The 262,548-nt window shown below is 48.4% G+C and overlaps 2 protein-coding genes across 9 annotated transcripts; one reads left to right on the top strand and one right to left on the bottom strand.

The window, feature by feature from the left end:
- The first annotated feature begins 4,237 nt into the window (after positions 1-4,237).
- On the top strand, positions 4,238-13,840 carry PHETA1 (PH domain containing endocytic trafficking adaptor 1). Its single transcript, XM_037878674.2, has 2 exons — positions 4,238-4,356; positions 9,181-13,840. Exon 2 carries the CDS (start codon positions 9,192-9,194, stop codon positions 10,053-10,055), a length of 864 nt encoding a protein of 287 aa, XP_037734602.1. The 5' UTR covers positions 4,238-4,356; positions 9,181-9,191; the 3' UTR covers positions 10,056-13,840.
- Positions 13,841-23,605: 9,765 nt separating this feature from the next.
- On the bottom strand, positions 23,606-248,334 carry CUX2 (cut like homeobox 2). 8 transcript variants are annotated; one of them, XM_043529406.1, is made up of 25 exons: positions 218,813-218,845; positions 218,133-218,241; positions 213,938-214,033; positions 112,694-112,804; positions 108,777-108,863; positions 108,617-108,664; positions 80,757-80,835; positions 67,337-67,474; positions 63,687-63,810; positions 59,494-59,570; positions 57,629-57,695; positions 54,785-54,833; positions 52,677-52,781; positions 49,871-50,062; positions 48,539-48,597; positions 48,001-48,049; positions 47,797-47,896; positions 45,720-46,379; positions 42,637-42,738; positions 36,284-37,038; positions 34,355-34,514; positions 30,216-30,485; positions 29,264-29,452; positions 27,527-27,800; positions 23,606-25,525 (listed from the first exon to the last, which is right to left on the bottom strand). In XM_043529406.1, the coding sequence occupies exons 2-25, from the start codon at positions 218,142-218,144 to the stop codon at positions 24,712-24,714; spliced, it is 4,617 nt and encodes a 1,538-aa protein (XP_043385341.1). In that variant the 5' UTR covers positions 218,145-218,241; positions 218,813-218,845; the 3' UTR covers positions 23,606-24,711. The 8 variants fall into 8 exon arrangements, with proteins under 8 accessions (XP_043385341.1, XP_043385343.1, XP_043385342.1 ...); XM_043529408.1 differs by lacking the exon at positions 108,777-108,863 and having other exon boundaries at positions 218,813-218,844; XM_043529407.1 differs by lacking the exons at positions 213,938-214,033; positions 218,133-218,241; positions 218,813-218,845 and adding an exon at positions 248,169-248,334.
- Between the last annotated feature and the right edge of the window lie 14,214 nt (positions 248,335-262,548).

Below are 262,548 nucleotides of genomic sequence, written 5' to 3'. Positions count from 1 at the left end.
CTGTGTATTTAGAACAGGCCTCTGGGCCCAATGCCCCATCCTGTGAGCCACTGGGCAGAGCACCCTCATTCCCCTCAGCTCTTTGCAGGATCAGGCCCTTAGGGAATAGGCTAACACTGCACTACTCCCCTTCTGACGGCACCTGGAGGAGTGGGCTGCATTCTCTGCCCACAAGCAGCCCTTTGCCAAATGAGATGAAGGCTCCTCACCTCGTATGCTCATGCAGTCAGCAGGCCGGGGGGCCGATCCACCTCCTGTTGAGGCCTGTGGTTGACTTCATCTGCTTCCCCCCACCCCCTGTAACTCTTTCCTGGGGGGGCTCGCAGCACTTCATTTCTCCCTCTCCATGGCTCTCAGGGGGGAAGGGATAGCTCAGTGGTTTGAGCATTGGCCTGCTAAACCCAGGGTTGTGAGCTCAATCCTTGAGGGGGCCATTTAGGGATCTGGGGCAAAAACTGGGGATTGGTCCTGCTTTGAGCAGGGAGGGGGTTGGACTAGATGACCTCCTGAGGTCCCTTCCAACCCTGAGATTCTATGATTCTAGTCTGTACGTTCTGCAGAGCAGGGGCTGCCTTGATCATTGCAGCTCAAACGGTGCCCAGCCTGGTATTAGCACGTAGGAAATAAGAGCAACACTAACATTTTGGGTGGCTTATACTTGGCATACAACACACATCTCTGAGCCTGCACACACGCTTTAACAACTTTACACTCAGCCCTTAGCAGTCAATGCATGGAAGGGGCCTGTTTGCACAACCAGGTCTCCAAGGTGGGTAGAATCAGCTTGCATTGCAGGGCTAGTCTGGTGAGCAATTGAACTCCCACGAAAGGGATTTTTAAAGCATCCTCCCATGGCTCTCGACTAGCCGAGGCCTCTCTGTGCAGAACTGGAAAGATGGGTAGAGAACGATGCAGGAGAGTCTAGCAGACCGTGCAATCAGAGCCTGTTCTGCGAGAAGATAAAAACTAGGGCTGATTCGCTGCTCTTTCAAAACCTGTTCTCCATTCCAGAGGGGAAAGGGTCTAGCTGCCAAGGAAACCAACAGCTGTGTTGCAGCACTGAACCTTGGGGCTGGGGGGGAAATGTAATTTCTGTTTTCATTCCAAATTAGAACAACAAGCCAGAATTAATTAGAATACAAAGCCAAAATTTCCCACAGAATGAACATTCAAAAAAATTCCCATTGAAGACCATCAAAACATTCATATATTTAATATTAAAACACATATTTTAATATGAAAGTCGAACCAAAATTAATGAAAATAAAACATTTTTACCTTATCAAAATGTTTTGCCATTATTGAAACAAAATCAGAAAGTCCAGGAGCTGGGACTGGATGACAGGGGATGGCTCACTCGATAATTGCCCTGTTCTGTTCATTCCCTCTGAAGCATCTGGCACTGGCCGCTGTCAGCAGAGAGGATACTAGACTCTGGGACCAGTGGTCTGTCCTAGTGTGGCCATTCTGATGTTCTTACACGATTCGGTTTGACTTTTTTCCCATCAAAATTTTGAGCCAAAGCAACACGTTCCTGCCAAACATTTAGATTTTGACAAAATTGTAGTTTTTGACAGAAAACTGGGTCAACCAACTCTCCTGAGAAAACACTGTCCTACAAAGAAAAACCTACGTCCAAAGTTACATGCACTTGTCTACAGGGGGCCCTTTGATTCCTATACACTTGCGTAAATTGTAATACTCTCCTGGACCAAATTCACCCTTGGCTCAGTGGCCACCTCTTGACTGCAGTCATGTGTATTATAGCGCACATCAGTGGTCTCCAAACTGGGGTGCGCGAGATGATGCCAGGGGGTGCGTGGCAGCAGCAGCACTGCCAGACGGCACTCCGCCGTTCTTGTTCTTCGGCGGCCGCTCTGCACGTCCACGGCTGGTGTTCCCCTCCGGCGGCCCGCCTGCGGCAGGTCACCCTGGCGGTGTGTGAGCCAAAAAGTTTGGAGACCGCTGGCGTACATCATCATAGGCTTTAGTGGTTGTGAATTTCCTTTTTATGTGGGTGAGGAGGAAGGCTTCATTTTCATGTTATTGTTTGATTGCAAATTATGTGCTGGTGGTGGGCCCACAAAAGGATTCTGGTCTTGTGAAAGACGCGATAATGTCTACATACAGTAAGTGACGCTATCCTAAGAAGGATAATGCAGTCACTAGATTTGTCAGGCTCTTGTGCTATGTATAACATCACTCAATCAATGCTCTATATAATGAGTCAAGCCACAATGAAATACTGATAGCACCAGTATGTTCAAATGGTGGGCACTGGCTGTGTCCTCTTGAAAGCGTGGACAAGGAGATACACACAATCTGCGTAGTCCACTGCTAGACCCAGGCCCTGAGCCTGCAAACACTTACACACGTGCTTAGCTTCAAACAACCCACTATTCCCACTGGCTTCAAAGGACCAAGTCTTGTTCGACTGAAGACTGTTTGGGGCAAGGGCCAGGTGTTTATGTGTGTTTATACAGCACCACCGTGATCAGATTTGAAGTCTTTCCACTAGCTGCGGCAGCATAAACATTTAACAATAATCATTCCCAAATTCATTTCCTGTGCTCATGCCTGTCAGTGACCGGCCATGTATTCGTGAAACTCTGCGCAGGGACAAGGGAAGATCTGGGTTCTAGTCCCAGTTTTGTCATGTCTAGTTCCTGCATGACTTTGGGCAAGTCATTGCGTAAAATAGGGATAATAAATCTAGTCTTTCTAGACTGTTCACTTTTTGGGGTGGGGACTGTCTCTTACATAGAGCTAAGACAATGGGGCACCACTCTCAGCTGGGCCTGTAAGTGCGGCTGCTAGTACGCTGATACCACACTGTCTCCCATGCTGACGAATATTCTAGTCTATACAGGCCCGTATACCAGGCTGACCGTAATATCTGGGCCTAGCACCTGTCACATAGTCTTTGTCCTTTAATCCTTTCCCCAGGGAGAGAAGTCTGTGCAGTAGAATAGCTTGTTTTGACAGGCATGTTTTGATACGCACGTTGCTCGGTACCTGCGTCAGAGAAGGCAGGCCAAAGAAGGGCACCGCCAATGGAGAGCAATTAGCCTTGTTGTAAAGCTTTTCACGGAGCCCCAGGAGTGGAGCTGTCGCCCCTCAGCTTCATCCAGAGCCCTAGTTATCTTTGGGCCCAGCACCTTGAAGTTAAGGACCAAGACTGGAACTCATTGAATATTGTCTTGCTGTTTCCTCGTCCGGTCCAGTCCATATCCATCTGTTGTCTCTTGTATTATACTTGGATTGGAAGCTCTTTGGGGCAGGGACTCTGCTCCGTGTTTGTACAGTGCCCGGCACAACAGGGTCCACGGCTGGTACTCTAGTAATATGACTAATAATAATATCCTGCAATAGCAATTTCACCCAGAAGCATTAATGTTCTGACCTGTACCGTGTGGCCATCGGATCGCCTCTAATCCCTTAGGGCAGTGGCTCTCAACCTTTCCAGACTACTGTACCCCTTTCAGGAGGCTGAAAAATTGCGGATGTTCTCATTTCTACCATATAATCATCAAACCATTGGAATATATTGTACTTACATTTCAGTGTGATACCAGAGCCTGTGTTTCACTTGTGAGCCTTATCTAAAGCCCGAGCCCTGCCACCCAGGGCTGAAGCCCGGAACTCAGCTTAACGAGCCCCCAGGCAATTGCCCTGCTTGCCACGCCCTCACCCCGGCCCTGCACTTGCAATCCCCCTAAACCGATCCCGCAACCCTCATGGGGTTCACGACTGGCAGGTTGAGAAACACTGATCTAGAGGGTTTGAGTACCCCCCAGAAGACCGCAGCGAACCCTCAGGGCTACACATACCCCTGGTTGAGGGTATGCCCTACTGCATGGTCAGCCTGGGCTTAGGACTGCTGGCCCCAGGTCTCCCCGCTTTGCTAAGGGGGCCTTCCCCTGCTGCACAGACCTTCTGACTGGGCTCTGGGGCTTGAGCTGCGTCCACACTGCACAATGAGGGGGCTTGAGCTGCGCCCACACTGCACAATGAGGGGGCTTGGCCCCCCGCCCCCGCAGGACTCGGGGTCCCCGGTACTTGCAGACCGGGATCAGGCACCTTTGCGTGTGGCCGGCAGGGGGGTTGGGCTCCCAGCGGTGTGAGGCCAGGTTTCCGAGGCCGTGTAGACACCCCCCCCCAGAATGGCTCGGGAGGCGCGTGTGCGGGCTGGGCTGGCTCTTTAAGAGCGGCTGGTGGCCGGCGGCCACAGCCCGCGGAGGAGGAGCCGGAGCCGGAGCCGGAGCCAGCGCCAGCCCCAGCCCCTGCCCCTGCCGGGGGAGGCAGGAGCGGCGCGCAGGGAACAAAGGAGCCGGGCGCAGGCAGCGGCGCCCAGAAGTAAGACCGGGGGCGGGATGGAGCCTGGCAGCCGCCGCCGCCGGGGGGGCCCGAGCGGGGAGCCGGGGCGCGGGCAGAGCCCGGCCAGGCGGGAGGCTGCAGGGGACAGGCCGGTCTCCGGCCCGTCCCCGCCCCTAGGGGCCGAGCTAGCGCGGGACTGGAGGCCACGGGGATGGGCCCGCTCCGAGAAGCTGCCTGGCGCACCCCGGCCGGGCTGGGCTCTGCGGGGCGGACTTGAGCCCCGGAGTCTCCAGCCTTGGGGGCCACCAGGGTTGTTCCCCTGCCCAGCATCCGAGCTGGCTGCCTTCCTGCGCGGACCATGCCAGGGGCCCAGCAGGAGCCCCCACCCCCCTGGCTGGCCTGGAGCGCAGCCCCTTCCCCACGCCAGTGTGACTCCAGCACCCCCGGGGAGCTAAGTCACTTTCCCGGGGGGGCTGGTGCTAGCTCACTTGCCCCATGCCTGGCCGGGGGGGGGGGGGGGGAGCGGGACCGCCCAATTCCCCCACGAGTCCACGGGAAGCAAGGACCCTGCCTGCCCCGCAGGAAACACGCCGGCTGCGAGACACGCTGCAGGGTGCATCGGGGGCTGCCTGTCTCAGGGTCCCTTAAAACCCGCCAAAACCTCAGGCCGCTAAAAACCCCTGAAGGAGCGAACGGTCCGCTGCTCTGGTAAAGGTTTCAGAGTAACAGCCCTGTTAGTCTGTATTCGCAAAAAGAAAAGGAGGACTTGTGGCACCTTAGAGACTAACCAATTTATTTGAGCATAAGCTTTCGTGAGCTACAGCTCACTTCATGGGATGCTAGTAAAGACTCCCCCCGACTTCCTTGTCACCGCGGAGTCACGCTGTGCGGGCCGGGCTCCTGCCGAAGAAAAGCCCCGTTCCCTTCAGAATAAGTCAAACAAACCAACCGAGTCGCTTCATGAATGGAACGGAGGAGGGTGAGACGCTTGCAGCATTCCCTGTTACTACCTACCTGGCTTCTGCACAAGATGTGGCTCCTGGGGGATTATAGAAATAACCTTCCGGTAATGGGGGGGAGGGGGGAGCCTCAATTAATCTTTACCAGTGTTACATGACTTAAGAGTGAAATTGCTTGTCCACCTCCAAGGGTTTTGTTGTGGTCGTCGGCTTAAAAAACAGACCAGACTAGGACTAGAGTTAAACAGCATTAAAAGCAATGGGCTTTCAGGGAGGAGTGCTGTCTAGTGGTCAGAGCAAAGGCCTGGCAGTCAGGACTCCTGGATTCTAGGCCCGGTTCTGAAACTGACTCACCGGCGTTTCCTTGGGGCTAGTCACTAACCCCAGGGGGGGTCAAGTTTGGGTGCCCCCTTTGGCACAGCTACAATCTGCTTCCTCCAGCTGCTCCCCCCTGGGCCCCCAAAATTCATGGCTGCTTTGGAAAAGTTGGGCCTTCATCTTTGGGTGCTGGTTCCCCCCCGGCTGTAAAATGGTTACTGATAGTTATCAGCCTGAAAGGGTTTGAGTGCCGTGGAGGGGAGGCGCTGTCAGTATGATTAGGGAAGCAAAAGCTAGCAGCCGTGTTGTATTTATAGACTGGCTGCCGTGGTGCTGAGCAAGGGCGGCGGGGGGAGGGGAGGAAGTTATGTCCACATACACAACAGTATAGGGGATTTTATTTTACCCTGCAAAGGCTGGGTGTGTGGGAGAATGGAAGACCTAGTGGCATATATGGATCTATTAAAAGTCAGGGGGCAAACCGAGCTCTGGGGGACAAATGCTGCCCTTTCCTCACAGCAAGTGCCGCACCGGCTGCTGCGGAGAATGACAGCAGCCTGACCGAGTGAAAACCTCTCTCACTGTCAGCTTGGTCACCAGCGACCGCTGTTGTTAGTCACAAACCTTGTAAGACCATTTACTTCCTCTATCAGAACCAGGTCACTGTAAACAGAAAGGAAACAACTCGGAAAGATCTGTTCAACCTCCTCGAGTAGTCCACGCCACTCCATCCAGGCCTGAGTGACTTTTGCCCCTCATTGGCTTCTTTGGGAACTTGCGTCGAAGGCTCATGGAAGCTTTTGGAGGGAGCGCGTTTCCCAGCATAGCGGATTAAAGCAGCTCGCCTCGGTGCTTGGATGAGGATGTAGCATTTGCTTCCAGTGCCTTCCCGTTCTAAGGGGCATGAGCAGAGCTGGGCCGTGATCCGAGACGTTGCAGATGTTCCCGAGGCTAGTGGCAGGCCTTTGCCATTGTGGGGATGGTGGGGGCTGTTTGGCGTTCCATTTCAGCCATCCATTAGGGGGTCACTGGAATCTTGGAAGCTCCGGCAGCCCTTCGTCTTTGCAGTGCTCCAGCTGCAGTGAAGCGCTTAAGAATACGCTAAACGTTAAAGCACGGAAATGTTCCCACTGAAATCACTGGAACCACCGCCATGCTTAGAGTGACGCTTCCTGACTCATGGCTGGTACTTGCAATGCTACAGATCTCAAAGCAGGATAGGTGGCACAATCCCTGTTTTCCAGATGGGGACACTGGTGCAGAGCAGTACAGTGAAGTCACACGCTCAGTGAGTGGGAAGAGATCGTGGGTTGTCTGACTCCCAGTTCTTTCCCAACAGAGGTGGTGCTAGGACATCTTAACACGCAGAGCTGGTATGGCCAATGTCTGCAGCAGCTGTGAATGTGATCAGGCATCTGGGTTGCTAGATAAGCTGCTAGGGAATAACTTCACTCAGCTTGCAAAACAGCAGCATCTAAGATGCTCTGATAGGACTTGATGCGACTGACTATGGCTGAGGGGGAGTAACCAATACCAGCAGTGTATGCAGCACCCCGAGTCCTCCTGGTCCCTGCTGATCCGGGCAGCAATAGACTGGCGCTAGGAACCCAATGAGCAGTGCCAGGCCAGCTGCACACTGCATTGTTCAAGCGTATTTATAGAGGGGAGGGGGAAGTATAATTTAGGAATTGTTCTTCAGCCATGCGTGATAAACAGCATTACATGGGGCGTGATCCCAATTACAGGCCCAATGAGGGGAGAAGGAAAAGGGCATTCGATTCACCCAGAAAATTGTTGGTTTTGTAAAAGTCAACTTTGAACAAAAGCGGAGATCAATAGGACTCTCTTTTAAATTGGAAGTATCTTTTAAACAGTGGTTCCCCTCCCCCTCTTTCCTCCCCCAAAGGGCCCAAGAACCAGAAAGGAAACTGATAGTAAACAAAGAGAAACTGATCCAATGGGGTCTCACTGGAAAGGCAAACAGCCAGGAGCAGAAATAGGGCCAGGTGACCTGGATGGCAAGCTGGGGAGTGGACAAAGAAAGGAGAAGCCAGTTGCAGTGAGCAGGGCCTCTCCCTCAAGCATAGAAAATCGCTTTCCTTTCTGATAAGTTAAGGCCCCCAGCTGGAGATCACTCCAGCTCTGTGACCCCGTCTCTTCCCAGAGGCATTCTCACCCTGGGCTCCCCAAGCAGCTATATATAGCAGTTCCCATGAACCTTGGGGCCAAGAGAGGGGGAAGCTGAGCTGAGGTCAACCCATTGTTTACCAGGGACCACCCAGTGCCCATACATGTCATTCCAGGGGTTTAAATGGTTCTGTCGCCTTGTGTAATGGAAGGTGCTGTGAGAAGTGGTATTGGGAGATGGATTAAATTGTTCAGCCCCCTCAAGTCCATTTTTATCCTGTGTTCCTGGGTACCACCATGCTGGGCAGCAGGAAAGCGGCTTCATTCCTTCTATTCCCCACCAGCCTGCTCACAGCTCCTTCCACCTCCCTGCGCTTTGCCCCTGGGGCTGCTCTCTTTGAGTCTGATTTTTCCCAAAGGTGCGGAGGCCCTAGAACTCCAGCTGAAGTCAATGGGAAGAGCAGGCACAGGGCCCCTCGGAAATGCAGGCCCTTCTCCTGTGCCTGGTTTCATGCCACCCCATTGCCTGAACAATGTCTGCCCCACCCCTTGCCCCTGCTGGATGACGCGATCCAGCTAGGCCTGCAGTCACCGTCCAGGCGTGGCTCTGGGTTTGCTGGGGTGCTGCCGGTGTACGGGATCCATGTGGCTGGCTCCTCCGCCAGGCAGCACTGTGAACACGTACGGCGGCTGGGAATAATTCTGCAGTGGCTCAGGGGCACTGATGGTCAGAAAGGTGATTAGCCAGCACCTCCTCCCCCAAAGCCAACCCCAGCCCCACTGGCTCCCCCTTCATTCCAGGACCCAGTTCAGAGCCAGCCCGGGAAGCTCTCTGCAGTGACATTGCAGGGAGGACAGATCCTTCAACGGCTGTTATCCAAGATGCTCAGGGCTGCAGCCCTATGCTCCAGGTGTCCCTGAACCTCTGACTACCAGAAGCTGGGGCTGGATGACAGGGCATGGATCACTCAATAACTGCCCTGCTCTGTTCATTTCCTCTGAAGCCTGTAGCACTGACCACTGTCGGGAGACAGGATTCCGGGCTCAATGGCCCATTGGTCTGACCCAGTGTGGCCGCTCCTGTTAACGTTCCTCTCCTCCCCTGAGCCTTCTGCAGGCAAGTCAGTGCTGCCCAATTACCTGGTTCCCCCTCTCTGGGCTCTGAATCCCTCCACCCTGTGAAGGGGGAGCGGCCAGGGGGGAGTGCCTGGCAGCCAGGGTAAACGGGTAGCGCCTCTGTGCAGATTGCCCCAGTGCCCCTGTATTAGGGGTTTGAACTCCCTGCTGTCCGTTTCCAGTCCGTACCCACTTGGGCACTCTGAGTAAGGACCCCGCCGAGCTAGTAGACTCACTCTAGCTGCTGGGATGGGACTGCCTGAGCTCCCTGGCCTTTGCGCGTAGCTCAGAGAACCCAGCAGATCCTCGCCCCCGAGCCCATACGAATCTCTTTCCCCTCTAGGCCTCGGCGCCATGAAGCTGAACGAGCGGAGCCTGGTGTTCTACGCCACCTGCAGCTCCCCCGCCGACCACGCCGGCTTCCTCTTCAAGAAGGGCGAGCGGAACACGGCCTACCACCGCCGCTGGTTCGTGCTGAAGGGCAACATGCTCTTCTACTTCGAGGAGCGGGAGAGCCGGGAGCCGGTGGGCGTGATCATCCTGGAGGGCTGCACCGTGGAGCTCTGCGAGGCCGCTGAGGAGTTCACCTTCGCCATCAAGTTTGACTGCGCCAAGTCGCGAACCTACGTCCTGGCGGCCGAGAGCCAGGCTGCCGTGGAGTCCTGGGTCAAGGCCCTGTCGCGTGCCAGCTTCAACTACATGCGGCTGGTGGTGAAGGAGCTGGAGAAGCAGCTGGAGGAGATGCAGGGGAGCCTGGCTGGCAGCCGCAGCGTCCAAAGGAGGTCACCGATTTACCGGAAAACCAAGCCGGCGCTCTGCTTGGACCCCACGTCTCCAGCTCTGGAGCTGCCATCTCCCCGGGAGCGGCCCATGGCGCCAGCGCCTTGCGCCCCCCTGAAAGAGAACGGCTGTGCGGTGTGGAATAACGCTCCGTGCCTGGATACCCTGCCAGCGGGGGACGTCCCCGGGGGCCTTGCTGACGCGGGGAGTGGGAGGACGGCTGCAGGCAGCAGCCACGAGGGACGCGTGAAGCCTCCTCCTTTGCCGCCTCGCAGACGCACCTCGTCAGGCAATACCTGTGGCCCTGCGGCCCTGCCGGCAGACAGCCCAGGGTGCCCAGGCACGGTGAGTTTCTCCAAGCTCCACGACTGGTACGGCAGAGAGATCACCGAGCTGAGGAGAGAATGGCTGGAGAGCCCGGAGAGCCACAAACTGTGACGGAGGCTCTGGTGGGGGCGGCAGGGGGCTCATTTGGAAACACTAACTAAGCCATCTCTGAAGTCGGCCTGGCTGCGAGTGCCGTCTGAGACGCCGTCACATGCTGCCGATCCGTCAGCGGGATGGGGAACTCCTGCACGCTGGGAACTTTGCCTGCCTGGTGTCATGTGCCCGGCTCCAGCAGCGATCCCGTGGGTCGCTGAGTCTTGTCTTTCCATTCCCACCGGCGGCTTTGATCTGGACGTGGAGACTGTTTTGAACTCTGCCCCTGGATTTAGGTACCTGACCTGCTGCACCCAAACCTGACCCGCCCATTGCTGGCAATGGACTTCATGGCACCTTGGAGATGATGAGCTCTTCTGAGCCAAAGCGGCTCTGTGTCCAAACCCCTGAGGCCAGTGTCGATCACTGAAAGTCATTTCCTGCACTAACACGGGACTTGGGTGCGTGCTGGTCCAGCACCACAGCTCGGGAGGGACCCGCTTGGGGTTCTGAAAGCGTGTGTCATTGCTTGCAGACGGCCTCTGGTCTTCCTCAAATTAGTCTAGTGTCTGCCAGAGCACCCGGCCAGCTAGAATCGCTGCTTCCAGGTGGGATTTCTCGCCCTCTCGGTTTTGGAGACAGCAGCTGCTGAAATCGCATCAGCGTGGAAGTAGAAGGAAGAAAGTGATCGAAATAATGTGATTTTTTTTACAATCTGATACCTTGTGACCTGTTGCCACTTTCCATGATGCCACCAGAAAGCTGGGACCCCATTTAACGTTGGCCTAAATAATTCTTTCTTGCCCTCCTGGTTTGTGCGTACAGGACCTTTAAAAATATCGGCCTGCATTAATTCCTTTGGCCTATCAATGCTATTTTGGCACTGATCCAGGATGGATTATAGATGGGTAATTCTTAGTTCCTGGTTTGTGCCTAGTTCATTCTAGGCCAGTGGTTTTCAACCTGTCGTCTATGGACCCCTGGGAGCCCACAGACTGTCTAAGGGGTCCGGGAAATGTTGTCATTACCATAGGTGGTTTTCAACCTGTGCTCCGTGCTGCAGACCCCTTAAGATTTCCAAAACCGTCTGCATCTCCAGGCACCATTTTTTTTAGGGGTCCTTAAATGAAGAAAGGTTGAAAACCACTTGTCTAGGCCAAAGAGCAGCACAAGTCTTGGTGTGAATATTTGTTCTAGGTCTGTTCTGTTCAGGATTTAATGTTTTTGGTCTGGGCAGAAAGAAGGTCAAACAATGCCACCATTCCTTGGTTTTCCACGTGAAAATCAGCCGAGCAGGATAAAAGCATTTGTTCCTTAGAGAACACATAATTCCTTCTTGAAATTATAATCACACCACACAGCCAGGAGAGAAGGTGCTTTGCTAGAATATAGAGTTTGTTTTTCCCTTAAGAAAGGTCTTCACCTAGCTCTCCTGCTGTGGTAGCTGTTGCTCTGGTCCTGGTGGCTGACGCGGCCTCGACCGCTGCTCCTGCACCGCCAGGGGTCACCCAGCCGTGGCCTACGCTCCGGGGGCTCACCCAGCCCTGGTCTGTGGCCCTGGCAGCCACTGCTCCGGTGGCCCCTGGCCTGGCCCTAGGGGCTGCTCCTGCCCAAGTCTTAGAATCCGTGACAGAATCAGATCCTTAGTGATTGCTGAACATCCTACCCCGAGAATTACATGGGAAGATTTCCGTGAAGTGAGTAATTCTCTGCTGTAAGTGGCTGCAGCACCGGGGCTTCGGTTTGGAGCAGAACCACATTGCTTGGGCAGTGGGGTCCTAGTCCAGGACAAGGATTCCTAGGCACTACGGCAATAGAAATAGTAATTAGTATTAATAAGTGTCTGCTTGTGTCTGAATGCGTTGTAGCAATGAACACCGCAGGGCTATGGGGAGGGAAGCGCAACATGAATTTCAATGTAAATCTTCACCTTTTCCAAGCGAATTTCAAACCAGCTTCTGTAATTTATACAGGAAATGCAGAGCAGCTCAGTGATTCAGTACCCAGAAAGGCACTTGCTCATGGATATAAATTTAGCTTGCAAAGAACTGAAAAATCTGGTACATTTTAGCACAGTGAGGAACTGAAGGCTTCTGATGTGTCCTTTTTTTTAAAACGTTTCTTTTATTGCTGAAATATTTTGGGTTTGTACATTTTTAATTTTTACTCTCTCCTGTCAGTTACATTGTGGGACAACGTCTCCATTGAAGAGATGCATATATTATTGCAGCCCCTGGCTCGCTGAGTGATGTCCAGTTCTTGGGAATATTTTATACTCCTAAGACGGCCTAAATATAAAATGACCTCTCTGACCATAAGTGCTAAGGTCATTTCTGTGGACCTTGTTTTGTGTTCCTTGTATGTACTGTATAACATGCCACAGACTCACTGCTGGGTCAGTGTGTGTGTGTGTGTTAATTGTAATACTGAAAAGTTATAAGATCTTTCTTTAAAAAATATTATTTTCCTCTCCAGCCCGTCATGTGGGTGAACTTTAAATCCGTTCTCCCAGGGAAGGAATGCTAGCATTTGTATGCTTGTCTTACCAATGACGCATGCCCCTACCATACTTAACACCGAGTTCTCCTTGGTACAGAATCGACTCCAGGGAGGGATTCATTGCCAATCCCAGCAAGCAATGCTGGCTGAGATCTGCTTTTGACCTCACCATCTTTGACAGCAGTTAGGTAGGCGAGTGCAATGGAAAATACCTCATTCACGGGGCAGGGAAGCCAGGCTGACCTTGCAATAGGTCAGAAAAATCAACCCTGGTTGTGTCAGTCTCTGTGCTGACAACTCTGACTACTTCCGCATACAAACTGCTTCGTGGGAAATCTGCCTCTTCCTAATGTTCTCAGTTTCCAGGGACATTAAAAATAGACGAGAGGAGCCAGACTCTTGCACTAGATAAATGAGGTTTCTTAGGACTTGACAATTCCATCTGGACAGAAAATCACCATTAACTTTACCCAGCAGGAGTGAAATTCTTTCACAGTGAACTAGAGCAACCTGGCAGAACTGCAGAAGAGCTTTACTTTGATCATTTCGCAGTCTACAGTGGTTGGCATCGTGTGTACAGTCTCTGCTCATTAGGAGTCATTAAACTCACAGAGGCAACTTCATCCCTGCAGTAACGCCAGGGAACGCTAGTGGAGTTACCCCCCAGCATGAATTTGGCCCTGCGGATGCACATATTGTAATGTAAGAGGCGAGCTCGCTTTTAGACTGGGCAAGGGTTTTAAAAAAGAAATGATCCTTCCAGCATTACAGCCCAGAGAGGTTGCCAAAGGCTTCTGCATACTGGAAAATACTGCATGGAATCGAACTTGTATGACGCTTGACTGCCTTGGAGTAACGACCAATGGCAGGGAATGAAAATTCTGTGATTCTCACTGCAATGCGCGCGGGGTAAATACCTGGCTAGGCAGAAACAGCTGCATGCTACAGGCTTCAAAACCTCTGAACGTGTTAAGCATCCCAGCACCAGTTGTCTTTAAGGGGAAGTATCCCTGAAACGCTGAGGGGGAAAATTCTCTTGCTTATTCAACAGGAACACATTTGTCAGACAGAGAATGATACCATCGGCGAGACGTTGAATGATTCATGTGCTGGGTCAAAGCTCTCTCTGTGTGTGTGTGTGTGTGTGACTCTTATTTATCTTACACACATTTTATAAACACTAAGACAACCCAGCCATGTTTTACTGGATTATCTCCTCCTAATTCTCCAGATGGATTGTGTTGCATTTTATCTATATGTAGGCCTGGCCTTTTCATTTTATGTTTCATGTTACTGCACCTTGATTTTAATTTACTGGTGTCCTTATTTATGTTAGTGTCTGACTGTCAAAGAATGTGTGTTTTCATTCCAAAGGGAGAGCAGTTTTGTAACTTGAAAAGTGTAACACTTTGCAAAGAAATGTCATTAGAAGTGTGGCTGGTATTAGTTTTCTTTCAGAAGGGATATGTGCATGTTCCCTCTCTCAGAACAAATTTAGTTCGTTACTAAAAGAAAAGTTAGTTTAGAAATGCTGCTTGGGTGAGTTTGATGCATGTAGTTGAAGCTTTGACTTGTTAGTCTAAACACCCTGCCTGTTTTAATTCCAAATCCTGGTCCCACCAGAGTCCATGGGACTTGAGTTATACTAAGGTTGAACCCCTAGCAATTTTACACAACAGGTCATGAGAACACTGTACCATCTGTAACCCACTCTGGCAGAATGTGGGACTGTGTATGTACCCCCTCACAGAACAGGACAAGAGTTTACTACTGCTACCAGGTAATGGAATTACTGCTTTAGCTCAAGTGGTGGAGGGACATGCTTTTAATACTGAAAGTCTCGGGATCAAACCCACTGGTAGCGGGAGCTGTTCTGTCACACAGACTTAATCTGAACTAGGTCAAAGTTCCATTTATCATTCTGTGCCTAGGGGGAAGCAAATTCAAGTACCATGTTACGGGGGAGGGAGAGTTTATACCTAATGGAATAATTAAAGAATCCTCAGAGGTTAGTTTGAAATCCACTCCTTCCAGCCTGTAAAATGGTGAGAGACCCAAATGCTATAGACCTGCAAGGCACCAAGGATTTGTTTTTTCATTCGATAATTGCTATTTTATTCCTGGGAAATACACAAAGATAAACTGATCATAAATTGCTTCCAGCCCTTGCTCTATAAACCACCTGTCATCTCTCGGTAGAAGCTCTCTGAAGTCTGTAGTGAAGTGTGAATCTATTTTATTTTTTAAACTAAAATAATGGAAAATTGCAAGTCAGACCAAAATTCATACTTTTTTGTAAGATATGAATGACAACATAGAGCCGAGAAGATCATAAACAATCTCCAAACGTGGGTTTTTGTTTTTTTGAAAGTGTAGGAAGTGGAACTATTCAGAGATTTTGCATGTAGTATTTGCACATATAAAATCATTCCAAGAATTGCCAGCTTGGGCAACAGCGGAAGTGTCAACCGAGGGAAGACGGATTGTCTGCAAACACGCTGCTGAGTTTATTTTTCTTCCACCATCCAAGACTAGAATCAGAGTTTCATGAGGCCCTTTCTTCATTCAGGATTGTGCAAATCACTAGCCCTCAGGGAATATGCCCTATAACTTTACAGGCTCAGAATTCAAGTCATTTAAAAAAAAAAAAATTCCCGCAACAATCTGGCTTCCAAGCCCCTTCCACTATGGAAAAAACTGATCATCCCTCACGCTGTAGCATGGAACCCCCAGCTGTACACCTTCCGAGCCCATGGGTCTGAGCAACAGCCACCCCTCCGCAGAGCCAGCACCAGAAACCTGGTGCATTACTGATGCTAGCCAAGTGCAATAGTCAGACAAGACACTACTCCCGCTGATGGAACAGGCAAGTCGCTCATTGACTTGAGCAGCACTGATCTAGCACCTGATGCTGAGAGCCGTCAGCACGGGTGCGGCTCATTGGAGTCCAGGGGAACTGAAGGGGCTCAGTGCCCCTCCAAAACAGCGTGAATCCAAACCAGCCTCCCCGGCTCAGACTCACTGTTAGAAAACGGGTCGGTTAGAAAACACAACTGACTTTGGAACAGTGTCTAGCCCACAGGCATTACAACAGCTATCTGTGCAAATACACAATGCAAACCATGGCAGGTGCGAGTCCTGGAGCTTACCTGAACAAGGTGCTCAGATAACTATGGTGATGAGGGCGAAACAAACGATGCAGGTGGGGAGAACAGACATACAAGTGAAAGCATCACAGCTACTGCAGTTCAGAGACCGGTCAGACCTAGGGTACCCTCCAGGGCCAGCTCCAGCTCCTGTTGGTCCTGTTGCAGCAGCAGCTGCAGACAGCGAAGGGTGGGGATGAAGGTTACAAAGGCCACGGGGCAGGGGATACTGAATGAGCTTTGAGCGGCTCAGAAGGCCACGTCATGTGGTTGGTTTAAAGGCAGAGTAAATGGATGCCAACAGGCACCTGAGCTTGTGAGCGGCCAGATGGTGCTAGCCCTAAAGGGTGGGTTGGAGTTCAGAAGGGAGGGAAAAGCAAATGGGGATTTGATGGATGGCAGCAAGGGGATGGATCTCCTGTTCCCTGGAAAATGAAGTTGGATCACAGGAGGCTAGCAGTCCAGGACCAGTGTGACTCTTCCCCAGCAAGGGCACTTTTTATTTTGGGACATTTCAATCAACTAGGGCACTGGACGTAAACTGGCTTCTGGGCCCCTCGCCTGACGCTGCAGGGGAACGTGAATCCAAACCAACGCCCCCACAATAAAAGAACCCTTTACTAAAACCTTTACTAAAATATTTAAGAGTGAGACCCAAAGCTCGTTGATAGCATCTCTTTAAAACAGCTGTTTGCCACAATCAAAAGTCGCCACTTGCAATAACAGGGCTCCTGTGACTCGCTCCAGGGTCTTTCTATTGTTCTCAAAGAATTATTTCTCCTGGGCTGTAATTAGGGTCCTACCAAATCTGTGGCCGTGAAAAGTGCGTCACAGATTGTGAAAGCTGGTCTCCCCGCAGTAAATCTGGTCTTTTGTTTGCTTTTACCCTATACCACACAGATTTCATGGGGGAGACCAGCGTTTCGCAAATTGGGGGTCCTGACCAAAAAGGGAGTTGTGGGGGGGAGTGTGTGTGTGTCACGGTACTGCCCCCCTGACTTCTGCACTGCCTTTAGAGTTGGACAGCGGCAGAGCAGTGGCTGGTGGCCGGCCGCGCTGCTCCGACGGCAGCAGGGCAGAAGAAAAGGTGGCAATACCGTACCGTGCCACCCTTAATCCTGTGCTGCAGCCGCCTTCAGAGCTGGGTGGACAGAGGGGCGGCTGCAGACGGAGGAAGCGTGGCAAGACCACCCCAGGCCATCCTTCCTTCCGCGCTGCTCTCAGAGCTAGGCTCCCGGCCAGCAGCCGCCGCTCTCCAGCTGCCCAGCTCTGAAGGCAGCGCCCCCGCCAGCAGCACCACAACCCCCCCTACAATAACCTTGTGACCCCCCCCCCCCCAACAACTTCTTTTTGGGTCAGGACCCCTACAGGTACAACACCGTGAAATTTCAGATTTAAATAGCTGAAATCATGAAATTTACAATTTTTAAAACCCTATGACCATGAAATTGACCGTGAATTTATTAGGCCCCTAACTATAATATACTGGGTTAACCTTTAGCTATGGGATGTGCCATGGGGTTCCTGACCCAAATGTATTAGGCCAAAATGTTCTGTTTGGGGGACAGCTGGGGCTACATTTTCAGGAGCACTGAGGTCCTACAACACCCCCCGAAGTTACTCCAGTTTTATACCTAGAGCATGTCAAAACTTTTCAAAAACACTTTTTCCCCCCAAAAAATATTTCAACATATTTCATGAAAAATGGCTGCAGCTTTCCAACCTGAGGGGCCAGAGCACCTCAAATAGTCACAATTGCAACATTTTTTGCAAAGCATTTCCAAAAATGTTCATTGCATTTTTTAGCCAGCTTCATTTTACACCTGTCTCTCTGAGCTCAGAATCAGTCCCCTTATGTGACACCACGTTACTGGGTGCAAAATAGGGAAATAGTTTCAAAGCTATTGACTACAGACGAGACTAATCTAAGCTCTATTGAAGTCAACAACTTCCAGAGACTTTGTTGATTTTGGATCAAGCCCCAAAGCAGCACTCAGAACTCTCGTTTGTGGAAATGCATTGTAGTGTTAAAAAGAAATTAGTCATCACCTGTTTGCCCTAAAGCAGGATGTTGGACTAAATTCCTTACAACTCCATTTTCTTGGTATCTAGGGTGCCGCGTTCTATCTGCCATTCCCAGCACTGAGCCGTGGCCCTGCAATCAGAAGGGGATTATGCATCATGGCCAGTTCAATTTCCTCTGACGTTTCTAACCTCTGTCTATTTCCATCATGCGTATCACTAGCCCAATGGGGCAAGGCCCGCTTTGAAAGCTGGACTGGCTCCCGGTGCTAATCTGGTGATGATGGTGAGCCCCAGGGGCATTTTGCCCCGTTTGCAGTTTGTTCTGAGCCCTTTTGACGTAACTGTTAGCACCGAACAAAATAAAAACAGCATGTCTACAGCAAGCAGAAGCAAACAGCTGCCCTGTGGCTGCCATGTCACTCCCAGAGAGACAAGATTTGGGAGCAGGATTTTTAAAATCCCCTCGGACAGTGAGGTGCCCAACTCCTATTTAGTTTCATTCCCAGCCTTAAAATATACACCAAGCTTTATGATGTGCTTCCCTGCCTACTTTTCCTTCATCTTACGTCCTGACCCTGCAAATGCCTTTGGTTCAGTGGGGCACATGGGCACAGCTAATAGCAAGAGAGGGCATTAAAATCAAACTCTTTGGGGTAGAGATCATAGAGGCTGTTGGATTCGATCACCAGCCTGGGGAAAGCAACTGGCCACGCTTTGGTCAGTTCATAGCCTTTACTTCCAGGCCCTGTTTAGTCTCCAATGCAAAAGAAAGGAAACAGGGCAAAGGGGATGGATCACTTGGTGATTACCTGTTCTGTTCATTCCCTCTGGCACACCTGGCATTGGCCACTGTCGGAAGACAGGATACTGGGCTAGATGGACCTTTGGTCTGACCCAAAATGGTCGTTCTTATGTTCACAACATCAAGTGCCCCACTTAGCCCATGGGGCCCTCAGGCCTCCATCAGCTTACTGGGCAGGTAATTTCCCAGCCTAGGGTGTCCACAGGGCCTGCTTGCTCTCTCCCAGTCCTCATCACAGCCCCCGGCCGGCTAGCAGCTGGAACGTCCCTGAGCAAAACAAAGCATGGATGTTAAAGTAGAAAGATGCCCTTTGGATTTTTTGAATGCTGCTTTGGGTTATCCGTGGGGCTCAGCGCACCACCCAGCTGGCTCCGAAACAGAGTGGGCCTCACTCAGCCCTGGATGTCCCTGCTAATTCCAAACTCATTGCATTTGACCTCTCCGACAGGAGAATGCTGGTTCCCCGGGAGCTAGCACTGCTCTCCACCTGTTACTCTGAACATGTGCTTTTGCGTGGAAAGGCAACATCATCGCCCTGGTTTCCTTTCTCTTGCTCTGATCCTCCGGTGAGCTGACAGTCCTCCACCCCCGGCCCCTATGTAATGGCTGATTTGGCTTCCTGCAGCCTGTCTGGGGCCCAGGCTCACAAGTCTCTTCCCTAATATTGAATTGTCCAGCTCACAACATGGGGCCTGGCTCTTGTCTCAAAGCCCTTTGTGCATCAACCAGCCTCTTCTTGCCTCCGGTATCCACTGCAGGAGCATCACTGGTAATTAGCTGCCTCATAAAACAGGGAGCAGGCTGGCCCCAGCATGGCTGCATTAAAATAAACAGGGCAGGGAGACAGTCTCGCAAATATTGATCTGCTCGGCTCAGCGCTGGGCATGAGCCTGCGACTACTCACCTGCCATGGCAGGACGGTCCCTTGCCAAGGAGAAGGGGGAGTGACTTCAACAGAATCAGAGCTGGGCCAAATCAAAATCCTGGATCCAAACCACTGAGATCCAGACTGAAAGTTTATGGCTGTAAAAGCCCAGAGCAAAACCGTGCCTGGATCCACATACTTCAGAGGTTTGGAGCTGGGCTTTGCTGGTTGGAGCCAGCTTAGCCCAAAGTGCAGGGAAGTTTTCCAATAACAACCCCTGCTTATCCATCAATATAGAAGTAGCAGGGGGGACTCGGCCACACCCTGGCACCATGCCCAGCCCCAGTATCACTCACAGTGGTCACGTCCCTACTGCTTTACCCATGACCACGCTGGGGTAGACGGGAGACAGGCCCCAGCTCGGCATGGGCACTGAGAAGGGAAGAAGATTTGTGCCAATCCATCCAGCTTGCAGGCAAACCTAGCCCCGATTTTAGACGTGGATAGAGTGTTGCTTTGCCCACAACCCCCTCCCCGGCACATTCTGGGAGTGATGCTTTAATGCTGTTCACCGCTACCCCCAAATCTGTTTCGATTGTGGAGCTACACGTTTGTACAGCAAGAACGAACCAGCCTCTATTTTGTGGCAATCGCTGCTTCAGTCTGAGGATCTCAAAGCACTTTGCCAACACGAATTGTTGCAACAACCCAGTGAGATGATTTATTACTCCTAGGGAAACCGAGGCACACAAGGGTGACGTGACTTTCCCAGAGTCACTCAGGGTGCACGTAGCCCAAGCCAGTAGCAGAGGCCTCTTGGCTACCGTACATGCCTTCCAATCTTTACCTTGCTTTGTTAGATAAAATGCTGCGGATTTTTTTAACAAAGTGCTTCAGTAAAACCAGCTCAGACCTACTGTCTAACACCGCAGCCGGAGTGTGGGGAACCCCCCTCCCCACTCGCAGCCGAAGGGTTAACTTTGTAACATTCAGTTGTCCACAAAGACAGAACAACGGTTGCCATGGCAGCAGGCTGAGCTTTCTTGAGAAGTTGCAGATAGTCATTAAAAATAAATCCTCCCCACCATGTTAGCAGCCGAACGCGCTTAAACAGTTCCACAACATAAGGATTTACTAATTCATCAAAGGCAACACCTTGTCTCCTGTCGGAAGCTACAAAACCGTCGAGCGATATGAATCTGCGTAAGGTCAGCCGGCTCCTTAAAGAAACAAAGAGGCCGCAATGAGAACAGCCACCCCTTAGCCCTCCGCTAAGGTGCGAAGTGTTAGTCGAAGCTGAAGGCGGACTGCCTTGGTTAGGGGCCCGTTTAAAACCCCAGGGACTTACCTGCAGTGAACTGCTTGCAGAAAGCCAGAGTGGGCTCCAAACAGCTGGGCGTCGGTAGAGATGGCCCCTGGGCTGTGGATATGGGGCGGGTTGGCTGCTGGGGTTTAGTTTGTGCCATGGTAAGCTAGGGGCTGTTTGCAGAATTCAAACCCAGCTCCCCAGTTGGATTTTGAGCCAGGCCCAGGGCTGTGTGGAGCGAGGTGTTTGGTTCAGCCCATCGGAGGACTGCCCAGGATGCACGGAGTTGACTCTGGGTACACGGTCTCTGGAAGCGCAGGGGTGGCTGTAGCGTGGCTAGGCGGACCCGTTCTAGCTTTGATCTGGCTAGCACGCACCAGCAGCCGCCAAGATGTGGCGGCACGGGCATCAGCGCAGGCTAGCTGCCCCGCGTACCGGCAGCCTGCGTACGTACTTGGGTTACTAGCCCAAGCCACCATGCCTTCACCGCTAGCCTTAGCTGCGCTAGCTTGATTAAAGCTAGAACGGGTCCGCCCAGCCACCCTGCTCACACCTTCATTTGCAGTGTAGATGTACCCTGTCAGAGCGCAGAGAACTGTCCGGGATGGGAAAAACTGATGGCTCGCCGGTAGCTTTCAGGCAGTGGGCTGATGAGGTGATAAACAGAGGGAGCAGGCCCAGAGGAGGCTGGAGGAGGAACCTGTTTGCTCTCCATCCCCAGGAGGATATTCTGGTGACAGCTGGCTTCGGGGCTAGTGCAAATCTTAACTCTGAAATTTTTATTTAATCTGCTTAGGTCCGAAATGCTTTCTGGTCCGCCGAGCTGTGTGCTGGAAAATTCACACTCTGCAATAGTCAATAGTAATGCTTAGCGGGAACTCTTCACCTGCACATCTCCATGCACCTTCCAAAGGAGGAGAGCATTAGTCCAGGGAAACAGAGGCACAAAAAGAGGAAGTGACTTGGCCAAGACCACACAGTGAGTCGGTGGCAGAGCCAAGGTGAGAATCCAGGTTAAAATCTTGGTTCAGTGAAGCCAGGGGGAGGTTTGCCACTGATTTCACTGGAGCCAGGATTTTCCATCTGGTCTCTTGACTTCTGGGCTAGTGCCCCAACCACTGGATGATAGTGCTGCTTCCTTCTCAGAATCACAGGTACATGTAAGCAAGCAGGCGATAGTTACAGAGGGTAAAACAGTTTAAACAGGCCGGCCCCACTGCCCCTGAATGCAAAGGCAAAAGCTCTAATTGACTGCAATGGGAGGCAGGCTGGGCCCTAGACATGACACATCATATATCAGCGGTGTGTTGTGTCATCAAGAACTAACTCCTTGCAGGTTCAGAAAGCAGGGAGATGAACGGAGGGAGGAAAGGGATTGCTTAGGAACCAACTCAGAACAAAACAGACCGAAACACCAAAGTTATTATACAACTTCTGTATTTAGTGGCTCTTTACAGAACTTGTTCCTTTTAAAATTTTTAACAAAGTTCATCAATCTCATAGAAACTTTTTAAGTACAGTACATGAGCCTAACAAAAAGTGATCAACATGTCCCACTAGCTTTTAGTACAACAGGATTTCTGTGTTCAAAAGACTAGACTAAGTGCTTAATCAAATCCCGTTCCACTAAAGCTAACAACTAGCACACTAAGAATAGTAGTCAACGTGTATGCCTTGCCCTTCTATGGCATGTTGGGGTTTGAAACCGTACAAATCGTTCCGTTAGACAAGCTCTCACTTGTTCAGACAGGACTATGGTTGCTAAAATATGGCAGATGGGATCCTGGCCGTCATGGAGTCAAATGGATTTGCTTTTAAAATTGGTCATTAACTGCCACCCAAGTATAAAAATACCTTCTATTCTGATAAAAATGTATACAGTGGAAAACTATTCCATGCATCACCTCCGTGCCCGGCAGATGTGCGCTCACGACACTTCAGTCGCCATTCGGTGCGGAGATTTTTAACTGGCTGCATCTGTGGAGGGAGGGAATGGGTAGGTCTTTGCATGCTGCGGTCCGGTCCTTGCCAAATGCCATTAAAAGCCCCCGCGCAGTACAGAACAAACCAACACAATTCATTTCAACCAGTCTTCTTTGAAAGGCATAGCATTAGCCAGGGCTTGATCACTGGCATGGATTAAGATAGATCTTGGTCTATTCAACAGTCTTTAGCTGCGAGAATGGGGGGAAAAAATCCATCGCAAGGGCAATTCAACAGCACAGAGATACACGTGCCGCTGATGCTGCTAAAATGCCTGGTCCGATGGCTGACAACTCAGCATGTGCCTCTCTGTAACGAAGGCCTGATCCAAAGCCCCCGGAAATCGATGGAAAGACCCCTGCACTCTTCAGTGAGCTGTGGATCAGGCCTGAAGGCCGCAGTTCAGCAAAACACTGAGGTGTAACTTCACACACGTGCTTAGGCCTCACTAAAGTCAACGCATGTGCTTAAAAGGGCTTTGCTGAATCAGGGCCCCGGTCAATTACCAAGGACCTCCTGCCTAAGCACGGGAAGATGCTGCAGGTACCAGAGGGCAATTTGTTGCAACAGCGCCCACTGCAAAGTGGGGGTGGGGTGGAAGCGAGCACCCCCAAGTGCAGCAGCACTGCCTTTCTACCGTCAAGGGTTTATACCCTTCACTCAGTGCAGGGAAGGTGGTTGGCCTTAGGCTGTAACTTCAACCAAGTGCTGCTGTAGAGAGCAGTGGAGGACCTATTTGACACGCAGAAACCATAACATGTAAAGAAAGCCATTTACTGTCGACGGATTCAAACCTGGAGGATAAATCTCTCTCTGCTCGGCGCTCTTCTCAGAGCCCAAAATCTAGCAACATAAAGGTGCTTCTGCCTGAAAAGCTGGAGCTGCCCAAGGTAAAAACAAACAGATTCCGACTCCGGATGTGAGCCGGTGGTTTATGTTTTCTGAGTGCTCGCCCCCAAGCACTGGCATTGAAAGCTCAGAGTTAAGGTGTCCTGCTGGCTGACGCCCACTCACCAAAGGAGGTGATGCTCATGCATAAAAAAAAAAAAATCTTGCAATGTCGTGATCATTGTTAACGTATGTTCCCATCAAACCAGAGAAGTCAAAAGACAATTTGCACCCGTGAACCTTGCCCTTCTCCCTCCCAAAATCAGAGAGAGGGGTTATTTCATTTTTTCGTTTTTTAAACGGACAGAAAGCTTTGCCGCCAACCGCTGAAATTGTTTAGTTCATTTCAGTTTGTCACGGGTTACTCACTAGAGGAAGTGGAAGGAATTGGTTATGGACCATGCTACAGCTTGTTCAGGAAGGCTATTGCAGACATTTTCTACAACATATACAACTGCACGTGACATTCTGTGTTACAAAGGGTTCAAAACGTACCACCAGAACTAAATACATACTTGATGGCATCACGGTTTTCAATTTAGAGTCTTCACGGACTATACCACAGTCTCTGGAAAGGAGAGTAGCAATGCAGTGTCTTACAGACAAATGTGGAAAAACCGCTAGTCAAAAGTTTATTAAATTTGGTCAGTCTTATAGTGCTTCTCGATGGCTTTGATCAATAAGTCTTTTTTTTTTTTAATCTCTTCCAGTGGCAAACTACAAGACTTCAGTGTACATTTTATGACACAACTGCTACATCATCTTGATTTTATAGCTCTCTTTAATATCAAAACAGCTTAAGCTGTTAATAAATTCCAAAGTATCCTTTTATTAAAATATCTAAAAGAGGTCTATAAATATTTTTTTTTTCTAAAAGTGTTCCCAGTTTTTCACATTTAAAACAAAAATTGGGTTTTATTTATTTTTGTTCCCTTTCATCAGGTGTGACGATTCAGAAGCTACGTGCTGTTTTTCCATCCCTTTCTTATTAACCAAATGGGTTTTTCTTTTGTCCTCAGCATGTGATGAAATTAACAAAATATATATATATATATTTATATATATACGCCAGTAGGGCTCCCTGTTCCATCAACGCGTTCCAGAAAGTTTATAATTGGTACCAACGAAAGATCCTTGTTCTGCAGCCGCTGCCCAGCCATTCAGAATTCCCACTCCAGGGATTCCTCCCGATTGGCTGCCTTTTCTAGCCTGTGGATGATGTTGTTGAGGTTGGCCATTTTCTCGTGTCTCCGCTGGATGTGAGAGTTCAGCTTGACACTCTGCTGTAAAGAGCCCGTATCTGCGGCAGGACTTGAGCTCTGCACCTTGGCGGAGGCGGTGTTTGGCAGTGACGGAGAGATGGGAGCAGAGGAGGACGGGACTGGTGAGACGGACATCATGAGGCCCGGAGAGGAGGCAGCTGAGGGCGAGTTCAGAGAGACCTCTAGGCTGCAGCGGGAGGACTCCGAGGCGGATTTAAAGCTAACGGGGTCAGGGTGCAGCCGCTCTCCACCTTCCGATTCCTGGGGTGGATGTAGGGCAGAGCAATCGGAAGTGCCAGCGGCGTGCACGGTGCTGTACAAAGCGCTGCTCCTGGTGAGGCTGGCAGTGTTTTGGGGAGCGTCCTGAGCAGCATCTACCTGCTCTTCTTTGAGAAGTCGGGGATGCTGGATAGAGGCCGCCACGTGCTCCGTCTCCCGCTGCAGGCTGCAAGAGTCCCGGTGATTGTAACAGTCGCCCTTCTCCCCTGCCTCCATCTGCTCCTGCTTGACCCTGATCAGGGTCTCGTTCGGCCCTCTGTGCTTCATGTCTCTGAAGACAGGCTTCCTGTCCTCCCCCTCCGAATCAGGGCTCAGCGGGTTGGGGACTCTGTGCGAATTGCTGCCAGGCGCGACACCCCCACAGCTGCTCGGCTCCAGGTCTGTGTCGTTGTCTTGGGCCCCTTCCACCAGCATTTCCCGGCGCATCCGGGACCTGCAGGACAAGCACAACAGGACGGTAACAGCAGCACTAGGGCTCCAGCTGAGCCCCTCAGAGTGGGGGGTGTCTTCGCCTCTGAATCCCTTCTCCTCTCCACGAGCCCAGGCTGCCACATTACTGAGGGCTGGTCCACACTAGAAAGTCAGGTCGCCTTAGCGACGTCACTCAGGGGTGTGAGAGACGTCGTTAAGCCGGCCAAAGCCCCAGCGTAGACAGACCTGGGGCGACGGAAGAATTCTTCTGTCAACCTAGCTGCTGCCCCTCAGGGAGGTGAGTTTACCACCGTGACAGAAGAACCCCCCCCGGCTGTAGGGAGTGTCTACACTACAGCACTAGAGAGCCTCAGCCGTGCCCCTGTACATTTTTAGTGTACGCTGAGTGAAGGCTCCCAACTCCCCTGGACGGTTGCTATTAGAGTGGGCCGAAACATAGGGAAACGATCGGTCAACATTTGTTCAAACTTTCCCACTTGTTTCCGTCGCGCAGGCTTCCAATGGACCCCCACAGGTTGCAATTATTTTCCACATGGGTTTTTTCTCTGACCGTTTTCTCGCCGTTTCACTGATTGACGCCTCCATGAAACACTTCAATAGTGATTTTGAGGGTAAAGTATTGGGGGAAACGTTGCAAAAAACAAAAACTTTTGGACAGATTTTCACCAACAGTTTCATTTTTGTGCGGGGGAGGGGAGACAAGAGCATTCTTCAGCTAAAAAACTGAGTGCAAGCAATGCTGGGCAGCCCTGGCATTAACCCCCAGTGGTGTTACCTTGGGGAGATCTGTGGCAGAGCGAGGCTAATGAACTGTCCAGGGTTAGATATAAGCACCTTTGTACCAGCATAAGCATCCACGCGAGGGGACTGTACTGCGTTAGCTGGACTGGGGTTTCAAAGTGATATTGTTGGCATGACACAAAACCTGTGTGTAGACCAGCCCCTGGAAGCTCGGGTTAGAGAAACTCAAGCTGGCCCTTTTTAAGATCCATTGCATCTGTCTGCACCTTACTCAAGTATAATCTCTCCAGCCATTCCCCATAGTCACTTCACCCCCCCACCCCACATGTCTGCACGCCTCAGTGAGTGGGAGCCAAAGGATGATTCCTGAGGCCCTTGGAGCCCGGCAGGAGGAGCCAGGGATCTGGTGTCAGCCCTTGCTGGGCAGCTGTTGGACCGGAGGCCCATGCTAGTCATTGAGGAAGAACTGAGACTGGTGGATGTAAGAGAGCAGCCCTTTGGAGATGGAGTGGCTCTGAGTTCTGGCCTCCTGACTGACCGTGTCTGCTCACTGACAGACTCCAGACAGGGCCAGATGCAGCATTTGAACCTGCACAGTGCACAAATCCTGCCTCGTTCAATTCTGCAACACCAGCGGTGGGTTTGCACATTAGCCATGGGTGAGGTTCTGCAGCAGCGAGCTGCAATAGCTATCAATGCTGACACTGAACGTGTCGTCATTAGGTTTCAGAATCAACCCCCTGTTTTAACGGACGTTGGCTGCTCACTCCTCTCTTGGCCAGCCCGGCTGCAGGTCCAGGAACCAGCGCTGGGCTTGTGACCACACCGCGATGGCGTTAGCAATGAGACCGGAGGTTCTGCAGCGGAGCGATCCCACTCGGCTGGGCCATCCGGGACCCGCTGTGCCCCACATGCTGACTCCTCGCTTGGGTTTGTGAGATCTATGGCAGTGGGGTTTTGCTTGCTGCTGTGTGATACATGGAAATGCCACCCACTGACACCCCAGTGCCCCACCCTCGAGCCAGGGCCAGGTAGATCTCAGGAGAACCTGATTTGTGTCTATGAGCAGCAACACACAGACCTTCCTCCGGGGTCCCCTCCCCTCCTGCTCCCCCTGAGGATGACAGGCAGCCCTCTGCCAACGTCTCGCCACTGACAACGGAGCTATGGCTCTGCCAAGCGCAGAGCCGCCCGAGATCCCCACCCCGTCCCGCTCCCCGCCGAGATGGAGATGGCTCCACCCCACCCGAACCTGCCATACCTGTAATTATGGAACCAGTTGATGACCGTGTTGGTCTTGAGGTTCAGCTGGAAGGAGAGCAGCTCGATGGTCTGTTGGGATGGGTACGGCTCCAGCTGGTAGGCCTTCTTCAGGGCCTCCTTCTCCTCTGGAGCTAGGACCACCCGGGGCTTTTTGACCTGGAGAAGGCTGAGGTCTTGGGGCTGGAGGCTGGGGCTGGTGCACTCTGAGTGGGTGTTGGGAGACTCGCTGTCGGAGCTGGTGCTGATCAGCCCATAGCGACGCTTCAGATAAGCTAACAGGAGAGGAGAAGACGCAGCCGTCCATGAGATGCCCTGTGCTGCCAACCCCCCTCGGCCCATCTCGCCACTCGCTCTGCCACCACCAGGCTCTCCCAGTGGGCAGCCAATGGGGAACTTGGCAACGAAGAGGCCGGGGCCATTAAACCAGCCAAACCAAATCTCTGAGGCAGCCTGGCCAGAAACCACATGCGGCACGGTCCGTTTTAGTGCAGCTGCAAGCAGCTTCCAGAAAGCGCGCGCCCTGGCCTTTCCCTCCCTCGCAAGCGAGTGCTGCAGCAGGTCAAAGCATCCGGCTCTCCCCTCCGGACACCAGGGCCTGAATCTTGGGCTGCACTGGCGGGAGGGGGATTCACCCTAGGAGCTGGGTTACCGCTGGCAAGGATGCAGACATAACTGACCCTGAGCCTACGTCTGCACACGTCTCATCAATCCATCTCTACCGGGGCACTCACCTGCCCGACCCCTCTCTGACCACAGCATTCTTGTCATTCCTTAGCAATGAGGAAATGTATCTCGGCAGCTTGCAATCCCGTCATTCTAAGACAATTACACACCCCGAGAAGGCCAGAGCAAGCACTGGAGACTGGCGAGCCCAGGCCAATACTTCCTATTGACACCCCTCCTGTGTAGGGCACCTGCCAGCCCCGAAGACTGTCAGAGCACAGCACCATCAAGTAGGTCCTGTCCTGGCGAAATGCAGCCACCTCTAGGGTGGAGGGAAGAGTCAACCAGCGACAGCATATTGCACCATGGGGTGGTGTGGGAACATTCTGGTCACGCCCCTATTCGAGCACCCAGATCGGCGCTGTCAGCCCTTTGCCCCCATTCAGTAATACAGCCTGGAATGCTATTTATCGCCATGGCAAGGTCATTTGTAAGTCACCAGCTTGCGATGGGCAAACGCGCAAGTCCCAGGTTTGTCTCAGCAGTCCGCTAGCTGTGATGCCTGCTCAGTTGAACTGATGACACTGAGCAGCAGAGGTTCTGACCTGCCTTCCCCCAGGTTTACACGGGGGTAACTCCATTGATTTCAGTAGGGTCACTCCTGATTTACACCAGTGCGAGAGCAGAATCATCTCCCAACTCACAAGGAACTGCCTTCAATAAAGGCCAGCCCACGACTAGCTAGACACGCGAGGCTGAATTTGGTGCACAGCAGTGTTGATCCAGTGTGGTGTTCAGGAAGTGACTCCGGATTTATACCGGGGTCAGAATGCGGCCATGGCTCTGTGCCCCTGGCGCTGCGGTGAGCTCAGGGGCTTTCATGGAATCATAGACTGTCAGGGTTGGAAGGGACCTCAGGAGGTCACCTAGTCCAACCCCCTGCTCGAAGCAGGACCAATCCCCCATTTTTGCCCCAGATCCCTAAATGGCTCCCTCAAGGATTGAACTCACAACCCTGGGTTTAGCAGGCCAATGCTCAAACCACTGAGCTATCCCTTCCCTTGACACTCACCTTTCTTCTCCAGTTTCTTCATGTCGCGGAGCTTGTCGACGTTGTGAGGGTCGTTGAGCCAGAGCTGCATGCGGACGAAGGGCTCCCTGCCCTTCAGGCTCAGCTTGTGCCAGGGCTTGGGTCTGGAGAGGAGGTCGGAAACCGAGCCCTGCGTCAGGCCCAGGATACTCTCCCCGAACAGCCGCTGGCCTGGCAGAGGAGAAGCAGAGGAGGATTATGCCATACGCCACCACAGCTCAGGCCTGGAACCGGGGGTTTGGAGCTCAGCACTGTCCCTTAGGCCAACTGGACTATTCTGCCAGCACCGCTGCCTGCAATGAAGTTGTCCCTGATTATCTGAGCCAGCGACAAAGTTCCCACTGACTTCAGGGGAGCAGGAGCAGGCCCATCCCAGTGGGGAATTTGGCCCGTCTGTTGCTGCTACGAAGCTGATGCTCTCATGAAGGAAGCAATGAACAGAATATTGTGCAGTGGAGGTGGCTGAATCAGCCGGTCTCCAGCCACGCTCAGCTTCCCTGCTGCTGGCCGCTGGGGTGTCCTCCTTGCCATCGGACTGGCTACAGCCTGGCCTCGCTCGGGGTCTGACACCGAGGGGATGTCTACGCTGGAGATGGAGGTGTCACGTCCAGCTTGAGCAGACAGACCCGGGCGCGCTCTCCTCGAGCCAGTGTGCTAAAGTTATGGACGTTGCTGCAGCTGCACGAGGTCTGGCTCTTCAAGCTGGGAATCATCCCTCCAGCTGAAGCAGAGACCTACCCTTAGACCTGGTGAGAAGCCCAAACCAATGCTCCCCAATGGAGCCCCCCGGATCTGCTTCCACGACCAAACCGTGTGCCTGACCCTTCTCCCTGCTCCAGGCTGGACTGAAACCCCGGAGTCCCCCCCCAGCCTCGCCCGTCTCTGCAGCTAAGCACACGTCGCGGCTCGCCAAGAGGCATCTGGAAATCAGCACCTAGATTGTTGTCCGTTAACACCTCTTTGACCTTCTTGGTGATGGAGTAAGTGTCTAGTTCGGGCGACATGGCGACGATTTCCTGGATGCCCACTGGTGCTTGGCTGTTGGGACACATCTTCCCACTCAGCGACGAGGCCGACCTGCTCTCCGGTTGCTGATTTTCTTTGCTGCTCTCCAGAGTTAGAGCGAGTGGCTCTGGGGGGCTTTTGTCTTGCTCCAAAGGGCTGGGTGGTGGGGAGGGGGAAGACTGGGTCTCCCCAGGACTGGCTGTCAAACACCAGGGAGACAGAAAGCATTATTGTTGCCATTCACACAATCCTGTTTCCTCCTAGCGGTAGTGTTCGCCCTTAGGGGTTTTAAGTTTATCCTGGTGAGCTCGGATTGTTTGCTAGTTAGCCCTGTGTGGGACAGGGGCTTCTGAATGAGCCTTTCAACCTAACTAGTCATTGATAACATCCCAGAGCATTTTTCAACCTGAAGGATCCCAGGCAAACTATACCCAGGAATCATTTCCCGCATCACTGAAATGCAGCCACCTCTGGGGCAAAACGCAGCAACTATTTAACAGCACCGAGCAACACTATGCACCAGAGAAGAGAATATCATCTCCACTTCAAACTGCACGGGGGCGTTTCGGAAGGCAGGACGGAAGGACATTGGGTGAAATTTGGACATTGGGTGAAAGAGCAGGGTTAACATGCTGACTCTTGCAAAAGGTGCTGCAGGAATCTTATTAGCCATACGCGGTTAGGACTTGAGAAACCCAGTTCTCCTCAGCAGCACATTAACCCCAAGCACTGGGCTGGAGTCCAGAGTTCAGCCCTGACTCAGTGGCAAGAGGACAGCCTGTTGACTCACCAGCACCACTTCCTATTGCTGGCTTATTTATAGCTGCCACGCCATGGCTTTGACTTTCCACCGTGAGCTAGTCGTTTGCGTTTGGCTGCTGTCTCCTAGTCAGCCACATGTGAGACACAAGGGTCAGCCTGAGCCTTACTCACCTGAATGTTCCCGGCAAATACTAGGTTTTGATTGTGGCACACGAGAAACCTACAGATTTGGGGACAAAAGCCCAGTCCGAGGGCACAGCAGGCCCATCCCCAGGGCCCTGGATCCCAGAGTCCTACAACGGCAGCAGAATCAAAGCTTTCTTTCCCATACCCTTTATGTCTCTAGCCCTCCTGGCTGAGAGGAAAAGCTTGAAAAGGTGGATCCCACGTGACCAATGTAGCAACAACGTCTGTCTGAATCTGCTGACAGCCTCACGCAGAGGTTGCAGCAACAGCCACTGCAGCCAGACAGGAAGGCATCTGGCCCCACACTTGGCACCAGAGCAGAAGAGACTGGGAGAGGATGCTGCCCATCTCGTCATGGTTAGGGCCACAGCCAGCAGCCCTCTGCTTGACTGGGGGCCCCCCCACGCGGGCCTAGGATGCTGGATGGTGTTAATCTGGCCCTGGTGGTACCTTTCACAACTAGTGAAAGTCTGCACGCGAGCATCAAGCTGAACAATTCATAGAAATAAGAACTCAGGTGTGAGACAGTGAACGTAATATTCACTCTGCCCTGGCCACTGCCCCTTCTCCCCAGATCCCTTCCGCTCTAGATCTCGACTGTCTCTCCGCCGTGATAGATCACAGGGGAAGACACCTAAGTGCAATTGAAACATTATTTTGAATGGGTTTATTGATAACAAAATCCTCTGTACAAATCTGTCAGCTGCCTGTGCGCGGCTGCAGACTAATCTCGCCGCACGCCGTCTCGCCTGGTCTTTCCCCCGTTCTTAACAACTGTCAATTCCAGTCAAGTCTGAGATCACCTGGGGGCAAACAGGGGTTGACAGAGAATTCGTTTCTGCAGTAAATCTCCAGCTTGCGTGTTGCAGTCACCTTGGTGGTGGGGGGGTGGAGGTGGAAGGGGGAGGAAAAAAAAATCAATGAGAAATAAAATAATCTGAACATTATTTATTGTGGTGACTTGTCGTTTGCAACATGCGCAGGCTGGAGAAATGCCACGTGTCTCTTCTTTTTGGAAGTGGGGGAGAAATAAGGCAAAATCTTTTATACAGATCCTGTGGTGGTGGAAATAATTGAGGAGAGACAACACAACATTAGCATCCCTCCCCCTCCCAGTTCCTTCTCTGTTCTAGGCACACAGCCAGTGGATTTTGTTGTTGTTGGGGTTTATTTTTACTAGACGACATTCAAAACCAATTTCTGACAAAATAACATTTGAAAGATCTGTATAACCACCTTATCTTGTCTAACAGACTAATTAAGGGGGTTGGAAAAGAGTTGGATATGTCAGAACAACGGCTCTGGAAAGATGCATGAAGGATCCTTTCCGAAAGATGACAGCATGTGTGTGTGTGTATGTGTGTGTTGGGGGCATATGAGCGTGCCTTGTTTTAACGGGGAGATGTAGCACTGCAATTAGAATGCAGCATGGGGGGGGGGGAGGAGAGAGGGGGAGGCTGAGTTTTACAGAATAAAGAACAAAAATTCCTCCTGTGTTTAAGAATTCAAAGGAGGTCAATGCAGAGCGCGGCTGGAATAGTCGTGATGAGCAGTGTCAGCATCTCTAATGGCTCTGAGATGGGACAAAGGATTGACTGGCAATCTCCCAGACTGGTTTGCTAATGCAGGATGCCATGTGCCCCTGCAGTCTCTGGTGCTCACCAGCTATATTTGCTTTCTCTATTTAAACAGGCTTTGACACCTGATCCAGTGTCAGTGAAGTCAATGGGAGTCTTTCCACTGACTTTACTAGAAAATGAATGAGGCTCACGGCGGCACACCTTGAGAGAGACCCCCTTGCCTTGCATCTGCACGGAGGGCTGCATTTTGCTCCGAGATACATACATGCAACTCTACAGGACTTGTGTGTGCATATCTATCTGTAACGTGTGTGTACATTGTGGGTTGCACCCCCTTTGTGGTTGTGCCAGAGACAGGATAATAACCTACTACTTGTGCCCCTAATGGAACTCCTCTTTTAACTCAAGTGGCACAGGTCTGTGCTGTGGTGCTACAGGTCTCAGGTTCAAACCCTCCTGAAGACCTGTGGATGGGTGCTGTCAAATATCCATAGACATAAGCCCCCAAAATGTTGGATCCTCTTCCTAATGACTCTGCTCTAACTACCTTAGGCTGGAAGTTTCTTAAGCACAGGCTGGTTTATGAAATGTACAGCACTGCTGGCTGCCAGTCAGGAAGTAATATTGTGAGACTGGTCTCTGCAGGGGTTCAGAACTGATTTTTCACTTCATTCACAATTTTAAAAAGTCGGAAAAAAATTGTTTGTTTCAGATCAAAAACTAAAAAATTCCACAAATGGAAGAGTTGAAAAAAAATGTCAAGTTGAATGAAATGCTTGGTTTCAATTTTGACTCTTAAAATGTTCTGAATTTTAAATATAAAATTCAAAGACCTTTTGAAATTCAAATTTAACAAAATGGTTTGTTTAGAAAATGTTGAAAGGAAATGCTTGGATGTTTTCAGAATCCTCTCCTGCGCCAAACGAACAATTTGGTGAAATTGACATGAATTCATGAACTGTTTCGGTGTCACTGAATCTGCATTTTTTTCAATGAAAAAGGGTTTCCGTTGAAAAATGTTACCCAGCTCTCATATTTTGGCACTTCTGCTATAATTTATCATTTGTATTATGGTTAGTGCCTAGAGAGGCCAGGGCCCCTTGCGCTCGGCCCTCTGCAAACAACTTGCAAATCTACCCGCCAGATCGGGAAGTGCAGATCTTATGGAGATATTTTATCCTGCTAGGTGTGCTCTTGCTTTTGGGTTTGGTTGGAGAAGAGAGAGCTGGAAAGTAACTGAAGTTTCCAGGTTAACCCTGGAAATTCCATGGCTTATGGTTGATACAAGCATCAACGATCAGATTGATCGACAAGTCTAACAGGTGGACTGACCCATCTATTGATTTATCAGCTGGGTCAATCCAATAGACCAGATGAACAGCGCTGGTTAGTTCACACCACAGATGGGCCAAACCCTCCAAACATCCTCAAGCTCTGGCCAAGTTGGAAACTGGATCCCAAATATGGCTTAGGCCCATCCCTACATACGACATTCAAGGCAGCCAGTGTAGTCGTCAAACAAAGAGCAGCATGAACTTACCCTGCGGCGGGTTTGGTTGCTGGCTGATCCCTTGGCCAAGCTGATCGGTGAGCCATAACTGCATCCTGATAAACGGTTCCCGGCCTTTCTGGGTCAGCTTGCTCCATGGTTTGGGCCTGGACAGCATGTCACTCACGCTCCCTTGAGACAAGCCCAGCACCTAGAACAGATGTCACAGGGGGAGAGGTTGGGTTGCATGGTGAGCGTCCTCCTCAGGAAGATGCTTTAGTCAAACACAAGTTACTGGGCTCAGGAGAGGAGTAGCTGGCTGAAATAATGGCCTGTGATACACAAGAGGATCTGATGGTCCCTTCTGCTCTTAAGCTCTATGAATCTTTGCTATTTCTTCCCTCAGATTCCCCTCACATCAACCTAGTGTTAAGTGGGAGATTCCGTGCCACTGTGCATCCAGAATACTGAGGCTGGAGACCAGCTTGGTGTTCACAGCGTCTCCTCGTCATGTCCCGCCCCGGTTCAGAGCCTGTGCTGGGAACTCGCAGCCCTGGGGGAACACGGCACGATGCCGTCTTTGCGCCCTCCTGATTGCTTCACGCCAGCATAACAGAGTCAACTCCCCCAGGCTGCTCTAAATGATGGCACCCTCACCAGGAGCCCCCAGTGGTGCCACGCACTGTGGGCGAACATCTCCCGTTGCCAGCATGCCCCCTACGCTGGGGCTCTGCCGTGTGTGCGGGAGTTTCATAGGAAAGCTTGTGCTCGAGAAGAATTCTCCCAGGTAGCTGTGGGGCTTCTCTGACCCATGTATGGGGGGTTGGGGGTGGAGAAGGGGAGAGACCACAGGGGGCAGAGTCCAACCTTGCAGTTTACACAGTTTCTGTGGGCATCAGGCTGTGTGCCTAGCACTCAGAGGAGGATCTGGGCTGAGAACGCCTCTAGATCCCCTCGCTCCCAGCGTGGTACCAAGCCTCACTCCAAGCACGCTGATCAGCACGGCGGCTGGAACAGAGATGACGCCACTCCATTAGCTGATCTCCCAAGAGAATCTCCCCCTGGCTGGGCCCAGAAGCACCTGGCACCCCCCAGAAGCCAGCACCACAAGTCCCAGAGCATGGGGGAACTCCAGCCAGAAATGGCCCCAAAGCCCTTCCGGCCACCCAACGGGAGTGCCGTGCTTCTGGCCATTCCCCCGGGCATGGCTCAGAGTTGTCTCTGGGGGATTCTGCGGGGGGCCGGGGGAAGGAGAGGGGCGGAGGAGGCTGACAGAGACCTGTCGTTAGGAGCTGAGGGGAAGCTGTGGCTGGCAGCAGGGAGAGGAACCTGGCACTGCAGAGAGCCATTACTAGTATAGCTTGGCCCAGGCCTGGCAGCGTGGGAGACAGATGGGAAGTGCACCCAGAGGGAGGAAGCAGCTTGGGGAGCAGGAGGCAAGTGGCTGGGAAAGCAAAGGGCATCTGCAGAGAGGGCCCCAGAGACAGGGGCTGGGCTTTTACTTGGGTACTTTACCCACCTCCCTGAGAAACTGTTTTGTATTCCCTGTCTCTCCACAGATCCCCAGCCGGCCACCCTCCTGTCTCCAGGAGTGGGTTTTCTGTGGCACTCCAGCCCCTCGCCAGCGCAGTCAGTCCCATGCTCTGAGCACTGGGGGGGAGGGGGAAGAAGGGGTTGGCAGATATCAGCAATAGCTGGGGGAGAGTCCAGCCCCCAGCGGCAGCCCCCAACCCATGATTCTGCTGGACTGAGAGGTGTAAATCCTTCCCCATGGCGCTTGAGGGGCTGCGGAGATGCTGGGGGCCCTACTGCGCTGCTAGCAGAGGAAAGCTCAGGAGCTCGGGGATGGCCAGTGGGGGAAGAAGCCGAAGTGGCTAGGACAGCTGAGAAGACCAGAGAGGGAAGCCAAGCTTTAAACTGGGGCTTGCTTGGGCTTGGGGCTCCAGCCAGGCCTTGGGCCAGCCCCAGCCGGATCGGTACCTTTTCCCCGAAGATCCTCTGGCAGATTCCATTCTTGGCCAGTTTCTCCTTCACCTGCCTGGTCAGCTCCAGGGTGTCCACCTCCCGGTACATATACATCTCGTACTGCTCCGGGGTCAGCGGCGGGACAGTCGGCTTGAGGGTTCGCGGTACGTACGCCGGGTAATAGGAGAGGCGGCCGGCGCTCTGCGGCTCTGAGCTGGCCCCTTCGGACTTCAGCTCCACAGCTTTGTGGGGCTCGTCCTCACCCGCAGCCAGCTCCTCCTCGCTGGGCTCCCCCCGCGGCCAGGCCCGCCCGTTGGCCAGGCTGGAGTAGCTGGAGGAGGAGGAGAGGGAGGGTGACACCGAGGTGTAGGGCCGGCTGAGCAGGCTCCGCTCCGATGCCCAGTGCTGGTCGAAGTAGGAGCCGGCGTCGCCGATCTCCGACTTGACCTTGCGGATGATGCTCTGCACGAAGGCGGCGGGGGACAGCACCGTCAGGGGGGTCTGCGTGGACGTGGAGCTGGAGCTGGTGCCCAGCATCCCCTCCTCCTGCTTGATGTAGGCCTGGACAATGTTCTGGCTGACGGTGGCCAAGGTGGAGCGCTCCGCAGGCGGCGTGGCCACGGCCCTGCTGCTGGACTCAATCTCCAGCAGGGCCTGCTGCTGGGCCTGCATCTCCCGCCGGGCCTGCTCCAGGATGCTTTTAATGGCCTCTTCCGAGTTGCTGTTGCCGTTGGTGACCACCTGGGGAGCAGCCAAGCTCTTGGTCTCACCTGGGGACAGGGCAGACAACGCAGGAATGAGGGGGCAGGGAAATGGAACTTCACTGGGAACCGGGCATCTCGCTGTGGGGCAGGCCCCACTGAGTCACTGGGTGCAGCTCTGCTGGCTGCAGGCCAAGGAAGGCCCAAGGAGGTTTTAGGCCGTGGGCGCTGTGCTAGAACCTCCCCTTCACTTCAGAGCATATACTGGAACTAAAGGAGCAGGGACTTGGCTGGGTCGGGAAGGGCCAGTTCCCCAAGACCCAGCAGAGCCCATTCTGCACAGGAGATGGGACGGCTGCCATCTTGGCCAACACACCAGGGACCGCACTGGGGACTTCCAGAGCTAAAAGCATGAGCTGTATTGCTTGGACTAAAAAGAGCTGGGGCTGCACAAGACTTGCATGCCCTCTGTCACACACCCCTGCCAATGGGGGACAAGCTCAGCACCTGTAGGGGACACTGACGGGGCGTCTGTGAAATGGGGATACATTCTTTTGCATCCGATGAAGTGAGCTGTAGCTCACGAAAGCTTACGCTCAAATAAATTGGTTAGTCTCTAAGGTGCCACAAGTACTCCTTTTCTTTTTGCGAATACAGACTAACACGGCTGTTACTCTGAAACCATTCTTTTGTAAGGAGCTCTGAGATCTACAGCCGGAAAGCCCTATTAAGGCTCAGCAGCCCGGAGACACAACGCTGGACTCGACACAATCTAAACCAATAGGATGAGCTGGTTGTAAATGCACTGAAAAGAGCAAACGGTCTACAAATGATCCCCCCAGGCAGAAACAAGCGAAGGGCTGCCGTACCCTTCCTGGAAAAGAACGTGTCAATGCGCTCCTCGTGGAGAGCCAGCCCTTGGAATCCCTTATGGGCGTTCGTGTGAGGAGGAGCTGAGGATACGACCCCCAGTTAAAATACCCAGGGGTGAGTCCCTTTCACACCACCACCCGTATATCTTTATACAAGAGCTATGTTTGTTAAAAATACTATTCTTAATAATAAACCTGGCGCTGATATACAAATACGATTATATTGATTATATAGCATAGGGTATTTCAGGAGGAAGTCTGGGATGCTATTTCTATATCTAGAGAGACAGGGTAGAGGAGGTCATATCTTTTATGGACCAACGTGTTGGTGAAAGAGACAAGCTTTCGAGCTTACCCAGAGCTTTTCTTGTCTTTTTCCCCCAATATAAATTGATCCAATAAAAGATAAACGATCTGACCTCGCCCATTCCGTCTCTTTAATATCCTGGGACCAGCTTGGCTACAACTGCACTCCAAACAACAATGGAAGCTATTTATAGATCTGTGCACCCTACATGGAAAAAAAATGGCTAAAAATCATTGTAACCTGACTCACTAAGGTGTCACTCACAGTGTCCCCCTGTGCAGTGTCTCCTGCAGAGGTCAAAAGTTGAATGTTTGTGACTGGAGAGGGAACAAAGCCAAGCTATTTTTGCAGGTAGCACAAAATCTTTGAAACTGCTGGGTTATGTAACTGTGACAAACGCGATCTAATGACAGCCTGCTAATATGCTGGTGAAGGACAGGGAAAGCTTTTCCATTGTATTCCCCCATTCTCCTTTGCTTCAGCTTTATGAACCACGTTCCCTTCGGGGCTGAAACTTGACACAATTACTCCGTAATGCGTCGTGAAATGGACACCCAAAAGTCACTAGCCACTTTGGAAAATGTTGGCCCTAAAGTCCAGATGGGAATTTAGAACCCCATGCAAATATTTACATATAGAATTCAATTAATCTCTATTAATGGGATACATGGTTAAAATCACAAGAGTCAGGAAAGCCAGATGTTTCCAGGAGCAATAGGTCCTTAGTCCTATTATGCATTGTGTACACCCATAGGGAACAGATTGTTGCTCATTTAGTGAGAGGTGGCAGATATCTGGGGCCCTCCAGTGGAGGAGAAATCAGCAATGTGGTGTCTAGGGATACTCTGAGTGTAACTTGTTTTATTTACACACATACACCAGTCCTGGAAGAGAGGGGATCAAACAGCATGCAGAGCAATCCCTTCTTTCTGGGTTCTCAGCCCATCTCAACGCCTGGTTCCCAGGAAGCAACTTTGCCTCAGGAATTGACTCCACTCAGGCTTTGTCTACACTAGCACTTTTGTCGGCAAAACTTTTGTTGGTCAGGGGAATGAAAAAACCACCTCCTTGACCGACATAACTTTCACCAACAAAAGTGCTGGTGTGGACAGCACTATGTGGGCAGGAGAGGCCCTCCTGATGACACGGCTAACATCGCTTGTTGTGGGTGGTTTAATTATGTTGGCCAGAGAGCACTCTCTTGCCAGCAAAGAGCAGCTACACCGGGAGACGTTAGAGCAGCACAGCTGAGGCAGTACAGCTGTCCCACTGTAAGGTCTGTAGTGTAGACATAGCCTCAGAGACCAAGGCAGAGAGCAAACTCTCCTGGTACTCCCACACCTCTCTCTCCTCTGAGCCTTGCATAATAAAACTAACATCAAGACACAGAGCATATCTTCCCAAGACTGAACATTTGCTCGTATGTCAAGGAAAAGAACTTGGAAGACTATGTGTAACCGCACCACCTGGGGATGCTTACCATAATTATGTTTTTCAGCACAACCAGCAATATATTACACCACATGTTAACTACAAAGACAGGAACAGAATACAATGCATAGGTGCAGCAGGGCCAAGATAGAGGGGGAGCTCCAACTTAAAATCTAGTCAGTCAGTGAAGCAGTCTGTTAAACATGGTTTCAGGTGCCACATCTGCCCCTAAAAGGCCCTCTGGCCAATATCTGTGGGTTCATAATCTCATTTTCTCACAAAATAGGTTTCCCTTCCCTTGTTGGCGTGTGAAAGACCCACACAAACAACAGGGGAAACTGACCAATCCGGCACACATTTACCTATGTTGTCAGTCCCAGAACTGAGGGACATGTGAGTTTGTAGGACAGGGCCCTTACAGAGCAGATGGGGAATAGTGAAACTGACTAGACACAAAGTGCACAAAGTAACCAAACTGAAAATAGAGAGAAAAATAACTTCCTTCTCTACTCTCTCACAGCCATTTTAAGGTTCCTTGAAACAAGAGGAGCTGAACAGTTTCCAGATGGAGGGGCAATAACCTGGCTGTCATCCAGTAGCTCAAGCACTAGACTGCGAGTCAGGACAGCTGGGCTCTATTCCTGACTCTACCACTATGACCTGCTCTGTTCTCTTGGGCAAGTCACTTTGCCTCTCTTTCTGCTCCCACCTTCTGTATTGTCTGTCTAGATTGTAAACTTGCTGGGGCAAGGACTCTCTCGCACCATGCGGCTGTTTGCAGCCTAGCACAATGGGGCCCTGATTTCAGCTGCAGCCTGCAGGCACTACTATAATACAAATAATCATCTAATTTTTAATGTTGCTTTTGACCCCTTAAATTCTACAATTCCCATTTTAGGATTTTATCTCTGCAGCCCATATTTTGCATGTAATTTCCTTGCCTTTTTAAAAAATTGCCTCTGCTTCATATATTAGCATGTAAATTGTCCCCGTCTGGATGTGACGTTCACATCTCGTTGAAGTTAAGGGGGCAGGGGAGTTTCCACACTGGCTGCTATTGTGTGACTTGAGTCAGTTTCCTGCATTCCTAGATGAATATGGCAGCAACCTATCTGTCTACATGATGCATCTTGTATCTTCACAATGGAAAATGATTTCAATTGTTTTTAAATTCTCCCATAACTCAAACCCAGGTGAAGAGATTTTCCTTGAACCTCCTTAATAACGTTCACCTTTGGGCACACATCTATCTTAAAAAATGTCAGCTCTATTAGGACTGATTTTTAAAGTCACAGGCACATGAAATCAGAGAGTTTGTCTGGACATAAGTGCCCAAAAGAGCGTATGTTTTGCCATGCACATATATAGCCAGCGTTCTATTTCTACTACTGCAAAATAAATCCCATTAAAGATTATGCCAATATGCAGACATGTTTGTTTTCCCTGTCTGTTTTTCCACCTTTCTCATCTAATTTAATTCTTGGGGATTCTGCTTTCTCAGCAGACTACCTGTTTTAAAGTTTTTCACTTCTTGTAATGGACTCTGAACACAGCTGGTTTAACGATTGCTCATGCCACATGGATCGTGCATTCTCATTTAATCATCTGTTTCAGGGAAAAAAGGTTAGATTTGAAGTTTTTAAAAGATCACATACAATGTCAACTCAATTTACATTTGCCCTTATGCAGGCAGGAAGGTGAAGCAGCCCTCAGAACTGTGGAAAACTGTTTCCTCTCTAACAACATTTAAATGGTTTGTTTTCATTGCTCTCCTCTGCTGTCACAAACTTAAACTGAAGATTTAATTTTTTATTACAACTGTGCATGCGGATTTGGCAAAATGACATTGTCTCAGTTCTACTAAGAATCAGATCCAACCCAGTAGCAAGATAATGCCACACCATACTAGATGTTTCTTCAAAGACTTGAAACTAGAAGGAAACCCCAATTATGGAATTACTTCCAGAATCAGAGATGCTTCTGTGCCTGTGTCCAGCAGAGGGCAGCATACGCAGCGTACGTTTCAACAGACCTATTGGAAATGAAGTGTTGAATTTTATACATACTGTGCTCAGACTAAGTAGTTCAAAGAGTACCAGGGAATTAATTTTAAAGGGACACTTCCAGATTAAAAACTCTATGGCCAACACTTTCAAACCTGGATGCTTAAAGGTAGGCTCCTAAATCCATCGGTACGGTCGGCACCGCCAGTTTGGTACCCAAGTCAGACAATTTTGGCCTAGAAGTTTAACCTTGTCCAAGGCCAAGGTTTTCAAAAGGAACTAGTGACTCTGGGGTTCCAGCCTGAGCCATCGTCAACGGGGCTTGGTCTTCAGAAAGTGCAGAGCAGCCACCTTCTGTAAGTCAGACCCCACTCGGCACTCAAAAATGGTGGTGATGAAAATGGTGGCACTTTCACCCCTACCTGTGCGCAAACTAACCCAGGTGATGAAATGGACAGTGTGCGTTGTGTTTTCAGCCTCCCTGGGGTTGCTTTATTGGTGGCCTTTCCCCCCTTTTATCATTTTTTCCAGCTTACCGTGCCGAGGGGCGGGTTAGTTTCACTTCCTGGCTCTCTGTGTGTGAACACTGAGCTGCAACGTGGGAGGCAAGGAGGGCAGGGGACTGTTCCCCATTTTGCTTGGCTTGGAAGGAGGAATAACCCTCAGGGGGGACACACACTATCAAACTGCCACAAGGCGGCTTCACTGCTGGTGACCACACACTAGAAAGGGTACTGGGGATACTGTGACTTGTTCTCATTACTCATTATTTGTGTGGCTGTCAGATTCACCCAGCTGAGCGCTCCCTTCATTTCCTCCTCCTGCACCTGCAACAGTTTTGCTCATTTAACAAGTCCTGGACTCTGTTTTCCAGTGAGGAATCTCAGGAGGAAAAGAACAAGGAGAGAGAAGTGGGATTCCACTGCCTCTCTTGGCTGGTTCAGCTCACAAACACCGCTTTGTCTGCTTGGCGGCGTAAATCCCAGGTATGCATTGAGGATCACACACACCTGTGTGATGGAGCTTTGCCTGGCTCCGTGATTTCCCCACCTACCTCCCTTCTGAGACTCAATCTCCTTCTTCGCTTGTTCCAGGATACTTTTGATGGCATCGTCAGAGCCGGTTTCTGGAGTTCTAATCCTCGGAGTAATGCTACCTGATCAAAGAGGCATGATAACAGATTTGTCACTTGCACTGTTTTTACAAGCTCAACGTGTATGTCAGGAAGTATTTACGGATGCTCATGTTCAGTTATTTTTAGGAACGCCAGTTTTAAGGAAACATCACTCCCCATTAGTCACTAGCAAGACTGAAGAGAGAGGCCAGGTAACTGGCTGTCAGTTTTCGCCTCGTTCATTTCCTGCACCACGCAGCATGGCCTCGTCCCCCTCCTCCCACCGCCCTCTCATTTGAAGGGCACAACAAAGGCAGGACCACACAAATGGAGCAGGGATGCTGGAGTCAGGGGGTGGGTGTTCGTACATTGTGAATTAACTTCGCTTCTGGGGGAATAAAGTCTAGAGGGATTTCACAGCACTGTGTTCTCAGCTGAGCTTCCCACGCCAGCACTGCTGGGCCAGGTGGTAGGGGCACAAGTGAACGAGGGGTTAATCCCAGCTCAGCTTCCCCCGCCCTCCTTTGCAGGTGCTGAGGGGAAGGGCTGTATTTTGGCTGCCTGGGAGGTACAGGAGGCAAAGTCCCTTTGGGAGCCTCGGGCTTCACGGGGCTGGGCTCAGCAAGTCTTCTGCTTTTGTGTTATAACCTTTCTCCCTGCTGACGATGACTGCGCCCTCCTGCGGATCTTCCCCCCGCCTTCCGTCCCTGTCACCGGCAGAGAGGCCAAGGGCCCATCGGGCCATGGGTTCCGAACTAGCAGGCTGCCGTCACCAGGAAGTCAGTGATCAGTGTTTGTACAGCACCCATCAGGTGCGCCGATGCCCAGATACCACAGTGATGGGCCCACAAGAGGAGCTAAAAACCTGCTGTTTGCTAACAGGCCAATTCTGGGCCTCGGCTCAACCAGCTCGCATGCATTAGAGGCGCACGCTGCCTTGTCTCCGCTAGATTCACAAGCGTAAACTGAACCGGCCAGGCTAAAAATCTGGTAGGGAGCCTGAGCGTGTGGGGTGATGGACTCCTGAGGTCTCCTCCTGCCTCGCGCTCCTCTGGCTCCAGAGCAGCTCTGCTGGTCAATTTTCCCATGCAGACAAGCCCGTAGAAACAAAAAACCAGTTTCCACTACTCATGACTCCGGAAGCAGAACAAGCTGAGTGGGTCTTATCTGGATCGCAGCCGTTACCACTTGAAATGTGAACAGATGCCGTGGCTTAGCCCCTTCCACCCCACCCATCATGTGCCAGCTACAGTACAGCAAAGACCCAGGAGCGCATGTGACTTCTGCGATACCACGCCCCATCTGGATATTTGTTTGTAAAGTGCTAGAGGCCACGGGAAGTGTAGGAGTGGCTGGCTGGAGAAGTCAAGTGTTTGCTGAGAACTAGGACGGAGCTATTGCTGCACTAGGCGACTGCGTGAGCTGCACACCCTCCAGACCTCCCCTGGACCCCCTGTGCTGGACTCTGAATGCTGCAAGTTTTGGGGCGGGGGGTACCCTCAGTTCTCTGCTTTTCAGGCATCTCCAACTGCACAGCCTGGGCCCGGCTTTGGCCCCTTGGGCTAAGATGAGATTTCTAACGTGCCTGCTAAATGCTAATGTAGGTCATTTCTGGAGAGAGATGAAGCTGGAATGACGGTCCACACTGATTGACGCACGCCCCTGGTTAGCGCAGGGGGAGCTGCAGGAGGATCAGGGAGCCAAGGGGTTAAAAAGGAGACAACTGGAAAACGCGGCTAGTCCCAAGCCCCCAGAGGCCCTGAGTCTGCTCTCGGTCACAGCGGCAGCAGGTCGTCGCTCCAGCGTATCACACAGCAAAATCCACAGCCTGCCCGTCAGCGGGAGGAGAGGGGCTGCAGCAGTGTAAAGTCTACAAGGCACCAGGGCCTCATGGACAATGGAACATCGGCATCTTGAGAGTCACTTTATACTGTGTGTTCAGGGTCTTGTCCCTTGTCACACAGGAGCCAGAAGTTACTCTCACCACTGAGCTGAGATGATGCTTTAACCCAAGGCTAGGTGATCTGTACACCGCAGCGTTCCGGTTTATTACTGGCAGGGGGCACTGATTTTACCAGTGGGTTTAGCCCAGTCTGAAACGGCGTGGTGTCATCTGGAGCGTTTTCAGGGATTTGAGCCTGCATTTGTTCAATTCTGAATGGCCTGGGAGCTGCAGGCAGCCAGGCACTAGAGAAATCCAGGCCAAGGTCAGCTCCTCAATAAAAGTGGCCTCATTCTGTCCAGAGATGCTGAGCATCTGCCTGCAGGGGTTCAGCACCTGCCTAATTCTCATGTTGCTAATCTGCAAAGGCAAGAACATCCCATCCTCCCCCATAGCAAAGCTGGCTGGTCTTGTGGTTCAAGTCCAGGATTGAAGAGCCAGGCTGCCTGGGTTCTAGTCCCAGCTCTGACATATACTGTGTGTGGCCTGAGACAAGTAATTGCCCCTCTCTGTGCCTCAGTTTCCCCTGCTGTAAGCCAGGGCGCTAAGGTTTCTCTGGCGGTGAGTGTTTGCAACGCTCCCTTGCATGGAGGTGCTAGAGAATTGCTCAGACTGTTTAGTAAATAGCTACGATCTCATGTCAAGACTTTGTTGTTTTGACAAAACATTCTCCCGCACATTGATTGGGACTCCCTGAAACATTACCATGAATAATTAAATGCCACTTGTCAGAAGAAATGAATAAAGTGCATTCAGTGACGCAGCCCCTTCAGGTTTGTTTTCAATCACTGTTATTCGCCAGGGCCCCACCCTCCCTCCATGCCCACAGAAGGCAATGGTGGCAGGCGCCCAGCACCTCGCAGGATCGACCCTTGCCTGCTGTTCACGGGCCTCGGGAATTGGGGCTGTTTCCCCTCCCAGCTGCTGGTGCAAAGCAGGGAGTCTCCCCTGGGTCTCTCTGGGCTATGGAATCACCCCCAGCAAGACAAAGTGAAAATCCTGCAACTGCTCCCTGCAAAGCGGCCCCTCCTGCCCCCTCAGCTCATGCAGTGTGAGAGCCGACCCCCTCCAGGCCACTCACCTCGCTGGCGCACCTGAATGGTCCTCAGCGCCAGCACGTTTTGCTCGTCAGAGAGGAACTGCTTCATCTTGATGAACGGTTCTTTCCCCTTCACCGTCAGCTTGCGCCAGGGCTTGGGCCTGGCCAGGATCTCGCTGACCGAGCCCTGCGAGAGCCCCAGGACGTAATGGCCAAAGACGCGCTGGCCTATGTTGTGTTTCAGCAGCTGCTCCTTGACTTGGAAGGCGATCTCGGCCGTGTCCAGCTGCTCCTCGTCGGCCGAGCCGGCGCTGCTGCCTTCCGACTGGTCGCTGGGGGGGCTCGAGTCACTGGCCGGGGCAGCGTGGCTGGGGTTGGTGGGCAGCGGGGGGCCTTTGGCCACGTAGAAGGGGGAGGGAAAGGCCAGCGCGCTGCCGTTCTCGCTCTTGTACGCCGGCGGCACCATTTGCTTGGGGAGCAAGGCGTCCGTCGGCAGCCGCTCGCCCGCAGCCAGGCTGGGGAAAGGGGACAACGAGAAAGTCCTCTGGGCTTCCTGGGCCATGGTGGGGGCCAGCAGAGGCTGGAGGGGGCTGGGGGAGGCAGGGTCTTCCCCGGGGGGCTGAGAGAGCTGCTGGGGAGAGGGGTAGGACTGGTCCGTGCCCATGGAATCCTTCACCAACTCGTCCTCAGAATGATCCTCCTCTAGAGACGAGAGAGAAAGACACACACACTATAGCGCAGGGAACTTGAGTTGGGGCCGGTGCTCCCAGCCAGGCAGCAGCAGCCGGGTGGAGTCCAGCAGGGACTGCGATACGCCCAGAGCCAGCTGGCTTTGTTGCCGGCATGGTTGCACCATCCGGATACTCACTGTGGCTGGGCATCACACCGGCCCCTTGCCTGGGGCCTGATTCTGAGCTCAGGACCCTCAGCGCCCAGTCCACGACTAGGGGATGGGGTGGCTGAGTGACTCCAAGCTGGGTGGAGCTGAGCCCTATTTTGCTGAATCCAGGCCATACTGGTCCCCGTAGGGGCTGCCTACGCTGCGTTGAAAAGCCCGCGGCTGGCCCGTGCCAGCTGACTGCGCTGTAGATGTTCGGGCTCAGCCTGGAGCCCGGGCGCCCGGACCCTGCGAGTCCCAGAGCTCGGGCTGTATTCTGGGGACGTCTACAAAGCAATTAAGCAGCCGCTTGGCCCGAGTCCCGCGAGCCCAAGTCAGCTGGCACGGGCCAGCCAAGCGCATGGAATGGCAATGTAGATGTATCGGCAGGACAAGCCCCGGCCGCACAGGCAAAGGGAGAGGCCAGCGCTGCCCCAGAGACACGGGATGCCAGCTGAGGAGCTGCCGCCATCAGCCCTAAAGCAGACACAGCTGGGGGCAGGCAGGGCCCCTCCTGGTCTCGCAGAGCCTGGGCCAGCTGGCCCGCAGGTTTTCTCAGGCTTTTGCGTGATGGAGAGCTGTGCCCCCAGCTGAACCCCCTGAGGTGAATCTCGGGACCATGGCTGTGCTGGAGCATGGACTCTGCGCCACCGCCTAGAAGCCTCTTTTGCACCGTCTGTCCAAAGACGCCAACGCACCTTGCAAAGGCGGGGGCAGGGCTAGCAATGAGGAAACGGCAGCACAGGTGGGGAAGGATGGTCTTGGGGCTAAAGCAGTGGCTTAGGGCTCTGACAGTTTGGGTTCTCTCCCCAGCACTGCTACACACACCTTGTCCGAGCCGGGAGGAGCCATATCACTACTCCGTGCCTCAGTTTCCCCACATGTATAATACCTCTTCCCTGCCTCGGGGGACTGTGAGGCTGTTCTGGTATTTGCCCAGCAGTCTCTGATAGAAGGTGCCACAAACACTCAGCGAGCTATCCTTAAGGAGTAGCGTTTTCAAGGAACCAAAGGGAACCAGGTATCCAATTCCCCCGGAATGTCAGTGACTGGCCCAAGGATGAGTCGATGGGAGAGTTTGTGATGGAACCCAGGAGTCCTGCGCACACCCAGGGATGGTTATGACCATTGCATTTTTACGTGTTTAACAATAAATACATTGGTGGGGAAGGATTATAAATATAAAACCAAACAATGAAAACTGCACGTTTACAATGCAAAAAATAAACCCGGTTGCCCTACCAGCGTTGGCCAAGAGATTTGGCTTTTCCAAAACGTATTTCTGGGATGGATAGAAAGATTCTTTGCCTAGAAGCAGTGGCTCGTCTGATTTCGATATGCTCTGAAAGAGAGAAAGCAGCGTTTAGGAAATGTTTATTGATGGCCTGCAGATGAAGGATTTCGCGACCGATTCTTAGTGGTTCCCGAGCAGATTCCGGCACTTGCCTGGGAAAGGCTGCAATTAGCAGACGCCAGCTTCATGGCCTTCAGGATGCTGGGAGAGAAACAAGACAGCGTTAGTCCTGCTGCTAATTCTCCCCCTTGATTGCCAGTCAGATCAAAGACTGGCACACAGGGATATGGCTCGCGAGGTCTGGACAGGACGTCCGCTCCGTCCCATCCAAGCACTGCCTTTGAAACCAGGGGGAAGGTTTTTTAATTAACGCCCACGGTTTCCCATTGGAGCTACCGGCACAGCTTTTCCCCGCTGAGCTCGACGTGATGCGACGTCCTCACTGCGTATCTGCGGGCAACCTCCACGGGCCCAGGGTCAGGAGGCATGAGCTGGGGGGTAGGCTGCTCTCTGCCTTTGGCGACAGGCTGGCAAGTGTGCTACAGAGCTGCTGTACCTCCCAGCCGGCAGCTCCGGGGAGACGTCTGGGGAGCCTGGCTCCAACGCAGCTCAGAGCAGGCGCTCCCAGGTGCGCACACACCAGCCGGGCACGAGGGCAGGGAAGGGATCGCGTGCAGCTGCGGACCTTACCTCAGCTCCGTTTTAATCTCCTCATAGTCAGACTGGGCCTGCAATTTTTCTTCCAGCTTCTGAACAAGGAATGAGAGTGAAACAAGAGTCAGAATTGCTTGGTCCGTCCCCCCAGCTCTCAGTTCCATGCAGGCTGAAGACGGCCCAGGAGCCTTCGCTACCAGAGCTCCTCCCCTTCGTCTCTCTGCAGTCATCCGGCATCCCAGAGAGCGAGGGAAGAGCACTTCCCCCCAGCGCTGACCTAGGCTGCTGAGTCAAGTGACCGGGATGCCGTACGAGGGAGACAAACTGACGAGCTTGACAGACCCACAGCCTCACAACTGCCGGGCTCCGGTTTGGGCCAAGCGTCAGTCCAGGGCCCTGTGACCTGCAGTACGTGGCGCCCATGCCGTGCGGTGGGCAAGTAGAATTTGCAGAGCACCCAGCACCGCCGGTTAACGTCAACGGTCAGGATGTCTGAGAATCCAGAGCCATCGAACCCACTAGCCCGAGTCTATGAGAATGACCCCCTGGTAAAACTGGCCTGGTACATTTCCCCTCCCTCGGACAGCCCCTTACAGCTGTGGTCAGTTCCTACTGACGGTGCATTTAAAGTACACAGCACAAAATGGTCCCGATCCCTTTGAGCGGACGTGAATGAGAGGGTCTGTCCCCTTCTCGCTGCTACGTGTGTGTACAAAGAGAACAAGCACCGCTAATGCACAGCATCAGCCTTATCATTGCCAGGGAAGGACACGCGGCCCACATGCAAAACAAACTCACCCAAGGGGGGGCATCCAATTATGGTGATTAGTATTTTGGGGTGTGCGTGTTGTGCCCTGCATTGTGCCGGCAGGATAGCGAATCCCCTCGAGTGTGAGCTCACGTGCTGCCCAGCTGCCCCACAAAGAGAGGGGCTAAGGCCCACAGCTGGCGCAACCTGGCACAGCTCCATTGGCTTTCCTGGAACGAGGCTGATTTACCTCTGCTCACACTCTGGCCCATACCCTGGCGCATTACTTGCCGTGATGGACATTCTCTTTCGGCTCCGGCAGCAAGGACCTGATTCTGGTCTCACCGAACCCAGGGGGACTCTCTTGACTTCAGCGGCGTCTCTCCTGACTTACACCACGTCACTGAGATCAGAATCAGGCCCATACAGCGGTTGTCCTCGCCCCTCGGATTGCCTCCATTTACAGACAGCAGGGATGGATTTCCCCACGGGAATCCCCTACGTCCTGCTCAGCACTTCACTGTGTATTTTGCAGGTGCCCAAGGGGGTGAGGCAGCCACCCCCCCACTGGAAGGCCGGAGCCTTTGTTCCTACTTGGAGGGACAGAAAGGGGCACGTACTTCAATTGCTTCGTTCTTGGCTGTGAGCTGCCGCTCCAGGTCTGCGATCTGGTTGGCTGAGGACTCTTCCAGCTCTTGCAGAGAGTTCTGGAGGTGCTGAATGTCCTTGAGGAGTCGGAGAATCTCCCGGTCCTTCGCCGCCAGCGCAGCCTCGAGCCTAGGCCCTGAGCACAGCGAATAGTTCACTTTATCCTGCAAGGAGATCAGGGCAGCGTTAGCCATCCAGCCGCGCTGCCCTGCGCTGCCCAGGGATTCTGATCAGAGCAGAACCTGGCTGGAAGCCTGAAAGCTCCAGATTCCAGCCCATGGGTTATTGAGAAATAACCACAGCGCAGTGCTACCTGCTGCTCCCCGGGGGTCGCCGTACGCTCTGCCTGCTGCGTCGGGGCTGGTTACACTCCGTCACTCGAGGCAACAGAACCCGGCATGACCCTGTACCCTACGTCAGCTCAGCTGCTCGATTTCAGCAGCTGTCTTGAACAGCAATGGAGCCCCTGGGCTCTGTCTCACAGAGCACAGCCGCCACCTTTGGCTTCGCTCTGGTTAGCTGCCAGCTTGACAGCCCGTGGGCCAGGGTATCATCCGGCCAGCTCCGAGAAGCTGGGTTCGAGGGACCAGATTTTCAGATCATTTCTGTTCCCAAGGTTCCACCTGGCCTAGAGATTCTGGACACGTGTTTCAGGTATTACAGGATCCAGGAGCTGCACTATTCCTTGGGTGGCTTTAAGTCACCTTAGCACCCTCCCAGGACTGGGCTAGTCCAGGGGTTGGAGAAAGCCCCGGCATACCTGAGAGAAGCCTGGAGGTCGGGCTAAGTTCCAGCAGCCTCCCTGGCATGCCCCGCACTGCGACACCAACCCTCTGCACCAAGGCTTGCAAGGGGCTCCTCGAGAGACAGCCTTATGGCTGTCGTCCATAAAGCCTGCACCACAGGAATCCTCCCCTGGCCAGATCCCTTAGCACCTCGCCAGCCCTTTGCCATGGCATCAAGTTGCCAAAGCAGGGGTGAGATCGGAGATGAAAAGGCTGAAGGAAAGCAAAGTGCCCCAGCTGGCAAGCCATGACTCTGCACAGGGAGGGGCGTTGCCTGAATTCTGGGGGCTGAAGGAGGTGGTGGTGGGGAAACACAAGGCCAGATACAGACAGGTCTAACTGGGTGCCTCCAAACTAGGGGATGATTTATTGCTGTAGGACTGAGCCAGGGCAGCCTCTGCTGGGCAAGGCCTTCTATTGACAGAGGATATAGACTGAAAAACAAACAGATATTTAAATGAGCTTCCTAGAGGCAACAAACCAGCTGGAACAAGGAAGCAAGAAGCTGGAAGGAAAGCACCAGGAGTGTCCACCTGTGTATATTTTTATATGTTGGCTTTCATTAATGGTGCATGAATTGGTCTTTACAAACCCCAAAGATCCGGGGCTCGGTGCGAATTAACACTCCTGGCGCAGTGCGTGGGACCCAGAATTAATGCTGGTTTCTATCCCTCGAAAGACCTGATGCTGTGAAGTGCTGAGCCCTGCGAGCACCCATTGCTGGAGCAGGGGGTGCTCAGCGCTGCGCAGGATTGGGTCCTTGGGCTTTTGTCTGCAGCTCTGAACTCAGGAGACATGGGGCTTGAGCCAAAGCCCAAGCGATCCAGTGGAAAGGCTCCCACTGACTGCGGCGGGCTCTGGATCAGGTCTGCCAGCAGCACGTGGTCTCTTATCTACAGCAACAGGAACCCGCTTTGTCCCCTAGGCTAGGCTGGGTTTGCCGGGATTCCCATCCTGGTACAAGCTATACTGGCAAATGCATTCGCTGGTAGAGCTGCATCTCCATTGGGAGGGTCTGCAAATACAGCTATACTGGCATAGTACAGCTCTTCCTGTACAGTTATACTGGCAAACCTCAGGCTAGGCCTGGGAGAAATCCAGGATTCAGCCTAAAACCCTGTCACCTGGGACTTTCACTAGCACTAAATCCATCCCAACAGAGCGAAGGGTTGGGAGGGGAGAGGGGACGGCAAAACCGCTCCAAGCACCACAGACGCTTCTAGCTCCTCTGGGAGCTTTTCTGGAGTTTCCAGCCGGAGGTTCTGCTTGGGCTGGCGTCTAGTCAGCAACCAGCTGACATTTCCCACTCGGATGCTGTGCAAAGGGCCCATCCACAGCTGGGGAACGCCGCTGATTTGGGAGCAACAGAGTTTCTTCTACACGATCCGCACAATACTAGAACGGGGCCGGAGAGGGAGAGTTTACGAACCCCCATTGGGACAAAGGCAGCTGTGTGCTTCACAGGGATGATTTTGTTCCATTGGCAGTGGCATTTTACCCGTCTGAGGATGGAGTTATGATGTCTAATGGGACAGGGACACACACACAATCTTACGCAGTTCCTGCTAACTGAGGCCCAGATCCCCAAAGCAACCTAAATACCTTTGAGGATCGGGGCCTGAGCTCTTATGCACACGCTCCATGGCCCGCTTGCTGCACTGGCTTCCAGCAGCAAAGCTGCTTCATTTCTCACCCTCTGGAAAACCAGGTCCTTCCCAAAGCAACGACGTGCCCAGTTTTCGGCTCATGCGTGCAACCCAGCCCATGTGCACAGGCCATGTGGGCCCTGGCACAGGGAAGTTTTAACCACCACTGGAAAACCATGCCCCTCAAAGTTTCCTGTGTCCCCGACTGCAGACTCTGGGTCAGCTCCCCAGCTGGCGTATGTTGGCCTGGCTGCAATGAGGTCTATGGAGTGAAGCCAGTTTCCCGCAGCCGAGGATCTGACCTGCTGCGTGTCGTTCTTCCTGAACGTCAGACTTCTGTCCCTTACCCCGCTGGGTCCTTGTGGAGAGCAACAGGCCAGGCGAATGGAACTATTTACACACGCGAGCTGCTCCCGCAGACTCTCCACCTCCCTCTGGGCTGCCTCTGCACGCTGCAAGGGAAGAAAGTGACGCGTGTCAGCAGGGCTCTCCGTTCCACTGAGCTAGCCAAGCAGTGACATGCCGTGGGCTCTTCCTCGGCTGAGCTTTTCACCCAGCCTAAAGCTGCATGGCGCGGGGGGGCCGCCCTCATGCTTAATCTGCAATGAAAGAGGTGCCGGGGCCCTGACTCAGCAAGCCCTGGCACAAATTAAGCACTGGCCACCCTGCAATAATACTGAGGTGGGGTCAGAACAACACTACGGCAATGACCCAGGCTCCAGGTACGCGGAGCCCAAACCACCTTTGTTAAGAGTGTAAGTCAGGAAGCGGACGGTGAAAAGCCAGACAGGATGTTACATGGCGTTCACCCCAGCAAGGGCCCACTGCTTCCACTGGTGTCGAGGGGATGTTTGCCTCTGTGCGGGTGAGAGAACAGACCCCCTGTATGGGCTCACTGTCCACATGGATTTCAGCTAGCCCCAAGGGCAACAGCCATGAAGAGCACAGGGTTCTGGTGTATTCAGACCCAGGGGTCAGTGTTGGCCCGTTACAGAAATAGGGCTGGCCGTGAGGTCCTGGTCTGGATACAAACATCCCTGAGTTCAGATTTGGTTTGGCCCCCGCTGCCATTTCAACATGCTACTTAATGCTATACAGCAGCACAGGTGCCACAGTGCCTGAACCCGTGTCCTAATCACCTGTACTCATTAACAATGCCAGGCACCACAGTGGGGGTGTCAATCCCTGTCCCAGCCAAATCCCAAGGTGGGTAATTACTTCCTACTCATCTAAAACTCCCCCTCATTCCAGTTAGACATTGTTTTCTTCTCTTCCTGACCTAAACTCTTGTTTATTGTCGCTGTGCACTGTTAAACAGCTGCTAAGTTCCACCCCAGAGGTGGCTGCCTTTCAGTGAAGGGAAAAGTGATCCCACACATTGTTTGTATGTCATCGAAAAGACACTGATTCCTTCTGCACGAAAGGCCATATCTACATGTAAATTGCTACTTATGAATATTTGTATTACTCATGCCTAGTTTATATATACATTTTTGTGACTTCAAAAAAAACAAAAACAAAAAAACAACGCTACCAATTAGGGGGGAGGGATAGCTCAGTGGTTTGAGCATTGACCTGCTAAACCCAGGGTTGTGAGTTCAATCCTTGAGGGGGCCATTTAGGGATCTGGGGCAAAAATTGGGGATTGGTCCTCCTGAGGTCCCTTCCAACCCTGATACTGTATGATTCACATGGAAATATATAAAATGAGTAGTAAGTACTCCAGAAACGTATACAGCTCTGAATGCATCATTTTGCTCTAGGCCCCAGCAATGTCCCTGCCTTAACCCCCCCCCCCACCCCCCCGGATACTGGGGCTGATGGTTTATAATACTGATGACACTTGGACGATGGCGGCACGTCCCAAATAGCAGCGTGATAACTACAGCTCAGAACAAAGAGATCGGGTCAAACATTGCTGTCAGGGACATCAGGGCTGTCTCCGGTGCCCGCGTGACCAAACCCGCGTACTTTTAAAGAGCATCGATGGATAAAAGTGTTGCCCTGTTCACAAGGGGTCTCCTTCTGAACGTCTCCTGGCTAATGCAGGAGCGTTCCTGGTAGGGATTAACGAGCGACCATGTCACTCTGAGCCATGTCCGCCAGGCTTGGGTTTAGTTCCTTCACCCACCCTGGGATTCAGCTGCCAGAGCTGTAAGGAGATCCCATGTTCACTGAGTCAGCTCCCCCATCCCGAGAAGCCCCAAAGTGGCAGATCCAACAGGATACAAAGGCTCCGGTGGCGCAACGGACACGGACAGAGCCCAGGGCAAGGGGTGGAGCGTGTAGCCTGGGCATTGCCATCAATGGCTGCGGGACCCTGCGCCCACCCACATCTGCCTCCACTGCAGAACGAATCACCTCAGTCCCTGGATAATCGCCGGGAGCAAAGGGAAGGAAATCAGTTATTTGGGCCGTGCCAGCTCGATATTCAGGGGAAAGAATTTCTCCTCACCTGATTGGCTTTTTCAAGGTTTGTCATGATCATTGCTACTTCATCTGCCCTGAGACAGCAAAGCAAAAAACCAATTAGTTGGAAGGCGGCAGAGTGTCCCCACAAACATTCCATTGCGTTAAACAATCACCCAGGTCTTTGGTTTTTTTGTTTTTTACATTTAATTGAAATATGACATTTTAGCCATCTGTGTGCAATATGCATAAGGCAGTCTTGCAAAACGGTCATGGAAACGTACCGACCTAGGCACAAAACCTTCTTGCCCGCTCCTGCGGCAGATGCAGGGATTCATTGATGAAGAAAACACTAAAGATATTTCACACACCATCCAAAATAACATTCCCACCCGACGAGTGGAATTGTGCTGGGCGGGCTTAATGCTCATCAAAGGGGCCAGAATGACAGCCCTGATGACCAGTATGCTGGTTATCCACAGGTCAAGTACAACATGGGCAGCAGTCATGCAAACTACCCCACCCTGCCCGCTCCGGAGCGACCACTTCCCGGGGTTAACAGGAGTTCAGTCTCTGTGGCCCAGTCAAGCCTTGGACTCTCTGCTACACTGCCAGCAAGGAGGCGGTTCGTGCCAGCTGTGATGTGAGTGTTACAGAGTGGGCATCTGTCCATCAGGAACTGGCTGCAGGCCATCCCAGCTCGTTTCACGCCGGCCAACAAACAGCCATGAGATGGGAACAATTTTGGGTCATTAACAAGCCATGCCCATATGTGAGGCGGGGATCTCGACATGAAAGGCTCCCTCTCCCACTGCCAGTTCTCTGAGCCACCCACGGCCTCCAAATTACTTTCCAAAAGGCCCCCTTCCCTCTTGATCTCGGGTTGTTTGTCAATGAGGAACACTGGCATCTGTTTAATTGCCTCCCACCCACTATTCCACCAGTCGCTGAGAGCTGGCACAGCTACTGGGTACATGGTGGCGGATTTGTTTATTGTAGGAAGGTAAATACTCAAAGCTTCTAATTTGTGATCTCCAGTCCCAGCCATGCAACACCCACTAGCTGGTGAATTAACAACATAGAAACAAGCCAAATGAACCCAAAGAGGGGAGAGTCCAAAACGTGACGTCGGAAGAGGCAAAGATACCAAGGGATGGGACAAGCCCTTTTTTCATCCCCATCATTCTGTGCATGGCGGCTGCAATCCTGATCAAAGGCAAAATTAGTTACAGCACCGCATGTACAAATGGCATATCAAATTATCAAAGAACATCTGCTTTGGTATGATATGATTAAGTGTTCCGACTCTGTTGCGTAATGGGAATGAGCGAGTGTGTGTGTGTGTGTGTGTGTGCACGCGCACTGCTGTGTTAGCGAGACCGGTGGAACATTTGAACAGCTGTAAACGTTTGGCAGCCTCCACGGCTAGCGAGAGCCGAAGGGAGGGAAAAGATGTTCCTGACTCATAAAAGTAAATGGCACCCGACCAACAAAAATAAGAACAAGCAAATGTACATTTAATGAAGTGGAGGAGCCCATTAAACATAACCCAGTGACTGTGCGCTCCCCCTGCCATTGGAAGACAGCTCAAGGTAGATTTGCATGTCTGGAAGGACCTGGGAAGGTTCAGAGATTTTTAGGAAGAACTGATTTTACCTTCTTATAATTTCTGAAGTCCAGACCTAGAACAAGACTGTGCAGAAGTTGGAGGGTGTTTGGATCTGGGGTCTTATTGGAGATCCCTCTCTGACAGAAAACCTAGGAACCTCGACGCCCCACCTGGGCCTGGCTGACTTCCCAAGTCACTTTCTCAAACAGTTGACACGGCTTCTGAAAATCTAGTCTTTTCTTTGATGAGTCTGCCCTTATCTTCAGTGCCCTCTTGCTATGCTGCAGCATCTGTGCCATGCCACCCAAGTCTGCCCTTGGATACGTGGGTGCAGCCAATGGGCAGAGCTGGGATTAGAACTCGGTGCTTCCTCATTCCTTCCTTTTTGCTCAAACCATTCCATCGCATCTCTGAGGCCTGGCTGACACGGACTGAGAAACCCCCTAGCCATGACATCTTTATGATAGCTCACTTGCTCGAGAAAATGACCCAGATCCCTGTAGAGACCCCAAACTCAGAGTAGTCTGCTGACAGCTGATCTAGGGTTTGTTGCGTCAGTCTCAGAAATATCCCCCATGAAGGTGATTCTTCTGGGACCTGAAGCGATGGCTGGCTAGCTCAGTGATGCTGCTTGGAGACCTTCAGCCCTGTTATGTTTGCTCTGCTCTGGTGGTAAAAGGCTGGATTAAATGCAAGGGGACTCTTCCAATGGTATAGAATTAGTACAGATATCCCTCTGTCACCCCCACTCCCATCTCCTAGCAGGCAGTATGGGCAGAGTATGGCTGGAACTGCCTCTCGGGAGGTCACAGGCTGCTGGATGAAATGAAATTACTGACCAGGTGCAATTTAGGGTAGCCTTGAGGCTGCTCCCAGTTGCGGGGGGTTGGGGGAGCCCAGTTTGGGGGAGGAGTAAAGGTGGTGTGAAGTCACAGTTGCCCAGCCCCTTGGTGTGCTGCACTGAACAGAGCTTGGTGGTGACAGTGGCATGTGTGTAGGTATACACCACGCGGGTCTGTACCCATCTATACACCCAGTGCCAAACAGCTGGCAGGAGAGATTTGGCAGCCGGTTGAAGTGGTTAGTATTAGATCCACCATACAGTGCAATGCCCCGGCATCAGAAGTGTGGGGATGACGGGCCTTGTTCCAGCTTGGTCTCTCTTGACACATCCCACATGCAACCCGAAGACCGGGCCCTCCTCAAAGGCTGTGGCCAGACACGCCGTCTCTGCTTGGACCGTGCACAGCTTTGGTCGATAGACAAAACCGAGTGACTTACTTTGAAGTCGCCTCTTCGTCATATTTACACCGCAGGTCGAGCAGCTCCGTCTGGGTCGCCTTTAGCGCTGACCAGATGGAAAAATCAAACAACACACAGTGAATAACACTCCCCTTGGAAAGAGATTTATTGGTGGTTGGTAAAGCACCGGCCGGTTGGAAGGTGGATCAAGCAGCCTTTGGCAGGCTCCCACTCAGCCCTCTGCTCTGCTGCCGTTCAAATCAATATTTTTTTTTAAATTTTTATGTGAACTGATGCAAAACCAAGATGCAGACAAAGACAACAACACTGATAGGCTTTAAAAAAAAAAAGTCACCATGTTCCTAGACTTTAGGACCAGTGAATAGATTTTCGACCCAAACCTTTTTGGAGTTCCTGAAACGTTCAATTAGCCTCTGTGTTGCTAGCGAAGGGATGAATATTTTTCATGCACCAGCAACTTTCTGGGTTCCCGCCAGCAGCAGAAATAGAGCACGAGAACCAGAGAAATTAAACCTGGAGAGATCTAATAGGCCCATTCCTCACCCTACGGTACAGGCCAGATCTTCAGCTGCAGTGAACCAAAGTCGCTCTGTTGAAGTTAATGGAGCTGCATTGATTTATCCCAGCTGAGGATCTGGCCCTCTCCCTCCTAGTTCATTATCCACAGTAGTTTCCACTTCCCTGGGGAGACCAGAGTCTGATACTGTCAGAAAGTTATTCCTGGTAATGGGGCCAAAGCCTGGCCCTAGAGAAGCCAGTGGGAGTGTTGTCAGTGGCTGCAGTGGGATCAATATGTGGCCCAATTTCCCCTCACTTAATTTCACCCCCATGCTCCTCGCTGTGCCCCCTTGCACAGCTCGTCCCAGTCCATGGCACCCAGATCTCCTCCTCTCTTCTCCCTTGTGTGACCATAACCCAGCCAGTGGCAGTTTGTTCAAGACCTTTAGCAGCTGCTTTTCCCGCCCAGTTTGCCCTTCCTCCTGCACCATGGCCCTGGGTGGTCCAAACACAGGACATAAGCGTGGTCCATGCTGGACAGCGGCAGAGCACGGTACAGATGCCCTGAGTACGTCCACACCTTTGGGAGAGCCCCACACAGACGCTGTGGGCAGCATGGCAGGGCAAAGGGGCATGACAGCGTCTATGCATCCGCCTCTAGGCAGCTATTGACAACAGGCTACAGGGCAGCTCTGCGCACCAGGAACACAGGAGAGTGTCTGAGGCCACGAACACGCAGCCTCACCAACTCCCTGCCTGTAGCCCCCTCCAGCAGCAGAACCAAAGTGGGTGCAATTTCCCCCTCTGGCCGGCAGACTCTAGGGGGCAGGCACTGAACCCCTGGGGCCAGTAAGTCCTTAGGCACAACTAAGTCAATGGAGTCACAGTGGCCTAATGGCTAGAGCACTGGCCTGGAAGCCAGAAAAGTTGGGTTCTATCTCTGGCTCTGCTGCTGCCCTGATGGGTGACTGTGGGTAAGTCATGCCCCTCTCTGCCTCAGTTTCCCCATCTGTAAAATGGGGATAATGACACTGACTTCCTTTGTAAAGCCCTTTGAGATCCAGATCCCACTGAAATCAGTGAGACTCTCCCTGTTGACTTTACTGGGGGTAAGATCAGGCCCATACTTTGGTAGGGCTGGGCTGGGAAAGCAAGTACACTTTGATGATGACAAAGGCCAGAGAGGCGTGATGTGCCCCTAGAGCATATTCTCCCCTTGGGGTGCACATGTGACCCCCAACTGCTCTGCCAGGAGGGCAGTGATGTCCGTGCACCCAGGGGAGAAGAGTCAAAGCACCACTGAGCCTTACCCACATCTGGATCTCCAGCCAAGGGCTCAGGGACCCAAGCTGGGCAGGACTTTTGGATGTCACATCTTTCAATACCTGCATGTAGCACTTTGATCTTTTCTTCTGCTTCCCCCAGCCTAGCCGCCAAAGTGATCTGTGCTTCCTGTAGTCCCCTGTGAAGAGAAGGGTCGGTATCAGTGATCACCTTCTGTGTTCATACACAGCTAACCCTCGGCCAGCATGAGGCCTTCCACCAGCCATGGGGGCTGACTCTCAGAGACAGCCGAAGTCACTCCTGTTCTGCTCTCCCAGGGGTTGGGAATGCACTACCAGCTCCACTTCATCCACAGCGTGCCATCGAGCTGCTCATTTATCCTTTTTAACATGTACCTAAAACCCATCATTCAGAAGTTTCCCTAGAAAATTTATATGCCTATTGCAGCCGAGACGTTTTCATGCCGCTAGAATTGTCCACATTTCCATTAAAAACCTCTATTTCCAGGGGTTTATAGCCCCGGCCGTAAAAATTCACTTCAGGCTGAAAAACTTGGCATGTTGGATCTCAGCCCAGAAATAAATTTCTTGACAAAAATTGGTGAAAAGCATTAAAGATCTACCTATAGATAAATGAGAGAGTGAAGAAAAGAAAATCCATTTGGCTATTTTGGAGTTCCTCTAAGAGTGGAAATGAACCAGAAGCGAGTACATGCCGTTAAGGGACTCCTTCACTCTGCTAAGCCTACAGGGCTGCTGTGTGTGCTATAGCACAACTCACACTCGCTCTGGATCCCGAACGCGCTCACTGCAGACACAGGTGCTGTCCCAACCGTCCATGAGGAATTTGCACTGGATGGACTTTACAGATACATAGGCTGCCAGCCTCACTGTTGACCCAGGGGGATGGCGAAGCTCCGAGCCGTGTTTAACCATCTCCCGAGCCAATGATCAGTGCAGCGGGTTGACATAATAGACCTTCCTAGCTCGGAAGGATTGGTCACCACCTCCTGGGTCAGTTACTAACAAGCTATCCTAACAGCAAGTGAGTGCACTGAGAATCGAGGTTTCCAGGACCCTCTAATCGCACATGTATTGTGCACATCTGAAATACTCTTCGTTAGCTAGCAATCGGTGTGATCCAGAGAGAGACAGCAGCTGCGGAAGGGTTTCTCCATTAGCAGTGGTGACATATCAGCAAACACTCAGCCATACCGTCGCCTCGACACTGGGGGCGCCCAAGAGCGGCTGGTAAAGGTAATGGGGGAGCGGAGCGTGAGCACCCCTTCCAACCAGCCGAACCCACTGGTGTCGGGAGGGGGCAGAGGCAGTGCTCCGGGACAGCTGCCTGGTGTGCCATCGTCCCCTGGCAAACCTCCAGGAATTAAAGCTGACCCAGTCAGCCTCAGCGCCTGGGAGATTTTGCTCTGTGCCCTGTAAGCGCCTCCTGACGAGGTGGAGGGAATAGGGCCCATGCATAGGCACGGGTGGGGAGACCACGGCAGCTCAGCTCCGGCTGGGCTGGCCTTCCAGACACAGTCTCCAGGCACGGCTTGGGGCACCCACGTGATTGGAAGGCCACAACTCACGGTCCTCTGCAGTCCTGCAAACCCCGCCTCGAGCAAATGATTCACTGGGGACAGCGCAAGCTTTAGCATGGTATTGCCCCTCCCTTGGGCTACCCCACGTGATCCAGCCCACTATCGGGGTGGCCTTCCCCACCTCCTGTTTCGCTGGAGGTGTTGGCTCGGCCAGACAGAACTGCACCACGCAACGAACGGCTGCAGGGCAAAGATCCAGCGAGCGGCAGTGTCATTAGCAGGGAGTCCGTAATGCTGGATTCAGTAGCCACAGAACCAAAGCACAGGTCATCCAGCCCCCCAGATCCACGGAGTTTGTGGCAGCTCCCCAGCAACCAGGACATTCAGATCTAGGAGTCAAAACTGAGGTCAGCACTTCACTCTCAAGCACCGGCACTGCCCCCGGCTTCCCCCAGCACATGCCAACACTCTGCTAGCCTGGGCAGTTCGGACTCCAGCCGTACCCGGCCCAAACTGGGCCCGTCCCAGCCCATAGGCCAGCAGAGACTGTGCTGACGGGGGTTTCTACAGAGGACTAAATCATTTCCATATCTGCTCCCTCAGCCCCCACCTCCCAGCCCTCTTGCTAGCTGCTGTCACAGCACGCTCCGAGACAAGTCCTCGAATAGCCTAACCACGGTGTCACGGCACAGTCTGCACCGTCCCTATCCCCGGGGACCCACGACACAGAGTTTATTCCACGTAGACTCTGTCAGTCCAGTGACTGGGAAGCCAGGCCTCCACGTGGAATCTGTGACTCGTCTTGAGAGTTACCTCCCGAGGCTCCAAACAGCCTTGCAGGAGCCAAGCAGCAGAACAAGCCGAGTTCCATTGTGCGGGGGGAACACACTAGAGAGAGAACCTGCCGAGGAAGGGAAGGCCTTGCCCTGTGCGTGCTATGCTGGATGGGACCCCATCTGTGGCGGCAAAAGAAGTAGGGGCAGGCCCAGAGATGGATGTGAGAGTGGCTCCTGGGTCGGGCCCACATTTTCAGTAGAAACCACTAATCCTGGGTGCCCACCTTGAGCCCCTCCAAGGCCTAGATCCTCACAGGGATTTAAGCATCTAGCTTCTGCAGCCGCAATCCCTTGGAGGATCTGGGCCAAAAGGCCTAATTTTCAGAGATGCTGAGCACTCCCCACTCCCAGCGAAGTCTTTGTGAACCGGGCCCATGCACGGACAGACAGATGAGGCAGCGTGCCTTGCAAATCGTCCTTGTCTCCTGGAGTAGCACGGGGCGGGGCTGGGTTTATTTAATTAACCTGAGGTGGGAAAAAAAGCAATCAGGGAAAAGTTATTTTGCATTATTTATAACCTGTGTTTGGCAGGATCTTCCTCCAAAAGAACTGCAAGGAGGGTTTAAAGCTCCTTCATTTGTTTATCAGCTCAGCATGCTAAGGAATAACAATGAAGTTCCATTAAAGGAGCCTTTGGTAAACTCTGGACTGTCAAAACTGAAAGGCCAGTTAAGAATGAGGTTCATCTGTTGGGCTGTATTTATCCAAATCCTCCAAGCAAAACAACACATGGGAGAAAGATACGAGTTGGTGATTACCATGTTTACCAGATGGGCATAGGAAATGAACTCCCAGTTCTAGGGATAATGGTACAATGACCACGACAGTGTGAATGCAAAATACACACGTAAACACACACACAATCTTGTGTGCAAACATGTCTGTCACTCAAGCAGATCTCTGCCAATGGGCATCTCTCCCAAGGCCAGCATAGGACCTATTTCAGACTGGTTTGCATTGGCCAGATGATGACCGCAGGCAGAGTTTTTCTTTCTGGCACACGACTCCCTTTTCCCTCCTCAGCAGCCCTGAATGAGGCTGCATCCATGGAGGGCTTGAAAAGCTCCCTTTGGATCTTGGGAATGCCACTGTGAGCACCAGGCAGAGGGGGCTGCTCTAGAGTGCAGTTGGAGCTCCTGCACCTGGACATGATCCCGATGGACCAAATCCAGCCCCAATGGGGTCAAAAGTCACTTACATCAGGCCCAATTTTGGGCCCATTTCCTCCACACCTGCTGGCCTGAGACTCAAACTCAGATCCCCTGCCAGAGCAGGCTGGGTGCTGACAGGCCAGCCTGTGAGGTGAGGAAACCTAGATACCGGAAATAACTGGGGAAAGAACCATTCCTCCTCGGTCAGTCACCGGGGCCTCATCTTCCCTGAGTGACCTGGCCTGACTTGGCACTCGCACAGGGCCAGACTGATCCAGTGACACCATGGTAACTCCAGAGCCTCTGTGCTGTGATGCCAGGGCTAAGAGTCTCAGCGACACCGAGGGGATTCAGGTGCCCAAAGCACTCACTAATTTGAATGAAAAATGGGAATCCAAATCCCTTAGGCAGCTTTGAAACTCTCAAGTCATGGGGATGGGCTCCACAATAGAGGAGACAGCTGAGATGGGTAGGACAGGCAGAGGACGGTGCCCGGTGTGACAAAGCTCAGAGTCTGGCCCAGTGTTGCCAGAGCAAGACATGCGAACCTCAGCCCAGCTCGCAAGGGGGAGGAGCACAGAATAAATGCTTGGCCGGCGAGAAAGAAGGTGAGGATGGATAGACAGAGCTGTATGGTGACCTATAAAGAGGACAGACAGAGAGGGATATGTATGCGGACAGACAGACAGACTCACATTCGCACCCCAGGCAGCTCTAGATCATATTTACTTTTTAGTTTTCAGGCCCATCCTCTGCTACTCACGTACTTCTGCTTTTCAGCTTCATTTCTCTGCAGCAAGGTGTCTGTGAAAAGTGCTTTGCTGTTGATGCTGGTGAGCCTGGTTCCCTCTGACACCGTGAGCCCAGCTGGAGACGTTCCCCCTCTTTGCTCTGCAGGGGGGAGTGGAGAGAAAAATTCACATAAGCAGCATGACAGAAGCGAAAAAGCAACCACTTCTTCCAGGGCCAAGAGATCAGTCTCAGGGGGTAAAGAATCGATTTCCAGAACTTCAGCCACGGAGTTAATACATTCCGCAGGTTCCGCTGGTCAATTGTGTTAGAGGATCACAGCGGGGCGTGAAATCCTGAGTGCAGCCCAAAGCCTGCCAAAGTGGCAGCTTCCTGGCTAGGTTATATCTGCTAATAGTCTCATTCGAACCACTTCAGCTGCTAGTGGCGGGAATGACCAGCAAAGCTGTTTAAGCTATGCTACACTGCGCCTCCAACCTGGAACACAGTATGCCTGCATGAAACCAATCTTCTGCATAAAAAGCTCTTAGAGCTCAAGACCCGTCATTATTTACACCCTGGGTGGCTGCGATTTTCGTGTGATTTGCAGAAGTCGGGGGGAGAGGGGGAGGGAAAGAGTGTAGCTTTCTGGACTAGAACACTGGAAGCCAGTAGTCTTCAGGCTACTCTGTACAAGTGCTGTGCACTAGAACTGGCTGGGAAATTTAAAAAAAAAAAAAAAAAAAAGAAGAAGAAAAATAAAGACAAAAAGGGTTTTTTTGTCAGGAAATGCCAGTTGGTCAAAACCAAAAGTTTTTGTGGAAACTTACCGGGTTCAATGAAACTTTCATGGGGGAGGTTTCGGAGAACCAGGATGGAATTTCTGGTCAAAACCAGAGAGAGAGAGAGACACACACACACACATCCCCAGCAGGCTCCTGGTTAAAGCATGCACTATGGGCGACCCAGCCCATACAGTGAGTCTCAAACGCTCTCGCCCAATGAGTATTTAATTATTTATACAACTCTAGCACCTGATGAATGAGAAAGGGCAGGGACTCAAACCTGCATCTCCCACACCCCAGGTAAGCGCCATACCCACTGGGCTGCTGGCAGGAAGTTGGGCTTGCTTGCTCTCTCCGTTTTTTAACCCTTTCTTTAGAATGCTCTAGATTTTGTTCCAATGCAAAAGGAAACCAGATGTTGAAACCGTGACATTTTTCACAAAGTGGAGTTCTTGTTTCCGGACAGCCCTGCTAAGCACCCTCCCAGTCCCAGTGCACATTGCAGGATCCGGCTGCATCGTCTCGGGCCCTGCAATGACTGTCTCGCCCCAAAGTGGTTCGCACCCCAAAGGCTGCTGTACTGAGAACCTGACAGGGAAACTGACCATAGCCAGCTGTGAAAATGACCTCCTGCATTTCCGACAGGCAAAAAACCAGACAAGCTGCATGAAGAGCAAAATAAGCTACCTGGGCCAGTTCAGGCTCTTTTTCAGCTTTAACGATCTGAGGAGTCATTAGTGACACAATAAGAAACAAAGGTTTGTTAAAAATACAAGGCCAGATCCTTAGCTGGCATAAATCAGTACTGCTGCTTCGCCATCAACAGAGCCGTGCAGCTTAGTGGGGAGAGCACTGGACTGGGACTCAGGAAACCTGGACTCTATTCCTGGCTCTGCCACTGGCTTGCTGGTGACCTTGGGCAAGCCACGTCCCCTCTCTGTACCTCAGTTTCCCCATCTGTAAAATGGGGCTAGAGACCCTGACCTCCTTTGTAAAGCTGTTTGAGACCTACTGCTGAAAAGCTCTATATAAGAGCTAAGTGTTAAATATTATTAAATTACACTAGCTGAAGAGCTGGGCCGTGATTTTTATTCTGACAGTGCCCCTTTAAAACTAAGCCCCAACGTTAACTGTGCTGTTCCCAATGAATATTTGCTAGAATTCATGTGTTTCTTCTTGTTCTTTTTCTCCACCTTTGGTGACGTTTCACTGGGGTTTGCAGAGGAGCCCTCAATGAAGTACCGTACTGGTGGAGAAAGAAATGAGCACATGGTACTATTGCACAGAACCTGGAACTGCAAGGGGCTGCTCTAGATAAGGACTCTGTCCTGTCCCACGGCTGCCAGAGGCTGGGAGAAAATGCAGATCAACACAGTTAAAGCCCATTGGACTGACAACCCTGCGTGAGGGCAGCAGGGTATGGGATTTGCTGCTGATTCTGCTTCCTGGCCGCCCAGTCCCTTTCATGGTGACCAGCTGGTACAAATCAGCGCAGCTCCATGGACTTTGAGGATCAGGCCCCTTGACTTTAATGGGAGGAGACAACTCCCTGGGGGCACACAGGATCGGGCCCCTTCCTGTAGCGAATTAAAGAGAACAGATTCCGCATACCACGGGGGGCATCAGGCTGGGGACGGGAGGGATGGTTCAGTGTCAGGCACTCGACAGCACAGCCCTCACCGGTCAAACCAGCCCCCAGGTGGCCCCTCACTGGGCAGAGAGGAGCACCGATGAATCTACAGTGGATCCCAGCAGGGACCCCCAGACGAGGGAGAGCGCGAGGCTGCAGGGAGCTGGCCCGCTCGTCTGCAGGGGGATCCGCCCGTCCTTCCATTCTCAACTTTGACTCCGAGTCCATGGAAGGGACTGAGCTGGTTTGGAGCAAAAGCCCCATGAAGCTGCTCCCGCCCTGGAAATGCTGGACCAGCCTGGCCCTGACCCACGGCTGTGGAGGTGACCGCAGCCCTGAAGCAGACTGCAGGGGAGTTTCCATCCCTCCCTCAGTTGCTGTGGTGTCCCATGCCCCAAGCGGAGCACAGACAGGGCGGACGATTTGCCCCATACAAGCGCTAAGAGTTATTATTATTATTACCCAGCTGGAAACAACTGGAGGCCTGCGAAGGCCTCTGCCGGCCTGTGGCAGGGCGGCGACTCACTGGCGCTGCGCCTCCTGCTGGTTGTCCTGAGAATTAGCTCTGCCGCCCCGGAGCACCCTCTGCAGGCCGGTGTCTCGCCTGCCACTGGTCCCCGTGTCCCTCCTGGACCCCGGTGCCCCTCTACAGCAGGGTTCTGCCCCCCTGCAGTAACCCCACAGCTCTGGGTCTCCCCTCCCTGGGGAACCCCCAACCCTCTATCCCCACCTCTCCTCAGTCTATGGCTACTGCCAGTCGCCATCTAGCACCCGCTCACTGGGGCGGACTGCAGTGTAGAAGCCATTCGTCATTGGCAAAGGGGGGTTTGGACCTGCTGCCTTTGCCTACCCGTGGGCTGCAGCCTCTGCAACCCCAGTAGCTGGTTTGGCCTTCGACAAGGCCTGCAGCCTGGGGAGCTGCCAGGCAGGAGCTCCTCTCGCCTTTCCCCAGCCCTGCTCCGTTGCCTGCACCCTCAGCTCCCAGGCAGCTAGGTCCTTCTCCCTCTGAAGCGAGAGGGAGAGTCCTGACCCAGCTCCCCCCTGAGCCCTTATAACAGGGCCAGGTGTGGCCTGATTGGGGCATGGCCCAGGTGTGGCTGCTTCCCCCAATCAGCCCTCTCCCAGGGCTGGCTTTAACCCTTTCAGGGCCGGAGTGGGTGACCACCCTGCTGCATAGCCCCAGCACCGGGGGCCAGGGGACAGGGACACGCCCCTGGCCCCCCCTCGTCCCGGTGCTGGAAACGAACCAGAGCAAGGGAGGAGCGGCTGGTACCTTTGGTGCCAAGGAGCTCTGGGTGCTTCTTCCGCTGCCTGTTGAGCTCCTTCAGCGGTGGGTTCTCGGGGTCGAGGCCCTGGCCCTGCTGCAGCCTCTCTTCTACGCTCTGGGCCACCTCCAGGACAGGAACGGGGTCTAAAGGGGAGCAAGGTGATGAGGTGAGGGGCAGCAGCTGGGCAGTGAGCCGCCCCCCCGCTGTCTGGGAACAACATGGATGTTTGCAGCCTTGATCAGAGCCAGCATGCCTGTGACCAATGCTACAGTGAGCATAACTGTTCCTTTGCACTGGATCGAGGCCATCCGTGCCACAGGGAACACGGGCCTCCCTTAGCGGGCGGTTGATCCAGACTGTAATGGCCATGGCGGCTAGGCGTGAGCCCCAGGCTGCATTCCCTGCACACCCACATTCCCCGCATGGCAGGGAAGGCAGGATGGGTTTCCTCTTACAACCCCCCGTTATCGATTCCGCACAGGGTGCACGTTGCAGCCACCTTCCTAAATTAAAGGGGCCAGACTCTGCTCTCGGTTACACCAGCATTGATCCGGAGCGACTGCAGCCAAGTCAATGGATCAGCTACGGATTTAGGCCCCCATTTCTGACAGCCCCAGTCACCCAGGTGTCCGTACCACATAGCGATCCTGGAAAAGGGGTGTGTGTATGCAAACCCTAGGATACATAGCCTCAGTGACTCGGGCATTTGGGGCGCGTGGGTGCTTTTAGAAACCTGGGCCTTAGAATGGGGCAGGGAGATCAGAAACTGAACGCGGCGTCTTTGAGATTGTCCTTAACACAAGCCAATGAGCCCTGTTAAAGTCTGAGCACACTCCTAAGCGCTGCGAGGATAAAGGCTTTCATCCCAGGCCTTCAGCGCTCCTTCTGTTCATGGGGCCCTCCGTCCCCACCCTGAAACCTGCTCGAACGCCAGCCAGCAACACACACTCCCGATAATGCCTGTTTATTTAGGCAAAGGCAGGCGCAGACAATCGCAGTTTGTGCAGAGGTAAGCAGGTGCATTCAGAACAGTATGTCTTCCCTCTGTCAGCATTACACCATCATTAGCTAGTGTCTGCTCAGCAGGGTGTGCCATTATGTCTCCCAGGGCTGATGTAATTATACATTGACATAATTAACCCAGCAAGCCCATTAAGCAGGCCAGCTAAAAATTCATCTATAATTATTTGTTGTGTGCATGCTAATGAGTCCATCTGCACTGCCATTGTACAACACGAACAAATTAATTTACAAGTCTGGATTTTTAATAAGTTCAAGAAAATGCCTCCTATTGAGCCAGGTTAATTTTTTTTTTTTTAAGAGGAAAAGAGGGAAAAAAATAGAATCAAATTCTCCAGGGTCAGACAGTTAGATAAAGAGGGAAGCGGAAGAGAGTAGGCTCTCTGCCTTCTACCCCACACCTATGGCACAAATCCAACTGCAAAACAACAACTGACAATAAAATCCAGCTCTGCTGCTAAGAACAACTCCCTCAGCCTTTGATGGTATCACATGCAGAATAATTGCACGCGGTAGTAACAAACGGTGTCAGCTTGCCACAGCCATGTGGACGGCATGACTGACCTTTCATTTTCCTTGCCATATATAATGGTACAGAGGCCGCTTGGAGACGCTTGGTGGTGGGAAGTCGACAAGGTGCAATGTCAGTTTGAAATCATAGACAGGGCAATTAACTAGGATACAGGGCCCATGCTGATTGCCTTACTCCTGCGAGGAGCCCACCGGGCCAGGTTCTTATCTCATTTACGCAGAGGTAGATCTGGAGTAAGTCTTCTGAGTGAACATGCTTCCTCTGGATTTCCACCAGCATCATGGCCAGCACTGGTCTGACTGGTTCCGGTGGCCCTGCTCCTATGAAGGGGGAAATTCACCCTGGGTAGAAGACCAATCAAGGTCAACGCCCCACTCAAGTCCCACTTAAGCCGTTTGGCCCAGACTCTCCAAAGGTATTTAGCTGCTTAACTCCCACTGATTTCAATGGGATTTGGGTGCCTAAATACTTTTGACGATCTGGCCCTATGGGCATTGTGTTTGTCTTTCGTATGGGGAAAATTTCACCTACAGGAAGCAGGATTTGACCCCTTCATATTTGCCAGGATTCTTGTAGCCCTGTATATTTATATACTTAGGCCCCCATCTTCCGGACACTTATATACCTACTTAACTTTGCACCCACAAGCAGGCAACCCGATTGCAGTCAATGGGACTATTCATGTGTAGAAAGTTGCGCACACATGAAATCAAATACCAGCTATCTGAATCCCCTTTACCTGGAAATCCTAGTTATCTGCGTCCACATGCGTACGCCTGGTTATTTGAAGCTTTCGGCAGTCTCCCAGGCCTTTTGGATAAATGGGCGTGTACTGCATTTCTGGGGCACCCATCGCTGGAGAAACACCCCAGTGGGTGAATTGTTAGAGCGACTGCCATCTTGTCTGCACCCAGGGCGGATGCTACAGTGGAGGTAAGCACCTGAGTTGAGGCCTGATCAGGCTCCCATTGAATTCAATGGGCATTTTGTCAATGACTGTAACAGGAGCAAGACCTCACTGGACGTGCTCTGCCACTGCCAGACTCAACGGCAATAGCTAGAAATGCTCCGTGCAGAAGGATTTGTAAAGAAATCGTCCCTGCAACTTGCGAGTCATTGATTTGGTGGAATATTCCTTCCCATGCGTGAATCTTGGTCCATTGCACAAGACAAATGAGACTTTTCAGACTGGTCGTGGGAGATGCTCTTTGACTACCCGGGGCCATTTCCTTGGGCTACGCACCCAGCTAATCCTTCACCTTCTTAGCCTGCCTCTTAGGAATCTAGAGAACAGACTGAGATAGCAAAGCACTGGAGAAGGGCATAAGGAAGGGAAGGGAAGCTGTCTACGGTCACACAAAAGCCTGAAGCCCTGGTAGTGGCGCACAGAGTAGTGGTTGGGAACCGCTGATTCAAAACAAGCTGCAACCCTCGTGCTCTCCAGATGCAGCTGCAGCGGGAACTGGCTTGCAGCATGGTATGCCGTGATTCAGCTACAGACTTCCAACGACATGTATTGGGTTTGCCTATGAAAACTTGACATCAGTAAGGCTGCAGGTGTGCTGAGAACAATCCTGTCTCACTCCATCTTGTTCCCTTGTTCTCTCCCGTCGGGCTGTCTGTATTCCTCTGTGGTCTCTTGTCTTGCAGTTAGAGTGGAAGCTCTTTGGGGCAGGGACCAGCTTTTTGTCCTGTGTTTGTACAGTGCCTAGTACAATGGGGTCCTGGCCCACGACTAGGGCCTCCAGGCGCTACAGTAATACAAATAACAAACAGTACCCAAATCCCAATGATAGCCTGTGCCCTGACTGTCCTACACTGCAGAGGAAATGAACAAGCTGCAATGGCTGGAAATAAGAATTCTCTAAAACATCAATAATTAGGCTAACCATTCTGGAGTGGCTGGAAGCACTCATTGATATTACAGTCTGAACCCTCTTCCCAGAGACCGTCTTGGAATCCTAGTAGTAGATGGCAGATTTCAGGGGTTTACTGGAGCAAAATGAATACAATTTAACGCCAAGTTATGGACTCAGAACCTTACCCAAAGCCCAGTGAAGTCAGTGAGAAAACTTGGGTGTGGCCCTTAACCAAGAACCTCAACCGCACTAGCCAGTTAAGCATCTTTTCCAAGGCTTTACTTGGGTCTGGAAGGCCAGTTCCTCAGTTGGCATAAATCAGCATAGCCCGGCTGACTTCAGTGGAGATAAATTGATTTATACCAATGAAGGACTGGCGCTAAATGTTGTTTTCTACCGGGTATAAATGGTTACAAAAGTCTCCTCGTAAGACCAATTTTGAACTCTCCAGTTTCTGATGAAGAAATCCTCTGGAAGAACAAGAGAATTGACTCCATACATTTTCTAAGACAGAAGATCAAAATGAAGCAAATATTAGTCAAAGACCAAAATGCTCCTTTGACACCTTTCAATTTCTACCTTGACGTTATGTATAAAAGACCTGATCCAATTCCTATGGAAGTTAATGGGAGTCTTTCCCTAGTCTTCACTAGGCTTTGGATATAGCCCATTGGGTCAAATTTTCAGTGCACCTTTATCCAAGTCTACAGTTTTGAAGGTGCAAAACTTCATCAGGTAACACCTGCAATTTAATCCATGTCAACATCAAGGTCCCCACCAATTAAAGACTTACACTGCTAAGTGAGCAGAATTAGTGAGTCTGTCAAAATGGAGGCCACTGATTGAAACTCTGGCCTTTTTCGTTCTAGCAAGATGAGCCAAATACATTCCTGGTAGAATGCCATTAACTTCATTGAGTTACCCCAATGATGAATCTTGCCCAAGGAATCTACCGCCTGGTTTTCAGAAGAGGTCACCATTCCAAATGAAGGCAGCGGCATTCGGCACCTTTGAACAACAGGCCCTGAGCAAATAACTGTATCCCTGCACTGGCATCGCACCCTAATGGACGCACTGGTTCTTTTCCATCTCTTGCTGCAATTAGTTTATGAAAACCACTCTCCATTAATTTCTTCATGCAACCACGATTTCTGCCGAAATTCAGAGAATAATCCATTGTTGTTCATTTTGAAACACAGCCGGGTGGTTTTCTTTTATTTCTATAAAGACCACACAACAAGAAGACTGTCAAAATATGCATACTTAAAATGCCTGTAACTGAAGAATTGCTTTATCAAAGGAAATCCCATTTACTTTGTCTTGAAGAATTATTTGAGGCATCAGCTAAATGCCAGGCAGAGTGACTAAGGTACACAAGTTAAGCGGGGGGGAGGGGGCGAGAGAAGCCTTCTGTTTGCTTTTAAATATGTCCAGCTTGTTTCTCACTACAGTAAAAGCAGCTGCATAAAGAATCACTCCAAATCCCCCTTTCTCAGCAAGAACCAAGAAGAGGAAAGGCTTGTTCTGACAATAATTATAGCAGGGGAAAGAAGAAAACACGCTCAAGTGAGGAGCAAAGCTTGTGTGCTCACTTTTCACCTCTGCAGCCGTGAGTCACTGCACAGCACTGATGTAAGATCAGTCTCTAAACCCGTTGAAGGCTCTTTTGTGCTACCCTAGTGCAGCTGGGCAAAGCAATGCACAGAAAGTGACTGCCCAAGGACGACGGCGAGTCGGTGCCAAAGCAAAGAACACAACCCAGGAGCTCTGGACTACCCATTAATCCCTAAAGATGGTTCCATCCAGATTCAAGAGGTGGTGGCTGGGGTGGGTAGAAGCTCACCAGCCGCTGCTCATTCTCTGCTTGCTCTGTGGATAAAGAGATGACGTCCATTTCCTGGTCCAATCAGCATATGTCATGTGCATTAAGGTGGGCCCGATTCCCCGCTCACTTGCAGCAGTTTTACCGCAAGAGAACACTACGATTCCAGTGGAGTTACTCCTGATTTACCCAGGCACGAGAGGAGAGTCAGATCCAATGTACCCAACAGTGGCCAAGAATCCCCCACACTGGAGGTTTGGTCTGGTCTGAGCTCTCCTCATCGGAATCCCTGACAAAAATGATTGAGTTAGAGGAACCAATGAAAGCCAGGGCTTACGATGGAAATCCCAGTGTCCCCTGAGCTAGGGATGGTCTTGGGCTTCTGGCTCAGGAGATCCAGAATATCTAATCCATCGGGCAAGTCACTTGGGGCCAAATTTTCAAAAGTGGCTTCTCACTGGAAATATTTACCAAGGGTCCTGGGGGATCCTCCAACACTGGCAATTTTGAAATCAAGATTGGCTGCTTTTCTACAAGCACTGCTCTAAGCATTACTGTGGGGCAGGTCTCTGGCCTGTTACCCAAGTGGTCAGACGAGCTGATCACAATGGGCCCTTCTGACCTTGCAATTGATGAATTGATGAATTCTGGATGCCCAGACTTAGAAACCCTGGCCCCACTTTTCAGAGCTTCTGAGCACTCTCAACTCCAGCCGAAGTCAGTGGGAGCTGCAGTTGCTCAATACCTTTGAAAAGCCAGGCCCAGATGTCTCACATTGGATGCCCCAAAAATGAAGCACCCAACCGCCCTGAAAATAATTGCTTTATTGTCTCTGTGCCTCAGTTTCCCTATGTTACATGAGAATAATAATACTAGCCAATAATATGATTACATCATGGTGGTGGGAGGCTAAATTCCTTGATTAATAGCTTGGATTTGCTGACTTTCCAAGCATGCTGCAAGAGATGCCGGTTTGATAGGGCTGTGAGAGACAGCATAGGGAATGCCCCTATTGATGATAGGGTAGAAAGGAGTTTCTGTAGGTGGCTGCCTGGCTGAGTCCCTGTCCTGATGAGGACTGTATTGCTGCTCGGATTTTACTATATTATTAATGATGTCTTGGATGTCCATAGCGTCTTTTAAATTTTTAATTGGATAAGTGTCTTTTAAATTTTCTAAAATCTAAATAAATATAAATAATGTTTATAAAGCGCTTTGAGATCCTTGGATTGAAGGGAACTAAAGATGGGCATCAGATTACTGTATATGAGCACTGAATAAACCTGATTTGCTGGTATAACTGATGGATGTATCCCCGGACAAAGAAGCTACAGTAAAGAAACAAGTTAGTGGACAGTTGACTAAGGATTCCCGCTTAGCTGCAGCACAGTAGAAATTAACCCTTGCATCTTACCCTGGCACACATTAGCAGAAAGTGACACTCAATGAAATTAGAGGGCCATAAATTTAGAACCAATAAAAGGAAACCATGCCTTCGCACAGCATACAGTCCACTTGTCGAATTCCCAGCTGCAGAGGGTCATCAGCTGAAGACATATAGCATGGCTGATTTTAAAAAGGATAATTTTACAGCCATTAATAACATTTGTAGCTATGCAAGCTAAGATAACGATATAGGTAATTAAACCTCATGCTCCAGGGCCTAAGATGATAGACTGCCGGGTTGTGAAGGATTTCCCACCTCATTCCCACTGCACATACTGGTTAGGTGTATCACCAAGAGGGTCTTTTTTTGCTAGCCCCGGAAGCACCAGGGAACAGCCAATGCAGAATAAAAAGCTAGACAGACCAATGAGCCAATCTGTTATGGCAAATTCCTCTGTCTCTTTGTAACAAGAAATAATGTAATAGCAAAAATGTATGCCACTACCCTGTGTAATAAAGCCACGATGGAGTTTTGCCTGTATCAGCATTTCCATCTAGCTTCTTTCAGCAACCATACCTTTGCTGAAATAAAGATGACACATTTTCTAAACATTTCCTCTTCAGATGTGAGCGGTTTGCATTTTGATTATATATTTTTGGACCTGGGAGCTCCAAAGAAAACATTTGATCTTAAAACAGCTTATCGCCATTCCCTCCCGGCTAGCCTATGTGAGAGGTGAGATTTTGTGTGATCTGTGGGCTAAATGGACGGTCCACATGTAGGCAATAGAGGCAATAAAATCAACTTGCCTAAGATCTACGTTTTAAAAATAGGATTTGAAATTTAATATATCCCTTAATTTGGCCAACACATCTTCAAGGTCCAGCCAACCACATGTGATCACCAACCATCTCTCTCAGATGTCCTTCATTTCAAGGGATGTAACTCACTGTAGTCCCAGAGAGCCATCTGGTCCACACATGCGGCACCCCTCACCTCGAGTCTCATCTGCTGCCCGGTGATGTTAATGGCAAAGTTCCCATTGACTTTGATGATGCAGGATCAGAGCCTTTTATTGTTAGAAACAATTTACATCAGAAATGAAGCATCATGAGGCTGGGCTCACAGGAAGAACCCTTGACAGTAAAGGGAGTGGTGCCTATGACATTGGAAGAATCATTCTGAGTGTCCCCCATCTTAGGTTTGTATATCACATTTCAGCCCCCTGGCTCCTGTTCCAGTTTGGGGCAAGTGGAGAGGTCTGTTACTGACTATGGGCCCAACCCTGCTAACGCCGACACAGGTGTGTAATTCTACTCCCAAGGGAGGCGACTCACACTGGCGGAATTAGGCACATACATCAGTGTTTGCAGGACCAGTCCTATGAAAACAACGCGTGGATTAAAATGATATTGGCTTTGTGTGGCAATTACTAACCCATTTGTGCACACAATGCTTAGTTAAATGACTAACTTACTTTGATTTCATTAGAGCCTCACCTCACAAGAGATCAAACCACCTGTTTTTTTTAAATACTTGAATGCAAAACGTAGTCTTTTTTTAAAAATAAAAATTGGCCTGGTATTTTTCTCAAATCACCGATGCCAAATACAGCCACTAGCGGGTGCTATTGCACACTATTTTAACATTCACAACTTCACAGGGAAGGAGAATGTCTTTCACTGATGCGTCCATAAGAGTTGGGTTTTCGGCTTCGTTAGGAAACCTTGGTAACGCTTCCAGGAAAACCCAATTCCCTGGTAAAGAAAAGACAAAATACCTTTCCACACTCTGCCGCAGAGAGACTGAAACCCGCTGGGGACGTGAGCATGTTTGGGGAAGCAGAGTGCCGACGAGGGATGGCATCCATCCAGCTGCATGGCTCTGAGCTGAAAGTCTGGGGGTGTCTGTAATATAGAGGGGATCTGAACTTGCACATCTCATAGTGAAGGGACTGCTGCAGATTCCCCATTCTGATCCTGTCGGGGGTATTTGCACCAGGGGCTTTGGGCCCTAATCCTGGAAGTCGTCATGCACAGGAGCAGGGTCTTGGTTTGGTTCCATCTCTGACCTGCAGCCGGGATCATGATGGGTCAAACCTGGATGTCCCTGCTATACTGAGTCCTCATGAAAGCAAAGCCCTTCCTGCAGTCAGGGGGAGCAGTGAGTGCTCAGGATACCCCAGGATTTGGCCCCTGAGCACCAATGGGAATTGTGCCTGAAGATGCGCGGAGTCCAAACTGAGCAAGGACCTCTGGGGTGGGCCCTACAACTTAGATCTTTTAATCTAAACATTGTCAGTAACTGAAGGTTGTGCCCTCGGGAACTGACCTTCAGCACGCTTTAGCTCTGCAGCCCTAGTGATGGGGGAACCCCTGAAGGGTCAGAGGCCCAGTGTGGGATCCAAGCTGAACCCCTCCCACCAGGAACTCAAGCTGAAACTCCCAGCTCACCTCATGTCCCATCTCGAAATACAAGAGTTGGTCAAACTTTCAAGAACTCTGAAGAAGAGTTAGCTTGGGGTTTGTGGGCTGGGTGAACGTTCTGGATGGTTCTTATTGCCTCTGAACCAGCGTTCCCCCCGCTTTGATTAATACAGGGCCCAAGAGAGGCCAGCGTTAATGCTCAGGAGATGTTTTGAGGCTGCCCATCCAGCCCCACTAAAGTCAACGCAGAGATATGGGTGGAATAGAACTGAATTTGGCCTGATGTTTCTAACTCAACATTTTGGCTCTTGCTGCCCTGGATTTTGGGGTTATATTTTCCACTCAGCTTGGCTGTTCTTACCCGAGTTATTCACTGAATAATTCATTGGCCTTCCCGGGTCCTGAAACGTTCCAGCTCCATGTGATACTCACGGAACATTACTCTAGTTAACGTCTAATTACACATTACATCAAAGCTGCCGTGAAGCTGCACAGAGCGGCTGCAGAACAACGACGCATCGCCAGCAAACTACACCGTGCCTGGCACGTTTGAGGGACTCCAGACGGCGGGATCGCTCGGCACCGGCAGGAAGGGAGAGCCTCACTCACAGTTACCCATCCACTTCCAGCTCCGCCACCTGGGACTCCTTCCGCTCCGGGCCCAGTTCTGCAGCCCTTGCTTGGGCAAACATTCCCATTGATACTCAAGTCAAGAGGCCAAATGCTGCTGCTGTTGGCATCAGCAGGAGACTGCAGGACTGGACCCTCATTCATCCCTTCTCCATGCAGCTGACCATGAAACCTCCCTCGCCACTACTGGCTGACCCTGGCAGGGCATTTCCCGGTCTCCCATCTGCAAGGCTCTCTCTGGGCTGGTTCCACGAGCAGCTCGCTGGCAGAGCTGGCCAAGCCCACTAGCTCGCCTTCAGCAACCCCGCACGCACGGAGGCCTGTCACGTGGCATTGCTGTTGAAAGTTAACAGCATGTCTTCCCATGTCGTCTGGCATTAGCGGGAGTGACCCAGCACCGCTCCCTGCACGAATCGGGTCAGGGAAGGTGCACGAAACCCCTCCGAGACCCCAGATGCAGCCCTGCTGAGCACCCAGCCCCGCGTGGGGAGTGAGGGGAGGGCTAGTTACTTTCCTTAGCCCCTGAGAGCCCTTTGGGAAAGCAGCAGTATCCTCCCAGGGGGAAATGCTACACCTAGTACCCAGCCCCAGTCACTCAGTGGCCACGTGGTGAGGGAAGGAATTTCTCCAGCTCACAAGGTCACCGCAAAGTGATAGCAGCTGCTACTCCTGTCTTAGGGCCTGCATGGCCATGGTAGTCCCCCTACCTCCCCATGTGCAGGCAGGAGCAGGGGCTGCACCTGCTCCAGATTCAGGGGTGCAGGAGCCTCCAGACACCTGGTACCCCCAGTGCAGGGACCAATGGCTGGTGGAGCCACCCGGTGGCAGATCCACCACCCCTGCTCCATCTGCATGTGCCCCCAGACAGCCCCTGCAGAGCTAGGAGAAGGGACCTCCCCCTGCAGAGCGGAGCCCCTCTGGACAAGAGGAAGGGGCAGGATTTGGGACTAAGGTCTGAGCCGCACTTAGGCTGACACAGTTACAGTGCTCAGGCATGTGAAAAATTCACAGCCGAAGTGCCATAGTTCTGCTGACCTAAGAATTCTTCTATCAGCCTTGCTCCCGTTGTTGGGGAGGTGGATACCTACAGCAATGGGAAAAGCCCTTGCATCGCTGTAGGCTGTGTCTACGCTTGGGGCTTACAGCGGAGCAGCTACAGCTAGAGTTAGCTAGACAGACGGAAGACCTTGTTAGGGTGACCAGATAGCAAGTGTGAAAAATCGGGATGGGGGTGGGAGGTAATAGGTGCCTATATAACACAAAGCCCTGGATACTGGGACTGTCCCTATAAAATCGGGACTTCTGGTCACCCCAGGCCTTGTCTACACCAGGGATTTACTCCAATTTCAGCCATCAGTGTAGACAGGCACAGCTGCTATTTGCACCGACAAAGTATGCCCCTGCTGGAAATCGATATCCACTTGGCCAGTGCAAACAGTGGCTGTTCCAGTCTACACCACGAATTACACCCGCGCAGATATGCTGCTGGCTGAAACAGAGGCAAATCCTCAATGGAAGCAACACGCCCCGTTCCCCCTGCATCTCCCTCTTCTTCAGCCCATGTGCTCACCTACTTCTCCCTAGTCGCTCCGCTAACAAGCCCCTTCCCTCCAGCCCAGGGCTGCGCCTCGTGGGTTTGCCCAACGCGAGACAGAAATCAGCCGCCCTGCTACACAAGTCAAAGGGAGGCTTAAATCAAATCTTCCTCGGCAACAATGACATTAATTATGCTTTTAACACATTTTACTGCTTTTTTCCCCCCTCACTTCACGCCACATCTGTGTGAACAATATCGAAAAGATTTACGATCTTCTTTCGTAATTGCAGCCACACAGTCCCGCTCACTTATCAAAATACTCGCTGAGCAATCAGCCTCCGCCAGGGAGCTGTGTTGACAGCAGCCATTCAGAACAAAAACGTTGAATCAGGACTTGTGTGTCGCTTCGAAAGTAGTCTACAAAGAATCCGCCTGTCAAGGAATGCATCGAGATGGCTAAAATTACAGGAGTGAGAGCCCGCGCTGAGGTGGGGTCTGCGCGGGGAGGGTGAACGAATAGATCCGGGCTCCGGAAACAGCTCTGACATTTGGTTCTCGTATCTCAGGATAAAATTTAATGAGGACAAAAATATGTCTCCCGAATTCCCCTAAGAAATCATTAAAACATTTTGTTATTCCTAAATGTCTGCCCGATGAGTTAGTGTCCCTGCCGGAGCCCTCCTGCACCTTGCAACTCTTCATCCTCCGACTTGACAGCTCGGCTGGTTCTTCAATACCGGGAGACTCCTTCCTGCCAAGCACTGCATGAGCGAGGGTTAGCGCAATGCAAAGGGCCCCTGGTACAACACACGGGGCTCTCTGTTAGGAGTTACTGCTCAATCCTACGCAGGGCCAGGCACCAAATCCATCAGTGGGGGGGTCAGAGTCTGGTGAAGGTGCGGGGGAGGCCACACTACGCAGAGCTTCTAGTCCTTTCCCAGAGGGAGCTCTGAGCATGGCTCCACTGCTGGGGAAGATGCTCACCAATGCCAAAGACTAGAGCTGGGAGCTGGTTTTGGCCGCAGTGTTATGGGCAGCAGCTAGCCCTCTTTTTCTAGGGACACAGAGACTTGACAAGCTCGCACTGCCAATGAGGCAGAACCAGGGTTAGAACCCAGGACTCCTGAATGCTAGTCGAGCACCCAAACCGCTGCACCACACTGCTTTGCTCCACGGACAACTTTGGCAGGAGGCAGAGTTGGCTGCTGGTTGGCCATGAATCAGGATGCCAGGCCCAGCTCTGCCACTGGACTTCGCCAAGTTGCTTAACTCCTCTGTGCCTCAGTTTCCCCATCTATAAGATGGAGACAACACAGTCTTGCTAAACCAATTGTGAACATTTACCAGACCAGGCACCAAATCTGCTCACCCGCCCTGACCACTGTGACGAGAATGAAAAATCCAGCATTATTTTACTTGCCCATCAAACCCTCGCTAGTTACCCCAGATGAGCTGACAAGCAGGATTTTGCAAGGCTGCGGGAATACCATTCGCACAGGGCTGTGTGACCCTGTGCTAGAAAGCATTGTCGTTATTACTGAGCACGGAGGGGCGGACGTTTCATTGTAGGCTCAGGATGCCCAGTTACTGTATGTTAACCCTGGGGTCAGCCTTGATTGGCTCTCCTTTCAAAAGGGCTCAGACAACGTACAGATGGGCATGAACAGCGCTAGGTGTAGGGTTCGGTGGATGTCCTGATGCGTGTTTAAACCCCCTACATGTCCTTGTCGGGAGCTGGGCTGTAAAAGGAGCTCAGTCATTGTAGTTAACTTACTGTCAAAAACACAACTGGGGATAGAAGCCGTGTTATTACAAGGCTCGAGCAAATGTATTTCTTTTCTAATGTCAAGATACATTTGGCTCACATGCCAAAATACAAGGATGGCAAAAGCTGCTTCCACTTGTCTGTGCCACCTGCTCAGATCTCAAAAAGAACATGGAAAAGTTAGTGGCCACCATCCCGGCCGTGATGCAGGAGATCAAACACTGATGATGCAGTACCATGGCCCAAAGGACACTGGAAGGAGACCCGATTCTGGGCAATTGGAGGGATAGATAACGTGAGAGATAGAGCTGCAGAAAGCTCTGAGCACCAGGACAGGGCAGTGATGCTGTGGCATGCAGCATACACAGCAATCCTTGCTTCTAATGGCTGCTGGGCGGTCTGTTCTCAACATTAATTATTCAGCTAAGTAGCCAAAGCATTCCTTACCTGGTGCTCCAATTAATTGCTTGTAAACACTGAGGAAAGCCGTCTCAGCCTCCTTGCTTCTTTTACTAAGTGCAATCACCTAAGGGAAAATAGAAATAGGAGGTGAGGAAATGCGAAACCAGGGCTTCAAAGAAGAGAAGAAACCCCTGAAGGCTGGGCTGTGGTCCCAGCTAGGTCGGCATGAATCTGGAGTCTCTCCCATCCAAGCCACAGGCAGATCTTCCTGGCATACGCATGGATTGCAGCAGGGATACTCCAGCTTGGCACGAGCGTAACAGAGACCAGAATCTGTGCCCCGCTGCAAGGAGTTAATAATTACCACCTACACTCTCCTCACACCGCTGGGGCTGTGCAACTGCATCCACTGCAAAGCTGCTGGGTCTGTTCTCGAACCAGTAAGCAGCACTTAACAGCCTTTGACCCTTCGTTTTATTGCTTGGTGCCGCTTCTGATCATCAGTGATGATTGCTGGGGTTTTTCTGGCTCACTCTAGGAATTATTTTTAGCAGAGGTCACTGCTGACTTTAAGATCATAACAGAGCAACGCAGAGTCGGAGCACCTTTAGGGCATGCTGCAGGACCCTGTTCGATCAAGTTGCTTCCGCCATAACTACAGCGGTCTGACAAAGAACTGGGGTGGGGGAAGGAATTGAACCCCAAACCGAGGTCCCTATGACCAGAGAAGTGACAAAAGAAAAAAGATTCCACTAAGTTTACAACGGATCTTGCGTTGATGACCTAACTGACCTGTGCAGTGTTTAGATCCCACAGAGACAGGGTGAACCCGGTGTGAATTTCCTAGGCCCTGTAGGTCAATTTACAGCACACAAACCTGTTCCACCAACTTGTTTGCTTTTCGCCTTTGGATGTTTTGCCAACTCCCATGATCTTCTAACATTCTTATTTAATGGAAACCCGGAAGATGCAGCCACGTCCACACGTGCTGCCCCGCTGCGGAGCTCTTTGCACGGTCTAGTTCTATTACGTGGTTTGTCTAGTTGACCAGAGTTGAAAATGGGACTGGCATATTCGCATGTGAACACTGGAAGTGATATTTCCAGGGAAGGGCCTTACGGGCACTTTATAAAAAGCCCAGGGATATCGGAATGAATATTAATGCTACTTGGTATGTGTCTAGCCCCTTTCATCAAATGCACGGAGAACATTTAACTGAACTGTTGTTATCCCTGTAGTACAGATAGGAAAGTGGGGAATGGGCTCTGCCACAGACTTCCTTTCAGACCACAGGCATGTCACTTAGCCTTTCTGGCCCAGATCCTGGGAGGAATTAAGGCTCCATTGAAATCAATGGAAGTTAGGAGCCTAACTATCTCCGAAGATCTGTGCCTCGGCTCCTCAACTGCATAACAGGGATAACAGCCCTGCCCTGGCCCCCGGGGTCCTGTGAGGTTAAAGGCATTAACATTTGGGAGGTACTGGGGCTGTCTAAGTAGATACACAGAGGGGGGGACACACTTTGGGTGACGTCATGCTGGGAGTTGGCACATGTGGGAACAGACCCAATGTCTCCCCTGCTTTCAGATCGCCATGTGTCAGTGCTCCGCACATCCCTCCCACTGGGGTCAGTCTTTGCTCTCTGATAGCTGGGGGTAATGGGACTTTCAAGCAATCAGAGGCTAGGGACACTCAAAGCTCGGGATCACATCCCTGACCATCTTGGCTAATAGCCACTGATGCACTTATCCTCCATGAACTTATCTAATTCTTTTTTGAACCCAGTTATAGTTTTGGCCTTCATAACATCCCCCGGCAAGGAGTTCCACAGGTTGACAGGGTGCTGTGTGAAGAAGTACTTCCTATTGTTTGTTTTATACCCGCTGCCTATTCATTTCATTGGCTGACCCCGGGTTCTTGTGTTATGAAAGACACAAACTCTCGCCGGTACCTACCAGGCTCCCCACGCAGCCACCCTCGCTGCAGAGGCAACAGCACAAAGAATCCCACTTAGAAGAACCTGGTGGAACATCAGCACTGGGCACCTCCAAGCAAAGCCAACTTGTCAGTGCCTCCCTCTAATGCCTCACCCTAGTGAAAGCAGTCAGTGAAATTTCACTGGGGACAGGTAGCGCATTTCAGTTTGCCTTCCCAGCTGCCACTCAACCCCCAAGTGATCAGGAAACCCCCAGCGATCATTAAACTCAGCTAATCATCTGTCAGAGACGTGGGTGAGCCTCCTTCTCAACTCTTCAGTGAGAGTGAGCAGAAAAACCTACACACCCCCCCACACACACGATCACCCCCATGTGTCTAACTCAGAGCCATATGCCTCAGCCCCAAGATGAGACCAGAAGAGACACTATCTTGTAGCTCTCTGGTAGGAATCATAGCAGTGATCCGGTGCGAGCAACCCTAAGCGCCGTGTTAATGCGCCATGTTAGCCGTACGCTAAGCACCATGTTAGTGGAGTCCATTCCAGTCCTAGGAGCAAGACAGACTCCTACTAGTCAGCTGCTGCACAGCACTGTTCAGTGACAGGTCTCCCGGTGCTCCACCAGGGAAGATCAGTATCATTACCCCCTTGTTACAGACAGGGAACCTCAGGCAAGAGAGCTCAGCTGAGTTGTCCAAGGTCACACAATGAGTCAGTGGCAGAACCAAGAAGAGAAGCCAGGTTTCCCGACTCCTGGTCCCGTGCTGTATCCACCAGACCAGCAAACTATGCAGCTCGCTCGGCTTTATTTGCTTCTAACTGAAGGCGGCTTAGTGCTATCCCTGACTCTGGAGCATATGCCTTATCCCCACAACGTTACACACATGGAACCCCCGTATCGTGGTCGACAGAAACGGCTCCAGCAGCCCCCAGGACAGCCAACCCTGCTGACATGGGCTGGCAGAGAGGCCAGCCAGTGCGCTCACCATGCTTCATTACGTGCTTCACAGTCAGCGTTAAGAAGCAGCACACTGTCTATGTGCATGAATCCGTCCGCGGGAGGAAGAGCACCTGGCTGTTAATGAGGAGAAAGATACGGCTGGCCAGTCACAAGGCGTTTACCTCACCCTTCTCCACGGCCCTGAAATCCTGCCAGACGCAAGCAACTGTGCTTCCATTCCCAGGTGTTGTCTGTTACGCTATGTCCCATCGTTAGAGCTGGGAGCTGGACCTTCCACGCACTGGGTAGTTATTTTAATATGGAACCCAGAAACCTAAGAGAGGGCTCAGGGGGAGCCCCACAGAGGGCAGACATGAGCAAGACAGGAAACACGGCTTTGCAGCTAAGCCACAACACTGCACTGGGATTCGAGAGACCTGGGTTCAACCCTTGGCTCTGCTACAGACTCACTGTGTGACCTTGGTCAAGTCACTTCTTTCTGTGCCTGTTTACCCACCTGCAAGACAGGGACGATAATGACATTACAGCTGTTGCTTGTCCAGTCTATTTAGATTGCAGACAGGGGCAGGACCACCTCTATTAGTCTGTCCAGTGCCAAGGGCAATAAAGCCCCACCAGAGATCGCGACTCTGAGCGCTACTGTAATATAAATATAATAACGACCACGACAGCATTAGCAGGCAGAGAAATGTTTATCTGGCTGTGGTTCTGTAGCCACTGGCCCATTTACTCCCTATACATCTCTGCTGCCCCATGGAAGGCAGGAGTTCCCAAGTGCCCACGTGGCAGCGAGAAGGGAGGAGGTTGTCAAAAGGATCCATGGAATTAAACAAAGTAACTAGTTTACACCCTGCGTCCTTTGCCTTCGGCTAAATTCCTAACACTACAGTAATGTCACACCAAGATAAATCATTGATGCGCTTTGCATCAATGAAAATTATAATTTAATGCTGGAGCTTAAATAAGAGATAAGAATTTCACCTTTTATTTAAATGGCAGGCTGCTGAGCTGGGTCCAACACCACACACCCCGAAAAGCCTCGCCCACACTGACATCTTCAGGTCAGGGTGAGATGGCTGAGACCCCCAGCTCCCCCACCCCTTTGCTTTTGGTCCTCGCAGACCCTGGGGGCCTTCCCATCAGGGTGCATCACCAGTACCGTGCCACCTCCCAGAGGGACTGCGGCCAGACTCCCGCTGTGCAATTCAGAAGTAACTAAGCTCTGCCGCGTTGCATGGCTAACAACAGACCAATATATTAGTCCTGCTGCAATATCCCCATTCAACATTGATGTGCATGAATCTTTTACTCCAGTTAACTTTTCAGCATTTGCCTACACAATCCTGGTGGTGTTTCCTACCTGCTCCCACCTGACTGCAGAGCTCTTTGTTTACTAAGGTCCTGACCCGCTAAAGGTTTTTAGGTGCCTAACGTCCACCGAAATCAGTGGGAGTTAGGTGCCTAAATAGCCTGGAGAATCTGGATCAAAGTGAGTTTGCTCAGAACTTTCACGTTCATTCCCGACGGGTTTGCCTTGCTTTTGCTGATGCCGGACAGCATGATCCATCACCTTCCACCACTTGGATAGACGGGAAAAAAAGAAGAGGTTAAAATTAGGGAGCCCGGGACAGGCAAATATCCCCTTCCAAAGAGGATCTCTGTGCTACCGCTTGGATTTTGCTCCAAGCACGAGCTGCCACGGAGACTGAATTGAGGAGTCTAGCCTAAGGACTCAGCAGGTCTCTGAAGGCTGTGGGGAGGAAGTTTGCATCAGCGCTGCTTGGAATTGGATAATCAACAATCACCTGGCTCTTTCACTAGCACTAAAGTCTCTGCTCCTGCCAAGAGTAGCATCCAGCTGAGCCTCCAGGCAACCCCCCTGACCTCGCTGGGGCACTGAGTAGCCATGACAATCCACCCACGTGCTGTCACTTGTGGGAGCAGGCCCTGAATTCGTAACAAAAAAGTTAGGGGAAAAGGCTGAAACCGCAGCGGTGAGTGTGACTGGGATGGCGTCTGGCTAGCCACCAACTCACTGCAGGCTGCCTGGTTTAGCAAGCTGAGAACCAGGCTGGGAGCCTGGAATCGCAGGGTTCTAATTCTCTCTCCTCCACTGACTGGCTGGCAACGTCTGGGGCCAGTTACTGGGCCGAGTAATGTGTCAGATTCAAGTGGCAGGTAGGCAAGTAAAAGGAAGTGGCCCAGGGTACTTAGCCCTTCTGATAACAACAGAACACACTGAATGAGCTATAGCGTATAGGTTTTCTAGGATGCTCACGGCAGGAGTACCCGAGAGCCTCACTGATATTAATGCATTTATGCTCGAGTAGGAACGTATTATTACTCCCGTTTCACTTATGGGGAAGACTGAGGCACAGAGAGGTTAGATCCTGAGGGCCAGATTCACGAAGGGATTTAGAATCCTAGCTTCCTAGAAGATAGGAGCCTAGATTCCTTTTTGGGGTTTGGGCCTTAGGCCCATTCTGACATGCTTTGCTGAACTGGGGCCGCAGTGATTTACCAAGGCCCCCAGGAAGTCTGCGCCAAAGCTTGGAACAGGCTCATGATCTCCCACGTCCCAGCTCAATGCCTAACCATGGATTTTGTTGTCTGACTTTAGACAGCCAGGCTTGAAAACTTTGGGTTTGACCTCCCGGTGCCTCCTTTTCCCCATCCTCATGGAGGCACTGGACAGATTCACTATTGAATGTTCATTCCGTGCTTGAAAGTGTAGACCACTGATTGCGTAAGTGCTCAGGGTTATGATCAAGCCCCTGGACCAACCTGCACTATTATAACGGAATTCCATTTATTCCAGAAAAAGTCAAGGACCAAAAAATATTGCCCTGTGTTAATTTATCCTTGGAAAGGATCCCTGAATCTTTACCCTGAATCTCACCAGGAAGCAAGGCTAATTCTCAGCGTCTCAGGGAAAAACCCATCAGATACATTGTACTCTAACATTCGCAATAACTCCAGAGCTAAAAATAAGACAACGAGCAGCTTGTCTGTATTAATAATCACCTTCCACCCAAGGAAGGGCAGTGGTCTCGTGCACCTCTAGAAAGAGAACCATGTCCTATTTGAAGCTAAAACTGACCTGGTCCCAACTGGCAGAAGTGGTATGAGCAATGGCGTAATCAGTTACACCAATCACAGATTTGATAATTATTGAATGAAGTCCTAACTTCCAGCCGCAGCACAGTGGGAGTTTCACAATCTCTCCAATTTAAAGGGGTGAGAGGTTTGGGGTTTTTTTCCCCTTCTCATTGCTAGAAAAGGGTCCAACCTCCACACAAGAGTGAATTTAAATTGCTTGTGGCACCTTAGAGACTAACCAGTTTATTTGAGCATGAGCTTTCGTGAGCTACAGCTCACTTCGTCGGATGCATAGCATATCGTGGAAACTGCAGAAGACATTATATACACACAGAGACCATGAAACAAAACTTCCTCCCACCTCACTCCCCCGCTGGCAACAGCTTATCTAAAGTGATCATCAAGTAGAGCCATTTCCAGCACAAATCCAGGTTTTCTCACCCTTCCCCCCCCCCACACACACACACATACAAACTCACTCTCCTGCTGGCAACAGCCCATCCCCCTTTGAAACCCCTCTTTATAATGCGCATGATAATCAAGGTGGGTCACCTCCAGCACTAATCCAGGTTTTCTCACCCCCCCACACCCCCCCTCCAAAAACCACACACACAAACTCATTCTCCTGCTGACGAAAAGCTCACGAAAGCTCATGCTCAAATAAACTGGTTAGTCTCTAAGGTGCCACAAGTACTCCTTTTCTTTTTACGAATACAGACTAACACGGCTGTTACTCTGAAACCTTTAAATTGCTTGTCATTCAAAACAAAAGCAAACCCCTCATTTGTAATTTAGCAGCCACCTGAGCAAACCCCCTCCACGCTCACAGTCACTAGAGCACAAAGATCATTTTTCTATTGTTAAAATTGCATAAGCCATCGCTTTTTTTAGCATCTAATACACATACCCACTTTCTCATTCTAGTGCTTCCAGCAGCTACGAAATTTGGGGGCTTTCTTTAGCATTTCACAAACAAATTCAGCTTCAGGGGGTTTAAAAGAGCAAACCACAAACACAGCGGCAATAGGCCAGTAACGCAAGCAGAAAACTGTCAGAGCTGGGTGTGCATTTTAACTGGACAAAGTTCCGTTCTCTGCATTACCCAGCTGCACATCCTCTCTAGGTGGTTTTAGAAGCCCTGATTTAAGGCTTCTCCTTTTTACAGCAGGAGAGGCTACTGCAGTGCTTCTGCACTAGAATACAATGTCCCTATGGTGCTGGTCTTACAGCCCTTTTCCAGCTCTAGCCTGTACAATACAATGAATGCAGACTTTGCCTTCCCAAGACTCACCGTTCTAAAGCAGTTGTTTTATCAGCCAAGAACCAGAGAACTGGGTTACTGACATTCATTAGCAATTCACTAGCACAACAAAAGGGCACGATGGCTCAAGGTCAACATTTTCAAACTTGGATGCCTACAATTAGCCACCTAAATACATACTAAGGATCCGATGGCATCTACTGAAGTCAGTGGAAAGACTTCCATTAATTTCGGTGGGCACGGGTTGGGGCCTAGCCACTCACTAGAAGTGGCCTGGTTGTCAAAGGTGCTGAGCACGCACAGCTGAAGTGGAAAACAGGCCATTTGTCCTGGTGCCTCAATGAACATAGGTGCCTAAGCTTGGAGCGCCCACGTTTCAACCTGATGACCCATGTCAGTGACACGTAACTTTCCATTTCAAAAAGGCAGAGGGATGTCACTGGAGAGGAAACAATCATCGGCGTTGACTTTTATTGGAAATGTTATGGCAGCCCAATTTTTACTTTATAAAAGCATCGCCTCAGTATCACTGGGGCTGAGACGAGAACTATTGAGTGTTGACTCTACAACTTGTGCAAAAAGCGCCATAAACTCGTCCCATGGAGCAATAGATTAGGAAAGAGCAGAAACTGTACAGAATCCTGTTTTCTCCTTAGGTTTTACGTTTGTCAAGAGGGCCCAGTGGGGATAGACTGGGATTCAGGAGACCTGTATTCTGGTCCCAGCTCTGCCATTGACTCACTGAGCAAATCATTTCATTCCTCCGTGCCTCAATTTCCCCATCTGCAACGTATGGCTAACTCTGCCTCCCTGCTTACGGAAATCACTGAGATCGATATCAATCAAAAGCTCAAGGTGCTTCAACATTTTTTCCCCATTTTTAAATGGTTTTGGGGTTTCATAAAACCTGTAATATTCAAATGGAAAACAGACAAGCGTTCATTCTAGTCAGAACCAAAAAGTATGTAATAGACATGTTAAAATTCACACACAATAGAGGGTAATACTTCCAGTATTGAACTTGTTTCTTTTTCCTATGAATGAACAAAATCATTAAGTACACACATGCACCTCTGTGCACACGCACACAAACACGTGTAGTTAAAGAGTAAAAGGGCAATAGAAGTTTTGGGGTTTTTTAAGAGGAACTCTACCTACCTATATAGCCCTCTTAACTATGATATTTGAGCAACCTTCACAGTCACGAGTGGATTTTATCCCCACAACCTCCCTGTGAAGGAGGGCAGAATCCCTCCCCATTACAGAGACTGGAACCAAGGCCCAGGGTAGATTACACAACCTGGCAAAGGTCACACACGAAGTCGGTAGCTCAGACGAGTATTAAAGCCACAGTTCCCGAGTCCTAGGTCACACCTTATGCACTGGACAATCTGCCTGCCGGGGGCAGGAAGGTAAAAGCAAGGGGTAGGGTGACAAGCAGAATTAAGAGAGTAAATGGAAATGCTGAGGCAAAGATTTCAAATGCTAAATATTACTACAGCGGGCGTTCTGCAGCACTGTACTGCCTTTGTTAAAACACAGTAATAAATAATATTAACACTTAGGGCTTCTGCAACGCTTTTCATCTTCAAAGCACTTTAAACTTTCAAATCAATTTATCAATGTATTATCTGAGATTAATCACCTTAGAAATATACAAAAGACTTTGCATCCACATTTTAAATAAACCTTAACCCTTATGGAAAAGGCCAACAGTAAGAAAGGCTAAGTTTTCTACAGGGCTAGAAAGCTTCCTGCAGAAATTAACAGAAAATTCTTTCCTTGCTCCAGGACAGGGCTGGTTTCAACAATCCACAGAATGGACATCACTGGCTTAAATATGATGGGTGAAATGCTGTCATGGGAGTTTTGTTGTTGACTTCAATGGGGGTCGGGATTTCATCTCATAGGTTTTGCGATCATTTCTATGGAAGCTTGTTACTTTTTATAGAACCCTCTTGATTCCAACCCTATTGCAATCAATTCCTGGAGGGCACTGGGAGGTGAAGTTTGCCACAAAGGAATGGAAACCCAAGAGTGGCTCTGTTCACACGTGAGCAGTTTAATCATCAACAGGGTGATCATCGTGCCAGTTTGACCCTGACGCCTGAGCCTCTCCTCAGCACTGAAAGAGGGCTGCAGTGCCAGCCAAGCTCCCATCGCAGGGAAGCTCTGAGCTAAACAGGACTCATGGGACACAGCTCGCAGTGGAGATAATGTGGTCAGTGAGGTGCCCTTCCACCGATGTTAATGAAGCCGATGAGGGACAGCAGTCTGCATGCAGCTCCTCTGCAGTCCTCAGACTAAACGATGGGATACGGCAATAATGTATCATAGCAGACACCACATGACTGGCTACAGAGCCACCCGGAGAGGACACCAATTCAGTCCCAATTTATGGGAAAGGTGCTTTTACAAAGGGTTAAAGCAGGAGCTGAGAGCGGCCCAGAGAAACACACCGGAATGATGTGACAGGTGCGCTCAGACACGCTACTCCCGTTTTACCATCCACAGTATTTTCGGCCAGGAGTTGGCTCTGCTCTTTCAGAAAATGTCAGCTAAAAAAAATTTAAATGACCTTTTCCGAATAGAGATAATCCACCTAAATATCAGCCAATCGCTTGCGTTTTTAAGGAGAGAATAAAATCATTCTGGAGACACTCCGAATGTATTCTTCCCTCCTGCAGACGGGCCACCTTAAACTACTCTAGAAAATACATTGCTAGGAACTGTTAGTTCTGTGGATCAGCAAATTTAATAAATACACTGGAAAAGCCTTCCAGGGATGGTGTTGAGTTTTTCGGCATAATTTTTTAATTTTTTTTTTTTTTTTTTTTAACAGAACGGCTTTTACAAAACCAGAACTGAATTGTTTTCATGATTGAAAAAAAAACTCAGTGAAAGTTTTAGAGTTGAATATTTCCTTGTGGTACCAGAAACCGCAGCAAACGAGGACAGGGCTAATACATCACAACTAGCAAGTGAAACCTACCTCCAGCGCCCATCAAACTCAAGGGCAATTTTTCCATTGATTTCACTGCACATTAGATCAGGCCTGTGGCTGAGTAGGGACAATTCTTCTAGTTCCTCAATGTCACAAAATATGGAACACTGTAACTTCCTGGTTAATTATGAACATTTAGCCCCACTGCTCTGAGGTGGGGTGGAAGTTTGGTCATCTGGGGATGGCTCCTGCTCCCAGTTAAGTCAACTGAAGTTTCCCATTAATTTCAATGGGCGCAAGATCAGGTCCTCTATATATTAGGATTTGATTTTCAAAACACTCTCATCATCTTACTCTGCTCCCAATGGAGTCAGTGGTAAATTCCCACTGGGCGCAAAGCTAAGCCAACGCTGAGCGCTTACGAAAACCCCACTCGCAGCAATGTACCCGATGGAAGAAATTCCCTCTCTGATTTTATCTGTACAGTCCCCCGCCGATTTCATCTGAGAACCCTACCACCTACCTTAGCAAGAGCGTAAAGAGCCCGTGTGGGCAAGACACAAGTTGTCAAGTGAGTGTGGACCCACAGAGGCTGTTTAATTGCCTGACACAGCTCTGCCAGGCTGGTCCTGGGGATTAACTACTACATTTGCTGGGAAATGATGTGACGGGCTGGAGGTTGGTATTTTACCTGAGTTCTTTAAAAAAAAAAAAAAAAAAAAAGTTAAAGGTCATACTGCAACTGAAACAGAGCAGTTTGTGACCAATCAATCAACCCTGACTAATCAGATCACTTCCTTTTTGCAGGCTGCCCCTTGGGCTGAGTTTTACATAAAGGTTACTATCCTGTCCAAGACTCCTTTCTTACATGGGTCAATAGCATGGGCTGAGCTGCACCGAAGTCTGAGTTTCCAAGAGGAACTCTTCCACCCACATGAGTGGTACTGACCCATAGAATACAGGTGGCTTTTAAATAAGATTCCCTTTTGAAACCAGCGAGGAGTTCTGCATAAAACCCAACAGCACAATGTGGCCAGCTGTCCTTCTCCAGGTGAAAAGACAGTAAGAATGTTTGTGTGGATGGGGAGAGAAATACAGTCTAATTCAGCCCTGATATATGCCTGTGCCACTCCATTTAGTTAATCAGTTATGCCCTTCTTACGGCAGGGTGGAAATCGGCCCATCGGATCTAATTTCAAATCACTTTGTTGTGTGAAAAATATATCACAGTATAGAGACATTCTATACTATGCGAGCAGCTGGGTTCGATTTCCTTCCCCAGCCTGTTTAAAGTATTTTGGGTTGTGATACCTAGTCAAGTGATAATTTAGATCCAAGATGTAGGGTTTGTCCTCAAGCAAGACAGAAAGGTTTTTAAAAATTGTGAAAGCAATACAAATATTCACATGCATTTAAAAACAAGAAAGGTGAGTGAAAATAGAAGGGTCTGGGCTTGGATTTACACCAACATTTGCAGTGCATGGTATCTATTGCCCAAACAAGGCTTCAGGGTGCTTGGAGCAGGAGAGGGAGGAGAAACTGACTAGAAACAAAAGGTGAAATTGATCAGTCGATTTTCATAGCTTGAGTGGAATGAAGGGCAAAGAGTGAACCAACTGCACAAAAGGGGGAAAGCTACTTAGATTTAACTTTGTGTTAATCGCCCAAGGCAGGGAACATGCTTTTCAAAAGAAGATTGTTTTTAATTCGACACCACCTCTTTAAGACCAGGAAAAAAGGGGGAAGCAACAAGGAATCACACACGCAACCACATCCCAGATCACATGGGGAACTATTTACAAATGTGTTCTCTGTTCATTGGATGGAATTTACCCCGGGGAGAGGGACCAGCACGAGGCTTAGGTACCACTTAAGCCTTATTGTGTGGGTATAAAGGAGAGGTAAGTGGCATCTAAACCTGGTGCTGGGCCCTCTGCCCAGAGGTGAAATCCACCCAAACAGCAAATGCTCCAAAACAAAGATCCAAACTCCACCCAGAAACTTGCAATGCTGTATTCTTCAGAGATCTCCTTCCCGCACCTGAGTCTCAATGTCTGCAACGAAGCACTGCCCACATGGCTATAATCCTATCAGAACATCGCTGCCAGTTGGATACATTTCACTCAGATGAAAACTCCCAACTCCTCTGTGTGGCATTCACGGGCAACCTGTCAGAGTGGCTAGTTTTCCCACCCTCCTGATTGCAATCAGTAATGGGAGAGGAGTTGAAATGCCTGCTGCCACTGAGATGACAGAGATGGCCATTTGAGATGCTAAACCTTCATTTAACTGCTGACTTTCCCTGGCCCCTGCAAAATCCTCCGCTGATCCGAGGCATGCCAAGCACTCAGCTATTATATATCGATGTAACATCAATTTTTTTTTTTTGTTTCCTTCCACAGTGTACACTGACTCCAGGTGAGAAAACGCAACTGTGCTGGAACAACTCGGATTGATGAATTACATTCATGTGCTGGGTCTTTTTCATGGCTGGTGACTTTCCAGCAAAGCAATTATCACTGTAGAATGCATAATAGCCTAATTAATTACTATTGTCAGACTGGCCTTTATGCCATGATTATACCTTATGAAGCCAACTTTTTAAACATTTGGAAGCAGAAATATTATTATAATTGACTGGCAAAATGGTTAAACTCTCCTATCTCTGTTGAGCCTTCCCAGTATCAAAACTTTGTTAACCGCCAATGATATGATTGCCTCAGTGTCTCATCTCAAAAGGAGCAGAATCTGAATTGCATCGGGGTGGTTTTATTATTTTGAACATGCAATCAAATCTAGGATGAGAATTCAGTTATTTCAGTCTAAATGCTTGTTACAGTAAAACAAAGATGTGTGTGTTTTTTAAGACTAGGAACACGGCAATGGAGGTCTCCACAAGTTAAATGCAAATTGTGAAGGAGAGAAAATCATAGTTTGCACTTTTTTTTGTAATGTATAAAGAAGCCCTGTAGAAAGAAGAAAGGAAGAAAGACTAGAGGTGGGTGGGGAAGAGAAGAGGCCCGCAGGACCCTCCTGCTCAGCCCCTGAGCTCCTGGCCGGGGAGGCTAGCCCCCAGCCCCTCCCCCGCAGCCTCACCTCGCTGCTGGCGCAATGCTCTGGGAGGAGGGGCTGTGAGCTCCCGGGGCAGTGTAGCTGCAGAGCCTAGCCTGAGCCGGTGCTCCAGGCAGCGCGGTAAGGGGGCATGGAGCAGGAGGGGTTGGGTAGAGGGCAGGGGAGTTCGGGGTGGTGGTCAGAGGGCAGGGGTGTGGATAGGGGTTGGGGCGGGAACAGGGGTTCCGGGGGCAGTCAGGGGACAGTGAGACGGGGTGGTTGGATGGGGCAGAGGTCCCGGGGGAGCAGTCAGAAAGGGTGGGGGGGTTGGATGGGGCGGCAGGGGGCAGTCAGGGGACAGGGAGAAGGGGTGGTTGGATGGGGCAGGGTTCCCAGGGGAGCAGTCAAGAAGGAAGGGGGATTGGATGGGGCGGCAGAGGGCAGTCATGGGCAGGGGTTCTGGGGGCAGTCAGGGGACAGGGAGAAGGGGTGGTTGGATGGAGCAGGGGTCCCGGGGGAGCAGTCAGAAAGGAGGGGGGGTTGGATGGAGCGGCAGGGGGCAGGCAGGGGCCAGGGAGAAGGGGTGGTTGGATAGGGCAGGGGTCCCGGGGGAGCAGTCAAGAAGGAGGGGGGGTTGGATGGGGCGGCAGGGGGCAGTCAGGAGACAGGGAAAAGGGGTGGTTGGATGGAGCAGGGGTCCCAGGGGAGCAGTCAGAAAGGAGGGGGGGGTTGGATGGGGCGGCAGGGGGCAGTCAGGGGACAGGGAGTGGGGGTGTGTGGATGGGGAAAGGGTCCCGTGGGGGGGCCGTCAGGGAACAAGGGTGTTGGATGGGGTGGATGGGGGGGGGGGGCGGATAGTACGGGGGAGGGCAGGCCACGACCTCCTCCCCTAACCAGCCCTCCATACAATTTCGGAAACCCAATGCGGCCCTCAGGCCAAAAAGTTTGCCCGCCCCGATGTAGACAATCTGAACAGTGCCATCTAGTGGCGCACAAGAGTATGTAACATTGTTCATAAGACTGTTGGTTCAATAAAGTTGTTATGTACGGCAAAAGCACCCCACATTGCAGCTCCTAAAGTTCCCTGGTTCTGGTTAGGGGCTTCATGGGATTGCTTCAAACCTTTTTGCTTTTTTAGTTAGCACATGGATCTTTCCTTCCACCTCTTCATTGCTCCGTTTAAAATCTTGGTTTTGTTAAACTCCCATCGAATTCAAATACAGAATAATCACTTCAATTCGTCAGATTTCCATTTTAAATATGGGATGCCCTAAGCCTACAAAACTTTCCGAGTGTCTTGTGTTCTTCCTTGCAGACCCTGTGGACCAAGGCCTGAAATTCTCACCTAGAAAACATGCAAATACATAAATAACATTATCCCCTTAGAAAAAAGAAAGCCAAAACTTGTCAGGAGTTCTTTATGCACCATAAAAATGCCCCCCCAAAAGTGCTGCTACATTTCTTGAAGGATATTGAGACGGGAGAGGCGCCCCTCCAATTTTTTATGCTGCTTCCTTTCAGGGACAGGCAGCCCTTACAAGCAGCAAGAACCAGCGCAGAGTGACCACTGCGGAGGAATTACTGTGAAACTGGCAGCAGGGCAGCGTGATCAGAGGCTGGAGAAAGGCTTGTAACGGGGCTGACTGTTGGATGGTAATTTGTTTTCAGCCACAATGAAACTGGTAATGAAATCATTAGGAAAAAAACCTGCAGAGGCCCATGGCTGGCTGAAATAAAACAACCTCCAGGGGAAATCTATCTGAATGACAGAGCAACAGCCACAGATACTACAATGGGTGGCTTTTGCCAGCCAGGTGAGCAAATAATAACAATTTGGATCTTTCATCCATGGATCTTAGAGTGCTCTACAAAGCTGGAGCCGTGTCATCACCCTCCATTACACAGACAGGGAAACTGAGGCCCAGAGTGCTTAAGTGACTTGTCCAAGGTCACACAACGAGAGGAGGAGCAGGGAGAGAACCCAGGTCTCGTAACTCCTGGGTCTTCTGATGACACAGCACCTCCACTGAAACTCAGGTGGCTTGGAGCTGTTCAACATTAAAGCAACGAAACTGCTTTCTAGGAAATACTCCCCAGCCAGATGCTGTGGGGAGAGAAAAGGTTGCCTGCCGCTGGGTAATACTGTGCTATACTGGCCTCAAGTGGTTAAGGTGACATTAAATAAGAAGACAGGATGCAAAGGGGAGTAAATATATACCCACCAGAGTTCACAGGAGCACATTGCACAATGTAACCACCTATCTTGCTGCATCGATCCAATACAGCACCTGGACAAAACCCTTCCAAGCTGTAAAACTGGGGTAGGATGAACGGCCTACCGGGTAGAGCACAGGTCTGGGACACAGGTGGTTTGGGGTCAATTGCTGGCTCACTCGCAGATTTCCTGTGTGACCTCAAACCAGCCACTTCATCCCCCTGCACCTCAGGTCCTCATGTGTAGAGTGGGGATTGCATTTCCATCCCTTGTGGGGGACTCTGGAGTTACAACGCAGGAGTGACGGCGAGATGCTCAGATCCAATGGTGATGAGAGCCACACAGGTAACTCGACAGGTCTGGCTGAGACGGACACATTGCTAAGTGGGGCAGGTTTCAGCCCAGATTTGCATAACTTCCTCAGCGGGGGGCTTGCCTGCCACCCACCCAGATCCGAGCTGATTCAGCGCTGGGGCCCATTGGATCCCACGTTCCAGGGGAATGTCAATAGCTGAGGAATTCAAGGCAAGAGCAGCCAGCATAGCAATAGGTGCTGTGCAAAGGAAGGCAGCACTCTCGGCTGGGGCCCGGTCAAAGCCATCGGGGACAAGAGTGACTTAGGGGGACAGGAACAGGGGGTTATAATGGCTGGGCTGGGGGGAGCTGAGCATAATCATCCTGGTCTCTAATGGAGAGGAAGAAAATAAAGACAAATACAGGGGAGCAAGATGAGAGATGACAAAGGGAGACAGGATCAGCTGGGACTTGGAACGGGAGATCCACTCAGAGACCCCAGAAGACACCAGCTACTCTGGAAGGAGGTTTCAGAGTAGCAGCCGTGTTAGGAGGAGGGCAGGTGCAGCCTGCGAGCGGGGAAGGCCCCTGCCCAGCCAGGGAAGCTGCAGCATTACACGGCCCCAGGGCAGAAAGCTGCAGACAGGAGGTGCTGAAAGGGAGGAGGGATAGCTCAGTGGTTTGAGCATTGGCCTGCTAAACCCAGGGTTATGAGTTCAATCCCTGAGGGGGCCATTTAGGGATCTGGGGCAAAAAAAATTGGGGATTGGTCCTGCTTTGAGCAGGGAGTTGGACTAGATGACCTCCTGAGGTCCCTTCCAACCCTGATATTCTATGATTCTATGAAAGCAACAGCAGGTTTCCTAGCCAAGGAAATATTGCTGGAAAACAGACCGGGGAAGGAGATTGGGTGAGTGTGCAGCCAACAGCAAAGTAGTGAGGGACCCCCCAGGGGACGCTACAGCCTCAGCCGCCTGGAGAGGCTGGGACATGAAGGCAGGTCTGGAAAGGGAGCTGAGCTGGGCTGCAAAGGAGACAGCACTTAGCAAAGCCTGGCTGCTTCCCTGGGGGGACAGTCCTTAAAAGTGGCTTGCAAGAGCCAAGAAAGGGGGATGGCTTTTCCAGAAGGGAGAGGCACGCGTGGCCGCCTAGGGCTGTGGACGATCCCCAGCCAGGAGGCGCTAGAGAGGAGGAGCCACGCTGGTGGAGGACAGACAGGATCATGTCTAAAGAGGGGCAGAGGAGCGGGAGAAGGAAGCAGGGGAGTTACCCACTGGCTGTGGAAAGGGAGAGGAAGGAAGGAAGGAGAGTATCCAGTCAGAACTGGGAGTTCTCGTCAAGCCCAGGGTGCTCCGGAGCAGCAGCGCTGGGATGGAGAGCTGAGGCAGGTTTCCAGGAGGAGGGAGTAGGGGGGATGCTTTCCCATGGCCAGCCTGCAGTGCTGAGCGAAGGCCGGGGGGCCTTAGTAGACAGTGTACCAAACTCCATGTGCCTCACCTCTGACCACGTCGCCAGAACACTGTATCTGACCCAAAGCCCTTCAAAGTCAGTGGCAGGCTTCCCATTGCCTTCAGTGGCCTTTGGATCAGGCCCACAGGCAGGTCTTGGACAGGGATCAGAGACAATTTTGGTCAAGAGCTGCCAACTGTCCGTATCTTCCCTGTTAGCAACTAACGGCCACACATTTTCCCAGTCCTCACACAGGCATCGAACGATCCCACGGGAACTCAGGCACAGCAGAGCTCCTTACCCAACAGCTAGCCCCAGTGGAGCGAAATGAAACTAAATGTTGGGATCAAAGCTAAATCTGGAACATGCCTATTGTCTGAGAGTCCCTGTCTTTCCCCCTAGAGTGCTGCAACCCTGCGAGCCAGCAGCTGGAAAGCGGGGTTAAATATTTCTAAATATTTTCCACATACCGCTCAGGCTTTGTAACCCAGTCCATTAAAGCGCTTGTAAATGCTGAGACTCCAAAGACACACTAAGGAGCTGCTGCATTTAACTGTCATTAAATATGTTAGATATTACCCTGGGACATGGGAGTTATCATTCTTTCCAGCGCTGCTCACACTGGAGTCCATTTCTCTGAAGTCAGAAAGCTTACAACATTTTCATGAGGCCAAAAAGCAATTCGCGTCAAAAAAATCAATAATATAAAAATAAAGCAGGAGAATTCTAGTTAAAGGGAATGTCATATAAATATGTTGTTCACGTTCGTGAATCTAAGATTAAAAAAAATTAATCAATATAGTTCTTTAGATGATGTTATTTCTAATGAGAAATATACCAAGACGCTGCAAATAACTGCTTTAACGGAGAGGAAAAAGCATTAATAATTTACTTTATAAAGCATATGATACTGAATGAAAGAAAATTGCTGCTGGTTCTTAATTTTGTTGTAATACTTCCTGACACGCTCAATGATGCTTTGGCCAAGTTCCTGATATTAAAGTCAAAAGATGTTAATCTCATTCGAATTTTTTCCGAGGAATTCCCCCTCCCATCACACGAACGCCTTGCTGGCTTTGGTCACTTGATGGGAATCATGGTTATTTTCAAACACCACAAATCTCATCAGGTGTATCTTATTTATTAGAGTGCCAAAATCAAGAAGTTGGCACGTGAGTAATCCTAAGGAGAGGCACTGTATGAGAGATCAGAAAAACCAAACACTCTCTCTGAGATATTTGGGGCAGTCAATGGGCAGGCCCAACAGCTCAGGGGATACCCCCAAAATACAGGTAAACCCCAATTATGCAAAGGTCCCAGGGGAGATCCCAAGCCATCACATAATCAGGGTCTTGGACAGTTGTCTAAGTATTTAAGGTATATATGGCCCCCAATTACTGAAGTATCTGTGGAACTCCTTACCAGAGGACGTTGTGAAGGCCAAGACTATAACAGGGTTCAAAAAAGAACTAGATAAATTCATGGACGATAGGTCCATCAATGGCTATTAACCAGGATGGGCAGGGATGGTGTCCCTAGCTTCTGTTTGCCAGAAGCTGGGAATGGGCAACAGGGCATGGATCACTTGATAATTACCTGTTCTGCTCATTCCTTCTGGGGCATCTGGCACTGGCCACTGTCGGAAGACAGGATACTGGGCTAGATGGACCTTTGGTCTGACCCAGTCTGGCTGTTCTTATGACCCTCACAATCTGTGATGTATTTATCCTTGCAGCACTCCTGTGAGGAAGGCCAGTGCCTGTTATCCCTATTGTACAGACGGGGACTTGAGGCACAGAGATCCCAAGGGACATACGGGGAGTCTCTGGTACAGCCAGGAATTTAACCTGGGTCTCCCAAGTTCTAGACGAGCAACCTAACCACTGGTCCTCCACCCTTGATCTCTAAGTTGCAAGCTTCAGCCAGGCAGGGCTTGTGAGCTCAAGCTCAATCCCAAATATCAGATAACGAATAGAGCATCCCACTTGGTCACGCACCCTACGAGTCCTTTGTGTGCGCGGCTCACTCCCACTGGATTCTGTGGGACAGCACACGCAGAGCAGGCCTCGAAATTTCAGCTGAGCGTGCGACTCTAAATGCCTAGGCAGATTGTGTCTTTTCTTTAAAACACGCACTTGTAGCAGGTGGGAAAATATCACCAAGGATCCATGGTTGGTGCGATCTGATCGATGAAGCGCCCTGTGACGGATACCCCATGCCATGCTAATGGGACGCCTTTCCAAGGGTCACACGTGACCGCCGCCGACTTTTAAACAAGACCCGGGTCCTGCATAACAGCAGCAGGCCCCAGGAATGCTCTTTGAAACTGTTCTAGCCCTGGCTCAACGGGATGGTGATGGGCTTTTACAGCACCCAGTGACCATTGGTTGGGGCTTCTCCTGCTCTCGGTGGCAAAGACAACTAGGGGGCAACAGCAACCCACTGCCATCAGTGGGTGTCTCGGTGGGCACTGTTAGAAAGTCAGGAGAGAAGACCGCTAAGACTTTGATACCCAGGCCCCACTGGCCATGTCTGACTCGCAGTTCGCTGCGGAAGAGAATTTTTCTGGTGACTTGCATGGCCCTGTTTTGCTATTTGCTGGGAAAGCGGCTACTGCCTCATTGAACAAGTCGTTCAGAGAGGAAATGGAGAGGGATCATAGCTGGTGCCACTGGGAGCCATTCAGAAATCAGCCCAGTAGCATGCTGGGAGAGCCAATTTTTCATCCAATGCTTTGGGAGAACTTATCGGGCCAGATCCTCAACTGGTGTAACTCCACATAGCGCCACGGACCTCGCTGGGACGACCCTCATGCTCAGAGATAAGCAGGAGCTTAAGGGCTTTGTCGGGTTGGAACCAGAAAGCTCAGCACCTTGCAGGAGTGTCCCCCTACACGGCACGGCAGCCAGAGTTCAGGGCGGATTATAGAGAAGCTCACCAGAGCCAGCTGAGAGACTCGGGGCTTATTGCCACAGCCGGAGAATCTGGGCTGTCCACTCTGGGCCTAAATCTACAAAATATTGGAAGGGAGGGGTGTAACATCACTCCTGTGAGTAATCCTATTGACTTTAATGAGGCTACTCCTGTGAGTAAAGTTACTCCTGTGGGCTTACGTTTCTGCAGAATCGGACCCACAGCTTGTAAACTCTCTAGGGCAAGTGTTCAGTGTCTACAGAATGCCCAGCAAAGTCAAGGCACTATATAAATATTGTAAGAAAAAATTAATATGAAAAATCATAACCTGCAAGCATTATTCAACAGCTTTAATGCTGTAAGCCTCGCTGGAGCACTGTCGCAGCCAGGAATGCCAACTGGCAAGTAATACATTTACTGAGAACGTTCACGCTTTGTCCTGACACTCATAAATTATGACGACACATTTTCAAAGGTCAGGAAATGCAGACTGCAGCACACAATAAAATGCACACGGGCCCCAATCCTGCAGTTAGAGCCATACAGGCACATTCCTGCAGAGCAGGGGCTTAACTGATTTCCGAGCTGGGGCTATAAAGTCTAGAGAATGATTATTTGGAGGCAATTTGGGACTATACCTTTTATCTACCTAAGATTCTAATCTGGCCCCCAGCACCGAGCTATCTGAGCACCTCACAATCTTTACTGTATTTATCCTCAACAGCATCACGTGATGTATTCTGCTGCTGGGGAACCGAGACGCAGAGGGGCTAAGTGACTTGGACAAGGTCATGCAGGAAGGCTGTGGCAGAATTGGGAATTAAATCCCAAATCCTAGGGTGGTATCCTAACCACTAAAGGACTGTTATTATAGTAAATTAAAGGCAGTTTTTATAGCAGAGTAAGGGGAGGAAATATTTCAAGATTATTTTGCCCTTTTCACCAACGTAAACTTTTTTTGTTTTGTTTTTAACTGACAGTTTGGTTTTGATTTAATTTTAATTTTTTTAGTGCAGTTACTGACAGTTGGCAACTGGAAACCACCTTGTATTGATGCCTCATCTGCAATGGAAGGCTTCAGAGTGAAATGAACGAGGCTGTGAGGAGCAGATTGATTTTAGATGGTCAGTGAGACAGGGTCACGGCCAAAGCTTTATTCCTTTCCAACTTTCTAAAAGCTTGTAAGGGCGGGGGTGAGGATGGAGGAAGCAGGCTCTGACTGGTGGAACAGAAGAAGAGGGGAGGAAGAGAAGGGCGTATGGATGGTGTTGCAGCTAAAGATGCTTTTGAGAGCTTGCTTATGTGGGCTTTTTGCACAGTACAAGGGTTGGGGAGAAATCACTCATTGGAACAAATTTTCTATCTTTCCATGACCTGCCCCCTGTTTATTCCCAGCCCTCTTTGTGCCCCTCCTCCCGCCGCATATCTCTTTACGCTGCAGGACAATGCTGTATGTTGGGTGTAAGTTACATGCACCGTGGAAGCCACCATGTTTCCTCTGCCAGCAATGGCAAACCTGCCACTGATACCAGGACCAGAGCCATCGAGGGCCCAGCTTCCTCTTACACTGGAACGAACTGGGAGCAACTCCAGCAAAGCCAAGGCTGATGGGGGAGGAGAACTGTTTCCCCCAGCCCAGGGGGGGAAACAGTTGGAGATAGGCCCATGCCGCAGAATTTGGACCCGGATTTCAAACCCTGAAAAGCCTGGAGATGATCCACACGGGGGATGTCTAGGCCCTGAGCCAGGTGAGGCCGTCACGGTAGGAATTGGTGGCTACCCTATAGGCCTCATCTTAGTCCAAGCTTCCAGTCCTAACGCCTTCAGCAGCACCAGGCTCCGACGGACGGGACGTGGTAAGCCCTGCCCCTGTGTGTAGAAGTCAAGCTGTATAAGCAGAACTCCCAGCAAAGAGGGACCTTGACTGTTGACTGTATGGGAGGCAGAAGGCTGGATACGTAACCCGGTGGTTGACCCTCTCCCCCTAGACATGTTGCCATCCAGCCTCGCCTGCGTCACTCCCAAAGGAGGGTGTGGCCCAGCCAGGCACTGCTTCACAAGTCCACCAGTGATGCCCTTTCCTGCTCTTGGGGCACCATTGCCCAGGGGAAAGCCTCAGCCCCCCATCTCAAAACCACACTCAAATCACCTCCCCATGGAGAAAACACTTGGGGGTCCCAAACCATCATCACTTGGTGGCCAGGAATGGGGCCTCATCCCTGCAACCAACTCCCGCAAACTCTGTGTGCTGGATGGAATCCACAGGGAGCCTCTCCCTGTTAGATTCATGAACTAGAATAATTCCAGACCAGGGCAGGTGAGCATAGGCACTGCCACAGGGGATCCAACCAGCTCAGGATCTTGTCTCTGGCAGCAGCCAGAACCAGCTCCTCCAGGAGGAATTGTCCCTCATGGACAATTATTGGAAAAAGTGTCCGATAGAGAACCTTTGTCTCTAATCCCCATAGGTTGGCTTGTACCCTCATAGGGGAGAGTTTAAATCCCTTCCACACTGCACAGGATTAAAAAAAGGTGTTAGACATTCTCATTACCCAGGGAAATGCCTATTGTTTTTTGGATGCCACTATGCTCTTGGTCTCAGTGCTATCCTGTGGCAGAGAGTTCCACAGGCCAATTCTGTAGTATGTAAAATAGTATTTTCTTTTGCCAGTTTTAAATATGGTTCCTAGAATGGCCCCTTATCCTATAATATAAGAGTGCCAGACAGACCTCCTCACGATCATCTGTGAGTCTGTCTCTCTCTATCACAGCCCTTGGCTCTAACTCCTCTCTGAACTAGACGGTCTCTATCTTTTGTTTGTCTCTCCGTATACAGAAGCCTTTCCAGGCCTGGGTCCTCTCCCACCTCTGCCGCATCTTTTCTGAGATAAGGTGAGAGAGAAGGAGCTTCTGGATCTTCTAACTTCAAAAAGTCAGCACACCACCAGAAAAAGCTTTGGGCTGTAAAAGGTCCTTTATATACCAGCAAATTACTGTCCAGTAAGTGACTTGAATCTCACTAGCACTATTCTAGAAAAATTGCTATGCTTTAAAGACAACATTATGAGTCAGGAGATAAAAAGACAAAGCCAAGGAAATTCTGAGCTAAGGTCTTACATGTAAAATTTTCACGGGCCTTTCATTATATCCATTGGTTATACTGACAACTGTGAACCAGACTCAGAGCCGCTCGGAGAGCCATTACAACAACTTCTAAAGAGGAAAGCTGGCATGCAGAGGTAATGCACAACTTGTCAATCTGGGCTCATTCTGGGGTGCGTGCATTTGGGGTTGTGGATAAGCCTTTAAGAACAGAATGTGGGCTGCCAAAGAAATAGGAGACATCTCGGGATTGATCCCAATTGGTGCTGAGTATCTGCAGCTCCCACTCAATCCACTGGGAGCTGTGGGTGCTCAGCAACTCTCAGGATCAGGCCTCTGGCTTGTGCATTCATATCAGACAGCACCAAAAAGCAAATGGAGCCACTGGACAAGGTCAAGAGTGCACAGAACGCCACAGGAAGTGTTACCAGTCGGGATTGGGTCCAGTGGATATTATTAAACTAGTTTCTAACACACATGTAATTTCCCCCGTCTGGTTCCACCCAGGAGGCAGAGGAGAGCAGCGTCGGTGCCAGAGCACTGTGGAGGCAGATAATGCCTTTGTAAGACATGATGGCTCAGCGTGCTGGGCATGGGATCCTGCTATGAAAAGGTAAAGCTGGCACTCCCCCCAGCACTGCCTGGCCAGTGTGCTGGTAAGTGGGCCGTGGTCATGCCCGCTTAGACACACCTGCATCATCTCCCCCTCCAGTGCACCTGTGCAGAGCAACTGTAACCTGCCCCTTCGAATTCAATTCTTACCCCCTTCACCCGGACTCATCTTGCAGTCCTTACTCAGGCAAACCTCCCACTGACTAGTACATGTGCAGACATGGGCGTTAGATCCATAGACCACAAATACAGGCTCTGTCTCCCTTTTGTGTGGTTTGTCATTCCATACAGGATTTATGTCTCTGACATTGGTTAATTACTTGCCACGTTTCCATCAATTTAATTCAAAGTCTGCACCCTTCCCTCCCTTAATGAAATTAAACAGCATGTGCATACATTCCCCAGTTACTGCTGTGGCCGGCACTCAGAAACAGCACCCAAATATGCACATAAAACATGTTGGCATTAAACAGGCCCATCTGATACCCCAGGGCACATTCCACACTTTACACTTGATTCTTTGCAGGAACATTTCTTGCAGGAAAAAATGAAGTTTTTTTTCCAGCTGTTCTCATTTCCGCATTAGTCGGCTCTGCTGGGCACAGATTCATGGCACTGGGAGTTTACCACAAAAAGCTCACCGAGACTCAAAAGTGGCTCTGTTGCAAAAGTCCTTCCCTTACCAACCTTTTGCACTTTTCTCCCGTGGTCAGATTTTGCACATGAGAAAAAGTACAGCTTTTACCTTGCTGCCGAACATTTAGACCCTCCTCTGCTGTCCTTCCTCATCACGGTCAAGGGGAGTTTTACCCGAGTAAGGCGTGCTGGAGACACTGCTTCTTTTCACCTCCCCATCAGGAAACAAGTGGTCAGTCATTCCCAGCATCAGTTCACTGGCTTGGTGGCGTCCACGTGACAGATACTTTCTGTCCCCAAGGATATGAGAGCTGAATTCAGCCCCCAGTTACTCCACTGACTTCAACGGGGTTGTCTGGGATTCACAGAGGAGAATCCGGTCTTGGGTATTTGACATTCCAGCCATAGCTGCTCCAGTACCACAGCCTTTTAGAAGTGTCCATTTCACATCAACCGAAGGGGACTCACTTCAGCAAAACCTATTTATATTGGCCGCAAAATGCAACAGCCACTTTACAGATACAGAGCAAGACAGGAGGACTGGCTCTGGTGAGCTATCTCCGCAAACATACAAACAGGGGACTCAGAAAAAGGATGACATGTTTTCTTTAGCCTTCACCCTTTTGATCCTTAGCCCTTAACTTTACTTTCTGTGTTAAACCTGATGTATTATACAGCTTTAATTATTGCTAAATTGCCTTTTTATTTGAAATAAAATATCCACTCAATCAGATGCGCCGAGCAGATGAAGCAGCCCTTTCCACGGCACAGGGACGCTCCAGTGTACAGACGGATTGGAAAGTTTCACCTCTGCTTTAGCATAACAAAACTTTTAATTTAGATGTTTTCATCTATCTATTGGAGAAAAAAAATAAGTTTAAAATAATGACTGTAATAAATGAAGGTAATTAATTGTAGTTTGTTCCTTTACTGTCTAGTCAGCTTAATTTTACCTTTTCATCTAATAATGAGAAAATAATTTTTGTGCTCTGAGGGTTAATGATATGTAACTGCAAGAGCTGCTAATTGCATGTTGCAAACTATTCATCAAAATCCCCATCTGCGCTACTTGATTATGTTTGCTAAATTATTGCTTTGAATTATCTTTCATAAAGCAACTTTTGTAATTAGCAGGGCTTTCGGTTTGCTCTTTTTTCTCTGTGCAAGGAGATTCAAAAACTTTGTCCATTTCAAGCTGTTGCCATTAAGCTACTGTCATGGACAGCTTTTTGTTATTCCGTATCAGGGAAATAAACCAGCCTTTATCTAATCAGGATGGAAAACAAAAGCTGTTTTTATTCTCAGTGGGTACGATTTAGTCCCTTCTCCACCCCACAACTCCCCCTTCCCACTAAGAAGCTGCACATAAAGGATACAGGTGCCTAAAGGTATACAAGCTGCTTATGGCGACTGCAAAACCACAGGTTGTTACTTCAAAATGATCTTTTTCTTTCCATTTAAAAGAAAAAACAGGAGTGGGAGCGTCTACTTTCATCATGGGGGCTCATTGGCTACTCCCCATGACATATGATGTAGCTCTGTATTCTCCCTTGTAAATATTCATGTTTAGTGAAATCTAAACCATAGTAAAAACACCCCCAGCACCAGCCATTCTGGCTATGAGTGGTTTGGTGGAGTGGGGCATCACTGGAATGGCCCAGAGGCGGGACTCAGCCATCTCCTGCCTACTGAGGGGGGTTCTGAACATGCAGAAGCAGCCGGGATCTGTGGAGATGGGATCAGGGCCACTGGATCCATGATTACATAGATCCAGTGGTCAGACCCTGGAGCATGGGAGGGGAGGATTTCTTGCAAAAAGAACTGCTGAATAAAGCCCGAGTTCTCTCGATTTCAGGATTTCACCCCAGCTAATAAGCAAACGGGGCAGATCGCCTGCTGTTATAAATCAGCACAGTCGTGTGGAAGTCCATGGAGCTATCCTGATTTATGCTGAAGAAGGATGCTGCTCTCCACTTAACACACCTTTCGCCTTAAATGTGTATTCCTTATAGGGGCTGAGGATGGGCCAAAGGCTGTAGCCTTTATTCAGTTAAAACTCCCAGTGACCTCAGCAAGGGTTTTGACACATGAAGGATTTTGCTCCTACGTTTGCAAAGATCAGAGTCAACCGAACTAAGACGGGATGGAAAATTAGCAAGTGTCACCTGTACAGCCACTTTGACTCTGAACCTGATTTGCACAGGGCGAGTGAGGGAAGAATACAGCCCCCCAAAGAGATGGAAATCAGCTCCTCCCTCAATTACTTGCCAAAAGCAGAGTTAAGGGTCTGGAGTTTTATCAGCTTTTGTTGGAGAAAGGCCCAATCTTGCATCCGCTGTATTCAGTGGGAAAACTCCTATTGATTTCAGTGGGAGCAGGACTGGGCCCAACACCCCTAAAGCCGGACAGGCATCTTCCTATTCATCATTCAGAGGCAACTCCTCAAAATCCCCTGCAAAAACCTTCCTGGAAGAAACCGAGTCAGTAAGGGGGATTCTAAAGAGAACGTGGAGACAGGTGGCCAGACTCTGATGTGAGTTACACTGCCGTAAATCCAGAGCCACTCCTGTTTAGGGGCAGGCTGGGTCTCCCAAAGCACATAGCTCATCTTCTCCTAGCGGATCTAATGAAAGCTATTGGGAAAAACCTCAGTATTTAAAAGACTGAAAATGTATTCCTATTGTTATCGCTCTCTTTTGTGTATTTATGCATAGTGCATTGGAATGAATCAATACCGGATTGCCCTATAAATAAATGAGCATATCAGTAAACTGAGGAATAAAATGAAGTGATGAGAAATATGGAAATCAGCCGCATTTGTGTAAATCCAGTTATTGTTTACTTTCATATTTTCTTATGCAGTTACGGTGTTCCAAAGAGACAGATTTAAAGTAATGTAATGCTCAGCAGATGACAGATTCTAATGTGTTGCTGGTGGCGAGCGCTGAGTGCCTACATCTCTCAAGGGGTTTCAATCTACGCACATTAGAAGAACACAGAAAGCAGCCCCCAGAAGAGCAATCATTAAAAAAAAAAAAAAACGTTCTGAAGTGCGATATTTCTCCCACACTGCCCTCCCCTTTGGAAGGATTTAAATCTCTCCACATCAGACTAGTACCTGAGCTGGGGAAGTTCATTTGCACATGTAAAATACCCAAGACCTTTTGTGAGATGACTAGGTGGGGGGGACACAGTACAAACTAGGAGCAATCAGTACCAGCAGGGGGCCAATGAAGGGATGAATTTGGCCTTCGTGAGCTCAGAGGAAGCATGTGAGAGCTGGAAGTGAGGAGCATGCTGTGCAGTGATTGTGCAGTTTGGTCTTGGTGTCTGTCTGCTTTTTTTTTGATCCCCTGGGTCCATCTCAGTCTAATCTGGCTAGTCGCAAACACCCTCACGACAGAGTACCTCTTGCGAGTGACGGCTTCTTACCTCTGCTTGGAAGCTCTTTAAGACAGGAGCCACCATCTCTCTGATTTCCTGAAAGAGAGATCAGAGAGTTCACCAGAAGCAGATATCGTACGAGTTCTGCAGTGGTATTTGTACATATCTACAGATCCACACACACTGAACTATGGACACGAGTAACTACCTGTCTCTTCTCTGAAGCTTTAGAGCTGAGGCCCTGGCTGGACTTAATCTTCTCAACGGATACTCTTGACCTACCGTAATCTAAAATCTGACAAAAGGTGAAAAGGTTTTTAATCCATAGCACATCTACATTGGCTGAGTCTTTGCAAGAGGCCAGCGGAACAGAACGGATCTTTCTCCCCACCCCCACTTTCTCTTTACAGGGGGTAGTCAAACCCCTCCCTCCTGTCCTCTGCCTACCAGACACATTGGTCCTTTGCAGCATCCGTTTCCAATGAATGTGGTGCCCCCGAGCGGCTGTGAATGAGTCCCCCACCCTGCAAGAGGACATTCTTAGGGCCACGCTCAGCAGCGGCCACATTCGTGATCCCAGAGTAGAAGGCAATAGGAGCTGCCTATGTGTCTCTGAGAGGAGTGTGTACAGACACTGAACTTTGTCAGTACTCTTCAGGTGTTGATACTGCTCTACACCAGCTGCTCTTCTGCGTACGTGTGTTTACAAGGACACGTCACTGTCTCAGGATCCCTGTTTCCGCCTAGGCATGGCCAAGCTATGGAAGGGGAGGGCAATGCCTGTAAGGGCTACTTCAGCCCTGAGGCCGTGATAATGGCCAGAGAGCCGTGCCACAGAGGGTCCTTCCCGCACACAGCTACCTAGCAGGGGATGTGGTTTGGCCCTTTCTATGTCGTGAGAAATACAATTCATGGGAGTACAGCAGATTGGAAGCACACAGCTCAGCTTAAACAAACACTGCTGCCAGATGAATGACAGCGTTTGGTGAGCAACCATTCTAACAACCAGGTGAGCACGGGCACCTCCTGCAGCGGCCCACCCAACAGGAGCCGGCGAGTCTCGGGCCAGTTCTGACTGATCTGAATTTCAGAGGGGCTAAGCACTGAAGTCAATGGGAGCAGCGCCTCTGAAAATCTGGTCACAGATCATCACAGCAGGTACCTTACCGAGGGTGGCAGATGGAGAGCCAAGGACTGAACGGGACATGGGGACTAAGGGACGTCTACAACCCGAGGTAACTTTGCCCTAACTAGCTCGGTACCGGAGCAGCGAGGACACAGGCTTCAAGACAGGCTGGACGAGTCGCCTGGAACCCTGGGTCATTACTGATGTCTGTGCATAGCTTCATTGCAGGAGTACCAAGCTAGCTGGAGAAACACTAGCTCGCGTATGTCGACAGGAGCCGCCATCACTCCTTGGGACTGCAGGGCAGATACAACCGAGGCGGCCCCCTTTTCCCCCTCACGTTGGTTCCTTCCCTTAAGGTGGAAGGCACTTTCGATGATGTGTAATGCTGCTACGTGGGGTTTTGCAGGTGAGGGGACACTCTTATCCAACACCTTCCATCAGCTCTACGCTAACTGTATCCATTTCCTTTGAACAGCGGACGCATCGGTGGCTATTTCTCAAGTGCAGCCGATGCGGGGAGATGGTCCGGGGGCTCGGCGGAAATGGGCATACGTCTGTCACCTCTGGGGGTCTGGGTTCAAATCCTGGCATGCGCCCCAAATGTTAATGTATTTGGTGACCTCCACTGAGGCCTCATTGTGAAGCACTGCAGGAAGGGCAGACCCTGCCGAGGGAGGCCCACGCTGGATAATGGGGGGCATGGAGCCAAGATCAAGCAAGGGAAGAGCTGGCAAGTCTGGGGCTTATAAAGCTGATTCAAAGAGCATGTGGGCATCTTACAGTCAGGATTGAATCCATGAAGGCAGACTCCCCTCTGAAGTGCCCATTTCTATCCAAGCTCAGAGAGGGCCTTGAAAGCTCACTCCAGGGGTCTCTTCCAATGGACAATCCACCGCTGCAGAGCCCAGCCGGATCCCCAGCTCTCTCACCCATGTAAATCCAGAGTTACTCCCATTCACATGGACGTGAAAGCAGAATCTGTATTATTCCCCAGAGCGAGGGTATACACCTGTGGTAGGCTTTCTGCTCAGGGAGACAAGGTTAACTCTCTCCGGGCCAACTATCAACCAGAGCGTGCACACTCAGAATGGAGACGCATCAACACTTCTAAGTGGTGGAAGTTTGCACTGTGCATTCTTGCATCAGGCATGGCTCGTGGGCAGAGCCGTTAGAGTCAGATCGAGCTTTCACTGAATTTGACAGAAAGCTCTCAATTGACTTCACTGGGATTTGGATCAGGCCCAAGGTTTCTCTCTTTCATTGGCACCCAATTCACCCACCATTTTTAAATAAATTAACCCCCAAAGCATGCGACTCACATTATGGCCCACCAGGGTCTTTGCTGAAAAGGAAAACTGACAGGATTTAACGGAGCAGAGAGCACCCGTCTCCCACTGGAATTAACAGGAAGGAAACTTTAAAGCTGCTGCTCCCATCTACGCTGGCCACCCTTCACTTTTGCTGTGCTGATCCTTTAAATTGGAATCCGTACTGAAGCAATGGCTGCTGGAGCTGCCGACTTGCACACCAGATAGAACACGCAAGTTCTGTCCCCTTGTGCTCGATAACGATCCCCTTGCACTTTTTCACCACATTAGAAGTATTAATCATGGTGATGGGCCAAAGTACATACAATCATTACATCCTGATCACTTTCATTTCTTTTTTCTTTTTCAGTTGAGTAAGTTACTCTTCAATTCCAGTCCTAACCTGCTCTGTACTGTTAGTAAGGGCTGTCAGTCACCACCCGAGGTGTGGCTGCATTTCAGAGGTTGGTGAAGTGTGTTCCCTGTGTCAAATTTCTATACATGGTTTAAGATTTTTAAATGCTATGCTGTAGTGAGAGAAAATGCTGGTTACCTTTTAAGTGCATGCAAAATCCATTGAATAGAAATCACAAACATATGAACAGTGGGAAGACCAAGGAGGGAGCAGCGTTTCTAGACAAGAAGATGCGATTCATGGGAGGAGATTTTAGGTTCGATGTCAGGAAAATTTACTATGGGGCAGTGGTGTCATCCCCATTAGCAGGAGGAAACCCCATTCCTGGGACAGTTAGACTGAGATTGTCAAATGTGTCTGAGGGAGTTAGTTAGGCATCCAAAGGCCATTGAAATTCACTGGCTTAACTGAAATTCACTGGCTGGAGTGCCTAACTCCCTTTGGCCCAGCCTTAAATCTTATTGGACAGAACACCAGGAGGAAACTGAGAATGGATCAGACAGGACCATAAAGGCCCTTGCCCCTCTCTCTAATTTCTATGAGCCCCTTTCTGCCAGCCTTACTCCCACGAAGGAGATCACCACACCTCCTGCCGTGGTCCCACCAGAAGCAACGGGGCTACTCATCGAGAGAGGTGATATGCTAGCCTCAGGCCCTCTGAATCTCATGAACAAAGGGGTAGATTTTCAAAGGGGCATGCCCCCCTCGCAGTGTCTTTCAGTGGGTGCTAGGTACCTACCTGCCTGGGGGGGGCCTTTGAAAATCTCCCCTTACGGTTTTGTTTTTACAGACAGGAAAGAAAATAGCATCTGAAATGGAGGGGGGTGGGGAGAAATCTTAACAGTCAAACTGACTAAAATAAAATGTATTTTAGAAAAAAATTAAAATGTGCCTACCCCATCTGGGCTGAGAGCTGGATGCCAGGATCTCAGCTCCGAACGCTTAACACTTGCTTTTTCTAAACCCCAAGTTCTGTTAATGGAAATGCTTTTGGGCCCGATTCAGAGCAGTGCCATGAAGCACTGAGCTCCCCTCAAGACCGAAACCGTTCAGCATCTCCCAGGATCAGCCCCTTTAAATACAATGGAGCCAGCAGAGACGGCAAGAATAAGCAATAAAGAAACCCCAAAGGTTAGAGACTATAATTTGTCTTTGTGGCTAATTAGCTTCCTTTCTTGTTAGTCACTTATGTGTACGGGTTTCAAAATCTAGTTTGGACAGAGGAAAATATGCCGCCCTACCGAGTTAATTCCATAACAGCAAATATACTGTACCTCGGGTACATTTTTCTTAAATTCCCGGCTGAGTTCAATTAAATGTTTATGAGAATGTTCACTCTCTTCCTGCCGAGCAGCCAGTTCTGAAGCAACAGAATTAAGCTCCTTCTGGAACAGAACAAAAAACAAAAACAAAAAAAGAAGAAAAAAAAAGATGTTTTGATGCATTTTTTTTTTAAACCGTACACATCATTCTCCCAAACATTTTATTTCCCTCCCTTACAAAGCCAAGACGTGCAATATCGACAAGGAGGTTGCATGAATAATTGAAGAAACTATGTATCCAATGCAAGATAAACTAAACTAAAATAAAAGCGAGATAATCAAGAAACTCAGCTCATCAATATTCTCCTCCCTCCACCCTTTCGCTCCCAAAAAGAACAGTGACATAAGCTCCACAGTAACTGCAAAAAAAACATCACCGTGGTAGTGTCAAAATAGTAAAGTGCAGCATATTGTATTGCCAGATTTTATTCTAAGCCCTCTTCGTTGCCAGATTCCATATATCAGCAGAGAGGGAAGAAGTCCAACTATGACTTACTTACGCTTAAGTGTTCATAAATATGCCTGTTAAGATATATATGGCTTTTTAATTTCAGCCGAATTTGGAAAAATGAAGGTGCCGATATTAAGTAAACTGACCTTTTGGGTATCCCGCAGTAAATCATGCACAGTTCACTTCAAGTGCAGGGAAATGTTTCATTAAAGAATTATGGATTCAGATCAAGCTGGTTTTGAAGAACACTAACCTGCGTGTGTGAAACCGCAATCAGATGCAGGATTTAAAATGGCATTTAAAAAAAAAAAATCACCCTCCAAGCCAACAGATATAGGCTGGGGGAGAAGGGAATAATACACTATGCATTGCCACATTTGTTAGGAATGTATTTTTCATCATACCCTTCCTTCTCTTCTTAACTTTAGTGTTTGCAAATTTCACGAGGGGAACGCGTGGCCCCATTAGCAGTCATGGAATTCATTTACATAATTCAGGCCCTAGTCTGCTGGTGTGCTCTGCTGCCTGTTTACACCAAAGGGGGGGGGGGGTCCCCTGGCTGGCAAGTCAGGCTGTGGTATAGCATACATACCCTGGGACTCGGAGCACCAATCAAATCCTACTTTGTCAAGACCCAGCGCCGTAACTGACAGACGCGTTCACACTTATTACAAACCCGCAAGTACATGCTGGAAATATGTCTGGAGGAAAGTAATATATATAGGCGCTAAAGGAATCAGTGGGAGTAGCCGTCACATTTATACTCATTTATACCCATATAGGTGGCATGCCCAGCTCAATGCTTCCAACTGGAAAGGCCGGCCTCCCGATAATGAAATATGGTGATGATTATGTTGAAATAACACTGTGCACTTTCCACCCAGATCCCAAAGCGCTTTACAGAACTAGCAATATCCCCATTTCACAATTAAGTGTCTTATCCAGGCAGACACCACCCAGGTTTTCCATTATTCTGTCCCAAGCTCTAACCACTACATCTCACTTCCTCTCTTCCGGTATTTCTCCCCCCACCCCCAAATAATGAAATACACAGTAATTGTCCGACTCCTATCAGGTGAGACCAGTAAAAATTTACACCAGTGCCATAAAACATGGCAAAACAGAAGCCTTTGTCTGATACAGGAATACAGTAAGAGCATATATTCCAGCCATCAAAACCTCATTAGAATTTATCTGTTAACGCAGATTCTAATTACCACCCTTCAGTCTAAGGGAAGAGACGCAAACTGTAAAATGTAAGAGGGGAAAGATTCTATTAATTGCTTTTGGATAAATCGGAGGCTGAAGCGCTGGTGTCAGAGGGTCAGAATGTACCCGCGTTAGTCTCAGATTGTTCCTCCATCTCCCAGAGCTGCCTTAAGAGGGAAATGTCCCAGTAGGATGAACTGTACATGCAGCCTGCTCTGCCCAGCAGGTGGAACTGAAGCTGCAGTTCACTGCTTGGAAAAGAAAATGCTACAGTAGGCCCTCATTAACCTACAGGTGTTATAATCACACCGAGTGTGGCCACGAGACCTAGGTGCAGCCAGCAGCCCACGCCTGTGCACACTGGAAGCATGGAGAAACTATGGCTGCTGCTCCAGATCACAGGTGGAAATAAGGTCTCGGAGGGGCTGCCAGGTTAGGTTCCAGCAGGCCTGGGGAGGAAAGACTCTATAGAGACCATGTGGTGCAGTACACAGGGAACCTGCCTGGGAACCAGGAGACCAGGTTTCTAGTCCTAGCTGTGCCACTGACTCACTGTGGAGCCTTGAACACATCCTGTAACCTTTCTGAGCCTCAGCTTCCCCATCTATAAATCGTGGATCCTCAGCTGCAGCGTGGTGTGTAGGTTTTACTATTCTATCCCCCTGATCAGGTTCTGCAGAGCTCCCCACCCACAGCCCTGCTGGAGAAATACACCCTCACGCACAAGCTCTAGTACCTGACAATGGGCCTCCCTGGTGCTCGGACCTCCCCCCCGCCCCAGGGATGGGTGTGGCCGAGGAGCCTGAGCAGCAGTGTCACCCGTGAGAAGTACCGTGGCTCCACCGTCCGGAGCAGAAATAACCTCACTGAGCACAACTGAATTAACTCCGGGGGCTGCTCAGCTGTTCACCAGCACTCTGCCCTGCCCTCTGACAGGGAATGACATCAATTGAGGCCTTCTTTGAGTCCCGCCAGGGCCCTCCTGGATAGCCAGACCCCCCCTGCTGCTGCCACGTGGGCGACAGGCTCAGGAGACGGAAGTGCAGGGGTGAAAGTAAGTTAGAGGACTTACTGGTACGCCAGAGCCCTGAGCAGGGGGCATGGCCTTAAATCCCCAGGCCCTTTAAATCAAGATTTAAAGGGCCAGGGCTTCAGCTGCGGTAGTGGCAGCTGGGAAGCCAGGGCTCGGGGGCGATTTAAAGGGCCCAGGGATCCAGCTGCCGCTACCGCAGCAGAGCCCCGGGCCCTTTAAATCACCAAGGAGCCCTGGGGGCTCCCGGCTGCCACTGCTACCCTGGGGCTCTGGCAGCGCTTTAAAGGGCCTGGGGCTCCGCTGTGGCAGCGGCTGCCGGAGCCCCGAGCCCTTTAAATCCCCGCCTGAGCCCTGCTGCCCGAGCCCTGGGGTAGCGGCGGCCGGGCTCCGTCGGGGATTTAAAGGGCCCCAGGGCTCCAGCCGCCGCTACTGCCCCGGCCCTTTAAATCCACTCCGGAGCCCCACCGCTGCCACCCCAGGACTCGGGCAGCAGGGCTCAGGCAGGGATTTAAAGGGCCCGGGGGGGGAGCGGGGGCGAGGGTGGCAGCAGCTGGAGCTCCGAGGCCCTTTAAATCCCCGCCTGAGCCCTGTTGCCCGAGCTCTGTGGTAGCGGCAGCAGGGATTTAAAGGGCCAGGGCAGTAGTGGGGGCTGGAGCTCCGGAGCCCTTTAAATCCCCGCCGCAGCTACCCCAGGGCTTGAAATTGCCGTCTGGGAAAGCCGGCCCCAGTACGGTGCACCAGCTTACTTTCACCTCTGCGAAAGTGTTTAAAGTAAAGTAAACTCGTTCTGTGGAAAGCGATAACCTACCCACGCGAAGGCCGCTGGCTGCGGGACGGCTGCAGGGCAAGGGGCTGGCTAGTTTCCAATCTCATGGTCAACCAATTACTGAATGTCTTTGTGTGTAACTAGGAGGCATGGGCTGAGATAACAGCCATTAACTGTATCAGCATTCGGCTGGGGACATGTATCAAATTCTGGCCAAGGCTGGGCTTCCCTGGATAAGGCCAGAATTCAGACAAGAGACCACTCAGCAAGCAGCCGATTCTATCACAAGGTGAACCCCTCTGCCAGCCTGAATATGCAACACTGTCACCTCCCGCACAGCCCCCATCTGATCTTATGGGGGACGCGCTGACACAAACCCTGTCATTTATGCCAACCCTTCCATTTCGATAGGCTCCTCCGATTAACGGCACATCAGACACAGACATGCGGGAGCCTCCGAGCAGCCCGCTCTGAATAATAAACATCCCACTTTCCACTAACACAACAGCGTCCACGGGGTCAGACAGTCTACGTCCTCAAGCCATACGCCAACAAGGGGACAGCTTGGGAAGGGATTTGAGTTTCCAAGAACAGACACCCCACAGTAACCGCGACATCTGCTAGGGAGCCCAACAAGCAGAGCTGAAACTACAAGCTCCGTCCTGCTCTTCTTGACCTCCACAGGAGCTTTTGCCACTGACTTCTGACGGGAGCAGGGGCCGTAGAGACGTGCCCATGAATTCAGTTCCAAAAAGCACTGATCCAACAGGGAAACTTGACTCCAAGCCCCACCTGAACTCAACCCTTTGAGGAGCTGGAAAAAAAAAAATCCCATGAACTTTTTATTCATACATCCATTTCTCACGTGCGCACAAACACACGTCATATAAGCCCACATCGCCTGTCCAGGTTGGTCAGAGAAGCAACAAGATAATGATCAGCTGGTATATCCTCCCACAACGGGACCAGGAAGTTCTGGAAATCCCATGAGGAAACCTGCTGCCACAGCATTTCCATCCTGACATAGGGATGAAAACGCCCCAGGTAAGTACTGATATGAAGCACCGGAGGCTGGACTGCTGCACTCCTTGAACCCCGAGATGGGAGGCCATCTTAACCTAACATTTTAAAGAGGGTGTCCAGTCTAGCAGCTAGAGCTAGGGATGAGGAGTTGGGCCTCCTGTTTGTATCCCCACTTCTGCCAGTGAGTTGCTGGCGTCTTGGGCAGGAGACTAACCTCTGGCCTCAGCTACTCAGTCTGTGAAATGGGGTGAATAACAGAACCATACAAATGTAGGGCTGGAAGGGACACTGAGCGGTCAACGAGCCCAGCTCTTTGTGCTGAGGCAGGGCCAAGGAAATTGAGACCATCCCTGACAGATGTTTGCCCAATTGGTTCTTAAAAACCTCCAGTGACAGAGATTCCAAGCCTGTTCCAGAGCTTAACTCTCCTTATAGTTAGAACGTTTCCCCGAAGATCCAACCTAAATCTCCCTTGCTGCACATTAAGCTCACCACTTCTTGTCTGGCCTTCAGTGGACATGGAGAGCAACTGATCACCATCGTCCTCTTTACAGCAGCCCTGCACAGATGTGAAAACTTCTCAGTAGTTACCTGCCCTGTAGGGGATGTGATGTGCAATCGAGTCACCGAGCATTCACCCATTCAAAGAGAAGCAGGGCAGGTCAGTGATCTCGCAGTGATTGCTCCGATATGCTTCTCTGACTCAACTCTCTCTTTGGGCTTAGGCAGTGCAGGACTTTCCTCAGCACGGCAGGTCTCCAATGTTAAACAGTAATGAGTCAGGCCACCAAAAAATCATGCATCTGACGTTCCCCTGGGAATGTCTCCAACACAACTCTGCGCCAGGGACAGCATACAGCCATTACGTCAACCGTCCCTGGAGACAAATCTGCCAGAGCTCATGGGAAGGGGCCACAGCACCAGGAGGAATTAGGCCCAGAGCGCCAGAGATCACACAGCACAAACTGGGAATAGAACCTAGGACGCAAACTCTGCTCACTGACCCCAGTGTAAATGCAGAGTAACTGCCCCAATGTCAGTGGAGTCATTCCCAATTCCAGCGTCACTGAGAGCAGCGTGTGGCCCTCAATTGCCCTCCTCACAGTCCTACACCTCTTTGCAAGCCTCTCCTTGTTCCTGCATGTGGTGCAGGGAACAGATCCATCCACGTGAGACAGAAAGGGAAATGGCTGATACTGCTGGTGCAGCTGCAGCAGGAAGGGGACACAGAGAAAGAGGGCCTGCCAGGTTTGTGAAACAGGGCAGAACAAGACAGATTGCCGTGCACAAGACGGATTGCGGTGCACACGGGCGCACGGTAGACGGGATGTTAGACAGGCCGGGTTACAGAAGCGATCAATCATTTCCTACATATTATGTAAATTTCTGATGCTAAAGATGTATGGAGTCAATTATCAGGGGTCACTGCTGGGTGTGAAATTCATACAATGAAGCTCTCTTGGTCTCAAATGAATTCGAGAGAGATTGCAAGCTTACTGCCTTTTATTGGACAATATAAATATTTCACTGTTATATAAAAAATATTGGAGAGAAAGCAGATAAAACTAAATCCTGTGTGTATACAGAGAAACAGGGAGTGAAAAATGGCAGTCAGCATCTTTTTAACGGCCTTTTGGTGCGTTACAGGAATACTGGTTGTGGAGCAGGTTTTATTGTTGGTTTCACGATGGCACAGTGGCAGCCTGTGTTTCTAACAAACGGAAAGATCTGGGTTTGGAAAGCAACCAGAGAGATCCAAGCTCTCCGGAAACACAATCCTGTTCTCAGTTACACCAGAGTAAATGGAGAGCAATGGGCACTAGTGTAAAAGCTGGGCCAATGCATGGAAGCAAAGCCAGAGAGTGACAAGCTCCTGTGTTTAATTTTGGGCCGTTTTGTTGAGTGTCTTGTTCTAACTGTCACTTTCTAGCCATGACAGAGATCAAAGAGTGAAATGATGAAATGTACATGGAAACCCATTTCTCGTAGACTTGTCCAGGGCTTTCCATGACATACAGTAGTTAGTCAAAGGCTTCGGTGTAATCATTAGCCAATAAATCACAGCCACGGTTGTTTCTTGTACTCCCTTGTTTAATAACTTAATAAAAGCTAAAAAACAGTAAATACAGTACTAGCCTCCTAACACAAGCACTGCCTGGTGGGTTTTGTTTTGTGCACAGTAACATTTCCAAACAGTTTAGGAAGAAGATTATAAACGAGATAAAAAACCTGGGAAAGGCCAGAGCCAAACCTAAATGCTCCAGCCAGAATCCTTCCGTTTGCTGGTGTCGAAGTGACCTCTCAGATCGGGGTACCAGCATTCGTGCTGCTGGCACCACGTGCAGAGCTGCCACCGTGTCGGGGGGCCGCGTGTGCGGTGGGGGTGTTCGGGACTGGGGATGAGTCTGTAGCGAGGATAAACAGGCAGCAGAACAGCTGTTCCTCAAACTGAGACGCTCACTGTAACTCCAACCATCTCACACGTGTGGCATGCCCTGCCTGTCATCCCCAGGTGTTTTACAAGCTTTCCTATCAGACTGTACAAACAGCGAGAGAGGAATCGCTTCCTCCAGCACAGAAACGCAGCCACCTCCACAATACAGCTTGACATGAAACCAGAGGCCCTTTGCCACAGTTAAGTACGTCCCTTTAGTTCTGCTAAGCACCAATTCTCTGCCTGATCGGCCCCACTTCCAAACGGGAGCCTCCCCATTGGCAGCAAAATGTAGTCCTGGCCTGTGCTTTCTGGCCATGCCAACAGAAAAGCGAGACCTCTGGATGGGAAAGGAAGCCAATCACACGTCTAATGAGATGAGCTGAGCACATATAAATTGACATCAGAATCACGGAGCTTCCGCTTGGCCTGGACTGCCCGTTCAGAGTCAGCCCTGCCCTTCGGAGAACTGGGCGCGAGGTTCTATGAATCCCAGGAGACAGGCTCCTATGTCACACGACGAACCCCTTCCTCCCCGGCCTCGCAGAGTCATCTGACCCCAGGCACCTCTGCCCTGGGAGCATGCTGCACCCTCTGTGTTCAGACAAGAGGCCCGGACTCAGCATCCACAGAACTTTAAGGATGTGCTTCCATTCCACTGACTTCAATACAAGGTAAGCACACGCTTAAATTTAAGTGTGTTCTTAAGAGCTTTGCTGAAAGGGGGCCTTCCTGACCATGAGGTGGAAGGTAGTGGCCCTTGGTATTTGCTGGCTATTTAATTTGCATGTGTGTTAGCCTCAAGGCAACACTATGTTGGGAAAGGGGAGCCACACAGCAGGCTGAATTAACACAAGGTCAGGCTGGGGGGTTACCTGCAGGTCCCATGATCACCGGGGGGCCCCCCATCCCCAAAGGGAAATGAGGATATTAAGCAGTACAGGAGAGTGCTACCAGCATTCTGCACCCCAGCAGCGAGGGGAGTACATTGGTACCATATACAATGATTTGAGAGGGGCTGCAAAATATGCCTCTGAGTTTCAAATGCCCCCAGCACTTCTGATCCACCTCTTGGCCACCTGCTTTTGCTGACAGCTGAACTGCCAAACACAACTGGCCGCAGAGCCACTCTCTGGCCGGTAACACAAACTCATTCCAGGTGTAACTCCTACGTTTGGCCCAGTGTGACATGTCCACAGTCTAGTCCCATTGTTTAGAGGCCCTCCTGCAAACAGAACCCCGTTAGCATAACCAGGGTTTGACAGGCTCCGGAGAGAACAGCTACAAGCCAACATTTTTTCAGTGTGTCCAGATGGCAGCATTTCACCCAGAAGCACAAACTCTGGCATGTAGAGCTGTCCACACCTGCTGCATGCTTGCAGCAGTGCATTCTGGGAAAACCCCGGCCACTGTCTCACACTGTATTGGCTGCTGGGGCCACAGACAGAGAATTGTGGGGGTTTCGTAGGGGGCAAGGCACTTTGGGATGTCCGTCTCCACGGATGTCTGAGAGACAGGTTTGGCTCATGCTGTGCGTTGAGCATGGAGGGGGCTGTATAAGGGCCCAATCCCTCAAGGTGAAGTTACTTAAGCAGGGCCACACAGATAGTCACTAGCAGCCCAAAACTTTGGGCAGCCCAAGTGCTCAGTGTACAGCCCAAGGACGTGGCTAGGTCCTGTATGCAATGGAAGCAGGCTGGAGTTGTAGCATACCTAGGGACCAAACCGTGCCCTTGTAACTAGACTGGATTGACCATTACTTTGTGGCCAGTCATCTCATTTCACAGGAGGCAAGCAGCATAATCAATTGAGTTTCTTCCATTCAAAAATTCCACTTTAAAAACAGATGAGAAATACCACTCGTTTTTGCCCTCCAACCCCAGCTCGCAACATCCTTTAGCTATGATCCAAATTCAGCTCTGTCCCACACAAACCTGCTGTTCCCACGCTTGTGACAGTCAGTTACTGGCCTCCAGAAAGGTGGAGTCACTAACTGAATCAAAAAATACCCTTTAAACTGCAGAAATTAATATGCCATGATCTGAAACCTTCTGTGCTACATTCCTTGTCTGGGATCTTACCAATTCTTATCCTGGGTCCATTGCCCTTTTGCCTATGGGCATCACCCTACTCTAGAAAGCTGCAAATGATCAATTCCAGATACATTTTCCTGATAGCATATCTGTCCTCATTTGCAGTCTCATGTACTAGCATAGGACATTCTTATTTCATATTCGCCAATACATCAACCCTTCTCTGCTACAATAAAAAGAAAAAAACTTTAAGAATCAATACCCCTCTCTCTACCTATATTTTATTAAAAACTTTAGCATCAATCCTAATGTTTAAATCCCCACCAAACTGCGCTGAATTACCTATAAACTGTACCCACCACCACAAGGACTTTCTTTCTACTGGCAGGAAATAAAAGTGATAAGCCGAGGTACGTAAATAACAATGCTAACCAACTGAACCAACTGAATTCAAGGACCGACAACTGACCGACACAACCAGATGGGGGGTTCATTTCAGTTAGGGGGCACAGGTTTACTTTGTTATTTTACAGACAAACCTGTTTTTTTTCCCTCCCATGTTTTTAAGAGTGAAAGCACCAACTAGAAACGAGTCCCCGTGCAGTCAAAAGAACTTAGACAGACACGGCTCTGTTCTCTCCCACATCTTTGCTCAGCATGGGTTGGCAGGGAACATTAGTTAGAACAGCCATGAGACTGCTCTAAATTTACAGTAGCAGAGAATCGACATAACACAGCTCCACTCCACCATGCCCCCTTGCTTCTCCAGCACTCCACCTATCCTGGCTGGCACAGGATCTCCAGAGTCTAGGGCAGCCCGGCAGGCTTTGAGTGGGGAGCCCATGGCTTTTAAGGTCTGACTTTCAAAACATTGGGTTTTCACTGGAAATAGGAATGCAACCAAATTTTGAACTATCAAAATCCTCCACAAAATGCAATGACCTGCCTCTGCACAGCTCCAGCTGAACTCTGTTTATTGCCCTTTAGCAGCAGTAAGAAATCAAAGCCACCAAGCATGAGGGACAGCTTCCAGAGCGCTAAAGGCTGTGACGTCTTTCGGTCTTCGTGTAGGTAGAACGCCAACTCATTTCACAGGTGGTGGGATTGGTGCTCCAGTTACCGCGGGAGGGCCAGGTGCAGCTTCACTCAGGTCAATGCAAAGGTTCTCGCTCACTTCAGGGGGAGCTGGATCAGAAGGCTCTAATCTGGGACCAAACCACCAAACTGTGACTTTTAAGGTTTCAGATAAAACTAAACCTGGTGGTTTTCGGTGCCCATCCTACTCCTGCAGAAGCCTATGGGATCTTGCCATTGACAGAACTGATGCCCTTTGCCAGTCCATACAAGCCATTTCCTCTCCTTCAAAAGCCACGTTACAGGCATTACGAAAAGGCTTCTGGCTCACACCCGTGTACTCTTATTTTGATACACCCCATAACTAACTTTGCTTGTGTTCTAGGGTAGATGCCCATCATCAAGGTAAAAATGGAGACCTCAAGCCCCTTCTCCACCAGCCCACAAACACTGAAGACCAGTGTCATACCCAGTCCCCTGGGGAAGAGGGAAAATCAACCATGTGCTGTACCCCACTAAGGCACCATGTACTGGCTGAGCAGGGAGCTGTGCTGGCAAGCGGCTCAATCCAGCCAAAGGAAAGACATTGGGCACATCAGAAGAAGGCAGTGGGGAGCAGGTACATGAGTGCAAGAGAAGAGAGGAGGGAAATTACGATGGTGAGAAAACCAGGATTCATAAATATAAGCTGCTCTGGGACTCTCGCTTTCAAATGTTCTCGCTTTTCAGACATGGCACGAATTCTAATATTTTGGGGACCACAGAGAATTATTTGAATGTGAATCTACTATTATTTCAGGACCCAAATAAATATCAGGCAGCAGGAGTCACTCCATAGCTGATGAATTCACTTACGACTAGAACGAAGGACCAGGAACCAAGCACAAGGGGAAAAAACAGCAGCAGCTGAAACAGACTTCATTTTATCTGACAGACATGAACCACTCCCTACTCTACCTGTGAAATGAAGAGTTTGTTGGGCCTAATTCTGCTATCAGTCGTACTCATGAAATCCAGTTGGCTCCAATGGGCATAACTGAGAATAGATTTCATTTCCCCTTATTCACCTGATGTCACTTTCCAGGTTGTGCTTTATAAAGTGAATTAAGAGTTTGTGGTCCAAATTCTGATCTCTGCCCCATCCAATGATTTCAGTGGAGTTATTCCAGATTTACACCTGTTAACCAGGAATTAAAACCTGGCCTTTCTTGCTGAAGATTTGCCACATTCATTTTGTACCCCACCTCCCACATTTAAGCAAAACAGAAATGCAACAAGAATCAGAGTCCTTGAAAAAAGTATAGCAGCTTCGTAATTCCTACGGTGCATTTGCTATCGATAACTTTCGCCAGGCCCTGCCACCTATCAGCTCAGGCCAATCTACAGATTTGTCTCGTCCAGTGAAAAGAATCAGCAGGCCACGATGTGCCTGTTCATTCAGAACCCTGTGAAACAAATAATCTTAGCTCAAACTGTGCTGAAACGTAAGCGATATGATCTTACAATCTAAAATGGAATCTAGGTTTACAGTGCTTTATCAAAACGGCTGAAATGGGATCTCTAAGAGGGCTGAGATTTGAGACACGCGTTAGATTTCCATTCCAGAGGAGATATGAAAAGCCAGTGTTTCAAAAATATCAAGCAATGCTATCTAACGTATTATACAGATAGCGGCCTCCGGGGGACTCCGGTGTTATGGCGCCCCACAGAAACGGACGAACGTACAGTTGGCTGCCACAGCTCACACATGGTCTCTGTGTGTATATAATGTCTTCTGCAGTTTCCACGATATGCTATGCATCCGATGAAGTGAGCTGTAGCTCACGAAAGCTCATGCTCAAATAAACTGGTTAGTCTCTAAGGTGCCACAAGTACTCCTTTTCTTTTTACACTATAAAAGAGTCACTTAGTATTTTGCAGGCCCTCGTGTTTTGCTGCCCTGCTCTTCTTTATACTGCAGGCACATCGGGAGGTCAAAACACCAGGCAGAGTACACCTGGCTTCAGCAGCTGGCTGCTTTGTGTAGCAATTACACCCGTGCAGAGTGAGCCCGAGGCACTGCCATTCCAATCGGGCAGCGTTCGACGTCCACTCTGCGTGGGTGTCAGGGACGACAAGACGCAACCCAGCATGGAATCAGGCTCCTTGGATGATGCCGTCTAAAAGGGAAGCACCTCTACCCGAAAGGTTACAGTGAGGCCCAACCCAGTGCTCACTGGAGCCAGAGGGAGTTAAAACAGCGGTACCCCCAGTCCTTAGCGGAGATGGGTGCCTTTGGTTAGGTTTGGGCAATGAGATAACATGTCAGTTTGATTTCCACCCAGGATCCCTGTACAAAATCATCAATTCCACTGACGGCATCATATCTGAAGGACCCACCGGCCTCAACACAATGTTCCTGCAAATAGATCAGACCCTACAATCTCACTTCCATGGACACAGCTGGCCGCTCCCATGAATTATGGCCATGTTTCCCATTCCTCTGGATGACATATTATTCAGCTTTCTAAGCTATAGGCTGCTCTCTCTGCCTGGAATGCCACACCTTGGGTCGTCCCATCACAGATTCCTCACATTATTTAGCCCTCTTTATTATTAGATCTATTACAGCGGCTCCCAACGACAGAGCTGTAATGATGATGGGAGTGTTCAAGGGCTGCATTTACAGAATAATATTCATTACCATATTCATTCAGTGTTTATCTCGCAGATGTACGGATCCGTTACAATGGAGAAAAAAGAGAATTCGGAATTTGTGCTCAAAAGATATTCAAATTAGTTAATCAAGAGTCCTATTATTACGGGCCTCATGTACCAGCAGCAGCTATCCACGGAGATAATTGATCAGCTGCTAATAACTGATTACACTGCAGCAAGTGTTTTCTTATCCCTTTTCCTGCCATGTTTAAAGATATTTTATAAATTTCTAATTATTGTAAATTGTTTCTCCTTTTGAAAACATCTTGCTATAGTCCCAAGCCATCAGTTTTCCAAAAAAACTTGCTCTCTCCACCCAAAACGAGTTAATAGAAAGATGTTTGGAAAGGGTATGGAGGAAATGCTTTGACTTTACCGGACAAAGCAGCAGAGAGGGAATGCGAGTGGGAATCCGGAGACCTGGGTTCTATCCCCAGCACTGCCACTGATGTGCTGTGCAACCTTAGATACCGCCGCTCTGTGCCGCAGTTTCCCCATTTGTAAAATGGGGATAATGCAACTTTCCCACTTTTGTAAGTGCTTTGAGATAAGGCTGGAGGGCCTGATTGTCATTTACACTAAGACTCCTTCCTACTGCTCTGGCAGCGTGAAGGAGCTTTTATGCCCACTTTAAGGCATCTTTGCATTGTCAGAGAGCTATCAAGTAGCCTCAGTGTTAATGAGATACGGGCCTGAACCCTACTATACTTTCTAAATACAATTGCTGCATATTTTGTACAGTCCAAGTCTGGCTGGATTTTCATGGGGGATGGCAAAAGGCACCTCCCTGACTCCAGGACAAGCCCCCTGCTAAATTTCAAGTTCACACTTCAAGCCATAGCACTCTCCAAAAAATGAATGTCTATAACAGAAAGTGTTAGGTAAATATAGGGGACCACTGTTGCTCCCACAATAATACAGGGCACTTCCGTATATTGAATAATATCCACTTGCACTCCTAAAGCAACTCAGGCTGCAGGCCCAGATCAGGTTCCCAAGCCCTTCAATGGGTGCTTTGCTCCAGCTGCCTTCAGATTTTGATTTCTCCTTCCTCCCAGAGAAATCATCATCACAGGTAAAACTGGAAAGAAAAAAAAGAGGAGGAGAACAGAGAGCTGCCTGGAGAGACTGAGGGCAACTTTTACAGAGCGTTGCACGGGGCTTTAGCAATGCAGCTCCCATTGCTGTTCTAGGGAGCTGCACACTTCCAACCCCATCCAGAGCACTGACCATTTCTCCTGACGGGACCCAGAGGGACGGAGCTCTTTAGGACGTGGTAGCGCATGTTAAACAGCAGTTGCTCCCTGGGCGTGGGCTAGAGGAAGGCGCTCCCGGAGCTCATCTCCTGCAGGCGTTTTGTGCTACTCTCCTTGGTTTCTAGCATGCTGGTATTTGCAACACTTCCCCGCTACCCCCCGCTGCAGCCACGGGCATTCCAAGGGCCACAGGGCAGCACGTCTCCGCTCCGGTTGCTTGCTGGAGCACGTGCCAGCTCCCTCAAGGGCATCAGGAATGCTCAGCTACCACGGTAACAGCAGCCATATACATTCCTCAGCGAGAGAGAATGTCCACCAGGTTTCCATGAGGAGATCCCGCCAACTCATTCTATTAGGCATGGGGTTTGCTCCATCCCCCCCACATGAAGCAGACAGAGGGTTCACCTTCCCCGCTAAACCTGGGGACAGCAAAGGAGGTCCACCTCCCCCGATAGCTCCCTCCCATGCAGCCCTCTTCAGAAGGGGAACGCCCCCGCTCCGGGAGGAGGTTGCCACATCAATAAATATTTTGCCTGGCAATGGGTCAGCTTTGTTTCACACCAGATAATCCTCCTGGGGCGCAAGGGGTAAAATGCCATGCAGGGTCACCTCCCAAATCACAGCACACCTGTGGAGACGCTCTGGTGGCATTGGGTAGCTGGGGAGGGCATGACACAGAATCAACATGCTCCCCATTCGGCACCTTCCTTGACCTTGAAGTTCTGCCAGGTTTCCCCAGCATGCCTTGCTCCCATTAGAAAACAATATGATCGAGCCCGCAGGTTTCCCAGGGCTCATACCCAAGAGGAAGGGACACAAATATTCTGGGGGACACTTTCCACCAAGTAACAATGAAAGGCACCAATTCTACAAGCACTTGCTACCAGGCAAAACGCTTCCCGTTGTGAATAGCTCACTCTCCACAGCAGAGCATGCAATGCCACAAAGATAAGGTAAGGTAAAATCTGGGACCTACGTTACCTTTGATCCTGTTGGCAAGAAATTAAGGACCCTGTCTTTATGCACCATTTCACCACAGCATGGGGAGACAAAATCTGGCAAACGTATGTCAAAATGCACGGAGTAAACCCCATTTTTACAGGAGCCTGAGAAAACTGCAGTAGCTAAACCTCAGAATGGATCCCAAACAATGTTTCTGAAAGCGACGTGGCGCTCAAAAGGGAAGTAATAAGATTGCTCAAGCGTAGATTGCTCTGTCTTACCCAGCCGTGCCTCTTGACAAGGCGCAGCCTGGTGGTGGGGCTTATTTTCTTAGAACGGAGTCTCTGGCCACTGAACCAGGAAGGAATAAATAAAACAGCAGTATATAATAGGGCTCTTGACACCTGCAAGACATCCATTCCTAAAGACGCTGGCATCTCAGGTCAGATCTGTGCTTAGGATAGTGCTAAATAAGATTCAGCTTTGCTTCTGCATATTTTACAGATGAACGCTGTTGCAGTTTGACAGAAGTAGTTAAGAGGCTCAAAGCCAACCAGGATTTTAAATTCAGCTACCAGCAGCCAAGCAGCCATTCAGAACTATTTCTGGGATGCAATTCATTATTGCAATCGATCCGCTAGTCCCCCACCCCACCCCACCCCACCTTAGAGCTACGGTCATGGATCCTTTCAATGGGAAATTTACCTGCAGTGTGGCTAATGGGTTCAGTCCGTGATACCTGACCCATTGCCGCACTCCAGAGGACGCTTTGCTGCACTGCATGCGGCCGTTGGGTCCATCCATACACACACCAAGCACTTCGCTCCCTCTCCCAGCAGCCTAGGCAGAGTGATGGTAGGGGCCGTGCCAGTGTGTGCGCCCCAGACAGAGCAGGGAGGGATGAGTCAATGCACCCAACAGTGGCAGATCCATTTTTCAGCTCCCCCTTGCCCAGTGCATGTGTGTCCATGCACAGACAAGCAGAGCCCACCAACCAAGGAGTGGAAATGCTCCCCCTCCCCCCCGCAGTAGCCAGGAGGGGATAAAGGGGGGAATCGGGCCGATACGTAAGCATGATGTTGCATCAACATCTTGTGCCATGGTGATGTGATGCCAGCACTTACTGCCCCAATGTTGTGATGACAGGCAGGCCAGGGGTGTTCTGCGGCTCTGTGAGACTTCACTTGGTAATGGTGGCATCCTGCTGGTTTGTAAGGTGAGATGGGGAGGGAATCCTATTCCTGGCCTTCCACTGACTCACTCACCTAAATGGCATCTGATTCATTTAGCAGCTGGGAGTTCTGCCTTCCCCACTGAGGGACTCCTGTCTTATCAGCTGCATTAAACCCAGCAAGGAAGACGCATTAATCACAAGCCTCTCGTTAATATGCATGGGATTTGCCCAGAAGGGTTAAGTTAGCGTGCAGCTGCTTGTGCCACTCCTCCCCAGCACAAGACACCTAATTCACCAAGCACAACCCACACCATCCCGCAAGTCTCCTTTGTACTCCTCCAGGAGTCGGAGCCTTGCCTGTGCAAAAGGGGAGAGAGAGCAGGGTGTCCCCAAAATGGCCCATGCAGGGGAAATGATGAAAGCACATGTCTGGCTCAAGCATCACAGTGATGTACTCCAGCAGAAAGTGGCAGACAGACAACTAAGCAATTCATGTCTCTCTAAAACGCTGGTCTTCCTCTAGCTCTGGTGGTGGCGGCGATGAAGGGATCTGAGCAGGAGCAGGACGAGGAGAAGGAAAAGGAAAAAGATCCCTCTCAAAACGACCTGTGGCTGAAGGAACCTCTTCTCAACTTCCCTACGGAACGGCTCTTCCAACAAGTGTGCGTTTAACAAGCAGAACCTTCACCAGCTCTGCTAGGAACGACAAGGGAAAGCAGAACGTCAGACCAGGTGGAGCCATGCGTGGGCTGCAGTAGTCAAGGTAGCTGACGTAGGCTTCCTGGCTGCAGGGGTTTTCAGACTGGTGGGGAAGACGCCACAGGCACCAGCCATGCCATTACACAGTCTATTGATGCTGTTCTGAGGAAAGCTAATCAATAGATTAGATTTCCCAAAGAAAGAAAAACACCAGCTGCCAGCTATGCATAATTCCTATGCTATGGTGCGTTTGCCATCAGCTGCACACATGTCCAGGAAGAAGAAGGCCTTCCGCTCCCTGACTCTGCAGGCTGTGTCCAGTGGCAAGTGTCAGATCTCGAACAACTTAGTCAAGGTCTCAGGAACGTGGCACGAAGTAATCTGCGGTACTGCACTATCAGCTCTTTGACCCGGCGCTCATGGATGGAATTTGGTTAACGGGTAAGTAACCATTCCCAGGACTAGCCTCTGGACTTTAACTACAGGCTGCAAGTCAAACAGCCGCCATCGTGGCCAACGCTCCAGGGATTGAACCAGGGACCTCTGAGCTAAAGCATAAATTGCTACAATTTGAGCTAATGCTGTAAGAGCCTGAGAACATGGAGGGCAACATGTAACATACACTGGACCCGTGGAACTTGGGTGACCCGATGTCCTGATTTTATAGGGACAGTCCCAATATTCGGGGCTTTGTCTTACAGAGGCGCCTGTTATCTCCCACCCCAACTTGATTTTTCATGTTTGCTATCTGGTAGCCCCAGGTGGAGCACCGGCTGTATGGGGGAAGGGGCTCGCTTTTCATTATGCACGTATACTATCTAGCACAACGGAGCCCTGGTTTTGATCAGTGGCCCGGGGTCTCATCTGGTGGGGGGCAAGGAGAGCAGCTGTTTCCCCCACACACACACACACTTTTCATAGGTCTATTTGCTCCATTATGGCTTCCATTCTTTTCCCCCCCAGACACACACTTTGCAGGACGTAATAGAATCACATATAATGTTCTACATGTTGATGCAACTTTGCCCCCCCCCAATAAATAATAAATATAACTATCACGATAGCACCATCTGAGAACACACAACCCGGTTTTTCCTGTGTGTACGTGGAGGGGGCTGCTTTCTGACATCTTTGCTCCTGACATTCATTTTTAATTGCTATGCCCCTAGAGAGTTCAGTGCGATGAAGAGCCTCAGACCAAATCTGTGCTGGGTGTAGCAGGGTCTAACGGGACTCCCTAAAGGGACCTACAGGAGTCCAGATGGCCTTCAACTCCGGCACAGGTTGGCCTACATGAGCTTCTAGAGACAGAGAGAAAGGGTCGGGAAGTCCAGCAGGCAAAGTACGGGTGGGACATCTCAGAAGACAACCATGGATATAGTTTGGGGGGCAGGGTGCATTGCCCCCCGCAAAACTGCAAGCCTTAGGCTAGCACAGAATTTGCCCCCGCCCCGTGCAACCCCATTGGCCTGACTGGAGTTGCCCCCAAATAGAGAAGTCAAACTATGCTTATGAAGACAAGAGGAGGCAGCAGTAGGAGAAGAGAGTTCGGCAGGGGTGACAAGGAGGAGAAGAAAGCTGATTTTCAGAATAACAAAGTCCAGCCCATTCCTGCATCAATATATTCCAAGTGACATTTGCCAGGTGGGTTTGTTCTGATGTTAGTTACAGCCAGCGGTAGCTAACTATCCTGGAAATCTCAGCAAGCAATGGAAACAAGGCACTACATTGCTGGAGTCTAGTCCTGGAGGAGGACACTCGTTCTTGGGAAGGAAATGGGAGCATGGTTCTGTGCTAACCTCACAAGGCCGATGCACATTGTTGAAGGCAAGTTATGGGGTGTTAGGGCTAAACATGAGGTACCCAAGCAGCCCCCAGAGGCTTCGTGGTCTGAGCTGCTCTGAGATCTTATACCCTCCTCCACCTTCTCCAGACTCTTGGGCTGCAGGGCCTTCCCGTGTACTCTCTTAGAATATCTTTGTGCCCAGTCTGTTTTGTTCCAAGGCAGGCAAGTCTGGACTCCTCTGAACTCCAAAGGGAAGTTTCTCCTTGAGAAGGAACAAAGGATTACACAATTCTCCCAGCCCAGTGGTCATTTTTCCACCATGTCTGACATTTAACGAGCACCAGCTTGTATGTTCCAATTGGACATACAGTTTATGTTGTGCTGGACAGACAGTTACATTGGCTTTGGCCTTCCCTGGTTCATCTGAGTAGTTTCAAAAATTGTTTCCAAAACCCCATTTTAATTTCTATTATGTCTGTCAATGCAGGGAGCAAAGCTATGCCATGGAAGCCATTTTAAAAATGGTTATTTTAAAGCCACATTTCTTTCACACAGACATTCTGATAGTGTAGACAAGTCCTACCCACTCTCGTTCGGGTATGAATTGTCAATCACAGACACCCCTTAGACAGTCGCAAGTTTACAGCTGTTGTGCAATATAGGATACTCTGCTAATGGCTCTGAAACTAGAGATAAACTGGAAATCATCAAGATGATGAATGAACTTGACAATGAAAGAATCCCAGTACACAGCCCCACGGAAAACTAAACTGCAGATCTCTGGATAATTTGTTCATATCCACAGTTACTTGGAGCCTGCTTCTCGGGTGTGATTTACTGCTGACCGTTTCCAAAATGTGGGCTCCATTAGAAAACGTTAATTCTTTAAACTATTCAGTGTTATGCTATTGCAACTCCAAACAAAATTTAAAAAAAAAGAAAGAACAGATCCTCATTGGACCTAACGTTCACTACCGAAGGGAACATGGAATGATGTGAAGGGGTGAGAGAGGAGTAAACCAGTATTGTAAATAGAATTAAACCATTTGGGGGTTTGGAGATCTGTTCTGAAAACCAAAAGCATTCCAAACTAAAACCAGGACTGTTTTAAACAAGCCAGAGTAAATGTCCCACATTTCCCCAGGATCATTTGAAACATATCAGATATAATCCAATGATCTGTAAAGTGATTACACCCAACTGAATATAGGAGATCTCTACTGGTAACACAATATTTCATCCAGCTGTAGACATTACGAGAAGGCAAACAAAGGAGGGGATTTAATAAGTGGAAATAAAACTATGGGCAGAGATGGTTTTAAATTTTTTTTTTTGTATTGCAGCTAATTGCAATCAACAACAGACATCTGACACAGTGACAGCATCAGCAAAATTGCTGCTGAGACCACAGAATCTTTGTCTAAAAATAATCAGACATTCTGCACGCCACTGTTTGTTATAATGGTAATCGATGCTGGAGGCTTTGAATTCCATCAATTTATAGATCTGCTCTGTTCTGCCTGGTGATTGTGTTCTGCACACATAGACTCTCTCTCGGCTAAGGCAGACTGAGGCACTGTGTGATTAAGATAAGTTCAGATTCCTTTCATACATTCCTTATCAGTTCTAATTCTCCACCAGGCAGAGATGTTCACAGCAGTTAAAGATTAGTTCAGCTTCTCAGACGCCAAATTTGAGGGTATTGATCAATAAATCAAATCAGAGCAATCAATTGCCCAATCAGAAGAGTCTAGCCAATGCATTATTACTGGCGCCTTCGAACCAGAGCTTTCATGGGTTTCATCAAAACAGTGCTTTCCTGGCTTCCTGCCAGCTGCTGGTCTGGCTAATAGACTCCACAGCAGAGGAGCTCCAGCCCAGCAGAAGAGCAATAAATTTCTCATCAAACAGCCGATAGAGAAACAAGATGAACATCTGTTTTGCTGCAATGAAACTCCTGTGTTCTTCAGAATCGGCAAACCAGGTCTGACAGACCACCCCACAGGCAGCTTCCCCTTCAACAAAGCAGAATATTTCGCCAGTTATTTCAATCAGGTAATTTAAGAAGACTTTGCATTCTTCTTTCTGCAGCTGCTGGAGCTTTACAGAGAGGATTCCAACTCAGTCAATAATAAAAGCCATCCTGGGACCCTGTACTATGAAGGCAATTTTATGATACCCATTATGTGGCAATGTAACTTCATTAAAAGCTGTTTATTCCCTCCAAGCATTTTAAGCACTTTCCCTCACCCATAAAGAAGAGCCTTTCCGTGCACTGGAAAAGTTATTTTTATAAAGAGCTGCTTTGTGATATTTCTTCCTCGGTAACATGAAAGGAACGTTGTTACCCTTCTTTATCTTACGACTATGCGGGGGAGGGAAATTTTATAACTGCTTCCTGATGAATAAACCTCCCTTTTCTTCTAACTTGTCATTGTGCTCTCAGAGGCAGCCAGGCACCATTTTGTGTGCAGCCGCCAGCTAGCCACCTGGCAGATGTAAGCGCTTCGGGGCAGGAGCTATTTCTTTGTTCTATGTTTGTACAGCACCTAACACAATGCGGCCCTGGCCTTAAGATAGAACAACAACAGGGGGAGAGGCCAGCACTGATGCCCTCTCTACTTCATCCACAAGGGACTGGCTGAATAGGAGCGCACCCTCTAGCATTAGGGGTGGCACTCCACCCTCTAGGCTGAGAGCGATGCAGAGAAGGGAGAAGGAACTGAAAAATACTGCAGCCGTCGCTCTAGCATCTGATTACATAGCCATCCGGACCGGAAAACGGCAAAGGAGACCGAACCGGACTGCATGAAAGCTCTGGAAACGCCCACCACACTCGTGCCCTCCATTGAGGCTCACGACACAGAGGCCATCTTAAAAACAAAATCATGTTACTTTTTAAACTCTCCGCCTCTCCTTTTAAAGGCTTACCGTGCCTTGAAACTCCTTCCCCTGGGGAGGGATGGGGGGGACAAGTGAGCCCCAGTTTTTACACTGGTTTCAGAGTAACAGCAGTGTTAGTCTGTATTCGCAAAAAGAAAAGGAGTACTTGTGGCACCTTAGAGACTAACCAATTTATTTGAGCATAAGCTTTCGTGAGCTAGTGAGCTGTAGCTCACGAAAGCTTATGCTCAAATAAATTGGTTAGTCTCTAAGGTGCCACAAGTACAGTTTTTACACTGTTTCTTGCAAAGAAGGTAAAGGGAATAAAAAGGAGGCGGAAATTAGGGTGCACTTGAGGCAGCAAAAGGGATGGATGAATGACAAGCGCAGACAGCGCTCTGCTGTGGGAAAAGCCTGCAGCATATTCTACCCCCCAGCATGGGGGAGGGCAATGTTATGGCTCTTCTGCACTTCCAGAGAGCGAGACGCCACGGTATGTTATTTTTATTATACACTCAAGAGGTGGTATGTTTACTGGAGTTCTATTCAGATGACATTTATTATGCCAGCTTGTTTTATAAACTAAAGAGAAACAAGAGCACTAAGAGAGAAAGTGCCCCTAAAATCTCAGCATCCACACTCCAGGGGAACTGTTCTGCCGTAGAGAAGGGGCAGTGAGTATGCAGGGGAGCAGCTCACGGGGAGCTTTTAACAGAGCCACCTGTATTGCAATATCCTTCTCTAAGGGCTAGGTAGAGATTTTCAAAGCCATTTGCAGGATGCGGACACCCACTTGCTACTCAGTTTTAGGCAGCTTTGAAAATTGCAGCTTTAGGGACCTGGATTTTTGAAGATGGGCCCTATAATAGCAGGGAGCACAGCTAGGTCCCTGGATGCCCATGGTTTGCACCTAGGCAATGACAGGAGCAAGCTGGTGGAGGATCTGGGCATCTCTTACATTGTCCATTAGAAAAGTGGACCTGCCTGGTCAATGTAAGACTCTGTTTGTTCTGTTAGTTACACCAGACATTCCCAGAACTGAGATCACGGCTATAATCTAAGGTACGTGGGGTCTGAGCCAATGCTCAGACAGGTCAATGACACACCTCTCACAGACTTCAATGGGGGAAGGGCCGGATGTTTGTCACCAATCCCATGATTCGTTTCATGCTTTAAATTTCAATCAGTTTGGCCAATGGAACCGGACGGGTCAGTTTCACTTTCTAGTTCTCATGAGCTAGCACAAGGCCATTTGGGGTCACAACGCTGCAGGAAAAAGGCTCAATGCAGGGGAATGGCTTCATCCAAAACCACCATGTGCTTTCAGAACAACAGATCGACTGATTGGGACCTAAAACCAGTTGGCATTAAATGGCTAGGCAAGAAATGCTGACATTCAATAGTTTGTAAAGCTATCCACAAGACAAAAGGTCTTGACTTTGTCCACTCACACCAGAGCTCCAAGTAACCAGAGGGTAAGTTGCCAGTCTAACAATCTCTCCTTTAGTTATTTACTGTAGGTGGAACAATTATTCAGAATACACGACAACCTGACAAAAGTCTGCAATTTCCACTAAAGCCAAGTTATTTAAATAGAGAGATGAGGGGAGTAGGAAAGCAAATTGAATGAAAGATATATAAGCAAAGGACCTGATTTCCTAGTTTTTACTCAGGCAGGTCTCCCGTTCAAACCCCTGGAACTTTTTTCTGTATGCAAAAAGAACTGCTGTTTGCTACAAAGTGGTAGGTCAAAACACTACATCTTACAATAAGGTCAATGTTTTGGGTAATTATTGTAGTATTCTTTTGAATTACTTTCAGAGTGGTAGCCGTGTTAGTCTGTATCAGCGAAAAAAAACAGGAGTACTTGTGGCACCTTAGAGACTAACAAATTTATTTGAGCATAAGCTTTCGTGGACTAAAACCCACTTCATCAGGTGCATGCAGTGGAAAATACAGTAGGAAGATAGAAATACACAGAGAACATGGAAAAAATGGGGGTTGCCATACCAACTGTAACGAGACCAATCAATTAAGGTGGGCTATTATCAGCAGGAGAAAAAAAACCTTTTGTAGTGATAATCAGGATATGGCCCATTTCAAACAGTTGACAGGAAGGTGTGAGTAACAGTAGGGGGAAATAATTAGCATGGGGAAATAGTTTTTACTTTGTGTAATGACCCACCCACTCCCACGCCACAAGGGGCCACAACAGCGGTTCCCTTAACTCACCCAACAATATTGTTAATCTATCCAGTTATACTCTTAGCCCAGCAGAAGAGTTTGTCCTATCTCGGGGACTCTCCTTCTGCCCCTCCACCCCCACGAACATGATACAGTTCTGCAGTGACCTGCAATCCTATTTTCGACGTCTCCGACTCAAAGAACATTTCCAACACACCTCTGAACAGCACACTAATCCACAGAAACCTTCCTACCAACACTACAAAAAGAATGATTCTGGGTGGACTCCTCCTGAAGGTCAAAACAAGAGACTGGACTTCTACATAGATTAATTCCGCCAACACGTACGGGCTGAAATTGTGGAAAAGCAGCATCACTTGCCCCATAACCTCAGCCGTGCAGAACACAACGCCATCCACAGCCCCAGGAACAACTCTGACATCAGAATCAAAAAGGCTGACAAAGGAGGTGCTATCGTCATCATGAATAGGTTGGAATATGAACGAGAGGCTGCTAGGCAGCTCTCCAATACCACTTTCTACAAGCCATTACGCTCTGATCCCACTGAGGGTTACCAAAAGAAACTACACCATCTGCTCAAGAAACTCTCTGAAAAAGCACAGGAACAAATCTGTACAGACACACCCGTAGAACCACGACCAGGGGTATTCTATCTGCTACCAAAGATCCATAAACCTGGAAATCCTGGGCGCCCCATCATCTCAGGCATTGGCACCCTGACAGCAGGATTGTCTGGCTATGTCGACTCTCTCCTCAGGCCCTACGCTACCAGCACTCCCAGCTATCTTCAAGACATCACTGACTTCCTGAGGAAGCTACAAATCCACTGGTGGTCTTCCAGAAAACACCAGCCTGGCCACTATGGATGTAGAAGCCCTCTACACCAACATTCCACACAAAAATGGACTACAAGCCGTCAGTAACGCTATCCCCGATAATGTCACGGCAAACCTCGTGGCTGAACTTTGTCCTCACCCACAACTATTTCACATTTGGGGAGAATGTATACCTTCAAGTCAGCGGCACTGCTATGGGTACCTGCGTGGCCCCAGAGTATGCCAACATTTTTATGGCTGACTTAGAACAACACTTCCTCAGTTCTCGTCCCCTAGTGCCCCTACTCTACTTACGCTACATTGATGACATCTTCATCATCTGGACCCATGGAAAAGAAGCCCTTGAGGAATTCCACCATGATTCCAACAATTTCCATCCCACCATCAACCTCAGCCTGGTCCAGTCCACACAACAGATCTACTTCCTGGGGAGGGATAGCTCAGTGGTTTGAGCACTGGCCTGCTAAACCCAGGGTTGTGAGTTCAATCCTTGAGGGGGCCATTTAGGGAGCTGGGGCAAACATTGGGGACTGGTCCTGCTTTGAGCAGGGGGTTGGACTAGATGACCTCCTGAGGTCCCTTCCAACTTTGATATTCTATGATAATAAGCGATGGCCACATAACCACCACCCTATACAGGAAACCTACTGACCGCTATTCCTACCTACATGCCTCCAGCTTTCATCCAGACCACATCACACGATTCATTGTCTACAGCCAAGCTCTAAGATGCAACCACATTTGCTCCAATCCCTCAGACAGAGACAAACACCTACAAAATCTCTATCAAGCGTTCTTAAAACTACAATACCTACCTGCGGAAGTGAAGAAACAGATTGACAGAGCCAGAAGAATAACCAGAAGTCACCTACTCCAGGACAGGACCAACAAAGGAAGTAACAGAACACCACTAGCCATCACCTTCAGCCCCCAACTAAAACCTCTCCAGCACATCATCAAGGATCTACAACCTATCCTGAAGGACAATCCCTCACTCACAGGTCTTGGGAGACAGGCCAGTCCTTGCTTACAGACAGCCCCCCAACCTGAAGCAAATACTCACCAGCAACCACACAACAAAAACACTAACCCAGGAACCTATCCTTGCAACAAAGCCTGTTGCCAACTCTGTCCACATATCTATTTAGGGGACACCATCATAGGACCTAATCATATCAGCCACACCATATGAGGCTCGTTCAACTGCATATCTATCAATGCGATATATGCCATCATGTGCCAACAATGCCCCTCTGCCATGTACATTGGCCAAACTGGACAAACCACTGCACAGAAGAATAAATGGTCACAAATCAGACGTCAAGAATTATAACATTCAAAAACCAGTTGGAGAACACTTCAACCTCCCTGATCACTCAATTACAGACCTAAAAAAGTCACAATTCTCCAACAAAAAAAAACTTCAAAAAACAGACTCCAACAAGAAACTGCAGAATTGGAATTAATTTGCAAACTGGACACCATTAACTTAGGCTTGAATAAAGACTGGGAGTGGATGGGTCATTACACAAAGTAAAAACTATTTCCCCATGCTAATTTTCCCCCCTACTGTTACTCACACCTTCTTGTCCACTGTTTGAAATGGGCCATATCCTGATCATCACTACAGAAGGTTTTTTTTCTCCTGCTGATAATAGCCCACCTTAATTGATTGGTCTCGTTACAGTTGGTACGGCAACACCCATTTTTCCATGTTCTCTGTGTATATCTATCTTCCTACTGTATTTTCCATTGCATGCACCCGACAAAGTGGGTTTTAGCCCATAAAAGTTTATGCCCAAATAAATTGGTTAGTCTCTAAGGTGCCACAAGCACTCCTCGTTTTTTGTTTGTTTTTTTTTAATTACTGTTGCTTGAGTAATGACTGCAGGATCAGACTCAAAAGGTAGGGATCTTAATTATTTGCCATGAACAATGGCAATGTTTTGCTATCACCAGGGTAACCATTTGTGTTTATCCTTGTATTTTCAGAATAAGCAGAATCATTCACCATTAAAAAGAGAAAAAAATCCCATGTCCCTCATTCCAACAATAAACCAGATACAGAGGTACCTGGCTTTATGGAAGAAAATGGGGACAAATCGAGGTCCGTGCACTCAACTGTTCGCTACAGAGATGGTACATGGAGTTCAGAACTTAAGTGTAACAGTTCAATCTTTTCCCACATTAACAAAATTGTTAAAGATATGCAGAGCCATTAAACGAAAACCCACAACAGCGCAGGAAAAATAGAATTACTAGAATACATTTTAATTGATTAACAACAGCATTTAGTAACAGTGATAAAAGAAAAACTTGTTTTATTGGACCTCGTGCTAATTAGTTCAATTTACTGTTGGGAGATTACTGTGCCTTTTGCAATATTGTACAACCCAGACCTTCATGCAACAAACCAAAGCTTTTATAAAAACCCTAGAATAATCATAAAAGATACCAAGGCTACCAACTGTTTACCAAAGCCAAAGATAATAGAGACGTAAAACAGGGTCACTCCAAGGACTTAATGTTACCACCTACATTCAAGCTGTACCTTAGCAATCTCCGAACAAATGGGAAAACCAGTCTCTCCAGGAAATTTAAACATCTCTCTTTTCTGTACATAAATAGGCCTTTATTGCAACTTTGATATATCTTTCCCCTAACGACTTTTAAGGGCAGCAGATAAAGTTGGAAGAAGTACGGAATAAACCAAAAAATGTTTAATATTCAATAAATGTGTCAATTTTACATACTGAGGCAAATGGGTCTTTATTGAAGAATTGGTAAATTTCCTCTGAGAAAAGTAAGTGCATTTTAGCCTTCAAGGGGTCCCGGATGAATAGAAATGGAATGTGATTTGTGATAAAACTCAGCTGCTCTATAAAAGACGTTAAATAAATGCTGCTGTTTCACTGGGGATACACAGAATTGATTGCATTATAGACTGATTCTAAGATGCACAATCCCCGCAAGGTATCCGTGAGGTTCCATGCATGTGGAAAGCTGGAGAGCAGAGACATTTAGATTACCTCGTAACTTTCATCCTAAGGTTTGCTTCAAATTTTCTGGAAATGCTTTGCAAAAATGTTCCAACTTTATTATTTACAGTTTAGTGAGCGTTTTGTTGGGAGGACTTGTGCTGTTTGGCAGGGGAATCATGTCGTGGTCTAACCCCCTTAGGGGGAAGTAGGAATCCCCCTCTTCATCTTCATCCAAGGACGTCCCCAGTGCAACAAACTTGCAAAGAACAGGATCAACTGCATACGAGGCTGGGAGTGACTGGAAGCTGCTAGTGTCTAATGGAGTTTGGTGGCCCACGTAAAACCAGTTTGGTGGTCACGGTCCAGTAAGTCAGTGGACAGAAACTACCCGCCAGAACTAGCCCTAATTATTGTTGATAGCCTTGGTAAGGCAATAATTGACTGAATGGGCCATGAAGCCTGAACTGCCCCTAGGCCTAGACTTGGGTCCTCCAAGGAGAGGTCAAGGCACGCTGGCAAAGCTCACTCTGCTGCCACCTGGGCCTACCCGTTCTATGGATCAATGAGGCCTTCGCACTCCAGGGCTGTCAGCTGGCCCCTGCCAGCAGCACTGAACGCACAGCCGACATTTCAACTGCACAATACACTGAGCAGAAAGGCACCCCTGGGCTGGTGCTTGTGTGTACCTCTGCCGCTCCTGAGAACGCATGGAAACAAGCTCCCTCCTGCCCTTCTCCAGCACAGGCCATACCGGCCCCTCCAAGCACACTAACAAATTCTGCTTCACCCAGACAGGAAAAGAGCTCAGCTGCCTCCCCAGCAGCGTTTCTCCTTCTCTGGACCCCATGGAAGAGGGTCTCTGCCAGTCCCACAATCCCAGTGGGGAGTGGGCAGGGAAATATGCATTGTCCCCATCCCAACTCTGCAGAGCCACACGTGAAAACCCAAAAGCCGCATCACCGATCCATGGCCCCTACCTGTTGCCCACCTAAGAATGTTAGCAAGCAGCATTTCAGTGCATCACGGTCCCCAGGCTAAGAGGCTAATGGGAGCCTCTCAATACTGAAGTTTACTTTCCTCTTTGTGAACGTGATGCTTCAAGGACAAGAAATTTATTTTCCTATAACCCAAAGTAATTATATTCTTTTAAGCCAGGCTGTAGGACTGCTGCTCCATTTGTATATTTCAATGCAATATCAGATCCAGGCAGATCAATTACTATGGAAAAGTACAGTAACATTCACTCATTATTTGCATTGATTTGCCTGATAAAAGCACTGACTTCTCTTGAATTAGGAGTATGCACAGAAAGTACAGGGTAAAAACACAAATGAAAATAATATGACAGTCAAGGCAGACAGCAAGTAGCACTGGAGGTCAGAGACCAAAAAGAAAATCAAGTTTGTGCAACGCAGTGCGTTTAATTCCTAAGATAACCACAACCGGTAATAACGCAGGGAAAATAGCAAATGAAATCCAGCACAGCAATGTAAACAAAGCAATCTTCAGACAGACAAATGAGAGGCCAGCGCTGCTACCACAGTGAGCATAAACTGCGATATAATTGCACTGTTGCTGCATCATCTTTAATCAATAATATCCAGGGTTGGCACCGCTTACATAGCCCAAATCCCAGACTCAGCCAAGAAGCAGCATGCTGTTAAAAAGCCCAATAGCTCTTTCTAGCTAATAGGTGGCTTGCTCTCTCAACCCTGCTGATTTTTAAAATAAACCTAAATTCCAATAATTGTTTAATGTTTATTTTTGTTTAGTTCTGGCTCGCCTACTCTGACTCTTGATGACAGAAATTGATATTTTGCTCAGATTCCTTGAAGGAAATTAGGAAACTACTTATGTCAGAACATGCTCATCACAACGCAGAGGTAATCTTTGTCAAACGCACCGCACCCACTAGCTCCAAAGACAAAGCATGAAATCCTGGCTTCCTAGGAAGTTAATTTCTCTGTCATCTCTTTCAGAGTGGGCTAGAACTGAACGTTGTCCATAAATTCATGTCCATTCTGCTTACCAAGGGATCTATTCTCCTCTTGGCGAGTTCACACTGATGGAGGAAGTGACCCCTAAACATGCTAAATGTGAGAGCAAGGACTCTCCATCAGTTTTATGTTGCCTCTTCGCTAAGATACATACTGAAAAGGGACCTAGCAATGAACTGCCTACTTGCTTGTTATTTGGTGCGTGTGTCAAACCTATGACATGGTGCGTCTACAATTTCTGCAAGATGTTTGAGAGATGAATAGAGTCAGATAAGAGACAAGATCAGACCACACTGAGGCTGGTTTACACTTCAAAGTTTTACTGTATAACTATGTCATAAGAACATAAGAATGGCCATACTGGGTCAGACCAAAGGTCCATCCAGCCCAGTATCCTGTGGCCAGTGCCAGGTACCCCAGAGGGAGTGAACTTAACAGGTAATGATCAAGTGATCTCTCTCCTGCCATCCATCTCCACCCTGACTAACAGAGGCTAAGGACACCATTCCTTACCCATCCTGGCTAATAGCCATTAATATCAGTTAGAGGAGTGATTTTTTTTAAATCAACATAGTTCTACCAGTAAAAACCCTAGAATGGATGCAATTATACCGGTATAAGGGTCCTTTCACTGGCATAGCTTATTTTGGTTCCTGAATCAGAACAAGTTATACAGGTTGAACCTCTACTCCAACAACATCCATGGTCCAGCAACATCCGTGGTCCAGCATGATTTTTGTTAGCCGGATGTCTGCTTATCGTGGGTGGGGCCAAGTTTCCTGTGGTCTGGCAAAGTCCCACCCGTCCTGGCTCTCAGTGTTCTGTGCTGTTATTTAGCTCTAATCTACCCCTAAACAGGTCTCCCAAGAGACCAGCAAGCAGTGGAAGTGTTGGTAATGCTGCTAAGCATAAGCACGTGTCAGTATCGATACAGTAAAAGGTGGAATTGTTGCAGAAATTGGAAAAGGGCACATCGGTATGTTGTTCTGTTTATTTGCCTGGGTGAAATAAAAGTAAAGAGACACCCGCTCGCTATAGGACTGTATTGACCTCCCGTGGTTCGGCAAATTCTCTGGTTCTGCACTGGTCAGGTCCTGAGGGTGCTGGACTAGAGAGGTTCATCCTGTACCAGCACGGGAACTTTTATACGCATAAAACTGCAACCGCATTAGGGGTTTTCTTTTGCCACTGTAACTAAACCAGCAGAATTAAAGCAGCAACCTTTTTAAGGGTAGCTAAGCTCTTAAGTTCAGCTCCACAGTGCAGGAATATTGGCCCACATTAGACCTGGGTGAACTATGGTTGTAAATTGCTTTGGGACATTAGCATGAGCAGTAAGCCCAAAGCAGGTGATCAGAAAGAATGAGATCATAGAGTCATAGAATATTCGGGTTGGAAGAGTCCTCAGGAGGTCATCTAGTCCAACCCCCTGCTCAAAGCAGGACCAACCCCAACTAAATCATCCCAGCCAGGGCTTTGTTGAGCCGGCCCTTAAAAACCTCTAAGGATGGAGATTCCACCCTCAGGCGATTCCTCCATCATGAGAAAGAAGAGCTGTGTTAATCTCGTAGTGACCCTTCCAAACATGAGCGGTATCTTATTTAAGGTTTGGGCTGAAGCAAGAGAAAGAAACCATGGTTACCTGGGTACCTGGTGCAGTAAATAATTGGCTTATATAAGTTTAAGATACTATAAAAAAACCTGCTTCATCTGGCCTTAGCTAAAGTCTGCTAATTGGCAATTACCACACTTCTTTGTTAAAAGGTATAAAAAAGTAAACTCTTAAAGGGGGTCATTACTAATACTTGCCTGACCATGCTGGAGCCAACCAACATGTGTCTAAGCACCCCTGGGTTTGGCCCATTTGTGACTATTTCCATCAAACGCTTATAAACACCTGTTTCTGTTTGGATGCAGTAAATTGCTTAGTCTTTAGGCTTATTAAACATGTTCAGAGCAACAGTAGAAATAGTATTAGATTTAATGATGGAATTTATGGTTAAATTGCTGTCACGGTAGTATCCTATATTAATAATTCCAACACAGAGCATAGTAGGGGCATTTATGGGGATGCCTGCTAGCCACGTTAAACTGAATTTTGGAAACGCATGACCAGTAAATGCTAAGGTTAATGGGCCAAACTGTGCTCTCTGTTACACTGGAATTCCACAGGGGAAACAGAACCCAATTAAGCCCATGGGATGCTGTACCATATATCAATGCAAGACGCTCACGTGTGCCCGCATGGCTGGCATCCAACCGTATTTTGAATGTGATGGGATGAGTTTGCCTCATTATCTGAAAGGCACGAAGCCTGTTTCGCCTCTCATGCGCGCTGGGGTAAATCAGGAGTCACTCCATTGAAATAAATACTTGCTGGTGAAAGTGAGAGGAGAATCAGACCCACTAGTTCAGGTTCTGATCTCAGTTACTCCTGTATTACGGCAACGTAAGTGCGATCAGTATTGGATTGCGTCTCTGTTACTTTATAGGGCAGACCACTATAAAAAGTATTTTTTAAAAAAGAGGTGAAAAGATAAAGCATGGCATTTTCCACACACAAAAGGAATGAATGGGCTTTTCTAGGAGATGATTCAGCCAGAGGACAGTGCCATGTTAGCAGCAATATAAGCAAAGTGACAGCAATGCCATTTGCGCTACTATAGTTAAGTGTAGGTCAGCAATTCTTTTATTAAATTCTATCGTCAGAGAATCATAATTGACCATAAACGAGTCACTCCAGTTTGGAATCAGGCACGTGAAGCAAGCTCTCGCAGATTTTTTTTTTTTTTTTATTTAAACAAGTTTAATGTCCATTTCCAGGTTCTCATTCTGCTGCCCTTGAATTTAATGGGAAAACTTCCATTGGGTTGAATTCTGAGTTCACTTACACCAGTGTAAATCAGAAGTCACTCCTCCAGCTAGCTAAATTGATCCCATACAAAAGCAGTGGAGGTGAAAATCACAGTCAAGCCCATAGATTTCAAATGTTGTTTGATTTGATTTGATAGAGTAGATAGATAAGAACATAAGAACGGCCATACTGGCTCACACCAATGACCTATCGATCCCTGTATCCTGTCTTCCGACAGTGGCCAGTGCCAGAAACTTCAGAGGGAATGAACAGAACAGGGCAGTTACTGAATGATCCATCTCCTGTCATCCAGTCCCTGCTTCTGGCAGTCAGAGTTTTAGGGGCACCTGGAGCATGGGGTTGCATCCGAGACCACTTTGGCTAATAGCCATTGATGGACCTATTCTCCATGAAATTATCTAGTTCTTTTTTTAACCCAGTTATACTTTTGGCCTTCACAACATCCCTGGCAAGGAGACAGAGAAGATAGATTCCTCAACTGATGTAAATCAAAGTAGCTCCATTGACATTGACAGAGCTATGTTGATTTACACCAACTAAGGATCTAACCCATTGTAGTTTGTTACAACAGACCAGTTTCTGAGGCTTTTACTCACACTGAATAGCATCTTATTCCACAAGTAATCCTGTTTAAATCAGTGGTACTACTTATGGAGTAAGATGCTACCCCACATGAGTAAAGATATTGGAATCTTACCTGTACTTTAAGTCCTTTAAACAAATATTACAAACTTCGAATGATTTATTAACACAGTTGAGTTATTGGCTCCATGCAACCTTGGAGTAAAGCCAGTGCAGCTCCCTCTCGGAAGGGCAAACTTCAAATGGGACTGCTAACACGAGGACCTGCTCACCAACAGGTCCCTAATCTGGCCTACATAATTAAAATATCAGTCACTGTCCATGCCAGGCAACATCTCAGCATCATTTCAGAAGAGGATTTTATTCCAATATTTGCATGCTACACCTAGGACCTGTCACAGTGTTATTTTAAAAACCCAAACGTTTACATAACCAGACCTAGCACCTGCAACCGCTGAGCTCCAGTCAGGATGTAATATGCATCTCTGAAATGGTCTAAGCATAGACAGTGCAGTGTTTCTTCTGCAACTTTTATGGATTAAGAAGTAAATAAAATCCTACTCAAAGTCCAAAAGAGCCATTATGTACCAGAGAGGAAGTAAGTGGAGTTTTAAGAATCCTCTAATCACGTATTACCAGGAGGCCATGCTATTGCAGCTTCAGTGCATCAATTCACACACTCGCATAATGGATGTTTTCACTTTAAAAACCACCAAGCCTTTTGCAGGGAACAATGTGGGCCAAATGGTGGCTCTAAACCACTGACCACACTGCAGAGAGCAGCCAAGGTTTAGTGCACTGGACTAATAACTGAGCTTTTTAACTGTAAAAAGGAGGAAGACTTTTCCACTGCTTCAAATCCAGTTCACTCCAGCCCTCCCAGTGAAACCAGTGGGACTGCTCCCTTCAGCAAGGTAAACAGCATCGGGGGTAAGACAAGCAGGTTCTGGCCCACTGCCTCTAAGCAGGCATTGTGGGGCCTAGAATTGCTGTTAAGGATTATTATCCTCTTCCCCCGCCCCCCGCTTACTATTGGTGGGCATTCAGGCTAGAATGTCATCTTGGCTATTTAGATCCAACTTTGACTAACGTTAGCATGAGGCCCCAGTGGAGATGTTCTTCACCATTTCCCCTCTGAGTGCGGCTGAAGGTGGTTCTGGAAAAGTACAGGAAAGCTACAACCCATTTCTCCAGGAGATCCATCATGTCGGATTAGCAACTTAGTTTCTTATTAGCAATTTTCCATCCTATCGTATTAATATTTGTTTTCACTAATACAATGCAGAAGTCTTATCATATTAGCAACTTTCGCATCACATTAGTGAAAACAAATACTAATACAATCCAATACTAATATGACATGATCTGATGGGAAATTGCTAATACAATAAGACTCTCCTACCATATTAGTACCGAAACGCTGAAACTCCCAGTTGCAGCTCACTTTGAACCAGGCAAGCGATCATACATTTCTAAATATATCTGTGTGCTCTGTGTACATAGGTGTGCGGACTGGGCTGTTTAAGGTACTGGGAGGATCCCCTGCCTGTGGGCCGAATGCTGATCTCAGTTACAGGAACACAACTCCTGCTAAATTTAATGGAAGCTGCACCGGGGGTAAATGAACGGAATTTGCCCCATGGGTGAGCTGGTGCAGCTCCATTGAGTTCAGTGCGTGCAGTTTCCTTTGTGACACAGGATGGTTCAGTGCTCTAGTTCTACTTTCAGCTCTGGGGAACAGGAGGTGAACGCAGACAGAAGTAGTGATTGCAGCTCCCACCGCAATCTCAGGCCTGCGATGTTAATGGCACTGCATGTTACGCACTGGGGGTAAGTGGCCCTAATTCGGCTCTCCCTTAACATGGGTTGACACAATCTCCGTGGGCCTGTTTCTCCTCTCCCTTATGGCAGTGTAAATCTGGAGTAAGTGCTACTGGAGTGCAACTTGCACCAAACTGGCATACGCTGGGTGCGCAAAACTAGTGTACAGTGGGCCCAGGGCAGACATGGCGGTCAGCAAGGCAGTATACGGTAAAGCAGAGGGGGCTGTTCGCTCTCCTAGCTATAGTCCAATGGCTGTGCAGTGATGGGGTATATGTAAGGAGCTCATTGTCTAAGTCCAGGTCCTAGAGGCCAGGTGGGATTGCAAATGGCACAAACAAGCGTCCTTACTGGTGGTCTCAGGCTTGAATGGGAAACCCTGGTCTCTGCCTTTCATTCCTCATCTGGCGAGAGCTGGGATTCGTCAACCGAACGTGGACCAACTTCATCCCAGAGCGAAGGGATGCTTGCACAGCTGCTGACTGGCACCGCTGCACCTGATCTGCGGATGGAAGCGGGCTGCCTCCGGCACATTTCACAAGCACCACAGCAGTAAGGCTGGGGACTGAGGGTGGGGTTCATTTCCTTCCCTCAGAGTCGGTATACTTGGAATTGTTTTGCCCACATACTCAGAACCCTGGAGCCGACATGATTTTCCCCCACACACAAAGGGTGTTTGGGGTGATATGTACACCAAAATAGCACACAATTCACCATGTTGAGCCTCCGTTTGCTGACTGCCTCAGAGGTAAAGTCGACGGGTGCCGTTCCCCTATCAAGGCTGATGCCGGCAGCAGTCACCCTGGCTAGTATTTCAGATGGCCCAGATTAGGCTCTGTGGCATTGTAACAACAAAAGTATCCACCGAGCAGCCACCAGAGTGGAGCTGCCAGGTGCCATATTAACAAACTGACTTTGTTTCAGAAGAACTGGCTTTATACTGGTGTGCCATGGAGATCGGATTGTTACTCGGGGACTGGCCACTCGTTCATGTGAGCTGGTTTTCACCTGCCTCTTTCCTGCTGGCCAGGAGATGGCAAACATCCCACCGCAGAGACAGTACCATTTGCAGAAACCACATTGTTCTGTGTATCAGACTGAGATGGGGACAGCAGGTACATCAAGACCTTGCACCTACAAACAAGGCTTCTGAATGCTGAGTGCACCAGCCTAGAACACCTGGGAGAGGCGCTCGCCTCCCAGGCGTGTCAGGCAGGAGCCCGACAATCAACGTTCCCCTCAATTTCAAAGTGCTTCAGAAGCTTTGCCAGGGAAATCTGGAAGGGATTAATAGTCCTGGGCATCAATACTATCAGTGCAATTTGATCAAGGGTTCTGACTGACCGATAGCAGAACAGTGGAGATTGCAGAGCACACAGGGCTCCAAATCCTCAAAACAGCACCCCGGCACAAAAGCCAACACCCCTAGTCCTCTGTTCTCTGCTTCTATATTGATACTGGCCAGCAGATCTCTCTCCCTTGCTCTTTCTGTCACTCCCGGATGAGCAGGACACACACTTCTCCAGTGTTGCCAACTCTTACGATTTTATTGTAATGTGGTTTTCATAAAGCCCCAGCTCCTGGAGTCAGGTGATTATGTCAGAATCTCAGGGGGTTTTTTTTGTTTTTTTTGTTTTTTAAGTAAGTTTCTGCCCCTAGGGTTGTGGAGAAAAACTCCCCAAAGGCTCAGAAATGAGAAGGCAAGGGAAAGGAACCCGACATTGATTACTGGCTTTTAAAAGCTCATAATTTTTAAGCCAACCTCATGATTTGTTAGGGCCTGCCTCACGATATGTGAATGAGTGGGCTGGTAATACTGTGATTCTGATTTCACTGGCACCATTTTACACTGGTGTAACTTCACTGATTTCACTGAAAAGAATCAGGCTATATTGAGGGGAGGGTGTGCGCACACAGGCCTTGATTAGCCAACGTGCACTCGCTGCACTTGCACAGGGCCACCATCTCAGGGGTCCCCCGACCGCGGCAGGAAAGTCCCCCAGTGGTGCTGCAACCCTGTGTGTCAGGTCGCAATGCCACTCACACAAAGATGGCCCGGCTGCCCCTCTGTTATAACAGAGGGGCAGCTGGGCCAAATCTTAGTGAGTGGCACTGTGGCCTGGCACTTGACTCCCCCATTTCTACCATAGCCCCCATCAGAAGGCTGGATGGCCCATGCTCCCGGGAAAGTCTGACGCACCACCCCGGCTGAGAACCGGTTCCCGGAGGTGGAGGGACACTGCAGTTCAGCTGAGGGCGGTGATTATCTTACATCTCACATGTTCTGTCCCTCTAATTTCCATAGTGCACAGGGCCCCAAAACATCTTTAATCTGGGCCTGTGCACGCGAGAGAGACACATATACCTCTCTCTCATATACACACAATGTTTAACCATGACCGACAGATTACAGACCTTTCTAGCACTCCCATAAACGGTCCCGTCTAGGCCCCATGTTGCTGTTTGCACAGAATCAGAATAAAATTAGACTATTCCAGCCGCTTAAAAACACATGTCGAAAAGGAAAATGAGCCTTTTCTATCAGATCCCCGAATCCAAAGGCTAATTTTTCGATTATTTGTGAAAGACAAATATTTCTCCTTCCCCAGGCAAGCAGCTGAATTGCGTACACACAACCCCGCCGGGCACAGGCTGCTCACTTGTTGCCCGGGCAGTGCTGTGAGTAACACAACCATCCAGATGTTTGACAAAGCTACACGGCCAAAGCCTGTGTGAACCAAACCCGAGACGAGAGCAACAGGCGCGTAAGCGCCACCCAAGGCACAGTGCAGATCTCAACCTGCACGCCACTCGGGGCTAATGAAGTCCTACACTGCAAAAACACAACCTGTGTTATTCAGGGCTCAGCTGTTTGACCCGTCTAGTGCATCTGTGAAGGGGAGGTGTGACGAGCCCCCTTAAATCCCTGCATGTGCTACCCGGACCATTACAGTCTGTGCAGGGAGAGAGCAGCTACTTCCCACCCCATGCTGGTGGGCGGGGAGTGAAAGGAACCTGGACTCCACACTCCTGTGTGCCCATGTGGAGTAATCTGAGCCCCTATGAGAGCTGGTGCAAATTACTTTCAGAAACCCGACTGCAACTCTCAGAGTCGCTATCTGCCCTGCTCCTGCCCCATGGGGCCCCTTACTGGGGTTAGACTGCAAGGTTTCACACATCACACCTGTGTTCACTATGGCTCACATTCCCCTTCACTCACACTAATTTCCCCTTTAAATCCTGGAGCCTTACAATTCCCCCCTCTTGGAGAGTCTGTTACAGGAACTCAGTGTTCTTCAATGGATTCCCCCAGCAAGGCAGGCTCCAAGGGGTTCCTTTCACTTTTGCGAATCCCAGCTATCTTCAGGACTGTTCAAAGTGACCCAAGGCCAGATGATTTGGTCAGACAATGTAAAAAGACCTTTTATTCCATCCTTTTCTAACAACAGATGTAACTTTCACCCAAAAGATTTACCATGTGATGTAAATGATAATGGAAGAGGAGGACTTTCTGGATCGGGGATCAGTAACAGGCAATAGCTTTCCCCCACCCCTCCCCCCTGGCTAGGGCTGCTGGTTCAAATCCAGCGTGTGTTGGTAGTGACGGACAGTGACTGACATCCAATAAGTGGACACCTGTGCAAAATGAGCTAGGTCGGTCTGAGTCCATTTCATCATGGGAAAGTGTCCACATCACCACAAATCAGCTCCTTCGATAACAGTCTCAGCAGAGACTTGAAGGAGCCATAGAAATTTATTTCCCTCATTTGTGGAGATGCATGGCCCATTCAGGACGGCAGGAAAGCAGGCGTACGGACCCTCAAAGGTTGTCAGCAGATTTTCAATCTGGATTCTTCAGCACCAGAGCGCAGACCTCTTCCACTTAAGCTAAAGGAGTAACTCTGTAACTTGCAGAAGCAGAAGGCTGTTATCCTCTATATGGACAAGCTATTACACGACACACACATTTTATAGGCATATCAGCCTTGCACTGCCATTGAGTGTGCTGTACCTTCTCCCTGGACAGTCTCTAGGGCTCTCAATCTGGCCCCAAAATTCACATAAGCAATAATTAAAAATAATATGAAGAGGAATAAATGGGAATAAAACTAAATCAGGTATTCAGCCCTGTAATTTTTGCATTAGCAGCAACCTTTATCAAACTTGTAGACTTTATGAACGTCTACACCACTTACTAAATCCTGGTAGATTTGTTCTGCAGACCAGCAGCAGAATAGCTTACGCAGTCATAGAACAGATAATTCCACGGAATGCATCACTTTGTAATCTAGTATGGGGTATTGCTACCATACCGTGCAGAAAGTATTCCGGCAACACTGAAAGCCTGACCCTGAGGAGCAGCTCTGAGATATCGAGCAAGGGGCTAGGCCTGAAGAGAAGTAATGGGAATCAGAGAAAGTAAAGAAGCAAAGCACCTTCCTACACAAGTCACTTTAGACCAGACACACCTAGATTCTAATAACCAGTGGCAGAGATGGCTTTATATTTCTGGCCGGGCTTGCAATTCACACAGGTTGGTTCCAGGCATAAAAAGGAAGTCAACCCCTTTCCCAAACAACCTAACAGAACGTTTGAGGTTCAAAAACGTTTGGTTCAAATAACACTTTCCCCCCTCCATTATTTCTAATTTTCACATTCCCAGCACCAACCAAGAAGCCAAATGCTGAAGAGACCACAGATAAAATTGGTCTTGCGGGATTTCAGGCCTGTGAGAGCAGGAAGTACAGGAAATTTCACTGGAAAACCTGTTCGCATGAGATTTCAACACTTGCTGCCTGAAGAGGTCAAATGGTTCTGATCAGCTAGTGATTTGCGGGCATCTCTGAATGGAATCACCAAAGAGTTCCAGGGTGGCATGTCGCTAGTGGAGACAAGGGCACCAAATAATCCTGACTTCCTAGTGGTCACATATGCCTGTCAATCCTACAGCAAGAGAGCAGCCCATCAGTTCATGAGACTGGTAGAGCCTGAGGGTACATAAAGACTCAGTCAATGGCACCTTTCAGTTTCACCCAAACTTCGCAAGAAAAGCACTTTGCATCTGCAATAGGAACGGTCAATGGGATGCCTTTCCCCATGAGCTGTGAATGTACTCAAGAGAATCCACCCACGCATATTCCTGGATCAGACCCAGTGAGGAGACTCGCTTTATGGAGCGCTCGGTCCTAAATATGCTTTGAGTAACAGCCTTCAGAGGCCAGGCCCAGATCCTGGTCCTATGGAGATCAATGAAGAAACTCCCATGGCCTTCATGAGCTAAACCAAGAACTGGTCTAGGATGCAAATCTGTATGGTCGAACCTGTTCTCAGGACTTCTATATTTGCTTTAGATTGGTGTGAGTTTAGGATGTGTTTCCACTTGATTGAAGCTCTCAACCCTCCCCCCAAAATGAATGCATCATATTAACTAATATGCTGTGGTCTGATGATTAATGATGGACAAGTTAGATAAAGCCTTTTAAAATACATTTTAACTGATAAAACACCTTTCACTCTCAAGCTAATGCCACAGCTCAGCAGATGCCTAGATGCTGGGTGTAATCTTTGTTCTTCACACACCTGCAGCATGAGGAACAATTGCCCTGCTGATGATTTTTCTTTCTGATACATTTAAAAATTCCTAATTCTCCACAGAGAGTTAGGACCCGATCTTGTTGTTGTTGAATCCAAGGGAAATTTCCCTGCTGCCTTCAGGGAAGGTGCATTACCTTAGTAATCCTGTACTTAACACAGTAACAGACTGGACTCCATTGGGTTAGTCTAGGGTACTGGATTGGGAATCAGGACACGGGGGTTCTCGTCCCACTGACCTGCTAGTTGTTTTGCTTCCCACCCTTTGGCTATCTCGCCTAGATAGGCTGCAAGCCCTTCAGAGCAGGTGCTGTGTGTTTGCACTATGTGGTTGGACAGTGCCTCACAGAATCTAGACACTACGGCAACTAAATAATATTTAAATGCACAATTTTAAGCACAGCAGCAATTCCGAGGCTGCACTTGTATCGAAAGAAGAGTCCATTTACAGCCTGATTCCACAACCCCCCCTCCGGTTGAGGAGCGTTCACTCGTGCATGTGGCCCCATGAACTCCAGTCTCACTACAGTGTGAGTAAGCAGCACGCCCCAGGGTAAGAGGTGCAGGATCTGGCCCTGAGGACAATATTTTAAGTCACCATCATGGTTACCCTATCATCATCATGGGTCAAATTCATCTCTGGCTTCATTCCATTGGCTTCCACAACGCTTCACCAAGGGACATCTGACTCCACAGATCTTAAGTTAACTATGCCACAAAGCAACAGAAAGCAGAAAATAGCTCTGGGGGGGAAGCTCTTTGTATTTACTTGGAGCTGGAATGTGAGGTTCAGCACATTAAGTAGTTTTCTATTCTCTCAGCAATTTTCTGTTCTACCGAATTAGTATTTCGTATTGAATTAGTATTCATTTTCTCTAATATGATATAAAAGCATAACCATGTTAGTGACTTTGATATCACATTAGACTATACAATTGGACTGCAGTCCTGCCTGGAACCGTTGTTACACAGAGCCACGCACTAAAGAGATTTCTCCAGCAGGAACAGTCCAAATGCCAGGCCAAACTGTGCAGCTCTCCCTGACACGCCTGTGACCCCACTGATTTCAAGGGGGCCGGGGGGAGTTACGTGTGTATCCGAGAGCCAATGCGGGCCCAGTCCCTTCAGCAAATTCCCTGTGGCAGTTCCCAGCAAGGTCACGCCCCTGTCTGGTGGGGCATTCCCAAACATCTTATTTGGGAACAGACAGTCCTGTACTGGAAAATCTGGATCTAGCTTTCGGATCCCTCAAAGACTGAGTGTGCGAATCTGGCAGGTTAGCTGAGCTCCAGAATAAAGATCAGTCACGTATGCAAAAATTTGCCGCCAGATCCTCCTCCAGAATCTGAGTCCAATGAGCTTCAGATTAGCCATGTATTCAGTCCGTGGACTTAGTGATGGACTAACACACTGTGCCATGTAGCTTATTTATTAACTGCACCTGTTATATGCATAGGCAATATTTGCATGCATATTATCCTATGCACTACTGCGGATCTGTTCTACTCATGGGAGGCACCCAGGTGCCACGGTGATAGGCAGCATCCATAAAACACTGAAATAAATGAACAACAAACAGGGAGCTCTACCACTGGGAGAAGAGTGGGAAGACTATTTTAAGGAATGGTTCGAGCCATAAACCCAGAGAGGCAAATGCTGAGCTCTGTGCTCAGTCCAATGGGGCAGGCTGGGCAGTGGCAGGGCAGGTGAGGATGAATTCTTGTAAGACCCCAGGACAGTTCCAGGGGAACCCAGGTTAGATCCGGGACTTTCCAAGCCTTGCTCCATGGAGGCTACTCCGGCCAATGGCTGGAACAGCCTTCACAGCCTATAACCTGGGCGGATTAGGGGATGATCCAGATCTAGTCCTGGCACCATCCCTCCCCTTTACACTGCCACGCAGACATCCCTGCAGGGTCCTCCCAAGTCCTGCGCCCCCTTGTGTAGTGGGCCATGGAGCAGGAGCTGAGGAAGGAAGACTTGCCACACGATTGTTGTTGCCTCTCTGACCCCCTCTGCTTGCACAACAGGGGGGCTGCCCAAGCGGACTGAGCCAGGAGGCTTCGGAGGTTGGGGTGAAGAGCAGCAGCTATCTCACTGGAAGAAAAACAGAGACTCTGCCCCAGCCTCAAAGCCAGGAACGCTCCGACACGAGGGGACCCGGGCGTGACAACTTACAGCCGGACTCCCGCTCCAGAGGCCACCTGCCAGGTCAATTAGAGAAGGGTATTAATAGCAATAAAACAGCACCCGTGGAGAGTATATCCCTGAAAGAGCTGGAAGGGAAGCTGGCAAATAAAGAGATCGATACAAGGCCTGCACACGAACAGCAGCGTGTCAGATTCCAGGGCCTTAGCAAGGCTCAAAGAAGTAACTAGCCAAAGAGGCAACTGGAAAGGGCATGTCTGTCACAGCTAACAGCATCGGAGGCAATTCACCCTGTGTAGAGCCCAGGGCACCGTAGCAGTCCCTAGTGCCAGCTCTCTACCCTGGGGGGGAATGGACTCCCAATGAGACATACGCCTTGGCACCACGCCCAGCTGACAAGAAGGGGGATGAGGATGGGGATGGGGGCCCTACCAGGATGCTGTCCAACCTCCCCCCGCAACCTGGGGACTCCGTCTTTCATGTTAGCCTCTGGCTAGCAGGCATCTGATTTCTGACCTAGTGGTTAGGGCAGGGCCCTGGGATTCAGGACTCCAGACTTCTCTTGCCAGCATTGCTGTTGTGCGCCTCTGGGGTGAGTCACTTCACCTCTCCATGCCAAAGGTTTGGGGCCCAACCAGAGGGGCTGCCAGGAGACAGTGGGCTGGGGGGCCCTTCAGATGGGGTGGCCCCAGGCCCTGGACGTGAGCAATCAGCAAGGATGCGTGGAGACAGAAGGATCGCAGTGCTGGGGGATACGCGGGAGCGGCCCGGAAATGGGATACGTTGGCCACCCACAAAAGACGGAGCATACAGCGAAAGCACTGGCCATTTTGAATGGGGGGGGGGACTAGTAAGGGTTGGGGGGCATTGGGGGACTAGATCACAGAATATCAGGGTTGGAAGGGACCTCAGGAGATCATCTAGTCCAACCCCCTGCTCAAAGCAGGACCAATCCCCAATTTTTGCCCCAAATGGCCCCCTCAAGGATTGGACTCACAACCCTGGGTTTAGCATGCCAATGCTCAAACCACTGAGGTATCCCTCCCCCCAGAACTGCTGAGGGTAGGGGAAGGGGGTGGCTGGAGTGGAGCTGGAGGGGTCCAAGGTGGGGAGCTAGGGCAGGGCTCGTGGAAGCCTGTAATGGGGTGGAGGGTGGATCAGTGGGGGGCAGAAGGAGAGCTAAGAGGATGTGGAGGGGTGATTGGTTCAGGGCTGGGGGAGCTGAGGGCTGGACTGAATCAAGTTGCAGGTGGGTTGAGGAAGAGCGACGGGGGCTGCACCAGCACTGGAAGAGAGGGAGGGAGGAAGCTGGGGGAAGGGAAGGCTGGACTGGTACTATGGGGGAGGTAGGCAGGAGCTGGGGGTCTGCAGGAGTTGGATTGGGGCCGTCAGGGAGCCCGACACGAACTAGGGGACAGGGTCTGGATTGGGGCTGTGGGGAAACTCGAGGGGGGCAGATTTCGGAATCGGGAAGGGGCACCAGGGCCCTCTGGGGATTGTTGCACCCCGGGGAGGGTTCATGCCATTTCCGTGGGGCACAGGGGTTTCATGGCTGGGCAGAGGGGGTCCTGCAGAGAAGCACTAGGAACAGCCAGGCTTTGAGAGAAAGCTTAGGATGACGTACGTTTTGCTATTCGAGTTACAAATTAAGCCAAGCTCAGCAAGCGGGTACGTCAACCGCTGTCTGTCATGCTGACCCATATCTCACTGGTTCTTTGCACGCCCCTGCCTGCCTCAGGCTGTTGTCTCTCGTCTTCCACTTAGACCGTACATTCTTTGGGACTGGGGCTGTCTTTTTGTTCTGTGTTTGTGCAGCACCTGGTCCATGGGTGGGGCTCCCAGGCACTACCACCACCCGAACAACAAATATACAGAGCATGCATACACCGCAGAGCGCACGTGGATCGAGAGCCATCCTCTCTAATCACGGGAACGGGAACTTAGCACTGTAACAAAGATTCCTAAGTCCCACATGCTTATTACCATTGTACCCAAATTATTCACTTCTCGGTAAATGGGCAAGAAAATGCGGACGGGCTGACACACACAAAAGATGAGCAGCAGCTGATTTTCCAGTAAACATTTCAATGTTTTGTTCCCCTCCGACATCAAACCGACTTCCACTTCTAAGACCAACTGCTTAACAATTGATTATTTAGAAGGTTGCTCCGCTTGGTAGAGGGATACAGCGAAGAAAACATCTGAGCCTGTGTGAAACTGTGGGATTGCATGGGGTATGTCTCTCTTTAAGCAATGCTTCGCTAGCCTAAACTCTGAGGGAAAAGTAGTGTAACCAGACTAGATGAAATGCGCCCTTCTTTGACTTCAGGAGAGATGGTTAACTATTGAGGCAGCTTGTGATTGGCATATGTTTATGGATCAACTGCATTCATTGCAGTGTTGCCAGCTCTTGATATCTTAATGCAAGCTTCAGGATACAGTATTTGGGATTTCTATTTAAAGCCCCAGCTCCTGGAGTCAAGAGATCAAATGAGAATCTCAGCTTTCATTAAAAAAAAAAAAAAAGTTTATAGCCCCTCCTGGTTGTTGCTTATTATTTGTACTGCAACACCACCTGCAAGGTCTAGTTATGGACCAGCACCCCAGTCTGCTAGATGCTGTACAGATACAGAATGAAAAACACAGTCCCTGACCCAAAGAATGTACAATCTCAGTGGCAGAGCAAAGCTTGAAACTATGACCCCTATGCTAAAGGCTCAGAAATCAGAAAGCAAAGAAGCCCGACATTTATTAATTGTTCAAAATCCTGAATGGTGCAGAGCGCCTTTGTAGAGACAATCCGCAGACTGGGTCTCTAGACCCACTCAGGATCACACCGTTAGCTTGCTGGACAAGATGCTGACTGCTGAATGCGGGAGACTCACCTATGGATGGTGAATTCACTGGCTTTCCTTCCCACGTCTGATTTTATATTCGGCTTCTCCCCCCGTGACTCATTACTTGCCCTTGCAGAAGCTCCCCCTCGTGTTCTCAAGTACATACTGCATCCTCTCAGTTGGGCTCTATTGGATCAGCCATCGATAAGACATCTTAACAGAGTCGACACACGGCTTAACGTGACGCAGTCTAAAACAGGGCACGTTACTACACCGGGGAAAGGCAAGGGCGGGGGGGGGAAATGGTTTGCTGTGGAAATGCTGAGGGTAACTTAAGAGACTAATGGGCTTGACTTGTACATTTCAATTCGGAAGTGCAATCCTATTTAATTTTTCAAAATCCCCCAAGGCCTGTGCCCGGGGGAGCCTGTTTTACATACCATGCAGCCTGTTACCATTTCCGTGGCAGGGAATTGATGGGGACTGTGGAAAAAGGAGGGAGAATTTCTTCTCGAGTTGGGAAGATGTGAAATAAAAATCAAGGGCTCTGCATCCTGAATGAATAACTTACTACTTCATTCAAAATGAAAGACTCCTAAAGCCGAAAATTGCAGCCTCACAGCAGAAATCTAATGACTTCCACCCACCTGCGGAATCTCTCACAGTAAATACATGTGCGGCTCCCACCCCCGCCCCGAATCTCTATTAGCACAAAGCTCTGTAATGGCTGCATTGCTGCCTAATGCCCTTCAAATCTCTTTACTAAAAAAGCCATCACAATTTATGTTTTCAGGAATTAAAACATATCATTACAGGATCAGCATGTGCTAGCAGGGAGGAGGAATGGCCTGGTGGCTCAGGCACTGACACGGGACTCCAGAGATCTGAAATCATTTCTTGGCCGTGCCACAATCTTCCCAGGTGGGTCTGGACAAATCGCTTTGGCTGGGAGCCCAACTGCCACTGGACTCCCCTACGTTCCTTTGTAAAGTAACAGCCTTAACCTTTCCATGCCTCAGTTTCCCACCTGTAAGAGGTGGGTAATGGAGCTCTCCATCACAGAGGGTTGGGAGGATAAATTCACAAATACTTAGGAGGTTCTCAGCAGAGCTAGTCGGAAAACAGAATTTCCGGTTCCAAGCAAATTTCTGATGTGTTGACATTTGGGTTTGGTCTGAATCAGCCCGAAGGACCGACATTTCAAACTTTCCTGCGGAATGAATGGAAATTTTGGAAAATGTCAGTGAAGCACCATCACGAGGGATGGGGGTGGCTGGGAGATGGTTGGATTTAAATAATGTCAAAAATGTTAGAATATAACGTAAAATAGATAATATACAAAATACATTAAAAATTAATACTTTAGTCATCTGAAAGATGAAACGAGAACACTGAACTGATCCATTTAGACTTTTTCCCCATTGCAAATGTCATCAAAATCGACATTCCCATGAAACGTTTCCGTTTTGATGAAACTGTGTTTTCCAGTGGAAAACTGTTCCGTCACATTTTTTTAACCATCTCCAATTCTCAGAGACTACAGCGTGATCGGGGATGGGGGGGAGGGATGGCTAGATCAGGGCTGCTGTGAGCAGCGATTGTATTTTGGGAATGCCTTCTCCCCTCCCCTTTAGAACACATCCTTAGGCCCTGATCTCATTCTGAAAACCTTGTGGGTAGAATCCGGCACCAGTGCAATGCCCACTGAAACCAGTGAGGCTCTGGCCAGGTAGAGATTTGCTCTCAGGGCAGGATCAGGGCCTTAAAGTCCACGTGTTTAGGATGCTCCTTCCAGATCTCGGCAAGGCTTCACTCAGGGGAAGAACAATGCCAGGTGTGCCTCGTCTCCTGGGGGAGGATGTTCCCCTCCACAGAAGGGAAATATTTCTCTTGTAACAACTTGCGGTAATTACTATTCTTCACAGGGGTCTCTCCTCTTCCCTCTGCCTTTTTGAGCACACATCCCACATCTCCCTTACGAAAGCAAGAAAATCCTTTTGCCTTAGATTACGGGAAACCACTTTCAGAGATAGTATGGTGCCATTTTCCTCCTTGGGGCCCAGGATAAAGTATTCCTCTGTACCAAGGAGGCATGATGATCAAAAAGGGGAGGCTGTCAGCCTTCCTTGGAAGGGTGGAGGAGGAAACTAGGACTTGTGATTACTCACGTCTGAGCTGGATTGGAGGGGCTTTACCTTAAAGCCCTGTGTGTTGTATACACACTTAGTTAGCTCAAGGTCTAACCATGGGATATCTGGAAAGGTATAACCCACTGATTCTGGGCCCTTTGGTGTCTGTGGGGGGAATGGGGAGGGTGTTACACTACAGAAGAGTCTAGCTTGTATGTAATTTAAAACGGAGAAGTGGCAGAATGTCTCTTCTTGAACTTGTGTGAACCCTGCATAGTCACTCACCCCGAATCCCTCATTATCCAATTAAGCCGCAATGAGTGAATTACAAAGAGACAGAGAGAGGGAGAGGGAGGATCCAGCCCCAAATGGGAACTACTCCTGCCAGTTCCCGAATGGAAAACAGGGAATCTGGGGCTGGGGAGAGGAAAGCATGACCACGCTGCTCCTGGGCAGAGATCACCAGCTACATGGCAGATAAAACACAGCCTTAGTGAATTTGGCAGCTTTACAGGGATAGTCTTTATATAAGGATGATCAGTTCTTGAGCTGTAACTCCCTTCAGCATCTTTCTGTCCATCCCCCTCTGTCTGAAAGAAGCATATTTATTCTGACCAGGCAGCTAAACTCCACAGTCGATCTGTATTTCGGCTCTCTCGCCACTTGTTCCAGCCCAGAATCCAGAAGATAACATTCCTTGCTTATATGGTATCTAGCTTGCAGAATTGCTTCGAAGACGCCACTGTTTTAGAGCTACTGGGGAAATGCTTAGTGATCTTCTACATCAGTAATTAGTTATTTTATGGACTCAAATAAATTGTCTTCATGTTAACATGAAGACATGTTCCTTTTCATCTGCTGCCCACGACCAGGCCAGTGGCACCAGAATTGTGTCTCCTCACCACACTCACACGGTGTGGAGAAACAGCAGTGGGGTTGTATACCACAATATTATGCCGAAGCCTGGTGGGCATAAAAATTAGCAGCACCAGAGAGACTGGGATAAGGTAGATCTGCCACCTGCCGGGATGAGACTAAACAGTGTCTGAGTACAGCAGATGATATTCAGCCTGTGAAGAGTGCTATGCCCGGTTTTGAGGGCTTCTCTGAAATTTATGCTAGCCTTCTGCACAGAGATGAATTTCATACCATATGGCTATGGCTGCTAAAGGCCAGATTCTGAGCTTGGTTTCACTGATGTAAATCCAAAGTAACTTCACTGATGCTCCAGATTTACACCAGTATAAGCCAGCAAATTTGACTCTAAAGCCTTAGGTGCAGGGTATTATGTTGATTATTTAGCATCTGGGGAAACGTGAGTAGCCCCTTCTTTGAGCAATGGCGGGGGGGGGCAAGAGAAAGGGAAAAAAATAAATCCCTGTACCCATATTTAAAATCCATGGTCAATTACACAATCAGCTAAACTCCGCCCACTCACAGGTGCTTATTCATACATCTCTGGAGATTTGTTAGCTAGCCCTGCGCATAGTACGCACATTCAACCTGGTATATAGACAGTTACACATACATGAGATCTGAATTGAACCCTGAGCATGTTCAGAATGTGTGTAAACATACACACACACACATATATATATATTAAAAACCTATGAAAATTCTGAATTCTCCCTGTCAGTGCTGCCTATCACTTTGAGATATATACCATATTAGCAAAAAGAACTGAATTATATTGCATTCATGATGCAATTAAACACTTCACTAGGAATCAATGTAAAACTGATGAGGCCTGAAAGTAGTGCATATGGCTTGAACATTATAAAACATTACCTTCACTCAAATCCTTTTCAGTAGCAATTTAAATCTTCTTACAGTTACTGCTGCCAATGGGGAACCATCTACTGATTCATAACAGTGCATGGGAACCAATGAATTTTTTTAAAAATTTATTCAACTACTAAATTACCCATGAAACCGGAATAGCTGACAGGAGTAATCTGAATTATTATTAGCTCTGCGAGTATTCTGCATTAGCCAATTTAAAACCACGGCTCACAGGCAGAAACCAGTTAGTACAGGCAGGGTGTTAAATGACTGCCATAGTTCTTCATTTTACTGCTGCTTATGTTTAAAGGTCAAGAGATAAAAATTACATATGACTGCAAACACAGAAAGGGTGTTTATCTTTTTCTACGAATCAGGTCAACCATAAACTTTAAAAACATTTGGAGATACAATCATATACACGAAGATGCCTTTGCAATATTCAGGACTTCACATGGGCTTTTATACAGGCGCACTGCATCGAAAGGGGCAACTTTATCTTCTTTTTTCCCCTCTCTTTTTCTTTTTTTCTTTTCCCTTTCCTTTGCCTCTCAGAGAACTTTAACGCTCGCGAGACAAGAACCGAGAGGGAGCCAAAGCCCATATTGTTGTCAGCAAAGATGAAACATTTGGAGAGCGGGGTAGGCAAACAGCAGGCAAAGTTGGGCCCCAGCCCTGCAATCAGATCTGTTGGCCTGGATTTCTTCTTCTGCCTGGCCACAGGGATCAGAACACAACACAAGCTCAACCTAACCTTCTTCCCAGTGCTAGGTTATTCCAAGGGTTTCCCCACAGTACCGCCTCTGTCTCAGCCCCTTGTTCCCCCTTTCCAAAGAGGGACTTCCACTCCTTTGTATCCTAGTTCAACTGAATTGGACGGACCCACTTACTGTAGTTACTGCTGAGTGATGCTGGTAAGCCTACTTCACACCCGAGTCTAGGGCGATTCAACAGACGAGCCCTGCCTTTCTATACAGGATCTTAGGCCCTGATTCAGCAAAATATTTACTCACGTGCTTCAAGTTAAGCATGCGCAGAAGTGTTTTGCTGAATCAGAGCCCTAGAGACTGCCACCCTGTTACGGTGCCAGATCAGCGCTTTCCCCCAGGTGGGTGGAATGCAGGAGAGGAGATGGTGCCATGGGGCTGGTGCCCTCAATCAGTCTGATGCCTCTAGATACTCGGGCACCAACAGTGCTAGCCAGCAGAAAGTTACCTGCCCAAGCTACACCACCCTCTAACATATTCTACGGTACTTCATTTGAAAGTCAGGGGATAAAATACACACACAGGATCAGGCTCTGTAAACATCAAGTGAAACGGACGGGTCTGTCTATCATTCTCCAACTTCCGTGAAAAGCAAAAAGAGGGAATAAACTTGCATAAATGCCAAAAAATTAAATGACATTCCAAAAAGCTCTGTGCTAATAACCTATGGGCTTATTAGTCAGATAGTCAACTACACTGCGGTTTGGCATTTTCTTTTTAACATGACAGTGTCTCTTTAAAGAGTGGAAGTAGCATGGATAATGGCAAAAGAGGAACAATTGTATTACCATAAATAATGGTATAGAGAAGCAGCAGTGAGTCTCATCACACTAATATAATGAGGAATGAACAATGCATAGACAGTCAAGACCGCATAAATCTACTGGTTTTATGAAGCTGTCCAGAGTAGCTGGCATTTTTCCCCATGTTAAAGACACTGGTGCTCAATTTATTTAGGACTAAAAGGTGGTCTGACCCAGAATCACCTATTTCTATACTTTGTTGTTGTTGGTCAATCTACTAGTCAGTCACTGAGAAATTAAAACTAAATCCTTGCTACTCACTCGGTGAGATCACACCAGATTGCACTGTAATAGATTTGCTGCCTGTTTCAGCTCCCGATATTGGCTCTGTTTTTAACCACCATCACCATCAGCAGCAGCTACAGTAACTAACAAACACTGCTTTTGTGTCAAGTAGAAACAATGGGGGCTGCCCACAGATGCCCGTCTGCAGCTCCCGTTGACTTCCCTGTGAGCCATGTGCACAGATCAGAGGATGGAATTTGGCTGGGGCTAGGCTGAGCTGCAGGATCCCCTGAGCTGTGGATATCCTTGATGCCAGGGTGTTAGAAAACATACAAGCAAACAGACAACAGCCAGCTTTTGCATCCTTCAATGGATAACCCAGCAACGGGCCTCCTTCTCTTCTCCTACTGGATTTACATTAGAAATATCTCCATTGACCTCAAGGAAGCTGCTCTGGGTTTACACCGGGGGTGAGAGGGGAATCCATCCATCCCAACATGTCTCTGAAAGGGGAGTGCACAGACTGAAAAGGCAAGGAATTTCATATATGACATTCTAAAGCTACCGTACAGTCTAAACAAGAAGGTGGAGACCTTTTTTTTTTTTTTTTTTTTTTTTTTTTAAAGAAAACACACACACACAGGGATTTGGGCCAAAATTCTGATCTGGCTAAAGTTCAGGGGCAGCAGGACCTGAGGTCTGCATTCAAATCCACTGACACAATGACACTGCCAGCATGGCTTCACCAGCAGCCGGCTTTACTCTTATGTATTTCTCTAAGCAATCTAGAGGAACATGGACATGAGAGTGACTGAGACCGGCTTTGACCTGCTGCCCGAGATACCCATAGATTCACTTATTTTTCAATTATTAGTCATTTTATATCAATAATATTTTATATTATAATTTATATGCCAAATTTTATCCTGAAGGTTCCCAGAGCACTTTCCAAATGACACTATACATATTAATCATCACCGAAATGCAGCAGCTGTTTAACAACACACAGTACCGGACTTGGGGGATGGAACTGTTTCAAAAAAGTGCCATAGTACCCTTAACAGATGCACAGTTCTAGCAGGACCTTGGTGTTTGAAGATTTTGTCACTGAGAGCTACCCACATCCGAACTGCATGGTACTCAATTCACCTACCGAACAAGGGTTGGGGGCTGAGTCGTCCTCTCCTGAATTTGAATCTTTCGTTTCCATAAGTTTAGTTATTACCTAGATGAGTCTAAATTCAGTCCTGATGACTTGGATGGAGTTACACCAGGAATGAATTTGACCGCTAGTGTTTAGGTCACTGAAATATCCCTCACCATAAAGAGCTAGATTCAGATACAGACAGACAGACTATTTTAAGAGCATAACAAAATAACTAGCTGATCCAAGAGGACAAACCAACAATTCCTTGCCTCATCATAATTTCCTGTGCATGCTAAAATCAATCAACAACAAAAATGTGCCATGCCAAAATTCCTCTTGAGCATGGCAAATACTGGACAACACAAACCAAACCGTTGCCTCCAACAACTGTTTCTACTGCACGTAAAACTAAGGCACGCACGACTCAGTGAATTAGAATTTCAAAGCTCCCTAGCAGAATGATGGGCAAGAACCCAGAGTGGAAGAAGTCTCAAGCATGAGTGGGCCCTGAGCAGGAATCTTGCTGGACAGTCTTCCATTGAAAATTACTTTTAATATCAGAAGAAGTTAGCATTGACTTCCTGGTCACTAACACGTGCTTTGAATTCTCTCTCTGCCACCTGAACCCACCCACCCCACCCCCCCGAAATATTTGAACCCTGATATTCAGGTAGCAGGCACTAACAAAAAGAGAAGCTTTGCAATAAGTATTCTACAAGGAACCTGAATGGTTTCTTAGTACTTTTTCGCTCATCAATAAAGAGTGCAGAATGAGCTGGGTTTTTAGGAAGAAGAACTATGCTCAGGTACAGAAAAGCAGCATTGTCTCTTTATCTGAACGTAACACTGTATCATCCTTTCTCTTCCTATTTTCACTTTTATTAGCAAAGCAGCACAATGTTTATACTAGTGGGTATTACATTTGCCAGAACAATTACAGTATGACAAATGGCACATCAATGTAATCCATCAACTCAGCCAAGACAGGAATCCTTTATACAGGACTGCCATTAATTCCCAGCTCCAATCTCTGGGGTCCCATGCTTTAGTATCCATGACAACATGGAAGACGCCGAGCAGGAATGGCATCTCTCTGCGTAAGATGGACACCTTATTGGTGCATTGGAATTTAACCTCTGACACCTGCATAATAGTCTACTAGGAGCAAGAAATTATAGGGTTTGTACTGTAAATAAGCAAGGTGCTTTGCACTACAAGTTTGCCCCATTCCGTGAAGTCTGAACACCTTTTAAAATTCACTGGGATAAGGAATTCAGATCTTGGCAAGGGTCTTTACCAGGCACCAGCTCTGAAACCTGCAAATCATTTTTTTTTTTCCAGTAGGAGCATTGCAAGTGATAATTATATCGCCGCAGAATCTATGAAGAATTCACAACACGCTTTGTAGGAATTAAGGTAGGTTAAAAAAAAAAACAACCTTGGCTCCACAGTTTACATACACACATAGCTGAAGTCTTGCACCTTAGGGATTCATTGCAAAAAGAATGACATGTCTATTATTACTGGGTCAAATCTTGAGATCCTTATGCAGGGAAACCTCCTGCCTACAGCACTGGGCATTTGCCTGAGTAAAAACCACAGGATTTAGCCCATGGTAACTATTTGTAAAGCCCAATAGGTCTGGATGGCACTTTACTGATAACCAAGGCCCAGATCAGCAGTCCATCCCTAGTCAGCAAAGGATTTAAGTCCCACTGATGCTTATATGTTTTGCTGAATTGGAGCCTACAACGTGCGTCCTGGTTTTCAAAGGTGCTGAGCACCTGCCGCTTCCATTGATTTCACCCAGCACTTCTGAAAAACCAGAGCAACCAAAGGTCCTGGTCCAGAGAAGCTTCAATCAATGCTGATTCTAGAATGGAGGGCACAGCTCAGCAAATTACTTAAGCACATGGCTTCAGTGGAACTATACTCATAGGCTTAAAGTTAAGCAAATGCGTAAATGACATGCTGAATCAGGGCCCAAATGAACAGCTACTAACAAACCATTTATCCAAGGAATTTCAACTCTATTTTCTGCTGACAGAGTATCCATGAGCAGATCACAACCTTCACTATGAGCTTCCACATCAGCAAACGTCCATGTGGGGAAAGCTCATTCACTGCAAGGTTCGCACAGGGCCAAATCTGACTCTGCAGAGAGTCAAGAGGCCTGGGCAACAGTGAAGTCCCATTTCAGTCCCCAAAAAGAAATGGGGGCTTGAGCTTGTACTGGGGTGAATTTCACTCAGAAAGCAGATCCCAAGGGGTATAAGCACAGCAGAGAGAATTCATTAAAAAAAAATCCAAGCAAGTGACGGTTGCCATGTCGGCTGAAACACCAGGGGTTGAACTTCCTGAACTATAAGCATGAGCTGCTGTAGGTTGAGAGTCAAGGGTCCCTAGCTGGGGGCTGTAACAACTTGCACCCTCTCTGGATCGACACAGAGGGGAACTGGTAACACATGCTTGCCGGTTGGTTCCAGAAACATTTTGGTGCATTCAACCAACTCAAAGGCAATTTTATGCTGCAAATAGCCTTCTTTTTGTGACCAAATTTCCAGTGCTTTTGAATACCAACAATTGCACATGTTATTAAGAGGAGGGAGATTAATTGTTTGGACATTCACCCAGCAGTTTTAGGAAGCAGTTTCCTTCAAACCAGTAAGTGGATGTGTCAGTCATTTCTTTTTATACATATATAAAATTACACAATGCATGTTTTTTCACAGGTCCTGCATATTCCACCATTAACAAAAGGAGCCAGTGACTACCGCTCAGAAGCAAAAACAAGACTAAAATCAAAGCCTTCTAATGGATACACTCTCCAAAGTGTAACAACACAAGCACCGAGGGGTTTTTTTCCTTGACAAATCAATCTGGCCTCAATCCAAGGATCTAAGCAGACAGAGCAAGCTACCTCACCTGTTTTATTAAGCCATTACCAGAATCATTTTATTCCCATTTATAATGTTCAATACATGGTCTGAAGACTTTTCTAATATAGTAATTAGATGGAACACTAGATAGACAGATTAAATTGGGGTGGTATTTTATGCAACAGAACTTGACGATATTTTGCCCTTCATTTTTTAGACACACAAGTGTTCGGCTTAGTGTGTAGCACGTATAAGGGCTCCTCTCACTGTACCTCTTCCCTTTTGGAAATCAGATAGGTTTGTATGTATGTTAACTAACCCAGGAGAAAATGCCGACATTTATTTATGACATTTTTTAAAGCACGCTTTGATTGACGGAAACAAACCCATCATGGAGAAGAGGAGAAAATCAGTAGATAAGCCTTGAAGCTATGGAGCGGATTCTGCGCTCCTGAAGACAACTGGAGCTTTAACGCTGACTTCAATGGGGGCAGCACGAGGATCTATCAGGAATAGAATAGGGTTGTCAAGTCCCATTTAAAGATAGACAAGGGTCAAGCAAAACGAGGTAGCTAACTTCAGCTTGGTTCCCATCACCTTCCTAGGCAACAAACCACACTGTAAAATTATCATCGGTACCGTAGGTTAGGGCATTCCAGGAAACGACCCAAACCAAGCAATCACTTAAGTCCCAGAGCAGCAAGGCAGGTAAGTACGTGCTTAAAGTTACATCCTTGCTTAAGTACCTTGCTGAGTCAAGACCTTACTCTGCTCTACAGCAGCTGTCCTTTAGGACTTTTCTTGCTAAGCCTCTGCCCAGTGCTGTCAGCCTTGTGAGGTTTGTATTTGGGGGATTTACCCCACCCTGGCCTACATACAAGTGGAAACACACTTATTTAAAAAAAAAAAAAAAAAGAGAGAAAAAGAAAAAAAAAGCTCCCTAAACTGCAGACAGTCGAGCCCAGCGGAGCGGCCCTCAGAACAGCCACATTCCTCCCCGGGGATCTAGAGCGACTAAAGTAAACAGAGGAACATCCGCATTGGCACAGTCGGGTGGGGATTTCAGTTTGGCAGGTTGCAGAACATTTTAGAGAATCAACTTCTCGCTATACTAGCCAGTCCTAATAGGCTTCTTCCCTTGCAGCCTGACTTCCTTCACTGCCTCCCCGACCTGTTGCATGGACAGCTGGGCAGCGTGATTCTCAGCGCAGGCAGACTTACACTACTAGCTGGCTAGCAGCGTGGCCACAGCTGCACAGACTAGCCAACCGAATACACACCTAGGGTCTCGGACGGGCTAGCCCAAGCCACCTGTGCCAGCACAGCCATGCTAGTATTTTAGCGCCCTCACTCAAGCCGAGCTAGCGCATAGTGCAGATGTACCCCAAAAAGGGGACAATTGCCATCCGGTCAAACATCCCCTTTCCAAGCATCCCTCCCTCCTAGAAGCCTGTATTCCACATTTAGTCTGGAAATTGGGTCTCCACATTAAGTTTCAGCTTTTATATAGAAGTGGAGATGTGGTTTTACTTAATTATGCACGTTGCCCCTCCAGTGCCCTCCCCCAAGCAAGCGACCTCTCTCGGCTATCCGAATGCAGCCAACACAATCGCCCCCTGCTCAGTAAGTCTGTGCCGTCCAGGGATCAGAACAAAATGGCTGCAATTTGAGCTGTGCAATCTATGGCAGTCTCTGTCCCCGGGGCCCAGAGACAAAGAATTCCTTAACTTTGGGCAGTAGTAAAGAAACTCCAAGGCTGTGCTCTGAACAATCCTCTAACCATTCCACCAGCACCAGAAGGGAAGGGAGATCAGGGGTTCCCCCTCTTCCTCGAGGTGAGAGTAAGGGGCATCTGCACGGGGGGGGAGGGGGTGTAAGGGTAGGGACTAGAACTACATCCCTTTCTCCCCCCTTATGGGACCAAGAAGACTACTTTATTCAATTGTCAGACCAGTATGAATTCTGCAAATCATTTCCAAGCAGTCCTAACAATTTATAGGTAGGACATTAAACGTTATAGCCACTGACTGCATCAAATTATACTTGAAAAATTGACTTCTGTCTGAAAAATACATTTAAAAAAACTAAAACTAAATTAAAATTAGGTTTACAAACTAGAATGACTTTTTAATATTTTCACAAGAAAAAAAGCCTTCTCTCCACTGATAAAATTTCCCCAGTATCTTTATAGCTGACAAGTTCTGTCTGATAACAATTTTGATTATGCAGTTATTTATCACGCAGCAATAGAAAGAAAGGTGGAGGAGAAGGGGAAGTAAGTAGTATCTCTGCTTTGTAGAGGGGAGGGGGAAAGACAGAAATGCCCCCAAGCAATTAAAAAAAAATTAATTGGATCTTCTCAAAACGGCGAGCAGCCCGACAGTGCAGATTCAGTGCCCAATGATTGTTAGAAGTGAGCGTCTCACTAAGCTGTAATGATGCAAACATTTACAATCAAAATTTGCTAGTAGGTCATTTGGGGACTGTCAAAGCTCGCAGAGCCAATATTTCATCCCTGTTCTGCCCACTCCCTGCTAAAAAAGTTTACCCCACCGCACCTGGGAGTCAGGGGGAATTCAGCACAGGGGAGGGCAGGCAGGATTTGCATCATCACATCCCTCCTGGGCTTCAACTGAGGAAAGGCAGCTTTAGTTTGCAGCAAGAGCACCCCAGCTCACTGGGACAAGTGGCTGCAGAGATTAACTGAATCGGCACATCTCCCAGGTGCCCTGGCCAGAAGAGAGAGGTGGCCAAGAGAGCTCATTATAGGAGGGGGCTGTCAACACACAGGTCCCTTGATGCAGCCCTCTAGTGCTTCGAACCTCCAAAATCTCTCTCTGGGTCTTGAGTTACATCAACAGATGCTACCATAACTGAGGTTGAGTCAAGCCCCACATATCCCCCTGCCACAGCAAATAACCGAGCAGCCCTCCAGGGTAAGTGGTGTCACCATTGTGCAATAAACTGCCTAGGGAGGTTGTGGAATCTCCATCACTGCACATTTTTAAGAGCAGGCTAGACAAACACCGGTCAGGGATGCTCTAGATAATGCTTGGTCCCGCCATAAGTGCATGGGACTGGACTAGATGACCTCACAAGGTTCCTTCCAGTCCAATGATTCTATGAATCACAGCGCCTCATTTGGGCCTCTTCTCCTAGAGGGGTCCAGGGCACAGGGACCCAATATCTGTCCCTGGAAAGGTGTGAATCTGATTCACACTTTTTTGGCTGGATAATCAAGTTATCCGGCGATCCTGACAACTCTATGCTCTACAGCAGGAAACCCTCATCTGAAGATGGGCATTCTGCCCAGAACAGATAGTCTGGTGATGCCAGATTCAACTGTGACGTTTATCTCCAGCAGCCCAAACTCGCTCTGTAGGCTCCCTCCCTGTGCAGCACAGGTCCAGCAACGCCTTGTTAAACAGGCCCTGGATGAATGCAACACTCTCTTTATGTGAGTTGCATTATTGATCAACTTAGCAACCCCAGATCTCTTCCACCCGTCGCAAGCGGACAGCGACGTCTGGGTGTGCATGAAGCAGGATTGGCACTAAGTGGTCCCACAACAAGACCCTGCTGTCTAGTCAACACAGATTGGCGTCAGATTAGCTGGGTGGAAGCAGCCTTGCTGTACACCAAGATGGTCCTAGTTGGTTACCTGTTGTCATTTGTAAATTGAGGTGTAGGTCTACAGGACTAGGATGAGGGGACAGCAAACAGGGACAAGGTTTATTCACATGCTAGGACCAATACAGTCATATTTTCATATTCTTCTTCCCTACCAGCTCTCCCTGTCACATGCTGTAGGAATGGACCTCGCCATGCAAAGGACATGCCGCTACCCATCTCCACTGTACATGTGGTCTAAATTAGACATTCACAGGGACACAGAGATCCAAGATTTACCTAGGAGCGCACCTCAATGGAAAACCACCCAAGCTGGCAATTAAGTGCTGATCACTCAAGAGGGACTAATTAACTCCACCTCTGTTGTAACTCCATCAACATCACAAGAACTTGGCCTGAAGGGAGGTGAATTTTAGGAGTTTCATCAGAGAGGATATCTAAAGTTGGGCACAATGGAGCACCCGAGGGGGGCATCATAGCATGGAGAGATTTTCTGCATAGCTTATATGCACAAATATAATCATCAGCCTATAATTATCTACATACGTACATCCTGTTGAAATACCAGAATAGAAACACCAAAACATGCCACCTACTAGACTTACTCACTAGAGGCTTAAAACTATTAGCTGAAGCCTGCTAAAGTACTGGATATCCCCAATTATTAATGCTAGTAATTAATTCATCCCGATTCTTAAATAGCCCCCAACATATCAGCCTCGCTGCTCACATCTCGATTGCTTGTTGTCACAGCTTTGATAGAAGAGATACATAAACAGCGTGGGTGACCATACGTCTATTGATTATTAGTGCAAGGAGATTTAACACAAACCGTGCAATAGGCCATAGCCAAACGAGCAGTAGGAGTCGAAATAGATCAAGCATGCGACAAGTGGACCTAAATGGCCTGATTAGGTAACTCTGACCGCTCTGAATGGTTCACAAATATTCTGCCCTTTTTAAAACTCAAGAATGGAAAGACCTGCTTGGGATCCCAAACCAGTGTTTCCCTTCAAAGCTGCTGCTGCTGCTTTTTCAAAAGCATTTGAGAGAACCCTTTAAATTAACCAAACTGTCTTTTCACCAGAGCCTCATTGTTTAACCACATCTGTACGTTAGGCATTGCAGCATGATGAATGTGTTGCTGCGGGGCAAGGCAACATGCCCTCTATCTGGGCATCAATCAGCTTAAATGGCTCCAGTCCAAGCTAACTTTAAATTATCACCCAGACACGTTTTTACATGTCCAAGTAGCCATCCCACTCCATCCACTTCCCTTCACCACCGTGTTCAAGTGACACCTTACATGCCTAATACACTGTGTAAACGGAGGGCGTTCCAGGTCCTCTGCCCTTCAGGCAGCCATCACAACATGCCCAAGGACAGAGGGATCTAAAACATTTCCAGCAGTGAAAACAAACCAGCTTGATGGAGTTTTGGGAAGGAATCCCAATGAGTGACTTCTTGTGAAAACCAAGAGACCTTGCAGAGCCGTGCCTGAACATCCATGCACTGACCATAATGGTTACACTGAAGATGTGAAGAAGATCAATGGAGCGTTCTAAAGAGAAAGTTCAATGCTAGGCTAATGTTGCTCATCCCAAAGCTATGGGACATCAGGTGAAATTACTTCCAATAAGGCTGAAGGAGCAGAAATTACTGGATCAGGAGACATCACTAATGACAAAAAGGTGGATATGAGCAATGTGCTAGTTCGTGTGCATGTGGACAATACTCTTTGGTGTTGCAACAGTGCACATGTCCCAACCATTGTGCTTTCGGATTCATGCATGCACAGAGGGGATGGGCAGGCAGGACCTGGGTCACACACTGGCATTCGTCTCATGCCTCCTTGAGGATTTGATGGCACTGAACCGCTGACAGGCTGAGGAACCTGAAGCAGAATCTCCCTCACCAAATCGCTCCTTGGAGGTGGATTCCGACCCAGACATAGACCTTAAGCATCCACTCCCGTGTAGTTAACTCAGATAAACTGAGGAAGAGCTGGGATCCTGAGTCTGATCTTCCAGGGGCTGACCACAGACTCCTGGAGATGGGAGGGAAAGTCAATGTGTCAACTTATGAAGACCACAACTTACAGCTTGAGTCCTAGAGAGAGCCACGTACTGAGCATTCAGAAAACTTGTGTAGCACTTGACCAACATATGAGGACAGCATGCAGAGCACAACAGACAGACCTTCAGTTATTGGTGTAAACTGGCTGGAGCTCATAACCACAAGACCATACCTACCAGGGTAAGGCACTAGACTGGGAATGAGGAGAGCTGGGTTCAATTCCTGTCTCTGCTATAGACGTCTTGCAAGACTTTGAAGAAATCACGTAGTCCCTCTGTGCCTTCCATCCCCATCTTCAAAATGGGCATAACAACACTCACTTTGTCTGCCAGACGGTAAGCTCCGGAGCAGGGACCCTGTCACCATGCGTATGTGCAATGAAGCCTTGATCGCAGCTGGCCGCTTGGACATTACTGCACTAAAATAATAATAATGGAGTCCACAGCAGGGCAGAGAATGAGGAAAATTAAATTCAAGTTCACCATTACCCAACCCTACACATGATGAGTCCTCTGGATTTGAGCCTCCTTGTTTTTAGAGTAGTCTGCATCAGGAATACTTTCATTGAGTTCAAAGTGGTATAAAATCAGTGTGAGAAGCGAATCCTTATGTGTATAACCTTTGCTTAACATATGCCACATTCTCTCTCTGAGCTTCCAAACTTCTGAGTACTGAGATGAGCACCTCCTACAGCACTGGCCCCCAAAACACAACTGCCACAGGTTGGTTTCCACATGTGATATTAACCTCTGCCACTTCCTGAAAGGACAGCCCCAGATTTGAAGGCACTATTGTGAACAGACAACACCCCAAGAACATAGTACCTTGCAAATTCTGCAAGGGCAGCATATATTAACTGTGCTGCCAGATTTATCTAGGTGCCTAGTGAAAATGGTGAAGCGCACAGTTCAGTCTGTAGCAGTCAAGATTAGGAATGGGTGTAAATCTCCCCATTAAATTCACAGGCTTCCCTCGATGACTGATTCTGAATGACAGATGTTGAAAATCACACACACAGGTTGGCATTCCCATCGCACACCATGTCTATGCTGTCACATTTGGCTGTGTTCAGAGCATCATGCTAGGTGGCATTTATGGAACACTACTCTAGATGGTTATTCCTTTGGATGTCTATTTGGTCACACCATGTAAATGCCATATTTTATTTTTTATATATATATATATATATATATATATATATATATATATATATATATATATATATATATATACACACACACACATATATACATATATATATATATATATATATATACACATACACACATATACACACACATATATATATATATATATACATATACACACACACACATACACACACACACACACACGCAACACAGAGCTGCTTTTAAAACACTGGTTCACTGTTTGCCCATATAAGCCTAAAATTACCTGTAACCTGGCCATAAATACTGTCCAAGCACTAACTAGCATCTTTGCTGGGATGATGAAGGCTCAGACCTAAGGGACCTCCATGCTAATGTTTTCTTCTTGGCTGCTGTAGCCTCATCCCACCAGGCCCATTTATATCATAACTCTGACGAGCCTGGTTTCGCCAAAGCCCGTGTGTGCTTCAGGAATGTCTTGAAGCAGGGACAGGAACTTATTGCCAAAGCACCCAAGAGGCATGAGCCACTGAAGAACCAGCTGCCTCCAATCACAGCCTCCCCACAGTGTCCCAGGAGTGGCTTGACTGCTGAAAGCCACTTGCGTTATTTGGTTAGCATGTGACACCCCTACCCGGAGGAGCTGACCTCTCACACACAGCAATGGAGCTGGCCTCCAAACAGCCTGCAAGGCTGGGAACTGCAACTGGTCCCATTTCACAGGTGGGGAAGCAGAGGCAAAGCAAGGATTAGGGCTCAGTCTAATTGCCCTTGTTGGCTTTGTTGCTCAGGAGAGAAGTCCTGCCACCTGGCTGTGACTGTCCATTGCACAAGAAAGGAGGGGAGTTTCTCCTTCCTTCCCCCTCCAAGGCTTTGTGTCTTAACAGTGGAGAGCAGGCTGGCAGTGCTGATTCAGCAGCTGTCCCCATAGAGATCCCAAAGCTGCCTGGCTGGAGAGCTGGCTCACAATGGAGACAGGACAGCGATCCCAAAGGAGAGGTAGTCACACACAGGGTGCTGAATTGCCTTGATGAACTCCCCCCTCCCCTGGGCACGGCCCCAGTGCACTGTGCAGCAAAGCTGGCGGCTGCAGGAGGGGTCCAGGGGCAAGAAGGCCTGGAGGGAAACCTCCGGGGATAAGGGCATCTGCCCCAAGTGCTAAACTCCATCCTACCAGCCCAACTCCCCTGCATGTGGGAAGTGAGAGCAAAGGCCAAGCTGGGCAGATGGCAAAAACTGCCAGGAGCTAAAATAAATAAAAGGGAAAACTGGAGGGGAGGGGAGAGCCTTCAAGGAGGCAGAGACTGGGAGCGCAGCAAGCTCAGCCATTGTGCCAGCAAGGGGAGCCTTCAGCTCCAATACACCCAACCAGACCGGATCTGGGCCTTCCGTCTGGTGCGCTGTTCAGAAACAGGTAAGTATCCTGGCTACCAGCCAGCACTGTGGAGCCATCACAGGAGACAGCAACTTGTCCAAGGGAACCGGGAAGCCAATGGCAGAGTCAGGAACCGAACCCTGATCTCCAGAGTCACAGTTCTGTACCTCTACTATCCTTTCTCTCGGCTGGTTTCACGCAGCCATCTGCACTTAAACTGTAGACGTCCAGCTGAGTCCCGCCATCTCAGACCATCCCAGGATGAGAGGAAAGTTGGTATTTAAGGACACAAGTACTCAGATTTGTTCCCACATTCTGAAAGAACCACCTGTGCCTGAAGACCTGGGCCCCAGAGAGCTCCCTAAAACCTTTCAAGCCTTTTCTTCTATACTCCCCTCTGTCTGGCTGATCTACTCCTTAGGAAGGATACCCATACAAGCACTGCCTCCAGCCCAGCCAGAGGCTTTTAAAGCCTCTGACCAACTTGGTAGTAAGAAGAGGGAGCCCAGGGTGATAATTTCCACAGCCCCACGGTCCTTCTTGGGGAAACCCCCAAAGAGCCACGAAGAGAGGACGAAGCAAAAGGCAGCAGGAAGCAACATGAGACCAGCCTCTAAATCCTCTGCGGATGTGTTACTATCAACAGCACTACTGCCATACACAAGTAAGAAGAGAAGGGCCTTGCCCCAGGGAGTTGGACATGTAAACGGAGCACATCACTCAGCAGTGCTTGCAGGACATCTTTCATTCAGCCAGGCAGGTTCGATGGCCGGAGAGCTCTGCACTCAAACATGGGCTTTGCTGGGGCTCAAGCGCTCCAGCGAACAAAACCACGCAAAAGTCCCCCTCTTCTTACGGGCAGCATAAGAAGCAATGAACTTCTTAGCTGCGTGAAACATTTCCTGCCCATTACATTAAAAGGCTGAACTGTGTTAGAGGGGAAAGTAATGAAGACTGTAAATATCAGGGCGACTCCTTCCTTAGATATTTTTAAGGTCAGGTTTGACAAAGCTCTGGCTGGGATGATTTAGTTGGGGATGGGTCCTGCTTTGAGCAGGGGGTTGGACTAGATGACCTCCTGAGGTCCCTTCCAACCCTGAGATTCTATGATTAACATTTGCGTGCTCTGTTGCAACCTCATTTAAAAAAAGATTTGCCTGCCAATGCCTCCCGCACCCAAACACACATCCTTTATTTTTTTGCCGCCTATCAAATAGCAGCAGCAGCCACAACTTTTTAAACGCTCTTTTTATCTGTAGATATTATTTATTGCTCAGTTACATTGGCAGTTCCTCAGTGGATAACTTTTCCCTGACTTGCTTCTTTTTCAGAGGATTCCAGACTAGGGGGCTAGCCAGCTAGACGCCAACAGAATAGTCTTCTTTCAACAACATTAATTATCTCTAGCTTTCCATAACAAAAAATCTTGACCCCACTGTCTGCCAATAGTTAAGACGCTCGCAGAGGAAAAGTCTTTTATCTTTGCATCTCATAGAAGAGCTTGTGTTTGATCAGTCAGTTTTTTTTTCCCTTTTTACATACTGAACTTTATAGACTGATTAATTCCTCCTATCTCAGTAAACTGCTGTGTATACTCTCGAGTGTTGACTTGATTTTCTTTCTATTAAAAAAAAACCCCTCTGCATATGAAATTAAAAGAGCTTTAGCACATCTCTGCTCCATAAGCAAGTTGTAAGGATCCCTATTCCTGCAGAATGAGGCGGGGGAGAGAAGGAATGCAAGTTGAAAAGATTCCTTTATTTTAAATTAAAGTTAAGGATTAAAGGCATCAGGCTTTCAAGAGTTATTGTGAAAGGCTTTTTAAAAGTCCCAAGTGGATAGCCCATAATCTTCTTTTAAATGGCTAAATTTAGAACATTGAACACATTAGACCTCTGAACTATAGACCTCCAAGTAGCCACGCGTGACAGAAACCAGGGTATTTTTATGTTCACTATTTAAAACACAAGATTTAAACTTTTGTCAAATGTCTTAGATGTACAAAGCTGGACTCTCCAGTGTTTCAAATATCAATAGGAAAACAAATCATTTGCTACTACAGCTGCCTATCAGGACTAAGAATGAGAGTCAAGAGGAAAATATTGTACCTACTCTATTCAAAAGTTTGTTTCTTCCTCTCTGCAAAATCGCACACACACCCCAGCACTAATATTCACAAGACAGATCAAAGCAGCCATTTATTATAAATGTATACAGTGTTTTTTTTCATTTTGTCAGATTTGAACCCTTACACCTCTTTTAACAGATCAATTAGTTCATTGGATACAATTCGGTGCTGTTCATAGGAAAAATGGTTTACATTTTATTCTCAACCTTACAGTGTAAGCTCCATAATCATGTCTAATAAATAAAAAATTTGACTGAATTCATAGCTACTTCAGATAAATGCTTGCAGATTTATAGTAGTTATTCATGCAAGTACTACATTACATGTAAATCAATACCATAAAGAACAATTTGCTAAAAATACAAATACCATGTTTACGCTTTAACAATATTAACAAGATTTTATTCTTAGTTCTGTTACTAAAATAACTGCATCTGTTCAAGTGACCAGAATAAGATCAAAGTAATATTTGTTGCTAACTGAACTTGAAATAGGAATGCTGAAAAAGACATTTTACGATGATAGCAGTTTCCCCTCCAAAACAGTAGGACTACAGCTATACGGAGCCAGAGGAAATTTTCTGTTGATGTAAATGAGTGTTCAGGTATTAACGTCACAAATAATCATTCCAAAAACAAAGCGACTACCAACTGACTTGCAAAGAAATATAACCCTTTAGTAGAGACCTAAACACACCTCTTATGCATTTATCTCAAACTGCAAATCAAAGCTGAAACTAGCACAGTTACACAGAGCTACTCTTTAAATAGGTTTAAATCAAACCCGACTTTCATGGTCACTCTCTTCATTTGGTTGATTACTGGCAATCTGTGGCCAAGGTATTAAGAAAGATAATATTCTAGAGAGAGAGAGAGAGAAATTAAATACCCCAGAAAGATAGTGGTTACAGCTCAACCAATGCACCGCCTTGGTACTTTGCAACAGCACACTTACATTAGCAATGGCCAGTTCATTCTTACCAGGGGATGTTCATCATAAAGTTGTATTTGAGATGCTAACTCATAGGCACTAAGTTCTATGGCCCCAGTTAAGTGCCTGTTGAAGACAATGGGTGTCTTTCCATTGATTTTAGTGGGTGCTGGATAAGGCTGTCAGTCATCAGTGACACGCGTCAATGTCAGGGTAATCAGAAGATGCCATACCATTTCCTCCCCCACCTCATGACAGGTCAGTCTTTTAAACCTTCTAGGGAGTTCAGATATTGCAGGACTAAGCATAGTCTACAATGCTCGAATAAATTTGTTAGTCTCTAAGGTGCCACAAGTACCCCTGTTCTTTTTGCGAATACAGACTAACACGGCTGCTACTCTGAAACAAGTCTAGATAGAGTCATTTAGACTGACGCTTCAATGAGACATTGTCCACCTAGGATAGAATGGTACACAGTTCTGGGAACTCACAGCTACACCCAACAGTGGCATTGTGTTATTTCTTTACACTGGCTCCACTTACACACACCCCAGTATAGAATTAGAGCAAACTCATTTCATTTGTAATCTAACACACTGAGGTCCAGCTCACTAAGAAATAAAAAGCTAGCATATCAGGTCCTGATTAAGCACGTGCTTAAAGTCCAATTGACTTTAATGCAACTTAAGCACAGGCTTAAAGTTAAACAAGTGCTTATGTGCCTTGCTATATCTGCCGGATGTGCAGTCTCAGAGCAGTTCTTTTTAAACAATGTTTTCCATGGACTTTCCTGGAATGTAATAAACATGGAACCAAGTCTTGAAGTCCTTACTCCGATGTTACTCAATGCTTCCTCCAGCACAAATTTCCACTGAACCCATGGAAGTTTTGCTGGAGAGAGAACTCAAGGATCTGAGCCACTGGAGTGCCAATGAAATGTGAGAACAAACCTCTACACTACATATAATCTTGACAATGTTAAATTTAAAAAAAAAAAAAAAAAAAAAAAAAAATCAAACAAGACACCAAATACCTCCACTCACTACTGCAAAACACCCCTTACATTTCATTGCTTTGGTAACACCTAATTCTCCCCTCTCAAAAAAAAAAAATCTCAGTATTTTTCAGTTCATGGAATTTCCTAATTATTAGTTAAGATTAATTCAATCAAGACTATCCTCCAGGTTTTCAGCTGCTCTACCCAGAGCTGTGAAAGTGACACCTTCTTAGTAAATTAAACTTTCACATTATAATCATTACCTGTAAATTCTCTGCAGACATGCAATTTCAATCTGTCATAATTACATGTAGCAATCCTGCCAATGAAGGTACAGAGCTCATATCAGCTAGTAAAAACTTCCCACTACCTGAAAATCCTATTGGAAAAGTATCTTTTCTCTTTCTAGCCGATATTGCTTAAATGTATATCATATATTTGCAGCCTATGACAATTCCAAAATACATATACACATACACATTCACACACACCACGGATGTTGTTAAAACAAACTCTTGGACACAAAGATTAAAAATCTGGAAAGCCTATATTTATTTATTTTTTAACTGGTGAATTATGTCTGATTAATGCAGGCCACAGTGTATAAACTCATACTACATACTGATTTAACTGGGGACTGTGCAAGACCGAGGTCCAAATTTTTTCTACCGAGGCCCACTTTGGGGCACCCAACTCTGAATGTGAGCACTCAAATACAGATTAACTTTTTGCATCTCAGGGCCAATTCAAGTACATAAATGGGGAATATGAAGATGAATTTAGACAAGTTAGTTTGAAAACTGGCCCGATAATTCCATATAAAGAGTAATAATGAGAATGAAGGAAAAGGTCTATGTCCATTGGGCATTAATGTAAAACAAGGAGAAATGGATTTAAGTTAAAAGGATACTTATAGGTTGGCTACTAGGAGGCACATTTTGATGGTGGAGACAAGCTCTGGCAGTAGTTCTGGCATACTCAGGGGAGGCACTCAAGCCAAAACGGGTGCCATTAAAAACGCCACACTTACCACTCCACACTGAGGCTCTGATTCAGCAAAGCCCTTAAGCACACTCTTAGGTCCTGTTGATTTCAAGGAGCCTTCAGAACATGCTTCAGTTCTTCACTGGATAGAGAAGGATTTAAGCACATGATTAAAGTTAAACCCAGGCAGAAGTGTTTTGCTGAATCATGGCTGATTGCAGGACTGTGATCTCTCCCAGGCTAAGTACCACCAGCATCGGGGGTGGCGAATGCCGAGTTCTTAACAGCACCCACTGTATATAGAAAGTACAGCGAAGTCTTTCCAGCCGGGTGCTACATACTGTACTTATGTCTCAGCAGGTCCCGGCCATCTTGGATACTGAATGCCGTAGCATAATTCTCTAGCCTCTACTTTAGTTAAGATAAGCAGCAAGTGTTTCAAGGAAGCAATAGCCACACTGTTGTATTAATATTTATGACCGGCAAATACAGACACTGTCGAGGTTCAGGGCAGATAAGCGTCCAGAAATTTGGATACTTGTCTGAACATTAACCTACTTTTCAAACAACTTCCCTGTGACCCTGCTTCCTGACTCCACCAGATCTAATCCCCTTCCCCCAAAACTTCTCCAACTTGGAATTTTTTGTTCCTTTCAGGTGTATTTGGAGAGTCCTGTCCTGACGTTTTTACGGAGTCCTATTCCTGCAACACCTCCCATAGAGATCTACAAGAGTTTTCCTCCAGGCCTTCCAGCTTAGGCCTCTAGTATGCATGAAAGGTGCCGGATCCAACTGATAGCCCTGAAAACAGAAATCAGCTCTCGGCAGAACACGTACACAGTATGCAATATCAATGTGAGCTTGACGCACACCTGCAGCCCTGCCTGCCTGGCTCAGTTACAGGGCTAGCTGAACCTCTGTGCCCTTCCTGGCCTCTCAGTCAGGTGCCAGGCCTTTACCTATCCCGAGGCAGAACGCCACAATCCTCCCACACTTAGACCAGGCCCTAGGCTACAGCACCCTGTGTACCAATCATGCCTAGCCCCCAGCTCTGGTACCTGCGGTTCTCCCCTTAGGGGTCTGGTGTTCAGCGACCAAACAGCTTTCTGAAAGCCGAAGTTTGGTTTATTGTAGCAGTAGTGACAAGGCATTCAGAGAACATGATTTTAAAGCCACAGTCTCCATGCATGTTCATCTTGCCTGTAGGCTCACCATCCCCTGGCAAGCCCAGCTTCTTCAGCCTGCATCTTAGTCCTGTTCCCCTGAACAACTCCCCGCTCTCCTGAGAGAGACCCTTTTAAAACCGGTATAGTCCCTTTGCTCATCTGTATTCACAGGCTCTGGCCCTCCTGGACAGAACTAATTTTGCAGGTTGACAGGGGAGGAGGCCAAGTATTCAAAGCCAACAATTTGGGCATTGTCCCTTAACATCTCTCATGTGTTTGTTCTGAGGGGTGGCTTCTCTCAAGCCATGCTTCCTGCTTGTTTCTCCTGACAGCCCCCTATTCAGCTAACCCAATATATTCGCACTGTAAACACCCCCAGAGGCAGGGCAACAGACGGGACCCACACATTGCAGATCACAACCGCCATTCTGGGAGCAGAAAGCAGCTCTGTCTCTGTACTAACAGGCATTGGACTGAGCCCATCAGCTCACTTCAGACAAACCACAGCTTAGAGCAATTGCCAGTCCCTACCAACCAGGATCACAAAACCAACTGTACTCACTGCTCCAAGCCTCCCCTGTCTCAGTGCCACTCAAGTAGGGCATATCCAATAGGCCCCAAACAGCGGTGCTTGTGTGAGAGGTGCCACATGCTATGCCAACAAAGCCCTAGGAGCACTATTGGTACAGTGAGAAAGACCCTTTCCCCAGGAGATGGAAGACTGCTGGTTAAGAGAGACATCTCCCGTTGTAACTACATAACTCAAAATAAAAGGACAAAGCTCGAACATAGTGCAATTAATGCAGGAAACATTGATTTCTGCACTGTACCAAACTGGCTCATTAATTCCAGATGCTCCTACAAGCCAGTTCCAGCACAGACTTCTTTGCAATATGAGGCAAACATGAGAATATTGAATTTTGAGATCCCGTCATGCAACAACCTTTTATTACCACACAGCCTTGAAAACATACACCTCTAACTGCTTCATTCCTCCCACACAAATAGCAGCACCTGTCTACCCGGCTGGTTATTTGTGTCTTTGCCGACATATGCATTTCAATTATCACCATCACAAATCATTATCTCCACACCAGTCACGCCACATCCATGGTCCCCAGGCTCCTGAGAAACCTCAGTAACATCAAGCAGTGTGGCCTAGCAGATAAACCCCACATTGGGACTCAGGAGACCTTGGTTCTGGTCCTGCCACTGCTCCGGCTGCGTGATGTTGGGCAAGTCACTTTCACCACTCTGTGCCCCAGTTTCCCCATCTGTAAAATGGGGAGAAAGAGACTGGCTACCTTTGTGATCTGCTATGAAAAGCTAGGTATTCTCATTACTATGCACTTACACGGTGCCTTTCATCCAAAGCATCACACAAGCATGAGTTAAGCCTCACAGCTCCCTTGCGAGACAAGGGAACACTATCGTCATGAAGAAAATGAGTCCTGGGGAGGGGAAAAGACTCCCTTGTGGTCGCACAAAAAGCCCAAGAATGGAAGTCAGCTCAACCAGCCTTTGCGTTAGCCATGAGACCCAGACTTCCTCTCCGGGGTTCATTTGCTAAGACAGTCACACAGTGCAGCTCTCAGACCGCAGGAAACTCCTGGCTGCTGAGTGGTGCGATGGTCCCATATGGCAGAAGTGTTCTCTCCTTAAAGCGATGATGGGCAGAGGATGCTATCAGTCTTGGGGAAAGATCGGGGGAACTTCATTTTCTCTCTTTTGCTGGGGGCTTCTCTCCCCCGGCGATCACTCCCCGCCTTGATTTAGTTTCCATGCGCTGACGTGCAGGAGAACACAGCTGCCAGGAGGGGATCACAAGTGTTACACCACACTGGGCAGACCGGGTCCCTGTCCCAGTGAACTTGCAGGCTAACCCAGAGATACATGAGAGCAGTTCACTTGCAAGAAGAGGCAGAGCCATTGCAGGATTAGGTATTAGCCTCAAGGAGGAGAGGCGGAGGAGAGGCAGTTCCAGGCAAAAGGGTGCGGTGAGGAGACTCAAACGGGGGGAAGGGCTGAAAGGGTGGAGGAACGTATGAAGGGAAAAGGTTGTAGGGTAAGCCAGGAGCCTTGGTGTAGGTTTGTGCAAGTAACTCACAGGATGATAGGGTCCTTGTCTTATTAAATGCGTACCAGGGTTACTTGAGATCCAGTTCTTCTTTGGAGGCTCCCTCAACTAGAACTATTCATAAAGCCTCATGCCTCCAGATGTAACCCCTGACACTATGCCTAAGGGCCTGATCCAAAACTCAACGAGAGTCTTTCCGTTGGTTTCAATTGGCTTCAGCCCAGGTCCTGGATTTCAGCTATTACCAGTTATGTACGTTCACCTACATCTGCCAAACATAATCCCAATGAACAAAGCTGCAGGTTAGTGGCTGGGATTTGGGGAACCTGGATCCCATTTCCTGTATGCGACCTTAAGGAATTCCCTTAACTTCTCCATGCCTCAGTTACTTCATCTATAAAATGGGAAGAACGTCTATCCACCTTCATAGGGAGTTGTAAAGCTAGACATGGCTACTGCTCTACAACTTCCAGGTAGCTCCATTAATGTTTTATGGGATATGATGCTAAAGATACTTAAAAGCCCAATTTGGCTAAGGTAAGAGGGCAAAGATCTCTCTTGAAACTAGCCCGAACGATCACGGCTCTGGTAGACACATTACAACAACAAAACATTTGACTAAACTGAACAGTTACTGACCCTATTCACAGGGCAATATGACACCTACACTGAAAGGCTGAATGTAGTACTGGTCCATGTTGGAAATAGGCCAAATTCTGCAGTCCTTCCTCTGACAAAACTACCAAGATGTTAGTGGAAATTTTGCCTGAGAAAGGGATGAGGGACGATACTAAGCCAAGAAATTGGGATCCAAACATTCCTAAAGTTTTGGGGGTACAGAACTGGGGCATTTGGGCTGCACAATGAGTCTGATAAAGCTGAATAGTTCAGTGTCTGAATTCACCCCTTTTTCTGTACCACCTGATACCAAAAGGCCATTCTGCTTCAAATAAAGGGTTTCCTTTGTCTGGAGACTGTACACGGCTGGAGTTCCCTCATTTACTGGGCAGCTTTGTTATACAGTGTTTAGATACATTAGATGGTAAATAAACTTAAATCTTTTGAAATACCAGTTTGGGTTACTCGATCCCTGCTCAGTTTTCACAGCTATCACAGTGAATAGAACAAAGATTTCATGCACCAAACACCATGTCGTTTCAATTGTCATTACAGAATTCTCACAGTTTTAATGAATGCCAAATCTGTTTTTTCACTTGATAGAGCCTGACAAGAGCAACAATCACAGATAAGTAGGAAAACTTCTTGCTTTTCAACAAAGGTTAATAAATAGTGACAGCATTAAGTCTATTCTGATTAACTATGCTGAAAGATATTATTGCAGTTTGTAACATGAAATCATTATTGGATTAAGCACAGCATATAAAAATGAAATGTGAGGTTTAATCTCAAACACAGGCTCTCAGCGCTCTGATGAAGACCGTGCAACTCTCAAAAGCTTGCTTGCATTAATTTTTTAAACTGAGTCTGTTAAGAGATAGCATCAGAAATGTGCCTGCCTTTCTGTTTTTTGACTTGCCTAACAAAGCTACCATGATTTGGCTTGAGCAGCATCTATAAATGAGCCATATTTAGTGGCTAAAATTAAGCACAAAATCCCCTGTCATTTTGGAATATAAAATGATGTCGCTCAAACACTAGCACGGTATAAATACTAACCACTGATCAAGCCACCAATGCTGTGCAGTTGGATGCTAACCGTCTGGGGTAAGCTTTCCTTTCTGAAATTTGAGGGCCTCTAGAGCATACTGTATTCTCTATGGGTAGGTGGTTCTCCCTTGATATTACGGGTGCTGCCTTACCGATCAGACGAGTGGCCCTGTCTCAGAGCGGCCAGCATCCTGTCTCTGAGAGTGGCCAGTGCCAGATACTTCCAAGCAAGTGGTTCCACATGACTGTGGACTACGCTATGTGGAAAAGCGCTTCACAGGGCAGACTGGAGAGGAGACGGTGGCCTTTAAAGCTGCAGGATGGCAGAACTGAATGCAAAGCCCAGCAGGCGTGTTGCAGTAGCACTCTGCTATGCTGGGAGGTGGGCTACAGAGTTTGCCCAGGTTGGAGAACGGCTAGACTGGGGACTCTCGCTACACAAGCTGTTGGGGGAAAGAACTACAGGGATATTGACTCTGCAGAGGAGGAAGCCAAACATGCGCCCTTCTGGTAGCACACGGGTATCCAATCAATTTCACAAGGCCATCCATCAGGGTGTTTGGAACGCGACTGGGGAGAGGGGCTGGGACAAGGAGCAGAATATCCATGACTGCTGGTGTGAAGGGACAGGGCACTAAATAAAGAACTTTTGCTCAACTGTAATATTCGTTACTTATTTCTGCGGTGCCTAGTGATGCGACAGTTTGGTGATTAAGAACAGAGCAGTAGAGGACAACCAACATCCCCTGGAGGTAAACAATAATTGTACTGAAGGAAAAAACACCCACAATATTTAGATACTACATGGATGGGCTCATTATAAATACTATCTGCAGCTTCAATTCATAGACCGGATTTGGTTCATGGAGTAATTGCTACGGATATCTGATAGGTTCAAAAGACAGACAACAGGAGGCAGTATCCATTAGATAAAGATTTGGGTGAGGGTGGAAGACACAAGCTGTGTAACCCACTGGTCAGGGTATGCTATGGATCAGGCATGTAACGTATGTCCTGGATGGAGGAGAAAGCTCAGTCTCAGCCTCCGAGGCCCACAACAGTTCAAAACCCGCAGGGGACCTCAAAATGTGGTGGCTATCATTTTGGCCAACATTTGGGATTGAACTGGAGACCTTTAAAGCTAAAAGCTTGGGCTAAAGAGGCAGGTTGTGTACGTGAGAGTTGTAACAGACACTCATCCTCTGTAGGGGGTACATGTAACTATCATTATTGGGTTACGTATGTAGGCGCACACAGGCACAATATAGGACCATGGATATCTGCTGAGACCATCAAAGAGGAAAGAAATTCAACACCTGGTGAAGTTACAAACCACCCCACTTCAGTGTGTATTGAGCCCAAAGCCAAATGAGAATTGGTCCCATGACTTAGCACAGTAAGTGAGATAATTGCAGCATTGCCGGTGAATCTCACTTCCTTCCCAAACACTAGCACGGAAGCCCATCCCCAGCAGCCTGACCCCAAACTGACCCTGTCCTGGAAGCGTGCAAGTCCTGGAAGTTTGGAGCTGAGTTTTCATCAGACAATGCTGGGTGGATCGTGTTTCATTTTCACTTGGTGATGCTGACGGCTCTTAAAATTCTGAGCGCTTCCAAAATTTGCAGATTCCAAACAAAGCTTTCAGCTTTATCAGTTCAAGCCAAATGTTTTCTGATAAGGAGGAGTGGAATGTGACTCTGAGATCAATCCAAACACAATCTTTAGAACTAATCCATCAGAATTAAAATGGATAATATCTCCTCTAGGATCAAGTATCAAATCTGCTGTTCCATGGGACAGGAATAGTACCCACCAGGCATGCAGCCTTAGGAAAATGACCATTTCATTCCTCTATCTCTCTGTTTGGACTGGGACTGTCCAAAAGAGCCTAAGAGAGTTCGGCACCCAACTCCTATTGAATTAGGCTCCTTTGAAAATCCCAGCCCTGGTTTCTCTGGCACAAATTCATTAACCTAGGTCAGTAGGCTGTGAACCTCAGGATACATTAACCAGGCAGTGAGTTCTAAAAAGTGAAGATTTCCCAGCCAAGGCTTCCAAAGACAAGAAAGTTATTCTGCGGCTGCAGATCTTCCCCCTTCTCCTCTCATAGCATCTCCCTTTTCACGGGATGAAACACAGCAACAGGGATCAGATGGAAGAGCAGTCCCAGCCTTTAGCAACTGGTGAAAGCCACACATGCGTCGTGAAGGGTTACCTAGTGTCTACTCTGAACCGCAAGCCAGATTCTCCACTGCTGTAATTCAGCGTAGTTTCACCGGCTCCAGTGGGGCTATGCCCATTTACACCAGGGAGAGATCTGGTCTCCTCTTCGGGGCTACCAGCTTCTGCTAAACGAAGCCAGCAGGAGAGATGGAAATGCAACTGACAGAGAGCAGTGCACGGAGGAAGAGGGGGCTATTCTGAGCCACATGCTCTCCAGCTCCCGTGTCCATTTACATGACACGCAGAATGCTCGAACACGTGTGGCCATCCAGCACGGTTATGATCATCCCTGCGCTGTACGAGATAGCCACTCACAACCTCGCAGAGGCAGAGGGGAAAGCACTGACATGCTCCTGCTCCAACAGCACAAGGCCCTGCCGCTCAAGATGGAAGAGAATTGTTACTAGCTGTTAGCAGCCCGGGGTCTCTGACACACGGATGGGCAGTTCCGATTCCATCCATTAGAGGACAGTGCTGCACAGACATACAGGAGCCAGGCTATTACACAGAGAAGCCTCTTTTGAGCACCCCTCTGTTTTCTTATTGAATGAATCCTGCAGAGATACTGCCCCAAGAACAGGGATTGGTGAACCAGCAGGTGGAAAGAACAGATTCGAGCAGCCAACAGAGTTTGGGAAGGAGAAGCAATGGTTATGCCTTAGCACTGGCCTATTAAGAGAGTATAACTGCGATCAGGTTCTCTCCACTCTGGGGCACATGAACAATGATTCATTCCATTTTCTTCTACATTCCCTGAAATCATCATGTGTCAATAAAATACAGGCTTACGCTGGCATTTCCATTTTGCTGAGCCTCGTTCACCTGATGCCTATTCCACCCCACATTCAAAAAATACCAGCGAGACAAACTTCCGTTTCTCAGGAACTCCTGAATGGGAAACATTCTGCATAAATATTGTAGGGCCTAACCGAACTGAGCCCGTTTCTGATATCAAGGGTTTGTATCTGGCTCTCATTCTAGCTGCCTGAGTCATGGTGTTACTAATGTATTGAGCAGAACTGTAATAAAATAGAAATTGATTACCTGGGGGGGGGGGGGGCTCCTCCCACAACAGGAGATATGGGGAGTTTCTTTAGCTAATGAGCCTTCCAGCACTTTTGGTATCCATGACTCAGTAGCTCTATTATACAAGAGGGTCATGGCTTCATCTCCACATTATACCCACACACTCACAGTGCCATATTTCTTGTAGCATTTCTGGCTACAATTAAGCAGTAGCTTGTGCTGACTAAGGGCACATCCCACGGGAAAACCCCTTTGAAGCTGTAAGATGTTGGCGCGGTTGGATATCGGGACTGGAGTCATTGCAGGTGTCAGGGCATGCCGCAAACACTACCTGCACAATGATCACCACCAGGCATTAGGGCAGCACGTAGCTAATCAAGGGTCTGCTTGTGCAACTCTTACACTGGGGAGCACTCTCAAGTACGGGGCAGGGCCATGCTAATGTAAGAGTGCACGGCTAGGCCTACGGCCTTGATGCTCATTTGCACGAAGACCCCTTTATGCCATTCTGACATGAAAAGGCACCTTGCAGTGGGTGGAGCTGCAATTTTACACCCATTTCTAGGCCCCTCTGCACTGCCAGAGTGGTCTAAAGGGCCCTTAATGTGAATAAGAATCAGGCCCTAAGTGTTCAATACGTGCCCAGATCCGACACCATTAAAGGCAATGGAAGTTTTGCCATTAACTTCAATGGGGCCCGAATCAGGCCCACTATGAACATGTAGGAGTTAGTCGGAGTTTGTCTAATATCACCCACTATAAGACACTCCAATGAGTTAGAACACGAGGAACACAATGCACAGTTTCCTTTTGGGAGAGGATACAGACAGTGAGATATGCCACCTATTGTACTCTCTGACCCTGGAGTAACGTTCATGCTTCCTAAAACAGAGATGCATGGATACGTTAGCCTGATAACAGGAATTATTTTTAAATCAAAATTTCAAGTAAGTCATTAACCACATACAATCTATGCCTTATAGGCGAACACAGCACAGGAAAAGATTTAAAAAATGGAACAAAGTAAACTTAACAAAACAATACCAACTCTGAACTGAAAAATGTCTCTGCTAGAGACACATGCCCAACATAGTTTCCATAAGAAAGGGAGGGGTGAAAAAAAAGCCCGCTCATAAACCTAATTACTAGCTGTAACCTAATGATTTCAATATGTCATGTAAATTCTCTGCAGCTGCTCATATGGAATTTGTTCATGAACCCAACACTCAAAATAGGGGGGGAAAAGGTGCTGTTGTTTTTAATTAGACACACTTGGGCCAAATTCATGTCTGATTTAACTTTGCTAAAGTCAGCACAGTTGCACCAGAGATTAATTTTACCTGCTTTTATTTCACATTAGTTATTGCAAAATAAATCACTTTAATAAACAGAACATTGTCAGTTTAAAGTGTTACACATTTAAGACTTTAAAAAAAAAAAACAAAAAAAACTTGCCAGTTATTTAACCATCTTGCCTCCTGCGAGTATACAGAATTCCAGCCTGAGAGGATTAATATGAACATAACAGCCACACGGGTAAGACTATGATCCATCCTCCCCACTATCTTGTCTCCAACAGTGGCCCTCACCAGAGCTTCAGGGGAAGTACACAGAACAGGGCAATTATGCACTAATCCACCCTGTGTTCCTTCCCAGTATCTGGTAGTCAGAGGTTTAGGGTCGCCCTGAGCATGGGGTTGCGTCCCTGACTATGTCGGCTAATATCATTGTGGAGCTGTCCTCCATGAACCTATCCAGTTCTTTTTTGAACTCATTTATTCTTTTGGCCACCACAACATCCCATGGCAATGAGTTCCACAGGTAGTTGTGCACTGTGTAAAAAAGAACTTCCTTGTTTGTATTAACTTTATGATCAGGTAACCCCTGGTTATTGTATTGGAAGTATTGTACATAACAATTCCTTGGTCACTTTATTCATGGTTTTACAGGCCTCTATCATATCCCCCCCGCCCTCCCTTTAGTCATCTCTTTTCTAAGGTGAACAGCCCTAACCTTTTCAGTCTCTCCTCATACTGAAGCCATTCCACAGCCCTGATCATCTTTGTTGCCCTTCTCTGTACCCTGTCCAGTTTCACTATATCCTTTTTGAGATGGTGTGACCAGAACTTGCCACAGTATTCAAGGTGTGGGTGAACCATGGAGTTATATAGTGGCATTATCACATTTTCTTTCTTATTTTCTATCCCTTCCTTCATAGCTCCTAACATATTGTTAGCCTTTTTGACCGCTGCTGTGCGCTGAGCAGAAGTTTTCAGAGAACTATCGAAGGTAACCATAAGATCTCTCTCTTATGTGGTAACAGCTAATTTAATAATGATATTTAGTATTTGCATAGTACTTTTCTTGTTCAAAGGACTTTAAAAAACAATAATTATGGTTCTTCCCGCTCTCATGAAACCTGGACATTTTTCTTAAAAGTCACAGAATCATGGGATTCCAAGAGCTGAAAGACTCACCTTTTGAGCCCTTATGGTTTTGGACGAAGCTTAAAAAAGTGACCCCTTAAGGTTAAAAAAACAGAAGGAAAACAAATAGAACCCAACTCTCTCTTTTTTAAATCTCGTTTTCAAGCCAATTGTTATTTTCGAGGCCCTGACTCGTTTTCGAATGCTTAATGTTGGCAACCATAATTGATCCTCAACACTCCGGTCAGTAGCTAGGCCAGAATTATTATCCTCACTTTACAGAAATACAAAATGATTTGTCCAAGGCCAAAGAGGAAGTCAGTTTCAGAAGCAGGCTCAGAACTCTAACCACTAGGCAATGCCTCTGTCTTGGATGCTGAGGGCCCAAGAGTAGCTCTGTGTAGCTAACCAGGCTCGGACATTCAAGTTCAGGAAGAGAAAGGGCACTCAAGCGCTGTTCAAGATCTCCATCCTTTGCAGATGACACAAAGTTATTTAGGTTACTCAGGACTACAGCAGCTTGTGAGGAACTTTGGAGAACTAAACAAGCTAGGTGAATGGGTGACACAATGGCAAATGAAATTCAGCGTTGATAAATGCAAAGTAGAGCACGCTGCAGGGCAAAATTTATACTGCTCAGATACTTCAGAAGGTTCTAAATTAAGCATATCCACTCAAGAAAGGGACCTGGGCATTACTGCTGAGCTCAATGAAAACCTCTGTGCAATGGGCAGCTGCGGTCAGAAAAGAAAGCAAAATGTTAGGATGCATAAAGAGTATGATGGAGAATATTATAATGCTATTATATAAATCAGTGGTGGATACTGTGTGCAGTATGGGTCACCTATCTCAAAAAGGACACTGGAGAGGGTTCAGAGAGGGGTGACAAAGATCAGGAGCCTGGAAAAATGCTCACATGGAGAGACATTGAACAGACTGGGACTGTTTGCCCAAGAAAGAATCATAGAAGATTAGGGTTGGAAGAGACCTCAGGAGGTCATCTAGCCCAACCCCCTGCTCAAAGCAGGACCAACCCCAACCAAATCATCCCAGACAGGGCTTTGTCAAGCCTGACAAAAACCTCTAAGGATGGAAATTCCACCACCTCCCTAGGGAACCCATTCCAGTGCTTCACCACCCTCCTAGTGAAATAGTGTTTCCTAATATCCAACCTAGACCTCCCTCACTGCAACTTGAGACCACTGCTCCTTGGTCGGTCATCTGCCACCACTGAGAACAGCCGAGCTCCATCCTCTTTGGAACCCTCCTTCAGCTAGTCGAAGGCTGCTATCAAATCCCCCCTCGCTCTTCTCTTCTGCGGACTAAATAAGCCCAGTTCCCTCAGCCTCTCCTCATAAGCCATGTGCCCCAACCCCCTAAGCATTTTTGTTGCCCTCCGCTGGACTCTCTCCAATTTGTCCACATCCTTTCTGTAGTGGGCGGCCCAAAACTGCATACAATACTCCTGATGTGGCCTCACCAGTGTCGAATAAAGGGGAATAATCACTTCCCTCCATCTGCTGGCAATGCTCCTACTAATGCAGCCCAATATGCCATTAGCCTTCTTGGCAACAAAGGCTCCCTGCTGACTCATATCCAGCTTTTCATCCACTGTAATTCCCCAGGTCCTTTTCTGCAGAACTGCCGCTTAGCCAGTCGGTCCCCAGCCTGTAGCAGTGCAGAGGATTCTTCCGTCTTAAGTGCAGGACTCTGCACTTGTCCTTGTTGAACCTCATCAGATTTTCTTTGGCCCAATCCTCCAATTTGTCTAGGTCACTCTGGATCTTATCCCTACCCCCCCGCTTAGTGTCATCAGTGAACTTGCTGAGGGTGCAATCCATCCCATCATCCAGATCATTAATGAAGATGTTGAACAAAACCTGCCCCAGGACTGATCCCTGGGGCACTCTGTTGAGCCTGACGATCTAGCCAGCTTTCTATCCACCTTATAGTCCATTCATTCAATGCATACTTTTTTAACTTGCTAGCATTATGATTATGAATAAGAGGGGACTTAAGAGGCAATAAAACACTGGCAGGTCCAGAGAAGGGAGATCGGGCGATACTGTTCTCCCTGTCCCATAAAACAAGAAGGGGACAGTCAATGAAATTAAAAAGGTGGCAAATTCCAAACCAAAATGGAAATATTTTTTCACCCAGCACATAATTAAACTGTGGAACTCACCGCCCCAGAATGTCCCTGGGGCCAAGAATTTAGCAAGATTCAGGAAAGGTTCTGGACATTGAGATGAAAATCAAGGGTATCCAGAGTTGTTACAGTTAACGCTCACACATTACGGAAGGGATATTAAACCTCAGGCTTCGGGAATTAAGCTCTATTGGGGAGTAGGAGGAGAGCAGATTATCCTACAATCTGCCTACTGTGAGGTTCCTTGACCTTGCTCCAAAACATCTGGTGCTGGGCAGAGGCAGGCTACTAGACAAGCCAGACCTCAGGTCAGATCCTGCCTGGCAGTTCCAATGTTCCCATGACACCCTAGAATTGTCGAGGATTGTGCTATGGTCTGGATTCTGCAGATGGGCCTGAATCCCAACCTCTGTGGAGTGTGGAACAGTTTCAGTGTGGCTCTGGCTCTGAATTTTGCAGCTCAGGCCCATCTCTGCCAGACATTCAACTTTTCAGAACTATTTATCATTTATTCCTTCCACAGAGCCAGGGTGCAGGAAGGATGATCAGGTGAGTGGGACTGGTGAGGCCGAGAGTGACGGTGCTTTACCAAGCTGCAGGACTGTGTTAGCTGGCTGGTAGCCCTGTTGTACCAACGGATGCCTATGCCTAAGAACACGGTGACTGGAAAGCTCCCAACGCTACAAATCAATGCAGAACTATTAGAGTTATGAAGCAAAAGATTTCCTTCCGTTCTTCCTCCCCCCGCACCCCAAACCTCTTCTTGAGGCTGGCTGAGGAGAGGTAACAATTATCTTTGTAACATTCTGGGAAGGAGAAGGACAGAGGTACGCTGAGTTGGTGACAGATTGGGAGCCCACAGGACAGGGGGACAGTCCGTCAATGCACAGTGCCCCGCAAGGAGGCAGCATCCTCCCTGACCCTCTGGAAATCTCCACTGAGCTAGGCTGGGCACATGGGCTCAAGGATCTGGCTCTCCGTATGTACCTGAGGCTTGGCCCTGGCGTTTCCGCTATACCTCTACAATGTTCTCCTCCACGTTTTTGTTAATATATCCTGTTTCCAGGTGGCCCCTTAACCCTTACTGACCTTCCCCCCACATCTGCTTCTCCACCGACCCTCCAAAGACATGGAGGCAACCAGCCACTGGTATATGTTTAAAAAAAAAAAATCTGTTTGGAAAGCAAGCCCCATGCGAACGTCACTGCTCAGGCCCTTTGTGTCTCCTGGCATCCCCTGCCTCACACTTCACTGGGATGCCGAGATCTCACAAGGTCCTTGTGCTCTTATGAACCAGTCACTAATCTCAGTGACACCAGTGCAAAAGCAGAGTAACTCGCCTGACCTCAGCAGAATTACTGCAAACTGATGCTGATAAAACTAAAAGCCGGGCCAGGCTCCATCTCTTTAAAGCCCCCTTTAGACCCTGCTGAAACTACACAGAATAACCCACAGCCGGTCAGATTCCCAGCAGTGTAAATCAGTGTGTTCTGCTGGCAGCTCCGGAGGATCGAGCCCATAGCGTGACTAGCTGACGGGCTGCTCCGAGTTCTTGGCCTGCTGCCTTTACCTTCCAGCCCCAACGCCTCCCTGAATTTGGAAGTATTTCTGCTGTGCTGAGTCACTGGCTTTCAGGACAAGCTGCCTTACGGCAGAAAGCGGAGAAATCAATAGGTATTGCCTATCACCTCCACTTATCAAAAGCGCTGAAAGCAGCCCATACAGGAGTGGGAAATCGCTGTCACTCTCATCCACAACGGAATTCGCTTTCCCAGACCCCCCAAAGCCTGTTAAGGGACAGCGCCCTTCTCGAAGCATCATACAGAACAGCAGGCTGATGGCCAGTAAAAGGAAACCCAGGACAACACTCTAACGTTCTGATTGATACTACTGCAGGATCTAGGAGCCCCAATCGTCAACCAGGACTCCGTGTGCTAGGCGCTGTGCAAACATGGAACAAAGAGACGTCATGATCCAACTCTCAGGCCGAGTCTATCCACAACAGTTGTGCCACTTTAACCCAGCACTACAGCCTAGTGCGGAGGCAGTTAAACGTGTTGAGGCTAATCTAGTTGAGTCCCTTCTGGGAAGGGAGATAAAGGTGCCGTCTACCAGCACAGCTTATCCCCTATAAAGGTGTCTGTGCTAAGGGTTGTACCGGTCTTAGCTACACAAAAACAAGAATAGCAACCCTAACTGAAACAGTTATGCTGCTACACAACACGTGTAGGCCAGGCCTGCATCTGAGCTTGCAAGGTGCTAAGCACATACCATTGAGCTGAATTAATGACTCACCGGATGCGTTCACCACTTGATAGCACTGGGGCCTATTGCTCAGATTATTTAAAGTGCCCACCACCTAACAGCTCCCATCGTCCTCAACGGTGCGGGGACATTTGCCGTTTTTCTCCCTGGGCGCAGCTGGCTGCTGAGCATGTTGGTGATCTGAAGCCATGGCAAGGCGCTCCATGGGTCAGCGGCGTGGGAGGGGGCGTGATTTCTAACGCGCACAGACATGTTGCACACTAACTGGTCCGTATAGACCCTGCTGGCGCTCATTAAAAGTTCCCTAGTGCATGTTCACACAGTGATGTTTGAAACAGTATTATGTTAAAGCACACTAGGGACAATGTAGTGTGCCCCAGCAAGGCCTACATGGACCAGTGTGTGTGCGCAATACGTTGTGTGCTTTAGAAATCACACCCCCAGAGCGCATGTTACCCCACCAGGTAGACATGCCCTTAGATGCTTAAATGAGGGCTCAATTGAAAGTCTGGCCCTGAATCTCTCTCATGAGGTTTTGATCTTAATATTTTTATCAAATCCAACTGACACACAATTAAATTCAACTGCAAAGCATTGGTTTGGAACAACTGGGGAAAAAAAAACAGGGTTGTATCCAAGGTAGAAGGTGACTTTGCATTGTGCATTGAGGCTATTCAGCTGTGAGTGCAACATGCAAAATGTCGTCTACAGCCTCTAGTGAGTTGTTCCCTCAGAAGGAAAAGAAATAAAACAACACTTTTTCCCTTGCCCTCTAAAGACGTGCAGCAGGAGGAAGGCGAGCAGGGTCGAAGGAGTCAAGATGGAACGGAGAACTCTCGAGAAAAAGGAATTCTTTGAGGATCAACTCCCAGCAGAAAGTCTGGAAAATCTAACCCCAAAAAATCTGACGTTATGCCAAAGAACACATGGAAGAATCAATACCAGCAAACACGCACGATATCTCTGGGCTGCAAATGCGGATTTCTGGAAATTTGAGATTGTCAGTTACTGCAGAGATCTTGAAAGCAGTAAGATGTTCGATGAAGGGGTGGGGGAAGGGTACATTCAAGTGCCTTGGATGGAAAAAGAGAGGCCTGCACCGTGACCCAAGTGCCGGGGCCTTGGGTCATACCAGTGTGACTCCAGCCGTTTCAATGGAGTTCATCCTGATTTTCACCAATGCAGGTGAGAGATGAACCAGGACCCATGTGTGTAATGGCTGTAGCAGAAGACTGGGAGGGAGGATTTCTGGGTCCTCTTCTCAGCTCTTTGAGGACTCTTCTGTAATCTCATGCCAGTGACTTAACTTCCCTACCCCGCACGACGAGCAAGCCAGAGCCTCAGCTGCTGTTACTTGGAGCAGCTCCAGGAACCATACTGATTTATACCCACTGCGGATCTGGCTCTCCATTTGTAAAACAGGGACAATGCCACCTACCTAACTGCCTGCCATAGGAATGGAGAGGCTCAATGCATTAATGTGCACCAATGTTTTAGCATGAGTGCCACAATATTTGGTATTTTTCTTAACACTTCAGCTCCTGGAATCATGTGATTACGTGAGCATCTCAACTTTTCTTTTTAGAAAGTCCGTTTTTAGCACCGCTGGCTGCAGAGGAAAAAATGAAAAATCCGGTCCCTCAAGGCTCAAAAAACAGAAGGCAAATTAAAAAAAAACTCTAATCATTTTCTTTTAAATCTCACGATTTTTATGCCGATCTCGTGACTTGGGGGGAAGGGGGGCTCCTGATTTTTGAACATTTGACATTGGCAATACTGTAATACGTTCGGAGATTCTTGGCTAAAGGGCACTATAGACGTGTTATTATTCACTTTTCAACTTGCACAACATAAAAAAAATTTCAGTGTGGGGTTTGTTTTGTTTTTGGCTGTATCGTACAGCCTGTCCCATGCTGAAACGCCCATTGGATTGACTGGGAATTCAGTCTAGCTGCTGAATGAAGCCCTTAAATGAACCAGGAAAGGGGCAAAAAAATAGTTCAGAAATTCAAACGGTAGATCCCATGATAGCTGCCATAAACATCTATACTTGTCCATGTCTTAAAAGACCTTAACACCATACCATGTTTTCCTATTACAAACATAGGTCAGCAGTGAATACTATCACCCCCTTTTAATCATAACAAGAGCTCCGAAAAACAGGCAGCTGCCAGTCTTCTTCTGACAAGTATACAAGACAGCAGTAGGTATGTACTTATTCACAACTCAGCTCAAAACGGATGCTGCCTCTGGGAAAGACACTGCCGAGATGCTACTTTAAAGGGGTTATTCCATTCCCTTTATGTCTGCTTCTCCAAACACCTTTACTGCACACAAGACCTCTGGGTGGGTAATTAGCACTGACCCGCTTTTTCCTGGACGGTGGTTTTCCCCTGGCGTGTGCTGGGTACCATAGCTCATGTTGCATACACCTTCAGGAAGGCGTGGGAATAATTCATTCATTTCAATAGCACTTTTGCCCTTTCAACCATCCCCGCTCTCTAAGGGCATCCAGGCATTTTACAGACACTTCTTATGGGCTGGATCATGGAGGTACCACAAGTCCTGAGCCAAGGGCAGCGCCTAACTGCTTTAGTGCAGAAATCAGCTGCACCAACCCTACGCCTGGCGTGGGTTGTGTCTCCCTTCACCGGCTCAGCTGCGCTGGCGTGGACCCAAGGCTCTGCCCACCCACCTGCGCAGACGAGCAAGGAGCAGCGGCTCCTCCGCCACACACTCATGCCAATCAGTGGTGCCGGTAGCCCAAGCAGGAACCATACACCCCTTTACTCCCAACTGCGGGTGAAGCACAACTGAGCCCTAAACATGAAGCACCCGTCACACGGGAGTCCCAGTGAAGGAGGAGAAGCAGAATTTCCCCCCCAGGATGTTAGGATTAAACACATAGATAGGTGGTGATAGGGCATTGCTGCAAACCTGCTCCCACTTCAGGGACGGATCAGCACTCGCCAGGATGCAGAAAGTTTATTTCAGTGCTTAAAAGGGATCTAGGGGGAAAAAATCACTATGCGCACTGGGACAAAGTCATCTCTGGTACTACACCAGGATTAATTTGGCCCTCCCAGTTCCTCTGGGGCTCCGGTGCCCACCAGGGAACCCAAACCACCAGGCATATGGATCATCGGAGATCCTGCTGGCATGCCATCAACTCAGGGGGACGGATGGGAGCTCAGAACAAACAGAAAATGGGATTTTCTTTGCAGGCGCACAATAAATTTGTTTGCTCAAGTGGGGGAAAAACAGTTGGACCCAGAAGTCATTCACGGCACAGATTAAAGAAAAGCCGGATTGTGCCCTACTCTGTTGGAGAAACTGTACAAGAACACTTCATCCTTATGTACATACTGCCATCACAAGCTGGCAGAGCCATCGGCTCCAACCAAGGCCAGCTATAAGGTATCACTGAGTACGTGCTCCTTGTTTAACTTCCTGTTGCCTTTTGTGCAGCTTCACATGTACCTCTCTGACTTCCCAAACCATTCCCTTTGGGCACCGTATTCATTGCACCCCCGCCGGTAACTGTACCCGGTGGGATCTTCAGAAGGAGCAAAAGTCACTTAAGCCCACAGGACTCGTGCTCCTAAATCCCACAGGCGCTTCTGAAAATCCAACCCATCACCCTGCGCTGGGACCCTGCCAGGCCTCATAAGCCCAGCCGGGGCAGCTGTTCGGATGGGAGGTCTCCCAGGAAAGCCAAGGAGCTGCAAGAAGGGGGGCGGAGGACTCAAGTGGTGGTGCCCCTCCCGCTGAGTAAACACTGAGCTAATGCCATAGTCAAAAGAGGGCACCACCCCAATTGCCAAGGTGTAAAACCAAGGTCCTGATCATCTGTGCTCATTAGAGCCCCCATGGCCCTTTGTGTGGAAGTGAGCATTTTAGTCCAGTTCCACCAGGGGTGTATCACTCTGTGCCCATTTACATTCCTCCAGCAACGTGAACTGGAGACACTATTCCCACCCTGCCCTAGGCGGCTGTGTAACGTCCGTGTGCACTGTTGAACACTTGCTGCCTGTCACCCCAGAGACGGCTGCACTCTGGCAGTAGAAAAGGAAATGCTAGTGAAGCTGGTGGGAAAAACTCTTTCCGAGCCACTTGAATCCAGAGTGGTATATTGTCAGGGTGGGTCCTCACCTCGAGAGCACCCCCGGGCATCAGGGCGTGATGGTGCCTCATCTCTGGCGCCCCATAGCGGCCACTTCCTTGGCTCTGCAATGCCCCTTGCCAGCCTGCGTCTTATCCCAAGTCTCCTTTGGGGTGTTCTGTGGCCTGGCCCTCCAGCCAACTCACATAAAAGCTCAGGCCCCTCCCAGGGGAGGGAAAGGTCCAGCTGAAAGGCCAGAGAGAGACTCAATAATAATACTTCTGCCCCCGTGGGCTACACTGGAGCCTGCTGCCAGACCCCTGCTGTGCTCTGAACAGCTTCACTTACACTGCTTTCTCCTAGCAGCTTCTCCCCACTGCCTCCCCGTCCCAGAGACTCTGCTTCCCTCGGGGATCTCCCTGTTCCTTCCATATCAGTGGTCCCCAAATTGTGGGGCAGAAGAACATTCCGGGGGGCGCAGGGAGGGAGTGCCACCCAGCCCCACTCTCCCCACAGCCCCAGCTCAGCTCTGGCCCCAGCCACAGCTCCACCACCCCACAGCGCAGCTCCAACTCCACTACACCCCCTGCTCTACATGCCCCTCACCCAACTCCGCCCAGCCCCACTCCGCCTCTAGCCCCAAACTGCCCACAGCCTGGGACATACACATACATAAGACACAGTCACTCGCTAAGCCCTGCAATCTAGGGGAACGTTTGGTCTTCCCACCAGGAATTCCTTTGACTTCTGCTCTCCTCCCCAGTCTCCCAAGCGCCTCCCGGGCTCGCAGGCATTCTGGCTGGAGAGTGCCATTCTCTCCAAAAACTCTACCCTGTTAGCACCCAAATTAACAGCAGCAAGAGCGAGTTAAATTTGAGGTGCAGAACAGAATGACAGTCATCCTTATTGCACCGAGCAAGAGACCCTTTATCATCCTAGGGGTCTCATATGAACCACAGAGCTATTGCAGATCCTGGAAGTTTCACTAGTCAACTCCAGGAGGGCTGCCAGTGGTGCCCAGACCTTTTCCAATAGCTCACTCATTAAAAGGCAAGGCTGAGGTCAGAAACCCCATCTCGTTCAGTGGAACAGTACAGTCCTTTGTCCAGCGCGACAATAACTCACCTCCCCCCATGGCCAGGTCCCCTCATCAGTGAGCAAGGTTCAGATCCAACTCAAACCCTGGGCTTTTTCATCACGGCTGGCCAGGTGCCCTTGCAATGACTCCGTATAAAGTTCACACTGCCACACCGCAGGTTTTTGTTACTGTCTGCTCATGAGATCATCCCTCTGCACACAAAGAACTTACCCTGCCAAAACCCAGAGACCTGAGGGAACATTCTCGCCCCGCAGAAAAAGTGAGGCATATCATTCATCTTCAGCTAGAGCCTCCTCCCGGGAGAGGAGAGGCTGGTGTTGGAGCAGGACATTGGCTCTAAACTGGGGAGGACACACGGACAAACACCTGTCAGGGACAGTCTAGGTAATACTTAGTCCTGCCATGAGGTCAGGGGACTGGACTAGATGACCTCTCGAGGTCCCTTCCAGCCCTGTGATTCTATGGAAGGAGGCCCCAGGAAGGGGGTCAGAAAAGGTGGCTCGCTCCACCAAAGTCAGTCCATCCCAACTTCTTACAGGGTCTTCTACCTCCCCTGCCCCACAGGAAAGTCCCTCTATCCCATGTGCAAGACAGTCCCAGGAATACACACATTCCTCTGCTGGGTATAAAGCAGCTATTCCAGAATGCTGGGGCAATACAGATCCTCACACAGGACCTCCTTCTATAGAAGTCAGACCCACCACTCCCTCCTGGAATAAGCAGAGAAGGCTCTATAGACCATAGCCCAGAGACCCTGCCGAACTCTTCCTCCAAGCAAACAAGCTGTCAACTGAAAGGAAAGGAGGACTTGTGGCACCTTAGAGGCTAACAAATTTATTTGAGCATCAGCTTTCGTGAGCTACAGCTCACTTCATCGGATGCATGCAGTGGAAAACACAGTGGGGAGACTTTATATACACAAGGAACATGAAACAATGGGTGTTACCATACAAAATGACTGTCGACTGTATCAGAGAGGAAAGCCTCACAAATGAAAGGTGGTTATCCCAGGATTACAAGGAACCGCCCAAAGGAGCCTTCGGAGAGGATGACCAGGAAACAGAGTGGCCTGGTTCCAGCTTACATGAGTGCTCCTCCCTGGGCCATTTCAAGCTCCGATATTCACAACCTTGTAATCATCTCCTACATCAAGATAAACCTACACAACAATCTGTTCATTCGAAGCATGAACAATGGGGGTGGGTGGGGCGTTTACAGGAGACGAGAGGTAAATCCATTCACCAGAGCCTATGGCTGGCCCTTCACGTGACAGCTAAGTTCTGTTCAATGTCCTCCAAGGAGCTCAAAGCCTTTGACAAATGTCTCTTATGCTTCAGAGAATCCCCACGTATTAGGTAAGTATCAGCTCCATTTTACAGCCAAAGACCAGACTTCGATCTGGAAATCTGGTCAAGGTGATGTGCCTGAAGTCACACAATGAATCCGTGTCAGTGCTGAGCCTGGAACCCAGGAGTCCTGTTTCCTAACCCCAGCGACAAAGCCCAAGGCATGGATTTCACATAATCTTTACCGAGGCAGCAAAGCCACTTTGTGTGTGTGTGTGGGCCGGCGGGGGTGGGGGGGTATAGATCTGCTTGAGAAAGGAGTGACTATGAACTAAACAAGGACTTCAAGGTTTGGTCCACAGATGCGTTCAGGGGACCAGACTCTGTCCTGAGTTACAATGGCATAATCGGAGCGACTCCTTTGACATTATGTCATCACTCCAGATTTACACCATTTTACAGTAACAGAGCAGAGTCTGGCCCAAGCCTGTTAGAATTTTATTTTAAAAGGAGGAGGGGGAAGGTGGGGAGAACGTTGGTCTTCACAATTGACAAAAGACCAATTAATAATGGTTAATGACACACAAGAAAGCCTGTGGGCATATTCCTTAAACACACTGAAGTCAATTGGAGGGAAGGAGATGGGGGAGAGAGGAAAAAAAAGCTTCTGGCAACCAAGGTTCAATTCCCTGCTATATTCCCTACATCTCTCTGTGCCACAGATAATACCACCGCTCTACTTATTCGGGGGTTGTGAGGATAAATACATTCAAGATTGTGGGGCACTCAGATAAATTCAGTCCTACAGCTCATTTTGATGCTGCCATCAAAACCGGTGACTAACGAGTTAACAAATCAAACTAAAAAGGTGGGGAGAGCAGCTCGTCTCCCGTGGGACTCCCGCTCCAAGTGATGCTCCTTGCACGGCAACAAACATTTCCATCCTCCTTTTCAAACAGATTAACGCGTTGCTTTCGGGAAGCGAAATGAACAAATCCGCTGGGATGCCTTAAAGTTAAAATAAACTCCAGTGTTTTCCTATTCCCAACCTGAAGCAGGCCCAGCAAACAGCTCTTAATAGCTAACTATCTCGCTTGCTCGGTTTTTGTGGTTGTCTCTGCTGATTTCATGAACTCTGCGGCACGGTGTGCTGCCGTTATCTGTTCTGACACCCATACACCAACATAAAATTGCCAGGCAATGGGGAAAACCAACAGAAGTTTAGTTCTAGCAAAATTAATCTTTGCCATTATCTGGAGCTTCAATGAACTAGTTACAGTTACTTCTCCCGCCTCTGCATGCATTGGAAACGTACAAAAGAACGAAAGGCAAGGCAGAGGAGCTAGAGACAAAGCACATGGGGAAAGGGGAAGGCATCACCTGTCTTTGACATCCCCTAACTAATGGGCTAAATGTAAGGCCAGCTCCAGAGGGAACCAAGCGAAGGCCTGGAAATGCCGACTTCTAGGCCCGGCTCTGACATGGACTTGCTGAGTGGCCTCGGACAAGTCACTTTACCCTCTCTTTGCCTCAGTTTGCCTGGCGGCCAGAGGAGGCTACCAAAACTTACTCCCCAGGAATGTTCTGCTTGCAGAGTGTTCCAGCCCCTACTGTGCTACATAGGCTGTGGCTTGAATGCGGGGGGGGGGGGGCGGGGGAGGGATACGGAGCCACTCTGCTGACACTTCTGCAAAATTGGTTTTTGCGAAGCCACTTCTCAACCATCTAGCGATCCCCTGATTTCTGGGCAGAGCTACCAGTATACAAATGAGACAATATAGCATGAGCAAACGAGGAGCTCAGAGAGGGTCATGGAAAACATCATGCCCATGATTTTCCACAATGGAAACAGGACGCAAGGTCCCATAGCTGGGCACCAGGCTCAGAGCGCCAGCAGTTCCCATCAGTGAAAATCTTGGCTTATTCTTTTCGCTCTGACCTGGCCAGGCACGGCCGCCAATCAGAGAACCTGTGTCTAAGGCCAAGGCACACGCCTGGCATCCACCCCCGGTGGGTTCATTGCACCCAAATGGTGAAGGGCCTGGGCTTTCCCAAGGCCTGGCGGAGACCTGACTCATAGGTGGTGTGTGTGGTACAAGGCTCCTGGAAGAGCGATGCCCTGTGCTGCACGGCCCACCGCTACCACTGCCTCCTTGCTTCAATGTTCTGCCAATAGGATACTTAGCCCTGGAATCTGCTAATTGCCGAGCAACCTTAGCCCACGCTGAAGTCAATGGGGGGTGAGGGTGCTCAGCACCTCGCAGGATCAGGCCCTTAACTCGGAAGGGCATTTATTAATGATCACTTGCAGGCTCCAGCTAGGGAAAGCCACAGGTGACCAGACTTGGCTCCCTGCTTCACCTGGTTCTGCTGTCCTGGGGCCAGACCTCTCCACTGAGACGCATGCAGGCAGCTCCCATTTAAGTCAATAAATCTATGGAAGCCCCAGGCAGGCAATCCAAAGATCACATTCAGCCCCTCAGTCTGATCCAGCTCCCATTAACGTCAATGAAAAGCCTCCCATTCACTTCAGCAGCAGTTGGGTTGGGCCCCTAGCGATCAAAGGCCAGGATAGCCAGCGTGTTCCCACTTCCCTTTGAAACAGCCCCCTCAGCCAGAGCCAGGATTCCATTTGGAGCTTGGATTTTAGTTCGACTACAGACTTTATTAAAAAAAACAACCCAGCACCGAAGGAAATCGCTTAACAAATATTTGTCACGGAAATAAAAACACAAAAGAGGAGGAGAAAAGTGAGATGATCTGATGTCAAATGCAAGAGCAAAAACAACTGCACCAGACTCGTTGGAGTAATTTAGACATTACACTAAGTCCCAAGATAACATTTATCTGCACTTTGAGATTACATCTCGCTGTCATGCAGCGCATCCGTCCGCACGTTACTGTGTGTGCCTTGCAGTACGCAGCACACTACACCAGCCCAGGATCGTTGCAGGTGATTCAAGTGCTCTCTAAAGAGGCAGGATTTACAGTCGTGGCACTAAAATAAATTGGGTGGGAGAATGCAGGTCAGAACTGCTCTGGGTAATAAGGATCCTCTGTGGAATGTAAGGGCCTGATTCCGAAAGGTGCTGAGCAGCTATATTCTCAGCTAGGAGTCCTCAGGGCAACAATTCTTAACTACATTCACTATGGTTAACCTTGGTGTTAAACATTCATAAGTATGGCCCCTCAAAGATCTGGAGATCAGCTTAAAAATCAAGAGGTTTCTAAAAAGTTAATTTGGAATTCTTCTGGTTTGCTTTCTGGGGTTTTTTGGCCCTTTAGGGTCACTCTGGATCATAATTTCAAAATTTTTCTGCTGCCGTGAGGGCTAGAAACCTACATTAACAAATATGAAAAGTTAAGAAATCACTTGACTCCAGGAGCTGGGGCATGAAAATAAAAACAACCCTCCAAATACCTCGAGACTCACAATAAAGCCGGGAGAGTTGGCAATGCTGCACATTCTGAGGGAAGTTGCCTTTACATGAGCCCTTCACTGGGAAATCATATGAGAAAGGGTTGGTGGGAGTTGGCCTTTGAGCTGGAAAACTCTCCCACATTTTGCAGGGACTTTACTCCCCCTCTTAGCGCAGCCCTGCCGCTGCTGAAATGTAGTGGATTTGGAGAGGCGATTATCTCTGCATCACCGTCACACAGTACCGTTAGGATACACAGTCCAACTTTGACTACCCAAATGGAATGGGGGTCCTTCCTTCACACCCAGCAGAGGTCAGGCCATTCTCGGGGCCAGTAACCCACCTCAGGGACGAAGAGGAAGAACATGATTTCATATGGGATGAGTGAGGTTTTTGGGTGATGCGGGTCAGGTGAACCCTGGTTCGCCTGGCCACAGGGAGAGTCAGGAAGGTGCGTAAATCCCCACCCGTCACAAGAGGGCTGTGCTGGAGGAAGCGCAATGAAAGGGAAACAGAGAGATGCAAGCAGCCCGGGCGATATTGCTGGCTTGTCCAACAACAGATTTTATGATTGTCTCAGACCTTCTGCGACAAGGCTGAAGGTTGTCTGGGGACACTGGTGTTTCTTCAGAGCGGCAGCTGGAACAATGGAAGTACCGTATGCGCGCAGTCCGTCTAATGCGCCTTTTCCCAGGTACCCGAGCTCGATGGCTTGCTGACGGCTTTGCCCGCCTGCAATGGAGATTAGATGGAGAGAAGAACGAAATAAAGGTGGTGCTGAGACCCAGATGCACCCAATTACAGCTTTTAAACAAACCCTCATCCGCACATGTGGCTGCAAGAGGAGCGCTGGTGGTCATAACGGGGGGCTGGGTTTCCATCACCGGGATAAGCACACGCTGGGAAGAAAGTATCCAATTGTTTCCTGCTCTCGGCCCCCGTGCAAGCTAGATGCAGATCTGCCCAACCCCAGGAAAGCGGATGGCGCTGCTAATGTCAGGACCCACACTGCAAAAAGGTAGTTCAGGGCCTTGCACGTTTCCCAGTATTATCGATCTCACAACAGCCGGTATAATTTTGCTTAGCTTCAGATATCTGGCGATCATGAATTCTTTGGCCATAAGGTTATAAAGCATTCTCCAAAACATGAGAGAAAGATTAAGCCTGCTTATAGGTAATAATATACTGTATGTTGTCTATCAAGCTGGCTGTGTGCTATTGAGAGCCTACTATTAGACACTTATTTAAAAGCCCCTTCAAGGCTTCCAAAGAAAGTGCAGTTATGCATTTTTTTTCCTGGCAAGAATTACTATAGATAAACATCAATTCACTCCTGCAGATCACAGTCGCAGTAAATAAATTTTTCAGGAAGCTAAGTTCCATACAAAGGCTTCTCAAAGCCCCCATTTCACACAACATCAATGTTTGGCCTCTGAGAAATAAAAGCTCTAAGGTTGCTTTGTCCAAAGCTAAATTATCAACTGTAGTTGCTTTAAAAAAAGGTGGGGGTGGGGAGCTTTCAATGCAAAATCGGCACAGATGAAGGGAAGCAAAACACCACAACTCTGAGGTGGCATTCCCCACTAAAGGCAACACTTGGAGGGCCGGTGATTTCACTAGCAAATTGTCTGGGCTCTTTGTAAAAGATGCAGCAGCCAAAACTTTTCCATGCTGTGCATCAGGCAACATTAACAAGCGTAATTGAGATCAGCCAGCTCCAGACAAACTCAGCAACCAATGCTCCTGCTTTATCGCTTTTAGAAGCGGCAGACTGGGATTATCCACTATCAAGTCTGTCACCAAAAAGCTCCACTCCAGTTATATCAGTAAAAAAATCTCAGCCCCTCGGATTGCCTGTCAGTTCTCTGCACAACCCTGATCCAAAAGAGAGCTGCTGAGCACCCGGGTGTCCCAGTGAAGTCAATGAGAGTAGGGGGAGGTGCTCAGAATCCTGCAGGATCAGGCCCCAGGGAGTTGCATCTTCCAGCCAAGGCTGGCTGCTTTTCAAAGTAGCACACAGGGAATTATCCACATGACTGCAGCTGACATGAGCGGAAGAGGGGCGTGACATCTTACTCTAAAGGGCCCATGATGCAAGGCCATTTCCTGGGATTGCCCTGAAATTCTCACATCCAGATCTGATACTACTAACAAGATATTACACAGCCATGCATGACGCCCCAACACCCTAATTCTTGAGCTGTTCCATTCCCCGTGGACTAATACGCACCGTGGGGGAGTGCAAGATTTGCACAGTTGCTTGGAAATTTCAGGTACAAACCCACATAACACAGAGAAAAGCTTTGGCCCGGGTATACTAACTATCCGTAGAGCCAGGACCCCACCACCAGGGTGTGCTTTTTAGTCAGATTTTTGTTTAAAAAGGGACACTGGCAACTGGAATGGTTTTTAAAATTGACAAACTTCAAAAAAAGAAAAAATTACAGAGACTCCTTTAAATAATAAGGCTGGCTCTTAAAATAACAAACTTTCTGAAAATGGAAGGGTCTTTCTACTCGCCTGTTGAGGTTTACAAGAGCCTTTTCAACAAGGAAGTGACCGATTGTAAAGGGGAAACCGTGAAATTGACTATACACAACAAGCTCTCCATTTGTCTCTCTCATGAAGTTGAGGGTCTTTCTGAAACATCTTTTTGAGTGAAGCTATTCCATACAAATACCATAGGACACTGCAAATCAAAATGGGTTTCTACTCTGAAAGTGCGGCTGTTAAAAAACAAAAACAAAAACAAAACAAAAAAACACCCTCCATGCTTATTGTGTCTCAATAACTCTCGACTGAATTTAGCTAACTTTACAAGTAAAACGACCTGTTTGTTAGCTGCCAGTCTTCAGATCTCAACATGGGCTCTACAGGTCAAGCTGTAAGAATTTACAAGCCAGAAATAACCCTCAGCTGCAACAGAGAGACCCCCTGGGCTTTAACGGGTTGCAAATGTACAACCGATATTGAAATCCAGCCCCACCGCTGGAAGTCAGTTAAGTCTGTGATGATGCATGATCCAGAACAGAACCCGGCTCACTGTGTTGGATCCTGACTCAAGAAGGAAGCGAAGTGGAGAATGACAAAGTGCTATTTTTTACTTCAGCAATTTTGAGAGCTGATAAGTTTCAGAATGCCACAGCTGGTATGGAGAAATGAAACGAACGAAACAAATCAAACGTAAATTAATTAGAAAATAAAACTGTGAATAGACCTAAAGAGGACTCCTTTTATAACAATCAGAATTAACTGGAGGTTAGCTTCAAGTTCTCATATGCAGCTATTTTTTGAGTTAAATGTCTATTGCCCCAAGTCAACTAACTCCAAATCTGATAAGGGTATTGTTCTCAAACCATCAAAGAGCTTCAGAGAAAGTTAAGAGCAACTGAAAACTGAGGTTTGTACTAGACGTTAGGCTGCAAATCCATCTGCAGCTTTCACTAGAGCTTCTGGTCCTGCAAAATGTTGCTTAGAAAAGATACATGACTATGAGCTAGAGCTTCAAACTCCTGGGTAATCAAAGCCAATTTTTATTCCCAAACCTTCTACAAACGCACTCCCAGTGACCACCAATACTAGAACAGATCCCTGTGCAACGGAGCCCTGGGGCAAGGCTGTAGCACTCAGCTAGTCAGAAGAAGAGACAAGCACAAAAGGCCCATGTAAAGATTGCATTTCTGTATCCACATCACAGTAGTTTGCGCTTTAAGGTAAGCGGAACTTGACCCTGGAGAGGCTTGCAGAGATTTCGAGTATTCCCAGTGAAGTCAGTGGGCTGACTCACGTGAAGAAGAAAGCAGGGAGAAGATTGCCTTTCGGTAACCAGCAGCACTTCAAAAAGTGAGAGCCTTTCATATCACATCTGAGGACATGTTGTGTCAAACCCCCAGTCAGATCATCAGTCATTTTATTGGGCATTGCACGGGGGGGGGAGGGGGGAGGGGAACCATTAGGCAAGGTTTGTTGGTACAACATGCCTAAAAGCAGAACTAGTCTGGAAACACAGCAACCTTGGCCTATTTACACCAGTAGGCCAGACCAGTCTGGTTGCTTTTCGAAGCCTGTCTGCCGAGAAGGGGCTTGAGGGCCTGCAGTGGAGTTACACCAGGAATGAATTTGGCTATTAAAAGCCCAACCAAACGCCAGGCGCTCGGATACCATGGGGACGGCCGCAGTATAAGAACCGGAGAACAGAAGAGAATCCAGCAAGGTGTTGGGATGCCCTATCGTCCCTTTGGCTGCGACTGGAATTGGGAGCGTTTAATACCCTGCAATAAAACCAGGCAACAGTGGGACAAGTTGGGCACGCAAAATCTAAGGCATCAAAAATCTTCTGAGATGTTAGGCCTAAGCAGCAGCGAGCGATCGAGGTGGCTGCCCTGGATGCCAAAATGCAGGGGTGGCAAACTCCGGTTTGGGGGAGGGGGTGGTTTCCATGTGTCTTTGGGGGGCAGGGAATGTTTTTCAGCCTGGGCAACAAAACACTGGCCAACCCCAGGTTTAAGTGTACACGTAGGGCCAAATTCAATGCTAGCATAAGAAGAAATGGGTCCGCTGCAGTCAAGGGAGCGGTGCAGACAGATATGCGGGAGCTCCCCCACCACTGAGACCCAGCGTTGCCAATTCTCATGGATTTTATTGTGACTCTCGCAATATTCAGCGTTACTTCTTCAAGCCCCAACCCCAGGACTCAGGTGACTGAACGTTTCAGATCTCAGTACAAATAAAATAAGTGTCTAGCCCTCATCGCAGCACAGAAAAGCTTCAAAATGGGACCCATGTGTGACCTGAAGGCTCAGAAACCAGAGCACAAAGAATGCACATTTGAGTATTTTTTTAAATCTCATTATTTTTAATTTAACCTTGTGATTTTTGGGGGCTGACTCATGAATTTTGAATGCTTGGGGTTGACAATGCGGGATAACACTGCTGGGAACAGTCCTGAACTTTGAGAGGGATGGATAAGCTGAATAAGGGCTTGTCTAGACTTGAAATGCTACAGACAGCTGCTGCTACAGCACTTCAGTGTAGCTAGTACCCATGCTGGTGTGGGGACAGAAGGGTTCTCCGGTCAGCATGAGTAACCCTGAGAGGTTGTAGCTATGTCGACAGAAGAATTCCTCCATCAACCTAGTGCTGACTAAACTGGGGATTAGGTCAACTTAAATATATCTCCTGGGGTGTGGATTTTTTACACTTCAAATGACGTAGTTGAGTCAACCTAACTTTTTAGTATAGGTCAGACCCAAGTAGCTGACAGCATTTGACCGGAACACATCATTAGCAGATGTTATCTTGCTGAAAGAGGTCGAAGCTAGAGGCAAGTAACTCATTCCCACCTGGCTATAAAAGCAGTGAGAGATTTCCTGGGGGAAAGAGGATCAAGGGTGTGGGCTGAGCAATTCTGAGGGAGGAATCGTAGAAAAGAGAAAGTCTCAGCTGATCTTCACTGTGTCTCATTGTTTCCTTAGCGAATAAAGCAGGACCCCACAGCTGCCCGAGTTTGGACTCTTCACCACATGTGCATTATGTCTGTACGGCAGGCTGAGGAAGGCACCTGATTGGTATTTTCCCCTTGAAACACCTACAATCGGATTCTTCATTTTGAAAGCTCTCCCATTCACCAGCACCTGCAAAGTTCCTTACAGCCACAGAGCCGCCAACTGCCTTTATGAAGCATAAACTGGACAGTTCCTCATTAAATTACAAAAGACACTAAATGCTGATTATCTCAATCAATACTTCCTAAGCACTTGTTACTAAAAAATCAGGGCCGCCAGCCCTCTCCTCTTTACAAAAATGTTTTTTCTTTTAACTAATCTCTGAAAATAACTCGGAGATGTCGAGGAGGTAAGCACATTTTCCATCACTGAAATAAACTTAATTTTAAAGTCATGAACTTATGCCATCCATTGCTCTCATGAAAATAAAACCGCCAGGGATGATATAATATGCATATTTAACCTTCTGATGCTGCTAATGTTTTTAACAGAAACTGATATATCGTCTGTTCCTGCTGACAGGAGCAAGAGTCTATAAGCTATTACTGTGGCTATTAGCAAACTGCCGATTTCCTGCAGTGTTACTTCCAGGTTATATAAGAGAGCCCTTGGGCTTATGTTACTGTAATAACATTGGGCACTATATTGCTCTATACAGGAGCTTTCCACTTAGCCTACTGCAAATCTTTTCCAAACCACTGCTTTTGTCTGTCACTCCACTAGACACATCAGAACGTAACGTCCGGCGTTATCTGCCTTCAGTGTGCAGGGGCAACAGCTTCACCCCAGGACTAACATATGGTGGCTAACCATTTATAAACAAAGTACTGTAAGAATTCGCTCTTACGCTGCACCTCTTACCCAAGGATCTCAAAGCACTTTACAAAGATTAATCAGCCCTTATGTGTTGTCCCCATTTGACAGCCAAGGAAACCGAGCGGTGATGTGATCTGCAGGCCCTTATTAGGTGATGCATGGCAAGTCATTTACCTGCCTCGTGCCTCAGTTTCCCCCGAGTACAATGGGGATAACAACACTTCCCTACTTCATAGGGTTGTAGCAGTGATGCTTAATTCACCTGTCCATTAAGTGCTTCGGACCTTCAGACAGAAGATGCTCTGTAAGCATAAAGCACTATTGCCTTGTTGATTTCCTTTTAAATGCAAAGATGATCCTTGAGCAGCACATCCCACCAAGGAGAATGGCTAGTATTTACCCTAATCCCATCTGGAATTGTATCTTCTTTACAGAACTCTAGCAGACCGGGGAAGGCACTCATGTTTGTCAGGGCGGCTCTGGGAAGACGTTCTCTTTCTCCTGTTCTGTGAACATTTTTTGTTTTTTGAGTAAGCCTTCTCAAGATGCAGCCATCATAACGCAGATACAATCGGCGGCGGCTTTACCCCTGCATGACAGAGACCAAGCAACCTGCTGGCTGAATTCAGAGGGGAAAAGCTCAGCAGTTCTGCCCGGAACAGCAGGTACCGTTCTGGATAACATACATATTAGGAATCACTGAAGCGTAGATCACTGGAGCCAAAAGACACAAAAACAGGCTCTACAGTGTGCAGAAAGGCCAAGACCAAATACAATTTCTCTTTAAAAACAAGCGTGCGGGGGATGGGGGTGGCGTTTTCCTTCTGTGCTGCTGAAATTATTTAGCTGGCCCTGCAGTCTTCACCAAAGATACTTGTTAAAGTTCTCTCTGATGCCCTGGAAGGATCCCGGGCAGCACACCTGCTCCCCCACAGGAGGGTGCTATGCCCTAGCTGCAATGCAGCCTTAACCTTGGCTTTCTGGCTATAAAGCAACAAGTGGGAAAGCTCAGCAGAGGTGGAGGAAATACGTTGGATCATGGTGAGCTCCTGTGTGTATTCCTGCCCAGGGAATGCCAAGCTGTGGAAGGTGCCAGGGTGGCAGCGCTGGGTGGTGAGGCCCCCCCCATCTAGCTGCAGCTTCAGCAGCAGCAGCACCAGGTCAGGCCCTGGGCGGCTTGCTCCGAGTCATTGGGAAGCAGCCGAGATCAGGAGGTAGCATTGCAGGGTCCCGGCACTCCAGTGATACAGAGATGAGCGCCACAGAAATGCCAAGTAAATAAATGAAATAACAATGAGGCTTAGCTCTTCGTCAGTGGCTCTCAAAGCAGGTTACAGAGGAAGGTCAGTATTATTGTCCCCTTTTCACAGATGGGGAAACTGAGTCACAGAACCTCAAGGTGACCAGTGTCACACAGCAAATCAGTGGCACAGCCAGGAATAGAACCCAGGTCTTCTGAATCCCAGCCCAGTGCCGTCACCAAGGTAGCACAGTGACTTCTGTTCTCAAGTCTGTTACAGACATGTAGCTAGATCATGCAAAGGCCCTGATAGTGAGTTCCTGAGTCCTTGCAGATCACACCCCTGTTGTGTGACCCACTGCACGTCATTTACCATCTCTGTGCCTCTGTTTCCATGTCACAAGGCTTTCCTACCTTCATTACGCAAGGTGACTGAAGCATAGGAGATCTCACAGGAACGTTCATATTCATGCTGGTAGTGGAGTTTTTCAGTACACTGCAAACAACCCACTGCACAGAGAGGTTTAAAAAACATTCACAGGTGTTTAAAATGCCATGTAATCAAGTTACCAAAAATATAAATAGTAAGCATTAAAATACACTAAAGCAGTAATTAAATTAGGCCATTCACTCCCTGAGAGTGCTTGCTGCTTCCTATTTCCATAATAGCCAGAAGCTTGTTCCGTTTGGCTGTTGTCATTTTAAAGCACTCGCTAAGACAAGTGTCAGGTTGAAATCCTGTTTGGAAGAAGTGGTCTAACAGGTTGCATGATGGCTGTGCTGCTATATATTCCACACATCTGGAACCAGTTCTGAGACCCACTTCTGCATGTTCTCCCACATTCGGGGGAAGTGAACACTTGCGAGCATTTTTAAATAAGATGCAAATGTTAAAACCACCACGGCGGAAGATATAGCCAACAGCAAGCCCGCACGTAACTGGGATCTTAATTGATCCAGGTGCGAGGGAAAATATTTATTTAGGGTAAGGAGATTGTCAGAAGGCAATGAGTTTTAAAAGTAAAATTACAATGCACTTGAGGGCAAAACTATGCAAATTACTATTCAGACTGGCTTCTTATCATCATCAATATCTGCCAGCAAAAGGCCTTCCCAACTGATCTGTCAGCACTCAATGAGCAACCACAAAGTAATCTTTAATACAGCAGCACCATATTTATGAGACTCTTACCTTTTCCGTTATTTAAAAAAAAAAAGGGGGTGGGGGGGGGGCCTTACTTTTCAAGGAGTTCTATTAACTCAAGCTTTCAAGCTAGCTTCAGGCCAAAATCTGACATCCAAGACTCCACGTAAGAGGAGATGTACTTTATAGATGTCTTTACAAAAGGAATATATATGGCTGTTAGGATGCAAGGTTGAAATGATGATTTTGGTTGCCGTTTTGTGCTCTTAAAACATAAACAGCACAATCCCACTCCCACCCCCAAATAGATCTTTTTAATGTATTAAGAAAACTTGGCTCTTTTAATATTAAAAAGAACAACAGAACTGGGCAAGCTGTTCCCTTCTGAAACTTTGCCTTTGCTCATGCACAGAATTGGTCTAAAGACCCATCACCATTACATTATGGACTCGTCAGTGGAATCGCTCCCCTTGCCTTTAATGCTCTTACCAGCTAGACCACAGAGCCACCATTACCATTATGGCTGGAAGAATTAGTTGCCAGTCTTCAATTGAATTTAAAAATTAAGGCCAGATCCTCAGCTGATGTTAATCAGCACGGTGCTTCTATCATTTATACATCAGCTGAGGATCTGACCCTAAACTGGTTTCGGAAGGGTTGGTGCCCCTTGTGTGATCACTTTCCACAAATAGGGCACATGTGTTTAGCGGGAAAGTTTGTGGAAGCAGCTGATAGTCAGCAAGCACGAATTCTGAACTGTATAAAAGCGAACACACAAGCTAGGTGTTGTGCTCATCCCGCGGGGAACAGAAACAATCCCCATGTAACCTATGCAGCCAATCAAAACGAACCAGCACTGCATGTGTTTTTAATACCAACACCTCTCTCAAACGATCCATAGCCCAACGATTACTCACGGAAAAGAGTCAGCAAATTATTGCCAACAACAAATGAATATGGGAAAATCATAAGCTGCTCATAAAAAAAGCTTCCTGATGAAGAAAGGAGCAAAGACACTCAAGAGTGCCCCTGTCTATCTGTGCAAGGCAGGTCAGCAATATCTTGTGCCCAGCAATACTGAAGACAGCCAACAGATCTGAGAGAATCATGGGTGTTTGGGGCTAGACACTCAGACAGCGGGTGTGAATGGGCAGAGAGCTCCTGGCCCCAACAGCTTACCAGCAGATCCAACAGTCATACAGCAGTTGGGAGAAGGAAGCCGCCCCCCAACAACACAGCACAAACAGGGGGCTTGGAGAGTCTTGTCCTATTCGGGTTCTTATACAGACTCTTGCATCGCAGGCTGTGAACAGCTTCCACATCACGACAAGCATTTGCCACGTGCAGTGCTTTCTGTCCTCTCCCCAGGGAGCAAGGAGAATGTGGAATCCCTTCCCCAGCCCAGGAATCCACTGATCCCACCCGTGCAGCTCCCTGCACATGGCGACTGCCTGCAAGACTCAGATTCGCCCAAGAGAAATCCCATGATCTCTTATCACCAGAAATCCCCACCCCTTCTCTGTTTGATGTATATTTCCCAGAGAAGCTGTCCCACACTGCAGGAAGACAGAAGAGGGGCAGGGCTGCGTGGGGGTCAAATTCGTCAACATTGCGGAGGGGTGGGGGGGGGGGAGTCACCTAATGGGAGCAAAACCCATCAGAGGTCATTGGAAGAGACCCTGAAGCCGGTGAAATCTGGATTGTTGTCTCGTCCTCACATCAAATACAATCAGTGAGCAATAAACACAAGCCACTCGTGTGGATCCACCGGACACTTTCCTGGCACTGCCGTTTGGTAGGGCAAGAAAATCGTCGTGCTGACACAGCAGCGATAGTCCTTTCTAAGCAGACGGGACAACACCATCCCATGGACAGCGCTGGAGGCCAAGGTGTAGATGGGCTTGAACAACATTTAAATCTCATCAGCTCCTTGTGGTGAAACAAGCTTCCCCGAGGCCCTAGCATGATTTGGGGACACAAGCCCATCTGCCCCAGAAGACTTTGCAGTGATTTTACCATGTTGCAGAACGAGGACATTGTACGTACAACACCTCCACGTGGCTGGTTTAGTTGCATGAATGGGAGCAAAGGCGCTGCCGTTTCTGTGCCAGGGCTACCACCCTAGTTGGATAAAGACCAGGGCTAGATCATGGCCTCTCTACAGAGTTATCCTCAGACTTTGGTATCATCCATAGGATCATAGCAGTGTGGCAAGACCCTCAAGTGTGGCAGACTTTGAAATGCAGATACCATCTGATGCTCTGTCCACCCGATAGTTGCAACCTGACTAACAGCATCCCTGTTGGTGTACCAAGGTTTCTAGTGGAGTTTCCCAATCCGACTGGAGGGGACTTTTTCAGAACCCCGTTACCAGCTTGCCAATGTCCCCCCAAACACCATTCTATTGGCATTTTTTCATTATTCCATTAAGCAAAATTTCCTCGTTAGGAAGTAAATGTTTTTCCATCAATAACAATGGATAACTAAATCAAACTGTTAGCGCGTACTCTTATCTCTTAAACAGATCCATGGATTTACTAACTAATCAGTCAATGAATCAAATATATGATTCAAGTCTGACAATAAATCCAGCCAGTCTATTTTGGGGAGGAGGGAGGACCGCGGCCATGCTGAGTATTTGCGTATTACTAAAAACAAACAATCCTGTAAATAAAGAGAACCTCCATCCTGTCTCCACAATGCTACTCTTATTGAGTGAGTCAGATGTTCTGCTGATTAAAAATTGATCCATTTCAAAATCTAATCAACAGAATAGGATTCTTTCATATGTTATCAAGGCAGCTGCTGACAACAAAAACCAAACCTGTTATTAACCCATGAACCCCAATGACCTGAACCTGGCTGGGCCCTGAAACTGTAAATTATTCAGTAGTCCAAGAGCAATATTGGAAGCCTGATGAATTTACGCTCTGACTGGAGCCTTTGTGGGTTAAAGCCAATATCCCAGACCCATTGGTCCCCGGAGAATATAGTTCATGACATGCTGCCACTCTGTGTCATGACTGTGAATACATTACCAGCGTCTGCTCAGCTTCAGCTTTCAGATGTCTAGGCCTTATTTTAAAATGACTCTGAATTCAGTGCTGCACAGTGGGAGCAGCAGACAGCTAAAAGGTGCCGTTATTTAAAAGAGGAAGCGAGAGATGGGGTTTTCTCCCCCCTATAACAAACGTGATCAAAGACATTGAATTAAATCAGTAGGGCTTAATTGGCAAATATTTCACTTCCCTGTTTTAAAAATCGCAAGATTGACATGGCTCAGTGTAAAGTATATTTTTAAAAAGACATGCTATCCACCTACATTTTTCATTGCTTCAAGTCTGGCTTCTCAGGAAAATCTGAGCACCTTGACCTTGAATTAGGCTGCATTTACCAATTATTTCTTGTTAAAACAAAAACAAAGCAAATAACTAAGGAGGCAATTCTGCTTGCACAGTTACATACCTGAAATGGCATTCGGCAAGCCGACTCTGCTCCTGCACTGCTCCGCCTGCAGCAAGCCCACTATGGAGTGTGAAACTGGGGGAGAATCAGCATGGTTGCACTGGTGTAACTAGAGTCAGAATTTGGCCCTAATTAATGAACTGAGGTTACTACAGCACCAGACAGAAGTCGTACTTAAAAAAATATATAATGAAAGTCACAGACATTCCCATTTCAGGGCTTAGATCGCATTTCTGACAACGCTAGGAATGAGCTGCATTTGAAGTTACTCTTTTACTCAAAGCAGCACTTTCCTCCCTTACACAGCAAGCAGAATTTCCTTCTCTTCTGTTCTTCCACACATCTCAGAAGGGGCTTCCTGGGTGGTTCTGAGTCCCATTAACTTCAGTGGCAATGGAAAGCTCTCAGCACCTTCTAGGATTCACATTTTCTAAAGCGAAAATACTGTCTGTGCTATTCTGGGCCAGATATCTGGACAAACACGGACTTCATTTCAAATCCCATCTCAGCAATGCATGTGGCCCAGACCCCGCAGCTGGGGTAAATCAACACAGTTCCCCAGACTCCAAAGAAGCTAGGCTCTTTTACACCGGCTGGGGATCTGGCCATAAACTGTAAGGCTGAAAAGTTAGTGTACCTGCTAGCCTACAAGCTTAGCAACAAACAAAAGAATTGACTACCTGCTATCCAGTCAAATACAGTTATATCAGCCCAAATCAGCACAGACTTTTTTTGCAGATCAACATGCATCTGTGTTTTTTCCTAAAAAGACAAAGATAAAAATCATATTAAAAACAAAGGCCTTGTGATAAAACCCTCTCAAGATCTTACAACAGGAGCTTTTTAAAACTTGCTTTGCACACGCTATGAGGTTCGTTTACATTCCACCTGGAACATTCCACCTGGAATGCAAACATTTTCTGTTGATTCACAGACTAAGGCTAGGAGGGACCATTACATCATCTAATCTGACCTCTGGGACAACATAAGCCACACAATTACACCCAGTTACCCCAGTGGTGAGCCCAATAACTTGTGCTTGACTAAAGCATATCTTGCAGAAAGGCATCCAGTCTTGATGTGAAGACAGCAAAAGCATCCATCACTCCCCCTGGCTCTTTGTTCCAATGGGTAATCACCCTCACTGGTAAAAGTTTGTGCCTTATTTCTCATTTGAATTTGTCTGGCTTTAACTTCCAGTTATCGGTTCTTGTTATGTCTTTCTTCACTAGACTAAAAGGTTATGGTAACCAGATACTCAACACAATATTAACAAGGGGGAAGGAACGCAAGCCAAAATAGGAAAAGAATAAGAAAGAATATTTAGATAAGTTAAATATATTCAAGTCAGCAGGGTCTTATGAAATTTGTCCTAGGGTACTTAAGGAACTACCTGAAGCAATCTCGGAACCATTAGCAATTATCTTTGACTGAGAATTCATGGAGGACATGTGAGGTCCCAGAGGACTGGAGAAGGGGAAACATAATATCTATATTTAAATAGTGGGAACAAAGAGGACCCAGAGAACAACAGACGAGTCAACCTAACTTCAATACCTGCAAAGTTATTGGAACAAATTATTAAACAATCAATTTGTAACCACCTAGAGGATAACAGGATAATAAGGAATAGCCAGCATGGATTTGTCAAGAACAAATCTCACCAAACCAACCTCATTTCCTTCTTTGACAGGGTAACTGGCCTAGTGGATAGGGAGGAAGCAGCATCTTGTTTTTAGCAAGGCTTCAGACACTGTCCTACATGACATTCTCCTACATAATTTAGGGAAATATAATCTGGATGAAATTGCTGTAAGTGGATACACAACTGGTTGAAAGTCTGTACTGCGAGTAGTTATCGGTGATTCACTGTCAAACTGGGAGGGTGTACCTAGTGGGGTCCCCAGGGGTCAGTCCTGGGCCCATGACTAGTCAATATTTTCATTAACAACTTGGATAATGGAGTGGAGAGTATGCTTATAAAATTTGTAGACGACTCCAAGCTGGGAGAGGTTGCAAACACTTTGGAGGACAGGATTAGAATTCAAACCAACCTTGACAAATTGGAGCATTGGTCTGAATTCAACAAGACAAAATTCAATAAAGACAAGTATAAAGTACTTCACTTAGGAAGGAAAAAAAATCAACTGCACAACTACAAAATGGGGAAGAACTGGCTAGTCAGTAGTGCAGCTGAAAAGGATGTGGAGGTTTAGTGGATCACAAATTGAATATGAGTCAACAATGGGATGCAGCTGTGAAAAAGGCTAATGTCATTATGATATGTATTAACAGGAGGGTCATATGTAAGACATGGGAGGTAATTCTCTGGCTCTACTCAGCAAGCATGAGCCCCAGTTGGAGTTCTGTGTGCTGTTCTGGGCACCACGCTTTAGGAAAGATGTGGACAAATTGAAGGAAGACCAGAGGAGAGCAACAAACATTATAAGAGGTTTCGACAACCTACCATATGAGGAAAGGTTAAAAAAAATGACAATGTTTGTAAAAAGGAGACTGAAGGGGGGACCTGATAGTCTTCAAATATGTTAAGAGCTGTTATAATGAGACTGATTATCTGAAGGCAGGACAAGTAGTAATGGGCTTAATCTGCAGCAAGGAAGATTTAGGTTAGATATTAAAGAAAAACTTTCTAACTATAAGGGTCGTTAAGGAGGTTGCGGAATCCCCATCACTGGAGGTTTGTAGGAACAGGCTCGACAAACCCCTGTTAGGGATGATCTAGGTTTACTTGGCTCTGCCTCAGCGCAGGGGGCTGGACATGACGACTTCTCAAGGTCCATTCCAGCCTCACATTTCTGTGATTCTAGATTCAGGAAGCCTTTAGTCCCCGTCTAGCAGTTTCACTTTTGAATCTCACAAGCTAACACAGCAGTGTTGTGTTTGGGTTTCCAATAAAACATGAGACAGTTCGCACATCTGTGTGTAAATTTTATAGGAAAAAAATGTCTATACACATTAATTTTTGTAAACCCCACACACTTTAAAAAAACACTTTTTTTTTTTAAACCAAAACTACTTGATTGTGGCCTTATAGTAAACTTTCTATTTAACAAAAACTAACTGGATGCAGACAGCACTGTACAGTCATTCAATTTAATTCACCTAGAGCGATAACCATAAAATATGACAGAGCAAAACACTGGCGCCATATAAACTAAACTCAAAGACTACAATGAATCTTTGCTTAAATAATAATATATTTATAAGTTTAATGCCTCTCCAACCTCTCCTTAAAACCAGAATAATCCTCCAGGGGCATCCTTAGACCTGCGAATATCGATCCTGTCTGGTCTGTGATTTCACTGTGAGCATCATCTCCAAGGGGCACGTGATGCTGCATGCACTTGGTGCCTTTGGTGGGAGCTGAACATACTTCCTTGCATCTTCATAAAACATGGGTCACCCCAGGTTGTAGAAATGATGCAAAAGCCCTACAGAGCCCAGATGTGGTGCTGATCCCCCAGAGCTACTACTGAAGTCAACAGGAACGTAAGGGTGCTCACAGGTCCACCTGCTGTTATACACCTGGTACTGCAGAACTGGCATTGCCTAGTGGCTTTTTGCCCAATCTAATCTGTATTACTTCCCTGCACCCACTGGGAGTTGTAACGCCTCCCACTTTTCATTAATGTGCTATTCGCTCCCTCTTCTAAATCATTCTTGGAGATCAAGGCTAGTGAGACCTATGGTGAAACCAAGCCTCAATCAGGTCCTTGCAGCCTCGCTACCCCCTGCTCTGTTCTGTCCCAGTTCCACACATCTCTCCTACGATCCAGATGCTGGATCTCCACAGAGGGGCAGATGACCAAAAATGGCAGAAGGAGGGGTGTTTGAGGACCAGAGCTCAAGTTACTCATAGGTTGACAACTAAAGGCTATTGAATTTAAGCCTATTTCAAGAGCATACAATAAAGCTCTTTGGGTAGAGTAAACGATTCTCTACAAGCTCCTCAGGGTTGGTGTCGAACACATCTGGTGTGTCTTTATACGCGCATCTGCTAATACAAAGTCCGTACAGCAAAGCTCTGTAATCTGGCGTCCAGATTCTCAGTTATGCCTGTGTCAGTCCGGAGCAACTCTGATGACTTCAGTAGACTTAATCTAAAATTACGCTGCTATAAGTGAGATCCACGCACATCCACCGTCTTCCACCCACATTTTGTACACGAGTCTCCCCCAACATCAAGGGAACTCCTGCATGCAGAATATGGTCCAGAGTAACAGCCTATTCTGCAATTATATTAGCATTAAAAAAGCCAAAAATTGTGCTTTCAGGGTAACTCCAGAGTCACGGAGGGAGTGGGGGAAAGAGATCAGTCTGAACTAGCTGTTACTAGTGATCTGGTGTGGAAACCGCTTTCAGTACAAAATGAAGTGACAGTTAATCGCAGCCCTTCTGAAAACGGCAGCTCTTTGATGTGCAAGAGAAGAGCACTGTAATTGGATGATCAGAAAGGATCTGCCGATAGCTCTGCAGAAATAACTTTACTGTCCCCAAATGGGTTTAAACTGGCATTATGTTCTGTCTGCACCTTCCCCGCTCTTGCTGTGGCTTCTGTGAAGCCAAAGCCAGTGTCTCTCGCAAAAGATTTTGAAATCCCACGGAATATCCTGCATGGTCTGTTTCTCGGATCACCCATATGGGGAAGTAAAAAAAAAAAAAAAAAAAATTTATCAAATCAAATCCAGGCATAATTCAGGGCGAGGCACAGAACTTCCCCAAGAACACTGACCTGGGAGGGCGGAAGTGAGCCTCCCCTGCGCCCCCACAGGGAGGTCGCTGACAGCCGCAGAGAAGCAGTGGCTCATCTGTATGGAGGGAAACAGTGGGGAGAGCAGGATTCTAGAACCCAAGGCAGGGATGCGTGGGAGAGGTCCCTGTGCGCAAGGTGGGGTTCAGGTGGGCTATAGTGACATCAGCCGCCTGTTTCATGACTGCTTCATCCAGACCAGGGAGACCCTGGACCGGACTAACTCCACTGACTTCAGCATGAGCTGTTACATCAATCTGGGAGCTAGACAGCCAGCAAGACATACAGGGTGAGTCTGTATCTCCAGCTCCTAGGCGGAGGTGCGGCAGGTGGCTCCGGGCACTCCTCCACCCACAGGTGCTGCCCTGGCAGCTCCCATTGGTCGCAGTTCCTGGCCAATGGGAGCTGCAGAGCCCACGCTCGGGGCAGGGGCAGCACGCAGCCCCACCAGCCACGCCTCCGCCTAGAAGCGGCCAGGACAGGTTGCCACTTGCGGGGAGCCACCCCAGGTCTGGCACCCCGAGCCCCCTCCCACACCCCAATCCTCTGCCCCGAGCCCGCACACTGCACCCCCGGCACGCCCAAACTCCCTCCCAGAGCCAGCACCTCACACCCCTTCCTGCACCACAACTCTCAGCCCTGAGCCCCCTCCCGCACCCAAACTCTCTCCCAGAGCTCACGCCCTTCACCCCCTCCTAAACCACAATCCCCAGCCCTGCATCCAAACTCCCTCCCTCTTAGTTAACTGGCATTTTTCACTTACCGGCACCCCACTTCCCCCCCAACATGCCGTATAAAGCTTTTACTGTAATATTGTTGTCTATGGACAGCAGCCAGGTCTCAGATGGATAACTGAGGGCCACGCCGCACCATCCCAGGGTGAAGCTGGCGGGAAGGGGAAAATGTACCCAGAAAAGGCCTTGAGGTAGCCCTCATGGAGCTCCATCCTGATGGGACTAGAGCCACAAGTCTCCAAACCTACAGAACCACAGATCCACAGGGATGTCCATCCCCAACCCGGTGTGATCCCAGGAGCTACACGCAGAAGGCCCGTCCCTCCCACTACAACATGGGTCCTACTCCCATGACCCCATTTGGCAGGACTGGTCTGTCAGGAGCTACGCTACCAGTGAATGCCCATGAGCTGTCAGGAGTAAGGCCCGCAGCTGCGCCTGCTCGGTACTGCTGGTGCCCTAACGAGCCAGGGAGGCTGCCTGATTGGCTGAGGAAGCCAGCAGGCTCGTTCTTAGACCTAGCGGCAGCAGTAGCTCGCTGACTGCTCAAAGCATATGCCCATGGACTCGGCCTCCCTGTGCTCACCTCTGCAAGCCCTGCTCCTCCACTGCTTCAACCCAGATCCTGCCCTGCACCTCGCCTTGTTCCCCTCCTGTCCCAGCCTCGCTCCTGCCTCAGAACCAGCCCTGCTCCCACCTTCCCTGACTCCTGGTAATCCTGTTCCGACCCTCGCTTGGATTCCTGACTCCAACTCTGCCTTGACCCTTGGCTTTGGCATTCACATGCCGACCACTAGGCCAGACTGACTCTGCCTTGACACTAGGTCAGACTCCCACCTCCGACCACTAGGCATGACTGCCTACGAACCGATTTCCTGACAGCAGGTCGCTTTTAGCAGCAGCACTAGCTTCCATTCAGAGATCCTGGGGGAATCGGTAGCAGAGTGTGGCTCCTCCTCCTCCCCTTGGCACAGCCCTGAAATCCCTAAGCCCCGACTCTGCTGAGCTGAGGGATAGGAGAATGCGCCCTGTTGGGCCACTCTCAGGGAAGGGCAGTCCAGGGCCATGTTGAGAATGGTCTGCAAGATGGACTAGCTGCCTACAAAGAGCAGAGCCACTGCACCCAAGTCCTCTGCCCCCACCCTGCTGTCCCAATCAATCACAACCCATTTTTCTTTTAATTCACCTTCGATGAGGTGATCCTTTTGTACACGAAGCATCCCCCGCCCCCCGCATTCTATGCCCAGTCTCCACTGACAGCAAAGTCCTAGAAACTGCTGCCAGTGAAGCATTTACATTGGACTCGATTCATCCAAAAAAATTAATTTTTCTTTCAGGCTGCAGATGTATGTTCTTGAGGTTTCAGCCAGGGGTGAAATATGGGATTTTGCAGAAAAAAGATAAAAACACAGGAAAAAACAGATTCATAATAGGGATGAGAAAAGACTTAACCAGGGTGGTGCTGGTCAGTTCCAGACAGAGACAGAGACAGAGAGTGTATATGCACACATTGTGTGTACACACGCAACTGTAAGCATGCCCAAAACACACATGCAATTCGAAGGCCCAATGCTGCATTACTTTCAACCCGCAAAATCCCGCTGCCTTCAATGGATACACAGGAATCGAGGATCAGACCCTCCAACAATGCTGGAAAGGAGCGAAAAGCAAGAACTGTTTCACGCAAGTGTTTCTAGTCCGTACTGTTTTGCTGAACATCAACACCAGGGGCTGTGAGTTTTCCCAGTTAATTATACTGCAGGATTTGCTGAGCTCATGTTACAATTCCAATTATAAAGCAATGGAAATCCTAGACCCTCAGCCGCCTGATCAGAATTGTGAACCATGCGGGTGTGAGGAGCTAATATCACCTTGGGATGGGAACTTCTGAAGCCCTCACAATGCAACTCAATATCCAGCTGTCCATTCTTTTCATGCTCTGCTCTCTCATGAAAGTCCCAATTCACCAGGGTGGAAACTTCAAGGAGGGTGCGTAGCATTTCGCAGGAAGCACCGGGCACCTCGCAGGATCGGGCCCCCAGCGCTTCACGTTGTAAGAGTCACCCCATTTTCACAGCTCGCAGGAGCCATGCCCAGGATGTCTGAGGGAAAGTCGGCCTTCGCTCTCAGCCCTCGGCTGCAGCAAATGTTGTGCCTTAAAAAAGCCATAAAACTCTTTTACAACCAAAGATAAAATTTGATATTTTTCAAAGATTTTTTTTTTCCATCGGAAGTTGCCAATCCTGCAGATTAAGCAGTTTGCAGGAGGTTGTCGGGGGGGGGGGGGGAGGGGGGGAGTCAACTTTTATCACAGGGTAGCTAAGCTCTGAAAGCTTCAGTGGCATCGGAACTGACCCAGTCTAGCTCTCACCCTCCTTCCTTCACTTGACACAGAAATGGCACAATCAGTCCCAAGTGGCACAGACATGAAATGTTATTTCTGTTACATAAACTCTCGGATCCGGGCATTTCAACCTCTTGCACAATTAAAGAGCTGAGAAGAAGCAGCTCTTAGATACTGAGTTCAGTTATTTTGAAAGCTGCATCAATGCATTACCAACAGAAGAGGAGAAATACTAAATATTGACTTTTTTTCTCAAATACAATGGCATTTTGAAAATCCAACCAACCAAGCGTCCATTTTACAAGAGAAACATATCACACGGTTGCTTAACCACCACCCTGAGAGCAAAATTTTATCACTCCAGCCCCCTAGATATTCTCACAGGGCCAAATTCTGTCCCCAGTTATACCAGTGTAAACTGAAATCAAAGCAGATACTCCAGATTTAGGGCTTGATTCAAAGTCCATTGAAGTGAATGGAAAGACTCTTTTCAATTTCAATTGACTTCAGGTCAGTTCTTTATACGAGTAAGATCACAGCCTGGCCCATTCATTCTATGGGTTTTAAAGCAGTTGAGAGTCAAGACAGGATTTAGCACTCCTGAATGTATCTATTGAGTGTGCTAATCCCCAAAATGTTAGGAGTTGGAGCTGGAGGAGACATACTAAGGAATCTACTTAACAATATCGTCAACCTCATAAACTCAGAAATCATGAGATTTATGATTTTCAAGCCAGATTTCTTTTAAAATAGTAAGTTTAGGTCCTTTTTATTTGCCTTCTAGTTTCTGAGTCTAAAGGGTTTGTGATTTAAAGCTTTAGAGCAAACGTACATCTTTTAAAATTAAAGCTGGAATTCTCATGTGGATTCCCACAGCTGAGGCTTTACGGGAAAAAATGCTTAAATTGTGAGACTTGTAATAACATCGTGAGAGTGGGCAACATTCACCAGGATTGCTCCCTACAGTATATTGGGTCCAACCTAGTTTCTCTCAAGTAACCGGACTTCCGCCACCTCCCGATGGAAGGTCATCCCATGCTTTAGCAGCATGGCCACACCCGGTTGTGTTCATCGCCTTACTTAGCTGTTTTGTGCAACTATAGAGAACACACTGATGAGTACATTCCAGTGGGCCATTATGCCAGATTAATACGGTTACCTGTAAATGTCAATGCCCCATTTCCTCTGTCACTGTCTAATGAAAATATCATACTGATTTGGACACAGCAGCAGAGAATGCTGCAGATTTGCCCCTTGATAAATCAGACATACTGTATAATTTCATTATGCTACACTGCAGATATTGGTAAACAGGCCTTGAAAGAGAAATTCAGCTCAAAAGGCATTTGGAAGGGCTAGATACCAGGAAAAAAAATTATCCATGTTTTTACAGACATCAAGATTTCTTTTTATACTAGTCACCCAGTAACCTCTTTTGCTCTGTCTAAACATGCTCTGGTGGGGCTAGATTCTGCCAGGAGAAAATCTGGTGTAATTCAGCTGCAGTTAATGATGCATTATTGAAGCTAATGGAGTTACTCGGGATTCACAAAGGAGTGAGAGCGGGAGCGGTCTCACAACAGGAATGGCCCTTTTGCAGCATAATATATGACCTATTTGGTTTAACCACCAGCACTCCAGCAATGTGCATTATCTGTGATGATGTATGTAAACAGCTACTGATTTGTCTCCTCATCCTACCCGTTATGTAGGAAGCAATCAGTCCCTTTGCACTGCCAGGGGAAAAGGAAAATCTCCCATGATCACCAATTTAAAGAGAAGTAAGATCTTCCCCTTCACTTCCTCCTCAGTACCTAATAATCACACTTGTGTGAAGCTGTTGCCGTACATAACGAAAAGGGAAAGCATCCTTGGAGAGCCCAACAATCAGACAATTTTTAAGATCATGGAGCATTAAACCATTCCCAGTAGGGTTTACTAATCAAACAGCCAAATCCTTCATAACCAACCAATCCCTACAGAACAATTAAATCCTTCCCCTTTAAAACACTTGGCATACTGTCTGGGGACAAAAAGAAAAATTTGCAAAATTCATTTGATAAATTAACCAGGGAAAAGGAAGAAGTGAATCAAGCTTTGTTCTTTTCATTTTTTTTAATTATGGAATTCACAATGCCTGAATAATGTTTAATAAGGACTATGAAAATTCCTAACAGTATTACAACACAACACAAAAGAATTAACCTGGTTACCGTGAAAAATTGCATATTTAATTAAGAACAGAGAGTTCAAAACTATCCAGAGATTTCAAAAGTACTGTTGCCTAAGGGCCTAAATTACATGCTTGCAGTGCTGCTAACAGTGCTAGTACGCACAATCATTACCCAAGTGCCCCCATTAAGTGACAATGGGCAGATGACATCAAATTCATTTCAAAAGCAACAGGAATTGAAGCATTCACTCGGGTAGTTTGAGGGAAAGCGACTATCCTGCTGGTACAAATCAGACCCCTTGTTGATAAAAGCAATAATTAAAGAATAATGTTAATTAGCTGCTTTTATTTGAAAGAAAGTACAGTAGCAGGAGACTCTTAAGTACCGGAGTCAGGCCTACACAGTTCTGCGCAGCCTTCTCCTTGTGGAAAATTAAAAAGAGAAGCAGCCTTCTTCTGTATTTCTCTGCTAATCAGAGATTTGCCTGAGCAATACTCGTAGGCTGGATTACAATATCTGCGCTCAGGGAAAAAAAGTGCAAGAGAGAGAGAGAGACAGAAGCAGCAATTTTTGCAACATACTAAGCTTTATAACCAAAAAAACAAATCCCCTCCTATTCTAACCCACGCGAGGGGGACACAGTCACGGAACTCGCTATGTGGGCCAACTGATGGGGTACAATCTAAATTCTGCCCATTGTTCGGCTTTTGCAGAGATGGGCAGCATGAAAGCCGGGCTCTTGCAGAAATTAAGAGTCCGCTAGGATTACTGCAGCGTGGCCCATTACCAGTCTGCTGCATGGCACATCCAGTCGCACTTTCTTTCGGATCAAGGGCGGGGAACCCGGGGACTGAGAACTCCACGAACCAGGGGCTCAGGCTAATCGTGGTGGTCTGCTTACACTTGCCGTTTTTAACAGTTTATGCTGTACCAATACGTGCACTGACGTGCTCACTTCAGGCTGATACCATCAGCTCAGGGCACATTCCACACAAAAAGACAGTGAACAGCACTCCCCATCTCTGACACACGTCACAAAACACTAACCTAGTCCCAGGCCAGCCCCAGGTCGTCGGTGGTGGTATTAGCGTTGTCCCCTTTTTACAGACAGGGAAGCCAGAAGCCTTCGGTGGGAATGACACCAGGGATGAATCTGGCCCCCAGCGAGGGGCAGATGAGCCCAAGGCTACACAGTAGGGAGCGGCAGAGCTGCACAGGCCTTCCCCTCTTGCAGCAATCAGGAAACTTTGCAGGGGGGAAATCAGCGAGAAAGCTCCTTCGAGCAGATCTAGGAGTGGAGCTTCAAGTGTGACAGGCACCCACCAGAGACATGGACTCCAAGCAGGGACTGGGGACAGCACTTGGTAGGAATCCCCGAATATTCCCCTACCCAGCAGCTAGGGGCTGGCCCACCCGAGTGTTGCCTCTGGCCCCTGCTGGGACTTGACCTGGTGCTTTCACATCTACCCCCAGGCTAGTTGGCCAGCCAGCGAGGGCCTGGCAAACGTAGCCCAAGGCTGGAAAAATCAGACTCAAGCTGGGAGAGAATACAGGAATTTCTAGCTCAGCAGCTCATTGCCTAGTGAGCAGTTTGCATGGACACAAATGACGTTCTGTCACTGATCTGAGCCCTGCGTGCCAACACTAGGCATGGCATACCCAGCTCCATCCCTTTGTGGGCTCAGGGGGGGGCACACAGCCCACAGTCCATTGCAATACATTGTGTCATCCCCCAGGAGCACCAGCCAAGACGCTCCCCGCACCAGCAAGGAACTGGGAAAGGCAACACAGAAAGCCTGGAGTTTAGTCGGGAGGATCACAACACTGCAAAGGAGCAGCCAGGCAACCCACCCTCACGTGTCATTTCCATTCATGCCCGACACCATCGGACAATAACTTTCCTCTGTCTATGCCTTTTATAGATCACCGGGATTGTAAAGCCATGTTCACGATCCTTCCCCCGAGTGGACATATTAATCCTCTCAACAGCACTCCCTTTGGCTTACCTGGCCCATCACGCTGCCCTGTCCGTCCCCTGCTCCATTATCAGCATACCCAGAACAACAGCTGATCCCCAGGGCCACCAAGACCACGTACCTCATGCCACTCCCCCCTTCCCTCCAAATGTCCCAGTTTTGCAAAAGCACCCAGACTTCTCCTTATCCTCCACCAGGTTAATAGCACCATGGAGGCAGCAAGATTTTTCCATGTATCCTTCTGAACACCACACTTAGTCAGTCAGCCAAATAATCTGCTAGGTTTGATATTTCCTCCAGTCGCTCAGAGCACTTAGGTCCAAGAGTGCAGCATGTGTTCAGAGCAGAGGAGGGAATTTTCCAGCCACTTCTGTCTTCCCAATCTTCTGTTAAAGCATCAGACAATGCAAAGGACACCGCCAGCGAGCGTGGCTCTCTCTGCAGCTCTGTAGTCTCCAACTCTTTCCTCAGCAGTTCTTCAGGAGTCAAGGCTGAGGGAGTGACCTCAGCTCCCTCCTCTCCAATCCACAAGCAGACCCTTCAAACAGCCCAGCTTATGGTATTCTCTGTCTTAAGCGTGTTTGAAACAAACCCTCGTTGGAAACAAAAGACTAGGCCGGACCTCTGGGCCTAGACACCTCTCAAATGAAGGGAGTGGGGGAGGAAAACTATCATGTTCTTATTTGTTAAAAGGTCTCAGCACTTTATTCTACTCTTTACTCCACAGCAATCCAAACCTAAAGGTGAGGTCCTCAGAATGGATACAGGAGGATGGAGGGAAGGCATCGTTCTGACCGTAAAGACAGAGGATCGGCCAGGCAAGACAAGGAGGCTGCTTTATAAGCATCTCAGGGAGGAGGAAGACTCCTTCTGCTCTACATATGGAACACAGGACTCTGCTAGATTGAGCGGTGCCCATCTCAGTTCCAGACTGGACTAGCTATCTAAGGAGGAGTCAAAAGACATTTTTTTCTGCCCTCCACATTCTGTCGCTGCCACCACGCACAAAGGCGAGCGCCAGACAACGTCATCCCTGTACTTAACAGGGACGTGGGATACTCAGGACAGCAAAGTCGGTGTGGCAGAGAGGTTTGGAGAGGGTTTATCTAAATAAAGATGACCCCAGAAACTAGGGGAAGATTCGACTCCTTAGCATCATGCTCTGAAGAGGATTCTTCCCTGGAGGGAAGGAGAGCCGCCATCAGGGCAGGTGCAGTCTACAGACTCATGAGCTCAGTAGAACCATAGCAGCTACAATGACTGTGTAGCCAGAGCCCCTGGAGCCGGACCAGCTCTTCATGATGGGGGCATCTCCTCTAAGCTAAAAGGACGCAAAGGAGACAAAGCCTCCATGATCTCTATAAGGAGATGCCCAAGGTGTTCCTGAATCTGCAGAGAGTTCAAAGCAGAAGTTACAGTGGATACGGTGCTCCCTGCTTTGCCAAAGGAATGGGGATAAACTTAGAAATCAAAAGGGACTGGACATTTATGTGGATAATTATAACTATGGCTAGTCTGGTTAACAACAAACATTCTGGGAGGGACATTAAACCTCAGGTCTCAGACAGCCTCTAACTATTCGGGGATCAGGATAAGACCTAATATAGGAGGCAGATTACCCCACACCTTCCTCAGAGACAGGACACTGGACTAGAGGGGCCTCCATCTGATCCGGGCTGGCAACTCCTGTGTTCCTATGTCAGTAACTTTAGGTTATCACTAGTAACCCCGTAGCACCATCACCCTAGAGCACACTGACACTATTCTACATCTATAAGAGGGTCCGGGGTCTCAGAATGAGGCAGGAGGGTTTAGATATCAGGTAGAATGTTCACTAGAACCTTGGTGAGTTAGGAGCCGTAGCTGCCATTGCCTTTTGCAAATATTTTTCTCCAACTCCACCTGGCAAGGGAGAACCCAAACTCAGAAATCAAAGCTGACTGATGCAGAAGTTACAGTAGTAGAAGCGCATTTAAGAATGTTAATTATTTGCAGCACAACTGGATCCATTAGCGCTATTCGATTGAGAACCAAATAAATGACATCTTTCTACCACCCAACCCATTTCCAACAGCCACCATAAAATACTAAAACTGTACAACCCCAAAAAACTCTCCATGAATCAAAGCAAGGTTCATTATCAAATCACCCTCCTGATGTGCTAGACCAGGGGTATAGTACAGGTGAACCCTGGGCCAAATCCAGACCACCAGATGCTTTTGAATGGACCCCGGAATCTTTTTATTTACTTATCACTTTTGGGGTTTTTTATTACTATTTTCTCTGGACCTTGAAAAAAAACAAAAAACAAACAAACAAAAACGAGTATCCCTGCACTAGACTGATTCTAAAACAACTAACACACACCAAATCAGGAAACGTAACCTTCTGCAACACAAATGGGATTTCTCCCAGAGGCACTGAGCACATGTATCTGACAAACTTTATTCAGAGTTGCTGGCGCACAGCACCACTCCTGAGCAGGCCCTCTGCTGTCTCAGTAGTTAGAGAGGAGAGGACTAGAAGTCAGGGCTCCTGGGTTCTATGCTATCAGGACCCTGGCCTCAAAGCCCAGCCCTCCGGGTTCTTGGATAGAGCCCTATGTGGATACAACATTTGTATCCGCATCCTATCCACCATCTGCAAAAGTGGTCCACGGATATCCGCAGCTATAAAGCCGATTTACAAGGCTCCACCCTTGGGGAGCAGCCTTGGCTGTTGCATCGCACGGACTCATCCAGTTACCCAGGAATTCACAAACTTGGGTGGGGCAGCTTCAAGGGTTCCTTGGCCTGCTTCCTGATTGCCCACCTGGTCTTGACCTTGATTGGCTGATGACCATATATAAACTTCCTGTTTCCTTTCTGACCTTGGCTGAGCAACAAGTCATTGCCTGCTAGTTGCTACTAGGACCCTGCCTTGCCTGACCCCATCTTGCTGCCTCGCAGTACCTTCCCCTTGGATTGAACCTCCTGGCTATTGGAACTCTTGCATCAACTCTGACCACTGATCGGGACTGTCCTTCGACCTGCCTGTCCCCTGGTTCTGCTACCATCCTGCTGTGTGGCAAAGGGCAAGACACGTAAACATAACTCTTCAAGGCCCTTTACGCTTCGTCAGGCCACCTGTAAAATGAGGGTAGTAGAAATTACCTAAAGACCCGAAGAAGATCTGTGTGTGGCTCGAAAGCTTCTCCCGCTCACCAGCAGAAGTTGGTTCAATAAAGGATATTACCTCCCCCACCTTGTCCCTCTACCTCTCTGGAATTAAGTCAGGTTTGTGAAGTGCTTAGAGATCCTCAGATGAAAGCAGCTATGTCAGCATGCTGTATGGTTATCAATAAAGAATTAACACACCGTGCAGCCAGGCTAGGCAACATGTTACTTAGCCAGTGCTGCTGCTCTCCCCAGGTCTCCCAGATGAGTGGCTCTGCCTACGTGACACATTACAAGACTCAGTGCCAGGAATCAGGTAATACTTTATTATGTTATCCTGATGGAAGAAAACAAAGAAAGCCTGAGGTCCTAACTTCAGCATAAAACTGCATGAGCATTACCCACAGGCAAGCGGGCCCCACTGAGAGCAGCCAACGCACAGCACAGCTCCCACTAGAGTAAGATTTACACGGGATTCAAATTGGCTATTTACTTTTTTTGGAAGTCTGTGTTGCAGAACTAGCTTGCACGCACACGCAAACCAATTAATATTCAAACGACCCCACGTCAGCTGAGAGTCACTTAAACTGCAGCTAAATAAATACTCGGGGATCCTGGTTCGGCTTTTGGGAAGACATTACACCAAACTAGTCAAAACAAAAATTATACCGTGAGGCGACATTCAAAAGCACAGACCATTTTGGAAAAATGTGTGTGCACGCACACACACACACGTGTAATCTGGCATCTAAACTTAAAACAAATGACCTCTTCTTATTGTGCAACACACACAGCCAGCAGAGAAGCGCCAGCTGATGGAATTCTGCAAAAAACGGCTCTTTGTTGCCACTGCCAAAACAAACAATATTAATGCTCAAATAAAGCAACAGCAATCCTTAAATTACACACAATCCTTTCAACTGGATTCTTTTCTCTTATATGATCATATGCAGCTGCTATGAAATGTACCTGGAGGAGTACAAAACTGATTTAATCATTAGCCCCTCCCTCTAACCAAACAGCCAGAGCAATTCCTGAACTGCCATAGGAATCTGCCATTCAGTCTTCCTGGGATAACAGAGGTGAAATTCACACGGTATATAGAAAATCACAAGAGAGGTGTGAAAGTGTGTATGCACATGCATATTGTTTGCATGCACGTACCACTGTCCTCTCTAGGATGGAATCAGAAATACTCATCCATGTGTCATAGATCCTATACAGCTAACAGTTTACAGAGAGACTCATTTAGTTTAAGAGGCAGGTCCTGCTCTTCTGGACCAGGAGACTCCAAGTTCTGGTCCTTTGGATGCACAAAGTTCCACTAGACATGGAATATAGCCTAAGGACAACTGTGTATTCCCACACTGGGCATTGCTTTGTTACAATACTTGGTGCTTGCATCCTTGAAGTGCTGTATAAACACCGTGCCCAATCTTGCATCCTCACTCACCCAAAATGGACGCAGAGTGTTTTGCGTGGGCAAGGGACACAGGATTGGGCCCAATAACTCAAAATGCAATGGGCCCCAAATACAGTACAACAGCTTTATAATGGAAGGCAACTTGCAAAACTGAGCAGTGGGGCAAGGGATCATGAATACCAGAAAATACCAGGAAGGGGAACACATAATAGCAAATTCTATGCAGATTTTAGTCTGTTCGCTCTCTTTCGCCACAGCGATACCCTCAAGAAATATGGGTTGTTACTGCAGACTATTCCTTGAACACAGGCCCGGGGCTGCAGACACAAGGATCACTTCCAGCACTTGTACACAACCAGTAGGGAAAAAAGGGCTGCACTCCCTGCAAGTCCCTGTTAATTAACAAGCACTGCAGTGCATAATGAATACTTTGGCTTTCTAGTCCAACTAAACCTTTGGTTAGATTCCTCTGATGACCCCCCACGGCTGACATCTTTCTGGCTTCAGGCGCCAAATTTTCACAGTAAACTATACTAGCACTCTGTGCAAAGACGCCTGCACTTGTGATTACTGAAAATCCACGTGTAAGTCAGGCATGTGTGCGCGCCAGTGGCCATTTACTATGAAACCTCAGAAGGCAGGTAGATGCAAACACCTGATCTGCACACGCAATCAGTGCAATTGCGTGTGCAAATGATGTGCACAATTGCACACGTATTTTGGTGTTCTGAATCTGCCTTTAGGGGGCCATTTTCTACGTGGGACACTTGAAATCTGAACAGGCTGCACTGAACACACTCCCTGCTACAGGAGACAGTGTCCCTCGTTTTTCCTGCATTCTGAGTGTAATCGTTTAGTTTGCGCACGTAGAGAGGGTGCCACTGCAATCTCCATCAAAACTAGAAGGACACTGCACTGGCCATTCCTGATAACACAGAGCAAAGAATCACCAAAGCGAGCGTCCAAGTGAGAGGCTGAACAAGCTTTACCCCCGCTCTGAATCCTGCAAACGCGATTTCTACTCAGACTGCCATTCCCCCAAATCATCCCGACAACCGACTCATAGGTAACAGCTCTGCCACCGGGCAGAAAGCTTTGTGCAGAGCGGTGTCAATCAGGTAAATACACACAATGCTGACAGAGGTGTTCGCTAGGGGCAAATCCCTTGCACAAACACACACCCCATGCCCAGTCCAGAGGATCCTGTGCAAGGCCCTGGCCCCACTAACACCCCACTTAAACCCTGCTCTGAGGATTTACATGTGGGTCAAGTGGTGCTCGCTTGTCTGCCCAGGGGAGAAATGTTACCCAGCGAGACTCCAGAAGAAGTCAGTGTGACAGATTCCGCCCTCAGTTACCTCCATTCAACCCCAACGACTATCACAGAGAGCAGGATGCGTCCCAATGGCAGCTTACCTCTCTAGGGAAATTTGTACAAGGAGCGTCAGCTCCTCTGAAGCCTGGCCTTTCTACTGCTGCTCAGAAACAGACCAACCTCCCCAGGCTTGGGATTTTAGAGGGTCTGATTCTGCCCCTGCTGAAATAAGGGGGGGATTTTATCACTGCAAGGCACCTTGCTCTCTCAAACCTCAGCAAAATATTTGGATTGGAAACAGAAAGAACTAGGGGCCAAATATGTGAACACAGGACTGGGTTCCAGGAGTCCTGGATTCTAATCCCGGAACTAACACCAACCATCTCTGCGGCCTTCGGAAAGTCACTCAGCATTTCAACCTCAGTTTCCCTATCTGCAAAACAGATATAATGCTATAGGCTAATGGGAAGATTAATTAATTAGCTAAGGCTTGTAATATGCTTTGAAGATTAAAAGAGCTACATATTGTTTGTCTTAGGAATCTTTCCCCACCCAAAAAAACGCATATCAGAACAGAGCAACACTCCCACATGAAACCTACTAAATAAAACAAGATCTTTCCTGTTTTTCACTCACTCTGTAACAAACAAAAACAGGTCTAAAGCAGCATAAAAAAGTGTAACCACCACAGAAGGTAATAAAAAAAATATCAGAAAGAGATGCTCATGTACTATACATCGGAAAGTGTTACGAAAAGGGGAAAACTTTTTAATAAAGTCTACAGGTACATATTCTTCCTCCATCAGCCTCAAGATTTATTGACCCAAGAAGCCATATTGACTGAATAAATCTTGATAATGACCTCAGCAGAAGTCAATACCTGCTTATTATCTCTCAAGTTGGGGAATTACATCTTTCTATAATAGGTGCCAGAAGGTACCAAATGTTCTGAGAATCTTCATAGAGCCTTTTTGGACGGAATGAATGTCCTCGAGGTTCATTTTCCAATTTGCGAGGGACTCTTCCTGTGCTCTACATAAAGAAACCATGTTGCGGGTCCATTTTCCATCTCAAGGTACAAGAAAAAAAAAAAATCTGTATTTGCACATACTGTAGCTTTCGAACCCTAAATTAATTTAAAACCAGATCTCCGCTCTAGGAGCAGGATTCTTCAGGTCCTGAACCCCTTAGTCTCTGCAAACTGCCTGCATTTTCATTCTTCATGTTGCATCAGTTATTCCGGTGAACGTTCACTGGAATCCAGGCAGGGGACTGCCCACCACATGAGGTACATGGAAAGCTAGTCACTTTTATTTCTAAGAGACAGAAATAGGAGGGGGTTGCTACTGATCTAATAATTTGATCTCACCCCTCATTCTCTCTCCCTCTCTGCTGATCATAAGAAACGCCCTGGGTATGTCTACCCTGAAGGTAACAACTCACAGCTGGCCCATGTCAGATGACCCAGGCTTGAGTTGTGGGGCTGTAAAATTGCAGGGTAGACGTTCAGGCTCAAGTCAGCTGACACAGGCCAGCTGTGGGGGTTTAACTGCAGTGTAGACATCCCCGAAATGGAGAGTAACTGACTTGCTGAACCAAAACCAGCCCCAGAAAAGAACACAGAGCACTAAACTTCTGTGAAAATTCCTCTAGCCTTCCCTAGATAGCACCAAGTGAAGTCTCTGGTGGAAGTAACTAATGAAGTGGGTTTTAGCCCATGAAAGCTTATGCCCAAATAAATGTGTTAATCTCTAAGGTGCAACAAGGACTCCTTGTTGTTTTTGCTGGTACAGATATGTGTCACTGCCTGTTTGCTGAAGAGAGTCAACACTGTATCAAATCTACAGTTTTATCTCTGCAGTCTTGTCTATGGAAGAGACACTGAGCAAAGCAAATCTGAATGTCGGGTTTTTTTAACAAAACCTAATATTTACAATAACCAAACCCAATGGAAATATTTCCAAGGATGTTTTTTATTTAATTCCAATGAAAACTTTTTTCAATTCCTCATCATTGTTTGCAGTGCAACTAGCCCGGTATGATGCGAGACATAAGAACCTGACAGACTAGAAACTGATGTGCCAAACTGACTAGTGTATTTTCACTAGCCACGCAGAGAAAAATGCAAAAAGCCAATCCGGTTTTTAAAATCCAAGGAGACAAGCAAGGAATTTTGATTTATTAAATTATGATTTTGAGCCTGACACTTAGCTACGTTCAGTGGAGAAAACATTAGCTCAGGGATCAGAATGCACAACATTTCTTTCTGAATTTTTAGTTGAAGACTCTGCAGACGATAAGAAAAAAATAAATGAAGAAAGCAGCTACTGTGCCAACATATGGAGGGAGACGAATAGCTAGTTGTGAAAGCTCCACAGAGGTTATCTGGTTAAGCGCGTGCCTCCTGAAGGGAACTCAGTTTGGAGTATACTGTCTGTTAAATCTGTTCATATCTACCCACTCAGATCACCAAACAATTAACATTCCACTCCACATGCGACTGGAGAACTCCAGAGCCCTCTTCCAAATCCACCTGCTCCAGGTGCAGACGGATGCTTGACTTCCTGACTCATTCAACACAACTTTCCTAGTGCTCAGGCAGTTCCAAGGAGTTTGACACAAACGCAGCAGCACGATCGGCAGCTTGGCTCTATCGTGGGCATCTTTTCTTGCCTAGAGATCCCAGCTCCACCAGCAGGTACAGTGCCATGCGCGTGAGCCCCTTCCATCACTCACTGTATGTTGGCTGACGTTAAGGTCAGGAAAAGCCAGCCCCCGTGCGTGGTTGGCTGTCCCACACCATGGAAGTCCTGAGGCACCGCACCCATGCTGGGCCTGGCGGTGGCAAGATAACCTGCTTGGTCCCAAGCAAAGGGCTCCTTCAGCGATTTACCAAACAGCAAGAATGCAAGAAGGACCAGATGCTGTTCTCAGTTACAATGGCGTTGCCCCCGATTGACAGGGCAGGCGCAGAGCAATCTCTCCAGGCTTACACCAGTGCAGCTGAGATCAGGGAACGGCCAGGGACATCTAACAAAAGCAGCCGACTCCAGGCAAGTTCTTCTCTTGCTCCTCTGAGCCGCGTGGGGTGAGCGGAGCAGCAGTGGCTGAGGGGAGGGTTCCGAAGTCATTCTGCCTATGCCAGGCCAGGATCATCCTGGGGGCCTGGTGCTCCACAGCTCTCCTAATTGCTGCTCCACAAACGAGCAGCACGCACCATCCTCCGCCTCCAGCGCCAGACAGGGCAGAGCGTCAGGCCATGCCTTCATGTCAGCTGACCGTGCGCCTCAAGACTGCGGGTTCCACCAGGCATGAGAGCTGGGCCTGAGCGCTCAGGAGAATGCTAGGGCTCCACCCCCGCCCCAAATCTAGCAAAATGCTTAAGCACATGCCTAGTGTGAAGGACATGAGTAGCCCCACTCAAGTCAATGGGAGCAGCACGCGTGTTTAAAAGTTACACTGGTTCTTCACCATTGTGGTAGATCGGGGCCCGATGTTGTCGTGTTGTGGTGAGCGCTCTCGAAGGGAAGGGTCTCCTGGCACTATCACCCCCATGCTAATGCCCTGTATTAGCCTCTCCACACGTCCCCACTCTTTTCATTGCAGCTGCCACCAAGGGGTGTCATTTATGGACAATACGTGGCGGTGGCCAAACACCAACTCACTAGATAATAGGCCAGGAAATACCTAAGAGTCACAACATCAATAACATCCACTGTCGGCCCATGGGAATCTGATTATATTTTCGTTTATGTTCCCTATTTGCCTCCTGGTCACATTTTTCACAAGGCCGTAGAGAGAATCCACTAAACTGGATCGGGAGGCCACCCAATTCATCTCTAATGGGCTGCAGCATGCACACAATTAATTAATGGATTTATTAATTAGGGAAGAAGTCACTCTTCAGGCTGGAATTGGGGTCACCAGTTTCTAAAGTGAGAGCTGCTGAGCTAAAGATAAACTCTCATTTTCTTCAGCTCTGCCAGCCTTGTCTGCCAAAGTCTCAATTATTCAACCACAAAAAACATTACCCTTTGGTAACTTTCACAGCCCGACTTTCTCCAACAATGCAAAAAAATGCAGAATTAAGAGGAAGAAAGTGGGACTGTAAGTCCATCCAATTCCCACCAGCACCCCCATTTTTCCCCCCGCAATTGAAAATAAAGATCCCTAGACCTGCTGCCACAACGGCAAAACTCCCATGGACTTCAATGGTAGGAGGATCAAGCCAATGATGACAGGTACCAAAATTGTTATTCTTAAACATTTGCATTTAGGGCCATAGGTGTGCATGGTTCTGCACACAGCAATAACGAGCAGACCTTGCCCTGAGGAACATACAAATCCTGGATCTGACCCTTCACTCAGATCCGCCCAGACAGACCCCAACACACCCAGAGATACGGCTGTTGAATCAGAGCCTAAATAAGAAACAACAACAACAAGGCAATGCAGGGAAATAGGACGCCGGGCACGAGCTGAGTGAGGCAAGTTATAAAGAAGAAGGTATCAGGGTTGCATCTCCCATTTGTTAAAACTCAGTTTCAATTAGATTTCCTCAGCCTGGCAGGACAGGGACGGGCATTTCTGACAGGGTGACATTTTTTTTTTTTTTTTTTTTAAATCAAACCATCAGTTTCAATCGCATGTTCTGTCTGCTCAGATGCCAGAGGATATGCTGGAGCCACCAGCAAGCATGTCACATGTTACCTACAGAATCAGCTCTGGATCCTGCAAACACTGATGCAGGTGAGTAGCTTTACTCAGATGAGTAACCCATGGATCTCAACGTTGCTGCTCCCAAGTAGGAAGTTCCTTGCGGGTGTAAGTGTTTGCACAATCAAGATGAGAAGATGAGCTAGAGTAGTTGAGGAAGACCAAAGTGCTTTAAGCCAAAGAGAACTGCCTCCCTGTTACCCCGTACTGCCTTGACCTGAGTGTTGTACCTAGCTCCTGTCTCTGATATTACCCTTAGCCTGCGAGCTCTCTGGAGCAGGGACCACCGGTGGGTGGGGGTGGGGGGTGTGTGCGCGCACAGTGACTAGCACAACGGAGACTTGATCCCTGACTGGGGTAATACAAATGACAGCCATCAGCCTACCATGCATTCCACCTAAACAATAAACTGTACTTTAATAGGAGTTTAATGACTTCAAGTCAGTAAGAGAAGGCTACTGAAATTCATAACTCTCCATATTGCTCCATAATCTACCCTGTTCTACGTGACAGGATCCAAGGAAGTCACACTCTGTTCCTTGAACACAGCTGGGGAAATTAACTTTTTCAATGTTATAAAGGATCCCTTTTTTTGGAAACTGTAAAATACTTTGACCCATTTTATTTCCCCTTTCAAAACACACACACACCTAGCACTCACTCCTGGCCTCTCGGTGCCGTACAGCATTGAAAATCATACAGAATAGACACACATTGCCTTCAATACGCAAGCAGAGTACAAGAGCCCACCATGCAACCACCCAGTGCCCTGGGCTCTCCTGCTACAGCAGCAATAATGTGGAAATACCCAACTAGAAAGATGGCCTGACACCATGTCCTGGAGATCACCAAACCCAGGCTCCAAGAGAGGGAGAGCGTTCCCCAGTCATATCCAATACCAGACCAGGCAGGGCCTGCTGGACATATCCAGTACCATTGCACCTTGGTATCACAAGGGTCCCAGATCAGAATACAGCATTATATTACGTGTTCTGGCGACAGGTAGACATAAGGAGGCAAATTAGGGATGGATGCCCAGCCTTAGCTGAACGTCCCAGCTTCTGTGGTTTGAAGCCAGCCTGTAATATTCAAGTAATGGTTTGTTTTTTTTGTTTGTTTTTTGTTTTTTTTTGTTGTTGTTGTTGTTGTTTTTAGAGAAAACCGTGCTTCAAATTCACCCTGGTGTTATTCCATCAAAGCCATGGAACTACACCCAGGATGAATCTAGCCCGTTAACGTTAACTGCTCCCTTAATTATCCTTATGCGATCTTTAACCCAGATTTCTCAGTGGTATTATGGTCTATCAGCTTTGGGAGCCATTAGGGTCTATCAGATCAATGAGAGTGTAGTTTGGTGCCAAAGCAGTTCCAAAGGAGATGTAACCATCCCAGTGGGTGCTGTTGGCACCACACACCATGATGGTCTCCCAAGGGGCGGCCCCCGGGTGGTGGCACACAAGGAAATCCTGCACTTTGCAGATCATTAACCCAAGACACCATCAGAGATCATGTGGAGCTGTTGTAGTTTATTGTGTAAATGGCAGCCAGACCGGCCCAGCTCCAGAGGAGCAGGTAAGGAAAGCTGGGTCATAATGCACTGAGACTCACACTGCACAGCGCCAGGTCCCATGCAGGCTATGCTGAAACCTTGATGGAAATAACTGATGGAAGCAGTTACTGGGCACGTGCAGAAACAGAAATGCACTTTGCAAATGACTCTTCTGTGGGGAGAGGGGGAGAAATGTAGCAACTTTACAAGCTAACTGGATTGTTTTCAGTTTTCCAACAGGAGACCCTGCCTCCCCTTCACTCCCAAAAGGATGAGTGAATGATGCTGGCTTGACAATCCTGGAGACTCACAATCCTTTTCTGTCTGACTTCAGTGGGTCAGGACACTGGCAGCATGGGTAGTGGTAGTGCCAGCTTCCCTCATACCATCTATCCTGACCCAGAAGAATCACCTCCAGGGATATGATGATAATGCAAACTCCGGAACCCATTGAATCATTGGCCTCACCGAGGTGGCCCATCACTAGGCTTGGAAGGATTATTTTTAAAAGTAAAAGTCGATAAACGTTGATTTCACCGTACACATGCAAACTGGTGAAAGAAATATTTCCGCAGATGTTAATCAAAATGCACAGACAGGCAAAGTAAGAAAAATGCTGCTTGAGGACTTGCCGGAGTTTGATCTAAGACTCAGATTTTGACACGTGATGTTGACAGCTTGTGTTTTAATGGTTATAAAGCTTTAACTTTTTGAATCTCAACATCCACTGTCACTAAATAATTATGGCCTGACTCCCTCACAATTTCCCACAACTGTGAACATTTAAATCGATAATAGAAAAAAATGCTTACAAATAAACTTTGATATTACCGGTCGAATTTGTTAAAAAGCATTAAAATCTAATTCTGCCAGGCCTCCTGATAAGGGTGTTAGCTGTGGTCACAGTAGAAACTAACTACCTGCAATCCCCTTGCTTAAAAAAGCAGTTACTGAAGCTTCAATGCATCTTAAACAATAGACATTAGAGTCACAAGCCCATCTCAAAAGGAGTGAAAGAGTTCCAAGGCTGAGCTCATGAACGCTGTGGGCCAGATCCTCAGCTGGTGTTAAGGCAGCATGGCTCCATGAACGTCAGTGGAGCTCTATGAATTTACACCTGCTGAGGATCCAACCTCGCGTGCCACCCACAACCAGACCTTCATTACCCTAGAGCTCAGAAACTCTGGAAAATAAGTGAAACAAATAACGGAAACTGGAAGACAAAGGTAGTGGTGTTAACAGTCCTCTGACAATACTCTCCTTCTGTTTCCTAATACATTTGTCCACCACAAAGCTGAGTGCCTCAGAGACTGTTTTGAGTGGATGGGAAGTTTAACCTGAACTGTACTCTCAATATAAAAGAACCGGTTGGCAGATCTCAGTTCAGTTCCCAGTGGATGAGTGACCACATTTCCCAAACCCACCATTCCACAGGCAGCATTGCAAGAGAAAATCACAGACTGACTGGGCCCGTGAAGACCCAACACCCTTCTTGCCCCAACAGCTGGTCCATTGATAACAGGGTTAAGACATATGGGCAGGGCAGCATGGCGAAGCCGCTGCTGCCTGTGTTGTACCTCTTCCATAGAGAACTCAAGAACCTGAATTTTCAGGGCTCTTGAACCAGTGCCTTCTACCTTGTCCAAGGGCATGAAAAAACCTGGATACATTTTTTTTTCGCTTCCAAGTGATAGTTTGATCAAGATCCTAAACACAAGAAGACGACAGTGCTACAAACCCACACATCAAAGGAGACATGTTTATGCTGCTGCAACGGAATTTTATTTTGAATCTTTTAAGGGGAAGCAAGTCCTCCACACCTCTATTCTTTTTATCATACCTAAGAGGGTATTAATATAATAACGGCATGACTATATAAACAACCAGTACTGTTTGGGCCAACAGCTTCCCCAAACAAACCCTTAAAGAATCAGATATGGTCCCAAGTTTGACCACAAAAACAACTGCAAATAGAAACAGCTAGTGTTGAGCTCCATCATCCGGACAGCATCTACGCAGGTCAACGGAGTTAGGGATAAATCCATCCCTGGTTTAACTCCATTGAAGTCAAGAGAGACATAGCTGGAATGAACGTGGCCCTGTCTGTCTATTGCTTTTAATATGCATGTACCTGTTAGTCTGATACACAGCAGGAATTGATTCATGCTATGGCTTAGGGCTATTGGCAAAGCAATCAGTTATGCCGTACCTTTTAAGAAGCTGATCATGAAGTAGTAAGTTGGATGATCCAATAACTTCTCAGTCTTACTGTAAATTTGGAATGTCCTAATGATATGCAGAGCCCAGAGCATTTGGCGAGGTTAAGTCCTCCCATGAAGCGCTCTGGAGGTGGCTCTTGCAAGGTCCTGGGCATACCCACTGAGGTAATAACGAGATTATTCCACCTACGACTGCTCCACGGTACTGCAGTGAAGTTTATTCGGCCAAGTTTCAGAAGTTAAGCTTCAGCCAATAGGACTGATAGCTTATTTACCACTGTCATCTATATAAAGAAGAATTTTGACACATTGTTAAATGATAGCACATTTAGATAAGTCAAGCTGTCATATAATTTAATGGATGTCTAAACTCCCTCTGTAGCGGATATGTAAAATTTATGCACTTCAGAATATCATAAGGTTATAATATTTTAATCACATCCACATTTTTTCTAAACTTTGAACAGTGAAAACATTCCATCAAGCACAACGCATTCAGAAGATTCTTGGCACTCAGTGAATGGCAAAACAGTCTGAACTAACTAGATGCCTCACATTACCTTACCACTTAAGTTTCTGCAGAACGTTCAACCATGCTGACTGCCTCAAGCACTGGTTCGCACAGACACGCAAAAATGCCTGCCTTACTGAAATAAAATGCACAATATTTGATTTGATGAACTTGCTCACACAGTGTAACCAGGGCAATAGTAGGTATTTATCAGCCAGTTTGGAGCAGTCTTTGATATTCAAAATCAGTAGTCCACAATGCTTTCTACTTCTGCCTTTTTAAATATAGAATAGGCTGCATCTAGGATGCAGACAGCATAGAATCCATATACTGCTATACCGAACATAATAAAACAGAGCAAATTAAAACAAGAAAAATCATAAAGGTATGAAACCTGTTATGACTATTATACACAAGAAAGCTGTAAAAAAATACAGCATTAGTAATGTACACTATAAAACAATCTCATAACCAAATGAAATATGCCTGGCATTATCTTTGATAGAATTTTATCTCTTCTCATTTCCGAGCCTACTTGCTGTAAAAAGGCTCAGTGCCATTGTGATCAAAGTGCTATAGAGTATCCCATTTTCTGCATGTTTTACATATGCCCACCATTTGTCAAGGTTGTCCAAACTTTGCCATTGCATGGGCATTCCAGGCAAACAGGCCTGTGCGTACAAATTTTTAAAAAATGCATTTGGGGGAATAATAAATTATTTCAATTTTTTTTTTTTTTAAATAGAGGGCATTAGGCCAAACTGGCACAAGGTCACCTTTCCCACCACCATCTGGGGGGAGGTGCCAGAAGTGCTGCCTGGACCGAAGACAGCAAGAACTCTCTCTACAGTAAGCACCCAGACCCAGATACCCATTCATCCAGAACATCTGAGAATTAAAGCTATATATCTCTTTCCAAGGAAGCACAATTAAGCTGAAGAGTCAAACTAGATCTTCCAAAATCTGCCCCCGCCCCAGCTCAAAAAAATTTTTTTTCTTTCAGACCAAAAACTAGTTGTAAATACAAGTTGGTGCAAAAGTCATCACCAGAATGTATTAAGGAATCCTTTGTATCCCATGTGTTTAGGATGCTAATACCCTGCAAACCAAAAGGCTATAAACGAACAGTCATGGAAAGCTGGCTGGCTGCAGTACCTGTATTACTTTGAGGGTTGGGTATCACAGATGTACTCAGTAATCTGCTTAAAAGCCAAAATGTATTAAATGCTGGAACTGTTGAAACATTACTGAAGTGCCATAAATCGTATTTAAATTTGTTTACTCCCCTATGAAACATGCCTCATTTTAAAGTCTGTAATATCCTACAGGGATAAACCTATTTAATATCCATGTAAATGAGCATCTCTTCTTTTGTAGGAGTTCCAGCTTACACCTCATCTCATTACGTGCCACATACAGAAAGCTGTATAAATGACAAAATGTAAACATCTATTTTTTTTCAGGTCAACTGTCCTCTTGTAAATGTTAAAGGGCTTATCGTTAATTTCACAGACCAGTGGCACTACAGCTGTATACAGTATTCTGTGACCTAAAGAGAACCACAAAGGATCTCTTTCCTAATGCAAGATAGGTGTATCCATCACAAGTCTAAAACACTGACAATCAGATCTATATGCACCTTGAGTAAGGTTAGAAGATTGAATATTAGTTGGCTAATGAAAATTTTGTTAACTGACATTCAGGGATGAATGAACCCAAATACCACTGCTGTAAATCTGCACGCTAAATTCTCAAGACCTGAATAACAATAGGACCACAGAAGGGCTTCAGCCAGCCCTGAGCAGATTTGATTCTCCTTCTGCTTTCTCCCATATCTGTTTGCCATGCTCTTGTCATTCCTTATGTTACAGAACATCAATCATAAATAAAGAGTCTATGCCCTTAGAGTGCCCAGGTCTGATTCACAAACATTAGCAGGGAATACAATTACAATTGCCTAACACCAAATACAATACAGCCAACCTAGAACAGGGGGAGGGGGAACGAGCCTTTTATTTTTAAGACACTTTTTTTTTTGGGGGGGGGGGGGGTCGCTGCAGCGTTTTAAAAGGCAGAAAATACAGGTAACAGACAGTTTGGTTTGTTTCTTTGCTACATGCTCATGGTCAGTAAACCTCTGAAAAATGCAAGTCACTTGCAGCTTATATTTTAAGAGCACCTTGCCTTGCTTTTGAATTCATCCGATGAGAATGCCAGTTGTTGGGGCTCAGGGATGGTACCACTTGCCTGAATGGAAGAAACTTAACAAGATTTGCACATAGGCAAAAAGCAGCCCTTTTATCTTCAGCCTGATTATCTTTTATCTTAAGCTAATGTCACGGCAAACAAGTCAAGATACTATAATAGGTCTGTTATCTGCATCATTGCCCCTCAACTTCTGCCTGCTGTGATTGCAACTTCAAAGATTTAAACGTTTATGGAGTATTCAGTGCAGCAGCAGAGACAACCCAGTTGCCTCCTAAGCCCTGTATAAACATGAAGTTAATCCCTACAACGCACCCCTGAAAACAGTATCGAGAAGAGATACAACACGCTGTATGGACCTGCTCCAGGGCCCCTGGACAGGCAAGCCGAGCTCTCCCTTCTCCCCAGAGCCTAGCGAGAGGGGAAAAGGGGAAATCACCCGCCACGGAAAAGTTGAACATCTGCATTTGCTGAATTCACCTGCCCGGCAAGGCGCCCGGAGCCCAGGCCATTCAAGTCCTAACGCAGCAGGGGGGAAACTTCCAGCCCCGCACGGGGAGGCGAAGCCGGGGCCCGCGGGGCTGGGGGGCGAGCGGGGCAGTAAGTCCGGGAGGGCAGGTGCCCCCTTTCCACACCCCGCAGCCGGCCCCGGCCCGGGGGTGCGGGGGGGGGGGGGACAGTCCGCGCCGGGCCGCCCGGAGAAGTTGCGAGGCGGGCGGCAAGTGGCCGGCGGGGGGGGGCCGGGCCGGCGGGGCGCGCCCCGAACAAAGGCAGCCGCGGCTGCTGCGGTGGGGGGGGGGGTCAATTCCCGGTACCGACCGATGCTGCGCCCCGAGAAGCCCGGGCCCCCCCCGCCCCGGGGAGGGAGGCAGGGAGCGGGGGGCCCGGCCGGGCGCGCCCCGCGGCTCCCCGGCGCCGCGCGGCCCGGCGCTCCGGCCACTCACCTGCAGCCGGCGCAGATCCAATTGCTTCCAATATTGAAACATCGATCCCACATCGGCGGCCATCTTGGGGGAGCCCGGCGAGCGGCGGGGCGAGTTCGTGCGGGGTGGGCTCCCGCCGCGGCGGGGCTCAGGGGCCGGGCGGGGCTCTCGCCCCCCCACCCCCCCGCACCGGCCGAGCCCCCCCACCCCCGCCCGGGCGCTCCAGGAGCCGGGGCTGCCCGCGGTCGCCCCCCTCCCTCCGCCGCCGCCCGCCCGCCCGCCCGCCCGCGAACAAGAGACGGGAGCGAGGAGCCGAGCGGAGCGCGGCGGGGACGGGGGGAGGCGGGCGGGCGAGGAGGTTTCCCCGGCAGCGAGCGCTGCCCGCCCCCTTCCCCCCCCCAAAGTCCGGGCGCGAGGCGCTGCACTTGACTTTGGCTTCTGCCCCCCCGCTACTCCTTATCGATACTGACGTCACGTGCGGATCGATGCCGGAGGCCAGGGAAGGAAGCGCTTTGGGGGGCGTAATTTATTCGGGGGGGGGCGCCCAGACCCCGCCCCCACAAAGTTACAATGGTTCCGAGTTCGCGGTTTGTTGTTACTCCCGGGGGACCCCCCCCCCCCGCCCCGTGCGGTCCTGGCTCCCGCCGCGCCCGCCCGCTCCGTCCCGCGGCCGGGCAGCGCCTTCCCCGCGCAGCGGCTTGCGGGGGGCGCGGAGCCCCGGGGGCACGCGGCTGGGGGTGGTTCTGCCCCTCGCCCCGTTGTGCGTGGTGGGCTGTACTGCCCTGGCTGGGGCGGGGCGCGGGGGGGGTCTCATGCACCCCGGCGGCTGCATCCCCCTCCCCTTTCTGTGCAGCAGCGGGGGGACCAGGCTTGAGCTGCGTGGCTATAACACCAGGCTAGAGGCGGCGTCTGGTCGCCCCCTGCTTTGCCTTTGGCAGGGGAAGACGGGCAGCTTGGCTGCCAAGGCTCGTCGGGCACCGTGCCAGCCTGTTGCCAATAATCCATATCTATCCTTCAGGCAGGCGCTGGTTCTGTGCCCCCCCCGGGGAGAGAGAGCATTCGAGCTGCATCAATTTTGCTGGGTGCTAGGAAGATGTATCCTTCAAAGACAAAAAGTAGAGGGGATGGAGAATTATATTTTATGATCAGCCAGCTGCCGTTACATCATTCTTGTATAGGGACGATAGATCCCGGCAATGCTTCCTAAAAGGATAAAGTTCATAAGAGTCATAAAGCTAACGAATGTCTGCTGTTTTCTATGCCCTCCTCCCTGCGCTTTATGCCCTGCGGAAGGAGGTCTAGCATAGCACCTGCTTTGAAGCTATTTTAAAAGTTTGTTAATGTCAAGCAAATAATTGGTTGATCATCCCTTAGATACTGAATTGCCTGAAGGCTTAGTTCTGGATCATTCAGGCTGGAGATGGCTCTTCAATCACAATAGAAAATTGCCCCTACTACCTTTACAGGCTTTTTCCCATGGGCAGGGCTAAAATGTCATTTATCAAGACACAGCCAGCCAGTCTTCTCAATTCCCTGTTCCCTAGAATTTGCAGACAGTAATGATTTTAAACTTTAGTAAATAAATTGAAATTGCACCAGTTTTTCTAACAAAGACGATGATGTGTTGGTGCTTTTTAAAAAATCTTAGCTCCAGCCGAGTTCGCAGTTACATTTCCATCTCTGCTGGACAAAATTAATGCATGAAGGTTTCATAGATATGTTGCATTACAATTTGTCTACTTACAGCTCCTTCCTATAAGCACTTGAAATAACTGTCACTTTTTTATAGCCCTTTAAGAGACAGTTGTAAAATCTGATACATGTATATGATCTTGCAGGGTAATTTAATTCATTTTTAAACAAATCAATGCAAAAAGGTGACTTGCTTTCCGTTAGCTGCTAAAGAGAAGACTGCTTCCAGACAAAGCTTTTTCAGACAGCCAGTAAACTTTTTCAGATTTTCAAACTGACATGTTCTGCACCTTTGACCCTAATAGGAATTGCCACAGCAAACATGCTTACAGCACAGCAACAAGAAAAATCCAATAATTCAGATTGTTTTAAGACTGATATTTTTAAAACACCTTAATGCAGCTATTCTCCGAAGAATTCAAACAACTTTAATGCCAGAAAGTGGTACTGCAGCTAAAGCAGATTCATACTGATTTCTTTTTTTGTTTATTTGAGCATGAGCTTTTGTGAGCTACAGCTCACTTCATCGGATGCATAGCATATCGTGGAAACTGCAGAAGGTCTTCTGCAGTTTCCACGATATGCTATGCGTCCGATGAAGTGAGCTGTAGCTCACGAAAGCTCATGCTCAAATAAACTGGTTAGTCTCTAAGGTGCCACAAGTCCTCCTTTTCTTTTTACGAATACAGACTAACACGGCTGTTACTCTGAAACCTTTTTTTGTTTGTTTGTTTATTGCCTTTTTTTGTTGGTGTTAGAGGATTTTCAAATATCTGCTCCAGATATTTTAGTACAAATACAATTATACAGCAGCTTGTTATGCTGAACGGTATTGCATGTGAAGATTCTTTGAACATTACATTTCTGTTTCACTATGTGTAAATAATAAATTAAAGTTCTAGGAAAACATACCCATCTTCATACTGAAAAGATATTATTGATGTTGGTTGTGTCAGGAAGATTGTTTGCATGTGTAAAGAAAGTGCTAAATGGTTATTTTATTAGAATATTTTTCCTGTGACGTTAAGTGAACAGTTTTTAGTATCCAAGGGCACTAGTTTCTGCCTGAGACATAGTTCTCTTAAAAATAGATACAGATCCTAAGCATCCACACACACAGGTAACAATGTATATGAAAAAAAAAATAAGTCTAATGATTTTTTTCTAAGTTACAAAGAAAATTTGGGGGAAAAATGAGGCATGAAAAAGATAGGGAGGAATACTAAGGATAGAGTGTAGCTTTATCCAGAAAACGTATATAGGCTTAAGTAAACATGCCTTTAGAAATTCATAGGCTTGCACAAAGATGTTCTGAGAGGTAATGGCAGGTCCTTAACCACAAACAGATAATGATATGCGAATTCCCCTGCATCAAAGCCGAAACAAAAGAAAATGTCACCCAGGAACACTATACATCCCCAGACAGGCCACCAGAAGCCTGGCTACATGATAGACAACGCCTAAGCCTCCAACTGAATTCACTGTGAAGTCACAAGACCAGAATGGAAGTGTATTTTCCATATGATGACATGCAGGTATGCCTCAGACAGCTGCTGTCTAAAGATGAGGGTGTGACAATTATGTATATGATTTGGAGCAAGAAGTAGAAGCTGAAAATAAACATCACAAAGAAATAATAGCTGCAGCCTTGTTTTGTTCTGGGATCCTTCGTCCACCCCTCCCATCTGATGGTATCCCATGCCTAATTGCAAGTTCTGCTGTGGTATCGCCCACTAGGCTCTGCCTTCCCCACCCTGGTGAGCTTGTAAGGTGACTTTTTTTTTTCCTAAACAGGGAAGATGTATATAGGAAGCTTTGCATGAGTTAGTACTTCAGCGTGTGGCCTCTAAGCAGTAGAACACACTATGCACCTTGAACTACACAAAGAGTCACTGAAGTATCTAGATGCCAAACACCCGAGAGTGGAGAATTCACCTTCCCAACTTAGAACCCACTGAGCTTCTCGCTCTAGAGCAGAACTCCCAGCTTTTGGAGTTTCGTGTTCCATTTGGCTCTGGCAAGAAAGGGGAGTTCTAGGCTGCTATAGAATTTACGAGGTTAGTTTTATTCCACCTGGTCGCCCCAGCAGCAGTGCAGGAATTACTGTCAGGCCAGAGTTGTTTTCATTTGCATTTCAAGGGGTTCTGTGATGGTTTAAATTAAAAGGGACAACTTGAAACAGAGTCCATTTTTTAAAAGGAGTTAAATGTAGTTTTCAACCCTCCACTCCCCCCCCCCCCCCAGCCCCGACCAATTTTTGTGGTTTTATCCTCACGTTTTTCCTCTTTCCTGTTACACCACTTACACAAGGGCAACTCACCAGCAACACAAGTGCGACCAAATATCACAATACTCATGATAAAGTCATGCAAGTTAGCAACACCACATGGGAGATTTGTCATTGACTTAATGGGGGGGGGGGCAGAAAAAAACCCCAAGCCCTGATCACGCAGTGAGGTGCTTAAGGAAGGTAACTTGGACCTAAATCAGAGTGCGTCACATGCAAGTAATAAGTGCATCTCCACCCAAACTAATTCTAGATCCTGTTTGTGTCCCACTTAGCCCGGAAAACTTGTAGTGAAAGTGGTGGAAGTTGCACCCCAGAGCTTTAGGAGAGTCTGGAAATAAACCGGGGGAGGAGGGGGTGAGCCAGAGAGTATCTGTACCATCACCCCAATTAAAGGTTTGGGGTTTTGTGTCGTTTTAAATGTAAAAGATTTGGTTCCATTCGCCCCCTGCTGTCATGTTAATGAGGTCAAGCTAGATGCTAATGGTACTTCCATCGGAGGTGAATCGGTGCCCTAGGAATATCAGACAGATGCAAGTCAGCACAGCTTAGATCTCTCCACTTAGGGGCCACTTTTCTCTCCTTTACACCTGCCATTGACCTCAGCCCACTAGTACAACCAAAGGCCTTAGGGGGCCAGATCCTCAGCGGCTGTAAATCAACCTTCCTCTACTGCAGTCCAAGCACCTACTTGGATTTACACCAGCTGAGGATCTGGCACTACATGTTTATATCACACTCGACACCATGGCTTTCAGATAGCACACAGCACTGGCAACAGCTTTGCTTCCCTCCCATCCTAGCAAGCAGAGGCGAGTGGATGGTAACTGGAGGCAACAGGAGTTTTGTAGGAGTAAGGCCTACAGAATCGGGCCCTACATGCAAGCTAGTGCAATTAGGTTGGTTTGTTTTTCCTTTCAGTCTTTTGCAAAAAAAAAAAATATATATCTATCTCCCCTCAGGGGCAACTTGTTTTTTTCTGCCCAGTCACCTTCTGGTCCCTCACCCCACAGGGCTGGCGCCGGCTCCTGCCCTCTTTTACATCCTAGCTTATGGCCACAGCAGCCAGGCACCACAAACATTGAGGATGGCAGCTAGAGGAGAACCCAATGTAGATTTCAGTTGCCTCCGGTCCATTTTCACAATGGGGAGGGGTCAATAGTGGGGGTCCCCAAGGATCTGTACTGGGACCTGTGCAGTTCAACATACTCATAAGTGAGCTGGAAAAAGGGGTGAACAGTCAGGTGGCCAAATTTGCCAACAATACAAAATTACTCAAGACAGTGAAGGCCAAAGCTGACTGAGGAGTTGCAAAGGGACCTCACAAAACTGGGTGACAAAATGGCAGACGAAATTCAATGTTGTTAAGTGCAAAGTGTTGCACATTGGAAAACAATCCCAGTTACATATACAAAATGACAGGGTCTAACTTAGCTGTTACCACTCAAGAAAGATCTTGGCATCATTCTGGATAGTTCTCTGAAAACATCCACTCAATGTGCAGTGGCAGTCAGTCAAAAAAAGCGAACAGTGTTGTTAGGAACCATTAGGAAAGGGATGGATGAGACAGAAAATACAATGCTACTATATAAATCCATGGTACGCCCACATCTTGAATACTGTGTGCAGTTCTGGTTGCCTCATCTCAAAAAAAGATACATTAGAGTTGAAAAAGCTGCAGAGACAGGCAATGAAAATAGAGATATGGAACATCTTCCATTCAAGGAAAAATTGGAGAGACTGAGAATGTTCCTTTTAGAAAAGAGACAACGGGGGGGGGGGGGGGGGGAAGAGACGTGACATGATGGAGGTCTATCAACTCATGAATGGTGTTGAGAAAAAGTGTTATTTACCCCTGCACATAACACAAGAACCAGGCGTCACTCAAGGAAATAAATAGGCAGCAGGTTTAAAAAAAGGGGAAGTATTTCTTCACATAGCACAGTCAACCTGTGGAACTCCTTGCCAAGGGATGTTGTGAAAGCCAAAAAATATATAAATATATATAACTGGGTTAAAAAAAAAAAGAATTAGATAAGTTCATGAAAGATAGATCCACCGATGACTATTAGCCAAGATGGTCCGGGACACAACCCCATGCTCCAGGTGTCCCTAGATCTCCAACTGCCAGACACTGGGACTGGACAACAGGGGATGGATCACTTGAAATTACCCTGTACTGTTCATTCCCTTTGAAGCATCTGCCACTGGCCACTGCCGGAGACAGGACACTGGGCGAGATGGACCATTGGTCTGACCCAGCATGCCCATTCTTTCGTGTTCATGGTTTTGGTTAGGCCAGGGCTATCCCAGTCATGGCAGACCCAGGCCACGTCCAACCCCTTGCCCCCCTGCCCTCTTTGATACCTTATAAGCCCATCACTTACTATTAGGGGTAAGGAGGAGTCCTTCATCTGCCTACCGCAGCATTCCGACACCTTCCTCAGACACATCTGGAGCTGGCCACTAACAGAGACAGGACACTGGCCTAGATGGGCTTTGGGTCTGGTCCAGTCTGGCAATGTCTATGCTCCTAAATACGGCTTTCCACCATCATACAGTCCTGCATTTCCCCCAGCCATAAATTCCCTCTCTGATGAGGTAGAGAGGATGCATTGCTTAGGCACATGATTCTTGATTCCACTGCCAGATCTAGCACCCTCACTGTAAGGGAGCAGGACACAGGCAGTCTGGCCTAGCAGTCAAAGCTGGGCAGGTGGCCACAAGTCTAGGATGGCTACGAGGCGGCAGTCAGCGAGCTGGGATCAGAGAAATTGCTAGAGCCGGGATCAACATGCAAGCATCAGTTGGGGTGAGAGACCGGAGGAAGTGACCAGGCTGGAGTCAGGAGGCCAGAATCAGGTCAGACTAAGGCTGGGGTCAGAGACTGGAGATCAGAAAATGTCTGGAGTCACCACAAGCCAGAATTCTGCACGGTTGCCCAGAAAACTTCCTGGGCCACTCTCCAAGCTTAAACAGTGACCATGGGCCAATCAGAAGGCCACAGCATGCGGTCACTCCGGACCCTTTGGGCGGTACTTCCTGTGGTTCCTAATCTCCACAGTGCTCCTTGGAAGTAGTTCTCCATCCTCCGTCCCCTTCCCCCTCCCCACAGTGGCAATGTGGAAACATCAGCTAGCCCCAGTCCCACAGGCCTGGATCAGAGTCCCACAGATCCTTCGGCTCCCTGGGTGACCTTGGACAAGTCACTGTCCTGCTCTGCGCCTTGGGTCCCCCAATCAGCAAAATGAAGAGAATAATTTCCCAGCCTCTGCCTTTAGAATGTCAGTGCTCCCCTGCAGGGACTCTTACTACATCTGTGTCCAGTGCTAGTCCCCTGGGTCTTGGTTAGGGGCACTAGGTGATTCCAGACTCAGTAAAGATTTTCTTAGTGCCGTCATTGAAAGGCCAGGGGAATACATTTCCTCCCCCACCCCCATTGCTTGTATAAACCTTAAAAGCCCCAGAAAATTGCCTATTTTGTTAACTTAGCCTAAAATAGTTCCTAGTAAAACTGTAGCACTAGACAGGGCATAAACTCTGCCCAAGGGTTGGTGGAAGATTAGCAAGACGCTGATGTTCAAACAGGCATTGCAAAGTGTCTCCTACCCTATTTTTCCTGCATAACAAGGATTTCAGAACACAGGCCCTAATTCTGTAATCAGATCCACACAGACAGATCCCAGGGCCTGTGTGGACAGAACCCTGTCCACACTGGGTCTGGATACAGATTCAGGGCTTTGCCTATGCAGATCCAAGTGTGGAACTGGGGCTGAAGTGAGTTTCCCAGTGTAGATCAGGCCTTGAGTGCAGTTATGATTAGAGAAGTGACATGTCCTAACTCAGTGTGATCTCTATGTGCCTTCGAGTCCTACATTTACTTGACTGACCAACACCAAACTGCGCCTCCTGCAGCCCCACAGAGCCAGCTCAGCTCTGAGAGAGCAGGCGGGATTCTAGTCGTTAGTAAGATAGAGTTAAAAACAAACAGCAAAGCCCGGTGGTGACTGAAGATGTAGCCAGTGCCCAGCTTGATTCTCAGATCCCTGGTGGCATCTGCAGTGCCAGCTGTCAGAAACAAACAGCGTCATCTGACAGGTAACGGAGCACGTTTGATCCTGGCTCGCAGGAGGGGGAGACAGCACGGAAGCCTTACAAAGGCGGTTTTTGTTTTTGTAAACCACAGTCCCTCTTCTGAGCTGCAGCATCTGCCGATTTCTCCCTTCAACCCCAAGGGGTGGGGGGAGTCTCACCCCACGTGGTGCAGGCCCTTAGCTAGGTGGAACCCTTGGAGTCGCATGCAGCAAAATTCTTTGTTCCTCAAAAAGTCTTCACTTGACAAAGATCAGCAGTTCCCTCCACATAATGAGGGAAAACCCAGTCCTTCCAGCTGGCTGTTTTAGTAGATCCACATATGCACTGATTGCCTAGGCAGGGCAAGGCCAGAGGGTGGAGATACAGGTGCCAGGAGCCTCTCCCCACCCTGAGTGGCCATCCGCCTGTAAAATTCAGGGAGGAGATCTGAGTGTCACTCGAACAAGCAGAGCAATGGCTGCACCCTGTACTCTGAGGACCCCGGGGCCCGACTTCCACAGCATGGGCTGCTGGTAGATTTAAAGCCCGGGTGAGGTTTTGGATCAACTTGCGCCAGGGAAAAAGTAGTACACATGGGTAGGGGAAGACCGCGTTGATGAGCAGCGAAGAGCTTGTCAAAAGCAGCAACGTACAGTCCAGCAAGTGGACTGGGTCTTGGCTTTCCTGGAACGTAGGCCTCAGGGACACACAAATAGACACTAGTTCATGGGGCGGTCTGGAGTCAATTCAGTCAAACCGAGGCAAATCTGGCTGTCGACAAGGCTTCAGAGCCAAATCCTATGGCCAGGCAAGACATCTCTTGAAGTTGGCACGCCTTTGGGATTGTGCCCTGCGCTCCCACTGACTGCTGGGGGAGCTGCATTTAGCCCCAGTGAGTCCTGCAGGATGTGGTATTTAGAATTCATGGTCAGTCTGTGGCAGGGGGTGGGGAGGGAAGAAAGTCCCCCCAGGAGATCAGTCTGCAGTGTTGCCATTGGCTAGGAGCCAGTGGGAAATCCTCCCATGTTCCACTTAAGAACCAACCACTCCTATATAAATAAACCATCTCCCCAGTATCGCAAACACTCAAGGCTCATTCCGGGAATGAGAGACACTGAAGCCGCATGCTAATCACAACTGACTAACTACCTGGCCTTCTCCGTGCGCGCAGAGGAACGTTTGTTTGGCCAAGTCACAGTAAATCAGCAGTCGCCGTAAGGCGTAGGGCTGATGGTACTTAGTTTAGAGGACCAGCACGGGCCCTGGGAGAGGGCTGTAGAACTGGGAAGCAGGAGGCTTGAGTTCCATTCCCAACTCCACCAGCAAATTGCTGCCAGTCCCTGGGCAAGTTGTCCATTGTCTCTGTGCCTCAGTTTCCCCATCAGTTGATCACACCTAGCGATGCTTACCAGCCCGGCTTTGGACTCTGTGGATAATGGTTGCTCGACAAGTAGCAATCTAAACAATGGAATGCACAGAAACACTCATTTCAGACAAAGCAGATTCTAACCCTGCTCAAAAGAACGCTGCAACATGCAAGTTAATAAATCAGTCTGTCTCCAGACTGATCCTCTTTGTGTCACTGACAATGGCCCATTGTAACTGGCAACCCTTTGCCTTCACTTTTGAAAGGCTTTTTATTAAAATATGGAAGGGACTTTTCTGCCCGATTTAAACAAATGTTCCTGGCTCCCATGTACGGCATTAATTTATTCTCCCTTCCCTGGTACTGGCGATCCACCCGATAACTCTTCCTTTGGAGAAGGATCAAGTCCCTTCCTAGGATACGGAAGGGAGCGGTTTGTAGGAAGTGCCTAAAAAGCCAGAGACAGACCTCCCCCTGCAGCTTACAAAGGCCTGCGTGCCCCTCAGGTAGAACTCTGCAGGGGGCAGCAGTACAGGGCATCTGGACCAGTGTCGCGTGCTGCTGAAGTGAAGGTGGGGTCATGAGCAGGGTGGGCGAAGTCAGCCAGCCAGAGCCGTGGGATGTGCATCACAGGCACCCCGCCCAAACCGTCCGTGATCTGCGTAAGGGGAAGGTGTGAAACTGACAGATCCTGGCAAAGGTTGAATGGCAGCCCAGCAAGGGATCAAGCCACAGTACTGGTACCACGACATTGTACAGGGCCAAATTCAGTTCTGGGTGCAGGTGGACAACACCCCACTGCTATCTGCACAGCAGCACCCATTCACACCAAGAGCAGACTTCGGCACCCATTAGGTCTGTGCTCCTCAGGGTCTCCCTACAGTTTTTATACAATGGTGCAGCCTTCATATGAACACTGCTCCTTCCTCTTACTGGTACGTTCAAACCATGGACTGCTATGGTGCCAATTCTCTCCTTCCCATTCTGCTGGTATGTAAGTGGACAGCCGCCCCTGAGTGCATTTCTCAGGCTAGAGGCCGTAGCACAGGGCTGGGAGTCAGATCAGCTGCCTCCTGAGCCCAGCTTTGTCCCTGATTGGCTACATGCCCTTGGGCAAGTCACATCCCTGCTCTGTGCCTCAGTTTCCCCATCAGAACAAAGGTGTTTCCTAAGGGTGCTGGGAGGCTAAATTGTTTAGTGTCTGAAGAGCACTTTGAGAGGGGCTGGGGAAGAGCAGAGAATGTTACTGTGCTTTAGTCCGGTCACATCTGCCCACTTCATTAAATAATTCAGTCTCCTGGCTGAGACATCACAGGTGCTTGCCTGGCAGAGAATTAGGATTTCAAAACAGATTGTGCCCTAACCCAATGAACCACGCAGCAGGAGATTGCCTGCAATTTAGGAACTTTCTGCACGGCAGCAGTTGCCTGTGATCAGCAACGGTGGGAAACTCGGACTAGGAGAGCAGGACAAGAAGATGAGATGGGCAGAGCATGCTCCATCGAGGGGATCCTGCGATAGAACAAACTTCTGGAGAAGATCAGGTGGATCCCGTCTGACCAGCGTTAGGAACCGTCGCAAAAACCTTCCTCTCTGAGAACGCCTTTCCACCACAAGTGACGCTGGCACTGTCCAATCCCAAACCTCTGCCAACCCCCCCAAAACAAAACACCCACACCAAGCAGAGTTTTGGGCCCAAGAAGGGAGATGTGCCAGAGCCGGTGCTCCCACAAGGGCTGCCAGCTCCAGCTCCATGAGCCTGCACTAAACCCTGGAGATTCCTGGGGCAGGTGCTACAGAAGGGAGGGTAAGAAGAGCCATGGGCATCTGGTCATTTGCCTCCCCAGATAAACAGCACCTGCTTGCACAGAGCCCAGGAAAGGGGCAGCACCACTAGCTAAGCAAACAGCTGGGAGGGGCCGTGTAGCGGAATCGTGTGCTTTGGACCTGGAGCTTGGCCGGAGCCCACAGAATAGCACAACACGAACCTTGTCAATTGCATGGGGCGGGGGAGAGAGAGAGAGAAGAATCCTCCTGGGGGATTCTTTGGAAATACTGGTCATTGGATGCAATCTGCTCATGCCCAAGGCAAAAATATTTGGAGCCAAATTCTCAGCTGGTGTAAAGTCAGTTTGCTCCCGCTGAGAATCTGAGCCCAGCTTGTCATTGTCCTGAATGACAGTGGAATAGCCCCGGGTTTTCTGGTCAGAAGGAGTTTTTGACATCTTCTTGGGCCGGGCTGATTTAGCTGAAACTAGAGAATCAGGGATGTGGATCACCCCAAACTCCTATTCACTTTGGGGGCAGAATTTTACCCAGGGGCACCCAAGCCAGCTGCCTCCAGCCCATCGCTGCCTATGCTAGAGGAGACTGCAAAGTATTTAAAGGACAGGGGGCCCAACTTTTCTCTCCCAGCCTCCTCCCTGTGCTGACTTCATGGGAAGAACTCAGACTCCACTAGAAGGCGGGGAGATCTAAATGGGGCACACTGCCATTTTGGAGACCTGCTCTGCTATAGAGCATGTGACTAATATTTCCAAAGCTGGGTTTCTCACACTAAAGTGCCTGGATTTACAGAGCCAAGGGCAGTGGCCAATGTACTCTACCACTGGGTTTAAAAAAAACCACCCACAGGCCCTTCATCTAGCAGGCTAAATTATGGACTTAAGGGACTGTTTTTAAGACACCTGGGGTTGCAAACATTGGCATAAGTCAATTTCAACTGCAGCCCATTTAATTTCCCCATCCTAATCTCATCTCTAGCAACCTGCTCACAGTCCTGACAACTTTTAATGCTTCTATTTCACCAGGGGGAAAACAATCATTCCTTTTTTGGAAGGAGCAGGGCAAAGTTGGGCTCCATCTGAGAGACTCCGTGGGATTCAATGATACCAGATAGCCCAGGAAAACACAAACCATTGCCCTGCCAGGGTTATTAAATGATTTAAATCTGTTTTTCACATTCTCATTAATGATTTAAACGGTTGCTTGTTAATGTCTAAACCTATTACAGCAGGTGATTTAGTTTACATCTTCAGGCTCCACTCATGTCTGCAAGTTGAGTTTTTTCCCCTCCACATAAATTCATAACTTTAAGAACTACGCAGATAATTTAATACAGGTGCCTGTCTTCCTAGGCATTATTACAACTAATATGGCACATTGGACAAAGGCACCACCTGGTGGACATAAAGGGGAAATACAGTGATTGCACAGCACACTCCTTGTTCTTTTTGCTGATAGACTAACACGGCTACCACTCTGAAACCTAGCACGCGACTGTTACATTCATTACAGCAAAGGGGCAAAATTCTGCAGTACTGCATTGGCAGTTTTCTGGGATACTGGAGTCCTATGAACTTTTATTGGGTGGGTGCTTTGCTCCGCAGGCATGCAGGGCTTGTGTCAAAGGTACTCCTCAAATCAGGCGTTTTCTATTCCAGCGAAATCCTTCTGATTCCATAATTTTCCAACACAGAAAATATTTCTTAATGTTGCAGCTCTTTTCCGTCGTATTATAATTGTATAACAGAACGTAATAGACTAAAACCTTAGGGACCAAACAGGATGCATGGTCTCAGATCCAAAGATTGGAGAAGCTTATTTTCTTCCTGAGTCAGTGGATTGGGTATCAGGTGCTAGGAGTTTACACGTTAGGCATTCTTCCAGGCAGGGAGGATTGAGACACTGCTTTCCTGCCCAGTATGGATGAGGAGATTCCATCACAATAAAACACTTGTGGGATACACAATCAGCTGCCCATCTATTAGAAAAAAACGATGGGGATATGGAAGCAAATGCAGCTGTTTCAATAGGTTCTTCCTACTGGATCCCAGGTAGCTAAGAGAAGTCTCGTCTATACATCCCCCAGACAGTTGGAGTCTAACTAGGACACACAAGCAAGCTGCCCCCAGACTGCAGGCCAGGGGGCTTGGTTCAAGGCCTAGTTAGTGGCAGGCACTGATGTGGATTCACTCCCTTCCTGCAGTCTGACAAAGGAAGAGTTTGTTAAATGTGAGGGTATGCTGCAACCTGTCACTCTCTGTGGTTCAGGGGCTGTGATCTGGGGGAACTGATATTGTTCCTTTTTATGAATTCTTGTGTTCCAGAGCCAAAAATCAGCGCCTGCATCTGATACAACAACACAGGGCTCGCTTCTTGAAGGGCCAAGAGCAGAGCAGTGTCACTGGCGAGATGCCCTCACTCATACTACTGCTTATAACCACCCATGAACAGAACTAGCCCACGTTCCTTTTCCTCCACCAACTGGGCCTCTAACCAGAAGGGTCCAGTTCCAAGAGGAGACAAGCGACCCCCACTTGACAGACAAGGAAACACCCACCCAAAGAGTAGAGAGCCTTGCCCTGGGTTCTAAAGGTTGCCAGGGTCTTCCCCCCCCAGAAAGTTGAAAGGTCGCTGACTGCTTGAATGGGTCATGAGCGTCACCTGCTCTCAGGTTTCTGGGCAAACATTCTGCTCCCTAACCAGGGGCATGTCTCACCTAATCACTCCAGGGGCCTCGAGCATGGGTAGCACATTGGTCCTGGCTGAAGCACACGATGGTCGAGTCTCCCGAGGAATGAAATGCTGAAGTCTAAGTGACATCTCCGGGCTCAATGTAGGGGCATCTGGATGACATTTAGGATATAACTCCAGTGCAATTAGACACACGTGGCTGGCCCATGCCAGCGGACTCAGGCTCGGGCCATGGGGCTGGTTAACTGCCGTGTAGACATTCTAGGCTGCAGCCAGATCTCTGGGACCCTCCCACCTCACAGGTCCCCCCCCGGCTAAGGGCGCCTACCACTGGAGGAGCCCAAATCTAATAATTTTATTAAGATGACCGCAGGGCCTGATCCTGCGTGGCATTGTCCATAGGAGCAGAGAGCATTCAGCCCTCTCTTCGATGGGCCCAATGCTGCATTCCTTCCACAGCCCAAACTCCTAGCACCTGCGGGAAGGGGACTCCCCTCCCTTAATAG

This window comes from Chelonia mydas, chromosome 15, assembly GCF_015237465.2.
Source record: "Chelonia mydas isolate rCheMyd1 chromosome 15, rCheMyd1.pri.v2, whole genome shotgun sequence".
NCBI classification, from domain to species: domain Eukaryota; kingdom Metazoa; phylum Chordata; order Testudines; family Cheloniidae; genus Chelonia; species Chelonia mydas.
Note: the sequence above shows the minus strand (reverse complement) of the source record. Positions and strands in the feature narration are given on the sequence as shown.

Excerpts from the sequence above, each read along its gene's own strand:
- PHETA1 (XM_037878674.2), top strand. The coding sequence starts at position 9,192 with ATGAAGCTGAACGAGCGGAGCCTGGTGTTCTACGCCACCTGCAGCTCC.
- CUX2 (XM_043529406.1), bottom strand. Across the intron at positions 108,665-108,776 it reads AAGCTTCAGAGAAGAGACAG|GAAATCAGAGAGATGGTGGC; the intron begins GTAGTTACTCGT and ends TCTCTCTTTCAG. Across the intron at positions 34,515-36,283 it reads AGAGGATCTTCGGGGAAAAG|GTGCTGGGCTTGTCTCAAGG; the intron begins GTACCGATCCGG and ends CATCTGTTCTAG.